We start from the raw sequence: 288,358 nt of genomic DNA on the forward strand, positions 1-288,358 counted from the left end.
TACTAGCAACTGTAGTGTTTATAGGGGTCACTGACACCCCTCCCCCCCAACACAGGGTCTGTGCACTGTGTACTGGATATAATCAAGTATAAAAGTGAGCCCTATTTATTACTGTTTCATTCATGCCAAAACAATAACACATTTATAAAGCAGTGTACAAATTGACACTGAAATACACCAAACATTGTGACTTTAATCTCACCATAACTTGATGGTGCAAAGGGTTAGGTTGCCTTTAAAAAAAAAAATACTCACCTTTTTGTATACCAATTAGCTTTCTGTAATGGGCTGTCCCTGATGGTGATACATGGCAGTTTTTCACATGTAAGAATAGTGTGTAAATACTCATTTTATTTGACACCAACTTTGACACCAATTTTTGGCCTTATATATTATTATTTTGTAAACCTTGAGTAACCTGGCAGCAGCAATCAGAGTCATTAGACCGCAGTTTCATCTTTCAGTTCTTGATGGATTTATAAGATACATCTCACCTCCATCAGTAAAGTAAGGCTGACTGTTTTCATTGCAGAATACAAAAGTTTTGGAAATTTTCACATACATTTCTTTTCTGTCTATGCAGTAGTAATGAATCTACAGGTTTTTAAAGAAATGGCTCCGCCCTATGTATATTTGTATATGGTAAAATATGAGGATATTAAAAGTTACCTTTAAGGTCCATGACCTGTATAAAAGCACTGAGGTGTGGCTTTTTGAACTTATATGGTTATGGAACTGCTTGGTAACTTCCAATATTCTTATATTTTACAAAAAGTAAGACACAAAAACACAGAGCTAGTGACCCAATAATGTCTCAGTCTTGCCGTAGGAATAAATATAGCTTGGCAGCCCCTGCAGAGCATAGCAGGTAGGTTACATATCACTATTAGAGCATCTGATAAATGTTGCAATGGGACACCATTACGTAGATATCAGGTCAACATGCAAGTCAGTGATGCAGATGTACATTCACCACAATACAGTGGTACCATCATGTAATTTAAGAATAAAATACAGTAGATTTCTTAACTGACAGATGAACGGAAATGATTAGGCTTAATATTATGGCCCATTATCTGCGGTTTACTGGAGTTTCTCAATGACCCAGTAGGTTGAGTCAAGTGACTGTAGTAGTCCTTAGGGTTCATTTACATCCATGCAGTTGTGGTTCCCGCAACTTTGCCACAATCATTTGCATGTAAAGTTACTTTTATCATAGGTACTTGTGTCAACATTTGCTCCTTGCAGTTTTGTAAATTTGGGCTCGGTGCCACTCAGTCCTTCCTGCCTTCCATTCTAAATCGAAAGCTGCTGTGTTGCGTCTAATGATGCAGGGGAACCCTGGAGCTACCACCACCTCCTGACACACCGAACACCGCAAAATACTGGACTCCACACAATTGCACCCATTTTACAACAAAATTGTGGCAAGTTTCTTCTAAGAAGTGTTGCATCTACTTAGGCCAAATCATTTATGAATTGATTTGAGGAGGAGCAAGTTCATTTGAAATGACAACACATTAGACATTACTTTGATCGTTAAAGGTACATTGATGACAATGTTACTTTCCTGCTATAGTATTTACTTACACTAGCTGTCAGCCAAGATGTAGATAATATTTATCCACAGATGAGATTTATTCTGCCCTGTGACTAGACATATACCATTTATCATGCTAAGGATCTGGCTACAAGGCTGTTTCTGTTTTCTACTTCCTTTTTTAACAACCTGTACTTAGGGTAGGTAAAACACTACTGACAAGGGTGAGATAAATAAAGACTAGAGTGCCATGGAGGAATACTTATAAATTGACAATAATTATGATGTGTACTGATTTGCCTGAGTGGTTTGGCACACAATCCAGAAAATTCTGATATAGGATTTCACAATGTAGCTGAGTAATGGACACCAGTGTCAAGACCTTTGAAGTGCCAGGGAGGGTATTGTGAATGAATCACTGTGTGTTGCATCCATAGCTCAGATTTACTTCACTGTGGTTTTTAGGCTCACCATATTTAAGGTCTGTAGCACTCATTCAGGCAGATTTCACTGTGTTTATTTATTTCCATGTAAAAATAGTACAGGTATGGGACCTATTATCCAGAATGCTTGGGACCTGGGATTTTCTGGATAAAAGGCCTTTCTGTAATTTGGATCTCCTGCCTCAAGTCTATTAAAACATCATTTAAACATTAAATAAACCCAATACAATTGTTTTGGCTCCAATAAGGATTAATTATATCTTAGTTGGGATCAAGTACAAGGTACTGTTTTATTATTCCAGAGAAAAAGGAAATCATTTTCAAAAATGTGAACTATTTGATTAAAATGCAGTCTATGGGAGATGGCCTTTCGGTAATTCAGAATTTTCTGGATAATTGGTTTCCGGATAAGGGGGTCTGATACCTGTATAGAGATTTTACTATACTATACTATAGCAACACAAACACTGCACAATACCAAAATTGCACCGGGCGCACAGTGTACATTATAGATTAGTCAAATCCCACCCACATGCATGCACCAATGGATCCAGAAGTAAACTGTATTGATACCATTATACATTACATCCTGTTACAATAAAAAGGGAAACTTGTTAAGTACAATAATAATATGTAAGCACCCAGGCCTGCCATTGGTGCTTGTGGCTGCAGGTCCTTGTGCTCCATCAGTGTTCCCCCATAATTATAGTGCTGCCTGCATTAGACTGTATAGGGACAGGTGGGAGGAGGGGTGTAGGTGTCTCCCCCCCAGTCCCCTTACCTGCACATGATTCCGACATGCAAGTTAGGGAGTGCTGGCAGGGTATAGTGGGGCCCTGTACTTATTGCATGCCCTTCGAACAAGGCCGCTTTTGGGCCACAGGCAGGGCCACTGCTCTTCCGGCTTGTGCCTAGAGGCACCTGGTTTACATTGACAGAGCTGAAGTTGCCAGCAAGAAGGCTACACATAGCAACGAAAACAAAAACGTACAGATAGCAACGCTTTTTTTGTAACTTTTATTGAACACAATTATTTTGACAGAATGCAAAGTTCTCAGTTAGTACTCAGTATTTACAGCAGTGAGAATGGGAATAAAGTTGGTAGTCAATTTTTTCACTTGGTAAAAACGTTTTCTTTTAATGAGACAGAAGGCCTAGAACTTGGGGATATAGAGTAGGGGATTGAATGGAGGAACGTGATCTGCTAAAGACAAGATACCAAAGGTTAAAGCCAGGTCTCATTCAGTCATCTTATATATAAAACTGTCAACTAAAATCTCTTTACCCAAGCAATAAGCACACACCATATGTCACATTAAAAACAACACAAAAAGATCAGAAGAATGCTATTTGAAGTTTGCAATGTGACTTGATTTTTTTTTTTTTTTAATAAATATACAGTGCCTAAATCTTAGAACAATACATACTGTATGTACTTATACATATTGTACTGTAGGAACTTATTATCAGATGCAAGGAGGAGTCTTGGTCCCTAATAGTAATGTGTCAGGAATCCCTGTTAAGTGTTAACCACATGTAACATAGAGAGAGTTTCTTGTTTTCTGACATAATAGCCAATGACTAAACAAAAGGAGGCTTAAAGCCTACTGAGAATAACTGTGTTTCCTTCTGTGCTATTCCTTGCAACTCCATGTGATTGTGTTCATCGTTAGTGTTATATGGGGCGCATTACAGTAATAAGATATTGAGATGTTCTAGACCAATGACCTGATAACATTTTAACTGCTTAACAGGCAACACATAGATCCTCCATTTTCATCCCTCTAGTACCGTTCAAGAAAGCATACATGAGATAACATAAAACAATACATGGAACATTATGAATGTACATTTTTCACAGTTTGAATTTACTGAGCAATGTTCATAATTCATTCTTTTCCCAATGAAAATCAAAGGCTGCCGTTAATGATTCATTGTTATAGAGGCAAAAGAGACATAACAGTACAGTTGAGCTATTTCCTCCCTGAAAGGAACTGTAGAATGTCTTCAATGTATTTGGACTGACTCCTGTCTTCTTTCAGCGAAGTAACGTGCAACACACAACGTAACGTTGTTCCATCTAACCTATACAATCCTTCCCCCACCAACTCTATGATATTGATGCCTTTATCTGTGATACTAAGACAAAAACACGTCACACTAATATTCATTAACTGCGCACAACCTCATGGCAAATGGGGCTCATCTCTAACTCTTTCTGATCTAAAAGGTAAAAAGTACTTCCTAATTGCCATTACAATAAGGACGAGGTTGGAATTGAACTAGCATGCCCTAAAAATATCTATGTGTATGTTTTAAAGATATTTGGAAAATATAACTAGAATGTTAAAAAAATACATTTAGGCACTGTTTTTAGAAACTTTCCAACACGTGGAAGTTACATTTAAACTGCAAGCGGGCAATTCAGCAATGGCTGCGATGAAAATGTTGTTCAATATGGATGCAGATTGAAATTTTCAGCTATTTATCCATTTTTTCTTGTCCTCTCGCCAGCAGTTAGTTTAAAGGAGATCAAAGCTACCAAGATCAATTCCAACAAATGGGCGCGTATTTTAATGAAAACCTTGCAAGCAGCCCACTTATTTGAGAATTTATAAGAGTTGTAAGTAATTCTCACTTTGCATTACTGTTAAAGGGATTCTGTCATGGGAAAACGTGTTTTTTGTTTTTTTTTACAAAATTCAATAGTTTATAGGACTCCTCCAGCAGAAGCCTGCATTGGACCTGTTTTTCAAAAGAGTAACCAGATTTCTTTTTTATATTTAATTTTGAAATGTGATATGGGGTAGGACATATTCTTAGTTTCAGAGGTGCCCTCAGACATGTGACTTGTGTTCTGATAAAAACTTTACTGCAGCTGATAAGCAGAAGAGTAAGAAGGTAACAAGATAGCAGCTCCCTGAGACCTGCATTGCTAAAAATGCTCCCATGCTCTACCTAGTGGTAGATATGTGAATAGCACCCAATAGTAAAACACCCAAGTCCAGCCATGACTCTTCCAGTTACATTGAGTAAGAGGTCCAATAGGTTATCTGAAAGCAGTTCTAATGTGTGGCGCTGGCTCCTTCTGAAAGCTCAGACTCAGGCACAATGCACTGAGACGGCTGCCTACACACCAATATTACAACTACAAGAAAAATACATTTATTGGTTCAATAATGAAATTTTAAATGGTAGAATGAATTATTTGCAATGTAAACAGTGTAATTTAGTAATAAAAACTACACCAAAAAATTCATGACAGAATCCCTTTAAGTACATGGGAACCTCACGCAATATGAGAGAAATTTCCTTGGGCATCTTCATGCGACAACTGATAATTACCCAAGAACAAAAAAAAAAGAGTCCAAAAACCTTTCCATGACATTTCAATCTCAAGTGCCAAAGTAAAAAAAGAAGAATTGTTCAAAGTTTGCCAATTTTTTATCCAAGTACATTTTAATTTTACAGATTCTTCCCTTTAGGCAGCACACTCCATGATTCAGAAAGTTTTGTTTTTATTTTGCTAGAGGAAACCAGTGCCATTTTTTGGCAAATCAAAGATCTCATTAATCATTTTTTTGTTTCAGATGCAGGGTGAGGATGGGGGCATTAGAAGAAAAAAAAAAGATGCATAGTGCCTACTGGCAAAAATAATAGTTCAGAATGGACCTGGGATGTTGCATGACTTTTAAATGGTATGCTTTCAGTTATATCTGGTGGAATATGAGTGCTGAGATTGCTCTCTTTTAAAACTGGTGCAATTTTCTATAAATATTTATTTTACAAATGTTTGTGGCAGTTATGCATTTCCTGAAACACAAACCCAACAGATCTTAAGCAAGGAAGCGTGTACTTCCCCAGACTGACCCTCAGCCAACCCAAACACACAATGGTCGCTCAAATTTCCACCCTAACCTGCTTGACCTAAGGGTAAAGCAGTGGGCCCCGATCACACATCACTAATCTTCAAAAGGTGAATTGCATTAAGGGGTATCCAGAGGTACAAATTATTTAGCATGGCACATTATTATTATTAAGCATGGCACAACCCAAAATGTGCTTAATAGCAGACCATTCTCCATCAAAATGAACAATAAATAAAATCATAGACTAGGAATAACCAACAAAATGATTGGGGCATCAGCCTTAAACTAATGACTCCCTGATTAGATACCCAAATCCAGGCTAAATGCAGAGGGTGTTCATCTGTATAAGCTACAATTCTGTAATCTTACAGTATCACAGGATCTTAATCAGGATCAAACAACTGTAACCTCCCACTTTTCCCTCAAAACATCTCACAGCAAATCATGCATGCTACTAATCACATACATTTTTTACATATATATACCAAGTCTAGTAAATATAAGACAAAAAAAGCTACACAAAACAAAAATAAGCAAACAAAATGACAAAAGGAAAAAAATAACCAAAAAAATCATAGAAAAGTAATAACATATACATGTCAATATTACTAAATCAAATAAAAAGCTACAATATACAATTTAATTTGGCAATCTAAAATGTGAAATGCACAGACCCATATGACTATTTTCATATGATTAATATGATTGTGAGTCAGACATGTTTGCCTGGCACATTTACTATGTATATTGGCAGTATGTGTTAAATGGTGTTAGAGCCAAACAAGTGATAGTTTAAAGGGAGGGAGGATTGCCTGTGATTAACTTACTTACAGTATTCACTCAGATGGTAGAAAAGGAATGTATGCCATATATCCTTAACTGTTACCCTTGTATGTTACCTGTCTACCAAATTGGTTTCCAGTAAACTGTTCTGCTGTCTTAGAATGTAAAAGGGTACAGAAGGGTGCTTAGTACTTATGATAACAACTTTAATTTTTTATTGTGGACAATATAAATTGGAGGTAGGAAAACAAAGTGCCATTTATTCTTACATGTAAAGGCATTGAGTACAAACACAATTACTACATCAACCTAATGCTGAGGATCCTTTCTAAAGAGAGTTGGTTAAATGTCGTTCTATTGAATATAAACTGTGATGGCAGTTTCTATAAAACACACAAGGTATCATTTGCAAAGGCTCTAGAGCATTTGGCAAATATGATCTTTTACTCCAAGCAAGTCAAGATATTTCAAGTTACTCTACACCAGTTTAGAAATGAGAAACACTCCAATAAGACAATGAATTTACAGTTTGGCCCATCTTCTCTGACATCCATTTAGCTGCTAAACAGTCCCCAGTCCCGCTAGATGTAGTTTTTTATTTATAATCCCATTCTCGTGTCCGTTTAAATCATTCAATATAGCATTATCGTTGTTTAAGCTCCAAAGGGAATGCTTTTTCTTAGGGTAGTATCTGAGTTTGACTGCAGTGCCTTGATCCTTAGGTACATGGCACACCAATGGTTTTCTCTAATGCCATATTTTCCCCCTGGCTGGGAAACACTGCCTGTGCTGCCTAAATTTAATATAAATGGCAGTGCTGGTGGCAGGCAGATTTCAGCCAGGTATGAAGCTATCCTTTTTCCTTCACAAACATTATAGCACTAGTTTGAAAAAAGTCTAATTATACAGTAATGTTGTATAATAATTCTCTGTTCCCTATATTCTAAGTTTATATGACTGCATAAAGAAACAAAAGAAAAAAAAACATTCTGAGGAGGAGGTCAGGTGTCATGAATCACACTGGAGCATATGGTATGACACACAAATGACTGACAAGGGAGTTACACAAGCTCTGAGATGAATTAATAGTGCAATAGTAAATCATAATATTGTAAAACTGGAATGATTCAGGTACCCATACAAGCACAAGAATCTAGACAACAGAATTAAAAGTGGCTGCTTCTAGTTCTGCACTGAAATCTGCCTCAATATTGTTATTTAAAAGCATCATTAGTCTTTTATCTTCCACACATTTATGTTAAAGGTTTAACATCAACTCTGTGCAATAGGATGCTTAGCGAGTCCCAGTTTCTAAATCTTAGTGCGTACATGCATTTTGTGGGAAGATTTCTTCCTTTCCTAACACATCAGTGCTCCATACCACAGTAAAAATCAAATAATTTGGATCAATTCATTTCAAATCATAAAGTCCATCAATTTATCATTCTTTTACAAACGTAATTCTTCAGTCTCTTTACTAGATATGGAGCCTCTGCTCTTAAACAGGTACATTTACAAGTAGAGAAATGTATTGCAGGCTAGTCATATACCCCATCACCCAAACTTTCAGGACAAATACAACAATTAATAACTTTTTTTTCCTCTTCAGTTTATTTACCTACTAAGTGAATGCACTTGAAGATGATGGTTTAAATACAAACTCTTCTTCTGTGTATTTAGCGTATGGTCTAACACAGGTTCAGTGTAATGTTTTTGACCTGGCTTCTTGATGGTAAATATTTGCTAAAGAATGCAGTGGTGCATAGTTGCCGTTCTGATGGCGCTGCATGGGGCTTTATTGATCTAACTTACCCCTTTCTTTTTAAAAAAATGCATTAGCACAATAGATGAACCCTTTCTACAATCTCACAAAAACAAAATGGTTTTCATAAAAAAATAAAATAATAACAACAAAGGCCAAGATTGAGAGGAATGATGAAGTGTGTGTGCCTCATTCTTTAAATGGCTAGCATGAGGCTCTTCAGACATAATTTTTAGTATCCACTGACCATTCCCCAATAACGCCCACCCCCAAACTCTAAGGACAAATCATGCTTTGCTCTCATTCACATTTGTTTGAGTGGCTTCATTGGGGACTGTTTTGACTTCTGCTGGGGTGCTCTTGACATCTGTTTCCTCTGGCTTAGAATTTTCTTCTACTTGGGTCTTCCTATAAGCAAACAAGAGAAAGAGAAGGTAAGAACAAATATGAGAGTAGATCAATAACACATGGGCTTACTGAATGCTACAGTCTTGTGCAATGATGCACCTACACAGTACAAAGGGGCAGCTTATATAAACACAAAAATACCCATCTGCTACCCCACTGAAAGTGGCACTAAGAATACTGCTCTAAGGCCCTCATTCCACAATACTATAGTGTATGTTCTTCATGTAGAAGGGACCAGAAATACACAATGCACTTCTGTACTATATACTATATATATATGGTTCATATGTTAAACAAAAGATGAAAAGATTCCATCTTTTTTTCCAAGACTCAATTTTATAATTCAGCATATCAGTGCCACATTTAATGTGGGAAATAATTCCAAATTGTTTTCTATTGTGTTTGTCAAGTAAAATAACCTTCACTTACACTATAAAATTTATTTTAATCTTATTATCTTTAGCCTTGGAATTCACAATTGCAGCAAGAAGACAGTCGCCATTTTGTGGACACTGTTATTAAGGCAAGCTTTGTATCTTGCCAAAATCTTGTTTCTGTGCCAGTATGGGGGGGGTCTGATACCCATGTCCATGCACTGGTTACAAAATTAGATGGTGAGGAGGGAGGGGGAATATGAGGAGAGCAGCAACATCTAAGAAGTTCTGAATTCAAAGTGAAAGTAACTGTCTGCGCCACCTCTATGCCTTAGGCATAGAGGCGGGTCAGGCAATATATGATTGACAGCTGGGATTTTTAAATGCTTTTATAATGGGTATGGATGTGTTAATAAAAAATATTAGTTTGGTTTCATGTTTAATTTGAAAAGGACTTTTATTATACAGCTTTTTATGCCTGGGTGACAGGTCCACTTTAATGCTTAATAGTCATATGTTCTAGATATTAAACGTCTGTGACACAGAAATGGGCTGCTAATTCTTGTATGAGTCAGTTAAGCTGAGATACAGATCTGATTACCAACATCAACATCTATTAACACTGTTTATAGTGCAGATTACTGCATGTTAAAGGGTACATAAACCTTCCACAGCAGTATTGCTCCTCTAGGCTATATCTCCCTGTATTCTTCAGCTTGTTATCAAGTTACCATATAATTTGAGCTGTACTTCATCAGCAAAAGAGGCACATTAAAACATTTTGCACATTCTCTAGGACCAGTGTCCCATTTGATACAAATGAATCCTCTAATAAATATTCTGTCTAGCTCATTCACATTGGACTGCCCTAGCTGGCTCCATACAATTATTGCAGAAGGATGCTCTATATTTGCCATTTGACGTGTGATTAATGCAATAACTGAAATCAGAGTAATCTAAATATTTTAGATGATGATGCTCACTGGAGAGGAATGGGGCACAAAAGGGTCAGTTTTACATTCTCTTTAAATACACTTTTGGAGCAGTTCCAGTTTATGATCTGAGGATATCAGGCTTGCCAAAATAATATCATATGCCATATACTGACAAGAATTTGCTGTAAATCCTTCTTTTCTGACTTCTTTCTAAATAACATTTCATATTAGAGACTTCCTGAGTGACATGTAAAAGGGAGCCTGGTGAAGTGAAATACAGATCCAGACAAGTTTTTGCTAAGTACGCTTTTAATAACTTTAACATAAGTGAATGATGTGCCTAGTACAGGTATGGGATCTGTTTTCTTGAAACCCATTATCCAGAAAGTTCTGAATTTTGGGAAGGCTATCTCCCATAAACTCCATTTTAGTTAATTCAATTTTTTAGAAATTATTTTCTTTTTCTCTGTAATAATAAAACAGTACCTTGTACTTGATCCCAACTAAGATATAATTAATCCTTATTGGAGGTTAAACAATCCTCCTGGGTATAATTAATATTTTAATTATTTTTTACTATGGCATGCTTTTTTAATATCGTATAGGGATACAAATTACAGAAAGATCCCCTTCCCGGAAAACTCCAGGTGCCAAGCATTCAATGAATAACTGGTTCCATACCTGTCCTCCATTATAAGCCCTGAACTAACAATTCCTAACATCCTCCTAAGAGCCTTAGGCCACCAGGGATGCTTATTGATTTTAGCTCAGTAGCTACAGGGTAATATAAAAGAGTATTTGGAGGAAAAGATTCTCAGAAGTGTAGTCTTAATATTAACATAATGGGATATTTAACCCTGCCAACGATGTAGGTGCTATATCACGCTATGGGGAATTATCTTTAACCAATAACGCCATGTTTGCAAAGTGCTCTTAAACAGAATGTTTTAGCATCAAGAGGAAAGGGGATCTATCACGAAAACAAAATCTAAAATAAGTTTCATTGCATAGAAATAAGAAAGTATCTCAATTTACGTAAATTTAAAGATTATGTGCCATGTCAAAATAATCAAGATATTCATTAGTATCCCCCCCCCCAAGAAATCTCTTATGCTAAAATATAGGCTTGTGTTGGAGTTGTTTTTTTAATGCACAGTTATCTCTAATACATCACTGGTAGGTGCTTCCTTTGCCTAGATAATGTATTACACATGTGTTTCTAAATAACTGACTCAGAACTAGAGCTCCATAAAGAGATACAGATTGCTGAGAGGGGAATATGGCGGAGCAACCTGAAGGTTTCAGAAATGGTACAAAATGTTTAACTGATTATAATGTTTTAAGGTTTCATATTTACATGGGATCAGACGTATATTATGTTACTGTAAACACACAAAGATAAATAAACTAGAACAACATAAGTAGATGAAATATAATATGCACTGTAGTTCATGTTTTTAATACTGCTTCATACATGCTTTATACTGTCAGGAAATTCACTTAAATTTCTTTTTGATAAAATATTGATTATGAACATCTTTTTAAAATATATGCATGATGTTGCATGTGTCCTAAGCTATTATTAGTAATTCAACACTGACCCAGGGCTTCTCACTCTAGGCAGGGAATAGTGTTTTTCTTGAAGTGAGTAAAAATATGACATTGAAAAAGCATATCTATTTAACCCTGTGCTGCTGGACTGTGTCAGGTCTTGGGAATTGCTGCTTATAATTTAAATATATTAATTTGAATATATAGAATTTGAATATACATTTTGTATATTTTAAGAATTAAAAAAATGAAATGACAAAAGTGCTCATGGCTGCACTTTTCCAAGTTTTGTAGATTAACTTTTTTATAGGACCACAAAGCCTTTAAAATTGCTTTATAGTGGGCATATAACTGTTAATTTTATGCTGCTACAATACGTTTTCAATATGAAAAAGCAACCATGTACACTGAATTATTTCTAGATGTACTGTGCAGCAAATGGACATGCAGCATAACAGGCAGTTACTGGGAATTCCTAAATAATACATGGATAGAAGGACGAACCATAAATTAAATGAATAAGACATTTGTACTAAAAAACTGATTTTGGTTAGTAGACAGACAGTAAGCAAAATAAAAAAAAAAAAACAACCACAAATTAGAAGACACCACCAAGTCATGACAACATAATATACAACCAAGAAAAGATTAAGGGAGGCCATACTCGGTCTTTGCGGAATCAGGCGGTACAGAGGTGTCTGCAGTGGAAGAAACCAGCTCAGAAGCTTTCCCACTAGCCACAGCGGCAGGAGTAGCAGTTCCAAGAGCTGCAAAAACATCTTTTGCAAGGTCAATTTCTGGAGTCTTGAAGGTCCCCCCATCAATTTGAAAGTCCTCACCCTGGAGGGGTTTTGTGTTGCTGAGGGAAGCTGACTCATCCTTGGTGGCCTCTGTTGGACTTTTCACAGTACTGGGCTGTGCTGCTTCCTTTTCTGGGCTTTTGCTACCTGATTGTTCCTGCTTTACCTGCTTTGGCTCAGGAGTAGGTGGGGGGCTAGTGGCATTTGCTGGAACTGTGGCAACAGGTTTGATGATGGCTTTGGGAGGCTCAGCTGCACTAGTAGCAGCACTGGGATTCAGAGCCCCAGCTTGATTAGCTCCAGCTTTAGATGGATTGTTAGTAGGTGTGTCACTTAGATCCACAAGAGGGGCAACTTTTGGGGAAGAAGTTGGTGGAGGTGAAGAGGCAGTAGATGCCTCTGCTTTGGAAGGAGTAGCCTGTATAGATTGGACTGTGTTAGAATCAGTAGTTGGTGGAGGGGCAGTGCTAGAAGTTAAAGTGGTGCTCTCACTGGTGGGGCTATTTTGGGCTGTAGCAAAAGTTTCTGTAATAGTATCAGAGTTAGTTGTGACGGTGGTGACAGAAGGTAGCATGTCCTCAACAGTAGCTGTAGTATCAGCTGGGTGCCTGCGTGAAGCACAGGAGCAGAGAGAGAAAGAACAGACGATGAAGAAACAAGTGACAGAAAGGCAAGGAAGCACAAAGTACACATGCTCCTGACAGGAAAGCACATTGTTATGCATTAAAGGGTACTAGAAAGCCGGTTACTTATTTAGACAGATACACATATGTTAATATTATACTGTAAATGGCAAGCATGAAAGAAAAGCATGTTATTTTTTGTTAGTAAATTAATATATTCTACAGTTATATAACCAGGGAAATAAGCAGCAAATAAAGGAAGATTAGATGAGATCTATCCTTTGTAATGAACTTTGATTCTACAGTATTCACTATTTCCCCTTAACCTGACAGGAAGGGTCAGAGAAAATCGTTTGCTCTCTCTCTATATGCATATAATTTATTTTTTTCTTCATGTCGATATTGTTGATAACACTACTTTAAGAGACTTCCTTTACCTATATACTGTATAGTATAAGCACTATAAACCCTAACTACCAGTTTTAGCTGAGCGATCTCCCAACATCATATCTTTTATCTAATAGAACCCAAACCAAATGGGAGCAGAAACTTCTGTTCCTGCATGGTTAGTGCTCTATTAGGTTAAGGATATTGCAGAAAGTAGTCTGCTTGAACCATGACAGGGGTAAAAGAAAAAACTGGCAAGTATTTTAGTAAGATTTTCCTTTATTCCAAAGACCCTTTTGAACATCAAGAAAATAATTTTAGCTAATTCTCTAAGATATTTATTACCTTATCAAGGAAACCAAAACATATTAAGGGTAGTTTACTGAAGCCAGGGATAAACTGCTCTCTATAGCTAGTACTGTACCAAAAATCCAGTGCTCTGTGCATAAAACAGCATCCAGAAGCGCAACAGCCCTGCTTTTGCTACCTCCCGACTCCCTTTAAATAACACATGTTTGGGGCAGGTGGGGGAAGCCTACGTGCCTCCACAAGGCCATCTTGGATCTAGGTCTGTCTAACACAGACGATCCATGGGGCATAATGCAGGTCTTTGCGCTATGAAAAGAGCCCAGTGGTATGTGGCAAGTTGCTCAATACAGGACATAGCCTGAGAAGTGCAAAAAAAATGGCTGATTGTGACCTTTTTTCACATTCCACCCTGCATTGCAAATTACTCCTATAGTCTACACTTCAGCATCTCTAAACATTACAGCTTTCCAGTTTTAATGTGCTACAATGATTTAACAATGTATAATGGATGTTTTCACTATTAAAATCTAAAACAATACCTTATATTTAATAAAGTTTGCACAGGTTACTTATAGCAACCAATAAGATGTTTGCATTAAAACAGGTGGTTAATAAATGCTACCTGCTGACTGATTACATGAAATCCTGGTCCCCAGCCTCAATTTTTGTCACCATCCCTACTTTAACATCCATGGTGTAAGTGGAATTGGTCAAGGGCATGATCCCCTACTGATACTTTCATTTCCCATACCTCAATGCACATGGTATTAGAAGGGGGTTCCATGTAATAATCCCCAGTGCTATTTGGTAGCTGGAGTACTTTCTAATAACATGTCAGCAACTATTTATTTCATTTACCTAATTCTTCAAGAAAATGCACTATTGACATAACCAATTTTTGAATCGATTTGTACAAAAACTGGATGACTGATTTTTTCACAGTTATATAAATATGCTTCTAATTGTTGTCTCTTGAGAAAAAAACCCCAGATATTAAAAGGATGACTAAGGGGCTGATTTACTAACCCACGAATCCGACCCGAATTGGAAAAGTTCCGACTTGAAAACGAACATTTTGCGACTTTTTCGTATTTGTTGCGATTTTTTCGGCTTCTTTACGAATTTTTCGTTACCAATACGATTTTTGCGTAAAAACGCGAGTTTTTCGTATCCATTACGAAAGTTGCGTAAAAAGTTGCGCTTTTTGCGTAGCGTTAAAACTTACGCGAAAAGTTGCGCCTTTTTCGTAGCGTTAAAACTTAAATGGTGCAAAGTTTCGCGTAAGTTTTAACGCTACGAAAAAAGCGCAACTTTTTGCGCAAGTTTTAACGCTACGAAAAATCGCCAGATTTTACGCAACTTTCGTAATGGCTACGAAAAACTCGCGTTTTTACGCAAAAATCGTATTGGTAACGAAAAATTCGTAAAGAAGCCGAAAAAATCGCAAAATACCGATCATTGCGAAAAAAACGCAATCGGACTCATTTCGACCCGTTCGTGGGTTAGTAAATGTGCCCCTAAGTATAGAATAAAGGAAAACTGGTGAAATAGGATTTTTAATGAAGCAGTTACATAATGTGGGGTTGAAGGGACTATGCATAGAAATGATACACAACTTGCTTGCTTTCAGGATAATGTAGTGTAGATCAACTGTGACTCTTATTTAAGTAAATCTCAGAACACCACTTTGGCTAGAATGAAATCCATCCTTCTTGAAGGATAACATGTTATTAACCATATACATTTTTAAATTGACTTGAGCTAGACCAAGAATAGTCAAACCTACTCAGGTTCTGTTAATGGGGTTGTCTCGTTGGGTTCTATCTGGTTACTTCCATCATGGTTTGGGGTTCTCTCTTCTTCTGTTCGCACCTCTACAATGGGCTCTTTAGACTCGTCTTTTCTGTAAAAACAGCATATGTATTCATTTACAGCAGCCCCAACATATTCTACATATAGAATGTACAGAGTTTTTTTATAAAAATATCACGTAACATATACAAAGACAAATTATTCTCTTCAGTGCCTAAACATATTAATATACATTAATCAATGGTATATCAGTGAAGATATCATAGAGGTATCTATGTGTGGGGCAGGATGCACTGTGCAAAAACACAGGTGCAATGCACCATTTTATTTCCAAATTACACACTAAATATGATAATTGTAGGGAGCTAAAAGGCTGGTATAAAGATCACAAAAGTTGTGATGCAGTAATTGGAAAGGTGTCAAACGTGAAAATAAGGATTCCCCATAGTACCAGTACTGGCTAAAATACCACATATCAGGTGCTCCACTGGTCAAGGACAGCAGGCTTAATCCAGCAGCTTAATTACTGGGCAACATAGATACAGTTTAGGCCCCCACAATCCTTTCGGGATATGGCAATATAATAAAAAAGTATTAAAATTGTACTGCCCCACTGGGCCCCTATGTGTCCTTTGCCTCCAGCATTAGGGTCTACTTTCTCTATAATTATGTCCCTGATGTTTGGTATAATTTTAAATCTTAAACTCAGAGCACACAAATAATAATTCCAAATGTACTTTCATTTTATGACTAAGCTACCCTGCCATTTGAACAGAAACCATGTGGCCATATAAAGCACCCTTTGCACTTTTCCCAGTGTCAGATGGGCTTAGTTATTGAGAACAACTCTAAAAGCCTAAAGCTATTCGTTTCTAGTTCTGAGAACTAAACATAAAGAGACATCTGTTATGGTTTAGAGGGCAATACAATGGTATTCCTTAAGTCCTATCATCACCCTCTACAGTAGTATTAAAACTAATGGCTCGAAACACAAACAAAATTTCCTGCAAAGATAGGATTTTTTCACTTTACTCACTGCCAAATATATTTGGTCCTTAAGCAGCATAAGCTTTAAGTTAAACATATCAAATTTGAATGTAATTAAACCACTGTTGTTAGATTACAAATATGAGTTATTTCACATACTACATTTCATAGTTCTTTGTTGCCTGACAACTTTTCTCAGCCTGCAGGCTGTCACTAGGAGAAAAAAACTTAATTTCTGGGAAATGCAGAGAAATGCATTGTTAGATAGCAATGCACGTTTCAGCTTGAAATATGGTGACTAGTTAGCTTTATGACACTCAACTACTGAAAACAGTAATGTTTTTTCTCTTCAATGGAAATTGCTGATTGTATAGGACAGTCACGTTCACGAAGAAATGAGTATTTGGCTTGGCAGTTGAGCTTAATCACTTTTGGATAATTTAATATGGATCTGGTATATCCAAATCCTACAGGTTATTGTTTCATTGACAAAATGGTCAGGACTGACTAAGTATACACCAATCCAGAATGTTCATTTCTTAACCACCTATAAATAAACGTTGGGCATTAGTGATAAGCGACAAAAAAAAAGCGCGTCAAAATAGGAGCGGTCGATGGGCAACATGGGCACAGTCGCTGCAAAATTGGGCCCGGTTGCAACAAAAATGGACGTGGGCGACAAAAAAAAATTACACAACAAATGCGTTTCGCAAATTTTTCTCAGTTTCGCAAATTTTCTTGCCGTTTCACAAATTTTATGGTGAAGCGAAATGAACAGATTTGCTACTCACTATTGGCCATTCCCAAAACATTATTTAAGAGGTTTAATAAAAAGTAAGCTTCAGACATTCTTGTCCAAGGGTCTCTTTATTTTCCCATGCAATATGAAGAATCACCCTACCTTGTCATACCATACAATATAATTCATATCATATTGAATAAATGTATCTTGCAAAAGTTTTGTCGAAAAAACAATCACTTACGAAAAAGCTGCCTTCCCCTCCTCAATGTCTTTGCCTTTGGCGCCAGGTCCAGCTTTCCCACAGAAGTTAACAGCAATGCACATAAGCAGGCCACACTTGTTCAAGAAAAAGCAGGTCACATCCACAACCACCAGAAGAAGAACAAAGATGACAATAAGAATGCCGACAATAGCTCCTGTTCCCAAACCAGCACTGGCACTTGTGGTGGCTTTAAAAGGAAAATGGAAAATATGGTTAGTTCTAAGCAAAAGCGAAAAAAAAACAAAAAAAAAAAAAAACCAAAACAATTAAATTATTTCAAAGAGTTATTTGGGATCAATTATTAATAGGGCCATATACTGACGGTCATATTTTTTTCTGCCATTCATTTTTCTGCTCATTTTTTGTGTGTAAAAAAAACCAAATTTTTCACCATTCATGTGTTAAAACCACAAAAAACGCAAATGTAAAAGTATGGAGTCTAAAAGCTCTCAAGGTCACATGGGTCAATGGGTGCAGTCCTAGGCAAATAGTACCAATCTTTTTAGAGGTTTTTGGAGTTTTTTTCATTTGTCCAAGAACATTCATCTAACTGTATTTTCACTCTCTAAAAATTTTGTGAAGTTAATTTTTAGTTTTAAACACAGACAAATTCCACCACCCCATTCCCTTAAAGGGGACCTGTAACCCTAAGAAATAATTCCAAATGATTTTCTATTGTGTTTCTCAAGCAAAATAAACTTCACTTACACTATACCAATTATATAAATCTTGTTTCCTTCAGTCTTGGAATTACAGACAGCACAGCAAGCAGGCAGGCACCATTTTGTGGACATTGTTATTAAGGCAAGCTTTGTTTCACCCCAGAATCTTATCCATGCGCTAGAATGGGGGACTTAATGTACATGCTCATGCACTGACTACACAGTTACATGGTGAGAAGGGAGGAGAAAAGTGAGTGCTTAATGGAAAGTTAATGTAATTGTGTGCCCTGCCTTTATGCATAAGGCATAGAAGCAGTGCAGGCAATATGTGATTGACAGCTGGGATTTTTAAATGCCTTTATAATGGGTTTGGATTTGTTAATATAAAAATGAATTTGGGCTTCATGTTTAATTTGAAAAGAACTTTTATTACACAGCTTTTTAGGTCTGTGCGACAGGTCCCCTTTAAACACATAGCAAATGAAACATGTATTTTTCCAAATTCATCAATTAGTTTAACAGTTTATCATGTATCATAAAGAGGTACAGGTATCGGACCCCTTATCCTGAAACCCATTATCCAGAAAGTTCTGAATTACGGAAAGGCCATCTCCCATAGACTCCATTTTAATCAAATAATTCACATTTTTAAAAATGATTTCCTTTTTCTCTCTAATAATAAAACCCTGTACTTGATTCCAACTAAGATATAATTAATCCTTATTGGATTGTTTGCCAAAACAATCCTATTGGATTTAATTACTGTTTAAATAATCTTATTAGAAGACTTAAGATAGGAGATCCTAATTACGGAAAGACCCCCTTATCCGAAAAAAACCCCAGGTCCCAAGCATTCTGGATAACGGGTCCCATACCTGTACAATTTTAATGAAGGAACACAGTTAGCTTGCTCAAGCCGTTTGCTCCCTTGAGAGATGAGCTTGGTTGCCAAAGGAATTTAAATAAAACAATAACTTTATACAATTACAATAGTATAATAGAGTATTATAATAATATATTATAGTATTATATGATTATCCATCGCCAGAAATTTGATTACAGCAATACACCCATAACTAACAAATAAAAGGTTTTATGACGGGAACATCCAGCCATGAATGAAATACGTATCCCCACTTGTCATGAGCGAATAGGTTGAACTGAAGGACAACTGGTACTTCTGATTTCAACTGTCTGGGGCAAACTAATGTTTATTATTTGCATTTTTATCCATTTTTCAGGCAGCGACAAAAAAACCCAAAATGCATTAGTTTGAATTCTTATGAATAAAGGGAAATAAAACAAAATTAACTTTTGACAGTAATATGCACTATTTGTTGTTATACCTTTCATAGAAGAGCATTTGCCTTAACAGAGTTGCTTTGATTTAATTACAGTGTGGTATACACCAACTTTTGTGTGAGAGTTTGAGCCACGGAGAACAGGTATAGGACCTGTTATCCAGAATGCTCAGGACCTATGGTTTTTCCGTAATTTTGATCTTAAGTTTAAAAAAAATAATAATTTAAACAATAATTTAACCAAATAAGATTGTTTTGCCTCAAAGAAGAAGTAATTATGCTTTATCTGGGATCAAGTTCAAAGTTCTGTTTTCTGGATAATATGTTTACAGATAAGGGATTCCATACTTGTATAGTTCTGCAAAGATTCCAAATTGAAGTTTCATAACATTCTCCCTGCTGCTCATCAGGGCTAAACAAACTACATGCCGCCATTCCTGAATTCATTATTGCCTACATTATATTATATTTTAATCATTTCTTATAATTTAGGTTGCTGTGAATATCTCAGTTATAACCAACTATGTGCATGTAAATAACCCCCCAAATGCACAGTATGAAGTGATGATATAACATATAAGAACATAAATAGTTGTGTTGCATTTAATTGAAAGTATGAAAAGAGTTTAGGGCCCACAGATAAGTGGGTTCAATGTAGCCAAAAAACACCAGTTTGAGAAATTTTCTGCATCTTTAAAAATGTTGAATTTGCCAACCTACTATAAGCAAACAAAAGGAATTCTGGGAATGAATTCCAAACTCTTAAAAAAAATCCCATTTACATGGGTTTATCCTATAGGCTACAGCTCACCCACTGGGTACTATAAGGACTGCTGATCTGTAACCATGTTCAACACACTGAACTGACTTCTCTGCAAACAAGTGTTATACAGAAGTACTAATGTGCCATGCAGCATGTGTTTATTATGGTGTTCCTTTAGAAAAATCATCTATTGTTGTTTTAAACTAAACGCTAATCAAATTTGTATTATTAGCAATTAGTTAAGGTGCACTGAACACAGGAGAATAAAGGTGTAGCACGTATTGGACATTTTAGGTGTCCATTTCTAATAAATGAAAACCCGAAACAAGATGTAGATTATGTCTAGTTTAATCAGACTTGTATTTCAGATAAATAGGGCATTAATTGTTTCAGAGACTAAGCTCTTTCTATTTTCATCTCTCCTGTGTTTTTTTTTTTTTTTTTTTTGGTTCCACGTGGGAAGTCTTTTAAGAGATAATTAAACATATCTTATACCAAAAAGTCAAACTGATGTGTAGTTACCATATAATCATTTAACTGATGTTTACATAGATATGAATGTAAACCATCAACTTTCTGAGATGCAGACACACTCTAATAACACACTTCAATTAGTGGGATGCTCACTAGTGATGAGTGAATTTACAATTCATATAAACTTCAGTGATAAAGTCTGTGATAATGGGAAGGTGAAATTACACTGAGCTTAAGATGCGTTTAGCTCTTCAATAGCATATACATTGCCCTACATTGTTAGAGAAGCTCCTATCCACTATGCTGCAACTATTGTTCATAGTAAACAAAATTGTACCATGTATATATCCTTTCTCCCAGTTGCTAAACCCAGAAATCTCTAAATGTTGTTGCTCAAAAACCACTTTTTTAATTTTCCTTTAATTATGCATTTCCTTAATTCCTAATACTGACTGCACAGTTTTTCCGCATTATCAAAGGGCAGGGGTTTGAGCATAGAATGTCTCAGCAGTATGTAAAAAATATATGTAGCTGCTAAACTATAATGAACTGTAGTCCAGACAGAGAATGTCAAAAGGCTCAATGTATCATTGAAATGTGCTTCAAACCCCAATCAAGAAATATATTCAGTTTGCTATACGATTGCTATCCATTAATGATGATTTCATAGCATATTCCTCTTTAGATATGTGCATCTTATTATCAGTATGAAGCTTTGAGTTGCTCCAGCTTTTTTTTAATTGCACAATATTCTTATTTGGTACTGTATGATCTTCTAACAGGTCTTGGTATTATTAAGGAAAAAAAGCATACTCCTACTACCTAATTGTTATTTTTTAATAAAAGTGATCATTTCACACTTGATTATTTGCCAGTTCATTAAAATGGGGTTTTGAACAGAAATATAGAAAAAATTGTTAAAGATGCAAAAAGGCTTGCAGGATGCTGATTCAATGGGCTAAAGTATCCTTTTTGCATGCTGATCCTTCCAGTGCAGTTAGAATAATGTAAGAAAACATATGGTTGCTATGTGCTGCTATCAACAGGGCTGGTAGGGTAAACTACAATGTGGAATGTCATTTTAAAGCATGTTTGTTTTTGACAGGTTAATAGCAGGTTTCCATGGAATTTTGTTTGTGTAAAGAGAAAATATTGCTCATAATGGCTAGTAATAACAGCACTTTGGGGTTATAAACTCTTGTTCCTTAGATACTGTGAATTACATCTTTTGATATCCTCAGTAAGTTTTTTCGACATAACAATGTCCCTTTACTTTACAACACGGTAAGAAGTGGTTAAACACACTGCTATTATAACTTATGCTCCACATCTGCACAACTATACTTCTCTGCTTGGAGAATGTGCTGGGCTTAATTTGAAGAGGTTGAACTTTATGGATTTTGGTCTTTTTTTCTACCCAACTTAACTATGTAACGTAAATAAACCATGTTTATGGACTGTGCCCAGGCCCAGACAGCAATATGCCCTTATAACCCAACCCAAAACCTGGGCAAAGCATGTGCAGCTTTTTCAGTTCATATTAATGTGTACTTCATTCTCGTGGGGGTAATTTATTATGAGAATGCAGCATGCTAACCTGCAGCATCACATTTTCTAAATTTGGGCTAGGGTGCTAAATACATTTAACTTACCACAATCCGTAAACACAAGATAGGAATAACCATGAGCATTATTTAGTAATTTGTGAGTGATCAGTTCTTCCATAACCTGTAGACACCATTTCACAGCTTCAAACACTTCCATAGAAATAGCTTACTGCAGCTTTCCAGTGAGAATCACCACGAGAATCACCACTCATAAGATATAATCACTTCATCATGTGCTAATACTCATCTTAACAGAGACACTCTTTCACAGTACATAGCAGTTGCTATAATACATCTAAAACTGGCAACAGTTGAGTGTAATGTTGTACAGTCTTTGCATATACAGCATTTAGGTGGCCTGTTAATAGTTAAATTTATTTCAGTGGTCATGAAAAACTACTTTTTTTAATGAACGTAGTGTAGTAACACTATATTCATTTGACAATAAATTCACTGGGAACAATTTACCAACACCTGGCAATTTCATTTGGTTCATAAATTGACCCAATGGTTAAATTTTTGCCAAAGCTTTAGTAGTCACTTTTCTTAGTGTGTGCACCCTCCCCTAGAATTCATTTTTTGTTGAGTGCTGTAGGGAATGAGATCCACCCTAAGACACAGTACAGTTCCCTTATTACACTGCGCTGGGTCTTGTCAGTGCATGAACCAAATGAACTAATACTATCAAGAAACAACACTACAAAACAGAGCCTTTCCTGTAATTTAGTGAGCCTATATTGCTGAGCTGCAGTGAGATACCTTTTGATTGAAGAATCCTCCTGCATAGTAAAATAATCCTAGATTATCAGCACCACAGCACCCTTTGTGTAATCCTGGGATAGGATGTTGGCACAAAAAGCAAACCCAGTAAATGAATAATTAAAATAAGTGTAGTTTTCAGTTTAAGGGGCACTGTGTTACCTTAGCCTCTGATTACTCTCTACTCTTAGGGGCACATTTACTAATCCTGAAATCCGAATCCCGAATGGGAAAAAATCGGATTTGATACGAAAATTTTGCGATTTTTTTTCGTCGCTGTCGCAGGTTTTTCGTATTTTGCACGACTTTTTCGTCGCCGTCACGACTTTAGTGTATTTTGCGCAATTTTTTCTTATTGAGCAATTGTAAACAGCGGAAAAACCAATCCAAATTTTTCGCGACGGAGACGCAAAAGTCGCGGAAAATATGCGATAAAGTCGTAACGGCGACGAAATAGTCACGCAAAGTATGGAAAAATCGCGACGGTGACGAAAAAGTCGCAAAAATACCTTAGTTTCATCAGGTATTTCTTGTTTATTTTAATGTTTTTAATCTCTCATCATTAATCTTTGCCCAAACTTCTCTTTTTAACCAGGCTTAATTGTATATCTCTGACTTCCTTCTTTCCTTTTTCTTGTTGTGTTTCTTGTAGCTTTTCTCCCCCACCCCCTCAACATGTGCCATTACCTTTCCCAACGCACTCTACCTATACATCAATATCTCTGCATTTAACTCCTTATGTGCCGTACATACTCTCTTTACCCTTCTACTCATATGCTTTTTACAGACTCTTTAGGACTTTTCCACACAGGTCAGTGGCACCCCTTTTTGCCCTACCACCATATGCCCACCCTAAGTAAAAACTTTCAAGGCTTGATTATAGAAAAAAATAGCTATAAATGTTATTAGCCTTTCCTCAATATCAGTTTGTTATGAAAGTCAGATGTAAGCATGGTGAACTGATTTACAATACTAATTACAAAATGCAACAATAGAAAATTTGCCTTGTGCATTACATTCTATATATTAAACTTAAATCTATGTCTCTTGCACAGGCCGTCCTAGCTGCACTGCCTGTAAATTTCACTTGGAACTGTGGAACTGTGCCACTACTGACTGATCTATTTACTGAGCAACTGCAGCTGTGCCTTACAGATACCATTTGCTGTATTAGATGCTTCCAATTCAGCCTTATCAGCTACTGTATGTGCCTTGGTGATTCAAACCTTACGCGCTTCACTGGGTTCATTACTCTTGTGTATTCTCAGAAATATGTACAATCTACTGAAACACAGCAAATTAAACGTGCATATTTTAATCTTATTAAGATTTTATTAGGTAGAAAAGCTATTCCAAACATTTTTTTTCATTCTGTCTGCATCAAATGCATACAACTGTTTAAAATAACAGTAATTGCAGAAAAAGTGAAGCAATGTATAAACGCAATGATTTGCCTACTGTATATACATTAAGAGCAATATAATATCTTTTAGGGGGTAGGAATTGACAGATAATAATATGAATTGGCATATGAACTTTCTGTAACTAGGCCTCTACATTGCACCCAACCCAGTGTAAACTTACATCTCTCTTTATTTCATTATATTGCAGTCATATGTCCTTTTATCTCTGCTGATAAGGTTATAGTGGCCTAAAAAAGCTCTGAACTTTCGACTCAAATAAAAACTGCTCATAGGCAATTCTCTAATGCAAGAAAGATAAAGGCCTTGTGCCGTATTAAAGGGGAACTATAGTAGTAAGGCTAAAAATGCTAAACATTATAGAGGTCATTTATTATGTGCAGGGCAGGTTGCAAAGTAAAACTAAGGTGGAGAACAGAGACTTGCCTCCTACACCCCATAAATGCAGACTGCCTACATTTGGTAACTCTGTATTCATATAGGGATACACAGGGGGTTACTTGTAGCCAACCACCCCACCCACGTCCTTATATTGTGCATCATTTAGACATGAAAGTTACAGATTGCTGTCAGGCTCAGGCCGCAACCCAGACCTGTATTTACTGCCTGCCTAAGGATTTAGATTTATATGGACCTGTATAGATGTTTTAAGGCAATTTGGTCACCTAGTTCAGTGCTTTATTGTGTCTATAGATCAAATTTGATTTTCTGCTGGAGAGGTTGACAGTATGCAACTTCCCAATCCATAAATTTAGCTTTTAAATGATGCTAGAAAGTCTCTAAAAATGCTTGGCATTGTTCCTCTGTAACAAGTGCATTTCAGTAGTCACGAATGATACAAGTTCCACTCCCCAAGAAACATTTCTTATTGCTCATTGGCATATTAAGGATGAACTAAGCAACTGCTCTGGGGTTCAAAGTTTCCAGGGGGTTCAAAACATTGGAGAGTGGGTAGGTGGAGGCAAAACTGGGTTGGAGCAAATCCCAGGGCCCATTACAGTATAAACCCGCCCCTGCTATTACTGGAGGAGCACTAAAGGGGCCTCTGGGTGTCACTAAGCATAGACTAGACAAGATGAGGCAAGCATTAGGTAGCACCAGGAAACTTGATGGTGCAGGCCATTGCTGTAAGCCTTCATGGTATGTACTCACCAGAGCTAGCTAACATACAGATACAGCTATATGAAGCAATTATGCTGCTTGTATGGCTCCAGCTGATTCTGAATGAGATACTGTACAAACCACTGAATTCAAAAAGGAAATAAGAAAATGAAACCATATTTGCCATCTGTTTGACACATAAAAGTGATACTGATGTGTTCCTGTCAAAGAGAGCACTCACAGACTGCAGTACTATTTTCATTCATACTTGCATTAACACTTTGCAAGGCTCCCCATTCCCCAACCTGCACTACTGAGATTTAAACACTGTAAGGGGCCCAGAATCCTAAACCCAAATGCATTGATAGGATGGAAGGATGAGAAAAGGGACTTAAACAAAAACAAAATACATCAATTCATAGGAATGTGTCAGCATTACCTTGTACATATGCGTTATTCATTTTTGTTAAACATTTACATTTAATTAAAGTTACATTTAATCATCTGGAGGACTGGATGTAAATGTCAGATGAGAGTTAATCTACAAACCCACCCATGTGTAGATAAAAAAAAAACAGACACATGGACATTGAATGCTAGAATGGTGCCTCACTTAAATGGAGACATTTGCAGGAGCAAAAAACATATTCTAACAAAGAACAATGGCAATTACTAGACACACAAGCAAAGGTACAACGTTGGATGATGCACAGCTTCCCACAGTGGCTGTTGGTGCAATGATTCCAAGGAAAGTGGTTGTTGATAAGAGAATTTGGTGCATGAAGTAGAAATGGATGTCCAGAGACGATTGACACAAATAACAGACAAGGGAGAGTTTTGGGAAAGAGGAAGGAGGCAGAGGTATTGAAGGAAAGAAGGGAGAAAAACACAGAGAGAGGAGAGAAAAACAGATAAGAAAATAAATAGATCACAAGTACAGGAAAAAAAAACATGTCGCAAAAATTTAACTCAAGGTAGGCAAATAAAAAAGATAGCAGTGGTTATATAAGTGCTTAGTGATTAGTTATATGGGGATAAAAGAAAGAACAAAACAAAAGGGAATGTTCAGAAGCAAGGCCATAAGCAGCAGAGCAAAGTTATTGGTCAGAAAGTAAGCAGGCATTTGGCACCATACTGCAAAGACAATGAGTAAAAAATGTGGATGATCAGAATCTAGCATGAAGGACATACATCACCTGTAAGAACATTTCAATTCATGGCTTGGTCTATATTAATTATAAAGGCCCTGAATCTCAAATGACAACATATTTCAGTTGTTGTAATATCTAAGTACATCTGTGTTATTAAAACTCAACCCCGGAGGCTAGCATTTCTTTGTTTATGTAGTTAACAATAAATACAAAAATAGTGACGGAGTACTTTTTGATTTTAGGTTTACTTTTATGGGGAAGATATCAGATATCAGAATGGAGCTGTGTTCATAAGAACCAGAGATTAAACAAGAAACAGCTAACCAAATGGCTGCTAGTAGACCTATGACTGTGCAGTAGTCCTGGCTTTTGTCCAGTTTCAATGTATGCTTGCAAAAATGATTATTTACCCCCATATGTGGGGAGTGGGATGCCTCATAAACTATTTTGGGAGTCTAAAAACTGCTAATAATACCACTGATATGAACACAAAATGGCACCGCTGGTCCACAAGGAGCCAGTGACCCACTGTATTAATTAGCTTCGCTCCATTTGCAACGCTACTGTAAGTAAATTTTGTAAGACTAATAAAAAGATCTTAATTTAAAAAAATCATTATGTTCACAATAATGTTCTGTTAGATATATGTGTATAAATATATCATTGTCTTTCACAGATGAGCAGTGTCCACTATTCTTTCTATTTCCTTTGCTTACAAACATAACTGAAAAAGGGCAATAAGCTTAATTCACTAACCTGAAATTCCTTCCTACACATTTTAAATTGTAAAATACTGAATGCATGGAGAAAATGTGCAAAAAACATTTTAGGCATGCAGTCATGAATATCCAAAGGGTTTGTTTATGCCAAACATAATGTGTAATGACATGTAAAGTTCTGCCATCTGGAGAAACTGATTTCCATGTTTGGGAAAGATATTGTCATGTGATTGCAGTGGGGGAGTACATCTAGCAATGGAAGCAAGGGATCTTAAAGGGATACTGTCATGATTTTTTTATACTTTTTATTTCTAAATTACACTGTTTACATAGCAAATAATTCCCAATACCATTTAAAATGTTATCCTTGAACCATCAAATGAATTTTTTTAGTTGTAATATTGGTGTATAGGCACCATCTCAGTGCACTGTGCCTGAGTCTGAGCTTTCAGAAGGAGCCAGTGCTACACATTAGAACTGCTTTCAGGTAACCTACTGTTTCTCCTACTCCCATGTACTCAGAGGAGTCCCAAGCCGGACTTTCTTACTATTGAGTGCTATTCTGATATCTACTGGGAGTTGCTATTTTGCTCCCTTCCCATTGTTCTGCTGATCGGCTGCTGGGAGGGGGGTGATATAACTCAACTTGCAGCTCAGCAGTAAAGTGTGACTGAAGTTTATCAGAGCACAAGTCACATGGCTGTGGCACCCTGGGAAATGAAGACTATGGCAAGCCCCATGTGAAATTTCAGTTTATTCTGTTTCAATATGAGTAAACAGTTAAATGAGATAGTAAAGAAAGGTGTGTGTGTGTCAATGGCAGTATATAAAGTTTTAAATTGTAACTAACTTTGGTTAGCATTTTACAATTAAGCACACAGAAACTACTGCAAAACATTTGTGAACCAACACAATCCTCTGTTCTTCCTTTGCAAATTGTAAAGCTAACATATATACCTAAAGGGGTTGTCACCTTTGAGTTAACTTTTAGTATGATGTAGAGGGTAACATTCTGAGACAATTTGCAACTGGTCTTTATTTTTTTATTATTTGTAGTTTTTTAGTTATTTCGCATTTTGTTCAGCTGCTCTGCAGTTTGGAGTTTCAGCAGCTATCTAGTTGCTAGGGTCCAAATTACCTTAACAACTGGGGAGTAGTATGGATAAGAGACTGATATATAAATAGAAAAGGGACTGAATAGTGAAGAAAGTTATACAAAGTAACAATAACAATAAAACTGTAGTCTCACAGAGCAATAGTTTTTGTCTGCAGGGGTCAGTGACCCCCATTTGAAAGATGCATAGAGTTAGAAGAAAAAGGCAAATAGATTAATAACTATAAAAAATAAATAATGAAGACCAATTGAAAAGTTGCTTAAAACAGGCAATTCTATAACATACTAAAAGTTAACTTATAAACTAACTTTTTAAATCTAAATTAGCACTAAGCACAAAACGTTCCCTGTACTAAAAAGGATACTGTAAGTATATGGATGTTTTCTATCTGTCTATAACTACTGCTATATGAATGATTTCACCCCAGTCACTAAACCTTAAAGGACATGTAAAGCCTACATTTGCCTACAATGTATATCAGTTGGGCATGTCTCCCCCACCCAAAAGGCATTATTTGTTCTGCATATATCCCCTCCGCTTGCCAGCACCATCACATTTTCCTAAAGCAAATAGCAGCTTTCACCCGGTGGCCATTTTTCCTCTGATACATAATCAGATACATTTAATTCTGCAAACAGCATACACACACACAGACCCTTATTCAGCATACATTTCATCAAGAATACAGGCTCACACAGGCACAACTGTCTGATAAAAGTTCTGCTTTGTTTGAGCACTGTATGTAAAGCTGAACTCAGGAGAAAAAAATTGAAGCAAACAGCTAAAGCTGAGTTTCTATGGGAACCAGCAATGCAATCTCTTCACTGGCTGCTAGACTGGGGGGCGTGTTTAGTAATCTGAGCTTAGAACAACTGAGCATGCCCACAAGCCAACAGCCAAAGCTAATTCCTGAGGAAGGGGGCCGAGTGGGTTACAGGAGGAGAAGGAAATCTAAGTGATTAAAGGGATGCTGCAACCTTACTATTAACCTCTGGACAACCAGTGTGGCAGGTATTGAAAGATTTCAAAGAGGCTGTTCACTGATTACATTTTTGTGTGTGTGTTTACATGTCCTTTAACAAACATATTGTCACATTTGGCCAGCTGTCTAGTCAAGGATGACAAGAATTTTCTCTCATACAAATGGACAACCGACCTTAAAATATGCAGCAGAGCAAATCAAGACCCTTACAGTGATTCTGTATTACAGTGATGTCTTTTTAAATGTATCTTGCATGAAAAACAAAACCAGGCAGACTAGGGATTGCCATTAGAATGGTTATAGGGCATTGGGCTAACCCCAAACTTTCTACTTAGTGATTGGTAGACTGGCATGTGTGCTGATATTTGTGGCAAAAATCAACAAATGTAAGATAAGCTTGAGTCTTTAAATTTTAATTTAGTATTGTTAATAGTTCCATTTGACAAATCTGCCAAAAAATATTTTGCTGACCACTATAGAAATCAATCCTTACTGTAATTTGAGGTCATGATCTTAGGTCCTTCATCTACACAACTGCATAAACTACTTTTCACTACATATTGTATAAACTAATAATAAGTACATATGGCATTCTGATGCTATCAATCCCCATAATGCTTAAAATCCCTTAAATCCCAGTTATGGTGGTATAGAAAGTACACCTTTATATGAGATAAAGATCATTTGTCTAATGACCACAATTCCTTTAGATAAGTGTCTCCCTATCTGAGATGTGTTTATGTCACATGGTGGATTGGAGGTATCAGTGGCAGAAAGAAGTGGATAAGCATAGGATAGAGCCCTTCAAGGTATTTGGCATAACATGGCTAAAGTCCCAGAAAAACAGTATATGCAGAGAAGTAACACATTTGAGCAAATCCTATCATATAAATGTGATAATTAGGTATGTGAGAAGACCCTTTTCATGCTTATAACCTAAATAAGAATCCACCAGTGCTACACCCTATCTTTTGGCTATCTAAAGAATATAAAACATGGTGGCTGCAATGAACAGTCCCACAAGACAGACACTATTAACATGGTTTAAGCCAGAGATTTTAGGTGTTTTTTTGGTCAAAGCCCCACCCCGCACCCTATTATCCAATCCCCCAGGGCCCCTATTAGTGTGTAACACAGGAACTGTGTTTTACTGATCTGGTGGGAAACATGGTGTTAACTTACCTTTAGAAATTAGTGCTTGAAGTAAAAAAAAAACTAAGCAACAGGGGACTTTTATTTCATATTCTGTTTCTTCTTATCCACCAGGAAATTGTATAATGCTACATAAAGCACTGCTGTGAAAAACCTTATAAATCAAGGTTTGTTTGCTTGTTTTGACATAATTGCTTGGATGTTACATTATATTTTTCATAACAAATAGATCGTTCTCAAGGAAACCATCAAACACTATAAGTTAACACAATGTAAATTGTAAATTGTAAATTGATATGGTAAAATGCACCACACTCTATATGATCGTAAGGCCCAGGCAAAGTCCAAGCTGTGCATGCATGACCAGTCATGGTGATTGGCTGTAAGCAGGCAGCTTGTAAAAGGGCATTTCAGGCATGTTAGGAAACAAGCAGTGCTGCTGGATTAATGGTTAAAGCAGGAGGGACAGGAGTGTTATAACAAGACATAAAGATACCTGTAGTGGCTGTGGGCTTGGCTGTGGTTCTAAAGGATAAACGAGCTGGCTTTGATTTTCCCTGCTGATTTTCGGCAACCACTATAACTTCATACTCTACATTCCATTCCAGAGCCTTGAGCATCACATGGTGACTACTAGAAGGAACCCGCATTTCTGGTTTCCAATCTGCAGCATTTAACTGGGCAAAAATAAACATTGAAACTCTAAGGCTTCAGCAAGATAACAGTTACAAAATAAAATGCATGTTCAACTAGTAATTTGTGCAGCTTGCAAAAATGGTAATGGTAATATCTGTATTTTTATTTATACTGTATAATAATAAGAAAATTCAAGAACTTAAAAGTTAAATTGACTATTGGAAGCATTATTATGGCAGGGGAATAGCATTTAATTGTGTTTTAATATCCTTTAAATAATGTCACAAACATTGCAGATGTTCACTGCTTTTATTCAGTATGAAGCAGAAGAAATGTTTCTCATGGAGCTGATATTGCAGGCCAGTAGTGGCTAAACAGCTGCTCTTGGGGGTAAAACAGCTTTATTTATTATAATGGTGTAAATGCAATAACCTTAGCCAACGTGCAAAGAAATGGGTGCACCTTGCCTACAGGTTTTAACCCCAAGAGCTCTTTGTTCTCCTGGAATTGTCACATAAGGTTGTGCTTCACTTAGAACACAATCCTGCCTGCATCTGGCCAGATATAGTGCAAGGTGCATAATGCAGCCTGTGCAGACCATTGCTCCAAATGCAAATGTGCTGCTTATGTGGCTTAAGGGGCACAAATTTGCTCTGGCATAGAGTTCTGGCACTTATGCTTAAAGGCCATGGTAAAAGTGCATCCAGCTGTGGAGCCACCTGTATAGTAGGTGTGGTTTGGAAACTAGCACATCTGATATGTACAAATATTTTGAACCTGATTGTCACAGACTAAATTAAGATGGACTTCTGGGAAACAATATTGTGTGTAAAATACATGGTATATACTCGAGTATAAGCCGACTCGAATATAAGCCGAGGTACCTAATTTTACCTAAGAAAACTGGAAAAACGTATTGACTCGATGATAAGCCTAGGGTGGGAAATGCAGCAGCTACTGCTAAGTTTTAATAATCAAAATAAATACCAATAAAATTACATTAATTGAGGCATCATTGGGGTATATGTTTTTCAGTATTTATTTCAAAGAAAAACAGTAAACTAGCTCTGTAAGCGGAGAAGAGGGTCAACAAAAACAATATGAGTACTACCCCATGCTCATTGCACATTGGCAAACTGGCAGCAGACCCGGTCCCGGAGGGGAAATAAGTATTGCTAGTGGGAGTCTAGGCCAGGGCACTGGAGGGTCTGGTTGCAGGTGGCCTAATTTGCACACAAAGGAGAGAGGGTGCTGGTCTAGAGGGACCCATGGCACCCGACTCGAGTATAAGCCGAGGGTGACTTTTTCAGCACATTTTGGGTGCTGAAAAACTAGGCTTATACTCGAGTATATACAGTAAGTCCTTAATTCTCTCTGTGAACAGATTATATAGAGAATAATGTACCCCAGGTGCAAAAAATAAGGAGCAAGTAAGTAGCAAGCAAATAAGTAGCAAGCCGTGGAACTCTAAGGTTACTTTTAATTTCCTTATATTTTACATGGTGGTACATTATTTGTTATAATGCAAAATAAAACAGTGAGTTTCAGTAAGTCATGTGACAAGTTATTTCATTGAGCACTGATAATAACGTATGCCATCACTAAGCACTGCTTGAAAGGATATTATTTACATATAACTGTGCATGTTTTTGATAAAACTGTTTTACAGCTATTTTTATTTTAAGAGATATATCTCGGAACAGCAAGAAAACCACTGATGAACATAAAATAAACTCATTCTAATACCAAGCAGTAAATGTTCTTTTTCTATTTTTCTTAAATAACAGTAAGTAGAACAAATAAAATAACCTTACCGCTCTGTAATTGACCAGGTAGTGTCTGATGGGAGAGCCACCATCATCCTGCTTAATTATCTCCACTTTTACATTGTTTCCATCTTCATTCAAATGCCATACCAATTTTGGAGCACTAGGTTCCCCTGGAAAGAATGATTGAAAAGATTAGGAAAACAGACACCAAACACTGTGTCTGGCTGTCAGTTTAAACTTCTAAATATATAGATTGAACATATTACAGTACACAAACTACAATTAATATTTCATTTCCATATTTATTTAAAATCATTTTGAAATTAAGGCTCTTACTGTCAATCAATTTCAGCAGCCTACCAATATGTTACTAGGAAAAGCTGCTATGTTTAGTTGACTGATCATGAAAAAATGCAATCTACCTGACTAGTGATATCTGGGTATGTATGTATGTATATGTGTGTTCCCTTATTGAAGGCTCTAGCAGCTCAGCTTGGTGAGTTAGTATATAACAGTTACATTTTTTAAAGGAGTAGGAGTATTCTGCATTTAGGTAACATGAATAAGTAGTCACCTAGGAGTATTTCATATTTTTCTATTTCTATTTTTATTCTCTAACTCATGAGATGCTAGGTTTATAAAATGTTGAACTTTGTAAGCTTCACAATAAACCTGGAATAAATGCACATTTATACATATTGCTTTACACGCTGCATTATTTTATTAAAATACAATCAAAGGTCAATAATTTTTTATGCAAGAAAACATGCTGTTTATACATAGGGTGTACAGCATTCAGACCAGAGAGATGGTACTTCCAGGACATTGAAGATCTATAGGGATAGATCCCTTAGCAACCAATCTGCAAGTAGCACTTATAGGTCACCTTCTGAAAATCAAACATCTGACTGGTTGGTAAAGGCTACTAAACCCAGTGCAGACCTTATGGTACTTATTAAATTACAGTCCATGTCTACATAGTTGCCCCTGGGGCTCAAATTCATAAGAATGGTGGGCCATCTCTAGTGCCTAAGAGGTGAATATTGACTGGTTCTGTAGCCCTGTTTTTGGTTACAGTTAATAAACCTTTTTCTATGCAGCAGGCTAAATATTGTGGTCCCCACATATCTAAGGGCCCTATTTTATTCAAATTATCTCATACAAAAAGCCTGGAAAGCTTCTAAACAGGCTGGGTACCAGAATGTTTACACTCAACATGCCTCCACTTGGGCTACAATGACCCAAAATAACACATTCTTTTCTTTACAAAGTATATTTTCCATCATCCATATTTCTATCCTCTACTCAGAGCACTCAAAAGTCAGGTTGCAGCCTGCTGGCATAGGGGTTAGTGTAGTCTTTCTCTACAGCTTAAAGGAACAATAACACCAAAAATGAAAGTTTTTTGAAGTAATTAAAATATAATGTGCTGCTGCCCTACACTAGTAAAACTGGTATTTGAAACAGAAACACTACTATACAATAGTATATATATACTGTGCAGCTGTGGGGTCAGCCATTCAAGCTGGCAAAAAGAAGAAAAGGCGCAGTTTATATAGCAGATAACAGATAAACTCTGTAGAATATAATGGGGTTTTATCTGCTATGTAACCTGTGCCTTTTCTCATTTTTTCCAGCTTCAATGGCTCCCCCCATGGCTACATAGCAGCTTTGTTTATATAAACTATAGTAGTCTTACAGAGGCAAATATATCAGTAGTACCAGTGCAGGACAACACTACATTGTATTGGAATTACTTTTATACACTTTCATTTATGGTGTTACTGTTCGGTTGCTGTACTGCCAAAACCCCTAGGACAAAATAACTTTGCCAGTAAACCTGGTATTCAAGCCAGCGCAAAAGCAGTACTTATATTAAAATAAATACATAAAAAATCAGAACACTTATTCTTCAATACTCTACAATCTACCAATGCCTCTTTAACACAGATTTGATGTGGTCTGGTGTAAACTGTCTAAAGCAGGCATGTCTGCTGCCTGCTTGGACACTCATTCAAAGTATCATTCTAGAGTATAACCATGATGTTTCATTTACTACTTCTTTAACCAGAGTAATATAAAGACTATTTAAAGAAGAAAACATATATCTGTAAGACATTATGCCATTTGTTGAATGCAATCACATTTTATTAAGACATCTATACCAAAAACATTTAAGGGTGCATTTACAAACAAGGAAAAGGTGCAAAGTGCAAAAAAAAAAAAATAAATTTGACACCTTTCCCAAGATAGGCTAGTGCGTAGCCAAAATAATAAGCAATGTAATACTAAGAAATTAAATGTAATTTTCATTTTTTTTTACTATGTGTTCCATTGTACACACTTAATACCAGAACTGACACACTGGTGCAAGACATTGTAACAATACAGTGAATCCCTTCAGTGTAGGTGAAGTCATTATTGTTCTGTCAAAACACATCATCGTCAGTCAGTTCAACCCTTAATTGGCTGTATACAAATTACAAAAAATTTGGTTCTCTCTTTTGAAAAAATACCACCAATTAGCATACAGGTTAAAACACAAATGTGAGAAATAAATTAAAAAAAATAAAATAAAATACATATATAATCATTACATAACACTATATCCAATCTAATAATCTGATTATTATCATTAAAAAATAAATCATAGCATTCTAAAATTTCACACCAAATCTGCTAGCATGTCACTATCACTACACTGCATGGAGCATACAGAGACCTTAAAGGGATGCTGTCATGATATTTGATATATACATGTATGGTATACTTTTCATTTCTAAATGACACTGTTTACTTTGCAAATAATTCACTCTACCATTTAAAATTGTATTCTTGAACCAACAAATGTATTTTTTTAGTTGTAATATTGGTGTGTGGGCACCATCTCAGTGCATTGTGCCTGAGTCTGAGCTTTCAAAAGGAGCAAAAAAGTGCTACATATTAGAACTGCTTGCAGGTAACCTACAGTATTGTTTCTCCCACTCCCATGTAACTGGAGCTGGACTTGGATTTCTTACTACTGAGTGCTATTCTGCTACCTACTGGGAGTTGCTATTTTGCGACCTTCCCATTGTTCTGCTGATCGGCTGCTGAGGGGGTGATATCACTCCAACTTGCAGCTCAGCAGTAAAGCGTGACTGAAGTTTATCAGAGCACAGGTCACATGGTTGTGGCACCCTGGGAAATAAAGAATATGGCTAGCCCCATGTGAAATTTCAAAATTAAATTTAAACAAAATTTGTTTGCATTTTTTAAAAACGTATTTCAATGCAGGATTCTGCTGGGGAAGCTCTATTTACTAATGTGTTTTGAAAAAACAACATGTTTTCCTATGACAGTATTCATTTAAAAGCAAGGTGGTTGCCATAAGTTATTATTACTGTGCAAGTGCAGGTTGATATATAATAAGGACAACAAGGCTTTTTATATACATTGTTAAAAAGTGGGACACATTTTCATGCACTTACAAACTGTACCAGAGAATTTAATGTCCCCATTTAAATGAAGAATTCCAAAAAGGATTTCAATGACAAAGGATATACCACATGAAACTATTTTCTGTAAATAGGACAGTACAGACTTCATCACTCGGGTACACTCTGTTGTTACAATGTCTGAAAATGTCAATGTCAGAAAAATTCAGAAAACTGGAGAAATGAATTCGATTACTGATACATTAGAGTGAAAAGCCGAACTTTAACAAGAAAGTCGGCTTTTCATTCTACTGCGCATGCGCCGGCATAGGGAATTCGCTGCAGAAGGAAGCGCTCGCTACAGGTACTCCAGGCTGGTGCAGTTTTCCCCTAACAGGGGCACCAGCCCGGGGTACAAGATAAGCGATTTAAGTCACTTGGGGGTGCCTAACATTTTGGCACCCCCAAGTGACTTAGCCTTTCCTTCTCCTTTAAGTACATTGTGGATATAATAAGGGCTGCAGTAACATTTATGGAAGAAAATTCTTCCGACTAGTCTGCAGCTGCCTGCAAAAGATGAGGCGCAAGGACATTAAGGGGCACACAATAATGGTCCTTTAGTGCTCATTTAATATGCACTTGTGCACTCTGCTCTGCTCAGCAAGACTCCATGAGGTGCAAAGCACAGCACTGGTGGGTGCAAGGCAGTCCTGACCTATGGCAGGCAATAAGTACAGGGCTCCTTTGCACCCTGAGCTTGCCAAAGCTCTGTAACTAACACATATAGGATCTGTCACAATTGGAGGGGGGTCATTGGTCCTCTGACCCTCATAAATATGGTACTGCCTTAAGTACAAAGTGCAGGTTCTTTGCACCTGTTTTTTATACCCAGTGCATAATATATGACCCAGTGGTGTTGATGACCATCTTAAGCTTTCTAGCTCTGTGCTTAGAGGAGAGATTTTTGGCTGGCCTGAGTTTGAGACACAGAGCAGTCCATAAACTGGGTCATAAAAACAGGAGGTCCTGAGAGAATATTGGGAGTGTGAGCTCGGTAAGACAGTCTGGAAAACACCAAACTGTGAAGAGCAGTAAGCAATCATAAATAGGCCCCTTAGTGTCCCAACATGGCAGTCTGCATTTTTTTTAAATATTATTGTTTCCCCTTAATGGAGTGTAGACTGGCACCTCCAGTGGGGAAACACCTTTTTTGATGACTGATCTCCTTTAAGTGAGTCTGAGTGGACATACATAGGATATTTGCCATTTAATTTATAAATTGACTATGTCTAGTTATTTGGGAGTCGTGGAGTCTCTCTAGGAGACAGTTGGTCCGTGAACAAATCTCTTAAATAAAAGAACGTAGTTTTCATTAGGGAAAAATTCAAATAAGCAATTACATTGCATGTTTTTGGTTGTAAAAATCTCAATGGAATGGAAAAAAATAAATTTTTTAATGTTAATATCAATCTTACATATTTTTCTTCAAACTTTTTGCTTCCTCTGCTTTGTTGTTATACCTGTAAGGCCAGAACTTTCATTTTCTTTAGTTTCAGAATGTGTCACTCTATTGCTTCCTTAGCATATTTAGTAAAAGGTCAAATTGTGCACATAGTGCAGTTTGCTAGTTCCCTAATCCACTATTCACTTGCTCAATCTCAAAAACTACCACAAGAAATCTTAAATAATGATAACAGCCTTTGCGTATAATCTTGCCTTTCTCTGTGGATTAAACAAGTCAGTGTTTACTAAGTGGCTACTTAGTCTGTTTATTGTTCAATTCTCTGGGCTGATGAAGAGCAGCTTTTTTTAATAGACTGGTTTCAAAGAAAAAGAAACATGTTGGTCTCTGAGTACTCCATTTACTTGGAATTTATCAGGAGAATCAGGATTGCCAGCTACAAAATAAAATATAAACAAATGACTGGTCTGTAAACAGAAATAAAAAAAATGCAGGGGTTAGTAATGGTTGAATTTCATAAAAAAGAGGATTAGTGAGGAGAGAGGAAGATTAGTTGAACAAGAATGCATTTGCCAACATCACTGATGAAAAGAAAATTGTTATATAAAAATACAGTTAAGTACAAGAGAATGATGAAAGGCTGCTGAGTGATTCGGTTGGCGGTTTCTTAGCCTGCAATAAAGCCATTTAGCACAAAATATTAAGGGTCATGCAAAAACATGCATCATGCACAAAAATTACACTTAATTTCTGAGAGCAGAAACAGGTTAGATGGAAAGGAGAAACGTCATGGATTGTTTGGACTAAATTCATCTGTTATAATGGAAATGGAAGTTATTTTTGCACTGTGTAATTCTGGGGCACATATGTTCCAATGTTGTGAGCAGTTCATTTAGGTATAGGGGGGCACGTCTGGGTGCTTTCTAGTTATTCCAGAATAACACTCCTGCTAAGAACTGTTAGTTTTTCCAAGGGTCACCTTAAACATTTTTATCCACATCCTATGAGCCTTCTTGATCTCTCAAACAGGATAGCATTTGGAAAGGACTGTGGTATATAGCTAGAACACTGTATAGGAAACATTCTGGATGACTAGAACTGGTATACCTCTATTAAGTCAAAACCTCCATTGTATGGAACAAGGTGGACATGTTCCCTTTCTAGTCAGAGATGGATTGTAGTTCCTTTAAAATGATTAACAAATAAACTGGTCCTTTTGTACCTATACAGCAAATGTAGGCAGTCAGTATAATCCTTCCTTCTTCATTTGTATGAACTGTCTATTTGTATTAAAGTGGGTTGTTCACCTTTGTATAACATTTACAAATCTAACAGCTCACAATAATAGAATCTTTGCCATATTTTTGTGGTGGTGGGGGGGGGGGGGGGTACTGACCCCTATAAACACTACAATTACTTTTTTACTTCCTTATATCATGTCACACATAGTACTGGCAGCAGATTTAACTCTTGTTGGCTGTGTCTCCTGTCAGTCTGACACTGCTTCCTATGCCTGTGACAGAGTCCTGTTAGATTTGTGATATGTGTGAGTCTATGCCATTGCAAAGGAGAAATTAACCAATGGCCTTTCAATTTATATGACTGGTTAGAGTGCACAAGCAACCAATGAATTGGTTCAATAGTAAATACATGACAATTTAAGAATATAGGAAGTTCTGAGTGTGTCAGGTTCAATATTGGCCACTCACATCCCTTGATGAGAGAAACAGAAGAAGGACTGATTTAACAGGTATAAAATGTAACTTTTTCAGTGGCCCTCTTAGATTTTCAGATACGCTGAGAGCATTGTTGGTGGTTTGATAAGATTTGGACATTGAAGGTGAACAACCCCTTTAAGGCAATATCATTTTATTTGTGAAGAACGTCAATTAATTCCGGATGACCTGAGGGGTACATTTCTAATCTCTGTATGGGACATTCCTTTAATTTACTTCATGTCAGCACAGACATTATCATATATACAAAAACACTTGTATCCCAGAACCAGCAACATGGAAAACAAAAGGAGGAGAAGACAGACATACAACAGAAGTATCATTTTCTTTGTTCTTTGTTTTCCTGAGTTTTCTATTAAAGCTTGTATACATGCATGTATTAGTGACTGATGGAGTTAGTGATGATTAACAGCCCCTAAACCTACATGCATCTGGTAAAATGTCCAGGCAAAAGAATATACAATAACACAGGTATGGGATATTATCCGGGAATCTGTTATGCCAAGCATTCTGGATAACAAATCACATACCACAATGTTCAGTGTAAGGCCAGAGCACAGATGGGAAGCATTTTATTTTTTTTTTTGCTACAGTTGTGCTTTTGCTATTCCTAGATTTATTTTATTTGATGGTGCAGACATCTTTTTGGGATGTCCATATGAATCTATCCATTATGTATTATTTTTAATTTAAATTTATTGTACTATTATATGTTAATGTGACCTGAGACATATTTACAAACACATTTAATTATGACTGGGAATAAATTAAAATGCATATTAAATGTAGTTCTATTTAATGTAGTTCTTTATATTCATAAAAAAAGGCCAAATTTAAATAAATTTGCAATAAAAAGATACTTTATATATCATTATTAATTAGCCTTTTTTCGACTAAAGAAGCCAAATGCAGTGATTCTTATTGACTTTCTCATAAACAATTCCTGACACCTTGCATTATCACTCAGCAGAATAATTTTAAGGGTTAATTATAGAAGTGCAAAGCATTTGCACAGATTTGCTTCCTTTAAACTTTTTATGGACATTATTTAAAGCTCTGCCCATCTACAAAAGAGCAAAGAGCATGGAATAGCAATGAACACCACAATGGATTGCTAGGGTCCAGAAACTCGATGTAGGTTCTACAGACTGCCATTTATGTATAAAGCAAAAGCCAAACCTAGAGGTGGGCCATTGTTCCACCCATGACATGCATCTATGTTGCCCCTAGAGTTTGTTTAGGTGTAACATGCCATGTACATACATAGTGCAGAATGGATACATGTGGAGCAAAGGCTGGCTTTTATGTTAAAGAATCACTTTGCACTCTGTCCATAGCAGCTCAGTAACCTCTTACCAACTCAGAAATCAATTATTTGTTTTCAAACAGCAGATCAATAAATGCTACAGCTGACTGCTTGGTATGAGTTACTAAAACTGGAGCAAACTTTGCACTTCTTATTACATTAATGGCTCATATGTGGCCAAATGAAGAGACTGCTGTTTTCAGTTATGTGACCCCTTTGCCAATTTAAAAGCATTTTGTGCTACAAAGTACTGTACTTTTTAAACAATATAAGGTTGAGCACTGTGAGCACTCGATTTACTTTATTGTTTGGGTCGGAGCCAGTAACCTCCACTCTGATATTCTTTGTATATAAAAAGGGAACTTAATAAACAGAAGCTTTTTTTGCTCCCGATTTTCCCCCTGACCAATCAGAACAAAGAATTTTACCTTCTGTTCATCAGCGAAGACGACATCGCAGCACCATGCAAGTCACATGACAAATCACATGATACGCACGCACATGATTGTTTGAAAGGAAAGTGGAGGGAGGTCACATGGAAAATATAAAAACAACGTAAACAATGAGAGGAGGGGAAAACAGGCTAAAATGAAAATAAAAAATGTATATATTAGGAGACAAAGCTGAAAATGTAAATTTGCCGTTTCAAGGGAACAAACATTGTTTATTCTTTATCTTTCTGTGAGAAAAAGGCAGAAAAATGCATTATTTTGTTAATTGCAAGCATAGCAGGACATAGTAAAAACCATTATCACTGATGTCAACTTTAATAGTCTCAGCTTGTTAAACTCCGCAGGAAGAGCTGAAAAGTAAAGCATATTAAATTTGGGCATAAAGGCAAAAACACAATTTATAACAGAGCAGCTTCGGGCCTGAAAGAAAAAAAAGATTACAGTGATTGCAAGTTCTTTATATGTGTCATTTACCGCTAGCTATAATTTAGATTCATCAGATTTCACTACAGCATAAGAATGTGTTCTCTCTCTCTTATACATGATAAAGGATGAATTACACCGGACTTGTTGGAAATCTATTAAAGGCATACCGGCATCACCACCTTTGTAAGAGTGCAGTGCATTTCTTTTAAACAAGCATTTCAATTGTTAAAAGTTGAAATTAATTCAGCCTTTTTCGGCAGGGTTCGGATTTGGCGAATCCACAGTCCTGGCCGAACCGAATCCCAATTAGCATATGCTAATTAGGATTTGGAATGATTAATGTCACCACATAAACATGGAAGTGTAAAATTTACCCATTTACCCCTTCCAAATCCTAATTAGCATATGCTAATTAGGATTCAGTTCAGTATTTCGCCAAATCCCTTAACATGGATTCGGGGGTTCGGCCGAACCCAAAAAAACTGGGTTTGTTGCACCCCTAATTTGTTGTTACATTAGTGCTTCACGTTGCATGTATTTATATAGCACTAACAAAGCCTCTCATATACCAGTCACAGGCACTCTAAGCAGCAATGTAGTTAACATTTATGGGTCATTCAGATAAAGGGTATATCATGTTCATTTGTCTCATGGTTGTGGGATAGTGGCTGTAAAGCAAGATAAGCTTTTGGCTAAACAGGAAATAGCCACACAGAGGTGTGTACCAGGGAATACATTACTCCATGTCAGAACAAAAAGTATCAACAGTCAAAAAAAAGTTTTCAAAAGCATACTGCTTTACATAATATTTTTTGTATTGTTTTCTGGAAAAATTGAGCAGTTATTCTGAAAACAGTATCCCCTTAAACACCTTAAATTTATGAGTGCCATCTTTGCATGGGAGGTGCATATTGTTTTGGAGGACTATAGCACAAGCATTAAGTATGGGCGTCCCTTGGGCCTGAAAATAGTTTGCTGGGCTCTGCAACTGGAAATTGGTAATATAACACATATTATTCTTCTTTAAAAGAATAATACTGTATGTTACTGTTCCTTTAAAAGAGAATTGTAATTTCTGTAAACAAGCACCCAAATTGTAGTGGTTGATTATTTTTCCTAAAATGTTTTTGTTATTCTAATACATTTCAAATTTTTTTCCTGCTGCAAACTATTCAATAATTCGTTTATAAACTGCAAATTGCTGACTTTGTACTAAAATCAGCGTGCCTAAAGTGAATCGATTTGTTATTGATGATTAATCACAAAAGTATTAAGGATCAGTCACAATCAATATATAATAATTCCTCTAGATTCTAAATAGTTTCTGATGTACAATGAAGACATAAATATCTAACAGAAGATATATGGGAAGTAAAACATGGTATGAATATAAAAAGAAAAATGTAAAGAGAGGAATGTAGTAATGGTTTGTGAAATATCCATCTGTACTGAGCCGACTATACTGAAGGCTTGAATCATGAGCACAATTTAGAATACAGTCAAGAACCCTAATAGAGGCATTAAAAGGGTCAGTAACACCAAGAAAAGGAAACTAAATACTAGTTGTTTTTGTCCTGTACATGTATAAAATATTTTCTTTTTAATAGGTCAATACTGCTAAAAATTAATATGTTTTGGCAACAGGTCCTATATATTATATACCCTCCCCCCGCCCGTGTTTTTTCAGCTTTCCACATGATACTTTTGTTATGCATTAGACACAATACAAAATACACAATACAATAACTTTCTAGTGGTATTTCAGATTATTTTTCTGTATTCAGTTGTTCTACCCCCCATTGATCACTAGGGGGAAATTTCTCTATACCACTGAATATAATGTTCACTTTGACATTTTTACTTCTTGGGCTTCTATTCCTTTCCTTTTTTGAAGTTTTGGTTCACAATACAAAACCAGACAGTAATACAACACAGGTATAGGTTCTCTTACCCTGAAATACAGGCCCCAAGGCTTTCCAGATAATAATTCCCATACTTGTATTTTGTATTCTTACAAAAGTGACTTGACTAAAGAAACCTGTTGTGCACAGCTGGAAAAATATCAGAACCAGCAACAATTTAAGTCATTTGTTAGACTTGACATTGTTTTTTATTCCTGTATGTATATAAGATATCTTATGCAGGTCCAATTTTTTATTACAGTTTGTTTGCCATCAGCTCTATACTTTTATATGCTGTCTAAACCAGATCCCACCCAGTCTTTATTGCTTAAGATAATACACATTCCTGGAGCCTTAGAAGAAAAACAAATATTAATATGGTCCTTACTAAAAAAGATGGCAAATTCTCAAGTGCAGACTAAGGGACTGGTTGATCAATGGTTAAGATTTCACCTTAGCATAATCTCAACAAATAAAAAAAAACAAACAAACAAAAATATTCCCATCTTGTCACCATCATTTTAACAATTATATTTTCAGGGGCTCAAAGGCTTTGAGATACATTCAAACCAATGCTCACATTAAAATGGGCATAATCTGAAATGTTTGTATCACTCCAGTTACTCTGGAGAATTCTTGAGTTGTTTTATAATAGAAGGCTATGTGACCCTTGCTTAACTTGAGAAGAATTGTTTCTGACATCTTTACGCCCTAGAAATTTCATGCAACTTCTTTTTTTTTTTATATGTTCCTAAATGTGGTAGCATATATTTCTGGCATTATTGTCACTTTAAATGCACAACTGAATTAAAAAAAAAATATATATATTTTTTACAATCCCACTCCTATCATCGTAACTTCAGATTTTAGTTTTCCATGTAAAGCAAATGAATAGATTTTAACCCTTAAACCAAAAAGAGCAGTTAGTTTTCCACTTAACACAGTGATTACTGCATAAATTGGCATCCCAAATCCCAACAAAGACAGAAAGCACAATTTATCGATGAAGATTTTAAGCTCTTCGTGGCAGGGATGTCATTCCAACTGTGTATTTAAACACTTAAGCTCTTACACATATATTCATCTATTTTTACTGTATAACTTAAAATAATTATACATTATGCATTTTATATTACCCTTTACTGCTTTATACTGTAATGGGTAATACTGATAGGTACTTCACTGGTTCACTAGTGACTGGTTGATCTGCTACTCCCCACCTATGACTGACAAAGATTCAAGAGTATGCAGCATACAATAAACACTTTTATAAGAAGGTTCTTAGTCAAGAAGCCCACTTGTAAGATGACCAATTATTAAATTATTTATATTTGTTTTCTAGAAATATTTTTTTTTACCAGTCGCATCAGCATCAACACAGTATGTATTTCATAATTAACAACATACTTGGGCAAATATATTGTGAAAACTGGGAAATACACATGCACATCCTTTAAAATTTCAAAGGTACAAGCTTCATTTGCAGACTTGAACAGGGCTGAATTTTATCACAAGGTAGATCTGGGCATGGCTGGGCCCAAATGGGTGCACCCTGGTGGCATTCTTCAATTTTAAACCTTATGTTTGAGTAATTAAATTGTCAGGTTTGTATTGTGGAAAGTAAAACATGATCAATCCCTAACTAAATGACCCTATCACAAAGTTATCTTCAAGCTCACACCAGGTTTGGAAACTGATTTTATTTGTAAATCCAGGAACTGGTCCGACTGCCATCTTGGAGTCAAGAAGAAATTTTTCCCCCTCTGCAGCAAATTAGAGAGGCTTCAGAAAGTTTTTTTGCCTTCCTCTGGATCAACTAGTGGTTAGGCAGGTTATATGGATCAGTTCTTGTTATTTGCTGGTAACCCTGTCTCAGGTAGATTATATTCTGCCAACAATGCACAATTTTAACTGCTAGCTGTAAGGCTAGGTACAGGGATTCCTTGATGAGCAATGTGTTATGGAGAGAATGAGAGAAAGATTGGAAAAGAGGCACTTACGTGGCTTTGCAATATCTGTGGTATCCACAAAGGTTGCAGACAGATGGAAAGAAGAAGAAATGGTCGAAATAAAAGAGAAAGCATGTGAGATGGAGTTGGTGACAGTGAAAATAAGGATAAAATCAAATTATAAATATACACAAAAAGAAAATGAAATGAGTATGAATTATAATTTGACAAAATGGAAACTTCTCAACTCAGAGTGCTTTCATAATATCTACGCAGGCTCTTCACCTAAAGGAGACATGTCTATGGTAAAAAGATTAGTCTTTAACCTCAACATGTTTTTCTTGGGAATCTGATGCTTTAATATCAATGACAATCAGAAACAATGTACATTGGGCATTGCCATGAATTGCTTTCTGTACTCACTAGTCTATTGCTGCAGTGTACGTTAAGTTCTATCTGGTTGATACCTTCCTTAATATTACAATAGGCTGGCAAGAAAACAGGAGCAGAGTGTACTTCTTACCACTGGTGGCATGTTCACTTCTCTAAAAGGCCATGTGATTATTGGTTGATCTGTTGAAGTCCCTTCTTGGGACTTGATTATGAATAATGTAAAAAAATACTGCTAATAACTGAGTTGTCACATACTCATAAATGTTGATTAATAAATGCTGATTCACAGTGTACTTGTGAAAGAGATATAGTAGGGTTATGTCAACTGCTATCCAACCAAGAGTGGGTGTCTTTAGTTTACTTACTGACTGGCTGAGTAGTGAATTCCTGTGAAGGTGTGCTGTCTCCCAGTCCTTTGCCATTAACTGCCGACAGCTTCACCAAGTATGAAGTTTCTGGCTTAAGACCCGTGACTGTAATGATGCTCTCTGCACTCACTGAAAGGCATTGCAAAATGAGGATGTTATTATAATCCTAATAATTGTACTGCATTTCTTAAAAGGAAGACATAAAGGATATTTACCATGATCCAAGAACAAGTGCTTGAACACTAAAGGGAACAAAAGTATTCCCCTTAATGCTTATCCAAAAAGAACACAACTTAACACCTTCGTGTTTGAACTAAACTTTAGGGGGGGCTACATGCCTCCTCCCAAACACCCCTCATAAATACAATACTGCCACATTAAGGTAGTGCAGAGTCACACCCCGGACAGAAAAGCTCTGTAAAAGAGCACAAAGCTGCACACTCTTGCGTCTCTTAGTGTTCTTACACTTCTGCCCAGGGACACTGGAAATTACCCTTATGAAGTCTCACATTGCGGCAGCTTCCACTTTACAACAAAAAAGGAAGACACACTCCTCACATTATTGTGTAATAATTTCTGCTCTGCAACGCTCAAGATAAAAAGCCTTTTTAAGTTCAATGAAGACCAGTTAAAAAGTGGCTTAGAATATGTCCATCTACTGTATACCTTAATACAAATGAATAAATGGTGAGCCTCTCTTAGCTTTAGAAGATCTGTTAGAGTCAGAAATACTAAATATATTCAGTTTGTTTGTCCACTTACCCTCTTTGGCATCATAATATTTGGCATGCCACTTCTCCTGTCCTATAACTTTCCATTCTGCTTTGTATTTCAAAATAGGAACACCACCAGTGGCATCTGGCTCATCAAAAATAACCATAACAGTGCTAGAATATGGTTCAACTCTAAGAATGGCAGGTGAAGATGGGGTGTCTGGTAAAAGAAAAAAACAATGTATTCCAATAAAGATTGTTGGCTGAGATAAGAATAGCAGCAAACAAGCCAAGTGATTAAATATCATTTTGGACATATTTTTCTACTCACTTTAATTTAATTTACTTGAGCTCTAAACAATCAAGGAGGAGGTCCAGGAACACTTCTGCTGCCTCCACCACCATCACTAACACTCTGCAGCTCTTTGCATTATGATCACCTACACAACTAACAGCAATTTGAAGAATACTAATTGACTGTCAGGGACTAAACTCAAAACATTAAATGAAACCTTATGGAATTCTGAAGATTTCTACAGCTACACAGACTAACTACATCTATTCAGGTCATTTTAAAATGTCTTTACTCTTTATCAATTGAGTAGACAATTGTGTGGGTAACCATAGTTGTTGATGTTTCACCTGAAAAAGAATATTTGCTAAAGAATAAAGATTTTCTAAAACCCTGCTTGCCGTAGGGCTTATTTATCTGTTTCCTGTATTTGTTCCAGCTGGTGGAGGTACTTGTTACTCGACAATACATTCTCAGTAATATATAGTCAGTTTCCTCTAAGAAGGTTGTGGCCATTGCAGTTAATATTTCAATGAACAATATTGACATGGTCGCAAATTTTACCTGCTTGAACAAGTATGAACTCAGAAGACTCATGTCCAATGCTGTTAACAGCTGTACAGTTGTAGTTCCCAAAGTCATTTTCTGAATCAGGGTTTACCTAAAGTAGATATACCAAAAAAAGACATGAACACTATTAAATATATTTCACTATTAAATACATTTCCTTACAAGCTGCAGAAGTGGCTTAGTAAATTAAATAAATAAAAAAAAACTGTATGAAACTGAATGGCTAATAGTCGGGAAAGTAAAATCATTATCTTTGGTTTTCATGTAGCAAGTCTGGATAGATCAGCGGCATTACCATTAGAGTTGGTAGAGAGCCCACAACCTGTCTGTAAACATGTTAAAGTTTTAGATACATCAAATTAGGTTGTGTCTAAATGTTATCTCATAAAATTACTTGGAATCATTTTATTCTATTTGGTGGATCAAAATCAAATTCTATGGTAGAATGGATCCAGTCCTGCATTTGATCCAGAGGAAGTTATCAGCAAAATAAAATGCAGCATGCTGCAACTGTAGACTTGCACAGGCAGTTGAACTTATAGTCCAGTCATGTCTGTAAGTCTGCATATAAAATTGTTTTACATGCAATTTGATTTCCTAAATCACTTACATTTTTCCACCTGCAAAATGGGATCTTTAAAATCTTGTGAGACAAGTCAGATTCAATTTTTAGCTTAGAAACTGGATACAGGCAGATAGAAAGAAAGAGTTGAGAAGCAAGATAAGTTTGATCCTCCAATTTATATAGCTATAACCACCTTTTTGTTATACACGTATTCATAAAAATGTGCAATACAGCCATGTACTGTACTGTACTGTGTATCAATGCAGAAAAGGCTTACCTCAAGACTGCTAGAAGATGGACCACTATATATTTTGATATTACTGAAGTTTGAGCTTGGCAAAAGTTGCCCATCTCTGAACCAGGAAACCACAGCACTAGGATAGGCAAGAACTTCACAAGTGATATTAACAGGATTGCCTTCCCATGTATAAACCACCACTGGTCCTTTGATCTTTGGGGCATCTACAAAAATAATATGTATTATAAGTATTGGTTTTTTCAAGTATAGTTTTTTTTAGATGTTATTAACATAGCAGTAAAAAATTGCTTATCCAGGCTAATAAATCATGAACTTTGCATGTTAAAAATCTTTGTAGATAGAATATTCAACTACATTTTCAGTTATGCAAAGATTTATATGTAAAGACACGTATTGATTGAAATTACAATAATTTCTACTAATACAATACAAATATATACTTTTCTGTAATGTATGACTAACTAAAAAGCACATACAACAACCACAAAAATACAGAACTTACATTGAACTTCAAAGTACATGGCTCGCATGTCTTCACCAATTGCGTTGCTTGCAATGCAGATGTACTCCCCAGCATCAGTATATTGGATGTCCTTCAGAGTGAGAGCTGACATCCGAATGTGCTCTTTGACTACTATATGTCCATCTAATGTCTGATGGAATGAAAAAAAAAAAATCAGCACAAAAATTCACAAGTAAAACAGGTGGGTTTAATTTCCTCTGGATTATTAATTTTACACTTATGCCAATTTAATGTATTCTGCTTAGCTACTTATTCTTTATGCAAATTAATTTTAAAAACACAATTTCCAAATTCTCTTGGTTTACATGTACAGTACATGCTAATGCACTGAGGTGAATAAAGATATCTGAGAACAACTACTATTCAGTTTTGATGTAAACAAGAAGCAATAAATCTAGTGGATGTCCTTCATTTCATTGCTGCATAAATATCTCCTGTATGTAAAAGAAATATCTTTGGTAAATCCTAGCCACTTGCTAAATATCACATGGATCTGAGCAATACTTGGCTTTTGTCTACCTATCAAAAGAAAGTTTTCTGTGTAACTTAGTGAATGCCTAAACACCTAATTAATGAATTAACCTAGGATGAGTGGGGTGCCAGAAGTCACAAAATGAACCGCTCAGCTCTTAAAACTAGAAGCATATTCATATAAGTAAGCAGCACATCCAAGCAAACTTACAGACAAATTTTAAATATGCATTTATTTGGAGCTGTGCCATGTAACCACATTTATAGATGATATTTATAAATAATATTTTAGGTTATAATTACAATACAGTTAATACAATTGTCAGTACTTCCAATTAAAATGCAACTAAATTTGTATGTGAGTTGCAGTGTTATACTATACCAAGTTCTTACCACCAAATACTATTCACCACATAATAATATTTAAATCCATACTATCTTAAAGCACAGCTAAAGTAAGGCAACTAAGGTAAAGCAGTTTAATGTAGGTTTACTCTTGCAATGGTTCAGCATTGCAAATTAGGATTTCTGGTCAGCAAATGTGCAAACACAATTACAGAATGATACTCCCTTCCCTTAGCCAATATTATGACTATGCTATTGCAGGAAACACAAAGCTACGTTTGCACCTGAAATGTTTCTTTAATGGCTGTTTGTAGCATCCGTGAGTACCTGCTGTATCATTCAGAGTATGGATTACCCCCTCAAGGTGAAGGTCTGGGGTTTATGTACCCGGACTCCACTTTTCTCTCTCTCTGTATATATATATATATATATATATATATATATATATATATATACACCCACACACATAAAGACAATTACACATATTAAAGGGAAAGGCTTAAACACTGGGGAGGGGAGGAGTTAGGAACTAATAAAAGGAATATGGCATAGAAGAGCAAATGAAAGAGGAAAACTCTGGGTGATTATAATGTTATTCTATAATGTTTCAGGAGACATCCCTTTGCTAGACAGACATATAGAACAAGTATTTATAAGAGGTTGCACTCATTTTAAATTCCTTTTTGTAGACAATGTTTTCAATAGCTGACACTAATTGCCACCCATTTTCCCCTGAATGTAAGTAGTACAGGACTTTCTGTACATGAACCCAGCTTGAATGGGCACAAAGGCATACTTTGGATCAAAGCGAAAATGTTGCCTAACAAATTGCTACCTTCTGTGTTTGGACCTCTCCTTGTCATAAAGTGGTGCATGGATTTTAGTGGGTATTAGTTATTTTTCTGCTTTCTCGCTGAATACAGACAACCAGGGAAATATGAGATTGATTAATGCAAGTTTTCCTTGCTAATGATCATTTAAAAAATATTATCAATAAACTAGAAACAACCTAAAAATACAATTTATTACTGAACAACTACTTATGGATGTATGTCCGTGCCTCTGCAACACATACTTTAAAAAACCATGATATAACTGAAACTGCAGTATATTTTGAAGGGAGTGTTAAACCATAACTGAAATGTACTGTCTTATTAAAATGTGTATAAGCATTCTAAATATTAAGTATACATTTTAATCTTTAGGGTATAGGATCAATTATTTGGAATGCTGGGGTTTTCTGGAAAAAGGATATTTCCATAATTTGGATCACCATAACTTTAGTCTGCCACCAATCTTTTCAACATTAAATAAACCCAATAAGATTTTTTTTAAAAGATAATATAGACATTATAACTTCTTAAAGGAACAGTAACATCAAAAAATTTAAGTGTTTTAAAGTAATTAAAATATAATGTGCTATTGCTCTGCAAAAAAATGGTGTTTTTGCTACAGAAAAGATACTATATAAATAAGCTGCTGTGTAGCCATGGGGGCAGCCATTCAAGCTGGAAAAAAGGCACAGGTTACATAGCAGATAACTAGTAGATAAGCCCCATATAATGGGGGTTTATCTGTTATCTGCTAAGTAACCTGTGCCTTTTCTCCTTTGAATGGCTGCCCCCATGGCTACACAGCAGCTTACTTATATAAACTATAGTAGTCTTTCTGAGGCAAACACACCAGTTGTAGCAATGCAGGGCAGCAGTACATTATATTGTTATCACTTTTATACACTTTCATTTTTTGGTGTTACTGTTCCTTTAAGCTCAGAGTGAAACCAGCACCATATGTGATTAATAACTGCCTACAAGATTGGGGGGGGGGGGATCTTATGTCTCCTTTAATTAAAACAAAATCCCCTTCCCCATATAAGGACTCCAATTTTTTTACAGGAAAGCAGACCGTGGGACTGCTGCAGAATGCAGAGATGCAACAATTGTTGCCTGTTCCCAGACATCCCCTGTGCCTATCTAGGCCAGACTCATACAAAGTGCAGTAATCACCAAAGTAGTGCTGCTGCACATGCCTATCAGCTGTGCAATCTGTACTAAAGTATTCAGAGCTAGTGCAGTTTTCAAAGAGGAGCGATATCCAGCAGTAAGAGGTTAAAAAATTGGCACCCCCCCGTGATTGAGTTTTGTTACCCTTTAATGGTTTGTAAAAAATATACAGCTCTGTATAGAAAAATACTATAGCACTGTAAATATAAAAAAAACATATATGTATATACATTATGTATTTAAATTAATCCAGAGGGAACACCAATTGTACAAACATCTAATAAATTCACAGGGAAAATGCACCTAAATCAGTTTTACTCAGTTTACCCATATGCAATAAAAATCATTCGGTATTAGCAGATGTGATAAATAATAGTTACACTGGTAGAAACATACAACAACAGGAACTATGTATTCTGAAATAGTCTTCTTTGTAAAGACCATCACCAGACGTCAGAAGAGAAGATATATTTGGTTACAATGTTAATATTTATCTGCCAGTTTTGTAAATGGTTACTAGAAATACAAAAATAAGCATGCATACACTCCAGTAAAATACATCTCTATATTTTGGCTCTTCAGAGAAAAGTTCACCAGGCCATTCAGAATCAAGTAAATCACCAACACTATAGAATGAATTAAGTTATGGTAGTTATAATTATGGCACCTTGAGATAGTGTATGAATTGGTAAAGTTAAATAACCACACTCAGCCACTTGCACTGTATAATTAATCACCAAATTAGATTAAATAGGCACCAGCACCTGTAGGAAGACAGGGTATCATATAAATATTGTTCCGTTTTATTGTCACAGAATCTTAGGGCTTAGAATTACAACATAATTTATAGGTATCTCTGGTTATTATAGAAAGAGAATATTATAGAATGGAGAGATAGATGAAATGTAATTGTTTTGCAAATAGCTGACTGACTGCAAAAGCAGACGGAAAAAATAAAAACAAGCTGGGTTGGTGCAGTTTCAAGAGTAAACATGTAAACAAAAATTCCACTTCTGAGACTCAGCTTATAAAAAGTAATTTATGTATGCAATATAATAATGGAATAATACTGGAGGCTTTCTGTAACTGGCATGAGTAAGTTGATATTCTTGAAGACCACTTCACTAAAGTGTTAAGTCTCAAAGGGAATGCTAAGCTTTTGTCTTTTCTCCTCCAAATTGCATTCACATGTATCTTTAACAATTGGAAAGCTGGCTCTAAAGCCTACAGATAAACATTCCTACACATTGGTTTACAAATTGCTTAATGCAATTTCCTGAATGATAAGATCTGATGGGTGCCCATTAAGCCATTCAAGAATAATACATTTGCACAATCACTTATTTCTATCCTCTACCATTGACTACCATCCAATCTTACAACCCCCATACAGTCATGCTCAAAACCTCTGCCCACAATAGACTTTCAAATGTGATTCTTGCACTCTAGTACACAATCTGAAGGAGTAATCAGGAGGAAATACTGCACACAAGATGCATTTCTCCAGTTATGCCCTGTTCTAGGACAAGCAAGATAACTGTAACATAGTCATAAACAATAAGGCATTTAATATACCCAGCACCATCTCTCTAGGAGGCTTCACCTATTTATTACCTATTTATTTGAATTACAGCTATATCTAGATACCCTTTGATAACGATTAAAATGTAAAATCTCTAACTGCATGCTATCTTTCTCCTAATGGATGAATCAACATCAGAGCTGATCACCTTTTCCTTCAAACCTAGTTTTAACTACACTACAGGATTGCTAGTACTGGATAGAACCCATTCAAACTCTTCTCCTATCCCCTATTCACCTCTCACTCTGCACTTATTGTCACTTTACACACCTACATGAACTCCAACGCCATGCTAGTTACCCTGACCTTATGTCTCACCCCTCCCTTTTAGAATGTAAGCTCTTGCGAGCAGGGCCCTCCCTCTAGTGTCTCCGATCCTCATCCAATGTAACTGTAAACCATTTTTGGGAATTGTTTATATGTACATATTAACTGTTATGTCTTTTTTATCACTCTGTTCTGTAAAGCACTGCGTAAATTGATGGCGCTATATAAATAATAAAAATAATAATAGTAATAATCTAGACTACTGCAACCTACGCCTAGCCAACCTTACAACCAAGAATGATCTTGCTTTCATCTAAGAAAGAACCTCTTCACTGTTAAAAACTTTATTATGGTCTCCTGTTAAACTAAGGATGTCTTAAAAAATTCTTCAACTAAATTTCAAAGCCCTTTTATCTTCAACATCTCAATACATCGTTTCACTATTGTCTCCACAAAGTCTACACTATACAATATTGAACACATTCTGATTTAGGAAAATTAGGATCTGTACATATGACTAAATAATGTTTAGTCAAAAGTTGGCCAAATGACCCCTGTACGTGACCAGCTTAAACCAAACAACATAAAACAGTTTCTTACCAGAAATTCTAGCTTCATTAGTACGTTATTATAGATGACCAGAGATTAACAGAGCTTCGTTTATGAGCAAATATAAATTTAGGAGCCAATTTATATACCCTTGATAAAAAGGCTTACCAAGGGTTACCAAGGGTTTTAGATTTAACAAGCGCATAAAATATATTGTTAAATCCTAAAATAATGTGGTAAGGACCCACAGAGTGGTTCAGTCGCCCATGATAGATCTCTGCTAAAGCGGGCGACTGAACCTCTCTGAAGTGGCTTTCCACGAGCAACAATAGGAGTCACCAGGTGGAAAGTCCTTTGCATCACTTCAGTATTCTAAAGTCGTGCAAAGTTTCCACCTGCAGGCAACTTTGCGCAACTTCAGAAAAGGAAGCAATGGGAAGGGCTTTCCACCAGCGACTGAACCACTCCAGAGGTCCTTACCCTAAGAGGAACAAATATTTAGACAAGTGCTTAGCGTAAAATGGTGTTCCAATCAGCAGGTATAAGGCTTGATAAATTTTGAGTCGACTTCCCTGACAGTCTAGGAACATCTTGATAAGTGGCAGAACATATGAACTTTTGGTACATGAATAAAATCATGGGTTTTTAAACTCATACGCACATATATTGTGGTATAGATGTTATATAATTAAACAGCAGGGAATATCATAATATACTGGATTAGCTAAGTAAGCATTTGCAGTGTAATTTATATATTAATTAACTGTATACACTGTATGTTGTATACATTTAGATAATAATTAGTAATAATTATAGGATCTGTATGATAAAACTGTTGCTTTTTCTTGCATGCTATACCAACCAAGCTTGTTCAGGTGTTACTAGACAAATATGGATTATCTACACCACTATCTCTCTACTGCTACAAGGACTGGTTAGGCATTGTGGTACTGCCACACTAAAGTTAGATATTTCTCTTGCTTTCTCTTTCAAAATTGCAATTAACAACTAGTTGATTTTATACCTCTTGTTTCAGTGGCCGTGTCCACGAAGCCTGGAAAACAGATATAAAAACACAACAAACACAGAAAGCAATAAAACAAATTTATAGTTATTAAATGTGGCGAAGGTGAGTTATGTATCATTCTGAATTCCTTGAATTGCATGCAGTTAGATGGATGGTATTGGTTACAGGACCAACAGAGTTTATCAGCATGGCAACTTAGCTAATACTGCATAACCTCTGAAGCTGTGAAAAAGCTTGTTACTAAAGCAGCATTACTTTGCATAATATGGCAACATAACTTTCCCCAAACAGCAATTAACAGTTATGCTCACAGATAAAAGGGAAAGGTCCTGAGCAAAATGTCACTAGGGAAGGCAGTTTGGAAATGAATATATAAAATGATGCTGGTGACAGGCTGTAGAATCATTTATCAATCATTTAAAATATTTTAAAGGCTATTTAAAAATATGTTGAACTATATATTTATACTACTGTACCACCACATTTATTTCTTCATATTTATTCTCTCAAATTCAAGAAACAAGGGCAATGGATTTATAGACCACCATGTTGGATACATTGAGAATATTTTTTATTTTATAGTATTGCTGCTTTATTACTTTTTTAACTATTGGATTCTTAATTATCCGGGAACATTGTCACTTTCACAGGAAAGTAAACCAACCACAGTTACACAGTACATTGTGTAAATATATAATTGGAGACATGCACATAAGTGGTCATAAGAAGTACTTCATGCTCACAGACTGATCTCATGTTAACAATCATGCCATTCCACATTACAATCAAAATAATTAATTATGGTTTATGCAACCTAATAAAATTACACACCGATTGTCTCTAAACTGCAGCCATCCAACTCTTTGCAAAGCTACAGCCACCTAAATTCTAGCACCAAAGTTTAGACATCAACATAATGATTAAACATGGTAGAGCTATTAGAATTCATCCAAAATGTCCTTGTTAAAAATAAATTTTTACTCACTCCAAAATAATATTACAAATGTTATATATATATAATTTAAAGTTGTAAAGCTTCTGTAATGTGGAAGACAGCTAAAGAAAATGACCGTGAACATTTGTGCTATGACATGCCAAAGACTTGTGGATTCAGATAAATTGACCTAAGATAAAGTGCTGCATGGTTAGTATAAATTGGCTCCCCGTCTCTACTCTCATCAACTCCATTCAGTCTTTCTGTTCAACAGCCATTATTAGGGAGTGTTCACCCTTCCAATCCTTGAAAAATGGCATATGTTACACTACTTTTATTGCTATTACTATTTCATACACTTAAATGTACTTTCTTCACAGTCCTTTTCAATGATCCCACTACAGAAATGGTAAAAGTCATGAAAGGTTTATATCTACAGGCTCCCAGCTTTTTGGAGAGACAAGAAAGTTTATAATTCTAAATAATTCTCTCAGTTGTCTCTTGGCAGTTGTCATAGCCAAAAGTCAATGTATTGTCAGCTCTCAAAGGATTCCAACCAACAGCTAGTAAGGATGCCCCGTAGTTTAGCAGTGGTGGTGACAGGCAGACAGGAACTTTTCTTATAAAAATTTGTATTGGTTTTAGGGGTAAATGATTATGTAGTTCACAATAGTTTTCTGTGGTATATACCTTGGTTCAAATCTGTAGTCACTAACACTAAGCCAATTATACAATGCCCATTTTCTGTATATTGTGTGACTTACAAAAATGTATGGACTACTGCTATGCAGAACTGGTTTGAGAACCTATAGCACCTACAATAATATACAGTAAGGCTTCACAGAGATTTAAAAATACATGAATTTATTTATTAAACAAAGAAATTATACTTCTCATGGTTATAGCTGAATGTTGCCTTTATGAATAACATTTTACAAGCATTTGATATCTTAATATAATCAAATTTAATAAGAAGGATCTAATTCCTATTCTCAATTGGTCATCCTTGCTAACCAGATGGTTAGTTATCCAGAGGGAGCAATAAAAATGGCTTGAAGAAAGGGTTATTTGTAGTGTTTTCTGCATCCATGTTCTTCTGCCTTATAGGTAAATTCATAGATCTGGTACCTCCTAAGTGAGGCAAACTACTGTACAACAAGATGGAACAGTCACGTTAAAGACATTATAAACACATGCATTACAGGTGGACAAGGCTAATGGAACAGGCACTCACACATGGTACGCAACAAGACAAGGCAACAAGGTAAGATCAATCTATATACAGAGTTATAACTGATACATAAATCTTAAGTGTCAAGGTTAGAACCTACATTGATACAAACAGCATGGTTTATATCATATACGCTTACATGCACACATACTAAAATTTACCAGTTTAGTTGGACCAGTTTGATTCTTCAACTAAACTGAAATTAAGCAAATGGCTAAACATTCCTTGTAAAGTTATGAATGATATGTCTGCACCATATAAATTATTATAAGCAAGCTACTTTTTGGCAGAAATAATTTCCTTTACCACACTTGAGGCTCAAAGTTGAATTTGGTCCTCACAGTTTTATGGCTCTGGCTCTATAAAAATGTGTGTATAACATCATAATTCCAGCAGTATACATATAACAGGCTCCTTACCCTAAACAAAATTGCACAGAACTGCACCATATTAGAAACTATATTTCCATGGTCACTGTGTAACAATGGTGTCATTACATATCTAAGCCAAGTTCAGACACAAAATAAAGGAATACTGTCATGGGAAAACATATTTTTTTCCAAAATACATCAGATAATAGAGCTTCTCCAGCACTGAAACAGTTTTTAAAAGCTCAAACTGATTTTTTTTATATAGCACATGGAGCTAGCCATATTCTTCATTTCCAAGGGTGTTACAGTCATGGGACATGTGCTCTCGTCACTCTTTACTGCAAGCTGGAGTGATATCAACCCCTCCCTTTCCCCTCCAGCAGCCGATCAGCATAACAATGGGAAGCAAGACAGCAGCTACCTGACACCTGTGGTAGATATCCGAATAGCACTCAATAGTAAAAAAAAGTCTGGCTTGGGACTCCTCCATTTACATGGAGTAGGAGAAACAATAGGTTATCTGAAAGAAATGCTAATGTTTAGCGTTGGCTTCTTCTGAATGCTCAGAATCTGGCACAATACTGCCTACACACCAATGTTACAACTAAAAAAAAATAGATTTGTTTATTTAAGAATAAAAATTTAAATGGTATAATTTAGAATTAAAAAGTACACCATAACAAAAATCATGACAGAATCCCTTTAAGGTTTAAATGTAGCCTTTTTATATTGCAGAGCTGACAAATATGCATAATGGTTTTAAAGATCAAGGGGTGTATTTAACACTGGAGACAAACATCACTGGATTGTTGCCCATAGCAACCAATCAGCAATTAGATCTGAACAGTCACCTACAAGTTAGAAAACAAAAGTGAATCTGATTGGTTGCTATTAGCAACATCACTGGTGATGTTTGTCACCAATGTTAATATACCCTCTATAGCCTTTATTGACCTCCATTTACATTTTGAAAAAAAATAAATAAATGGAGAAAAATGGAAGCATACTTGCACTTAAGTGTTATATTCAACAGCTCCTTCTCAATAATTAATTAGGCTAAATAGCTCCCATTTTGATTTCTATAAAACAAGTGGTTTAAAGCCAATAGCACATGCAGGGATTTTTTAGCTGGAGTATTTTAGCTGGCATATTTGAGCTTGCTGAAAGGTGCTTGCGACTGTTTCCTGTGACTCACATTGACATGAATGGGAAATGCACTCATGAACCCAAAAAATGCTCACATTTTGTAACTGAAAGAATTTACACATACATTTTCCATTAAATTCAATGAAAAAAAAAATCAAGGTGGTTATGAGAACTTCTGCATGTGATGAAGGGAGACAGAAGCTCTCTAAAAAGTTGTGCATGCCACACTTGCACAGTATAATTTATCATAAAATATTTTAATAAAAGGGACATAATTCCCCAGTAAAAGGTTGGTGTTCTTGCCTCTATTGGACCTTTGCACAGTGGATGGGGCTGTGAGAGGCTTAAAGTGACACTTAAAAACTATTCTTCAAAATACGAATGTACATTAAAAGTTACCTATATGTCATGTCGATCGTTTTTCACTGACAGGGCCGCTTTTGTAAGAAATTGTTACTTGAAGTCCCTATACCTGACTGTTTTGCCAACCTGACTGTCCCTTCTCCACCTGTCAGTTATAGCTTCTAATGGTAACAGACTCCTGCACAAATATGGCCGGCCCCTCATAGAAGAACATGGGGGATCAGATAGGTAACCTGGCAAATACTTTTATAGCAAAATTCTAAATATCATGCAAAGACAATGTTATGATAGATCTAAAAAAGGTTTCATTTTTGGTGTCAGTGTCTCTTTAAAGCACCATAAAACAACTGCAGTAGTCAATGAGTGAGGATACATTTATTGTAAAAAAAACATAAGCACTTTTTGCCATCTGAAATACACTTGGTAAAAAGAGCTATGTATGACTATGGCCTAGGGGCTCATTCATTCTTTATATAGTGGCTTCATAGGCCTTCAGTGGTTTTACGTTCTCCATTGTAACCTAGCCTAAAACCAGCTAAACCATTTATGATCAAGGTACAATACTGGCAATGTTGCTGCTTTAGGGTGTCTAATCTCCCCGACATGCCATCCCACCAGCAAGAATGTAAATCGCTGGTGGGATGGCATACGCGATGCTTAGGTTTCCCCGAAGTCGCCTGAAGTTTCCTTGTGGGGCAACTTCGGGCGACCGAAGCGATGCGTATGTCATCCCACCAGCGATTTACATTTTTGCCGGTGGGATGTCATGTCGAGGAGATTTGTCACCTGTGGTAGTTAAGATTTATCGTGGGCGACTAATCTCCCTGTGTGCCCCAGCCCTTAAGAGCAGACTTTATGAACTATTACACTTGAGAACTAGAATTTGTTACACTTAGATTAAATAGGTTCTAACAACAAATTATTTACAAAAAATAAACATAAACGGAGTAATATATATGGCAAAATAAATATTTAAATTAATGTTAACACTGTCACATTTATTCCAATAAATATACAGAATTAACCAAGCCTTCTTTTGGTTTCATAATACATGTAATCTTATTTTAGGGTTTTAAAATATACATTATAAACCCAAGGACAGCATTTTACATAAAAATACCACCTATATAAGACAGTATTAGCTAATAATATAGAACAGAATGTACATAGCAATCCTTTTTCCCTTCCCTAGAAATTAAAGTGTAGAATGGTATGAAATAAAGTGTTTTTTTAATGAATTTCTGATGTATATTTTTGATTTATCACAGAAAAACCCATTTATGTAGATCAGTAAGGAAGCATGTTACAGTGAGATGCAAGAGCTTAAAAGACAGGTAACTGAAGGCAAAATTATGCAAAATTGGGGGTATCAAGTTTTTCTTTAAAATCATCACAATAATTATATATAAGTGTATTATGAAAATTAAATTAGGCTTATATAATTCTGGTGACTGTGCAAAGCAAAATGTGAAACTGGCAAACAGACTTTTTTCTTCCATAGTTATTCAGAACTCAGAACTATAACACTGTAGAATAAATAGGCAATGTAAAATATCAATAAAATAACAATACTTGGTGATATTAATACCTAAAGAGTATAGGTTAAAGCATAGGTCTGTTTTTCTCAAAAATTGGCAACTAAATGCCATTAATTATTTTTTCTTGTAGAAGGCTCACACACTATTATTCAAAGTCGTAAATGCCATGAATTGTCTTTAATCACTTCTTATAACAGCTTAATATCTATCTTTAAAATGCCTATTTGTGCCATAAGCTTCAGCTTCCCTTATCTATGGAGAAGAATTTTGAGACAATTTCTGATTTTTTTTTTAGCTGATATTTTTTTGAAGATATAAATTAATTCTGATGGCTCTCACTGAAATCAGTTAGCAGCATTAAATGAATGCTTAATCTTGTGACTATCTTGAGGTTTAATACATGCAAATAAAGAAGCACCGGAACTTAGTGGTTATATGAAATGCTTTTCATAAAGATCAGTGTATTGAAAGCTTACATAGTTGCCTCTAAAATGAATAGTCTAGCCAGTGTTTATACTCAGCCAGACTACACACTAACTAATGTTAATAAGAAAAAATTTAAAAAGGAACAAAATGGAATCAAATAACAAGATACCTTCAAAAAAATATATGCCTTAACTACAGAAATGCATAGAATATTGTGAAAATGGTCAAATGATGTATTTCCTTACATGTCTATGTAAATTCCTTTAGGACAAACCTTAAGGATCACCAATATGAGTGTAACTAGAGCAAACAATGCATCATATTTGTAAATCTCTTTTGAATGAGTTTTGTATGAGCATTAGTTTGTTTACTGTCCATCCGCAGTCCAGTTAATATATTTTACAGAGTTAAAGGTGGCCAGTCCTTCACAGTATCTGACCATTCATTCGGGCCAACAGCACAAGCGATTGTAACAGCAGGAAGTAGAGAGGAGCTCATCTGTCAATGCACCATGCACTGGCCAACATAGTACATCAACACATGAAAATTTTAAACATGCCAAATAAATAAACTGATGCTATCCATGGTACTTAGATATAAGTCAGGACTGTATTAGCATCATACATGAACTAAAAAAATGTAATTAGTACATGTACAGCCAATTTAAGACATAATAGGTGGTAGCAGGAAAGTGTACAAATGTAGAAGAGGCTGGACTGATGTATATCTACTGCTAGTAGTTGAAAAGCATTGGGGAGGGGGTGCCAAAAGCAATTTCTGCACATATAACATGCATTTTATTCTAAGTTTCTATTCCAAGTTTTATCCCCAGCCATAGTGTGTTTGAGGATGCTCTGTGCCACCACGCTAACAGCAAAATTTGTAGTATTAGATCTGTGCCAGTATTTGGCACTGGTGACACCATGCCCCCCAAATTGGATAAAACTCATCGCAAGTCAGTAAATAAATAATGTTAAATGGATTCTAGTCTATGGTTCCTTAACTCTTCAGGAAATACAATTGCGCTCCATGTAGTGATTTTCTGATTACTATGCCTGTTTCAAAAACCATTTTAACCAACAATAAATCATGTCTTGCATAACATTTCTAAGGGCCAGATATATTATGGGTGTAAAAATGTCGACAAAATTTGCTACACATCGCCAGGTTTAGCCACAATAAAAACAGTGTAATTTTTAATGCAGTTTTTCTTAGAGTGACTTCCACCAAAACTTACACAGGTCTAAGTAGTGTAAAATAACGGCATAAAATAAAACACACCTTTATAAGTTTACCATTTATTTTACACAGCTTTTTTTGCCAAATTTTTACACAGCATAATAAATAGGCCCTCTATGTGTATACTGAAATAAAACTTTTTTCCATGCTGAAATCGAGGATATTTAAAGTAAAAGTGCAACACGGGAGACTGTTAAGTCAGAAAACAAAGACAATAACTCAAGCAGAACACAGAGCAACAAGCGCTGTATACAGCAGGCTGTAACAGCGGTCTGCCCCACAATAACACCTGAGCCTACAATTTGCTCTGGTGAACAATGCCAGACAGAAGAGGTGAGAGTTTCAAAAATAGTCAGCAGTTTTGCAGAGTTAAATGAAATGTTCTAATGTGTTTCCTTAAATGAACCGCTTAATAGTAAATGTTCTACCTTTGAGAAATGTCTTTCTGCAGATAGGGTCAGATTTAGTTAATGCAGATATGAAATGTATTTCTATGTTTATAAATACTTAGATTGTTTGTCTCCCTAAGAAGTAGAACTGTGTAATCAAAAATTAAATCTATTATCTTACGAAATGAAGAAATAATATAATTTAAAAATATAAGTTATAATTGCAATAGTTTGAAATACAACCATATGCTTGTTTGAAATACTGTGCCAAATAATGATGGGGAAATTATCTAAAGAATTGAATTATGTGCTGCTGGCAAAACTGGTGATTATTTTTGCCTTTGTCACAGTGACATTCCATCCGCACACAATTGCTGTGGTGCTTTAAATCATACTTACATTTGTTAATGTCATACTCAAAGAAAACTATTAAGAATTCTAATTTTAAGATCCAGTTATGATGTCACTGTTGGTTGCCCTTTTATAAAAATGTTTCTTATATACTTGAAGGTCCAAACACTACAGGATGCCTCATGTGCCTAATGTTAGCAAAACCAGCATCAAATCATATCTGAATATGCTCATGCCCTGAACACCTTTAGGATAGAGTCAATTTCTACAGTATACATGATTAAAAAGTCATATAGAATAACACATATCAGTGACCCAATATAGACTGAATGGAGTGCAATGCAACATATTGTATATGGCTTACAAATATATTGGTTACACATTAAAGGGACAGTATAATTGTAAAACTACAATTTAAGCCACAATAACAGCTGTTTAAATGTATTTGCACATATGCTTTTTGTTAAAAGGCACAATTTATACCAAAGAGAAATGTGTCTCTGAGAACCACGCAAAAGTCTCTGTATGTGCCTAGACATATTCCCCTATGACTGCTGCTATTCCAGATGATGTTTAAGTGTAAACATAAACTCTCACCAGGGAACACCACAAGCAGTAGTTCCACTCCCTAGCCTTGTTGCAGTACAAAATTATTCTGCTTTGCCCTGTCCATACCATAGATTAGGTTATCACTGTGAGCCTCTACTCTCCCGCTCACTGCAGTGCCTGAAGCTGGCACTACTGTAGTGGACATGAAAATGGAAAGACAGATGCTGGGTGAGCTGGCTACCACTGTGGCCCTGGCTTGACTTATTTTCTTGGAAGGCTGAAATGGAGGATGGGATATTACAGTAGTTTTCATTATGTATTTATACATTTTTTCTATGATATTTAGGATTACAGGATAGTCTAGCTTTAAACCAGTCATGTATTAAAGGAAAAGGAAAGGTAAAAACTAAGTAAGCTTTATCAGAAGGGTCTATGTAAATAATCCATAAACACTAACATAATTGTCCTCAGTGAAAAGAAACACCACATTTCTTTCCTTTAATTATGTACACATGATCGTTTGTGTCTCTCTGCAAAATCCTTCACAGTAAGGAACAAGCCTGCTCAGTTTGCTCCTCTCTCCCCTTCCCTTTTCCTCCACCCCTGCACTCTCTGCTGAAATCTGGCTGAGAGCTGTTCTAGGCAGCAGCATGCAGGCAGAGAAATGATATCAGACCAAGCTAAAATGGCAGCTGCTATCTTAAACAAACTGAGAGAGCTTTTATGGCTGTTTACTGAAATACGGACAAGCATTCTGCAGTGTTTGCACAATTGTGACTAATCGATTGGTAATAAAATGCCTCAGTAGCTTGCCTTCTCCATTAAGTATCAGAGGCAAAAGGAAGCTAAAGTTAAAATTTGAGCTGTTTTGTTGCAGTCAGACAACAACACACCAGCAGCTGTTTTGCTAACAATGGACTGAAGCTCCTCTGGCATACCTTTCAGTGACATCTTTAATCTATGCGTAACAGAGACCTGACTTGTCAATATTACCTTTTCCTCACTGCTGATATTGCGAGTGGCTGTTCTCCAGGAGATACTAGGAATGGGATCCCCAGATGCCTCGCATGTCAAAGTGATCTCATCCAATTCCACCGCAGTTTTATTCTCCACATAGGTGATTTTTGGTTTAGCTGCAATAAAACATTTAAAATGAATAAAAATGTGGGAAAAAGGAAAAACATCAGTAACACAATATATACAAAATGCTGATCAAATATCACAACCCTTGGGAACATTCTTCTGCTCCTTTTCATGGCAGACATTTCTAAATCATCTGCCTCCCTTGTTGTGAACCACAACTCTTAGCATCCTCAGTTGAGTTTGCCCAGCTGTTTTGTAGATTCCTGATTTTTTAGAGTTTTAAAGTTTGACTATTTAAACATTTAATAATTTAGTAAAATAAAAGAGCATAGTGTGTATACATCCATGTACTGATCTAAGAAATACAATGTAAAAATGCTCAGGTATTAGATCTATAATGAAAAAACTCATTTGCTATATAACTCAAAACTACAGCAAAAGCATTTCTCAATACTTATTTTAGGACTGATTTTCTCTTTTTCTGTAATAAAGCAATACCTTGTACTTGATCCTAACTAAGCTGCATAAATCCATATTTGTGGCAAAACAATTAAACTAAAAGTTTTATTAGACATGCAAGAAAACTGTCCATTGAAAATTTTAGTGACCAAAACATCAATTAATGATTCACCAGTGAGAATGCTGATTACCAGAACTATGACAGATGTCTTGCTGTTATCTTACATACAGAGTTTATTATGTCATTTTTTGTTTATTATATTACACTGTAATGAAGCATTGGGACAAAGGAAATACTTGTTTAGGGCTAGCAAATATGTGTTTATTGCTTCCATCTCCAATTGCTGGAACAAAGAATATGGAGCCAGATCCTTTGCATAATGATGCAGTTGCTGGCTATGGACAGCTTTAAAAATACAACCCTGATGTTGCTGGACTATAGTTTCCAGCATGCCTTAACAATATGTTGCATTATTCAGGATTTGTAGTCCAGCAACACCTGTGTAAAGTGTGGTATTGTTTAGATCCCCCTTATGGGAGTATGTACTGTGTAGAACATACTACATTAAACGCATCTACAAATAGTTAAAGAAATCTTTATCACATTGGTTGTTGCTAGTACTGTAATCATAAACAAGCACACTTAGCTAATCTCTGCAATTTTGTACCGTAAACTTTTAGAAGAATGATGGCTTCGGCCTCGCCAGCTTTGTTGTTGGCAATGCAGGAATATTCTGCTTCGTCATCCTTTCCCACACGATAGATTGTCATTTCTGATTTATCTTCGTTAAAACTGATTTTTTCTTCTCCATCCTCAATTGGTTCGCCTTTTCTGTAGCCAAAAGTAGATATCATAGTTACACACACAATAGTAATATAAAAACAATGTATTTACACAGAGGCATACGTTTGCAGGCCCAGGCCACCTTGCATAAAATCATGGGTCCCAACTATACATATATTTGTCTGAAGAAAAGTAAAAGTACAAAATGTAAATTGATGCTTAGAGCAAAAAATGCATGTGAGTTAGTAATTATTGTGCAATTATTGTGTCTTTTGCTGGTGTTAATGTAAGTGTAATAAACAGTGACTATATAACTTGTGTTTTTTTAAGTACACTACAGTGTAGAGTTTCAGCACTGCCCTTTTGTGGTAATACTTTATATTGATAGAGATAGATATAGACAGACAGATGATAGATGGATAGATAGATTAGATAGATATAGATAGATAGATTAGATAGATATAGATAGATAGATGATAGATAGATAAATAGATAGATAGATAGATAGATTCTAATACTTATTTACAAGATTAAGTCTGTTGAATTTGTGTCAGCGACATATTACTGATGTAAACATCCCAGATAACAATAACACAGTGCTCTTACTTTAGCCAGCTGATTTCAGGATCTGGAAATCCATCTGCATCACAGCTTAAGACAACAGATTCATCCATATTTGCAGTAGCATTAACTCTTATCTGCCGAGCCTGCACTGTTGGAGGAACTATGAAGAGAGAGAAAGACCTTAAAGAATATTTTTTTTCCAAATGCCGTTTTCATTTCCATCACTCTTACAGAACACTATGTGTAAAACTACTGTATAATATTTCTACCAGTGTAATGTATTTATTAATTCATTGCTTCTACTAACACTGTAAGTCATTAACAAAACATTTTACTCCTAATAATCTGTATAGGTGGGATATAAACATAAAACAACAAATAAGAACAAATTTATCTCAGAACACATGCTAGGAGTTGTGATAGAATAATAATATATTTGTTAGGCCATGGTCACATAGGTCATAGTTATCCATTACAGCTCAGTTTCACTACTAAAACACGCAGTTGATGTTGTTAGAGGCCCTGAGCTGGACTGGGAGCACTGATGTTTCCATTTGTCATCTGGTCATGCAACTCTGCCACTGATGATCACTATATATACTGTGTATTTTTTTCGTAGCTTGCTGTATTATTTACTGTTCTGCCCCAGTCACTTCTATCATTCATGAGATTACTTTAAGTTTTTAGTTATTCATCTGTTTTATTTGACATCATTCCATATCTCACCATTTACTATAACATGGATGTCCTTATAGTTTATCTCTCCACGTGCCAGTATTCGCCCTTCGCATCGATAGGTTCCTTCATCTGTTTTCTTAACTCCCCTGATTTGCAGGTAATTGTTGGACAGGACAACAAATCGTACTGAGGACAGAAAATAAAATTGTAGCTGATGGATTGTAAAACAAGTGAAAGCAGGAAGGATAGGAGAGGCAATACTTTTGAAACAACTTTGTCGAAAGTCAAGGGGAAAATAAACAGGACTTTGTGGCATAACATACAAATATTATCTATAGTATAGTGGGGGGTTTTTTTATTTGTTATTTTACTGTTTTTGTGAATATAACCAAATTTACTGGCACACTGGTAGCTGGTTCTAATTAATGTTGTAAGGGAAGCAAACTACCACAGAGATTATTGCACAGAGATTATTAATGTAATATGCCTTTATGCTAACTACAGGCAGTGCAATTCTCATACTATATAAAGCGATGCAAATACCCACACAGTTTGGTGCATTTTTAACTGCTATGGTTTTACCTAAATAATAACTATGATAATGAAATAACTTAAGGGTTCATGTAGTAAAGAAATGTAAAGCTAAAAAAAGTGTGTGCAAATTCAAGTGCTATTCCATCTGCCAAAATCACGATCAAATTTTGTAGCAGTTATGAGAAGTGCAATATGAATTGCAGGTAAATAAGCACAATTTGCACCTAAAAAGGAAAGGCTGGCACATGCACATAGAAGGAAATAGGAGTCTCAATTGCATGCATTTCGAGTACAGCAGAAAGCAAACAATGGAAAGGAAGCCCTTTATTTATATCCTGGTAAACAATTATTAGGTACATGGTTCCCTTGCACCCATAAAGCATAGGAACAACCAGTAGATAAGTGGCCAGATGAGTGAAAGTATGCATCTGTGTTGATTAACAATCAAGCATGTGCTAGAGTATGGAGAATACTATATACTAATGGGCTGTAACAGTGGATGTTCTGAATTGCAGTCCAGATAGGTATTCACAAAAGTATTATATATATATATATATATATAATACTTATTAAGTTGTCACTTAATACAATCATACAGTACTGTTTACCCTCATCCTTACCATCTTTTTTTAAAATAACATCTTTGCCTCTGTGTCGCCAAGTGATGATTGAAGGGATGGAGCTTGAGACATCACAAATTATGACTGCATCTTCTCCCTCTATAAACTCCTGAGGAGTAGGTGCATTTTTAAAGGTCAGTTTCTCTGAAAATTGGAAAGTAGGGACAAATAGGCAGTTATTGCAATGGGTAAAAACATTTTTCAATACAATACTTCTAAGGAGCAGGCAACCCCCCCCCCCCTTCCAATAAGCCATTGCTTGATGGTTTATTAAGGAGACAATAAGTAATGTGGCAAGATGCTTTAAGCTTTGTAGATCCTGGGGACAAACTTCATTCAAGGCAAAATAACAGAAAAAAAATACAAATAATGCATTGTAATATCCTGAGTAAACATAAAGGCTTGCCATGGATTCTTTTATATATATTTTGCACTGAATACAGCAATACAATCAATGCCGCCAAAGAAGAGTTCTGATCATGCTTACGATAAATTTTGAGATTAACGGTGCCTTCAGATTCTCCCTCTGTCTCGCTGGAAGCTACACATTTATAGATGCCAGCATCTTGGCTGCTGACATTGTAGATGGTGAGTGTGGAAGTATAGCCATCATTTTTCACTACAGAGATTTGCTGTTGGTTGAGGAGCTTCTCACCAGCTGGGGAATACCAAGAAATGTCTGAGGCTTCTCCGCTTACTAGTCAAAAGAAATGGAGGGAAAAAAGATGAGAACTGTAAAAAAGCAGTGGTTTCTTTCTCTTTCTCTAACTCCCAACAGTATACCATCCCTTCGTATCAAAGATACACATCCTCTCATCATTCCTTCTCTTATGAGCGTTATTTTACAGTTACCCATAAGTAACGAGATGTAAAATATCCCAGTATTTCTGATGTATGTACCATTCATCTACCCCTTAAATATGATTCTTACTGTAAAAGGGTACCACGGAAGCTGGTTCTCTGGTGAGGTTTATTTAGTTTTTTATATTCTAATTATGTAATTAGGAAACTTGGAAACATTTTTCCTATATAACTATTAAAATATCCCCCCATTCCAGTCTTACACTTGTTAAGTGGACACATGATACAATACTAGGTCAAAGACATTCAGAAAACATATTTAATTTTATCTTTCTGGTAATTTATTTCTGCAATACATAGAATACACCTTCTCTGCATAGCTACATTTTGCATTGTGGATTTTGCCGTAAAAAATATTCAGAAGATGCAGAATGATTTCTAACATTTTCTTTATAGCTTGTTTTGGACCAGAACATTATGGATTAAAGGACAAGTAATCTTAGGTTTTCACAAGGTGATTGCTTCTTTCTGGGAAAAAATGCACCGGCTCTGGAAAATGTCTAAGTAGTACTGCTCCACCACTGTACAATCATCTGCTATTGCACCAAGGGCTTTAGTTTGCTGTTCTCTGCCGACAGGGAAAGTGATAGTTGTTGATAAGTACCCTACCCTACTCTTCACCATAGAATCACCTAGTACTGCCTGCCAACCAGTCAGAAGGCAGACACATTCATATTTCAATTTTGCCAGTCAGGCACCCAATAACATTTACACAGGTGACATTTTTTGATGTTCTAAATATAATTTAAACTAGAGAATTCTGGATAATTTTTTTATCTACTTCTTAGCTTTCTACTGAAAGTTCCCACTCACAGCTACTAGCTTTTAGAAGGTTTTTCTCCAGTCTTCAGTTTCACCACCTCTAGTTACTTAAAGGGTTAATTCAACTTTAAATTACCTTTTAGTATTATGTGAAATTCTGCAAATAGTCTTTTTTTTTTTTTTTTTTAATTGTGAGTTTTGAATTATTTTGCTTTTTGTTAAGCAGCTTTCCAGTTTGTAATTGTAGAAGTTATCTTGTTCCTAGGGTTCAATCTACCCTAACAAACAGGCAGTGGATGAAAGTAAATGAGAGATGGGAAAATGCATATGAGAGGGCTTACATAAAATATCAGTAGGGAAAATTAACATTAACAATAAGATTTTAACATCTCAGAACAATAGTTCTTTGGCTGCTGGGGTCAACAGACAGCTGGAAAAAAGCACAAGAAGTCAAATCATTTAAAAAGTATAAAAAAAATTGAAGACAAGTTAAAACAGGGGTAGGGAACCTATGGCTCGGGAGCCAGATGTGGCTCTTTTGATGGCTGCATCTGGCTCACTGCCAAATCTTTAGTAAAAAAAAAATAAACTGAGGGCGTGGCCTGCACTTGGCGGATAGAAGACGTGTTCTAAGCCTTAAAACGCATCTTCTATTCGCCCAGCGCAGGCCACGCCCTCCTTCGCATCCGGCACCCTACCTTGCCCCTGTGCTCGGCAGATAGAAGACGTGTTCTAAGCCGGATGCGATGCAGAGGAGGGCGTGGCCTGTGCTCGCCGGAAAGAAGACGTCTTCTATCGGCCGAGCACAGGCCACGGCCTCCTCTGCATCGCATCTGCATCCAGCATCCTTGGGACCCACCCTACCTTGCCCCGCAGCATCCGTGGCCAAACATATTGTATGGCTCTCATGGAATTACATTTTAAAATATGTGGTGTTTATGGCTCTCTCAGCCAAAAAGTTTCCCAACCCCTGAGTTAAAAAGACATTCTATAACATACAAAAAAGTTAACTTAAGGTTGAACTAACTCTTTAATTGGGAAGTTGTACATTGTGTCTATTACCAAGAATCCTTGACATCTGCTATTTTCTAGATAAAGGTTTAATTTGGTTCACCATACTTTAAGGCTACTAAAAAGGACTTAAACATTAAATAAAGTTAATAGGATGGATTTGCCACCAATATGGATTTATGCAGCTAAGTTAGAATCAGGTTCAAAATACTATTTACAGAGAAAAGGGAAGTATTAAAACAATATAATTTTTTGCTTAAAAGCTCACACAGACTTTTTTCTCAGTGATTTCCCCCCCAAGATCTTTGTCCCCAGGTGGCTGTGGGTCCAGTTGACATAATGTGGGTGCCTAGTACAAGCCATGCAGCTCCCACAGGGCTGGCACAAGAGGTAGGCAGCAGAGGCAGCTGCCTAGGGTGCACAATTCACAGAGAGATTAGAGAACAAATGAACTACTGGCAGGGAAAAAGTGTTTTTAAGTGTGCATAGGAAGAGTTGGGGGAAAGAACAAACTAAAGGACATCCAGCACCACATTATATAACCACATTATATATATGTCACTGATTTTGAATGAGATAGTCGAGGGGGGTCACCAGGCCAAGTAGCGCTGTCTTTTGCACAAATACTACTTCCTATACTAACCTACACAAAGAACAAATAGCAAAATAGGCCCTAGAAAACCCCCCACAATGCTGTTTCTATATTTTTCTTTGGAAAATGTTCAGCTTGCTTGAATAAAAGCAAAACAACCTTGCCCTCATATGTACTTTTAGTACAATATATTTTTTTCATTCACTATTCACTGATTTACAGCAACACTTCAGGGGCAATAATAAACTGTTTATGAATAGCTATACACACAAAAAAAAATTAAGAGAAATGGAGCATTTACCTTGACACAGGAAGAATTTGGACTCCCCAAGGCTTATTTCTCCTTGATCTGGAACGATGGTCACTTCCAAAGCCACTAAATTTAGGGGGGAAAAAAAATTTAAAAATTAAAGTTTTCTGTTGTTTAGATTAAGTAATTTATTAAAGGCCTACCATTATATATTTGGAGATAGAAAAACAAATATAACATACAAATACACAACTGTAAATGTTATATTTTTTGATAGTACAAACTATCTTTTTTTTGTATTGAAGTATATATTTATACAGCACTACTTGTATACACAGCACTATATATTTTTACAATTTTTAATGTGGTGTGTTAAGAGGCACAGTAGGAATCAAATAAAGGACATGTAAAGCCTACATTTGCTTACAATGTTATCAGTTGGGCAAGTCTCCCCCACCCAAATGGCATCATTTGTACTACATATATCCCCTCCGCTTGCACACATCACATTTTCCTAAAGCAAATAGCAGCTTTCACCCAGTGGCCATTTTTACTCTGATACATCAGATACATTTAAATCTGCAAACAGCATACACACACAGACCCTTATTCACTGATTAAATTTTTGTGCGTGGGTTTTACATGTCCTTTAAGGTATAAAATACATGTTAAACAATGTATAATTTCTGTTGTTGTTCTTACTGAGTACTGGGTACTCCCATGACTGATCAATGAATGCTCAGAGGTCTACAAAGTATTGATTTGGCCACTGTTGAGCATTGTGTGATTGGACAATGTTACTAATTTAGGAACATATTTTTGAACATTTGCCTTAATTAATACTCTCGGTATTCAGTCATAGTTTAGTGCAATCTGCCCACGCATGAGGGTGGCCCATTTTTACAGGTCTGACCAATTTCCCTTTATACTGAATGGTTGGGTAACTATGTGAATTGTGGGTGCATGATATTGCAATATATCCGCTCATGTGAAACACGGGAGAGACTGAATCTCCCCAATCAACTTAAATGGGATCTATTGTGAAAAAAATTAATATAAGCTTCATCATACAGAAATAAGAAACTTTCTATATGTAACCGATTCTGTATCGTTTATGAAAGTGAGGTTATTCTTCCCTGCCCCCCACTCTCAGCATCTGTTGTTCTTTGTTCTCTCTTCATGCAAGGGGTGGTATCAGATTTTGATTGACAGGGATAATACAGTCTTTGGGGTTGTTGCATCTTTTTTAAACAACTGGCTTTGGCAGAAATCCTGTTTCATTACATACAGCATGTGTGCCAGAGTCAGTTATTTTGTTAGATTTTGTTTGTGCTGGAGTCGGTTATTTAAGTAAGCTCTAATATATCTGCTAGGAAAAGAAGCCTCCATAAAAGATGTTTTAGATCTGCCTGTCAATCAAAATCTGACCCTGACTTCTGCATAAAGAGAGAATGAGGACAGACAAGTTGCTAAGAGGGAGACAGTAAAGAGTAACTTCATTATTTTAGAAACGGTACAGAATTTTAAATTTACCATATTTTGAAAGTTTAATATTTCCACAAGACAAAGCTTATTTTACATTTTATCTTTTGTGATAGTTTCCCTTTAACTATGGTGCCTATGTGGCCAAACACACACAAGGTCACAGCCACAAATTTTCATTAAATTAAAAAAATATATATGTTACCATGTTATACTTTGTGGCTGCTTTCACCACTGCTGTCACATTGCTGTCAGTCATACTGCTTTGGCTGCCAACATACAGCATACAGCCCCCACAGCAGAATTGTGGGGCAGGTGAACAAAATACAGAAACATTCATGAGCTTCAGGGAGGGACCAAGGTCCTGAAATAGGGACTGATGAGAAGGGGAGGGAAAGGACATAATCCCTGTTATAAGGGGGTCCAATGGACAGATGAATCTTTAATGGTCAAATGGTTTTATGTTAGAAAATTATGCTACACTGCTTTATAAATGACCTAAATATAGCCTCTGCATTGAAATTTACATTTACACGTTAGGGAAATAAAAGTCATTACTTTCAAGCAGAAAAGAAAACCATTAAAAATAGGTCAAGGTGACTGTATCATTATAAGCAGCATGTTTTCCATACACCATAAATGTAAGTCCTTCTTAGTTTTTAAACAAATACTTCAGTCCAAACTCTTTTTCCTTCTAATATATCTATCACAGATTAGCTACACTAGACAGAGACACATACTCACTTCAAAATTACTTTTTTTCTGAGATCCTTCTATGTCTTTTTGACATTAATATTAGAAAGCCCATTATGCCCCCTCCCCATTTCTTAATATAAAGTGACAAACCAATGACAAGAGACTCACCTCCCCACCTCTTAATAAAATGTGACAAACCAGTGAAAAATAACTCAGTATCTGTCAACCTATTTTTCCAAAGCAGTACATTTCTTGTTGAAAATGGAACAGACAACCTCTATTTTAACTGTAATGCTACAAATATGACAGTGGAATAAGTTTAATAAAGTATCTGACACTAGGAAAGTCATTCTGAGAAGGAAAATATTTAGAAGAGGACAGTAGCAGTGTCAGCATCAGTTCCCCCTAGAGCACAAACTAACGGCAGGAATTACCATGGTAACAGCACCCTGACTTAAATGTTCACTGTGCACCTATTCAAATCTTAAGCAAACTGCCAGTAAAAGAAAAAGTTCATCCAGTCCAGTTTGAGTGCACATTTCCACCTCCTATATTTAGATCAATTCCCTGTTATTAGATTTCCTTTCTTTTAATGAAATTAAAAAAAAAGCTGCAATTTCCATTCTTAGTCCCATTATCAGGAAAAAAAACACTCCAATGGCTTTATAGGCATTTATGCATTATTCTGAACACAAATATTTTCTATTCTGCATTTTTATTGACCTGAAAGTGAACAAACACAGGGGTTTCTGTGACAAATGGCAAATGGAAGTTACAACATGCTGAGCAGCATCCCAGGAATGGCAGTCCTGCCTCGGTAGCTATTGAAGGCTGGGGTATGTGTGGAATGCCAGCAGTGTTACAGAGCAGGTTACAGTGTCAGATCCAAAGAACAAATGGTGATTACCAAGTACAGTATTAATGAGAGTACCATTAAAATATGGGCCGGGGGAAAAACAACAAAAATCATATTTTTTTTTTACCACAGAATAAAAATGTTTGCTTATTATAGCAAGACTGCTGATCTGATGTGGTTCTTTTAACCTTATTTTTTCTTTGCTCCAATTTTCTGTTTTGGCCACTGGAGTGCAGTATTACTATGGCAAATGTCTTATTTTATAAAATAAAGAATATGGATCCTTTGAAGCTCAATAGTGATGTAGCCTCATTATGGATTTACAATGCAAGAGCCAGCAGAATCTGTATGCAGGTGATAATGCTTCCTTTAAACATGCACACATTTTACGCATTATTTTGCAAAACTGTAACTCTTTAAATATTCTTCTAAAAAAAGAACACATGTGACAAACAAAAAGAAGACCTTTTCTCATTACCATCCACTGTACAGTCAGTAAATGTGCCTTTAATCTGTCAGATATAGTGCTTTAGTGTTTGCTGAAAACATATCAGCATACTACACGCTGCTATGAAACCAGTCATCCCTTAACTCATGAGTCAACCTATTTTCACCAAATTGGAATATATATTTCAGTAAATATTGCCCTTTTACATCTTTTCCCTTAATCCACCATTTAGTGATGGGCTGTGTGCTCCCTCAGAGATCACATGACCAGAAATAATGCAGGTCTAACTGTAACAGGAAGTAGTGTGGAAGCAAAAGACAAAGCTCTGTCTATTAATTGGCTGATGGGGCCTAGCATGTATGTGTAGGGGATCAGAGAACTCTGTCCCCTGTTTCTCAGTCTGTGACATCATCCAGCCCAGCTACAGACTGGGGAGGGACCCGGTTGGCTGGATGCCCTAGTGCACTTCTGGGAGGAGGTGTGCTTAAGTTTGGAGCCAAAACTCAAGGGGTGGACCCAGCAGTTGATAAAGGGAGCCCCTGTTGTTTTGCTGGCTTTTGGGAAGAGAGATACAGAGTGAGCAGCCAGTACCACTTGCTGTGAGGTCAGACTGAAAAGAGGAGAGTCTGCGGAGTCTGCGGAATCTCCGTGTGTGTCCCCTGGTGAGGACAGGTATTGCTCGTTTGCCTGCTACATGGGAGCAGTCACCTTTCCATAGGGAAAGGTACTCTCGGGCAGGTAGCGCTACCTGGGGGACTTAAGAGCTATTGGGGAAGGGGCTGAACTGAATAAAAGGTTGTGGTCTATCCGGATCCTAGTTGGGACTGGGCACCTACAGAGACTGTGCCAGGACTGGATATACTGCACATGGTTCCTCAGGGCAGGATAATCAGTTATCCCTAAAGTTGTTTTACATTCTATTTCAACAGTTATATAAAGTTTGATATTGCTGCAACTGTGTGTGATTCTTCCTAGTGGAAAGTCCCTTGAAGTGGGCTCCTCAGTGTCCACTAGGTGGAGGCACTGCGCTAAAATCCCAGTTCCCAGTATCAATAATTCAAAGAGAACAAATTCTCCTGTATACAGTCCAAATAAGTGAGTGTGCCAAGAAAGGGTTACATATGTGTGCCTTGGCTTGTTTGTGTGGACTTTGAATCCTAAGATCCCAGGAGGCGGCCCTTAATTCTTAAAATGCTAATTTTCTATTTAAGATTACACAATAGTACTTAGAACAAAAAGTATATTTTTATAAAAATGGTTTACATAGATAAGGCAGGGTTTATAGAGCTTGTTTATGCAATATATTTTTATAGAGACCTACATTGTTATAGTTTTCTTTTAATGTGGCTTTAGCTACATAAAATGGCCACAAATACACTGAATGCTGAAAAGTCTGCAAGATGCTAAAAGTGTGGAAATTGAGAATTGTCCCATATTGGTGTATGGAGGGCTAAAAGATAGGGGCTTAATTTAACTAATTTTCCTGGCTTCTCTGGGGAGTTTGTAAATCAACATTTCTGGAGTTATATGTTGGTTTTGGCCAACAGCAGTCCAACTTCAACAGAACAAAAAAGTAATTTGCTTTTAATCTTCTTTAAAGACTTAGCACATGGTGAAATTAAATTGGTGCAAAATCCAGTTTATATGATAAACAAACTCCACATATAACACTCAAGGTGTTACAGTACAATTAATATTAACAACTTTATGGACTGATGATCATCAGTTCCCATTATGCAAGACATAATAATGACAGTAAATGGATCATCAATAATAATGTCCTTATACATTGAGGTAGGGCGTCAATCCCAAAAATAATTTTTGCCTAATAAAAGAAAACATAATTCCAAGCATTTCCAATGTGAATTTATTGAAAATGTTTAGTGCTTTAAAAGCTATTTTTAAATGTAATTAATATTAAAAGCAGCATTTGTTAAACTCCTGGTTGTTACTTTTTAAACAATGTTGCAAAGGTCAGTTTCCTCCAGCAGGACAGGTCTGTCAATATGCTGGCTTGTGTTACATTGTGTTATGCGACCAGGGCAGGGAATAGAAAAGAACTGGCAATCTAATAGCAATTATATATACGAATAAGTCAAAACCCATTGCAAATCTGTAATGAATGTATATGTTGTAAGTTGCTTAGAATTATGTTTTGTTTTATTAGACTTGTCCTTTAACATTCAACAGATACTCACCATATACACTAAAACCACATGATAAGATCATTTTTTATAAGATCAGTCATTGGTATGCCCATTTACAAAAACCTAGTTATTTTTAGAAATGTTTTTTAATAGGTATCTATTCAATAATTTGTGCTCATTGACCATATATGTACACAGAAATAAATAACTGATCACCAAAGCCAGTCCAACTGAAATGTTTAAAAATGAGACGTTTTTAAAGACAGGATTTTAGAAACTTGAAATCTGTCTGTCCTTAAGACCATTTCATAGAACCAGACAGCAACACATAAAAAGTCTAAGTGATAACAATATTCTTTATTTTTTGTGCACCATGTTACCATTACATTTGGGCCTAGAGAGTAGATGGCAGACTGACAACAGTTCTAATACTGTCATACAAGACAAAATATATTCTGTGCAAGACAGAATGTACAGCATCCACAAGTGAAAACAGAGCTGGAAACTTTTATAGCATTTTAACACATTTATTAAAGGGTAAGAATAAACTATTTTTATACTGTAATAACTATGCTCCAAAAAATCTTATAAAACAACTGTGAATTCTGTTATTTATTTTTTCTCTTTAATAAGAAAACAGTAGCTTTTACTTGATCCCAACTAAGCTGCATAAATCCATATTGGTGGTATAACAATCTTATTAGTTTTATATAATGTTTAAATATTTTATGTAATGTTTAAATGACTTAGAGGGGTTGTTTACCTTTGAGTTAACTTTTAGTATGCTGTAGAGAGTAATATTCTAAGACAATTTGCAATTGGTCTTCATGTTTTATTATTTATAGGTTTTTTTTTAATTACTTCACTTTTTTTCAGCAGATATCTGGTTGCTGGTGTCCAAATTATCTTAGCAACCAGGGAGTAATTTGAGTGAGAGACTGATATATGGCTGGAGAGGGCATGAATAGGCATTACATAATGCAATTTGATTAGGTTACTGAGAATCAATATAATTTACAGAAGGTACTTTTTATGGGATATTGGCACCAATTATACTTCATTTTATCAATGCAGCAGAGCTATTCCCATGACCAAATATCCTTAAGTTGGGGATTTTTCAAAAGCACTTTATGTTTGTGGTTACAGCAGCCCACAATACAGTCTTAAATGCTCACAGCATAGCACCTACCAATTTTGACTCACTTTGGTTGACTATGTAACAAGTTAGGGCTGCTATAGCCCTGAAATTTAGATATATGTATGTCTAAATATATATATATAGTTTATAATATTGCCCTGAACTGCTGTTTTATTACAAAAGCATAATAACTGGTCTCAATATTGCTTCAAGAACAGAAGATATAAGTGCTTTGGAAAATTTTCAGGGAATATTCTCTTACGGGTTGACATTAAAAAAATTGGTAATATTTCTCTTACCTATTATAAGGATTTTTATCATGTACTATCAGGGCTACAGATAGAACAATTAAGTTGCGCTGAGAACTAAGAAAAGTGTTGAAATGTATTTTTTGTTAGTCATAATGTAGGCAGTGTGTGTAGGCAGTCATCTTGTTGCATTGTGCCTGACTCTGAGATTTTAGAGGAGCCAGTGCTTTCAGGTAACCTATTGTTTCACCTACTCCCATGTAAAACTGGAAGAGTCGCAAGTCGGACTTGGATGTCTTACTCGGACTTGTGTCGGACTTGTGATATCTACTGGGAGCTGCTATCTTGCTACCTTCCCATTGTTCTGCTGATCGGCTGCTGGGTGTGTGGGAGGGGGTTGATATCACTCCAACTTGCAGCTCAGCAATAAAGTGTAACTGAAGTTTATCAGGGCACAGGTCACATGGCTGTGGCACCCTGGGAAATGAAGAATATGGCTAGCCCCATGTGAAATTTCACAATTAAATATAAAAAAAAAAATTCTGTTTTTGTTTTTTAAAAAAGGATATAAATGCAGGATTCTGTTGGAGAAGCGTGATTAATTGATGCATTTTGAAAAAAAAAAAAATGTTTTTCCGTGAAAGTAATTCTTTAAGTTTAGGTGCATAACTGTATTTAAAATGTTTAATTGTAATGGGCAGGGTGTATTCTTCACTGTTTAAAGTACAGTTGTACTATGACTTGTATAAAGCACAAGACAGCTGTAGCAATCAGACAGAATTTGATATATTACAGTTATGTTCTGTAGATATGTAGGTGGGCAAATCATTGTGTCCATTTTTCTAATATTAGTTGGAGCAGCCATGCAGGAGCGGTTCTATGGAAATGATTTGTAAATGTTGTGAACACTGTTTGTCCTAGAGCCTGTATTGCATAACAATGGTAAAAGATAAAATGTAGCATCTGCTACTCAAATAATATATTGTGTGGTTGGTCCTAACATTGCTGAAAATCAACTAAAAAAAAGGAACTGTAGTGTTTTTTTACTTAATTTATTTTCTTAGAGGGAATCTATTGAGCAGTGCTTGTTCATGCTGAGTTTTGGCATTGGGTATGGATATATGCCCACTTTTTCAGCGTGCCTAGTTGGCACGTATTGACTGCTTTTTTCACACTGCTAAATTTTGGAAAAAATGCTTGGTGTCTAGTTCTTAAGTATATATGTCATTCTCTGACATCATTAGGTGAACAATATACGGATTTATTTCACTGTATATTTAAAATGTATATGTATGATACATACATATATACTTAAGCATTGGATACATATCTCTAGAGGAAGTATTATTTCCTGACAGAGTTTCTTGAATTTTATGTTTCAATTTATACATAAATGTCCCACTTAAAACCATATCGATGCATCCCTAATATATCTGGAAAAATATTTTGCATGTGATCCATTTGTATGCTTTCCTCTTTATATGTAATTGATGAGGTAATCATTTTTGTATTGTTTCTTCTACTTGAAGCAGTGGGTAATTAAAGGGCTCCCTGTGGCGTTTTGTGGCCTTTGCAGGCAAGACATCAAGCTGTGCCCAATTTAGCACAACTTTTGGTAGCTAGCCTGAAATTTTTAAAGAGGTACAACTTTGGAGAAGCTTTGCACACTGCACCTACTTTAATGAATGAGCTACAAGAACTCTTATAGAGAAAGATTCTAATGAGACAAACATGAACTAAACTAAGCACATCCCCTGCTCCTCATCCTACTCCTACTAAAACCAGCAACTTCTGTTGCCAGAGCAGCCACTTATTTTCTAAGTATGATCCTAGGTTTATATTCAATTGTTTTTTGGAAATGAATGCAAAAGTGCTTATGGCAAAGAGTAGAAACCATTTTAACAAAGGAAAATATATAACTAAATGTTATTTAAAAAAAACCACCTGCATATTTTCCTGCTACTGAGAAAGCCTAGGATGCTCAGGGGTTAAGTGCAATAATTATGGCACAGAAGCAAGTACAGCTGCATGAAATATTCAGTTCTAATACTTCCCTCATAACTGGTTCTACTTAACTTAGAATGATTAATCAATTATTTACTTAGGGTAGACCATTTTTCTGTCATATAAATTATATTTAATACCAATCCATTATTCTCCATTATGCAAGTGCTGTTAGACCTTTTCTGATTTGCTAATGTAAGCTCAGACACCAATATAAATATATATTATGTAAAGCACCTCAGGTATAGTAAGACCCAAAGCAAATTAAATGATAGGAACTAACTTGCTCTGTCAATCATTTTAAATATACACATATATTTCACCTTGGGTCAAGTAATCTGCAAGCCATGGGGATGCGATATTCATACATATTATATATATGTGTGACAGTTGTCTCAAGCCATATTGAAATGTCAGAATAAAAAGTAAACTTTATTTCTTTTCACCATACTTTTAAGCCCTGTGAGTGCCTTGTTTTATATGACATTCTATATTACTTTTTAGCGCTGTGCACCCAGTAATTATCTCTTATATGCAAATACAGTTATTTTTTCACTTTTTATATATCTAAAAAAGCAAACAATACATAATTTGCTATATATTTAGCTTGCAAATGGGTTCATTTTTGACAAGGTTAATGAGGAAGTATTAGCCGTCTGGGGGCCTTTTATATGTTTTAGGACATGCCAATGCAAGTGTTAAATGATTTGTCTTCTCTGTGGGCAATGTTTCATCTAATATGTGCTCTTTTGTAAGGGACTCAACTTAGGACACAAGTGCACAATAAATTGTGGCACGCACAAATCATTTTTCATACACATAATTAAGAACTTGCGAAAATATACCAATCATCTGAGCATACATTTTTATTTGTACACAAAACCTAAAAGAAATTAAAGGGAACATTGCTTGTGGGCCTGTTTCCTGCAACTTACATGCTGTTTTCCAAAATGGAAAACAAATTGAGTCCATACTGGTTCCTTTTATCAGTCCTGCCTTATAGTGGATTCTACAATGGTTACAGATTACTAACTGATATTCTCCCTTCTTCCTTAAAGGACAAGGAAAGTGTAACTAAGATAGCAAGTCCAGGGAAAGCCTTACGTCATTGCAGCCTGCCAGTGCCCTAGGGTGCCCCCAGCACTCAAGATAAATTTTAGATTTCAGTGAAAGCTTAAGCTGTTTATTCCAGTTCTGTAAGGACTGTGACACACGGGGAGATAAGTCGTGCCACGCCAAATCTCTGTTGTCGGAGGTGACTAATCGCCCTGCAATGCCATCCCACCGGCTAGAATGCAAATCACCGGTGGGATGGCATACGTGGTGCCGCAATTTGACGAAGTCGTCCTCTCAAGGCAACTAAGAGGTCAAGAGAGAATCTGACCATGCTTTCTATTTTGAGGCTTACAAATGGGTGTATATGTTAAGTCTAATTAATCAAATGAATTAAATACCCAAAAATCAATTCCTATATGCCACGTGGGGGGCAAATGTCAAAATAATAGTGTTTGACGAAAGTTTATTGTCATCTGTTGTCCAGTATGTCAAAGTCACATAACAACAAACACTTCAACTCAGTTGGGCTTTATATTAGCCCCCACATGAAAATATAATGCATAATATCTGCCCAGGTGCAGTAACCCATAGCAGCAAACAAGATATTTGCTTTCAATCAGGTGACCAGAAAATGCTATGTGCTAAATCTTGGTGTCCTGTTGCAATAATTCACTAGGTTTGATTTTAGCTAATGTAAGGCCTAAAAACATTTACACTCTAGTTCAGGGGCCCCCAACCTTTTTTACCCATGAGCAACATTTAAACATGAAAAAGTTGGGGAGCAACGTAAGCATGAAAAAATGTTCCTACGGGGTGGCCAATAAAGGATGTGATTGGTAGCCCAGTGTGGACTGGCAGACCACATGATGCTCTGTTTAGCAGTACACATGGTCTTTATGTCTTCAAAACTTGCCTTCATATCAGAAAGTCAAAAATAAGCATCTGCTTTGAGGCCACTGGGAGCCACTGGTTGGGGATCAATGCTCTAGTTGTAGAAAGGTGAAATCACAGTAGTAAACTTAAAATGGCACCTACTTTAAAATCTAAGAGTCAAGAACAAGTACTTGCCATTGCATTTTACCCATTTTAAAATAAAATGTTCCTTTAAATGTTGCCCTTTGTATTGCTATAAAAAAAAATTCTTCCAGAATCTTGCTAGCACCAGCCAGCAACTCCACTTGCTGCTGGCTGCATTCCCAGTCCGTGTAGGAAAGCAGGTTCCATCATATAGACAGGCAGCTAAGTAGACCTGATAGGGAACTGCAGTTCATATTTCCCTTTCTAAAAGCAGCTGTAAATGGTTATCCATACATTACCTGTTTCTGAGACAGAGCTATTTACCAGACCAGCAATAATTTGCAACAAAGACATGGACCAGAATGCATCTACAGTACAGGGAACACCAATAAAGGTATAATTTTGAAAGTTACACTTTCAGTCATATCATTGTCTATGTGATGTGGATGATTAACAAAAAAAAAAAAAGTTTGTAAAAGGGGCAGTGGTGTGTCTACAAACTGTTAATTACATTGCATTGGTTACTTTGATCAGAATATTACTGCATCCTTATTTTATACTATGTGTTTATTTCTGAGAGTGTCTGAACCTTAAAGGAGACATATTGGATTCATGGGAAAACCCCTAATTTTGTAGGCCATTATGAATTATATATGGTGCTGGTTCCATTTGATCAAATTAATCATATTTGTAAAAATGGCCCCTTTATTGGAGCTCCCTATAGATCCTAACAGTTCTCTGTTCGTGTTCAAATGAAGGGTGGGCGTGTCCTAAAGGTCCCTGCCAGAAGCACAGTAGGAGGATAGCCAATCACAGACTTGCACTCACACAAGCAAAGACAGGCTTCAGTTCCCTATCAGGTTAGCCTAGCTGCTGATTGGTTCCTATCCTACAGTGCTTGTACTGAGAGCTACCAGCTCCCCTGCACATCCAGAGAATTCAGCCAGCAGGAAGGGGAACAGATGGGCGGGACTAGTGGGGTTTTGGTGGAATTTCTCAATAAATCAGTCAGAAACACAACTTTTTTAAGCACATTCCTTCTATATTTAGAGGAGTATAATTCACTGGTACAGTCATAATTTTTATAGGGTATGTCTTCTTTAATCAAGTCTAAAGATTTTTTAAGTGCTAGCCTCTTGATTTTTTTGTGTATACTGTGTATAAACCAGGGAACAATGAAAGCTACACCTGAAGCCTCTAGCAATTAAAGGGGTTTTACCTTTAAGTTAGCTTTTAGTATGTTATAGAATGGGCAATTCAAAGCAACTTTTCATTTGGTCTTCATTTTTTATATTTTATATTTTTTTAATTATTTATCTCCTTCTTCAAACTCTTTGCAGCTTTCAAATGGGGGTCACTGACCCTGGCAGCCAATAACTATTGCTCTGTGAGGCTAGAGTTTTATTGTAATTGTTAATTCTTACTACTTATCTTTCTATGTAGTCCCTCTACTATTAATATATCAATCTCTCAAACCACTCCTAGGTTGCTAAGGTAATTTGGACCCTAGCAACCAGATAACTGCTGAAATTCCAAACTGGAGATCTACGGAACAAAAAGTAAAATCATTCAAAAAATAATTAAAAATGAAGACCAATTGCACATTGTCCCAGAATAACATTCTCTACATCATACTGAAGGTTAACTCAAAGGTGAACACCCCTTAAATAGGCTACTCAATTGGTGGTCATGAAAAAATAAAATAAAGAGAAAGAGAGGCAAAATAATATTTGTCTAACAACAATAATATCAGCTTCCTATCTGTACAATTTTTTCTACTTGTTTAAAGTACGGTTGAAGCCTATATTTTACTACAATGTATATATGTTTGGCACATCACCTCCCAAATGGCTTTATTTGTACTGTATATATCCCCAAGTTTGCCAGCACCATTACATTACATTTTCCTTTAACGAACAGCAGCTTTCACCCGGTGGCCATTTTCCTCTGACACATCATCAGTTACATTTAAATCTGCAAACAGCATGTGCATCATCCTGTGTAAAAAGTGGAGTAAAACATCACCGGTGAGGTTGCACATAGCAGCCAATGAGAAGCTTTGCTTTGATTTTCTGACTGTTGAAATAAAAATGCTGATTGGTTGCCCAGGGAAACATCACTGGTAATGCTTCACTCCACTTTTTACACAGCATGATAAATATACCCCTAAGGGGCTGATTTACTTACCCACGAACGGGTCGAATGGAGTCCGATTGCGTTTTTTTCGTAATGATCGGTATTTTGCGATTTTTTCGTATGTTTTGCGATTTTTTCGGATTCTTTACGAATTTTTCGTTACCAATACGATTTTTGCGTAAAAACGCGAGTTTTTCGTATCCATTACGAAAGTTGCGTAAAAAGTTGCGCATTTTTCATAGCGTTAAAACTTACGCGAAAAGTTGCGCATTTTTCGCGTAAGTTTTAACGCTACGAAAAATGCGCAACTTTTTACGCAACTTTCGTAATGGATACGAAAAACTCGCGTTTTTACGCAAAAATCGTATTGGTAACGAAAAATTCGTAAAGAATCCGAAAAAATCGCAAAACATACGAAAAAGTCGCAAAATGTTCGTTTTCAAGTCGGAACTTTTCCAATTCGGGTCGGATTCGTGGGTTAGTAAATCAGCCCCTAAGTGTACATTTTATCAAGGCCCTACAGTAGTTTTGACAGGTGAACATCTAAAAAACATAAGAAATTATTTATGTCAACATAGTAATAATGGCTCATTTATCAATTTATCAATAATCACTTTGGCAATAACCCCTAGCAGTCGGCAGCAAATATACACACACACACACATCACATTTAAATATTATACATATATGTATTAATTGTACATATTATTTGCTGTAAGCTGTCATGGGTATGTTTTAACTGGTTATTTGTACCTTGCATATAATTTGTAACATTACTTCACACAATAAAGATATTTTGTTAGCACCTTGGTGATTGGTACTTTAACTTCTACAGTGACTTACGGTAATAAATATCTATAGATTTACCATAAATAAGAAGTTCATGAGAGCTTAGATGAATAAGCACACTTGTTTTTAAAAGTTCTAGCCAATTTGAGTTTATATGAATACACAACCAACTAGATAATTCAGTTTACTTAGTAATAGAATGATGATATTTCTGTAAAAATATCTGGAAAATGGGTCTTGGTCAAGTCCTTGATAATGGATAATGTCAATTTACAAAACTCACATGGAACTTCTATTATATTACACTGATGTTGACAGCTTCTGAAAACTACAGTACTGTCCATTGGGACAACGTACCACTTTTGACTAAATCTTGACTTAAAGGTCAGTTTGAATTCAGACCACTTGTTTTGTTCTGAAGACTTGCCATCTAGAAAACTAAGGATAGTTAATGATGCCCAGAGCAACCTCTTATTGTATATCCAAGGCTCAGGATAAAACAAAAATATAATGATTTGCTAGATCTCTACTGTCAGTTCATTTCCTAAATGCTTTTATAATGCTCTTTGCAAATCTCATATCTTAACCGCAGGGGGAGGACAGATGCCTGCACCCCATAACATTAACGTATGTTTATTTATACGATAGCTTGGCTGATCCTATGGTTTGTCTACTTATCCACATTCCTACTCTCTGTTCTAACCTCTCCTATAATTATGAGCTGCCTGATTATTGCCTGCGGTTTCCAGAATACAGAACAGATGTAATTAGAGGACTCTAGCTGAAGAACATCATCACAGGGAAGATGTAAGAAGCATACACATTCTGTATCCAATAGTGTAGACATATCAAGGACACACATAAAAAAAGACCTAAGAGGGAAAAAAATGTAAAAAAATGATTTTAATAAGGATTGTGGAAAAGGTATAAGGTATAGACCAAGATTAAATTGAAAGCCTACTATGGTGCAGTATAATACACCTGAAAATTAAATTAAAGCACCTGTGATATTAAAAACTAGAAAATTTCATACACATTAAAACATAATTTAGGATCCATAAACTCTAATGCACTTTGCAAGTCCAATATTTCAGCAAGCATGGATATAGATATTTTGAACGACTAACATTAATACATTTAAAGGAGAAGAAAAGTCAAAATCTATGTAAAGGTCTATGTTAATACAGCCATAAACACTTACAGAACAGCTGCTCTGTTAAAGCAATACCACATTCATTCTATTCTGAACACAAGGGTCTCTATATCAGACTTCCTCTCAGCAAATTCCTTCAGGGCACAGCACAAACCTGCAAAGCTTGCTCTTCTCTCCCCCTCCCACCTCCCAGCTGTAATCTAAGCTGTTCCAGGTAGCAGCGCGCAAGCAGGGAAGTGATGTCAAACCAAGCTAAAATGGCAGCCGCTAGTTTAAACAAACAGAGAGAGCCTCTAGGGTTGTTTAATCAGGTATGGTTAAGCATTCTAAACAATAAATACAGTGGTATAGCTTGCACTATTGTGACTAAATAATTTAAAAAAATGTAAATTTAAATGGAGTCTAAGGTAAATGGCTTTCCTGTAATTCTGAGCTTTCTGGATAATGGGTTTCTGGATAACAGATCCCATACCTGTATAATAGCACAGTTAGCAGCATATTCCTCTATATTAGTTCTTCAAATTTTTTTCTTCAGAATCACCTCTGGAATTTATTTTTGGTTTTTAAAGACACTGTCATCTAAAGTGAAAGTGGTGTGTGTAAAGCAATACATAATGGTTTTAACATATTTGTAAATATTAAAACTGTTATGACATCTATACTAGTGACCTATATATATATATATATAAATAACCTTGATGTGGAAGTGTAGCATTATTTTGCCTAGAGCATCGACAATTTTAATGAATTCTATATATATATATATATATATATAAAAACAGAGGAGCAATAAAGGCCAGCACTCACGGGACTTTGTAAAATAGCTTGTCAGCAAAAATAAATGATAAACAAAAAATATCTACATGGTTTTTTATTTATCCGACATTTCAGTTCCTAACAGGAACTTTCTTTCCCTGATGAAAGTTCCTGTTAGGAACTAAAACATCGGATAAATAAAAAACCATGTAGATATTTTTTGTTTATCATTTATTTTTGCTGACAAGCTATTTTACAAAGTCCCGTGAGTGCTGGCCTTTATTGCTCCTCTGTTTGTATATTTTTTGCATGAGCACCCGGGCAGTTACAACTTTGTTTGTGGTGTGCTTCCTGTACTGGGACTAATATATATATATATATATATATATATATATATATATATATATATATATAACCTCTATTTCAGCTCAATAGCTGCCTTCCCGGACTAGTACCAGTAGAACATGGGTTACACTGTACTCTCTTACCCAGAATGGGCCTTCGCTAAGTGGAAGAGGAAGGTGAGGGTGTTGCTCTTGCTGCTATGCAGAAAAATTAAACCAGAGGGCGCCAGAGGTTCTTGCAAATAACAAAATGATAAGTGTTTATTGAACATCCACAGGGTTTACTCACAATACAGCTTCAGAGGCCATTGGTACATGCAACACATACCGAGTGTATATTTAGACTCACACTCTCCTGCGGGCAGACTGGCAGGAATCTCCATTCACCTCTGCGACACACCCTGTAGTGGATCCCTCAGGGAATTCTCTATCCTGATTCCCTATTCACTTGGATCCCTACACTACAGGCAATGTGGCCTGGGAGAACTATCTCCAGAAAAACTGCAAATCCTATGCAGGAGCTCAATGCTGCTCATTCTAGCTCAACCCTAACTGCCTTACACTCCTAGAGTGTACTATAAAGGGAGCTACACCTGCCACTAGCTAATGCCTCATTCACGGGGCCCTGTTCCCCGACTTCACTGGGCCTGGGCCCATGCCCTGGGCTCTCAGCACACATCCACCTTGTCCCTAAGGTGGAAGCAAACAACAGGAAGGTGCCACTCCTCTCCCTACACTATACCAAAGTCAGGCAGGATGTGGTCACTATACCTTCTAACCAATAGCACACATGTTAATGAACTCACTTAGATACATTCCCTTCTGCCCAGCAACTAAGGGAACTGAACCTGTAGGGATTTAAAGCCATAGGGACCATTTAACCCTATGGGTCCCTACATATATATATATATACAGATGTCAAGCACAATAAAAAGGTGAAACAATTGGACATTGCTTCAGCATGCAAGTTAGGCATGAAAGAGGTAAATTATGCTTAAAAACAAATGAAATTAACTAATTGTTATTAGTACAACTACAACGCAGTCTGTTCACAAATTAGGTGTACAAGTATGGGACTTATTATCTACAAGGCTTATGACCTGGGGTTTTTCAGATAAGGGATCTTTCCATAATTTGGATCTCCATACCTTAACTCTACTAAAAAAAATAATTTAAACATTAATTAAACCCAGTAGGACTGTTTTGCCTCCAATTATGATCAATTATATCTTAGTTGAGATCAAGTAAAAGGTACTGTTTTATTATTACGAAAAAGGTAGTCATTATTAAAAAATTTTAATAATTTGATTAAAATAGAGTCTATAGCTGTCCCGTAACTGTTTTTTTAAAAAATACGATAGCAATCTAGAAAAATAAAATAAAGTCCTTAAAACTCAAATTTGAAAACTGATAAATCATCTTGCCCGTTTTTACAACATATATGGAGGAATGTAATAACAAACAAGGTAAAGTTTTTTCTTGTTGTTGTCTGTAGTAACCCAAAGCAACCAATGGGCAGGTAGTATTAACTGGTCAAGAATATTTGTTAAGGCTCACTAGATGAAGGTAAACTCCAGACATTTAAGTACATGCCAGAGAAATAATTATTTGCACAGAAGAAAAACTGCTCACATTGTGCACATTTTTTCAGTTAAATAATTTATTAATTCTGCAGTACAGAATGCTGTATGTACTATGGGAAAAGTATTTCATGTGGCTTGAATATCAGCCTACAGGTAGGGAAACACTTCATATAGTCATACTTCCCTGTAAAGTGTACATTTCAGCAAAATTAGCAATAGGAAAGATTATAGGAAAGATTTGTCATTTAATGGAAATGCTAATGTTTTCTAACAGAAAAGGTACAATTTATGAGGTTAATTTAATCCTACAGGCTTGTTTAAATGTACTCAGCACACAAAACATGCTAAGAATAATTCATATAATACGATTTTGAAAGTAAAAATAAATGTCAGTTTCTGCTGACTTTAAGAACTAAGGCACATAGGGCATTTTTATTACTAAGTGCTTGTAATGGCAGCCCACTTTGCATTAGCAAGAACAAATATTATACATTCATTTGGCCCACAGGCCGAACGGTTGGACGGTGATGATTATATAAGCTGTATTAAAGGTATTTCTTTACATCCTGGCTTTACTTGCCCTTTAATGATCAAATAAACACTTACTACTATCATGATAGACATTCAGAGGTCTGTTAAAATTGTAATTTTATACTATGTCTGTTTGTTAAATGTGTGTGTAATTTTCACACTATTTATAAAGCCCAAATAATCATTGCAACTGTGGAATTAGCATCTGAAGAGGTTCATGGAACCTTACAGATGCAAAAACCAGACAATAAACACCATGTGTATGCCTTTGGGATACACCAGCAGCTTTTTTTGTTCCAGCAACCCCCAACCTTCCAATTGTTATTCACTAGATCTCCTTGTTATTCTGCTGTTCCACTGTTGCCATGGCAACTCTACTGCACCCTCCCATCAACGTTGTAGTCCGCAGCTTGTGCAACATAAAAGCAGCAGAAGTGAGGCTAAGGAAAAAAATCATTATAAGGACTGTTGGTTTCACTGCATTCTTTTTAATTGTTCTGTAGCTGCAGTTAAGCAATTTTAATTCTCTAGTAAGAGATACAAGTCTAAGATAAATAAATAGGGGCGTCGGCTGGGATTTTTTTTTTATGTGCTAAAAATCTTTTCAGTGCAGAACCTCAGTTACCCCCACATTAAAAATACTGTCTTTAACCTTTTAAGATTCAAGAGCAGCAAGCAATAAATTGCACCATAGTGATACACTAAGGAGTGTATATGCACAACACACATGACTTCCTATAAAATGTTATAAATAACAGTTTTAAACTTGCCTTAATTTCATTAAAATGTGGCCACCTATTTTTTAGTACCTTTGACTACTATTGGATAATGAATGTACAGTAGATACAGTCAGACCAAAAGAACCTTATCATTCATTTAGAGTAATAATGATAACTGGACAATGATAAATTACAAGACACAAGAACAACAGTTGTATAAGCATTGCTTTGTGTATTAGAAACAGTTAGGGCTGTGTCAGACGGGGAGAGTATTCGCCGGGCGACAAATCTCCCTTGTCGCGGGCGACTAATCTCCCCGAAATGCCATCCCACCGGCTAGAACGTAAATCGCTGATGGCATACGCTGCGCCACAATTTGCTGAAGTTGCGGCGACTAATCTCCCCATCTGTCACAGCCCTTAAACCTTACTTTCTAATATTAGGTTTACTAAGAAAATTATTTAAACAGTATTTAAACCCAACAGGACTGTTTTGCCTCCAATAAGGATTAATTATATCTTAGTTGGGATCAAGTACAAGGTTCGGTTTTATTATTACACAGAAAAATAATTTTTAAAAATGAGAATTATTTGATTAAAATGGAGTTTACGAGACATGGGCTTTCCGTAATTTGGAACTTTCTGGATAATGGGTTTCCGGATAAGGGGTCAGATACCTGTACAATTTATATTGCACATATATACCAAAGTAGCCAGAAAAGAAAATGCTGCTCTCAGGAAGTCACTTGGATATGAGTTTGAGTAGGTAAAAGAAAGAAGTAAAGAGAATCAGGGGTTCACTACAGGGGATGGTTGGCAGGCAGAGTATTTTGATGCAATGGCAGGTAAGCACCAAGTGGCAAAGTTAAGGAGTGCAAAATGTAAGGGGCAATATTTAAGTTCCGGAGAATAAAGAAAAGCAGCTGGAAAGGCAGATGACTGTAAAAAAAAGGTATTATTGACTTTAATGGAGAAAGCTGGTACACTGAAAAGCCAGATAACAGAAGGTTGTGGTAGGTACATTAACATACTTTAAATCTCAAGATAAAGGCATAAGGCATAAGTCTGCGGCCATAAATATGTTTTAACAGTAAAGGGTAAGATGCTTGTAAAAAAAGAGAACTAATACAATTATTTTATTTAAATTTAAGAACTGATAAAAAATTAAAACTTGCTTTAGTAGAAAGGGCCACTCATCCATTCAAATTAGAATAGTTGGAAGCAGACTACAGTAGGTCACTATTGTCTCTTACAAATACTCCTTTATTTTAACTAATGTTAATTTAAATAAAATGCTACAGTTATGCATCAGTTACAATAGGCACAATAATACAGTATGTGCCACTTTAAATCTGAGATATTTTGACCAATGTGGAGTTTGAAACACGTTTGGCTTGACATTTGAGTTCCCCTTTTTAAATGTTTGTATATTTTGGTTTCTCAAATAAGCAACACAGCAGTCCATAGGAAAAGGTCTATTATATTCTAATTAGCAGCAAAATACTACCTGCAAACTATTCAGAGACATGCTAAGAATCTTCTATTTAGGGCTCTGGTACACGGGGAGATTAGTCGCCCGCGGCAAAACTCCCTGCTCGCGGGCGACTAATCTCCCCGAGTTGCCTTCCCTCTGCCATCCCACCGGCGAACATGTAAGTCGCCGGCGGGATGACAGACGCGGCAGCGCGATTTCGCGCAAATCGCCGAAAAAGACTCGCGAGGCTTTTTCGGCGATTTCCCGAAATCGCCCCGCCGCGTCTGCCATCCCGCCGGCGACTTACATGTTCGCCGGTGGGATGGCAGAGGGAAGGCAACTCGGGGAGATTAGTCGCCCGCGAGCAGGGAGTTTTGCCGCGGGCGACTAATCTCCCCGTGTACCAGAGCCCTTAAGGTGATTACAAGTTCTGCCTTCTGGTTGGGACTGGCTAACTAAAGCTATACGAATGGCTAATTTAATCTATTCTATTCTGTCACTGAAAATCCTCAGGAGAGTTGGCCTTTTCCAACATAAAATCTGATTGGTCGATGCCTTCCACCACCTGTCAAAATGGATAACAATGTCCTTCTTTGTGTCTTAAGATCAGTTTGTTTTAATCCACTGGCTGAAAAGCAGGTCAGTGCCAAAAAGCGGGTCAGCTGGAAGGCTATTTGACCATACAAATTTGAATTCCTATCCTGTTTACTAACACCATTTGTTTATGTAAATGTTTGGTTTATTAGCCATTTGCTTAATTTAAAGAAAGATGAGTATTTAAAGCAAATGTCAAGGCCCTGGTAATGTCAGTCATATTTCGCATTTATATTCTTATAATTTCCTGCAATTCTAAATGATCACCTCCTTGGGTGGTTTAAGATTTTTTTTTTTTAAGAGAAAGAAACAAAGGCAAATTAAAGGCTATTAGTAATGTGTCTTAAAAAGCCAGCTTTTATGGGCTCATATTTTTCTTTTCTTTTGATTATACTGTAGAACTTGAAAATGTTGATAATTATACTCTATGTACAGATACTGTGCAGCTGTAAGACTTCAAAGAGTGCCCACATTTGCTCCTATAATGATTATTTAGAGAAAAGAAACCTTCACAGGTACTGTATATCTGTCTGACTAATATGGTTTGTAAAGCAGCAGTAATTGCTGGTTTCTTGCAATTGTAACTGAGAGGATCTAAAAAAGTACCATAGACTTTGCCTTATCTGTTGATTGAATGCACAAGAACAAATGCTTTGTTTAAATGAAAATATTTAGATTTTAGGTCGCCATACACTGGCCAAACTGTAATTTATCTGATCTGGGCTAGATACTATGTAGGCCAAATACTGCAGTTTCAACTGTTGGAAGATCTGTTCAGAGTTGCAGATATTGCAGAATTCATATGCAAAGATAGGTAGGGCATTGGAAAATAAAATTTTCAGTGAAAAGAATGTCTCGGATCCAAGATGTTAAAAGTGCCATAAAGTTATAAAGTGGGACCATACTACCATTCCTATAGAGATGGAGCAAAGTTTACTGGTGCTGCAGCCACTATGAATTTGTACTGTGCTTTAGATATATGTATTTTAAGTTATCCCGGTAAACTACAGATGTAAAATATAAGAACAGCAAAAAAAAACCCAGAAAGTTATGGATGTTATGCGGCCAACAAAGGGCATAAGACATACACATTTTTTATTCCTAACAACTCATGATCTAAGATCACAGTGTGCTGAAACCACACTAAAAAGTCCCAATAAATACACTGTCATTGGGTACATTAACAACACAAGATAGAAAAGCAGGGATACAGAATAGTAGAGATAGTATAAGAATAGTAGGGTAGTAGGGGATCTAGTCCCAGGACAGATGAGTTATACATAGAAACTACTGGGCCCAAAACATTTGCTATATGTGTAAATGTATTGCAGCTGCAGATTAACATTCACAGCTATGTCTTTTGCTCTTAATCTTTGAAGTAATATACAAATACAAATGCATTTTAATTACTGGCGCATAAAACAACTGATAGTTTATATGTAGTTTATGTTTATGTTATATTTGCGCACATTATGAATGCCCAGAAAAGGATATGAAATAGTTCATGACAAACAGAATGCCCCATCTTTTCAGTGCACTCTTTCTTAAGTAAACCACATTTTTTTAAAAAAAATTAGATTACCATTACTTACCAAGGGGGCCATTTTCTAATGGTCAGATTTTATTTTTTTTCTGATTCTAATTTTTTAGCACTAAAAAACTTTTTTAGTAAATGTCAGACATTCAGATTTTTTAATAATGTTGCTAAATATGCAGCAAAAATTAATGCTTAAATAAACTATAGTCTATAAATATGTCCATAATACAAAAGTTTTTGTCGTCAGTATCACTGTTTTATTTACATTGCTATGATTTTTCTATAGGACAAATTTGTACCTTACACTATTTAACTTAACTTTTGAGTTTGAGAATGTAGTGTTAGTAATAAGCAAAAAATATAATATAAACATTGCAAACAATGTAATCTTTTTGCATGCAATACAGATAATGGAAAGTTGGTTTCTCTGAACGATGATTCTTCTTCAAAACAGAAGAAAAAAAGTTTTAAATCTGCTGTTTACAGAGGATCTGCTGCTGAATTTCTTAGACCTTGAATTCCACTGTAAATTGTAAGTGTGTTGCTAAGAAATTATGTTTATCTAAGGACAGACGTCTTTTGTCAAGGGTAGCAGATGGGTTTGTCAGAACAGAAATCCATCTCTTTGTTTCATATTGTTGCTTTCAAGAACAAAACCCTTACAAATAGAATAGCTATTTAAAACAAAAACGAATATCAGCTGAACCAGTAGAAATTTGAATAGATCTTATTGTAATACTTCCTAAATACTATACCTGTCAGCCTCACACTCCTGCACCCACATGTACAGGGAGCAGTTTGTGTATTTTGTTACAAATAATGCTTCCATTGTGTAATGTATGGGATATACTTATATTGTAAGGGTTCTGGCACACGAGGAGATTTGTCGCCGGCGATTTTTAAAAGAGCGATTTGGCGACAAGACGAGCGACAAGACGCCAATGCTAAATCAATGGAAATCGCCAGCGTCAAAACATACGAGGCTACTTCAAATCGCCTGCTGTTTCAAATCGCACACAGACCCTTTTCTGAGCGACTTGAGTAAACATGAGGGGGGGGTTAACTGTTGAGTGTACCATGGGTAGCAGATCGCCTGGAGCTTAACTCGCATGAAATCTCTTCGTGGGTATTGTCGTGGCTACTTGTCGCCAAAGCGCCAGGGGGAAAAAACGCAGGCGACAAATCTCCTCGTGTGCCAGAGCCCTAAGAATCTTGTTACAGACTTCAGAGAGAAATTTGAGATTCTGCGATATAAATAAAACAGCATAATAACAGTTATTGTATGTGGTCAGTTAGATAGGAAACAATAGGCCAACAATACTATTTACAGCCGAAACCACTTCAGTGGCTATTGTCTTTCTATAGCACAACTATAACTTGGTAAAGAAAATCTGATGGTGGTGGAAACTGTAAAAGCACTTGAATATCTGTAAGTACATGTTCCCATACAAAAGGTAACTTAGGCAAAAGCAACTTTGTTAATTTCTGCCAAAGCAAAGGAGAATCACAATGTAACCACTGATGCAGAATAACTATTTATTTTGAAGGGTAAAAAATTCCAAGTGTTCAAGGATACTAAAAAGCACAAGAAGTATTTCCTTGCAAAACAGTATTTACACAATGCTCAAAGACCTCTATATCTGTAACTCTGTGTCTATCTTTCCTTGAAAAATTATTTACATGACAGGGGTAGATTTACTAAAACTCTAACATTTCTAGATTTTTCTTTTTAAAAATTTGAATAAACTCATTACCACACATTTTTGACATTTACTAAAAAGTCTGAACTGAAAAAGTCTGTGTTGAAAAAAGTCACATAAAAGTCTGAATTTTTCAACTTCACGCACCTAAACCTCTACTTTTTTGAATAGGCGCACAAAAAACAGTGACAAAAATCTGAAAACCTTGTAAGTTTCAAAGCATAGAAAGATGCTTCAAGGAAGGGAAGGGACATATGCCACTGACTTCTACATGATCTCAGCAAGTTGAAGCTGGTGAATTTAGCCGTTTAGTCACATAGAAAATCTCAAAAAAAGCTGTTAGTGTTAAAATATCTGAATTAGAAAAAAAAAAATGGGCTACAAAGTGTATCACCTACTGCACAAAATGTACATGGTTTCCTTACTAAAAGGGTGATTTGCAAGTCTGTGATTAATAGAGCTGCGAAGAAGCAGAATAAAACATTATTCAGAGTATTGCATAAATTGAGATCCTGGCTGGACTGGAGCTGACTGCTGCTACACTGTTAAGAGGTACATGTAGTCAGAATCAGCAGTGCAGAAAAAAAAAATGGTCAGATACTACTTTCAATAGCAATTAAATAAAAAAGAAATGTTAAATTAAGTTGCTGAGAATGTTTTTCCTTATGTAACATTTTATTTTTACGTTAACATTTAAGGCACTTATAAAAACAGTTTTATAAAATGAACCAATTTTGATGAAAGGAATCAACCTGAAAACAATACATTGATCCTAGGAGGGGACAATAGCAGAGCAATCATAGTGGGGACAGTTATAGTGAAAAGGTTTTTGAAAATTGTGTAGTTCCCTTTACAAAACAGTATACAGTTGACCTGCTTCACCCCTCCCTATCTTTCATGTCAAAACAGTGACAGGGTCTCAGAAAAAAGGTTGCACAGAATACAAATGTCATTGCGGGTCAAAGCAGAAATGACATAGTAAATTGTAACAGCTGAAATATTTGGACAAGCAGAATGCAAACAAGCAATGATATTGGACAGTTCAGATGGATCATGTCGCTCTGATTGCATCTCAAAGCCCATAGTATAGAGAGCACATCCCTAATTAATCATATTCTGCTTTACAAGCTAATTAGCTACTGTACCATATTTAACCACTCTATATAACATGATCACTGTGCAAGTCAAATTATACCTCTGTTATGTGACATTCTTTAAGAGCCTACCAGATAAAAACTTTAATAAGTATGCTGTAAGATTTTCTTATGGAGACATGGAGATACATGCCTATATTGGCAATCTACCCTAAATTTAGGCAGGTAAGCTACGAGCTGCATGCTGATAGGGCATCAAGTGCTTGCCAGCTGAGCACACCCAACACTAATGGGTGACCTGTAGCTATAACCCGCTAAGTGCTACAGCATGTATTAATTAACAAAGAAGTACAGCCATGTAAAGCACCTTGTAGCACCATAAAGGCACAGGGTATGCCAAAACCCAGGATGTGTACTTATAATGAAGAAAGATATTGCATGAGCAGAGAGCTTGGCATTTTGTTCATAAATAAGCTGTCTATTGCATTTAATTTATATATGCATAATAGCCAGATCCATTAAATAAAATACAACAAAACATAATACATTCAGAAACTGTGTAATTAATTCTACAGGATAACAATGTCCAGAGCATTCCATGAGTCATACCCTCTATTTTTCCAAGATGAACTACTTTTATTCACTGATGATTTATTGTTCATGATACCATTAAAATGGGTCAGTAACAATATAAGTAATAATCCATACGCTTCAGTACTACAGGCAAGGATTTTATTGGATTTAAAGGAACAGTAACACCAAAAAATAAAAGAGCTGTAAAGTAATAAAAATATAATGCACTGTTGCCCTGCACTGGTAAAACTGGTGTGTTTGCTACAGTAAAACTACTATAATTTATATAATAAGCTGCTGTGTAGCCACGGGGGCAGCCATTCAAGCTGGAAAACAGGAGAAAAGGCACAGGTTACATAGCAGATAACAGACAAGTTCTGTAGAATACAATAGTGTTTTATCTGTTATCTGCTATGTGCCTGTGCCTTTTCTCCCTTTTTCCAGCTTGAATGGCTGCCCCCATGGCTACACAGCAGCTTATTTATATAAATTATAGTAGACTTTCTGAAGTAAACACACAACTTTTACCAGTGCAGGGCAGCAGCACATTATATTTTAGTTACTTTTATATACTTTCATTTTTTGGTGTTACTGTTCCTTTAAAGGTGCGCAAAAAAAATGGTTTGTGCTGAACAAACTTTTGCCTGTTGATTTAATCAGGAAACTTCTGTTATTGCTTGAGATAAACAGGGCACACAGAGAAATTAAAGCTACTCAATGTTTGGTCCTTGTTAGGCACATAACATAAATATAAATGGGCTCCAGCATACAAAACATGCAAAGAGTATGGTTTTCAAAAGCCCTATTTATTGTGCTCATTTTAAAAATGGGGCCTACTAAGCCTTATTAGAAAGATTAAATGTAATTGTAGATATAGGGCCACAGGTTGAACATTTCATTTCATAACCAGTAACTTTGGCTTTTTTTTTAAAGACAAGTCTTACCTTAATTTATTTTTAAACATGGGCTTAAAGTTTAATTCTGTTCATCTAGCACCTACAAATAAATTTTCTTGTCCTATTTGTATTCTTCTGTTCTGTATATAGTCATGAATAATATCTCTGCAGTAAACCATTGTATTCTACATGTATCAGTATGTTATTTTTAAATGCATACAAAACACATCAATTGTTGGTGCTATTTGGTCCCGCAACTCATATTATAAGACATAATAATTTTAACAGCTTCTCCAAGAACCAGCAGAAACATATGGAAATAATGTAATAATGTTGTATTTATCTACACTATACTGGGATATCCTGCATCCAAACAATATATAAATAAAAAATCATGATCAACTTTTATTCATCTGCATGCTACAGATTTTAAAGGGAAAACATACCTATTATTATTATTATTATTATTATTATTATTATTAACACCTTTACATGGGAACTCTCCAAATAGTAAACTCAAAAGTCCTTAAGAATTTTACCTGGTGAGGAAATGCTTCAGGAAACAGTGGTTAGATTGGTGTTGGTTACCTCTCCCTGACATTAAAGGAACAGTAACACCAAAAAATGAAAGTGTATAAAAGTAACTAAAATATAATGTGCTGCTGCCATGCACTGGTAAAAGTTGTGTGTTTACTTCAGAAAGTCTACTATAATTTATATAAATAAGTTGCTATGTAGCCATGGGGGCAGCCATTCAAAGGAGAAAAGGCACAGGCACATAGCAGATAACAGATAAAACACTATTGTATTCTACAGAGCTTATCTGTTATCTGCAATGTAACCTGGGCCTTTTCTCCTTTTTTCCAGCTTGAATGGCTGCCCCCGTGGCTACACAGCAGCTTATTATATAAATTATAGTGGTGTTACTGTAGCAAACACACCAGTTTTACCAGTGCAGGACAACAGTGCATTATATTTTTATTACTTTAAAGCTCTTTCATTTTTTGGTGTTACTGTTCCTTTAAGTGCATATGTTTAACCTACTCATGAACTAAAAAAAAAAAAGTCTCTGGACACATAAAGTATCTATTTTATATATCTCTTGTGGTTTATAGTTTATATTTTCTACTTGCCTCAATTTGACTTGTTTTCCCTGTACATTGGTATTCTGGAACATTCAATCGAAATGATAATTATCCAAAGGATTTATGCTTTTTAATGTAAAATTCATGAAGTCCAAGATTTATTACCAATGCAAATTTATGAACTTCTGCTTGCCTATGTGCACATTGATTTCCCAGGTGGCAAAAGGCATGTCTCAAATGCTTTACCAGATAGGAAACCACTGGACAAAAAGGTCTTTCAATTGCCTGTAAAAGGAAGTTATAACCTATGTGTTAATAGGTAGGCTTGAGCTTACATGTATGTTGCAGAAGTACCTGCCTAATTCCATTTATACAAGATTGGAAATTTTAATTTGTCCTATTAACTTTATGTCATCTTTATGTACAGCTATAACTTTTTTTATATAAAAAAAACAAAAACGGAAATAGCCATAAGCTCTGGACAACAGAGTTTGAAAACCTTTGCATGGCACACTGTGGGTCAAGCTATTTCAAGTTTATTTTAGAAAACAAATTAAAAAAAAAGAGAAAGCTGTAGTAAACAAATGCTGACTCGGGTGATTCTGCTAGGTCATGCAGTAATTTTAATTAAAACTTCTTGCTGGGTGCTCAGCAAAATAATCAGATGTATAATAAAAGAAGCTGACACATGTAACAATTGGTTGTTTCTGTCTACTGGTGTCTAGCATAATGCTGAACATTTCTGCTCTTACAGAACCATAAGTTAATATGCATGAATAAAGGCCATGAACAAAGCAGTACATACAGTACATCAGCTTTACAATGCCTATAACAGTATAGCAAGACTTTCAATTTTAAATGTCCCATCTGTACAACCATTTGTGTGTGAACTAAACAAAATGGCTTCCAGAAAGAACTGTATGCACTAATAAAATACAGTTAAAAGGAAAATCTTAAATATAGTAATAGCTTTATGCACTTTAAGCTAGTATATCTACTCAGGGGCACTCCAGCCAGGAAGCAAATGAAGCAAATTGCCTCAGGTGGCAGTGTTCCATTAGTTAGCAGGGACTGTAAAAAATAGTGATTTTTAGATCAACTGTACTCTCTACATGCCCACTCCAACGCTGTAGAGTTAAGTGTTGGAAGGTGATGGGGACAGTATTGATTTGGCCACCTCTGGACAGCAGCAGGGGCAAAAACGCCCCTGTATCTACTACCTGCAATACCTGTGTTAAAAAGGCGGAAAAACAGGGCTGGCTGCACCTTCTGATGCTGTGCTTGGCCCCAGCATGAGTGCAGATTTCCCTGGGGCACAAGTTCTACTTAAAAGACAAGTAAAGCCTACATTTGCCTACAATGTTATCAGTTGGGCACGTCTCCCCCACCCAAATGGCATCGTTTGTACTGCATATACCCCCTCCATTTGATAATACCATTACATTCTCCTAAAGCAAATAGCAGCTTTTACCTGGCTATTTTCTCTCTGATACATTATCAGATACATTTAAATCTGCAAACAGCATACACACACATACAGCATACATTTCATCAAGAATACAGGCTCACACAGGCAGAACTGTCTGATAAAAGTTCTGCCTTGTTTGGGTTGAGCTCAGGAGAGAAAGATAGAAAAAAATTGAAGCAGACAGCTAGAGCTGAGTTTCTATGGGAACCAGCAATGCAATCTATTCACTGGCTGCTAGACTGTAGGGCGTGTTTAGTAATCTGAGCTTAGAACAACTGACCATGCCCACAAGCCAGAATTAAAAGCAAATTCCTGAGGGTGGGGGCCGAGTGGGTTACAGGAGGCAAAGGAAATCTAAGTGATTAAGGGGATGTTGCAACCTTACTATTAACCTCTGGACAACCAGTGTGGCAGGTATTGAAAGATTTCAAAGAGGCTGTTCACTGATAACATTTTTGTGTGTGGGGTTTACATGTCCTTTGAATTAATTAAATCTGCCTTGGTGAAAAGTTACTAAGCAGTGTAATGACAGGGCTCCAGGCCACCCTGCTCCTCAACCTCTCCCTGCTCTTCCATTTGCATGTATGCGCTAGCCTTCCCATGCAGACACATGGGCACGTGAATTTTCTAAATCTGAATTAGAGGCTTTATCAACCAGAAACACACATTCAGGGAACTGAAGAAAAGGCATTTAATTGCTACATGAAAAAGTAATTCATTTTGCAACCTTTTGAAAAGTTATGAGTGGCTATGCTCTCTCCATTTCACAGTGCTTGACTATTTCACTATATGGGAATATCTTTACAAAACAAAAAGGGAAATTATTGCTGTAAAGGCTTAACTCTGTCTCTTTTATTGTGTTTTCAGTGTAGCCCTGTTTATGTACCGTATCTATCATTTGTCCTATTGATTCCATTAACTTATGGTTTTCTTTTTCCCTTTATTTCAGAGCAAACTAAATCTAAATCTAACCTTTATTGTTTAAGAACAACCTGTTGCAAGAAGATTTTTTTGTTGAAGTTTATAAAATATATATGGTCTATGCATGTTTCTCAAACCAATAGAAATCTCACAGAATAAAGGTGTTGGTTGCAGCCTTAAAAAATGTTGGGTTGAGGAAACTCACAGATAACTCATTAAATTTTAACTGTAAGAAAAAAAATAACATGATGACTATGTGGATTGGATCTTTTAAACATCCAATACAGTCCAGTGAATTGTTTTAACAATTGTTATAAATAGGTTTAAAAAAAATGCCACCTATTGCTGTCTAAAAAGTGGTATATTTCAAAAGCTGAGAAAAGCTAAAAGCAAAGTTACGAGCAAAACTTTGATTAGAAAGCCACGACAGTCTAATAAACCTGCAGAGAAACCACTACTGTTAGTGAAACTGAATAAAACACACAGGTTTCTCACATAACTTTACTAACTGTTATTTCAGTAAAATGTAACACCCTTAGGGGCTGATTTACTAACCCACGAATCCGACCCGAATTGGAAAAGTTCCGACTTGAAAACGAACATTTTGCGACTTTTTCGTATTTTTTGCGATTTTTTCGGCGTCTTTACGAATTTTTCGTTACCAATACGATTTTTGCGTAAAAACGTGATTTTTTCGTAGCCATTACGAAAGTTGCGTAAAATCTGGCGATTTTTCGTAGCGTTAAAACTTGCGCAAAAAGTTGCGCTTTTTTCGTAGCGTTAAAACTTACGCGAAACTTCGCACCTTTTAAGTTTTAACGCTACGAAAAATGCGCAACTTTTCGCGTAAGTTTTAACGCTACGAAAAATCGGGCGATTTTACGCAACTTTCGTAATGGCTACGAAAAAATCGCGTTTTTACGCAAAAATCGTATTGGTAACGAAAAATTCGTAAAGACGCCGAAAAAAATCGCAAAAAATAGGAAAAAATCGCAAAATACCGATCATTACGAAAAAAACGCAATCGGACTCATTTCGACCCGTTCGTGGGTTAGTAAATGTGCCCCTTAGGGTTGTGACTTGCCTAAGTCACCAAAGTTCCCTCTCAAGGAAACTTCCGCAAATCACGCCGGCGCGTATGCCATCCCATACGCATTCTAGCCGGTGGGATGGAGATTCGCGGAGATTAGACGCCCGCGACAAGGAAGATTTGTGGCGCAGCGACTAATTTCTCTGTGTGACACTGCCCTTACATATCTTTTTTCTTTTACTTCAAGGTACCTACCAAGTAAGTAAAGGTGTGCATTTTTGGCATAAATTGTGGAGTAAAATATGTAGGAACACCAGAGGGCAAAACATAAAATGCAATGTACATTTTTTGCACTTTGCACACTGCCTTTCATGCTATTTGCAGTCTTGCAGGTTTCTGCACTCTTGTAGAGTGCAAAGACCAGTGGTCATCACATTGACTTGCTGGCTGCATTGAGCAGTGCTGTATTCATGAGAGGTTAAAGAGTGGAGGCACACAGGCATAATTCAGAAGCACAAGTTAGGAAATGGCAACAGGCAAAGGCCGCAATGGGGCCCTATGGTGGTAAGGACAGGACTTGTGACACACTTTGATATAACTGCCCCCAGGTGTTCTTAGAAACAATATTGATATGAGATAAATTTTACACCAATACTATGCTTTTTTTAAATGTAAAGTAACATCTTCATTTTTAAATAAGTTTACTGGGGAAAAGTGTTCTTTTATACAACATTACACCTTATGCAATAAAAGGCACAACGTTTGCCAAGATGCAGTAACCTCTAGCAACCAATCAACTATTTACTTTTAAATAGGCAACCCTTAAATGCTACCAAATGATTGCTTGTTATAGGTAATTAGATAGTTGGCAGACTTTGCACCTTTTTTCCACAGAAAATAAAGACATACATGGTTACATCATTTCTGTAACATCAAAAATGGGACATTGCATTGTTTGACAATTTTATTTGGTTGGCTTTTTTTCTTTACTTTTGACATGCTACTTATTAGGACTTTGGTGCTTTCTTGGGTCAATGTCTGTACTTTGCATTCAGCCTTTAAACTAGCTTCAACAGGATGTAAATATTTCAATCACAACTGCAGTGTTTGGAACAGAAGGTTATAAAAAAGGCAAAGATACATGAAGGGACTCTATTAACAGGGTATAACCCTTGATCCATGAAACAAGATGCAACATGTGTTCAGAAAAGTTATCCTCAAAATAACCCCACAACGCTGTACAGGGATATCACTATGAATACAGCAGGCCAGCAATGCAAAAATGAATGAAGATTGAAGTGTCAGTAATTATATCTGCTATGAATTGTAGTTATATGAACCAAGATGTGTTACCTTGACTGCAGTTGCAAAAACATACAAACAGTGAAATTTGGTTGAAGACATTTGAGCCCTGCCAGAGAGATTAGCTCATTCTAGGTAGCAGAATTTTCAAATATTAAAATTCTAAAAGATATAATCTTAATTTGGACAAATGTAGATAACTAATTACATCCAAGCCCCGCTCCAGGCAAAGATAAGACAATTTTTTTTATATAGATATGCAAAAGTCTAGAATAGCCATGCCATTTTCATTGCCATAGAATTGCCAATTGCCATCAAGTTGGACTGTAGAAAAATATTTTAATAAATATATTACTAGTCACATACTAGTAATACATACTAGTCACATTTCCCACAGTGATTTTCTGGACAACTATAGAATTTTGTTGTAGCACTGACTGAAAATCAACGAGATAGCAGAGAGAATAGTAAATGATCTTACCTTTTATAGTGATTAGATTCAGTAAAGAAAGAACAAACAGCAATGTCGAACAGGACAGGACAGGACAATCGAAAAGGAAAGAGAAAAAAAAGAAAACAAGTTAGCCCATTTCATTTTACATTTAATAAATCACATAGCAGACTATAAGGAGCAGATTTATCATAATGTGATATGAAAGCTCACCACAGAAAAATATACTCACGCTTTATTCATTTCTGGAAATTTTTAGAAGCATATTTAACTACTTATGAATGGGTAAAAGAGTTCACCACTTGTGCACTTCTAAAAATCCTATAAAAATGAATAGACAGTGGGCAAATTTTTCTGTATTGTCACATTTTGAGAAATCTGCCCCTAAGAGGCCCATTTATCAACCTTCAGATTTTTGCGATATCAGAGTTTTTTTTTATAAGCATGAATAAACTCCTTTTCACTAAAACCAAGAATGTCTAGTCATTGATCATTGAAAAAGCACAAATAAATTAAAATGCGGAGCATAAACGAGAAGAACATGAAAACCACAACTTTTTTCTGCGCGCAATGTATTTGCCCCTTGGAGTTGCCAGTATGAATATGTGTCTGTACTTAAGAACTCCCATTGTCTGAGGGTTTGAGGCTAAGCTTTCATAGGGTTCTCCTTTAACTACAATCTGAATTTGTATTTAAACAATAAAGGCAGAAAATAGTTTTGCAAATATATGGATGGGCTGCACCTTTATAATAATATTGCAATGAATAAGAATTTAGCTCACCTAATCTACTGAACAAACATATTTTTTAGAACTACTCAGCCTGGATTACTGGATTGTAAATGGCCCCATTAATATGTTTTCACTGTGTCAGAGAATAGTTATGCTAACGAGCAAGTTTGCAGCTTTTTGTTTTATAACTGTGTTCTCTCCAAATTAATTTCTGAACAAGAATGACTCTTTTGTGCTCCAGCATTGGCTTCCAGCAAAGCCTTACACTTAGGAAATTACACTTCCACAAGGGGTGAAAGAGTAGGAAGACAAGCCTACTCTTTGTATCTGTGTCCCCACATCCGCATTACAAACACAATGCCATTACTAATTTTGCATTGATGAACTACACAGAAGTAAAAGTTCAGCAAAATGCCCTTCAGATTTGAAGTATACTGGGAGAAAATCTGAAAAAGAATAACTAATGTGACTAACTCATTAAGAGCCAGAATGGATAATACATTGAATAACTTATTTTAAAAAGAATTTACTGGGAAAGGGCCAAATAGCAATTTAAAGGGCCACTATGGCTGGGAAATACCTATGCATAGGGGCCTATTGACTAACATAATTTTTTATTATTACAAAACTTCCACAGAATAGTACAATCCGGTAATATTCAGATATAATACCATTGTGTTAACATGGCTGTATTATAATTCAGATGCATCTTTCATTTCTTACTCAGGTTTGTCTGCATAAAGGTCCTGATAATCATTATATCTAATGGGAAATTTGTTTTTATTCTTACAGCAATGAACTGAATGATTGCTTTGAAAAGGGCAGTTCATCTTCACAAAACCTTTTTTCAAATTGAATTCCCAAAAATGTTGCTTTCTATTCTTATAGTTTTTGTAAAATTCACACTTTAAAAATAAACTAGTTTCATTTTCCCCTATCCAGCAGCAAGATGAATTAGAGAAACTAGCAGTTTTCTAAACTTTTTAAATTTGATATTTAATACTAATTTAAAGTATCAATTATCAAATTTAAATTTGATACTAATTGACATTTGACATTAATTGATTCATTGTTAGTAGCAGCAGCAGAAACTTCAGTTCCTACCGGGCATGCTTATTATATCAAAGTAACAGGAAAAATGTAATACATAAGTTGATGGCATTTCTCTGATGCAACAGTATGACCCAATATATGACCTTTTATGAGTTTAGAAAGTCTGAAACCTAATTTACCAAGCTGCAACTGGGAAAAGAGTGGGGAATATTAACCTAATTCATTTAAACACTTTAGATAAAAACAACTGCATTAAACTTGTGTATTATTATTTGGGGGAAGATTGTATTGTTGGTTGACGGATCCATCAAGAGAATTGTCTGTGCAGCAACATCACAACAATTATGACATGATAAAAAATTGTATTTTAAGCCCCTTTGTTATCTCTCTGTAAAGACAATAAGCATAAGAGAATTGTTCAGGTTGCACAGATTTGGTTAGTTTAACTGTGTTTTACCATGATGTCTAGGCATGTATGACTAGTTGGGTGACTGTTTAGACAGATATTATGACCATGGTTGGACTGAGAATAATTTGTCCATTGGTTGGCTTTAAAGGCATGAAAAGGAGCCTGCTGTTCTAGCAGTTATACAAAGGTGGTAATACAGATGTATAGCCCCTCATTATTTATATTTCATTTCAGTCTGCAGCCTGATAAGTATGGGTTGGCCAGTGTATAGCTAACAAGACTGCACCCTGGTTGCTTAAATATATATTTGGCTTTGCTTCCTAAAAATAGGATTTATGAAACTGCAGGAGGACTACAGAAAGTAAAAAAGGAATGTTTTTACCAGGCATTCTTGCACACAGTAAACACTGCAAGGTGAATCAGTCAGAAATACATTCATAAAATGTAAAACATAAAAGGTAGACAAAATAATTATTAAGATCCCACAAAATACTACTTTAAGAGGACAACTGTGGTTTATTTGTCCAATGTTTCTGTCCCAGTCATTTCAGTGCAGTCTGTCTTTTTGATACGCACACACACTCACACTCACACGCACTTCAGTCTGATGGGGAAGGAGGTGGCTTTGACCCCACTTGCTGTAGGTAACAGAAAAATGCCTTTATTGCTTTTGTTTACTTAAAGGGGCATATTTATTATGCTGTGTAAAAAACGGTGAGAAAATTTGCCACACATTGCCAGGCCTCGCCGTGTAAAAATCGGCGTAAAATCCACGTAATTGTTTTATGCATTTTTTCTTCCACCAGAATTTTCGGCAAATTCGTTTTACACAGCATAATAAATATGCCCCTTAATGTCCTCTGTAATGTTGCATATGGTTTACTAGCACTGAAAACAAATACAAAGCAAATAATATTTTGCATTTTCAATATTTACATTTCAAATTAATTTCTTAATGTTAGTAGATACATTCTAGGCAAGAAAAGAAAGCCATACCATATAAGACCTCCAACAACAATTTTGTGTTAACAGTATATACTCTCTCATTTTAAAAAACAAGTTTTGAATCTTAGAATCTTTGTGTTTGTGAGGGTTAAGTATTCTGTATAGCCAAGATTCCTTTATTCTGCTACTCTTGATAGAAGGACAGATAAGAATCACTGCAATGGGTCATCAGTGTGAGCAATGCAGGTGCTTTATCACATCATGTCTGGCGTGAAAACCAAAATAAATGATGCTAATTGCCCCGGTTGAATGCCTGAATATAGGTCTTTCTAAGTTGCTGGGTGCCCCTGAATTGGTGATCTGACGATCTTTCTGCTTTAATTCTAACTACAATTGATTGCTGTCTGACCCTACTTTTGCCTGAATATGACTTTGAGCTTTCTTAACCCCTTGGATACCATGTACTGGACTTTCTAAACTCAGCTCCCTCCTTGGTCCTGACTTTGAATGCAGTGAGGGCCATTGGGCAATGACAATCCACTATCGTATTAGCAATTATCCTTGGTTCCATTGGAGGATGAGTACAGTGCAGCAGGTTCAGCCAAATGATGCAGCAGCACAGTTTGCTGCACAGAACATAACAAGCACGCAACACCAGTTTAATTAGGGCTCTGGCACACGGGGAGACTAGTCGCCCGCGACAAATCTTCCTTGTCGGGGGGCGACTAGTCTCCCCGAAATGCCATCCCACCGGCGAGAATATAAATCGCCGGTGGGATGGCATACGCGGCGCCTCGATTTCCCCGAAATCGTGGAAGTTTCCTCTCAAGGCAAATGCTTGTTGCAAATGCTGTCCGGAAAAAATATGTTTAATTCCAGCACTATTTAAAATAAACTCAGTGTTTGTACTATATGGTAGCATTCCATAACCACTTGATGACAGAAAGGTTTTAACATTATTAGTGTTTTAGGATATAATAACAGCTTGTCATATGCAATGAAGAAAAGGTGATGCTTAAGTGAGTTTTCCCAGTAATTTACAGTTGTTCTTAACATACATTGACCGAGGGCTTGCAGTCTGTTTATCGAAAATGTAATCGGTGCTTTTAAATTACAGGTTATTGCTCAAATGACAGAGCCTTGCAAAGGTGGGGCTATAACCTGTAAGGCCTATTGTACCATATATTACAACACTACAAGTAGAAGCAATCAAAACTCTAAGCATCACTTGTCACTGACTACTGACAGCAATGGAAAATTAAACCCACAATTATCTTTTGAAAACATGTGGTTTGGGGTTATTATCTAAGATCTTATGTAACCCCTGGCCATCCACTAGTAGCATAAGCCTAATACCCGGTGTGCTAAACATCTAACAATTTAATACTCCAAAGAACGTCCCCTACATCCTGATATGCTGTGCACCACATGCCAAATTCTTTATTTGGTGCAAGGTGCATAGCACAACCTTTCCCTTGGGAAATTATAAAATGACTGGGGAATTGTAATGGATAGTGAATCTGTCCCATCCGCGAAATGACAGAAAAATTAGTGAACGGCGAAAAACTTAAGTTTTTGTTGTGCGCTGCCTTTTTTTTGACGCGATCGCAACTATTTTGCCGTGACTGCGCCTATTTTGACACGCCCGCAAATTTTTTTATGGTGAATTTTCGTGCAACAATTCGCCATTTTGCCATTTTATTACAGTCATGGCACACTGTATGAAAACTTTTGGATATAAGTTATAGAAAACTGTATGTAGGAAGCTGATAAACAACATATAGTAAAAAAAAACTATATTGCTACAGACTGGTAAAATTGCTGTGCCACATTCCCTTTCTCATTGGTCACAGACAGGAATTAAAATAATATAGATGGGGTGCTAACTCTTTCCACACAATTGCTTTTGTCTGTAATTTATCTAGTAAAAGTTAAGTTTTATTATTGTGTGGTGGATGTGCCCAGGTGATATATGTCTCCCGATTTATACTCTATGGGCCAGATTAACTATAACTCTAACATTCTCATTTTTTTAAATTTTTTTAACATTCAAATAAACTATTCCTATACGTATATTACATATCAAGGTGCACTCTTAATTAATCAGGTGCCTAGTCCCTTAAATTAAAGACTCAATCTTAATTAATAAATAATTAATACAGTCTACCTTTTTCTGTACCAGGGACAAAACAGTACTAAATAGTATTCTTTTATGACCAAGATTTATAACAGAGCATTCAGTAGCATATATGCTCTTTTGGACTTTACATTTGCTCTTTTTTAGAGAAACATATCAGTGTATCACAAATCCTGTTTTCAGTCTGTTCCTTCATTACTCCTGAAACTAGGCCACTGTAAAGATGTCTATTAAGCAGCTTAATTGAGGCAGAGAATCTGTCAAGTACCCATACGGGAAATGCAAGCTTACAGCAGAGATAAAGGAAGCCCTGGAAACATGTTCTTTTCATAAAGGAACTCATTAATGCATCTACAGTGAATGTCTATATAAAGTAGATATCCAAAAACTGCTTCTATCAGTCATATATACTGTGATGTATTATTCAGCTAGCTACATATGGAGCAGACATTACTGTCACATCTGCAGGCCAGCACACCATTCGTTTTGTGTGTGTTAGATCCTTTTTTAATAACTGCTCTAGCTACATGAAGAAATGGTGTATCAAAAGCAATGTTACAAGAGTAACCTATCTATCTATCTTTGCAAATTTAAATATATGATTCCATGCATTGAGGGGAAACTATGATGGCCTGGCTCTGACTCTCATGGACCATTTCTCCACCCCCACGCCAAGAAAGACAAAATCATTTAACTCTAGATTCTATGACTTAAAATGCATCTGCTTTTCAGAGAATCTGTAGACTACAGAGGGACACGTAACAAAATCCATCACTTCAAAACAGAACAAGGTAAGGGAGGGGCAGAAAAAAAATTGCTGCGAGTCAGAGGTACACAAATGCATAATTGTGTATGTCTTTGTAAACAGTGTTCACACCTCAGGCTCAGACTGTAATCACTCCCATTGTTCCCTTCTTCACACCTCAGACATAGGTACTGTAGGCAGAGTATGGCACATACAGCCAGCATAGGGCAGGTAGAGTATGGCACACACAGGCAGCATAGGTCAGGGAGGGTATGGCACACACAGGAAGGGTAGGGCAGGCAGAGTATGGCACACACAGTCAGGGTAGGGCAGGCAGAGTATGGCACACACTGGCAGGGTAGGGCAGGCAGAGTATGGCACACAGAAGCAGCATAGGGAAGGCAGAGTATGGCACACACAGGCAGGGTAGGACAGGCAGAGTATGGCACACACAGGCAGGGTAGGACAGGCAGAGTATGGCAGCCCTATGCTGCTTGTGGGAGGTGAACCTGGCAGGGGTTTGTTGTGGGAGTTTGTTAGCAGTTGGAAATAGCCATTAAATGGTCCCAAAGGTGTGTAATTATGTACTGGGGGTTGCTCTGCTATCCACAGGGGAGGAGGAGGCATATGGAATTTAAGGGTATATCTTAATATGACATAATTCTTTCACATATGAATGATGGTTGATATCCCCACAGTAAGGACCAAGCATTTGGGATTTTGCTGTGCTACCACCATTGTGATAAAATAGGTGTGGTTTGAAGTGGGTGTGGTTTCAAAAAGGGGAGTGGTCAAAACTGGCTTCCATTAGCGGCCCTCCACCATGTATGCTAGAGAAATTCCGGCCCTCGGCACCGTAGAAGTTGGACAGCACTGTGTTATACTATTACATAAACCACCAATAATTTCCAAAATAATACTGTAATCCAGACCCAAGGCTAAAGGAAATCTGAATACCATGCAAAAGCCAAGTTTAGCTTTGTAAGTCAACTGTTCATTTTGTGAATAAGTGAATCCAAACATATGACAAGGAAAGTAAGCAACGCCCACTGAGACTCTTACATAATGTAACCAGATTTCACTTTAACATACAGGACTGCTCCTGCCATCTGGCAAGGTGAGAACCTTGTTTTAGGTGGCAGTGAGCTGCCAGTTACCAAGGTCAGCCAAAAGCTGTCTCTGGTAATTTTAGAATTTCACATCTCTAGGGTCACATCTTTAGTGCAGAGAGTTGCTGTAACTCAAGCAGCAGCAGACCCCGAATTAGCACTGTTAACACAGAGTTACATAATTTATTTGAGGAGAAAATAAACTAGTACAGTCTTGCAATTTCAATGCTTTATTGCATCTCCTAGCTTCACTGTCCTGCACTAAACAAAAAAAACTAAAACTTGTTTAAAACAAGAAGGCCAAGACTGAGAGGGGTCAATAAGGCAGATAATATCAAGGCTGTCAATGTAGAGAAAAAATGAGTCAGGAGTTAGTAAGAGATGAATTTTATCATAAATTAATTGTTCTCACTTCAAGAACACTACTACAAAAAGACTATTACAAAAACACAACTAGTACAAAATTGCAACAGTAACAGACATTTAGAAGATGCCATAGAAAACGACACCTATTACAAAAAGATGCTAATCCGAGTGAGTACCTTCCAAACACTGACTCACTACTAAACTCCTTTTTAATAAAATAGGCTATGAGTGGTTATTTATCCCACAAAATGTGTTGTTGTTGTTATTCTTTTAAAAAGAATCAAGTCTGCCAATGGTCCGCCACAGCTGCGTGGGCAGGATTACTTTACATAAAAAAATCTAAGAAATGCATTGCCAATGAAAGTTTTTTCGCTAAAAGGCTTATATATGTTATCCAGCACAAGGCAATTTAGGGAATATCAGGATGTGATAAAGCGATAATAGCTGGTATTTCACCAGCCTTGGAAAATAATGCTTGATGCCTATGGTATAAATAGGAAGTAAGGATTAAAATATAGGAAGTTATTGTTTTCCAAAAAAGGTGGCAACCCTAGATGTGATGGCTATGTACCTGCCTTTATTTCAGAAATAAATTAATAAGACTCCATTATTATGCCTTAATAGCCATTAGGAGCTGTCACCTGTTGCAATTGCAGAGCTTAATAAAATCTGACACTACTAACTTTGGGCTATAAATCAATAACCATGGGCTCCTCTAAACAATTGAGTGAGGATCTAAAAATAAAGCTGCCTGATGCCTATAAAGCAGGGGAAGGCTATAAAAATATTGCAAAACACTTCCAGCTTGCATTTCTCCTGTTTGCAATGTCATCAAGAAATGGCAAGTAAGGGGACTGTGGAAGTCAAGGCAAGAAAGACCAAGGAAAGGTAAACCTATACTGTATATGACTGCAAAGGCCTGACAGAAAGGTTTGGCTGACACAGTAGTGGTGTTGCACCATTCCACACTGCAGTGCTGCTTACACAAGATCTGCACAGAAGAATCATCAGGAGGAAGCCTTACTTGCAACCTCTTTCCAAAAATCAGCATGTGAGATATGGACAAAGCGTCTAGGCACGTCAGAGGTCTTTTGGAAATAAGTGGTGAGGACTGATGAAGCAAAACAGATGAAAAGAAGAGGGCTCCAACATAAGACAATGAAGATGATGAAAAGCAAACTGAAGGTTTTGGAATGGCCCTCACAGTTCCCTGACTTAAACATCACTGAAAATTTGTGGATAGACTTAAACATGGAAGCTGGATACAAAGGACATTTACAAGCTGTGATCTGTGCCAAAGGGGGCGTTAGTAAATAATAACTTACTTTTTCCCATGCCACAAATACTATTTTGGTTTAAAGTACTTGAAATTGAATGTAACTGTCCATTTACATTTGCAAATGTAGTTTTTAACATGCTGACTGCTGCAGTAGTTGTTTACTAGTTTTCACTAATGAAATTAACTAAATATGTAATTTGGCAAGAGGTGCCCAACAATTACATTTAACTATATAGTTTCAGAGTTGAATAATACAAACAGGGAGGGACCATTACCTTTTTCGACTTGCATTGTGTTTAAACATTAATAAACATATAAATGCATCAAGCAATCATATTTAAAATTGAAGTGAGAAAAATATATTGATATGAGTAAGAATTAAAATATAAAAAATAGAACATCAAAACAGCAATATAATAGTAAGGCCACCAAATCTGCAATAATGACATCTTGAGAATCGAAAGATCTAATAGACTGCACCTTCTGGAGATAATGCCTTAGATAATGAATGCGCCCTGAGGGAAAGGCTTGCAGACTGAATGTCTTGTCACTGTCTCAGGGGCAATGTCCCAAGTGAAATAAGCTTGGCAAAAGCACCATCTGTCCCTTTATCACTGAAAATACACAATATACTAATAGTTATTTGAATATCAATACGGCCTCAGCAAATTGTGTTTTGTTACAATCACACCATAATGTTTATCTTTGTATATAACCTTTCAATTCACCGAACTCTGCTCTGGAAAACTTGCATCATCCATAATCCCGATTACTAGGAAAGCAAGTTGCTTTTACAGATGCAGCTGTTAAAGCATTACATTACAACAGCATGATCCATGCTGTACCATGTGTTACACTGGAGAGAGGGGTCCTTTATTCTTTTTGTACGACATTTCATAATTCCTTTAAACATCTTGATCAATAGTATGGCTCTACACAACATGTAGCAAAACAAAATGGCACAGCACATATAGCAACAAAAGTTGTCAGCTGATCACTCCATATATCAATCCAAATGGTGTCCGCACTCCAAGGCTCAATATTCTGCGGGGTGCATAGCCAAAATTATGTATATACAGAAAATAATAATCATCCGTGGCCAGCACACCCTTCAATGCTTTATCAAAAATTTATTGAAAATATATTGTTTAAAACCATCCCCTGGGAATTAGGCTGTACCTAAAAGGAGCTGTAGGCCCAGACTAAGGGGCTGATTTACTTACCCACGAACGGGTCGAATGGAGTCCGATTGCGTTTTTTTCGTAATGATCGGTACTTTGCGATTTTTTCGTATGTTTTGCGATTTTTTCGGATTCTTTACGAATTTTTCGGATCCAATACGATTTTTGCGTAAAAACGCGAGTTTTCCTATCCATTACGAAAGTTGCGTAAAAAGTTGCGCATTTTGCGTAGCGTTAAAACTTACGCGAAAAGTTGCGCATTTTTCGCGTAAGTTTTAACGCTACGAAAAATGCGCAACTTTTTACGCAACTTTCGTAATGGATACGAAAAACTCGCGTTTTTACGCAAAAATCGTATTGGTAACGAAAAATTCGTACAGAATCCGAAAAAATCGCAAAACATACGAAAAAGTCGCAAAATGTTCGTTTTCAAGTCGGAACTTTTCCAATTCGGGTCGGATTCGTGGGTTAGTAAATCAGCCCCATTATGTCCTAGCTGTGCGTGTTTGTACATAAAATATTTTCTAGAGTTTATTATTGTGAACACTTTACAGAATTAACAATGGGTTTTCCGAGTAGGAAACGGTTAAATAAGTAAAGAGGTAATTAGCAGCTTATGCACCCTGGACACTGCTTTGTTAAGCTCATTAACTGAATGTTTCCTAGGTACAGCAGAACAAAGAGACAGCTTGTAAGTTCATTTTGCTTTACTGATGCCTGCACCTTATAAACTTCTCTCTGATCTGTAGAAGATAATGAGCAACGATTTTAGTTATATCCACCCCCTTGCAATGGGAGAATTTAATAACCTTTTGAATGAATGCTTCCATGATTAGAAAAGAACTACATGGTTTTCATACATTTATGAATGCAGCCACAAGTGCGATTATGCTACATCCGACACAAATGTTGCACATATTGAATTGATTCACTAAAGGCACTTGCATCTACAAACAGTCCTTGCACTTCTGTGCATTTGCGTCAAGCACTATTGCAGCTTGTCCAGTCTGCTGGATAGTGTGGCTTTTGAAGCTGGGGCACCCTTAAAGAAAAAGTAAAACTAAAAATTTTTAAGTGAAAATTTGAAAAAAGGCGATACGGTGATGCAGGGGAAGCATCCACTATGCGGCGATCGATTGATCTGTATAGCAAGGAGTCAGGCTAGGATCGATCAATCGAACGCCGCATAGTGGATGCTTCCCCTGCATCGCCGTATCACCTTTTTTCAAATGACCAGAAGCCAAGTTTTAACAGGTATTTTGTAATAAAGCATTAAAAATATTAAATGGTTTGCAGGATAGGGCAATTATTGGGGCAGGGTAGAATAGATGTTTTACTTGGTAATTCCATTGCTTTTCTTCTGATATGTTAAGTAAACAAGACCTGCTTTCTTTGATAAAATGCAGCATTTTTATGAGTGTTAGAGCACTAAGGAGCAAGTGTGTCCTGCATTGTAAATAACCCCTCATATTTATCATTTGTTTATTTGAAGTTTTTAAGTTTTGAATTAATTCTTAATATTATATTTATATTTTTCTAAGTCTTATCTATTAAACTCAAGATTACTTCACACCTGTTTGTCTGCACCAGTCTGTGTCATGGTAATATTTCATCAGAAGTAGGAATGTGAAAGATAACATTTTTAGGGAGGGAAGGATGTGATCTTCCGAATATACTACATACTTATCAACACAAGGACAGTTGTACTGGGTACCACCTTGAAATTATCTTTTCCCCAACAAGTGATTTTGTTTGTCCGTGTAAAGATTTTATATAGGCAAAGGCAAGAACTCCTCTGAACTTACCCATTAATAATATGTATTTAGTACACTCAAGACAAGACATTCTGTGCATTAAGCTACTAAAAATGCCTCTGCCTTTAAACAATAGAGGGATTGCCTGTCCATATATTCCAATATATTCAGGCTGTCCAACTGTGTCAAAGTCATCACTGGTCTGCTCAGTCCTCCACTGACTCTTATCATTAAAGGAGAAGGAAAGGCTATGTCACTGGGGGGGGGGGGGGTGCCAAAATGTTAGGCACCTCCAGTGACTTTAATCGCTTACCATTTACACTGGGCTAGTGCTCCTGTTATGAGAAAACCGCAGCCTGGGGTACCTACAAGCATTTCCTCTTCCTTCTTCTGTGTTCACTCGCTTGCGCATGTGCATTAGAGTGAAAGGCCGAACTTTAAAAAAAAGTTGGCTTTTTCACTGTACTGCACATATACCGGTACCCCAGGCCAGTAAAGTTTTCACTTAACAGGAGCACCAGCAAGGGGGAAAAAGGTAAGTCATTAAAGTCCCTGGGGGATGCCTAATATTTGGCACCCCCCAGAGATTTTTACCTTTCCTTCTCCTTTAAGAATGCATTATACATTTTACGCAGGGACTGTTTTACCTGCAACCTGCTTACTGGGATCACCTGACTGTAGCTTTAAATAATGGGAGCTGTTTAAGCTATAGCAAAAAAAGGTCAATCATTTGCCATTTAATGAGCACAACTTTCCCTTTTTTTGCTAAAGATTTCATATGCACAAGAAAATCTATAAAACGGAAAGTTAGCCTATATCTACCTTCTTCCAAGATTTTTTCCCCCCAACATAATAAAAGCAGGTATTATTCTCATGTTGAGAAAACCTATTCATAGATTTAAATTATATTGATCTTATTGTTCTAAAATGTTCAACACATCTTTAGGCCTTTTGAACGCAGCAGGTTTCAGTCAGATTCTTTGTAGTGCAAACCAAATGCAAGTGTTTGAAACTATAATAAAAACACTAGAATTCGGCTAAAGATGGGTTGAGTGTGGGAATCCCATCATCATATAGACAACAGCTACAGCATGCTGTTATACTTTCGATTTAACTGACCATGGCAACTCCTAGAAGTCACTGTATAACTCCAAAAACTTCTTATTTAAGCAAATAAATAGTTCCACTCAGACTCAACCAAACTCTAGAATATATCCTTTAAAATATTTACTTATTGTTTCTATTCTTGGAAACTACAGTACTTCCCCACTGTCATGTCTTATTACAGGTATGGGATCCGTTATCCGGAAACCCGTTATCCAGAAAGCTCCGAATTCCGGAACGCCCATCTCCCATAGACTACATTTTAATCAAATAATTCAGAATTTTAAAAATGATTTCCTTTTTCCCTGTTGTAATAAAACAGTACCTTGTACTTGACTCCAGCTAAGATATAAGTAATCCTTATTGGATGCAAAACAAGCCTATTGGGTTTATTTTATGTTTTAATGATTTTTTAGTAGACTTAAGGTATGGAGATCCAAATTATGGAAAGACCCCTTATCTGGAATACCATTGCTCCCGAGCATTCTGGATAATGGGTCCTATACCTGTACTACATCCTACATAAAATGTAAAAACTTTCTGTGCTAGAGAATTCAGATCTTTTGGTAATTTTCCATTCTCCAACTTTAGTGCCAATAACAAGGACATCCTGACAAAGAAAAATGAGTGCATTACATGACAATTGAATGCTACTCAAATTTCTCTTTCAAGAATATCTAGCTGGCAATTAGGATATGGTTTCTGACACTGCTCATAGCATCACTTGTCTTGATATGGTCATGGTAACCTAAGAAAGGAACACTGTTTTCTAAAAATATAAGCTAAACCTCACTCTGATTACTGGCAAATAAGTGCCCAGACTTCAATATTAACCTTGAAACAAGTTAATAATCCCTTTACTATCTAAATAAATTTCCCCTAAAAAACACTATAGGCTATTTATTGCATGAATAAATAAAGTAAAAAACTTATTACAACTAAATGCTTTTACTGAAGTGGAAAATGGTGATTTATTAGGTATTGCTGCAGGTTCAGCAACTTGCTTATATGATCCAATTAATTAAATACTGTATACAGGTTCTTGTAAATGAACAAGTACTACCTTACATGGTGTTGCAGTTTCTCATTTATAGCTGGGGCCCAAATACATGATGCAAACAACACAGCTGCTGGTAACACATTGCTCTCTTGGGAAAGAAATAAGTACTTTGCTGAATCCGATTAGCTCAAGGTGACAATATGATGTATCTGGTAACAGTCTAATTCAAAAGAAAAAGCTTCAAAGTAAATTAGACATGCGCCATATGGATACTCGGGTTCACAAATAGCCACATGAATTTACTCTATCAAATCAAAATACAGGGCTTATTTACTAACACACTGTTAGTCTAAAAGTACAAAAGTTATATAACCCTCGACAACTAATGAACCAAATAAAAGTCTGTTTTGATGCTACAGTATATGTTACAGCAGAGTCCCAATGATGGAATTCAGAATGATGTGGTGGAATGTGGTGGTTAATAAAATATCTTTTTGATCTCCATAGGGATGAATGGGCAGTATAATGTCACTGACTAGCATTTGTGCTTAGAAGTACTGGGGTTTTGCATTCTGACCCAGGTATCTTTATTAAGCTTGTATGTTCTTCCTGGGTTTGCATGTTTTTTCTCAAGAGATTCATGCTTAATCCAGCAACCTCATAAGATTGCTGCATAAACTGACACTTGTGTATGTGTTAGGTTGCATATACTGTAGACATAGGGAAATTAGATTGTAAGTTTCAGAGGGACAGGGACAGGTATGAAATAGTAACTTCTCTATAAAGCATTTAAAGAAACTGTAATATGTTACTATAACATAAATTGCTCCTATATTGGGCAGCATATATGACTTTACTGGCACTGTTTTTTATCCATATTGAACTAGTGTGCAGGATATTTTAAGGGGCAGATTTATAAAAAGGTGAGTTTAGAATTTAATACATAAAAACTCATTTTGTAGAACAAGGACATAATGTGCCTTTAAGATGGCAGATATTGGACAAGGTGAGCTTAAAAGAGAGGGGAAAATTCACAAATAAACTGCTAAGAAGGGAAAGTTAATGGATTTGGAGGCTAAGAGCATTGAAACCAAAAGGAAATGAATAAAAATGAAAAGTTGTGTTGCTAGTTCAGGTTTGTGAATATAGAGCTATCTAGTGGTTAGACTACTTCCTGGATTTTTTTTTGTGGATCCATTAAAACCTTATGATGCGGGACTTGTTGGGTTAAATGTGTTTGGCTTCACCCATTAAGAGGTGGGAATGGGTTGAATCGGGTATAAAGAAATGTGCATGCTTAAGTCATTTGTACCTCATTTTTACTTGAAGAAGGGCATTCACCCTAAAGCATTGTGCACTTTACTTTTTCCAAAATAAAAATGTCTTGTTGCCCCATGAGTATATGACCCAGATGCTTTCCCACTCAAAAGGACAATTAATGTTGGGGTATGCATTTCTGCAGAGATGTACATTACAATCTGAACTGCCCAGAGTAATTTGCGACAACTGGCAACTTCTTGTCTAGTCATTTTTGTCAAGTTCTTGTCTAGTCATTCTTGCTTATTGTCTCCTTTCATTCTGCTAGCTGTTTATTTTCATTTCTGCATCTTTCTCACCATTCCCTTTTAAATCCTCTTCTACTTTTATCTCTTCCTTCTCCCCTTCAGGCCTTTCCTCTTCTTCATTTTTCATATCCACCTTCTACTATTGTATCTACTCTCCTTCTACATTTGTAATCCTTCCCTCTTAATTCCGATAACTATACCACCTATTTTGGTAGCTTCTGTTTCCCAGCTTTCCTACAAATCTCTTATTCCACATTTTTTCAACCTGGTATACTATCTACCTTCTGCAGTGTACCTATTTCTATCTACTGCAGTTTACCTATTTCTATCTTTGGAGTGTACCTATTTCTCCTGCTGTCAACACAGTAGCCAATGCCACATTTTCCACACAGGCACTTGTCACAGGGGCCTAGGGAGCAGCTTTGTAGGGGCTTGCAGAACATTGTAACTACTAGTTCAATTAAGTTCATGTTACATGTTTGCTCTAATCTGACCTCAGAGGGTTTGTCAGTGCCTAGGGCAGCAGCACACTGAAATTTACCAGAGTAGAATGATGCCAACAAATGTGCTACACTGTAAGTGGAATCAGTCACCCACTACAAGAACAGATGTGGCACAGTATGCTATTTGGGCTCCCTAATTTTAGCAGTGGCTTACTGGTGTTTTATATTTGGCTGGGGATTAGAGACTTGAATCTTAATTCCATATGTTTCTGTAACTTTTAGTTTTAGCAGAGTTTAGCTTTGCCTGAAAAATTCTGTATTGAGTTGTTTCAAAAATTTATAATAAAAGCATTAATAATATCTCAGGAGGTAAGGTGAATTCTTCTTGGTTATTTACTTTACATGACTTTAAAATTCGAGAAAGTGACTCAGTCTTTTTAAATGTCCTAAACTTACCACGTGATCTTGTTGATTGTATTGTTTTCTGCTTTGTTTTAAAATTATGCACATTGTAATACACCAAGCATTATGAAAATTACTATTAACAAATTGTTTAACTAAAAACTCAAGATATTGTATAGGTGTCAGTTATGTTTATCTTTTTTAAAAACAAAATGTAAACAATACAGCATACTTTTTTATGAATCTCCACTTTATGTTTCTAAGATGTTATATAAAGCTGGGTAACAGTGGCTTATAATTCAAAGTAAAGATTTTACATTAGATTTATCAACATGGGTAGTGTCCGTATTTCTAATCTTTAGACTCATCTCGGTAGATGAGTTTGTATTAAGTGCTTCTGTCATCTTGACTGATGGGGTTCATTAACTGAGTCAATTCAATCATAACCTACTTTTTTTTCCACCAGGGACAGCTGAGCCATTGCCTTGCATGGGATATTCTGCTACCTGCTTTGGAGAAAGAGAGCAGGCCACGCTAAACAATTCATAGCAAAACACAACAGATAATGTGATATTAACTATGTCAACTTCTGAAGTAGTTACTGGGTTGTGTTTTTCATCTAAGCCTTCTTTATATATATAAATTTTATTTTAATATAAGAAAATCAAGCTACATATATGGACCCAGATTACACATACAGTACATATATTACATGTTATTACTCTATGGTAGAGTAATATTACAACAGGTAGGAGCTGCACACTAAAATCCCCAAGTGATGTTACTAATTTTAGAGGACTCCTTAGAGAGAAAAAAAGAGGCTGAACCAGCTGAGGCTGCCCCTCTGGATTATTTAAAATTATTTGTTTCATTGACTGAATCCAGTCATAATTGCTGAGGAAATATTTTGATCCATGAACATAAAAGGTACAATCAAGATCCAAATAAAACATTGCAAGACCAAAAGTAAAATATACAGGAGTAGGAGGATGGATTATGTGTTCTTAAACTGAAAAAGTTATTGTATCAAGTAATTGTATCATGTGCATATATGATGTTGGCTATCTAAGTCAAGAGATGTGAATATTTGTGTGTTCTGGTATGGCTATTTGTTTTATCCTTGGTCATATTAAGTTTAATTACACACAGAGAAACAGTATCAAAAAAGAATGCAAAGGTGCTCATACCACTGCGTGCAACCCACCATTTTTTCTATTTTTTGAAAGTTGTTCTAATTGAATTGTTTTCTTTACCAAACCCTCATCACTAAAAGGGTTAAAGCAGCTTTCTTTTAATGGTATATTGGTAAACTTCCCTTCCTGCCACAATAAAGACAACAAAGGGTCAGTAAAGTTTTATGTAATGTAATGTTAATCAATAAGATTATTGAGAAGACTTTGGCAGAGCTACTGCAAGTGCAGTAATAAAATATTTTGAATTTTTTGAAAAGTTATGAATCCCCAGGGTGACTTCCCTATAGCTGTTCCTCTGCCTAAGCAGACCACATTAGCCCAGTGTAATCTACAGTAAGTGCAGAACAGATGGGTGTAGTATATTGACCAATAGGAAAGGGCAGGCGAAACAGCACACACAAGCCAGTAAAGTTGGGCAACAGTACAGGATCCAGGAGGTAATTCAACACCCTCAGTGATTTCCAAATAAAAAAAAAATGATATAACTGTACATTAACAGATCTTTAGCCAACGCAGGGCCAAACTGGAGTTAACATTTGAGCCCATTCATCACCACTTAAGTAGTTTGCTTTCTCTCGGGGCCCAAAACAGTGGAATGGGGGCTGCCAACATTTCAATCAGTGTGAGATATGGGGGTGAATGCCTAAATACTGTCTTAATATTCCTGGAACAATTGTAGACCGACTGTTATGACTAATATCAATGAATTTTGCACAAGTGCAACTGCGCTTAAGGATGTAAATGAACTCTCTTGTGTTACCCCTTACTAAAATCAGTTCCTTTTTATTATTATTACATATTCCACAGCAATGTACAATAAAAGGGTGAAATTTTCAATGCTGCGAGGTTCATGTAGAAGTCAATAGGAGTTGTCCAAGGCAAAATCAAGCCATATTTTCAATTGGAGATATCCAAGGTTTTTTTTGTTTTAATCGAGTTTGTAAACTCGAAAATTTGAGGTACTGGAATTTTTTTTAACAAGCTTACCAAATTAATAAGCAAGCATTCAAGTTTTTTTTTTAAATACGAGTTTGTTTTTCAGATTCAAATTTGTTATTATTTTTCAATACAAACTTGAAAATTGATAAATAAGCTGATAAATGTGTGTATACACTAAACTGATAAGCTAAAGTGGCCCTGCTCAAAAGAGCCATTTACCAAACAATAAATATACACAAAATAAAACACTATTCTCTCTTTTTCTCTGTGTAAAAATCCCAAACAAACCATTTTATTACAACAAAACTGACATAAACAAACATAAGGACACATCAACCATAGATTTTTAACAGTTTATTTCACCACTAAAACAAGCTCAGGCACACTTGTTCATCAAAGGTTGGGTGAGCATATTGTTCCCCATCTGCTTTATCGGAAATATAAAGAATCAAATTGGTTTTTCAACTCTTGTTCACAAGCAGACTTCACATCTGTCACCTCTCCTAAATGTAATTTGTGACTAAATTCTTGTTGAACCAGTCTAACCAAATCAAGGCAGTTCTATTAGTTAAAGGACAACAAAGTCTAAAAAACTATTTTAGTCTTTAAGGTTCATTTACAAATGAAAGCCCAAATGCAAAATCAGTGCAGTAATTGTTTTCATGTGCCTACTGAAAAAATATTATAAAAAAATAAAAACAGCAATTAAAATGAAATATATCCATATGAGAAACTTGGGACCCCTGGACATCATTCAGAAAGGGGCCCCAGTACTGAGCAAGGAACGGGTCGAGGGGAGGGGGCCATGACAGGGTGAGGAAAAGCCCGGGAAAAGAGTTGCTGTTGCAGGGCAGGGAAAAGGCAGGTGTAATCTGATTGGCATGGGGAATGTGGGTCAGACTTGAATGGGGGTTGGCAGAGGAGGGAAGGCACCATTTTACCTGGAAAGCTGTGAAAGATGGAAGCAAAGGAGCTGCTGGCTGGGATCCAACAGGCAATGGCAGGACAGGATGGTGAAGAGTTCAGGAGAGAGCTGCTGTCCATGCTGTCAGGAAGCCAGGCTGAAGCAGTGATGGCAGTCCAAGGCGGCGAAGGGAGCCAGCAGAGGGAACCCCAGAGACCCGTGAGGAGGACCAGGCCACCGGAGCGACTCAGCCTGGGCACCCCACAAGGAGGAAGGAGACGCGGGAGTCCTTCACCGGCGGCGACTGCGAAGGAAGTGGCGCCGGCAAAGAGAACAGCAGCGGGTCGGCGAAAGTTGCAGAGCAGAGGTGGCAGCCAGCGTGACAGGACCGCGCACAGGACGCAGGCAGGTCACAGGCAGAGGGCCCAGGCAGTGTGGGGACCCAGGGCAGAGCGCTGAGGAGCAGGGGGCGCAGGGGCAGTGACGTCACGAGCGGCCAGGGGGCGGAGCCAGGAGGCCAGGTCCGGAGGTAAGCAGGAAGCAGGGGGAATGCAGACCGGGGAAGCGGCAGGACAGGTAACGCTGGGACAGGATGTGAGTGGGGCAATGCACACAGAGCCAGCACAGAGGGAGGAAGGACAGAGGGGCTCCGGAAGGAGGGGGCTAGGCTAAAGGGACAGCAGCCCCAGCCCACGCAGGCAGCACACAGGACCAGTAGCAGGCAAGGGGACTGAGCAAAACACGGGGGAAGGAAGGAGCCGGGACACAGACCCTCCAGCCAGGCCCAAGGGGAGGCCAGGGCCGGAGCAGAGAGACAGAGGCAGGGAAAGAGCAAGGGAACAACCGGCTATGGGATCCCGGAGAGAGGACAGGGGCCACAGCTGGAGGTCCAGGAGCAGGGAGGGGAGACATGGCCGGCTTCAAGGCTGGGGAGGCAGATGGAGTTGGTCCAGGTCCAGATCCAGGTCCAGATCAGTGTACAGGGTTGGTGAGACGGGACAAGGATCCGGAGCCAGGAATCCTAACGGTTCCGCGCCCAGGGAATGTTGCCTTTGTAACTGTTCACCCAGGTCACCGAGGAGAGAGAGAAGGCAGCATGGCTCAGAGGAGGGGAGTGGCGCACGGGCGGTGTCAACGGCACGCGGAGGCGAAGGGACATCGGCAGTGGTGACAAGTGGGAACCAGGGGACCCAGTCACAAGGAACAACACCTCAGGAGCAGAGACAGACGGCCCTGGAGACTACGGTGGCCAGTGGGCCAGGAAACAGTAAGCCTGCGGGGGAGGGACAACAAAGGGGGTTACTGGAAGGCCTGAAAGAGTTTCTAGCTAAGTGGGATGGGACAGGGGGAGAGGGGGTGGGGATAGCAAAGGTATGGGGGAGCGGAGGGACAGCACAACCCCAGGAAGGGGGGGCGGGAAGCTCAGGGGTCGGCGTGGAGGCGGAGCCCACCAAAAAAGGGGAGGCAGGGGTGACAGGGCAAGGGGCTAGCGACACAGGGGCCACAGAAAGGGAAAAGGAGGTGCTGACATGGGGGGTAGCAGATGCAGCAAGGGTAAACTCCTATGTCTCTTTCGCGGGCCCCCTGGGGGCTCATTTAAAGAAGGAGGTGAGGGAAAAATAGGTAGTTAGTAGAAATATTCTCCCTACTCCCGCCAGAGGAGGCAGTTGAGGTCAAGGAGGATGACAAGAAAGACGTAAAAAAGGAGGAGGAGGAAAGGGCAAAGAGATATAGGAAGATACCCAAGACCTTTGGCAACTGGTTGAGGGCGTTCTGCATCCTGGCCAGTATCATAGGTGAGAAGAACCCAGAGAAGTGTTCAGCCCTGTTCTGTTATCTGGAAGGGATTTGGGATGCCTTTAGAGTGTACGTCGGTTTAGCATGGTGGCGCTACGATGAGCAATTCAGGCAGAGCCTCTCTGTTAACTCGGGGATGAGGTGGGACCAGGTCGACATGACACTGTGGATGCGACTAATGATGGCGCAGAAAACCTCGCCCTTTCCTAGACTCGCTGGTGGGGGAGCTATGACCGCACCGGCGGGGCATAGGTATGGTTGTTGCTGGCAATTCAACGAGGGGTACTGTAAGTGGGGCACATCGTGCAAGTACAAGCACGAGTGCTCGGGATGTAGTGGGAACCACCCATACAGTAAGTGCTTTAAGAAAGGAAAGGGGGGAGCAAGAGGCGGAGACTCCCAAAGGGGAGGACCCCAGTGAGGTTAGGCGCGATGCTACCATGGCTAAAGCAATACGGTAGACGGGAACCCCTTCCTGGCAGAGGGGTTCAGACTGGGCTTTAGGATCCCTTTCCAGGCCCGAGAAGGGAGGGTGATACATAGGAACTTGAAATCAGTACATGAAAACCCCGCTGTAGCAAGGATCAAGATTGGAAAGGAGGTGGAAATGGGGAGGATGGCTGGGCCTTTCGCCGAGCCACCCATTGATAACTTACGGATTTCCCCATTGGGGGTGGTCTCGAAGAAGGAGGCAGGAAAGTTCCGGCTCATTCATCATCTGTCGTTTCCAAAAGGGGAATGACGATATTGATCCGGAGCTTTGCACGGTTTCCTATACATCGTTCGACCGGGCGCTGGCGGTGGTGCAAAAAGCAGGCCCTCAGGCCTTGATGGCAAAGGCAGACATAGAGTCGGCATTTCGATTGTTGCCCATACACCCTGACTGTCACCACTTGTTAGGTTGCATGCTGGAGGGTAAGGTATACGTTGATCTATGTCTGCCTATGGGTTGTGCAATTTCTTGCGCCTATTTTGAAAAGTTCAGTAGCTTTTTGGAATGGGTGGTGAGAAAGAGATCAGGCTCCAGGGACATAGTGCACTACCTTGATGACTTTTTATGTGTCGGCCGGGCAGGGACTGAGTGGTGCGCATTCATCCTGGAAGTTCTGAAAGAGGTAGCGGTAGAATTCGGGGTGCCGCTGGCACCGGACAAAACTGTGGGGCCAACGACATGCTTGAGTTTTTTAGGCCTGGAAATAAACACGGGGGTTGGGCAGACCAGACTTCCGCCAGATAAGTTGGGAGACCTGCGCAAAGGGGTAGAGGAGATGCAGGCCAAACAGAAGGCGACAGTACGGATGATCCAGTCTTTGCACGGCAAGCTCAATTTTGCTTGCCGGGTCATCCCCATGGGAAGGGTCTTCTGCCGGCGGTTGGGGCGACTAACAGCCGGGGGAAAGGAGGGGCACCACCATGTCAGGATCACAAAGGAGGTTAAAGGAGATCTGAGGATTTGGGCCCGCTTTCTGCTGGAGTTCACTGGTAGTGTAATATTCCAGGGTAGGGAGGTGTCCAACGAGGAAGTCCAGCTGTTTACCGATGCATCCGGCAGTGTGGGTTTTGGTGCCTACTTAGGTGGGAAGTGGTGCGCAGCACGCTGGCCGGAAGAATGGTTCACCGAGGGGTTACGAAAGAACCTGTGTTTCCTGGAACTCTTTCCAATTGTGGTGGCAGTGGTTTTATGGGGCAAAGAGCTCACTAACAAACGAGTGGTGTTTAGGTGTGACAACCTGGGTGTGGTGCAGGCTCTCAACAAGCAGTCGGCTTCCTCACCAGAGGTGGTGCGATTACTGGTTCTTCAGTGTTTAAGGCTAAACTTATGTTTCAGATCGGTGCATGTCCCTGGCATAGCAAACGAGGTGGCTGACGCTTTATCCCGCTCCCAATGGGAGCATTTTCGGCAGGTGGCACCAGAGGCGGATTTGCAGGGAGCTCCTATGCTGGATGGTCTGTGGCAGCTCGGGATCAGCGACTTGGAGGACTGGTGAAAGAATCCGTATCAGACGCTACCTGGTTGGCTTACGGTAAGGTCTGGAGGGATTGGGAGCAATTAGTGGAATGGTCAGGGGGTAGCTTCGCGCCAGAGGATAGGAGGGAGGCCTTGTTATAGTGGATGGTTAGGTTAGTTATGTTAGTTATGATAGTTGTGGGGGACAAAAGGGGGGGAGAGAGAGCACCATGGCATCATTTTGGGTGATAGTCCTTTATTTCCTTTAAGGTCATGGAAGAGTAGCCTGGCTGGTGGGACATTCCTACATCCACTGGGCCGGCCTAAGAACCACAGCTAGGCGCGCTGGAGAGCAATTGGGTTTTCCGGTGGCTCAGGTGAAGGTGATCTGGTGTAGTTTCCGAGGTTTAAGGTGGCCAGGTTTAGTTGACAAAGTGAAGGAGACAGCTGGTTTTGAACCTCCTCCGGACATACTCCTGCTACATGCGGGAGGGAACGACATGGGAACCATGGCGCAGAAAGAGTTAGTGAGAAGGATGAAAAGGGATGTGGATTGCTTGCGATCACTGTTTTTGGGAGTCACAATAGTGTGGTCGGAAATGGTGAGCAGGCTAAGATGGTTAGGGGCAAGGGACGCGGAGGCCATGGAAAGGAGCAAGAGGAAGGTGAATAAACTGATGGGTGCATATGTCCGGCACTTTGGGGGAGTGGTTATCAGGCATAGGGAGCTAAAAAGCAGGTTACCCGGGTACTATAGGAAGGATGGGGTGCACCTGACAGAAGTGGGGCTGGACATATTCAACCTGGACCTAGCAGATGGGATTGAAAAGGCCATGCAGCTTCAGGGTGGGTGGGCACGTCCGGCATAAGGGATTATGCCAGAACGCCCGTGGCGGAAGGTTGGGCCTGAGGCTAGGGAGTTTGGGCCATTGGACGATGGCCAGCGGGGGGTGTGGTGGCCAGATTAAAGGGGATGGCTAACCTCAGGGACCCGAGGGTGGCTGTGGGCGGGAATAGCCCCCACTTAATTGCAGCCTTCAGTAGCTTAGGGTTATTATGTTATTAAGTTATTGGATGATGTTGAAATGTTATGGTATGTTATGTTATGGTGAATGAAGTATTCGTTTATTGGTTTATTAATAAACTGGCTGCGGCCTTTTCACCCATCAAAGTGTGGAGTTTCTAATTTGGGGATGGTTGGGGGGAAGTAAAGAGAGGGCACAGCATTGACGCTGCCATTGTCATGCAAGAACTCCAACATCAACCTATATTGGATACAAATTGCTTTCCCTGATTCTGATTTCACTGTTTTCTTTTTACTTCAAGCTGATTATATGTTTCTATGTAAACTATGTTGCTGTAACATAATTTTTCTTATGCATTGAGTTGTAATTGTCACCTATGTTACCAATGTTGTTATCAAATTATATAATTATTTATAATTATAAAAAAAAAAACAGCAACAAAAATAATATCTAAATCTTATATGTTTAGAGCAGTTTCATCTTTTTTAATAATGTGTAACCCTTTGCTAGCCAGCACTCGCACTGTGTCCAGAATTTTGCATTGCTGGACTAGGCTTCTTGTAGACTTTAACAGAGCCTGGAAATATAGAATCTGCATGCCTGGCTAAAAGTAACTGCAACATTTGTTTTCATTCAAACATGCAATAGCTCCCATAAAACATCTCTTGAGTGAAAGCACAGGTAAGAGAGACTGGTAAATGAATAAACAGTAATGTGAAAGCACTATTCCCAGCTGCCTATGCACCTTAATACTCAAGCCCAATCAGTCAGAAACCACAAGAATTTGACCATTTAATGCAATATGGAATAGTGTCACCACAGACCCCATAAATCAAAAGTCTAAACTGAGTACATAAAATAAATATTGATTTATATTAACCAATTATTTAAATGTAATAGGGCACATTCACTTACCCAGATGCAGTGAGCAAAGCATCTGGGTGCAATAAGGGCCTTAAATTGGATGCAACTGCGCTGAATATTTTCACAGCCTGTCTATAGTAATTTCCAGTGATTGCTAACATCAGTTCCAGTGTTCAATGTCAGAGAGTCGTCTATTGTCGCAGAGAACTGTGGGAACCCTAGAGCTACTATCTGGTTTAGTGGTGGCGGTAGCTTCAGGGTTCCCTTGCATAATTATACGGTAGTGAGAGAAGTGCATTTGGATGCAAGTACCTTTTATGAAAGTGGTAAACACAACTCACTGTGGGGAAAAGTGAAAGCTGCACACTGCACTTGCAGATGTAAATAACCCCTAATATGATGAGGTGATTTTGTTGGCTAGCATGCTAATTTATTTGTTTTTTTGAGCAATGTAACCTCCATATATTAAGATATTATACCAAAGCGCATTTACTTCTATATGATGGAAGATTTATTCGCTGGATTTTTTTATGTGGAGTGATTAGTACTGTTATTTTGAAAAATAACTACTGTGTTGGATTTTGAGGTAAAAAACAATGACTACGTTATTGTCAAGTGAAGACCAAAAGTAACTATGGAAGTACGCTGTATAGCTATTTACAGTAGTTCTTCCAAAAAAATATCAGTAGAGCAATTTAAGTGCTGTTGTAGAAAAAAAATCAATAGAAGGCAAATCTACTTATATTGACCAGTCTAATTGCCTTTACATGTTTTAAAATTTCCAGATGTTATTATAAAAAACCCCTACATTTTAAAAAAGTATGTATGTCATTTTACAGCAAAATGTGGCAATCTGAAAATTCAATATCAATATTCTGGTTATAAATTAAAAAAGATGAAACTCTTAAACTGAAGCCATTATAAAAAAAAAATCCTAAATACATAAACATCCAGAGTATCTTGGCACATTCCACACCAGAAGTTTTTAGCTGTCATTTTTCAGAAATTTGAAACCACCTATCCCCAGTGGCTGCACAGCCAGGTTCAAGCCTTTCTTTGGCTGCAAAAAACACTGGCAGAATATAGGCCACATGTGGCTTTGGCCAGTAAAGAGTGAAGTCTGGTGCATTTTGTGTGTTGTCACTTATATGTAGGCTCTAAAAGATACCCTGCTGCCATACTCCTAAAGATATGCTTGGGGCAATGTGTTTTCTGCACAATATCAACATAACATGAACCTTTCCATACAATAAGCAGGTTGTCAATATAGTGCTTAAAGCCAACAACTACCACTACCTGGCATAGAGATTCTGATATGAGAAGGACAATTTAGCCTCACTTTTGGAGTTAAAAGATGTAACTGAATAATAGTTAACATTAAGGCACTGGTATGAACACCAAATAGCTAATTCACAACTGGTGCAGGAGGCAGTGCTGGAGTGCTTCACCCCTCAGGGTTCACACATTAAAAGAAAACTATACCCCAAACAATGTAGGTCTCTATAAAAATATATTGCATAACTAAGCATATGTAAAACCCTGCTTCATCTTAATAATCCATTTTGATAAAAAACATACTTTTTTCCTAGTATGTGCTATTGGGTAATCCTAAATACAAAATTGTTATTTTAAGATCATAGGATTCACAGTGCACACAAACAAGCCAAGGCACACATACATACTAGGCCACATCAGCCAATTAATGGGCAGGGTTCTGTCTTTTGCTTCCATACTTCTTCCTGTTACAGTTATTATTTCTGGTCATGTGATCTCTGAGGGAGTCCATCACTAAATGGTGGATCAAGGGAAATGATGTAAAAGGGCAATATTTACTGATATAAATATTCCAGTTTGATATTCTTTAATAGGTCACTTAACTTAATAAAAAAAATGTATTGGTTAATTGTTAATTCTGGGGGTATAGTTTTCCTTTAAGAAAATGCACCTGTACTAACAGCAGGTGCAAGCAGCTTATAGTGCCTTGTGCTGCATTACAATGTACAATGTGCAAAGTGCAGCTCACATGCGTGCCATGGAGCCCTATACTAATAGGCTTATATATCAATTTTGGTCAATTTTGAGCGGTAAACTCATTTGAATAAAAAACTCAAATACCCTGAATTTTTGAGTTTATAAACTTGAATACTCAAATATCTCAAATTGAAAATATGCCTTGACTTTGCCTAGGACAATTCCCATTGAATTCTATACAAACTTACAAGCTTTTAGAATTACATTGAATTTACATTGCAGTTTTTGCATTTTCTGCACTTAATAAATACCAGACATTCAAGTTTTAGAACCATAATTCATATTCTGTTTTTTTTAGCGCAAAAAAGTAAATTGTGGAAAAAAAATGAACTTGAATGTTGATAAATCACTCCCATAAGGACTGCCTAAATGATGTGCAAGGTAGGGGCATACTAGGGGACATCCAGTTCCCACACACATGCGGTCTATATAATAAGCAGTGGCAGTTAAGTTAATGTGTCTTTGCTCTGCAAACACAAGGATGGTGCATGCAAAGTAATTTTTACACTTTGCACTTTTACCCATGATTTCAAATGAGCCTGTATTTGGCAATGTGGGTAATTTTTTACCTGGTGGGGGCAAGAGTACACCCTTTAGTGCTTGCTCTATGAAAAAAAATTCTGGCGTTCAGTACAGAGAGCAGTGTCAGGGTGCACAGTACAGCCCTGACCTACTACCTGTCTTAGGGATAGGCTGTAAGGATAGGGTCTGGGTGCAGGCTGCATGTACTGCTGCTCTTGCCTTGCACCTCAGAATGACATGCAAGGTAGGGGCTGGTATGGGGAGAAAGGGGAGGACACCAACATGCCACCCTGCGCCCACCCCTCTTGAATGGAGTGCTGTCTAATGCAGGCAGTGTTTAATTCACAGCACAGTCCACACAGAGCACAGAAGCCTGCTGCTTTTTCCAAAGTGCTTCAAAAATGGGCAAAGTGCAAAAAAGGGCCAACTGTGACTTAAAGCTGGCCATACACGTGGCGATCTCACGATGTTTCGTACGACCGTCGGTCGCACGAAACATCGTCAGATCCGCCACACACCATTCAGGGCTGAATCGGCAGGTAAGGAGGTAGAAACAATAGGATTTCTACCTCCTTCTGCCGATTCAGCTCTGAAGGGAGAATTTTGGTCAGGCGCCTTCTATGGCGCCCGATCAAAATTTTCTAACTTGGCCGATCGGCGAGCCGACCGATTTCAGCAGCTTCCTGCGATATCGGTCGGCTCGCTGACATGCCATACACGCACCGATTATCGTACGAAACGAGGTTTCGTACGATAATATCGGTGCGTGTATGGCCACCTTAACAGGGCAAACAGGGACACTGAAAATTCTCTGTTTGGTCCTTGTAAGATAGATGATTAGATTACAAGGAAACAAACCCCCTTCCTTCCGCCTTTGTTTGAACTGTTTTGTCCAACATTTAGGAAGAAGTCTAATTATGAAGTCTATTATGCAGGGGACCGAAGTTTCTTCTAATTCCTTCTCGGTTATGTGAGCATTTTAAGCTTGCGTGAACTTTTTAAAAACTGTGTTCAGGTCAAAATGAATGCAAAGTTTTGTGTTTTCAAACAAAATCTTTGTTCACACCACAATTTGTTGTGTGTGCTGGCCTCCAAATTTGTGACAAATGCAGGAGAGGATCTGTACCTGTACCTGGAACCACTGCATTGGCCTGGGTGCAGGCACATTTAGAGTAATTTGGCACAAAACATCTAGTATAGCACCAAATAAATTAAAGGAACATAGCATCAGGAAGAACCAATACATCACTTGGAAGTAGATGTTTCCGCCATTTGCTTGATTCAGAAAGCTTTAATACATTAAATATTTCCACAGTCTTCAATATACATATAAAACTGCCAGATAGAGCTATTCTTAGCTGTAATCCATTTAAAGGGCTGAATTCCAAAAGGACCAGCAGTCCTGTTTCATTCAACACTTAAACCAGATCCCGCTGTGTTCACTACAAAAAGGAGGTGGATAAGATAATGTCTTAATTTCAGATATGAAAGCATTCTTGTATCACATGCCTTTGTTAGCTACTGTTGGCTTGAGTCCCATTTATGTAATAAATAACAGATGGGTTTTAGGCACAAGGACATTTCTTAATACATCAGTAACAAGAAGAAAACCCACAAACAAATTACTCATCCTTTTCTGCATAATTATTTATGTTTACAAATATCAATATGCTCTAGTCACCCGCTGAGGGCACATATGGATTTTTTGTCATTTAGGGCAAAAGTACCATTTATGTTATTCAATAAAATCAATTGTGATAGTAAACCAAATATATGAAATTATTTTCTACATAAAATCACCATGGTTTTACAAAATGCCCAAACATGTAGAGACAAATAACCGACAGTCTTTAATTTAAATGGAACGTTATCTGTAAAGAAAATAACAGATTTGCTAGCAGTATGTAAAACAGACAGAGAGACAAATTGTTTTTATAGCAGTGGAATACATTTTCTATATCTATCTATTTATCTATCTATATCTAACATTTTATCACTTTTTTGCTATAAAAGTCAAAACCTTTTGTACCATGGGAGGTGCATAATTAGCAGTTAGTTGACCTTGCACCATACACTCACATACAGTATACACCCTCCATTAACTGTAATGTCAAGTAATTGAAAAGAGGTAACAACTTTAGAGGAAAGCTAGCTTGTGCCATGAAGCCTGGCACAGTTACCTTATTAATGGAAAGTATCATAACATTTTATATATTTGCACTTAGGTATAAGATTATTAAAAGGACAAGTTAAAAGTCCATAGACACACTCATTCACTAAACTCATTCAAGCCAAGTCAGTTTTTTCAGACCTGCAACAATACTACTTTTAACAATAGTACACTGAATGTAATAGTACACTGAGTAAAAAGCTGTGTAAACTAAATGGAAAAGATCGCCGCCTGAACGCCGTATATTACCCCAGATATTACGCCGTTATTCTCCATAGGTTCCGGTGGAAGAAAAAACACGTAAAAAAATTACGCCGGTTTTACACGGCGAAGCCTGGCGATGTGTGGCGAATTTTCTCGCCGTCTTTTACACAGCATAATAAATATGCCCCTGAATGTAAGGTTCACAAAATAACAAGTGAATTGAACATTAAGCTAACAGAAAGTGACACATACTTCCAAAGTTTTACCTCATTTAATCTCAATGACAGGTCATTCCAGGCCCTAACTAAATTCTGGCAAGTGCCAGACCACTGTAAGACTGTAAGATGCCATAGACAGTCATTATTTATTGGGACCGTAGGGGACTGTTTGGACCTCTGTGTACCTGAAATGCTCAGAGCCTATTTTAAATTTCAGTCAGGACCTGAGTCAGTCTATCTTTCTCCCTAAAATACATGGAGAATGTGGGAACTGACCATTTTATTATGTATTCAGAGGAGGACCTCTAAAGAAGACAAAAAATCTGAAGATACATTCCTACCAAGTGTAATAAAAATTGCTGGTGGTAAAACACATTTTGAGAGTAGTTGCTTGAAGTTGACGTTCTTTAGGCAACAAGGTGATGCATATATTTTACCACAGGAGACTTACATTAATTCTGGTAGGAGTGTAACAGATGTTTTGTTGTCTGTGATGTAGTAGATTAAGCACAGGCAACAAAACACCTCATCTACCATTAACCTTAGAGCTACTGTTCAACAAAGCACTGGATAAAATTTAAAGGCTGATTAATAGCTATGATTTATTGGAATAGGATAAAAAACATGAGATAAATGCAATACTGAGCATATATTGATAAAGGTCATACTCCATGGCAACTTGTAGCACCATTCAGTCTACTGAATATCCTGCATTTGTGTCCACTGACTTAGAGAAACCTATTACCAGTAGTCAAAACTTGACAGAAATGCTATGGTTTTTTAACCATTATTCCCAATTCCCTCCAAATGCCATTGCCCTACTACCCACTGAAAAATAGATTTTGAAAATTATTAATATGTGTTCAACCAAATATTACAAATAATTTAAAAAATGTTGTAAAGAGCATTGGGATTAGGCATGCCAAATAGTGAATTGTGTTTTTTATAGAAAAGAAAATTACGAGAATTAGCATAAAGAGTGGGTAAAACCAATAATTTTCTGAATTCTGGGATATTGCCAAATATATTGTTTATTATCTGCTGCATTTTCAGCAAACTTCTAGCTGACAAGAGAAAAAAATTCTTCAGATCCTGGCAGTACTTCAAGGCCAGCCATAAAAGTTTTTTTGGCTGCTAAAGAAATGTTCAAATACTATAAAAATGTCCATGTCTTTAGTTTTGGATAATTAACTAAACTGATTTTAAAAAAAGTATAATGAAACACGAAATACAAATGTAAATGATCCTATTCATTTACAAATTTATAAGAAAGTATAAATTAAATTTTCTAAACAAATAAAGATAAAAAAAGACACAAGATAGGCAAAACTAATCTAAATGCCTTAAGTCTGCCAGCTGCCATATTTTATAGTAAATTTCTATGGGGTTATGTAATAAAAGGCACTAAGCTTACCCAGGAGCACTTACCCATAGCAGGTTACTTCTAGGCAAATTTAGTTATTACTCTTGGGATACTTATCACTTTAAATAAAGACTAACAAAAAAATAACTATATACACACTGCTATACTGCAAGGTAATGTCTGTATAATCACACTAAAATACCGACTGAATATTAAACTAAGATTAAGTACAGACTGAATATTAAAATGCACTCCATGTAGACATGAAATGCAAAATAGATTTTTAGTTTACATACAAGACAAGGATTTGTGAGTCTTTCATTCTATAAAAACGTAGGAGTTTTTGGTGATCTACAGTGCTGATAATTTGACAATATGCAGGCTATTCACAGTTTTAATGGGACTAAAGCTAGTCATACACGTTAAAGGAGCAGTTCAGTGTAAAAAATGAAACTGGGTAAAATGGACAGACTGTGCAATATAAAAAAAAAAATGTATAGTTAGTTAGCCAAAAATGTAATCTATAAGGGCTGGAGCAGTCAGATGTCTAACATAATGGCCATAACACTACTTTACAGCTCTCTAAGCTGTTAGCAGTCAGTAGCCAATCGGTGACTTGAGGGGATGCCATATGGGACATAACTGTTCAGTTAGTTTGCATTTGAATCTGACCTACGTGCTCACAAACTAACTGAACAGTTATGTCCCATGTGCCCCGCCCCCCTATACTAAGAGGTTAGAGAGCTTTAAAGGAGAAAGTAGTGTTCTAGCCATTATATTAGACATCTGCTTACTTCAGCCTTTACACTTTACATTTTTGCCTAACTAACTACATTGCAAATATTTTTTATTTTGCGCAGTCTATCCATTTTACCCAGTTTAATCTTTACACTGAACTATTTCTTTAAGAAATTCATTTGGCAAGGTCGACATACAAGATGATCTTTGCCTGATTTAGCCACCTATGTGCTGGTCCAAACCTAGACCGTGACCTAGAAAAGATACCACTCTCAATGTGGTGCTGAGAAAGAAATTGAAGACTTGAAAGTGCCTTGCAACAGCAAGCTTTGTTTCTTGCCATTAAGGTAGCACCATTACAGGTACAGAATTTTGAAACAAGTTTGACAAAATTCTGTTAAATGTCATAGGTGGTTCTAAAAGCTACCATAGACTGGCATTTTTCATTATGCCTGTGATGGGTTGTTTGGTCATCAGTATACTTGAAATGCCAGGTTGTATTATAAATCTAAATCTGGACCAGGCCTGGATTTGTGGTAAGGTCACAAAGGCCCAGGCCTAGGGCGGCATGTCACCCAGCCAGGCTTCAACCTCACTCACATACGGATCACTGAGGTCTCGGCACACTGGGATTTCTGCTTGTCCTCTCCCCAGTGCTCCTTGTGCGAGACAAATGGATGCGATTCTGCTCGATCCTAGGGCGGGTGGTGAGTATGTGAGAGGGGTGGCCTATGGGCGCCCATTAATCAAATCCGGCACTGAACTGGACACGTGCACTTCATTTAAATATCAGCCACCATTATTACATTGCCAAATAAATTGCACAACTGCAAAGCCATGTTTTAAAACGCAATGCTAACAAGCATGTTTTCTTGAAAAAATTTATAGTGCTCTAGTTACACCTGATGTTGTTCATCAAAGGTTTAATGAATGACATTTCAATAAAAGTGAAGAAGAGAATAAAGACATGGTGAAGAATTTTAGGCAGTGTTCTGCACACATGTTCATATATACCTGTATACATATCTATAGCCCAATACCTAGCATAAGATTTTGAAGCAGGTTAGATCATTTCATCCATTCTTATACTAGAACAAAAATCACAGAATCCACTTTACCCTGTGCTTCAAATCTTATGTTTACGTGTATCTTAATTTTGCATATTGTCAAAGTAAAATGTTGTTTTATATTGCATGTGCTTTAGCATTTTAGCTTTCCTCTGCAGGGCTGTTTTGACATAGGGAAACCCCTTTTTCATGGCTGTATCATTGCTTCTGCCTATTTGCACAATTACCAAGTAGGGAGAGCTAGATATCCTTATGAACCACATGTACAGCACCCTACTGAACAAAGAAATGTGCCATCTGTGTTAAGTACATACTTTCCAGCATTATTATACATCTTTTCAGTGGGGGGAAACATAATATTGACATCAACAGATTGCTCACCTTGTTGAAACTTGACAACACTGTTGCACAAATCACTCTCTAGTAAGTTACAGAGCAAAAAACCTTACTACTGAAACTAATAATAAAAAGGGTAATCCAATTTAACACAATTAAGGCTAATGCCAGACGAGGCGTAGTGCGGATATTTTCGGCAAGCTTGCTGAAAATTCCTACATGTAAGACGCGTTTTTAAGCGTATTTTGGCTACATGTGCCTGCACCCGAGCGTATTCCATTCATTCGGGTGCAGGCACATGTAGGAGGTGTATGGCGGTATTTTCAGCAAGCGCTTTTCCGTTTGCTGAAAATATCCGCCCTACGCCTCGTCTGGCATTAGCCTTAAGTATGATCTGTACAAAGGGATTGTCCATATTGGTTTTACCAGCATTTTTGAATCACATAATTGTCAAGAAATGCCTTCTTACATATTCAAATGTTTTTGATTCCCACTACTCATAATGCAGAATAATTTTGGGAGATTTGCCACATGACAAAACAAGTGCCCTATCTGCCACTGCTATAAGAAAAGAAAAAAAGAGACTTAAGGTCCCCATACACGGGCCGATTATAGCTGCCGATATCGGTCCCTTGGACTCGGCCAGGTTAGAAAATTCAGTCGGAGCCGATGCGGTCCCCGAACCGACTGCCCCATTGCCGCGTGTAAAATTCAATCGTTTGGCCACCAAACGATCTAATTCGCCTACATGCCTCCCCAATATCTCCCACCCGTAAGTGGGGATATCGGGTGAAGATACGCCCGTGTATGGCCAGCTTTAGAATAAGCTAAGAAAACAGATAAACTAAACTATAAAAATATTAAATAAGAACTTTTAACGTGTGATAACAGTATCCATTGAAATGCTGCATCAAAATAATGGCAACAAAATATGCCAAAAGCAAGTCTGTGTTCCTTCAATGTTCTCAAGAACATTAGGACAATGGGTGTAATACTGGTGAAGGAGTAAAATTTTGCTCAATTTATCTGGTTGTGTGTTAAAAGCATTTTGATAAATCAATGGAGATTAGAAGCACAGAGATGACTTCATGCAGAAATGAGTCACTTGGTCTTTAACCTTGCTCTCATTGATCAGATTGCTAGCAGCACTTATTAGAAAAATATGCACTGACCAAATAAGTTTACCCCCTTGTACAGTCTTTCTATTTGACAGATTAAAGAAAGCCTGCATTACAATTACAATTTCTAAGGGGCACATTTACTTACCCACGAATGGGCCGAATGCGTCCGATTGCATTTTTTTCGTAATGATCGGTATTTTGCGATTTTTTCGGAAATTATCGCGACTTTTTCGTTACCAATACGATTTGCGCGAAAAAACGTGAGTTTTTCGTAGCCATTCCGAAAGTTGCGCAAAATCTGGCGATTTTTTTCTTAGCGTTAAAACTTGCACGAAACGTCGCGATTTTTCCGTAGAGTTAAAACTTGCGTGAAACATCGCACCTTTTAAGTTTTAATGCTACGAAAAAGGCGCGACTTTTCGTGCAAGTTTTAACACTACGAAAAAATCGCCAGATTTTGGGCAACTTTCGGAATGGCTACGAAAAACTCGCGTTTTTTCGCGCAAGTCGTTATGGCTACGAAAAACTCGTGTTTTTTCGCGAAAATCGTATTGGTAACGAAAAAGTCGCGATAATTTCCGAAAAGTCATAAAGGCGCCGAAAAAATCGCAAAAAATACGAAAAAGTCGCAAAATGTTCGTTTTCCAATCGGAATTTTTCAAATTCGGATTCGAATTCGTGTCTTAGTAAATCAGCCCCTTAGTGTCTATTTTCTCTGTTACCTTAAAACAGGAATTCCCAACCTTTTTTACTCTTGAGCCATAATGTTGGTGACCAACACAAGCATGAAAATAGTTCCTTGAGGATGCCAAATAAGGCTATTTGGTAGCCCTATGTGGATTGCTAGTCTACAGGAGGTTCTGCTTGGAGTAAAACTGTGTTTCTCCAAGCCAGAAATGTAAAAATGGGCACTTTAAGGCCACTGGAAGCAATATCAAAGGGGGTGGTGAGCAACATGATGCTCACAAACCACTGGTTGGGGATCACTGCCTTAGAACATGCATAGTGCAAAGAAAACTTTTTACACCCAAATATGCAGTGATAACTTGCCTTCCCCCTTTTTTTTTTATTTGATGGATATAATTTGCTAAGGACTTGTGTTTTACCGTATTTTTCGCCATATAAGACGCTCCGGAATATAAGACGCACCCAAAGGAGAAAAATCTAGAAAAAAAGATTCTGAACTATATAATATACTAATTATCAAGTACTTGCCATCCTGCTGTGTGCTTTGCATGGCTAGAGGTGCGCGCACCAATGTCAGCAGTGTCAGTGCGTGCCGATTGGCACTGCAAGGGGAAGAGGACGCATGGTACGGACCACCACGGGGGGGTAATATCCCCCCAAATATTACGAAAGTGCCCCCATACACAGTGCCTTAGTTGCCCCCATAAACAGTGCCCCCAATTGCCCCATAGACAGTAGCCCCCACACACAGGGCCCCAATAGAAAGTGCCCCCATACACAGTACCCCCATACACAGTACCCCAATTGCCCCCATAAACAGTGCCCCCATACACAGTGCCTCAATTGCCCCCATAAACAGTGCCCCCAATTGCCCCATAGACAATAGCCCCTACACACAGTGCCCCCAATAGAAAGTGCCCCAATTGCCCCCATAAACAGTAGCCCCCATATAAAGTACCCGTGACAGACCATCGCCGGAGGCTCCTCTCTTATGCCGCTGCAATAGGCTCTTCTATAAGGTTGCGCCTCATTGCTGACGTGTGACGTCATACGCACGGGCGCAACCTTATAAAAAGGCCTGACGCCGCCGCATAAGAGAGGAGCCTCCGGCGATGACTTGGCGGTGGGTGAGTATTCGCCGTATAAGACGCACAGGCTTTTCCCCCCCAGTTTGGGGGAAGAAAAAGTGCGTCTTATACGGCAAAAAGTACGGTAATTCCTAAATATTAAGAGTATGTTAACAGACCTTTGTAGTAAATATGTTTACCTTAAAAACTAAAGGTTGTAATGTGATAAAAGTTGTTTATACTAGGTCTAGAAACAAACGAAAACCATGAAAGTGCATCTAGACCTGGTACATTGTAATTTTATTACATTACCACCATCTTGAAAGTTGTTTCTTTCTGTCTAGTGTTTATATTACAGTTTTAAAAACAACTAAGTTACACAAGCAGTTTAGACAGCATGCAGGTTTTTAGCCTACAAAATTGGGCAGCAGATAATGCAATATAAGGTACAATGTATAGGGTACATTATACTTAGCCAGAAACAGAGGTCAGTTTCTTCTGCTGTCTTAGATACCTTGGTAGTGGTACCTTGGTAAAGTCAAGCATCTTTTAATGACAATTTTGTGACTCAAGGGCACTGTTTTATCAGTGTGCACAGATTAGATTTTTAGGGCTGATTTGCCATAGGTTTAGGCACAAGTGCAGAAGCACTCTACGGCACAAAATTACACCCCTTAGAGCCCAACCATTGAGCACTTATGCCTCTGCCCATAGCAGTTACCAGCTGCACTCTGTGCTTTTTGCTGGAACAAAAATCTTACACACGTGAAAAGTAGCACAGAACCTAATACTTCTCATGCCAGTTGTTAAATATAGGGCACCCTTGCATTCCTTGTACTCCTGCCTTGTCCTAAGTGATGCTCAAGATACTTCAGGGACTGCCAATGTCTAGTGTTTTATGCTACATCAGCTGGCAATTCTGCTACTATACACATAAACATGTAAAAATCCTTTGCATTTCAGTTTGGCAAGCACAAACAGTGAATAGTGGGCACAAATCCTTGGGGAGACATTCTTTTTTTTCACCTTGCCCCTGCCCCAATTGTAAAAAAAACCTTTAATCGGTAACCTGTACTGCCGCTCCCATTTATAAATACAGGTATGGGATCCCTTATCCGGAAACCCGTTATCCAGAAAGCTCTGAATTACGGAAAGCCCATCTCCCACAGACTCCATTTTAATCAAATAATTCAGAATTTTGAAACTGATTTCCTTTTTCTCTGTAGTAATAAAACAGTACCTTGTAACTGATCCCAGCTAAGATATAAATAATCCTTATTGGATGCAAAACAATCCTATTGGGTTTAATTCATGTTTTATTGATTTGTTAATAGACTTAACTTATGGGGATCCAAATTACGGAAAAACCCCTTATCTGGAATACCCTTGGTCCCGAGCATTCTGGATAATGGGTCCTATACCTGTATATACATTACAAAACCACACAGATAGATTGGAAAACCTAGGGGCAGATTTACCAAAACACGAATTTGAATCCCGAATGGGAAAAATTCGGATTGGAAACGAAAATATTGCAACTTTTTCATCACCGTCGCATCGTTTCGTGTTTTTCGCGACTTTTTCGTTGCCGTGGCAACTTTTTCGGATTCAAGGATCGTAAACGGCGGGCAAACCTTTACGACTTTGCATGATTTTGGAAGCCTCCCATAGGAATAAATGGCACTCTGCAGCTTCAACCTGGCCCAAGGAAAGTCACAATACCAAAGCTTGAATGAATCCGAAACTTTCGTACTCGGCGATTCTATACTTTTTTAACCACCAACTTATATGTAGTAAAATAGAGGAAACTATATATAAAAGATGTGTTTCCACAAAGCTAAAGGCCCCCATACACGGGCCGATAGAAGCTGCCGATATCGGTCCCTTGGACCGACTCGGCAGCTTATCTGCCCGTGTAGGGGCAGAAACAAGCGGGCTGGCCAACCAATATCTGGCCTGAAATTGGCCAGATATCGATCGGCCAGGTTAAAAGATTCAGTCGGATCGGGGGCCGCATCAGCTCGTTGGTGCGGTCCCCGAACCGACTGCCCCATTGCCGCCTGCATAATCCGGTCGTTTGGCCCCAGGGCTATCTATCGCTGTCCCTATCACTAATCCCTAGCTAAAACAGCAGAGTAGCGCAGCAGCGTACATGGTCAACATCTTCTTACCTACTGAAGACACTTCGGGTCTCTCCGCTGATACGAACCTGCTTGCGCATGCACAGTTGGGGGTAGCAGGAAATCAGCTTCAACTGCGCTTGTGCAAGCAGGGTCCGTGTCGGCAGTGAGACCCGAAGAGTCTTCAGTTGGTAAGAAGATGTCGGCCAGGTATGCTGCTGCACTACTCTGCATTTTTAGCTAGGGGTTAGTGATAGGGACAGCATTTAAACTTAAAATCTATGTGCAAGGGAGAGGTGAGGGGGGTCTAGGCAGTGAGAGTTAAGGGAGCTTTTAGTGCCTGGGGGTATAGTTCCTTTTAAAGAAGATCAAGCAGTTTCCAGGCTGGCCGCCGGTTTACATAAAAAAACAGCATATGGAAGCGGATCCGCTGATCTGCACCGCTCTGTGTGGCAGACATGGATTCGCAGATAATTTCCGCATTTTGCCATTGGCGAATTGTTTTGCGAAACTTCTGGGAAAATTTGGCGCAACAAAAAACGTTTGTCAAAAAAAGTCCTGGTCACATCAAAATAGGCGTGGCTGCGCAAATGCGTTTTGCAGATTTCTTGCCATTTTACGAATTTTCCTAACATTTCACAAATTTTTTGGCAAAGCGAAATGGGACAGACTTGCTCAACACTATTTATAAACCTTCCAAGTGTTCCACCATGAATAAGGGAACAGACCATCCAGGCACAAATATACAGATATTAGGCATTACAATGAGGTTCTCTGACCATTTAAAAGCCTTTAAGACAGGTCATGGAACTCCAAGGTAACTTACTTATTATTTAAAGGACTAGGAAATAATAATACACTGATCGGTATTTTAGGCATCCCTCCAGTGTACTAAATCTCTTGCTATTTCCCCCTTGGGAAAATCTGCACTGGTCTGGGTCTTTCTAACTATGCACTTTACCACCACTTACTATCATTTTCCAAGGTTTCTTGCACTTTATTCAGATTTATATGTGTAAACTACACTAAAATGTTCCTATTTTATACTGCACATTTCTAAGTGTTTGGCAAGATAGTAGCATGGTGCATAGTTAGAATGATACCCAGACCTGAAAGCATTAATTGGAACTAATAACACAACAATGTCCATTTATATGCATATATTTTCCAGAAAATGTATGTCTCTTGTCTATTACAGAGGTTATATTCTGTTATTTTTTTTGTTGAGTGATGTAATGCGCATAAAACTAATAAGCCAACCTGAATGCAACCAAGATAACCAGGGTGAGCAGTGATCTATGTCTAAATACTTGAGTTATAAATACATATTTAAAATTTTATTTCCAAACGCCACTTTTTCTTATATATATAGATTCAGACCCCAATACTCAGTGAGCTAGAAAAAAAAATAACCAGGTTGTTATTATAACTAAAAATCATAAAACTTAATTATAATGCTAAGTACAAAATTACATCTGGCCAGAATACATTAAGGGGCACATTCATTAAAGTACGAATCCGGATCACGAAATCTGATCATTTCTGATGATTGCAAAAGTCACGAAAATTCTGTTTGTTTGAATACGAAGATTTTGTACTTTTGATCCGAAAGTTCCGAAATTTTCGTATCGAAACGATCGTTTGCGAATGGCGATCCGATCGTATGAACGATCGTAGACTTTGAACCTTCAGTGCATGATTTTGGAAGCCTCCCATAGGACTCAATGGCACTCTGCAGCTCCAACCCGGCCCAAGGAAAGTGGCAATACCGAAGCTTGAATGAATCCGAAACTTCTGTACACATTGCAACAAATACAATTTTGTTGTACAAATTGTTGCGCAAATTGACGAAAATATCGCAGAAAATACGCAAAAGTTGTAAACTTTAGAAAAAATACGAATTTTTTGTAATCGGACCTGTCATTCTTTAATGAATGTGCCCCTAAATCACGCCCCATTGCACCAACTTTCTTAATTATACCACAGGCACAGATTTAAATACATACTAACTCTGTCTATATTCATATCAACGTTTATTTTGTTAATAATTTTGATCAAACTCCTCTGGACTTGGGGTTTTCATTAAAAGGTATCTCGCCATAATTTGGATCTGCTAAAAATCAGTAAAATATTGAATAAACCCAATAGGCTTGTTTTGCTTCCAATAAGGATTAATTATATCTCAGTTAAAAACAAGAACAAGGTACTGTTTTATCATTAGAGAAAAAGGAAATCATTTTTAAAAATTAGAATTATTTGTTTATAATGGAGTCTATGGAAGATGGCCTTTCCGTAATTCAGAACTTTCTGGATAATGGGGATCTCATACATGTACACTCTTTTTATCCATATATGTAACTTTTCCCTGCAATTTGTGTGAATCGCTAATTATATCCTGCATACCAAACAGTCAGAGGAATCACATTTCTGGGATTCTGAAACTTTATCAGCGTAAAAGCTTTTCCAAAAATTTGTGCTGCAATTGCATGTTGGAACTGAATATCACTGCAGTACACATCTACTATTGTAAGTGCTTTACTCATTCTCAAATAATCTGAGGCTAAAGAAACTGTATAGTAACGGAAAGGAAGATTTGTGCAAAACAAAAGATTCAGTGACCCAAATTTACATGAAAAACAAGGAAGAACCTTTCGATTTTCCCATTGTTTTCACATTACAAAGGGGACTTTTCATTTCATAAAAGCCTTTTGTTATAGTGTGCATAGGGGGCGGTAAATACTGTTGGATGGTGTCCTAATTATTTTCAAATTCTATTATATAATTATTCCTAAAATACTAAAAATAATACATATATTTAACATGTATACAGCCAGTTTTCAAGAATATACTTAGTATTGATACCCTTTAGCAGATAAACCCGTTTAAATTCCAATAAATACAGTATGTAGAAAAAAATGTATGCTTTTTATATACAGTACCTGAATAACAAATCCTGCATTGTCATATTTTTATTTTAAGGCACTGAAACTCAAAACTACATAATGTATGAGGTTTGCACAAGTATTTATTTTTGTACTTTTGCAGTGTGTGTTTGCACTTAAGTGTGAACTCGGCTGCGGCCTATTTTTCCAGACAGATTTGTGCAAGCTATTTGGAAATGTATGGGCTTGTACACTTCGATTAGCAATATTTCTCATTTGGTTAAGATCAGGACTCGAAAAGAAGAACTAAAGTTAAAATTACAGTGGGGTGCCAAAATGTGAGGCACACCCCAATAATTATACTTCACTACCTGATACTCCAGGCCTATGCTCCTGTTTGCATCAACCCAGGGTATTTCTGTAAAATTTCATCATCTTTTTTGGCTTCTTGCATCTTTTTTGTTTCAGTCCGAGTAGGCACATGCGCAGTAGAGTGAAACTTAGACACAAAAAAAGCTGTGCTTTCTTTTCCACTACTGCACATTCTCCTGCCCGTGCCCAGAGAAAAGACGGAAAATTGCATAGACAAGTTTCTACAGTTATACACCTGGTTGGTGTAATTTCTGCACAAGCCTGAGCTACCAGGTAAGTTATTATAATCACTGGGGGGTACCTAATATTTGCCATCTTATACAAAGCCGAGGGTCAAATGGAGAAATACCATTAATGGGGCCTAGCATATGTAGTTTTGGTTGGGATCACTGTCCCGCTAAAAGAAATGTTCTTTAAGCACCACTTTTTAGCAGACTGAAAAAAGACATTCTCATTGGTATTCCCCTGTATCTCTGTATTCACCACCCAATCCCTAAATCCTAATAAAAACTAACTTGTATTACATTATCTAACTTTTTTACTGTATTTGAGTTTTCCTTTTCATAGTCAATCAGGTAGATAAATGGCACTGATCAAAACCACTTGGCAAAAGTTTAGCTCCAGGTTAACCCAGTACCAGGTCAACTGACAACCTCATACATACAAGTTTGTAATTTGTTGAACCATTGTGTTTTTTATTTTTTATTTTTTGTTTTTAGTAATCAAATGTAGTTTGATCATAAAGTAGCTCAGCAGAGGGTCATCATACCTGGGCACAAAAAAGAGCTTACAAAAAAAAACAAAAAAAGGTAAACTGAAACATTGTCATTTGTTGGCCTATTGTGTCTTTTTCCTTCTTTTTTGTAATCAAATGTGTTTTATTATCCACGTAGTTCAGCAGGGGGTCTACATACTCGGGCACTAAATAAGAGATTACAAAAGGAAACCAAAAAGATAAACAGTAACTTCCAAAATCTAGAGGAACCCCATAACAAAGCTAACACATTTTTATTACACCCCATTTCCATAGAGCTGAAGACTGATTTTTATTGCTCTTCACAAAGAGAAAGCCTGAAAGAAAATATTTCAAGCATGATATTGATTCTTTAAATGGCTTCTTGCACCCAGCAGTGATCCAGTCTTAGATTTATTTCCCAATTCTACTACCCTACTGTACTATTTGTGGGGATTTTTTTCATCAAGAAAAACCTCTGTATTGGCACACCAAGAATATTCATGCTATGTCCATCTGCCTAGTCCTATCTTAAAGATTAACATTCAGTAATGCTGGCTGCAGACACTGCCACTCCCAAAAAATCTTCTTTCAGGTGCTGTCTGCCACACAGGTGACTGATCTTCAAAACACTAAAGGTGCCCATACACGTATTGCCCCGATATTGCCGCACCTACGGGTGGGCAATATCGGGGAACATGTAGGCTGATTTGATCATTTGGCCCCGATCCGACTAAATGTTTTAACCTGCCCAATTGATATCTGGCCAATTTAAGGCCAGATATTGGTCGGGCATGCCCTTGTTCTTGCCCCTACACGGGCCGATAAGCGGCCGAATTGGCCCAAAGGGACCGATATCGGCAGCTACAATCGTCCTGTGTATGGCCACCTTAAGGCTGATGGCAGACGAGGCGTAGGGCGAATATTTTCAGCAAGCGGAAAAGCACTTGCTGAAAATACCGCCCCATGCCTCCTACATGTGCCTGTACCCGAATGAACGAGATACGCTATTATTTCTGTGTTTCCCATGTAATAAACAGTTTTTTCACAAAACATGAGCGTGTTTTGATTACTGGAATACATTGCTAATATATCTACATGTGCACTATGCCACTTATAAAAAGCAGCACTCTAAGAATCACTCCCACTCAAACTAAGTTATCCCTGACTTTTTAAAGGAGTTACAACACTTAGGGGCACATTCATGAAAACGCGAGTTCGAATCCCCAGATAAATTCGGATTGGATACGATAATTTCTTAAGATCGCAAATATCACGAATATGCTTACGAAAAAATCATATTAGTCATGATAATATCATATTGGCAATCTGAAAGTCACGAAATTTTCGTATCTGAATGATCGTAAAATGCAGGAAAACCTTTCCGACTTTGATCCTTCTGTGCATGATTTTGGAAGCCTCCCAAAGGAATCAATGGCACTGAGTAGCTCCAACCTGCCCCAAGGAAAGTCACGATACCGAAGCTTGAATGAATCCGAAACTTTCGTACTTGGCGCGACAATACGATTTTGTTGCACAAATTTTGTCGCAAAGTACGAAAAAGTCGCGCAGGTACGAAAAAGGCGCCGAAAATACGTCGTCAACGTTCTCGATCCATTCCCCAAGATTTTGAGAAGTAACCACTTTCTCTAGTCTCTGTTGAGGTTGGCCCAATAAATTTTTCCTTGATAACAATTAATCCAAAACAATCAGTGGTTAGGTGGCGGGCCCTAACAAATACTAAAAACCATAAACAGCTTTCCAAGATGTTGCACTTTTTTAGAGGGCTTCCAGATGATGCATTCAAGACAAACCAGCCTTATAATCCAATAGTAGCTAAAGGTGCATTTCAAATTAGATTGACTGCAAATCACCATTTTGCACGATAAATCACTTATTTCAGATGTTTAAAATAAAAATATTTTTAAGACAGGTTCCAAGGCTTTTGTCCAGAAGCATTTTATGTCACTTTAAACTGAATAGATAATTGATATTGGTTACCAATCTACATAAAAATGTGCTTACCATTTTATTTTCAAGAAAGAGTTTTATAAATCTTTAGATAATCACTTGAGCTGGTGAAATAACCACATCTATTTAGCAATTCCTGGTGAATATGAAAGGACAGGGGGGTAGAGGATTTAAGCATAAAGGCCTCACACTGGTTTGGAGTTAAAGTTACTGACAAGTTCTTGCCAATGACAGATCACAAAAAAGGCCAAACATTTCTATTCTTCAGATGCCACCCCCACATAACCTACATCCCAGCTCAACAAAACCTTCTGCTAGCCCTACACCCTTGCTATACACTTCCGGCAACTCCACATCAGTCACAATGGGCTGGGGGATGGTAAAATGCTCAGATAGGCTGGTGTACTGTTTACATTTGCATGCCAAATGATCAGACCATAATACTACCCCCAATGCCAAGATTAACTGAAGAGTATAAATCTCAAGGATCTGCAGAGTAAGGGTATATAGGCATCAAAAGTAGAACATAATACTGAGCTGTGGGTGGGTAAGGTGTCAGGTAGCTTGAAAAATAACAGTCTCTAGGGCCCAAGTCTGAATCAAAATAAGGACAACACTCCAAAAGAGAAGTGGTGTTAAACACTGTGCAACTGCTTCCAAAAACAGTTTTCCCTGAAGCTTGAGTACTCGTCAGTAGATTATTTATAGGGGCCTAAAAGCAAAATGCAATTTGGCATTACTATGCAGATAAATGAAACAGTTACATCAACACAAGGCCCAAATACCAGTTTATAGATGCTTCCACACAAATAAAATTCAATAAATATTTAAAATAAAATTGGTTGTTTTTTTTTTTACTTGGACAGAAACATTTCAAAATGATCTGATGTAAGCATTTGTAAAATAAACAAACAAAACAAAGACTAATTGACATGAAACTGCGTGTTCACAAATTAATATAATAGCTTGTTTTTCTTTAAAATCAAACCCAAGGGAAATGTCTTGCTGTGTCTGAGGCTGGATTTTTTTCTTAACAACTCCCTGCAGACAGATGGTTGGCAGGTGCTCTAAACTTCCCTCCCCCACACCAATCAATTGCTTGATTCTTTCCACTATTGAATATTTTTTAAGAATATAAATTCAGTTCATATTATACTATAATACATGTGCTTGCAGCAAGACCTAATCATGAACCCATAAAGGCTCTCCAATATTTTTTATTCCTTTTATACATTCAGAATAGTAACTACAGCATTAGAATCAGCAATGATGAGCATTTTGACATTATTTTTTATGCAAAGCCATAAGGCTCAGGCCCAGGCCGGCCAGGCATAGATGAACCAGATGTCCTATTTAGGTCTGCATAATGTATCTGTCCTTACTTTATTAGTGTAGTCCTAGTTATGTCTTTTTTGCACAGCTGCCCTGGCTTGAAATCACAGGAGTAAAAAAGAGAAGAAAGAAAAAGCCATCTGCTATGCCAATAAATCAGTTCGGAAAAGATTGTTCTAAAAGGCAAAGAAAATGAAGACACTATTATTATGCAGGGACAAGTGGTGGTAGGGAGGGAGCACAAGGTCAGACCCACGGTGTAACACAATACATGAAACAACCTTAGTACCCAAAGGACCAGTGACCACTTTTATTTTCATGTTTCATTTTGTTTTGTCTTTTTTTTTAAACTTGAATTGCAGGTTATACAACATAGGTCTGGAAGCAAAAGCTTCAGCTATTCTCTTTTTCTTCTTGCTCCTTAAAGATGTATCTAATGCACTCGAACAAAACACAATAAATAAACACTATATATATATATAGCTTTAACACAGGAACATTTCCCTGCCGAAATCGTCTTATTTGATTTCTGGTCATCCATTGTAATAGGTACCACACCTATAAATGGGGTTGGGTTAATCGAACACTGAGCTATAGTAACAAGAAACAGCAATAAATAGCAGGAGGGGGTACAGCTAAAGAGATGATGACTATCCCCCAAGGAGGGGAGCCGAGGGACAGCTGCAGCATTGCCAAGGAGCGAAAGAAGCAGGGCGGAAGGTTGCCCTGGGAATACGCGGTTTCCCGCCCATGGTGCTCGCTTCTGATTGGCTGGAGGCCTCGGGACACTATGCGCGCTCCCAGCCTCCACCCTGCGGGCGCGCAGCCGCTTCCGACTGTTAGTTCGTAATAATGACAATCACTGTGAAACAGTGGCTGCTCCCTTACTGCTCAAACCAGGGAAGGGATTCAGCGCCACTGACGAGACTGTTCACTCTATACAGTAGCGGGGAATGTGAATGTAGCGGCTGTACCCAGCATCCCCCCCCCACACACACCCGAATTAGACGGGCGCTCCCCGCTGTGGCCCTACTACCCCCCTCAGGGTTTAACATCTGCAAACTGTAGCAGTGGGGGTTCTGGCTACAGGTCCATTGACGTAATAAGTTCTTACACCGCTGCCCTGAAAAAATGGCATCGTAGCTTCAACGACGGTGAAAAACTGGATGGTAACAGCGCTAGACCAGATTGGCAGCATGTACCCGCCCAAAGCAATGGAACCGTGTCCCACCCCCCATACTGTATGCGCTAAACATTGAGAGCAATTTCATTTAAACCTGTTCCCCGTTCACTCCAATATCCAATGCAAGGTGCATGCCATTCAGAATGCTACACTGCAGTCATCTGCAGCCTGTATCGCCTCGGCTCTTACTGTACTACAACTCCCAGCATCCTTCTGGCCCGAAGGGTGTAGTATAACTACAGCTAGGGACTATACACTGCAAATGACTATATTCCCAAACAGGCATTGTTTAATGCAAGACTGACGTTGTCCCTTGGGTGTATAGAGCCAGAGCATCCTCGAAAATGAAATGCTTGTATAACTTTACCTATTAAAACTGTTCGCTATTGTTTCGCCTAAGCAACCATTGTTAGCAATAGGAAATGGAGCAGCCAATGCAGTTTGTAGAAGCTGTGAGATCAGCCACACATACTGTACTCCTGCATTGATGGGGCTGCCATCAGATTTACTTGAAAGCACATTCATAGAGGATGCAGGGACTGGGATGCGAGGGTGTTTCCAATCCTACCCACTTGCTCAAGCTATTCTTGGCCAGGGTACCATCTATGCTCTTAACCACCAACTTCACATTCCATGCAGACATCCCAGGCAAAAGGCATCATTTAACTAAAAGGCACTGAAACCACAGGAAGCGTCGCAGGTTTCTATTTATTGCAGCCTCACATCTCTCAGTCGTTTCATTTAGAAGCCACAATGATAGCTCTGCTGCTGGACTGAAACAGGGTGCAAACGTTAAAAAAAACCCACCCACCACACAATGTGGGAATCCAGAAATAGCAAAGCCAAGCAAAGGCATGAGCCATGCCATCTCATTGGGGGGGGGGTACAGAAATATTCATAGGCATTTCAATAGCCATAGCTGTATTCGCACAATACAACGGGCACTCGGTAAATAACCACCTCCCATCGCCAGCAAAGAGCAAATACATCGCGATACATTGTATCCATTTAAACATCCAAGCATAAAACAATACACATTCCATTCAAACGCCTCATGTTTCTCCCTCCGTAGTTTTTTTGGTGCCATATTAACATCTTTCATTAAAAAAAGGCTTACGATATTCAATGTGTTAAACAAAAGGCAGAGTAAAGGCAGGATTTCTACCTTTCCATCACCATCTATTTAAATTCATCAAAAGAGATAATGCGCATTTCTGATTTTAAACACAAAAAGAAGCCACCATTGTGTATGCCACTAACCCAAAGCCATTCATAGATTTATTGGAAGACATCAAAACAAAGCACCAAGGGGGGGGGGGGGGGACTACTATCTCCTTGCAAAATCGGCACATCCCTTGCCTTCAAACGTAAAGAGAGGGAAAATGGAAATGTAAAAAGAAAATGATAAAAGCACAATGACATTAAATACCTGCAGTTCCTATGAAATATAAAGTCCAGATGAGATCCTTAATTTGCAGCATTGTAATTCTGCAGGCGATGGAATTTCTCCTGCTGCTCCTGTTAGTAACAGAGGGTCCAGAGATGACCATAAGCCTTTTTTCTTCTCTCTCTCTTTTTAAATCCCCCCCTTGCTGCAAATGCTGTACCGGACCAACGATGCAGGTTCTTGGTGCTGTTTTGCAGCCTGGATTTTGCAAGGAATTATTTTTTGGAGTGGGTTGCCAGCTGCTCTGTAAGCTGTGTGCAGGCACTGATCACAGTATGAGTGACAGCCTGAGCCTCAGCACACCCCCAGCAAGCAGACCCGATCAATGCGCCCAGCCAAGAGACTACAGTTGGTGTCTGGATGCGAGAGAGAAAGAGAGCAAGAGAAACCAAACCGATATCCCTCCGCAGTCTCTGAACAAATATGAGCGAGCATCCACCAAGCTAACGGAGGGAGAGGGGGAGACTGGCAAAGATCATACAGCAGATGTTGCTGCTTGGAAAAGATGGCATGGATTTTTTTTCCTCGTACATCTACTCCTTTTCAGAAATGAGTGAGGCTAATAGGGTGTATATACCCAGAATCACTTGCACTGTTTTATATGAAACAATGGCAGCTCTAGTATGGGTGTCTGACTGCAGATCTTGTATTGTTTTATATTATAATTTTTCAAAATTCGTGATATTTGGGGTTGATAATTCCAACATTGTATATTATCATCTGTCTATCCCTCTGTATTGTGTGCATGCTATTCACAACGTGAAAAACTCAACATTATGCATTGGATACAATACACTTGCATAAATAATGCAGTAAGTCACAAGTGGAAGACGATTTATTATTAAATGTATTATTTGGCAATGTGCAAAAATGCTTAGTGATTTACTTATGACTGACAGCCTGAAATGCTGGTGAGAAAATTTGCTTTTCAGGCATTTTTAATGATTCATATGCAATGGGGCGAGCAAATCTAGCTAGAGCACTATGTTTCTAATGAAATTATAATATGTATGCAGGCATTTCAGTTTAGTTTAGCTTCCAGGGTTTTTTTTTCTAGCATGGCTTATTAGCAGAGATTTCTATATTAATTTGGTGCAGAATCCTCATTTTACATAATTAAAAGCAAGAGAACAGAAATTAGATATGGGTCATTTAATGATAATTTGCAAAGGTATACATTAAATATACAAGATTTGCCTATTGTCAACTGGATTTCAATAAACAGGGTTGTGCTAAAAATACTGTCAATTTCACTGGGTGCTGGGAGGATCTTATGCACCTTGAAGGGGTGACGTGGCTGGTGGATCATGCAGTAAGGTGTTTTGAGGTGGTTTGGTGCTGCAGTTTTTTGTAGCTCCCATCTTTGGGATTTGCAGTACAAACAGGGCAATAGCAGAGGCATGGTGGAAATAAACCTTCCTTTATATATCCCTTTGCCTCTTTTTTAAACAAAGGGGTAATCACTTAAGCAATCAATTTTAGTAGATTACCATAGAAGTCAATAGTAGCAATTTAGAAAGATAATAAATAACACAGGCGCCAAGAATAGCATACCATCATGTAGAGTGTGCTACTGCAAGGAGAAGGAAAGGCTAATAAAGAGTTAATCTCAAGCTGCAGGCATACCTTCAGTCGTCTCAATAGTGCCCTTAAGTCTCCCCATATTTCACCTGTTCAGATGATGAGAAGCCAAACAGGAAAAAAAACGCTGAGCTGTATAAAGAAAGTTCCCATAATGCCTCACTCCTGCACAGACACCCAGACCAAGTGAACATGCTCAGTTAGTTAGACTATGAGTCAGCTTCCTGCTGATTGGCTTAGATCCACATTCCTAAGGGGAGGGAGTGAGTTCTTAGCATTCTCAAGGGAGGGGGGAGCAGGAGAGAGGAGACAGCAGAGAACTGCGTGTCTCTGGCACATGAATTACAGACACAAGGAATCTTTTCACAGAGAAGTCAGTGCAGCTTTTTTGTGAGTGCTTATGGCTGTATTTACATAGACCTTTCTGATAAAGCTTACTTAGTTTTTACCTTTCTTTCTCCTTTAAGGGCAAGGGCACACAGGCGTATTGTCAGCCTGTGGATAAGAGCCGGTTTTTGCCCTTAGAGCAAGGGCGCACAGATGAGTGCAGGGTGACAATACACCCAGGTGGTTAAAACAAATATTCTCCTTGTTCTTGCACCTAGAGGAATTGAATCCGCCGCAGCTGATATCTGCCAACAAAAGCAAAACTTGGCACCCATGTGCCCTTGCCCTCAGACTGTAAGATCTTATGTGCAGGGCCCTTCCTTTCCTTAACAATGTGCACACAGGTGTAAATTTTTATGTCTTGTGTTTGTATTCCCTTACTCTGTAAAGCGGTATGGGATGCTACTATTTAAATAATAATTCTGTCCCTGAGGCACTCCAGTGTTATTTTGGACTTGTGCCTTTGATATCCCAGACTTCAGTTTTCTAGCATACTGACTTTGCAGGTTTTGTTGCTCTATTTCCATACCTTATGCACCATCCAGTTTTCCTTTTATTCTAATGTGTCCAGTCCCTGCTCCTTCATAGGACGTGTTATTAAATAAAATGAGAGAACTTGTAGAGTCCGGCTATTTTGCAAGGCACTTTATAAGAGGTGAGAAGGTCAGCCTGCAGGAGTTCACACACCAGGAAGCCACGCAAAGAAGTTCAGGATACTAAGAGTGTGTCTTTTCAGTGTGAAAGTGATTTTGAACAGCAGTGAGCTAGAAGTACTGACATCTTGATCAGGCACCTTCAGCTACTTTCTCCTCTTACAGACTGCATGTGGATGTTGCTAAGAATTATATCTCCTTTCATTGGGCAAAAAGTTTTGGAACTTACATTCCCATTATTATAGTTTCTCACTTTTGCATTGCTTTGCACCACTTCAGTAGCTAACTCCTTGTCTGCAAATGTCTGTCTATGATCCTTTTTTCTATATTGTTTCTCCTATTTCCTGGCATTAGTTTATGGTATACAAAGACAAGAAGTCCTCTGCACATTTTATGCATTAAGCTACTAAAAAATACCATCCTCTTTAAACAAACACAGATTTTTTTTTGTCCATATATTGCAATATATTCAAACTGGCCAACTACGTAAAAGTCAGTTTAGTAGCTTAATATACAAATTTCCTTAAAGGCCTTTTTTTTCTAGTTTGGGTCATTAAAAGTGATGTGCATGCTGGTCCGAAACGCATGTGACCTGTGGGTCAGGTGGATTCAGGCCAACCTTCGCTCAAGATTTGCAGGTCACGGGTGGGTTCAAGCTGAGCTCTTCCGTCCTCCCTGACCAGGACTTTATTGTGTACTTTTTGTCTACCCGCACAATACTAGTCATTAGCAATTAGTTTTTGACCTTTGGACTCATGTTCACTGGTATTGGTCTGTTAATTCATAAAGCAAAAATTTGTTGCAACTAAACATTTCAACATTCATTAGCCCCATGAGTTCCACGCAGGGTCACTTCTCTTTAGACAGACTATCATGGTTTTCTTTAAATCTGTGGTTTTATCTTTGGAAGTTCAGATAGTGTTTATGCACCTGTTTTACATAAGCCAAACTAAATAAGCTTATAGGGTTTAAATACCCCTTTTGAGGTTGCAGTTTTATCATTGCAGCCTTATTTTTGAAAGATGTCCCAATTTAGACACATACACAGGAGCAATTTTGACTACAGTGTGCATTTCTGGTACACTGTTGTAGATGGGTTTGTTTGTTGTACTACAACAGTCAAAGAGACTGGCAATCTCCAATAGAAGGTATATCCTTCACTTCTGTAGTATCAGGTAGACATGCAGGTATGCAGCATATAGCAGTTGACACAGACAGCACAAATTAGGTTACTTTTAAATAGCCCTAAAGGTGGCCATACATGGTAAAAATTGTTCGTTTGGTGAGGTTGACAAACAAGCAAATCTTTCCCCCAATAAGCCCACCAAAGGGCCAAACAATCGCATTACAATGCAGGAAAATTGGAGTGAGGAGCTCATCACTGAGTCAATGTGGTCCTCGATGCAGTTGAAAAATCAATCCTGCCCAATTGACATCTGGACAATTCTTGCCCAGATATCGGTTGGGGGGGGGCTTTCGGAGGGCCAGATAAGCTGCCAAAATGGTCTGAAGGACCCAAAGGTGTTGTATGGCCACCTTCAGTGCACACCTACAACCTTTCCCTGACTCATCTCTCTGCCCTGATGCATCCCCCAGACCCATTTTCATAAAAATCCTAACTCCTTTCCGATGTCCTACCTAAGAGCCAGCAGTGATCTGAGATTTAAAGGCAATATTGGAGGAAGCAGACCGGGCCCCCATGTCCCCTGAGTCCCCTGCCTATGCGGGATCTGCTTCTGCTAATGTTATGCCGCTGGACACCTTAAGACACTGTTTTGTGAATTACTTTAAAAAAACAAAATCCTTAACGGTCAATTATTCAGTTGGATGCTTTAACTTTATTGTTCTCAGGACTGCAGTGCAGCATATTTGCAATCATATTTCTAATCAGAAATGAAGCACATTCTCAAGTGTCCTATCCCTTCAAAGCCCAAATGCTTAATATTTTAATGCTGCAGGGCTGATGTAATATATTCTGCATGATGCAGTTGGAGCAACATTTGGACAAATGTTTTATGGGGGATTCAGTGTGACGAGGAATGCAAAATTTTCTATTCTGTGCATCTCTAGATTATATCTAGAGTAATCTGATTCTAAACAGAATAATTTAATACAGTAACTGAAGCGTAGCACAAAGTTTATCTTCCAAAAGCCACCCCTGATAACTTTAAGATCAGAATTTAAGTAGCAGAGTATGTTCTCTGCAATTGTGCTCCCACACAGTGCAGGAAAGGTAAATGTGGGAAGGGAATGGCATAGGTTTGGTCATCTCAGGCTGCAAAACACTCCCATGCAGATTGATCAGTCCAACTAGCAAGTGGTTTAAAATTGGCTCCTTGCAGCATTATAATAAACCAAAAATTTACAGATGAAAAAATGACAAGCAACTAGTAAAGCCAAGGGTTAGTTACAACATCACAGAAATCAGTTTTTATAAATAGTGGAGGAAAAAAAGCCTTTGCTTACTTTAGTGTGACTTTGGCAATTATTATGTAAAAGGGTCCCAAATACTGCAGCCACTTTCCTAAGTGTTAGGTTACAGACCGTACAGTTCATCAGCAAAAATGATATGCAGATACATATAGTAACAAAAGGCTCAGTGGTTTGAGCCCTAATGGAGGGACTTAATATTTTGCCTTTTAATTGGAGGGCTATAGAAGTCATTTAAATTACTGTTTTTATTGTTTCAATCTAAAGGCCTTTCAGCAGCCATACTACATAGATACTTTCTAGGGAATAGAAAAGGAAGGCACCCCCTCTCAGCTCAGCCAGGAGAAGAGGACCGGAGCTTCAACACAAAGAAGTGTGTCTGCACAGCTTAATGATGTCCATAAGGAGAGCAATGACTCTGTTAAGGGTCAAGGCACCCAAATGAGTACATTTTAATTGTGAGGATATTAGCCTGTGAGCAGGATGTAAAAGAGGTTGTCTCCTTCAAGGATAATTCCTTTATTTGTACCTACTAGGTGAGAGAAGTTTTGCCTAAAGGTAGGTACTTTGGGGAAGATAGTTGTACATGTGTGTTAAAGGATTTTTTGGGAAACATCTTTGTGCTTAAGACTGAACTTTGCATTTAAGTTATCTATTCAGTTGTTTTAGATGCCTTATTATTTTCTTTTTTTATTAAAATGTTTACTGTTATTACTGTACTTTTGTCTTAGTATTTTTGTAACCAATAAGGTGTAGTTTGGTTTTTTTTTTGTTGAGGTTTGCCCATCCGTAGGCACCATGTGTACGCCGAAATGTAGAAGTGTCTAGTGCAACCCATTCCTGCTAGAAGTGGCAGGAATGGGTTACACTAGACATTTCTGAATTCTATTTGATAAAACACAACTTTATATTTGAGTTTCTTTTTCTGTATATAAAATTGTGTCTGTCAGCTCTGTGTAATATTCAATAGACTGGAAATATAGAAAGTGAGGTTTATTAGCTGTTCAGATTGTATTATGTTTCATGTTACAATGGAAAGATTTTAAAATTACTGCTTGCTTTCTGTTTATTCACTGAATGTGATTTTGTCATAAGAGACCAGAGATCATAAGAGAAGAGTGTAAGACAAACTTGTCTACAATAGTCAAGTTACTCAGTGTTGTCACTGCCTAATTTGTACATTCTGTAAATGTGTAGGTAAGTTACAAATGATTCACAAATTGTGCAAGTCTGTGCTACCCAGCTGACCTCCCAGTCAAATTTTGACCAGGCCCTTGACAACAGTACCCCTTGTAACCCACTGTAGCAGCCCGGTACTCTTACTCTTACCTACTAAATTTGTCTCACTGTGGAATGCATTTCAAAGATAAACTCAGTGTTGGATTCCACAGGGAACCAGGGTGTCTTTGGACCCTTAAGTTCACACGAGAATGTGGCCTTGAAAGTCTGTACAATGCACATTATTTCTTTTTTTTTTTTATTCCTCAACCTAGAGTGAATAAATGTATGCTCCCTTTGTGGACATTTCCCTGGAACAATAGTAACAGGCATTATAATATATCATTTTATGCTAATTGCAGTACCAGTTTTATTGTCTATCTTGCACGTGTGTTTGTGGTCAGAAGTATATTGGTAAAAGGATTAGACCAATTAGGTAGTGCATAGGGAAACACATTAACAGTGTAGCCAGAGGTGGCACACAATCGGCCATAGCCAAACATCTTATAGACTGTCATGATAAAAATTAAATTTACCTTTCCAGGTTATTGATCAAGTGGAGCATAGTGTGAGGAAGGGTGATCTTTATGGCTCCCTTCTCAGAAAAGAAGCTTTTTGGATATTCATCTGAGGTGTGAAGAGACAATAAGGCTGATTCACTAAAGTGCGTTTTAACGTGTGCTATTTATAGCGTGCGGTAAAAATTTGATTGCGTCTAAATTTTTGCGACTTAACGCACGATTCACTATTAGCACACTTGCGCTAATTTACGCGCGATAATGCATGCAATATTTTAGTCGTGAAAAGTATACGTGCGTTAATTAACGCACGTGCAGCGCTGTATTTTTCGCGTGCACGCTAATTATCGCAAGTGCAATAGCTTTCGCGTGCGCGCTTATTGTTGCGTCTTATTTAACGCAAAACCCTAATGACTGTTGAGTTGCTTTACAGATTGAATCTTATAGAAGAATAGAATTTTGAATTAAATTAACATATTGTAAGTAAATATTATGAAATTATGCTTGTGTGATATATTAGACCATTTGGGTTATGTATTCTTTTTTATTTTTACTCTTTTTCTCCCTTTATATTTTTGTCAACTGGTTAGATTTACTGTTGAATCTGCCACATGTATTCTTTTTAGTATCTGTTTAGTGTTAATTGTAACAATTATGTAACTAGTAAATTCAATTGTAACAGTTATAAAACTAATATGTTTTTAACCATGTCTTTTGATATGTTTGATCTTTTTGGATATTTAAATGTTGGTTAAGTGAGTATAAAAGACTGCCTTTGTGAAGGGGCACTATTGGCTTCTAAGGAAGTAGTGAGAGCTACCACAAAACGTATTACGCTGGTCCCCTGTCCTTTCTTTGTATTGTTTTTACAGTTTTTCAAAAAAGTTGTTTGATATTGCACGTGGATCCTCTCATTGTTGCCAGGCTCTCCTGCCAGTCAATTTTGTATCCATCAATTTTGTAGCCATCAGACCTAAAGGCTGCTGGAAAGCCAAGGGCTATGTTACATTCTTTGTTTTTTTTAATTAAAATTAAATTAAATTAAACTCCATCTTTTCATACTTGTTTTCAAAATGTGTTTTATTTATAATTGCTTTTGTATTTAGTACAATCACTGTAACATTTGGATACATGTAGTACAAATCCGTTTGTTTTCTTCACAAAGTACATGCAATTCAAAGTTCATCTCTGAAGGTACAAATGTTTCTGTGCCAATTCAGTATCAAAACATTTATTTGTACCTTCTACTGGTAAATAAACTAATGATGTTTTGGTTAAATATTAGTTATATACTAGTTTAATGCTATTTTTAACTTACACTTCACCCCTGTGATAACTCACAGGGTAACAGGGTTACATTCTATGCACTTCACACTTAAGCTGGAACCCTGTGTGGGTTGCGTAGGTGTACTATGTGTATCTTACTTTTGTATAGGCTTGCTGGGCAACAGTTAACCTTTACTGAAGTGTTTTTTCATCAGAAGTCAGTATCACAAGTCCCAGGGGACCCAGGCATATGTGACAATCCAAACTCTAGAAGGAGAGGCTAGGTGATACAGAGATGAATTACATGGGTGAAACAGCTGCTCTTCAGATTTTTTTCTTTATACATTAGGGGCAAGACAAGCTCACAGCAGCTGCTTGAAGCAATTTGAGCCCTGTTATTATTTCAGGCTTACATGCAGAACCTAGTAACAGAGCTTCTGTAGCAATATGTACATATTGCTACAGTCTTGACTGTTCCATTGTATCAGGATGTAGAGAACAAATTGTAGCAGTTGCTTTCAGTAGGCATATTTGTCGAAGGAACATGGATATATCAGTCACTTTTCATAGGCTGGATTTGTGAAATTTCAGGAAACAGAAGATAGGTGTTATCAAAGAGAATAGCTGTTTTTTCTTTTATATGAACCATGCATGACTGTTTTCAGTGTTTAAAAAACATATCTATATGGATTTCATGTCCCTTTTGAGAAAATATAATAATCACATGTAGCTGATGTACATAAAAGACAAGAGGACTGACCAGTGACTATGTGGGGTCCAAGTGCCACAAATCATCAACTTAATAGAGTGTAATTCTGTGGACATTATTCTTTATAGCTTTGACTTTATCTTGGGGCTGTTTTTTACAGCACTGATAGCTCACACTTGTGAATATTTTACTTTGTTGTATCTAATCAGCTGAAAGATACCCCCTTAATTAAAGTGTCAATGAGTACGATAGGAATTGCTCTAACTAGATGGATGTATGGCCAGCTTGATTCACAGGTCTTATATAGTATGAAGGATGGTCATACGTTCTCAGGTCCTCTTGACAGTCTTAACTGATATGGTTGCCAAACAAGAAAATCATCTGGTGTAGCCCCTGACCCAGTGATCGAACCACATTAGGAGCCAATTCAGACCCATGGGGAGAGGACTGCATCCACAGCCCAATGTGGGATTTTCCATAGAGTCTGATTAGTATATAAATGTCCATGCCGATAGTTGGTGTGTGAGAAGAGTGCATGGGGAACACAAACATCTTATAGATTGTCATGATAAAAAAATTAAATGTTATTGATAGAGTGGAGCATAGTGTGTGAAAGGGTGATCTTAATGTCTTCCTTCTCAGGAAAGAAGCTTTCTGGATATTCACTCTGAGGTCTGAACAGAGAATGGGATTTAATGTATGTAAATATTATGAATGTGAATCATGAATGTGTGATTTTCCATATAGTGATTATATATGATTAGTATGTAACTGACCATGACCTTAGTTTGAGAAGAGTGCTTTATACCAGTCATGGGACAGGATAGTACTTTGTACTTGAAATGGCAGTATTTCAATATGGTGATGTCCAAAGGCACATACTATAAGTCAAAAATATTTTTCATGAAATAGCTTTATGTATAAAACAGTGTTTACTTTGTTTTTATTGTGTTATATATTTTATAAAGACTTGCAATTTTAAGAGGTTTAGTTTTTTTTAATTATTTTAGGTCAGTGATCCCCAGCAAGTGGTTCGTGAGAAACATGTTGCTCACCCACCCCTTGGTTGTTACTCCTAGTGGCCTCAAAGCTGGTGCTTATTGGGGAATTTCTGGTTAGGAGGCCATAAACCCAGTGTAATGTCAAACAGAGCTTTCTGTAGGCTGCCAGTCCACATAGGGGCCATCAAATAGCCAATTATAGCTCTCATGCTTGTGATGCTCCCCAACACTTTTTCCATTTGAATGTGGCTCAGGGGTATAAAAGGTTGAGGATTCTGCTTTAGATCATTAGCACAATGGATATATTCAGCCTTTAATGACAGTTGCTGAAGTTTATCATATATAAAGGGGCTGATTTACTAACCCACGAATTCGAATCCGAATTGGAAAAATTCCGATTGGAAAACGAACATTTTGCGACTTTTTCGTATTTTTTGCTATTTTTTTCGGCGCCTTTACGATTTTTCAGAAATTATCACGACTTTTTCGTTACCAATACGATTTGCGCGAAAAAACGCGAGTTTTTCGTAGCCATTCCGAAAGTTGCGCTTTTTTCGTAGCGTTAAAACTTGCGCGAAAAGTTGCGCTTTTTTCGTAGCGTTAAAACTTAAAAGGCGCGACGTTTTGCGCAAGTTTTAACACTACGAAAAAATCGCAACTTTTTGCGCAAGTTTTAACACTACGAAAAAATCGCAACTTTCGGAATGGCTACGAAAAACTCACGTTTTTCCGCAAAAATCGTATTGGTAACGAAAAAGTCGCGATAATTTTCCGAAAAAATCGCAAAATACCGATCATTACGAAAAAAACGCAATCGGACGCATTCGGCCCGTTCGTGAGTAAGTAAATGGGCCCCAAAGTGTTAACTCTACTTTTAGCCTCATTCCTGTCATCTTCACCAGACCCAGTTACAACACACAAGATTACAATTTCCAAAAATACATTAGATGACAGAAATATATTTTCTTTATTCTATCTAGAATTAAAAATAATAAGTGATAGTAGAACATTGAAGACAAACCCTGGGTCAACTATCACCTTTTGATATTAGTTCTATTACATAAGCATATGCATAGAGCTTACTGTACCAGTCCAGTGACTGTGAAGATCCATCATTCTAGAGAGGGGCAGATTTGGAGGCATGGATCTCAAATGCCATAGTGCTATAGTGATTCTGAGGCAATAAAATAAACCCAATGCATACATTTTGGCAATATCACTATTATCATTTAGTTTAAAAAACAAATAGCTATGTTTGGCCATAACATACCTCCAAAAAGCATGATTTGCATCAAAATTCATATGATTTTGTAACGCCACTATAATCCTGCACTTAGCAATACACTTTCTAAGAGCACCTTTTTTTTTATCTAGTATTTGCCTAAATGGAGACCTAAAGGCTCATTTGCAATTTAGTTTATGTTAACTTTTAGGGGCAGATTTTTCAATATGTGAGTTTAGAACTTAATACATAAAAATTCATCCATGTTCTATTTATTTTTTATAGGATTTTTAGAAGCATAGTTATGAATGGGTGAAAGTTAGAATTCACCATTTAAAAAATATGCTTCACAGGGGTGCATTTTTATGTATTGAACTTTCAGCTCACAATTTGACTAATCTGCCCCTTAGTATGTTATAAATTGTTCAGTTCCTAGCAACTTTTCAATTGGTCTTCATTATTTATTTTTTTAGATAGTTTTTTAATTATTTGCATTCCTCTTCTGCCTATTTCAAGATTTCAAATGGGGGTCACTGACCCTGGAAGCCAAAAAAGTGCTGTCTGGGTACAAAATTTTATTGTTATTGATTTGTATTGCTTATCTTCCCATTTAGACCCTCTCATATTTATCTTCTAGTCTCATTCAAACCATTGCCTGGTTGCTAGGGTAAACAAGACCCTAGCAACCATATAGCTGCTAAAATTTCTGAATGCCTGCTAAACAAAGTCAAAATAAGTAAGAAACAACAAAAAACTAAAGATGAAGACAAATTGCAATTTGTCTTAAAATATCAACATCTACATCATACTAAAAGTTAATTTAAAGGTGAACTACTATAACCAGCCTTTAAGTACTAACATCTTCCACCCACTTGCTGCCATTTCTCTACAGATTCAAATTACAGCCATTAACGTGAAAAGTATGCATTGGTTTGTGTATTTCTAAGAATAAACATTGAACTATGGTTAAAAATCAGTTGATTTGGCCAATTTTTACTTTTAGTACATAAGGAAATTGTGGTGTTGGGCATAGGTTCAATACAGGTATGGGACCTGTTATTCAGAATGCTCGGGACCTGGGGTTTTCCGGATCAGGGATCTTTCCATAATTTGGATCTGCATAACATAAGTCTGCTAAAAATAATTTAAACATTAAATAAACCCAAAAGGATTGTTCTGCGTTCTGTAAGGATAAATTATATCTTAGTTGGGATCAAGTACAAGGCACTGTTTTATAATTACAGATTTATTTGCTTATAATGGAGTCTATAGGAGATTTTCGGCGATTTGCCAAAATCGCCTGCGCAGCGTGTGCCATCCCACCGGCGACTTACATTTTCGCCGGTGGGATGGTAGTTCGGAAGGGAGATTAGTCGCCCGTGACAGGGGAGATTTGTCGCGGGCGACTAATCTTCCCGTGTGCCAGAGCCCTAAAAGCCCATATTTATCTGTGACACACATTATCTAATAAATGAAAAGGGGCTTCAGAGGGCAGCTGAGTCTTAGGGCTCTGGCACACGGGGAGATTAGTCGCCCGCGGCAAAACTCCCTGTTCGCGGGCGACTAATCTCCCCGAGTTGCCTTCCCCCTGCCATCCCACCGGCGAACAAGTAAGTCGCCGGCGGGATGGCAGATGCGGCGGCGCGATTTTGCGCAAATCGCCGAAAAAGACTCGCGAGTCTTTTTTGCCAATTTCCCGAAATCGCCCCGCCGCGTCTGCCATCCCACCGGCGACTTACATGTTCGCCGGTGGGATGGCAGGGAAAGGCAACTCGGGGAGATTAGTCGCCCGCGAACAGGGAGTTTTGCCGCGGGCGACTAATCTCCCCGTGTGCCAGAGCCCTTAAAGACTGTAAATCAGCTAAATAAACAAAGAAGGTAAACCTTACCAGTTTAAGAAGAGAACTAAAAATTACTGAATACTATCAAATAATTTTTCAATATTAGTTCCCTGAAGTCCTATGGTGTATGGCACATTTTGATCACCAATCACTTAAATGTAAATGTCATGGATTAAAAGAAATGAAGAATATAGCTTATAGGGATCTCCTTCCAATGCTTCCCATTTGAGTAAGCGTGAAGATGTATGTAAACTAGGAAATCTAGGTGAAATATGAATTCAGTTTAATTAGATCAAAAATCAGTTGATCTGCATAAAACTGTTTTTTTTTGGTGTGTGGTTGCTCACACAAAAATATGCTACAGACTGCATTAAATGAGCAAGTTTCTTCAATGTATTCAAGTTGAATCAGACCATTGATTTGGAGGTGGTAGTATCTCCAAGGTTCCCCTGTGTCAATAGGAACAACTACGCTTAAATCTGAACAGAAGGTAGGAAGAATTGATCGTCCAATCCCAACTTTATATTTATAGGTGTAAGGCTAATGCCACATGGAGGGATATCTGCCTAAAGACACAAGAAAATGCAAAGTCTCACGTTTTAAGTGGATATTGGCTACATGTGCCTGCACCCGAGTGTATCCAATTCATTCAGGTACAGGCACAGGTAGGGGGATTTTAAAGCGTATGGAGCATATTCTTGGCAAGCATTTTTTAGCTTGCCGAAAATATGCGCCATACGCTCTGTGGGGCATTAGCCTTAAGATTGCAAATTCTACATGGTTTAAAGCAGTAAAATATATAGTTTGTAAGTGTATAGATAGGTCTGCATAGGTAAGTATGTGTATATATGTACATTGCAGTACATTTGGAGGGATTGAACTTGATGGACTTAAGTATTTTTTTAAACCTAACTTAACTATGTAACTATGAAATCTTAATAAGAGTTAATACACAAGGCGCTGCAGTGGAGTTCTGCTGTTTTTGAACTGACACAGGTGCATGTAAGCACCAAATGCAAATGGAATTCAACATGATACATTCCTCTTGTGTTCTGCACTTACATGCGCCTGTTTCAGTACAGGCTAGTAACAAATGAGCTGCATTTCATCCTGCACTCCCCTTAGGGCTGTGACACACAGGGAGACTAGTCGCCGCGCAACAAATCTTCCTTATCGCGGGCAACTAATCTCCGGGAAATGGCATATGCAGCGCCATGATTTGCCGAAGTCGCCAAAGTTTCCTCTCAAGGCAACTTCAGGCGACTTCAGCAAATCGCGCCACCACGTATGGCAATTTACTGGCGACTAACCTCCCCGAGTGTCACAGCCCTTAGGTGGAACACAGGAGAACTCCACACAGGGGAATGCAGAGTAAAAAGGCCCATGTGCATGAGCCCTAATGCATGCTAGCAGTTGTCAATGATTAATTGTTAAAGCATATTGTTCTATGGAGTGTAAAATAACAGCAGGAAAAGTGTATTTGTGGACCCAGATTTCTTATGTGCAAATAGTAGGTCAAACTTGTTAATGTCGCTTTGATAAAGAAAATGATTCTTCACCTGTATTGTTGAAAGAAAAACATTGTTTGGGGCTGATTTAACTAGGAATCCATGAGAGATGAGTGAATTCTTTGAGCCAGACAGTGCTTCATAACTGCTGTCTAAGCTAATCAGCTTATTACTTTCAGCTGTCTCTCCCATTTATAGGCTTGTCTGGTCTGGCTGGTCTGTCACAGAGCTTCAAGTGAGGTAGTAAGACACTGAGCAGGGTGATGGCGCAAAGGACTTTTTGTTGCCTGGGTGAAATCACAGAGACAAAATGCCCAAAAATATCTTTGGACTGTAAAGAATTAAAATCTAATTATTTTTTGCCAGTAGAATTGCACCCTTCTGCATTTTCATGTGCTTACCCAATTCTACTGGCAATAAAAAGGCAATATGAATTGTTTCCAAGGCAAAGGTATTTTGGGGCATGTATCACATGTACCCTTTCCTTTAAAATATTAATGTACATTAAAAGTTACCTATAGTCATGTTAATCACATTTCACTGATAAGGCTGCTTTTGCAAGTAATTGTTACTTAAACTTCTTAAACCTGACAGTTTTGCCAACCTGGCTGTCCCTTCTCAAACTGTCATTAGCTTCTAATGTTAAAAGACTACTCCTGCACAAATATGGCAGCCCCCTCATAGAAGAACATGGGGATCAGATAGATAATGTAAAATCATTGGGCAAATAATTTTATGACAGAATTATAAATAACATGCATAGGAAATATAACAGATGTAAAAAAAAAAAAGGTTTGATTTAAGAGCAGAAAGGTACAGATCTTCAAGTTAGGGGGCCTCTGGTGCATTTTGCTACGGAGCCCTGCCCTTACTATCTGCCCTATGATAGGTGAAAAATACTGGGCTGTGTTGTTCCCACTCTAACTATACTCTCCACCTTGCTCTGGATATTTAATTTTGATATGAAGGGTAGAGCACAGATATGCTTCTGCCACAGGTGAGAATGAACACTAAGGAGCACAATTTTGTGCTCCTGCACTTGGGGCAGGGGCATACATATATTGACCCTCAGCTTCGGTATAGGGCCTGCTGCTAACTGATTCCCCACAAGAGTAACGGTGGTCAGCGTTTCTCACCATCACTATCCTCTGTCCAAAACCTTGCTCCTCAATGTGTAGTGTTTTATATGGGATGAAAGGATACAAACAATTATTTTCCTAGCTGGAACAAATTGTAAAAGTTTTACTGAGCAGTAACTAAAAATTTACTGAGCAATGATAAATCAGCCACTAGCTGTGGTATGTAAAATGATGTCAGAGAGAAAAAATGTGAACAATTGTTCCTCCATGTGAATAATTTTACCTTTGTGCATAGTAAAGATACGTTCAGCAAACACAATACGCCAGTGGAAAAAGGCTTGCACATTATGTTATAAGTGCCAGTGTATAGTCTACATAATAAAATTCCTTACTGTTTTTTTTTTTTTAACAGAAAAAAATTGTAAAACAAACTAATAATAACAACAATAGACTAATAATTAATATTACTATAATGCAAAAAGAATACATGAATGGGACCTGTTATCCAGAATGCCCAGGACCTGTGGTATTCTAGATAACGGATTTTTCCATAATTTGGAACACCATACTTTAAGGGGCAGATTTACTAATCCACGAACGGACCGAAAGCGTCCAAACGCGTTTTTTCGTAATGATCAGTATTTTTGCGACTTTTTCGTCACCGTCACAACTTTTTCGTATGTCCCGCGATTTTTACGTCGCCGCTACGATTTTATCGTATATTTTCCGCAACTTTTTCGTCGCCGTCACGAAAAAATCGGATTGGTTTTTCCGCCGTTTACAATTGCTCAATACGAAAAAATCGCGACGGCGACAAAAAAGTTGCACAAAATACGATAAAGTCGTGACGGCGACGAAAAAGTCGAATTTTCGTTTCCAATCCGATTTTTTTCTCATTCGGGATTCGGATTTGTGGATTAGTAAATGTGACCCTATGGGGCTGATTTACTTACCCACGAACGGGTCGAATGGAGTCCGATTGCGTTTTTTTCGTAATGATCGGTATTTTGCGATTTTTTCGTATGTTTTGCGATTTTTTCGGATTCTTTACGAATTTTTCGTTACCAATACGATTTTTGCGTAAAAACGCGAGTTTTTCGTATCCATTACGAAAGTTGCATAAAAAGTTGCGCATTTTTCGTAGCGTTAAAACTTACGCGAAAAATGCGCAACTTTTCGTGTAAGTTTTAACGCTACGCAAAATGCGCAACTTTTTACGCAACTTTCGTAATGGATACGAAAAACTCGCGTTTTTACGCAAAAATCGTATTGGTAACGAAAAATTCGTACAGAATCCGAAAAAATCGCAAAACATACGAAAAAGTCGCAAAATGTTCGTTTTCAAGTCGGAACTTTTCCAATTCGGGTCGGATTCGTGGGTTAGTAAATCAGCCCCTATGTCTACTAAAAAAAAGGTAAAACATTAGATAAAGCTAGAAGGTATGGCTTCTATGATGCCTCTAATAAGGATTAATTATATCTTAATTGGGAAAAAAATGAAATAATTTTCAAAAATGTAAATTATACAATTAAAATGATGTCTATGGGAGATGTTGGTTCCATAACTCTGAGCTTTCTGGATAATGGATCCAATACCTCTATAACAGTATTATATAATGAATGCCAATTTGGCACACAGCCATGTCCTCCAGTAGACACGGTTATGTGGTTTAATACATATGCACAATTTATACAAAAAAACACATGGGGCAATGAAGAAAAAATAAATTGAAAGGAGCATTTACTAAACCAACACTTTTTTTGGGGTTGGACTTTTTGTTGCTGACAAAAAAGTGTGACTTTTCTGAAATTTATTATGCAACCAAACTGCAACCATTCTGAATCCGAAAATACTCCAGCTAAAACCTTTTCGAGATCATGTAGAAATCAATGGCAGGTGTCCCTTTTACAATTGTAAAATCTTTCTTTGCTGAGTGGTTTTAGAGGTTTTGGGTTTTTTTCTGTCAATACAAAAAAGTTACAATTATCATGACTTTTCCGCAACTTTTTTTGTGTTCTTTTTCATTTCAGATCTTTTGATAAATGACTACAGTTCATGGAAGTTAGTTTTTTAGTAGTTTCAATCAAATATAAATCGGAAAAAGAACAAGTTTTGGTAATTCCCACCACTAAAACTTGGTTAATGAAGAAAATGCAACACCTTACTTTTTATGTGTTATATGTATTTAATAGTTAAAATAAATCTAAAAATACTATTGATGTTAAATTACTATTCAAGTAAACCAGGTGTTTGACTAAAAATGATAATAATAGTACAGGTATGGGATTTGTTATATAGAATGCTTGGGACCTGGAGTTTTCCAGATAAGAGATCTTTTTGTAATTTGGGTCTGCTAAAAAAAAATAATTTAATCATTAAATATACCCAATAGGATTTTTGTAAGGATTAATTGCATCTTAGCTAGGATCAAGTACAAGGTGCTCTTTTATTTTTACAGAAAAAAAGGAAATCATTTTTAAAAATGATTTAATTAAAATAGAATCTATGGGAGATGGCCCTTCTGTAATTTGGAGGTTTCTGCATAATAGATTTCTGGATAATGGATTCCATACCAGTAGCAGTATAGTGACTATCTGTGTTTATATTAAAATACATATAATGGGCAAATTATTATACTACATGTAAAAGAACACTTTAAAAGAAAATCCTAATTTAAAAAACAGTGTTTAGGCTAGTTTGTGGGTATGTCCTAGTGCCTTTGATCCTGGAAAGTTCATAATGGAATGAGGGGTAGAGCGGTTTAGACTTACTAGAAACACTTTCTTCGTTTGCCTTTGAAGTTGTAGCAAGAACAATTTATAGGCAGCCATATTAAAATGCTAATATAACAGCTTTACTTGTAACAATGTTCTCCCCATGGGGTGGCCTTTATGTTCACAATGAATAAATCCTTTAGAATATATGGCTGCCCCCAGTCAGCCAGTCAGAGGTCAAATCTGCCTGTGAATTCAGGCATCATAAAACATAATGGTCTCCCACAACAGGTGCTGGCTTCTCACTTGTCTTTCTGGTCATGTTTATTGTCCAAACTCCAAGTTAACATGATAGCTTTCTTTAAAGTTATGGGCAGTGTTTTTCTGGGTAGCTGAAGGAGATCACTTAATTAAAGCCTTTAACTTATTTCAGTTCTGCCTAAAAATGGATGCGTATTTCCCACAAAAATTTATGACATGTTTTATCTCTCTTTATATCTTTGTCACACTGTTTGTCCATAACTTGCAGGTGAAAGAACACAAATGTACTTAAATGTGTGTATGCTCTAGAGCAGTGCTGTCCAACTGGTGGCCCACGGGCCGCATGCGGCCCGCAACCCCCCTCTGTGTGGCCCCCCCACCTGTCTGGCTGCTTTGATGACTTACTCTTGTGTAAGCTTTAAATGGTATCAGTACTGTGATTAACTGTCCCCCCTGCATGGTTCTCACCTCAGATTCAGGCTGTAATCAGGCTGTATTGTTTAAAAATGTAATCCCCTGTGTTGTTCACACCTTTTAATCTCTGCATTGTCCACCCCCTGCAGTGTTCACACCTCAGGCTCAGGCTGTAATCACCCACATTGTTCCCCTGTTCACACCTCAGACAAGACTGTAGGAGCAGTAGAAACCCACAAATAATCCCTGCACACTACAAAAAGAACATATACTGTGGTGGTACTGCAATTAAAAAGTTTTTTAATATATAGTTATTGTGCAGACTGTAGGGGCAGTGCCAGCATTGTGTCACTGTATGCTGCCTGTGTGTGCCAGGGCAAGCAGAGTATGGCACACACAGGCAGCATAGGGAAGGCAGAGTATGGCACACACAGGCAGGGTAGGGCAGGCAGAGTATGGCACACACACGCACTCAGGCAGGGTAGGGCAGGCAGAGTATGACACACACAGGCACTCAGGCAGGGTAGGGAAGGCAGAGTATGGCACACACAGGCAGGGTAGGGAAGGCAGAGTATGATACACACAGGCAGCATAGGGCAGGCAGAGTATGGCACACACAGGCAGAGTATGGCACACACAGGCAGGGTAGGGCAGGCAGAGTATGGCACACACAAGCACTCAGGCAGGGTAGGGCAGGCAGAGTATGGCACACACAGGGACTCAGGCAGGGTAGGGAAGGCAGAGTATGACACACACAGGCAGGGTAGGGAAGGCAGAGTATGGTACACACAGGCAGGGTATGGCAGGCAGAGTATGGCACACACAGGCAGGGTAGGGCAGGCAGAGTATGGCACACACAGGCCAAGTATGGCACAAACCAGCCAAGAATGGCACACACAGTAAAAGTATGGCACATGCAGGCAGGGTAGGGAAGGCAGAGTATGGCACACACAGGCAGGGTAGGGAAGGCAGAGTATGGTACACACAGGCAGGGTAGGGCAGGCAGAGTATGGCACACACAGGCAGGGTAGGGCAGGCAGAGTATGGCACACACAGGCCAAGTATGGCACAAACCAGCCAAGAATGGCACACACAGTCAAAGTATGGCACATGCAGGCAGGGTAGGGAAGGCAGAGTATGGCACACACAGGCAGGGTAGGGAAGGCAGAGTATGGCACACACAGGCAGGGTAGGGAGGCAGAGTATGGCACACACAGGCAGGGTAGGGAAGGCAGAGTATGGCACACACAGGCAGGGTAGGGAAGGCAGAGTATGGCACACACAGGCAGGGTAGGGAAGGCAGAGTATGGTACACACAGGCAGGGTAGGGAAGGCAGAGTATGGCACACACAGGCAGGGTAGGGAAGGCAGAGTATGGTACACACAGGCAGGGTAGGGAAGGCAGTGTATGGCACACACAGGCACGGTAGGGCAGGCAGAGAATGGCAGGTTTTTGCTGTAGCATGGCTTTATAAAGGACAAACTTAACTGCTTTTTATGATGAGGTTAGTAAGAAGCTGGACAGTGGGGTTGCAGCAGAGGGTGGTTGTTATTGGTACATTCTCTACTTGGAGTAAGGTCATTAGTGGGTCCCTCAGGGTTCTGTACTGGGTCCACTTTTGTTTATCTTGTTCATTAAAGACTTAGGGGAGGGTATTATAAGTAATGTATCAGTGTTTGCAAATGACACAAAACTCTGCAGCCTTTATAGCTTACTTATTTAGTTAAGCTTTAGTTCTCCTTTAAAAAAGGACAAGGAAAGTGCAATAAACATATGAAAAGCCTACCTAGAATTTGTTGTTTAGCTCTTTTGAAATGCCTGAAATTGCATCTATTTTCATAAAACATTTCTGACTAGTTTAATTGCAGTTGCCCATAAATCTTGTCTGTACTAAGACCAAGACTGTATTTCTGTACAGTCGCATCTGGCAGAGAAAAGGAGCATACACAGAACTCAGCAGCTAGAGAGATCTTTTCAATGCATGCAACACCAGTGACTGGTAGGCAAGAAGGATGCTATCTAGAGCACAGGGGAGAATGTGATGTTTCAGGGTCACTGCACATCCTCCATATTGGTGAGATGGAGATAAAAACATTACAATGGCTTGTACAGGTAGTGGACCCCTTATCTGGAAACCCATTATCCAGAAAGTTCCAAATTATGGAAAGGCCATCTCCCATAGACTCCATTTTAATCAAATGATTTGCATTTTTAAAAATGATTCCCTTTTTCTCTGTAGTAATAAAACAGTACTTGATCCCAACTAAGATATAATTAATCCTTTTTGGAGGCAAAACAATCCTATTGGGTATCTAGTATAAATAAATCTAAAGCAACTGGACCAGATGCATTTATTTATATTATTTATTTATAGTAGATATACCATGACCTGGATGAATGAAAATCTTCATATTCATAAATCCTATTGGGTTTAATTACTGTTTAAATAATATTTTTAGCAGACTTTAGGTAAGAGATCCGAATTACGGAAAGACCCCAGGTCCCGAGCATTCTGGATAATGGGTCCCATACCTGTATATCTTTGGCAAACAACTTTCTTAAAGGAACAGTAACACCAAAAAATGAAAGTTTATACAAGTAATTACAGTATTATGTACTTTTGCCCTGCACTGGTACAGCTGGTGCATTTATAGAAACAAAGCTGCTGTGTAGCCATGGGGGCAGCCATTCAAAGGAGAAAAGGCACAGGTTACTAAGCAGATAACAGATAAAGCCCCATTATATTCTACAGAGCTTATCTGTTTTCTGCTATGTAACCAGTGCCATTTCTTATTTTTTCCAGCTTGAATGGCTGCCCCCAGGGCTACACAGCAGCTTATTTATATAAACTATAGTAGCGTTTCTGTAACGAACACACCAGTTTTACCAGTACAGGGCAGTAGTACATTATATTTAAATTACTTTAAAACTGTTTCATTTTTTGGTGTTACTGTTGCTTTAACTGAAAAGTAAGTGAAGGAGGCACTTATGAGTGCAAATAATTTAGCAACTCGGTACAGCAAAGAGGTGTATCATATGGGTGTAGGGATCCCCAAGATTTGGGGCCCCTAGGATGGGTTCTCCTTAGACAGGCACTAGAGGGTGTCCTTAGGGAATTGGACACCTAAAGGTGGTCCTAGCTGTTTTTCTGCTCAAAGGGAGTCTCCCCTGCATTTCTCACCAGCAACCACTAGATGGGGTGCTGGGATATATAAAGGGATGCAGCCATGTGCTGGCAGACATTTTAGCCCAGGGGGCTGCTCAGGTAGTGTGCACCCCTAGTAGTTTCTTGTGATAGGACATTCTAGGAGTGTCATGTAGGACACCAAGCTAGAATGGGCGGATATTGCCCCTCCAGGAGTGGTAGTGGGGTTAAGACCCCCCCCAGCATTACATCTGCTGGAGTGCAGGGCATTAAGTGGCTAGGTAGGTGGACAAGTCCCGCTAGTCCAGGAGTCCGGATCTGAGGGTGCCATACGATAGTACCAGTGTGGGTCCTTGTGGTGTAACTCCTAGCATGGGTACTGAGAACTCCATAAGGGAGGGTCTCGACAATAGTACCGGGGATAGCACCTAGATGGGAGCACATCTGGGAAACCCGTGAAGTAGTACCAACAGGAAAAGGTTCTCAATGAGAAGTAAGGAGATATGCCCTGCCGTGTGTATAAATGATATGCCGCTCCTGGAGAGGTCTCTGCCTGAATAAACCATAGCATTCATTTCATATACAACTGTGTCTGCTGTGAGTATCTACCAAGCCCGGAGGACCACTACCACGCTGGTAAGGAATAACTCAAAGAGTGAGTACCTCAGACCAGGAGTACGTGGGTCCCAAAGGGGCATAGCATCCTGATCATTTCCCAGGGGGTGGATTATAGTTCCACAACACCATCCCTGGGTGGAGGCACGCCATTAAAGGGAGAAATCCCTGTAAACCCCCATAGTAAGCGGGGGCTCAGGACTCCTGTAGCGCCAAAGTATCGTGCTCCAACGGGTAGTGCCACAGAATCTGCAAAAGTGGGCTACATGGGGAAGCAATAAGATAAAAGGTAGCCTTGCCCTTTAGGCTTCTAAATGGGTTGTATATTATTGTAATGATGACTGTGCAAGGAAAGATCAATAGGAAGAGCAATATTGTTACCAGCTCTTAAGGGTGAGCGCACAGCATGATTTGTCGCCCATGGGAATTCTGTGCAAAGTGACACAAAAAATCACAAGTTTCCAAGGAAGCTTTATGAACCGAAAAGTGTGGTTCCTAGGGCCCTAAATAGTTTGTTTATCATTGAACAGCTTTTTGTGAATGAACTTGTCTGGTATCACATGGCCTAAATTACAAGTACACCAGTTATGATTTGTTCTGCCTCTTTACATATTTTGATTGTTCCGTGTTCAAGTTTGTGTACAAGTTTTGAATCTAAACCAAATATGTACCATTGAATATAAGGGATATAAGCAATATGAATCTTGTATGTTTCTTGCTGTTGGAATGACATATCTATATCAAGTTGTTTTCTTTTGTATGAATACATGTTTAGTGGATAATCAGATTGCTAAATAAGTATTTATAGATACTCTTTATTGATCAGCTCCATGGTACACAAATCAAGTATGAGTGTTTTTAATGCATCTTTTTGTAACATTTTAGTTTTTTTTTATAATTGCATAATCTTATCAATTATCATAATCTTATTAATCTGATGTCAATTACTGTTTAGGGTTTATTTTGGGTGTAATTTGTGGTCATGTTAAAGGCCCAAGGGGGACTGAAACATTACATTGGATGTTCATACTATAGTAACACATTATTACTGCACACATTTCTTACTGCAGCGGTGTACCATGCAATATATAAAATATTTACTGTGCATTGCATTGCAATGGTGTAACATATAAATATATTTTATTTATAAAGGTATATACATGTATATATACAATTCAGAGCTTGCAAGTCAGACATACATTAACTACATTGTCCATTAACAACTTAGGGCAGACCAACTTGGCTGACTTTTTTTGTGCCATTGTGGGTTTTTTTTAATCATGCCAACAAAATGTATAATAGTATCTCTTTTTACTCCAAGCAAGAAAATTGCAGAAATTATCTAGCACGAGTTTCAAGGGCAGACATCTGTATACTTCTCATCAGTAGCACAGTCACAGGAATGTGTAACCATTAAAAAAAACAAAATAGCTATGTAAAATATGTCTATTTCATTTTTCTTTTGCAATAGAAGTTTACAAATTGAAAATACTAGAAATGAAAGAAAAGACAAATGGCAGGCGGTGCTGCTTATTTCAGATTGCACTGGAGAGATGTTGAAGGGCTGTGAAGACGATGGAAGGTAGAAAGCAGAGTAGAATGGTGAAGTATAGAGTGTATCATTCTGAAGTAGAATAAAATAGATGTCAGAAAGTATAGCAGAAAGTGAGAGGAAGGCAGTGGTCAAAAGCAGGTTTAATTATAAATTCAGTATGGTTCCTGTAACGTACTAGTTAGGCAGGAACCAGTGTGAGACCGCTAGATGTAAAGTCTGACTCTTACAGCCCTTCCCGGTCTTCACCGACACCCTTTTGGGGCCCCGGAACTTTCTGCCGTGGTCCAAGCTGGGACCCTGCAAACTTTCAGAGTACAGACGAAAATACGAGGTACCGGCAAGGAGAAGGCAAAATCATAGTCGGGGTACAGGCAAAGGTCGAGGTAGGCAGCTAGAATCGTAGTCAGGAACCAGGCCGAAGTCAAAACCAGAAATATACAATCAAAGAAGCTTGAGCAGGTACTGATAACAACCAGAAGCCAGCTTGGGCAAGGAGAGAATGAGAAATCAGTTTAAATAGCAGGTTTTTGGCGCCAAATAGCAAGGAAGTGAGGAAATAGGAACTTCTTTAAAAACCTTTACCAAGAAGGCGTCAACGGCTTCATATGCGCAACTGTGCATGCGCAGTCGCGCGTCGCCGTGTACCTGGATGCACAAACGGCCGGAAGCGAGGAGGGTGAGTAACGCGCGTCTGCCGGCTGGCGCGGCCCATGGCTGGAGACCGGACCAGACCGGCAGAGCGCCTCACAGTTCCACATAATAATTAAGATACATCACTTTTTTCACATTTTCAAAAGAAACTGTACACTATTCTTTTCTGTACATTGATTAATGGAATATCTTCTTGTGATGATCAGTTGAGTGTATGCTATGGGGCAGATTTATCAAAATGTAAGTTTGGAGCTTAATACACAAAAACTCACCCATGTTCTATTCATTCCTATGTGATTTTTAGAAGCGTATTTATCAAATAGTGAGTTCTAACTTTTACCCATTGATAAATACACTTATAAAAATCCCATAGGAATGAATAGAATGTGGGTGAGTTTTTGTGTATGTATTTAAGGACAAGGAAAGGTTAATATAAATTAAAAGTAAGTCTAAAGGCATTCTTTTTAAGTACTTACTGCATATCTAAATTCCCAGATCCCTGCTTGCTTCTCTGAGATATGGTACTGGCAGCCTACAGCAGTGTGAAGACTACAGTGACATCACTGAAATCTCTCTCCCCTTCCTGTAGACTGCGGCAGCCTTCAGTAGCAATGCACATGTGTGTAACTTAATCCTGTCTCCTGTTCTGAGCTACACATGCCCTCCAGCCAATCAGAAGCGGATCTGCCACACATGTGCAGTATGAAGCAAGGAGGGAAAGGAAGGGAGAATACCTTTTTAAAAATGGCTGCCTGTTCAAGAAAACAGATAGAAAATGTGAAGTAAGTGTGACTGAGTAAATATTTGATTAGGTGAGCCAAAAGTGTGGCGTTTTTACTAAACAATAGGAGGACTACTGGGCAGTATGCTTTTTAAATTTTGACTTGCATTCTCCTTTAAGCTCTAAACTCACATTTCGATAAATCTGCCCCTTAGAGTTGCCACCTGGCTGGTTTTTAACCATCCTAGCCAGTAAATCACCAGTTAGGTGTACAACCTGTGTGTGTGAATGTAGCGTTAAGTCTCCTCAACCTGAAGCCAAAATAGCACCTGTTATTTGAAAACAGCATTACCGTGTGGGAAAGGCAGAAACGATTAGAGCAAGTGACCTCAAAGGCCCAGATCTTGCTGCTTTTGTACAAATTATTTGATGAAGAAAATGGAGTTTTTATCATGATTTGGATTTTTCATGGTAAAAAATCAAGACAACTATTTTTCAATGTGAATCTCCAAAACTATTCGATATTTCTTAAGCACAAAAACCTGAATACAAAAACTGAAATCTGGTGAGTTTATCTAAAAGTCAGTGGGTGTGGATTTTTCAAGTTAAAGCTATTTTAAAATGAGACTTTAAGTTTTGCAGACTTATTGAAAAGAATGAGTAGAATGTAATTTTACCGTATTAGAATTGTTTATAAGTGATCAGGTTTTCAAGATTCATGTTTTTTTCATCAATAAATTCACAACTGAGATTTTTGTGTTTCACTTTTTTTTTTAGAATTTGAGTTTTGATAAATCTGCCGCTATCTATAAATAACAGTAATTATGCCTTACTTGTATTAGACATCCTATTCACAGTATCTGCCATTACATAATATTAGGCTTAAATCACACAGTGAAAAAAGTTGCTGCTACTTGAAGCTGGCTATAAATAGCTTTTATTGTATTCTGTGAAGTGAATAGTCTTATTATGTCCCTACTTTTTAGTCAGCTACGAGTAGCCTTTAAGCTCCCTGTGTGACATAAGCCTTGTTGTCCCAAAAAAACCCTTCTTTTATTGGAGGAAACCTTCTTTCGGTTGTGAATATCTATTGTGGGCATCTAATAGTGAAAGAATGGAACTGAATAAAATTGAAAAGAATAGGGTTTTTAGTCTAATCTATGTTACTTTCATTTGTTGTAGTCTCCTCCAATCAAAATGGAGTTGTTCCAGAAGTTACTCCACTTTGCTCTGGGTAAAAGTGATAAACAGTTATGTTCAATGGTATGTGGCATATTTTCATTATAAAGGATGATAGCTAGTAAAGAGATTTATACAGTTTGGATTTACTAATACATGATTGGTGTAAACTGTGTTCAGCATTGTACAACAAGAGCAATTCAAATACGTTTTCGGAATCTTTTGTATTCTCTTACATTTTTGTAAAGCTTTCAAAGTTGTGCCCTAAATGTTGGTGTGAATGAGTTAGGAGTAAGATGCAAACACAGTACTGTATATCAAATGAAATTAAGCACCTGCAAATACTGTAGACTGTAGCTTACAGGTGCAAAGTTGTTTCCAGTACATCTCCAACCATGCTGGCTTTCTACCTCTTCTTCATTATGATCTCCATGGTCCCCGACTGAACTCTAACCAATATTGGATCAAGTTCTCATAAAGCATGTAGATGTGTTCCAGTGCACATTAATTTTGTTAATATATTAGTATTTGCATTAATCAAATAAATATTTCTTATTGTTATATTATATCTAACCTATAGTTTCTTAAAGACCCTGCTCTCCCTTTTTATTTCTCATTTTTCACCGAGGTTTCCATTTTATGATTTCTCTTTTTTCTAATTTTTATTTCCCTTTCATTCTTCTTTTCTCAGCCTGTAGTTAGCAGAAAGGAAGTTTATTGTATTGTGTTTATTTTAAACATTATTTATTTATAAAACATTTTATTGAACATATGAAAGTGAATTTTGCATGAATCAGATTAATACTACTAGTGTGCCATCACCTGTCTTGCTGTTTTAGAACACATTATGATTACTGGGAAATGTTTGCTTTCTATAATTAAACTGTAGTTAAACTTGATAAGCATGGATATAGGCCCAGTATGTGTTTAGGGCTAGATTAAACTGGTTTAATGCCTTTGGTGATGATTGCATGAAATAAAGAACAGAGAGTTAAGTGTAAAAAGAGCAGGTGGGATTCTCATTGGAAGATCCTCTTGAATAGGATTCTCATTTTAGGATCCTTTTTTTCCATTGGCCTTGGATGGCTTTGCAAACTAATGGCAATTTTGTTTAAAAAAATCTCTGTGGTTGTTGGACTACAGTGTCACGCACGGTATCCCAAAACTCAGAACAAAAGCCAAGGTCCCGGTCTGAGCTCACTCTTCTGCCTATAACAGCCGCCTTTCACTTCGGGAGGAGCCCTCCGCTACTCGGGTGCCGCCAGGACTTATTGTGAGAGGACCAGGGCAAATGTTCTGAGCAAAGTTTGGGGAGGAGAGACAATGTGAGCAGGCCGAGGTCAAACCTAACAGGCAGCGAGGTACAAAATCAGATTCCGGAAAACGTAGTCAGTAACAGGCAGAGGGTCAGTACAGGCGGCAAACAGCAAGGTCAGAGTCAGGCAAGGGTCAAAATACCAATCAGAATCAAGAAACAGCAACCAGGAGCCAAAACCGAAGTTGGGCACTGAAAATACCCACAGGCGCCTTTAAATATTTGAATTTCGCGCCTAGCGCGATGACATCATACGCGCGGCGGTCTTAAAAGGATGTGCGCGTACCTTCACGCGCCAGAGGAGCTGGAGACGCGCATCGGCACGCACAAAGAGGCGGGCGTCCCTGCCTGGAGAGCGGCGGGCGTCCCCGCCTAACAGGTATTCTTACATACAGCTTCCATCATGTTTAAATCCTTGATAGTATTCTATGAAAGTTGGGAGTTGTAGTACTGCTATGAAAGGTTTATTTCTCCTTTAACACTAGTAGTTGAAATACTATGTTTTATTTATTATGTATAAATAATATTTTGTATTACTTATTCTTCTTTCTGTGGAGAGTTCTTTTTATCTTTCTGTCTGCTGTTCGAATGAGTTCCTGGCTGCTAGGATCAATCACCTTCTAAATGACAAACTGGAAAGCTGCAAGGAAAAAGTTAAATTATTCACACAAAAATAACTGAGGAAGACCAGTTACAAACTGGCTTTGAACTCCACTGCCTACACCATACTATTCTGTAATTTAAGGTGAACTTCCCTAAAACTTTCTTTAAAAGCCATTCCGTTTTTTGTTAGAAATGTTAATGTTGATGTGTATTTTCAATTATTATCATTAAAACATATTTATAAAGGGACAACATATTTCACAGTGCTGTACAATAAATGGTTGTAAACGTTGATCCTACAGATTTACGTACAAAAACAACCAGTAACAAATAGAAGAGGTAATGAAGGCCCAAAGGAGCCTACAACCAAAATGCTTAACACAATGCTTAGCATAATGAAATTGTTTTTCTATGTATTTAGTATTGTGCCAGTTTCTTATTAAATTACTCTATATCAAATGAAGCTATATTATAGTCATTGCTCCCAGGGTTGCTCTTTTAAAAGATTTGTACTATTTTCTAAGATCATAAATTCCAAAAAGAAAAAAAAATATTTTTTTTCTGACTGGGTGTTTTTACTAATTGAGACATATAGATACCAAACAGTAATTAATAAAATGTGTTCACCTTTAATGCATGGCCCATTCCATTCCATTTAAGTAAAAGAAATGCTCTTATCAGGATGCAAATGTTTTATCAGTCCCATCAGACAGGAATAAGTAATAGACACAACATGGAAGTGGGTATGCAAATACAACCGCTCATAATGGAGAGCTTACATTATCTCCAATAGTGCACTGGGGAGTTTTTTTTCCATCACAAAAAGGTTCTGGGAATTCAGACAGCTTGACAAGATTGTTCTTGGTGGTCTGCCATACAGAGGACATGTGATAGAGATTATCATCTGCTGCAGGGAAATCAGTTTTTGCTAAGTATTAAGGAAAAGCTGTGGGGTTCTGACTGTTGACAAGAGGAAGTCTGAGGTGCCAGTAGAAAGAGTACAAGAGATTATTAAGAGTGATATCTGCCCTGTATAGGAATTAAGATCTATCTTCATAGAGGTACATACAGGTGGAAATGATTTAAATTCCTTCTGCAAGCAAATTCCTAGAGAAACTTCTGGAGAAATTCCTGGCGTTGGTCAATGTTCCCTTAAAGCAATCGGCTGGGGCATTGCAAGTATTTGTAATGTAAATGAGCATAGTTGTGGCACATCCAGTCATCTACAGGGGTTTGAGGACTATGGTATGTGCAACAACTTGTACAGTGAAACAAATATATATTACAGAGTACAGCAGAAAACTTTTGGCTGTAGGCAAAGAGATTACCAGTAAATGCTATATTCTGATTGATTGCTATAGTTTATTAGAAAAGGTGCAAACTTTGCATCTTTTATCATGTTATCCAAAGCAATAAAAATATATATCCAGAAATTTGCAATGTCAAATACTTTTTGGATCTGCTGCTAATGTGGGCTTAGGGCTAATTAATTCATTTTGGCCACTGATTGGCCAGGTATCACATATTCATCCTAGAAAATGTGCAAGGCCAAACCAATCCCCTCTTTAAAAGGGATGGTTTATTTTCTTAAGTACTTACAGTATATCTAGCTGAACTCGACCAGGGCTTCTTACCCCACTCATCACAGCATTGTGTCAGGTAAACCACAGGCTGGGGCTTGCCTTGGGTGCCAGATACATTTGGTCGAGCACTGCATCCTAAAGTTTATTGTTAGTGATACTCATAGTAAGGCCAGTGCAGCAAAATATTGCCAAATGTCACACACTACTGTAAAAAAGTATAGGCATTGATTGTACATATTGCCATACTGATTTATTGTCAATGTGAAAAGAACGATACTGATACCATTTCAAGTATCAATGACTCCAAACACCAGTAAAAATGTACACAGAGAAAGAGAGTATTTTCTACTGGACTGCTAAATGAGTACTCAGGAAATAATGAAATCACAGTGCCATTTTTACTTATAGCCATTCTAGTAAATATGTGCTAAGAAACAGTAACCTACTGCCAGGGCAAGAAGTACTTGCTTGAACTTGAACTACATTGTGCTCAGTGTACCCCTAATCTCTGCCCCACAATCTTTCTTGAATGTTGAAAATACATCTGCCATTAACTTTTGTGGAAACTCACCAGGTTTTCGCTGCCAAATTCAAATTCATTTTCAAGAGTTTTTAGATTGATAAATCTTAAATATTAAAGTTCAGAATTGTCAAATGTAAAAACATTTGAGATTTTTCTCACAATTTTCTTGAAACGCAAAAAAAAAAAATTCTAATAAATAGAAGCTTGTATCACTACTTGTCAGGTAATAGTACCTGGATTCCGGGATGCTTGTTAGAATGTGCACAGTTATTTAGTTGATCTTCCTGTATGAGTGATATAATGTTTTTTTTTTCTTATATTTCTGATGTTATTTTGGCTGATTTTTATTGTTAGTAATAAGATTGTAAACTCCATTTTTGGGAAGATAAAAAACAAAATGTAGATTTAAGAGCATGGGTTGCTGGCAAAGAGAGACTGACAAAATGCTGACCAAGTGCTGTTGTTTAGAATCTCAAAGCAAGCAGTCTGAGTTTAGGGTTGCTGCCAAAAAAGAGGTAGTTAAATATACCCTGCTTTTGGAGTTGGGACATTTTGGGATAATTGTTTGTTTGTTTTTGTTCTATTTATCTGATAAATGCAGGAAGGAACAGAAAGAACTCACATATCAACAATGCTACCCCTATAAAAGTGGTAGAATAAGTCCTTATCAGTCAATTTACATTACATTCTATAGGGGAATACTTTTTCTGCTCTTTGGGCCTGAAGTATGGCTACAATTACTCCTGCTAAAGAGGTAATCATTTGCACATGTGCCCCGGGGGGGTGGGGGGGGGGGTGGTTAGGATAGGGGGGAGCAAATAATTCTGATCTTTTTTACAGCATCGGCCATTTGTCTGTTTATTGTAAACTAAATGGGTTTTTTCATGATCATAACCTTTGACCAGGGCTTAAGAGACTGATTTCTTTAACCACCGTGGAACTCTATTCTTTCCTAATAATGGGGAAATATGTACAAATGCATTTACCTTGAGCCTTATTTACTTTGTTTTATTCCTTCATTGAACTGATTGGATGTTTGGGTTTACTGAACTAATAGAAATAGTTGGTATGGGTATAGGATATATTAGTTAAAATGCTTGGCACCTAGGGTTTTTCAGATAAGCGATATTTCCACAACTTGGATCACCAAAAAATAAAAATAAAAACAGTAAATAAACCCAATAGGATTTTTTTTCCACTAATATGGATTTATGCAGCTTAGTTAGTATCAAGTAAAAATGTACTTCTATGGGAGAGATTTCTGTGCAATTGGTCATGCAAAATTAGTCACCCATGGTTAAATCTTGGCTACCGCAAGCGACTTATCTCCCTGAAATGCCTTCCAACTGGCAATAAAGTGAATCGCTGGTGGGAAGGCATACACATTGCATTGTTTTCTGAAGTCATGCAAAGTTTTCTCCTGCAGGAAAAGGAAGATTGTGTGGGTCAGATTTTACCTTATCTTGTAGGATTCTACAAAATCTGATTCCCACAGATGTATTGCAATATTGGATCAGATGAAGTCGGATGGAGTGTTTTATTCCCCCATCTACATCATACAGTTAATGTAATTCAATGTAAAAAAATGTTGCTCTGACTGACACTGACTTGTATGTGGACACAGCTTGCATCATTTTCATCTAACAGACCTGTTGCATCGGATGGCAAAAGTTACATATAGGGGCAGATTTATCAAAATGTAAGTTTAGAGCTTAATACATAAAAACTCACCCACATTCTATTCATTCCTATGGGATTTTTAGAAGTGTATTTATCAATGGGTGAAAGTTAGATCTCACTATTTGATAAATACGCTTCTAAGAATCCCATAGGAATGAATAGAACATGGGGGAGTTTTTATGTATTAAGCTCCAAACTCACATTTTAATAAATCTGCCCCTAGATGTTTCTTTTAGTCCCATTTTATGCTGACTCATGTGACTACATCAACTTGCATTTTGTCGATCCAACACCATCTGACAAAAGCACTTGTGGAGTTTAGCCCTAAAGAGGGAACTTTACATTTTAAAAGGCGTGCTTCTATTTACAATATGTTATATCTTCCAGTGTAGGGAATTTACCTTGTTCAATATTTTAAGAAATTAAAGGAGTTCATTATGTAAAACTGACATATTTAGGACAACATTAAGCACTATGTAACACTTTGTAAATGCTTGGTGGAGGCTCAGAAAAATTTCCCAGAATATGTGGAGATTCATTAAATGCAACAGATTGTCTGGAGTGTAAATTAATATCAATCAGTAAGTAATTCAGCAAAGGAAGGAAATGGTTCTGATGTCACATTTCATGACACTATCATTTGTACATCATTATTTTGTGATTATGATGTGTTGAGTTTGGCTAAGTGCCCAGCCATCAGGTTTTTATTAAACATAACAACAGCCCTGTGCTGCCTCTGTAACAGCAGCGATGGGCAGCATGCCAATAGGTTTAGTGCCTGTTTTCCATATGGGAAAAACTGTCTTTAGCAAAGATCAAGCCACACATTTCATACATGTTAATGCTGTACAAAAAAAGGGCATGGAAAAAAAAACAAACCTTGTGAAGTGCTAGGGCACATTTTTTTTTTTTTTTACTGAACCACATGAATTGTCTTTGTTTGTCCCAAATGTGCATTGTTTGTGGTCAATGCTGACATGGTTGCTGAAACTTGACCAAGCACACATTGCCTGGGAGATCTCCATTATGAGCATTCAACAATGCCCAAGCCCGAGTAAGATCAGAACTGAAAGGCAGAACTCTCTATATCACCAGTGTACCAATTTGTTCCTCAGGCAGCTACCCCTGTGCCACTGTTATAGCACTAAGATCCATATGTAAAGAGAATAAAATATGAAGAATGCCTGGTACTGCAGAACTTTGCTGCAATTCGTATGAAGTGTGTTACTTCATGTTTCGGGCTACACTTGAAAAAGGGCTTCAATCTACAATATTGGCCAGGTGTAGCATATTCTGAATGATAAATCCTGATAAATTCAGATTACACTTGAATTGTTCTAAATAGTTTCTAGGCTCCCATAAACTGCTGCATTGGTATGTAATTATGCTATTTGCACTTTAAAACTGCCCTTGTATAGTGCATGTTATGCATTTCTATTTTTTCTTTTTCTTTTGTTTCTATATGTTTAAACTCTGTGGTAATTATTTACTCAGCCCAGCACAGCTGTGGTTGTGCAAATATCCCCAAAGTCAGTTGTGCAAAAAATCCTATTCATTAAAAGTACTTTCATCAATATATCTTACCTTCCAATTTGTGCCCAACCACTTAGACTGTAAGCTCTACTGGGCAGGGACCTCCTTGCTACTGTGTCTTATTGCACATGGCACTTATTCCCTGTGCACTTATATATATTTATTGTATTTATAATAACACTTGTCCTCCCTTTGTGTAATTTTGTAAGATTGTACAGCGCTGCGTACCCTTGTGGCGCTTTATAAATAAAGTCATACATACATATACAAACATACATGCAATATGTACTCCTGGCACTTTCACATGGTTGCATTTGAGCCTTACTCTGCTATCCTACTGCTCTAATTCAAGAGCTGCTATATCTGTTGCAGGAGAACCCTAGAACTAGCACCACCTCCAAACCAGGTGGTAACAACAGGGCATCTGGCATCTAAAGATTCTCATCCAGACGGAATTTAGACGTCAAGTGGTGGAAGTAACATCACCCGGTCTTTAAAAACTTTCAATGCAATTGTGTCCAATTTGTGTTGAGATGAAAGTGCAATTATGTTTTGATGCATTGACCACCACTGCACCAGACACGCACACATGCAGGAATTCTCGAGGGAAAACATTGTATAATTGGGAAAAAAAACAGGACAAGTAGTGTTCAAAATTGCACTTTTCTCACTGCACTTGCAGTCATAACTGACCCCCTTTTGCATTTAGTTTCTTCCAGACTGTTAGCTCAGTAAAGCATAGATGTTCTTCCAGATGTGTCTTGAACTTTTAGCAATATAAAAAATGTTTTTTTAAATGGAATGAGATGATGGGACATATCATATGTGGTACACATATGGTGCACACAGTTTATTTAGCTCACCATTAAATTCAGTGGAAAAATGTATGTAGCTCTGTGTCAGAGATGCTTCCATTAAGCATGCTATATCTGTAGAATGCCTGGAAGCAAAAATAGAATGTCTACAGAGCGATCACTTGCTGCTGATACAAGTAAGATACACAGATCCACTCTGTGTATTATACAGAATTATACTCAGACCCACACAGACTGTGTTATTCCTGCAGTACCCCTTTATCTAAGCTGAGTATCCCAGTGAGCCTGGATATAGAAAACCATAAAGCAATCCAGTGTAGGCAGACAACAGTCTCACAGGATTAAAGGCCTTTCCTGGAATGTTGTGCAAAGGGGTGTTCCAGGCAGCTTATTGGATGCCCCCCCCACTGCACTAGCAGAGGCAAAATTCTGATTTCAAAATCTGAATTTTGGCTCTTTAAGTTACCAGGTAACTTCAGAGGTGCTGCCGCCTGAGGCAGGTATCTCAACCCATCTCATGGCAGCAACGCCTCTAGTTGTGCCTGGTTTGACTTCAATAAATGTGGCTGTATGCCTTGCGCCTCGCAATATTGTTTTGCATTAATATCTTGGATTGAAATGTCAGTAACTTATGCCACACAGTTATTATCCCCTATTATGTAGACCAAAGTTTGTGGATAATAGAAAATATATTTATGTATGTATTTACAATATAATGTACAGATTGCTCAGAATTCCATGCTTCCAAAGCTGACCTATTCAGGCGCCACTGAGTCCAAAAGGAATGTGTGGCTTTGTAATTTATGCTCTATGGAACATTGCTCAGAATAATGTATCTAAACAATGCATTGATAATGCCATCAGCTTTCAGCTTGGCAGCTGTCCAGGACTTTGTAGATTACCTACAAATGCGGATGTGTTTTATAAATGAAAGTCATTTTCCCAGAGACCTGAAACATTTATATTTCTAAATGCTGCCCCATATACCGAGGTCATTTGCTATCAGGCATGTACCCGAGCATTATTGCTAATAATGGAGCCATTAGAACTACTCTTCATTTTTTTCATTGCCTTAGCTTTACGGTTTCTAATAGTGCATTATTTATTTTTTTCCTGCAGAATTACACTATGAAGTATACCAATCTATAAAGAATACAAGAAAGTCCTGTTAAAGCACTAGTTCAAGTTTTTGATGTTGGGGGAGGGGAAGTCCATTTCCAGATGTGAAATTGGCACAGATATACAGCCTTATCATATGTGATGCTTACATAGCAATAAACATGCAGCCTTAGACTGGACCACCAGAATACCTGGTGGTTACCTTATTGGATGTTTCAGTCAGCTTCACCAATAGGTGCACAACTGACTGTGAAACAAAAGTGTATCCCTGAGAATAGAGCATATATATATATGCTCTCTCAGAGATCATATGAACAGAAATAATGCAGCTCTAATTGTAACAGGAAGTAGTGTGGAAGCAAAAGACATAACTCTGTCCATTAATTGACTGATGTCGCCTAGCATGTATGTGTGCCTTGGCTTGTTTGTGTGCACTTGTTTGTGTGACCCCAGGAGTTGGCCCTTAATTCTTACATTGGCAATTTTCTATTTAGGAGTACCCAACAGCACATACTACTAAAAAAGTTTTTTATACTATTTTATGAAAATGATTATTTAGACGAAGCAGGATTTTACGTATGTGTTTGTTTATGCAATATATTTTTATTAACTACATTGTTTGGGGGTATAGTTTTCCTTTAACTAGCTGCAAGTAAGGTTCATAGACTAATGCCACGCGGAGCGTATGGGGTGTATTTTCGGCAAACCGAAAAACACTTGCAAAGAATATGCTCCATATGCTAAAAATTGCCCCTACCTCTGCCTGCACCTGAATGAATTGAATATGCTTGGGTGCAGGCACATGTAGCCGATATCCGCAGAAATGTGAAGTCTTGCGTTTTTTGGTGGATATCGGCTACGTGTGCCTGCCCCCGAGCGTATTCGTTTCATTCGGGTGCAGGCACAAGGTAGGCTGAATTTACAGTAGTGGGGCGTATTCTCGGCAAGCATTAACCGTATTCTCGGCAAGCAAGCCAAAAAATGCTTGCCGAGAATACGCCCCTTGTGGTATTAGCCTGGGCCAAGGAGGGCAATTACATAGTTACATAATTAAGTTGGTTTGAAAAATGTCCATCAAGTTCAACCCTTCCAAGCAAACCCCAGTGCACATATATACACACACACTCATACCAACCTATCTATACACTTACAAATATATAGATATATACCAATATCTGTAGTAGTTGTAGCTTATAGTATCACAATAGCCTTTAATATGATGCCTCTTTAAGAAATCATCCAAGACTTTCATGTTCCATCTTTGGCATCCAACAACAGTGCTTTTACAAGAGTCACAAATGTAGCTTAGCTTATAGCCATACCTTTGCTAAATATGTGCTTTATTTAAAATTGCCTGGTTTAAACAGACATTATACACATTAGCTATGAATTTTAAAAACAATATATACATACATGGCTTTTCTTGCTAGGAGAAGCAACACTGCTTTTGGCATATAGCTGTTTATTTCAAGCTATTGCTCTGTAAAAGCCAAACAAGCATTTGTTGTCAGCAACTGCCTGACATTTTAGGGCTCATTTACCTCCTTAAGCGCAGTGGGCCAAAAACCACTTTCATTAAAGGCACTTGTGTGAAAATGAGCTATTCGCATTTTCGTATGGTTGCGCTCAGTGACACTGAGTCCTTTCTGCCTTCTGTTTCAAATAAAGCTTTGCTGCACTTATTGATGTAGGGGAACCCTGGAGCTGCCACCACCGACTGACCTGTGTCAATAGTTGTAGCACACTTGCACTGAAAAAAATAGGGACACGCATGTGTTCATTGTGGCAAAAAACATGGCAATTCCAGTTTGTACACTGTATCTAGGAAAGTGAATGCACCCTTTTTTGTTTTCAACTCAGTAAAGCAAACAGAACAACAGAACCTCTTATAAAAGGCAATAAATTATGGCTAGCATTGAAAGATCAGGTTGCAAGCATCATTATTAACAATTATAAAGCACCAACATTTTCCACAGTGTTGTACAATAAAAGGGTTTATACAGCACACATACAAATTACATACAAATACTGGCTGATTCAGGTTATGCTGTTAGTTGTTTTTATTTTGCTCAACATGTCCTGTCACTTTCTCCCTCCCTCTTTTTCTACTCTTCAGAAGAGAAAGCTGTAATAAACCTGACATGCTGGAGAGCGAAGTAGCGAGAGAGAGAGAGAGAGCTGCGGGGAGCTTCTAAAATAGAAAAAACTAACAAAACCAAAAGAAAAATGTAAGGGTATTTGTTATGTTTGGACTATTTAATAAGTGTAGGTATGAATAAATGCATTAATAAACAATAGTCTGTGTTTATAATAATCCCTTGTTAAATATTTACATGAAAATAAAATAATAAAAAACCTACTTGGCTCTTACATGTTTCTATTTAATTGCCTCATTAAAGACTCATGGCAGGGACAGGTTGCCAGCAATTTTTGAGAATTATTTATGCTTTTATCAAGACACTGAATACGAAAAGGTCTTTAATAGAGATATTTTTGGCAGCATGATGTTATACTTTTTGTTCAACCTTTTCCACAGTCAGACGATTGTTTGTTTAGCAGTGGGAGCCCATGAAATTTATGAAATGCCAAAAAACATTCTGTGTAGCCCTGGAGCAGACTGGGCAGGCATAAAACCCCCTTGAGGGTTCTTCCACTCCTAGAGGCCTCCAGCTGCACAGTTCTGCGCTAGTTTTATATGAAACCAGTTTACTTTGAATAAAATTGCTATAAACTACCTCTGTCTGCTTTCTCAGAACTTGTATTTTGGGACTCTATTGACACAAATACAAATGAAGCAGACTTAATTGCTTCATCTAATGTCATACAGCCATGCTGGTTTTCTGATTTCACTAAATATGTCATGTACCCCAGATGCATTATTAAAGTCTGTTGCATGTGCATTTGTAGCTTGTTTTATTACTTTGGGTACTGTTAGAAATGTCACTGCACTTTTCCTTTTGAAAAAATCATGTCAGTCTTGTCTTTGTAAATTTGTGATTGTCCAGTTGCATAAAAATGTTTAAAACTTTGCAAAGATAAAGTTTTTTATTTTGCTATTTCATAGTGCTCCAGTGTTTAGGTCTTTTTTCAGTACCGTTATGGGACCTGTTATACAGAATGCTTGGATTTTCTCAATAATCATTGAAACATTTAATAAACCTCCAATAAGGATTCATTGTATTCTAGTTGGGATCAAGTACAAGTACAGTTTTGTTATTACAGAGAAAAAGGAAATATGTTTTACAATTCTGAATCATTTGATTCAAGTGGAGTCTATCAGAGATGACTTTCCTATAATTTGGAGCTTTCTGGATAACAGGTTTCTGAATAACAGATCCTGTACCGGTATCAATAAATTTATGCAGATATTACATTTTCACGTGCTCAATGTGTGTCAGTTAAGTAGCAACTTTTTCAATGAATTTAAACAACTTGTAATTGTAAATTTGATTATAATCTTGAGCACTCCTAATCTGCAAAACCCGTAGCAAATTCAATAGGCCCTGTTCTTTTCTTGGCATAACTTAGCAAACAGCCAAAAAAGCCTGTTTCAGGCAATATGTATACAGGTATGGGATCCTGTTATCCAGAAAATTCCGAATTACAGAAAGGCCATCTCCCATAGACTTCATTATAAGCAAATACTTCTAATTTTTAAAAATGATTTCCTTTTTCTCTGTAATAATAAAACCTTACCTTGTACTTGATCCCAGCCAAGATGTAATTAATCCTTATTGTATGCAAAACAATCCTATTGGGTTTATTTGATGTTTCAATGATTTTTAGCAGACTTAAGGTATGGAGATCTAAATTACGGAAAGATCTCTTATCCGGAAAACCCCATGTCCCGAGCATTCTGGATAACAGGTCCCATACCTGTATTTACAACACAGTCATGACATTTCCTCAAGAGTCCTCGACTCTCTCAGAGTCACTTTGAAACACAAGTTAATTTAGAATAATAGTCAAATAAATGAGAAGGTTTAGGGGCTGATTTACTAACCCACGAATCCGAATTGGAAAAATTCCGATTGGAAAACGAACATTTTGCGACTTTTTTGTATTTTTGCGATTTTTTTTCATCGCTGTTACGACTTTTCGTAAATTTCCGCGACTTTTTCATAACCATTACGACTTGCGCGAAAAGTTGTGACTTTTTCATAGCCATTACGACTCGCTCGTATCTTGTCGCGACTTTTTCGTATTGAGCGCTCGTAAGCGGCGGGCGAAACTTTCAGACTTAGCATGATTTTGGAAGCCTCCCATAGGACTCAATGGCACTCTGCAGCTCCAACCTGGCCCAAGAAAAGTCTCCATACTGAAGCTTGAATGAATCCGAAACTTTCGTACTCGGCGCGAAAGCTGCGAAAAAGTCGTATCGCTACGAAAAAGTTGCGACATTTTGCGAAGCAATCGTAACGGCTACGAAAAAGTCGCAACAATTTACGAAAGTACCAATCATTACGGAAAAAACGCATTCGGAAGCCTTCGGACAGATCTGGATTGGTAAATGTGCCCCATAGACTATGGCAAAAATCAATCAAAGAGACAAATATTTGATTGATAAATTACACTTTATATAGCACCAACGCATTTCTGCAGCGCTTTACAGATATTATTCATCATTCACTACCCCAGAGGAGCTTTACCGTCTAAGGTCCATATTACATTCACACACTCTATGGTCAGTTTAGTCAGAAGCCAGTTAACCTGCCTGTATGTTATTGGAGTGTAAGAAGAAACCCCCGCAGACACAGGAAGAACATACAAACTCCTTGCAGATAGTGTTCTGGCTGGGATTAAACTCAGGACTACAGCACTGGATGGCAGGTGTGCTACTCACTAAGCCACCATATTCAGTTAATAAATTAGTTTAATAAGTTGTGCAAGAAACAAGCATAAGCCACCATAGTTCTCACAAATTGCACCCAGCCCTCCTGCCATGAGTAATTGTGACCCCATTCTGAAGCACAAGGACCTTTATATTCCCAGTAAATACAGTGTTGCCTGCATTTGGCACACAGGCATTCTTTCTTATACCCTCTAAACATTACATTATTGAGATGTGCCAGTTAAGTAGCACCAGTGGGTGCGGGCAGTAAAGGAACCTTCTACTTTCCACCTGCAGGTGGTAAAAACAGGGCTGCCCGTGCTGTGTTCTGCATCCTGCAGCAAACATTTAATCAGTTATATGGTGCAAAGTACTTTGTACATTAAAGACAGCTGAGCAATAAGAGTGTGATATTGTGCCTCTTAGAGCTTTAGCACTTGAACCTCACTTGTTAATGACCCCTCTAATCTCTTTTAATATACTTTAATTATAATAACTTATTTGTGTTCAATGCAAAATAAAAAAAAAAAATTAAACAGGAATACAAATTTGGACCATTCATTTGTATTCTGCTTATCCCCTGGTTAGCTCCAGTTACCTCTGGCAGATAATTAGTCAGCAGATCATGTTCCTTTTATTATACACTTAAGAATAGCATTATTACCTTGTTAGCCGAATGACAGGACTCTGGACAGTTTTGTATATCAGCTATGCAGTATTTAATAAATGTTAACAAGGATTTTAACATTCTAAAACCTGTACATCAACTCTATATATGCAGAATAATATATAAGGTATATTATTTGCAAGCCAGATATTCACTGGAATAAATGACTGGAATTGATTTTATTTTATATCTCATATGGCTAAATTAAATGTCATCCAGTCTAATGCATCCAGTATTTAATATAACATTTTCACATGTAATTGAAGAACTAAGCTTTGTGCTGATCAGTTGGATCACTAAGGGGCTGATTTATCAATGTTCTAATTCAAATTTTTGCTGTGCTCTGATTTCTTTTTGCACTAAAACCTCTCCGAAACTCAAACACCCAATATTTATTAAGCGTGGAAAACTCAAAAGTAACAGTTTGACATCTAAAAGCTTGCAAGTTCATTTAAAAGTCAATGGGACTAGTCCTAGGCAAAATGTAAGCAATTTTTTCAATTCGAGCAATTTCTTTAAGCGTTTGTTCCAGAATACAAATTCAATGCATTCAAGATTTTTTCATGGCTTTATTAGATCAAGTTTTTTTTTTTTTGTTTTTTTTTAAATATTTTAATAAATAAGCAAACAGCCTTTGGCAACATTTTAAGTGTATTCAAATGTAAAAAGACTGTAATATTCACAAATTCAAATTTTGATAAATAAACCTCCACGTACAAGTGCGGAATGTGTTGCCTGTGTAGTATCAGACCAACCAACCACATAAAAAGCAGTTTTTCTAATTTCCTCACTTGATTTTGGTGTATTCACACTAAAAGTGAGCCAGATCATTCTGGAAAACCAGATAAATCCCCATACTAAGGGGCACATTTACTAATCCGCGAACGTCCAAAAAGCGGGCGAATGTGTTTTTTTCGCAATGATCGGTATTTTGCGATTTTTTTCGTAAATTGTCGCGACTTTTTCGTAGCCGTTACGACTTGCGCGAATTATCGCAACTTTTTCGTAGCCATCGTGCCGAGTACAAAAGTTTCGGATTCATTTAATTTTCAGTATGGTGACTTTCCTTGGGCCAGGTTGGAGCTGCAGAGTGCCATTGAGTCCTATGGGAAGCTTCCAAAATCTGAAAGTTTTGCCCGCCGTTTACAAGCGCTCAATACGAAAAAGTTGCGACAATATACGAGCAAATCGTAACGGCTATGAAAAAGTCACGACAATTCGCGCAAGTCGTAATGGCTACGAAAAAATCGGGACAATTTACGAAAAAGTCGTAACGGCTACGAAAAAATAAAAAAAAATACGAAAAAGTCGCAAAATGTTCGTTTCAAATCCAAATTTTTCCCATTCGGATTCGTGGATTAGTAAATCAGCCCCTAAATGTTGGCTTAGGTGTTTTTAAACTTTTATTATTAATTCCTAAAGAGCTTCATTTTGCTGTGCTCAGTTCCTCTAACAGCCAATGAAGAGATGGGATTGCCATAGTAACTCTGCTCTAGCTGTGCACTCTTCTGGAGAAACGTGTTTTTTCTCCTAACCTTCTCTCCTGAGTTCTGCTTGTGTAAGCCTGCATTTTTTTTTTTTTGCATGAACACACGTGTGCTGTTTGTAGATATGAATGTCACTGATGATGTGTCAGAGGAAAAGTGGCTGCTGGAAGAAAGCTGCTATTTGTTTTAGGAAAATGGGATGGTGCTGGCGAATAGAGCGAATATATGCAAACCAAATGGTGTGGTTTTGGTGGGGGAGATGTGCCCAACTGATATACCGTACATGGTAGGAAAATGTATGGTTAAATGTCATTTAAAGTAGGATAAGAAATTATTTTCTTAAGAACATGCTTATATATCTATTTAGTGGAATGAATCAGTAGTGCTTGATAGGCCGTAAGCTGCTGCAAGCCTGCATGCATTTACAGTACATGTCACATGATTCTTATTCACCATTCAGCAGATAACTACTATACTTCTCTTTATGTCACATCTAACAAAAAGCAAATTCATGTTATCTTTTAGAATTAAAGGAACAGTAACACCAAAAAATTAAAGAGTTTTAAAGTAAATTAAATATAATGTACTGTTGCCTTGCACTGGTAAAAGTTGTGTGTTTGCTACAGTAACTCTACTATAATTTATATAATATGCTGCTGTGTAGCCACGGGGGCAGCCATTCAAGCTGGAGAAAAGGAGAAAAGGCACAGGTTACATAGCAGATAACGGATAAGCTCTGTAGAATACAATCGTGTTTTATCTGTTATCTGCTAAGTGCCTGTGCCTTTTCTCCTTTTTTCCAGCTTGAATATGGAAAAAAGCTGCAATCTTTATATAAACCATAGTAGTGTTTCTGAGGCAAACACACCAGTTGTACCAGTGCAGAGCAGCAGTACATGATATTGGAATTTCTTTTATACACTTGAATTTTTTAGTGTTACTGTTCCTTTAACTATGCATCCACTGACAAGGTGTCAGTACACCTATTCTCAGCCACCAGTGTCCGCTAAAAAGTGGCATGTTATCATTGGCCTGAATACAGGACAGCAAAACTGCAAGTAGGGCAGAGCAAAATGGTATTTGTTGTTTACACAGTTTCAGCTCAAGTAATTCTGTAACATTAGCACATGACCACAATGCATTCTTTATTGTCTCCTACTACGCTTCACTGCAAACTTGCCAATATGTATATAAGATAGAAAGAATTTATGCTGTTGCCTTTCACTTGACAGCCAAATATTGTATTTTGTACAATGACTTATTATGCGTTCAAGTTCAGAGTTTAAAAAAGCAACAGATATTTTAGAAGAAATATTTTCAAAACATGTTGGAAGAGGTTAAATAAACCCACTGTGATATTTAAGATTAAGAATCAACAGTCTATCCATCTGAAACTCAAGTACAAGGGGTACATTGCCTGCACTGAAAGCCAATGACTTTAGTACCGTTAAGAATACATTCACTATTTCTTTTAGTTATTATTGTTCTCAATTTGCTTCAGTCCAAAGTTGACTTGTTTAAGAGCAATATACAGTACATGTTCAACACAAGCCTGATAAAAAGGGCTTACCCAACTATCATTCTGAAATTTAAAATTTAAACTTTTCCTTTACTCCCATCTACCTCCTTCCCTTAAATCTACAGTTGAAAACGTAATAATCATCTTTTATAACAAACCCATGGCGTCCCCTCTTCATAGGGAGAATCTTCAGCAGAGTAGATGCACCACTTTACCCAGGAAACCCTCAGCTATAATAAGAGGAAGCCAGAAACTTAAAGGTTGCTGGTAGTCTGAAAGTTGGCCTGATCGCCCGCCACCTAATATAAGTGTATATTGTCCCCTTGATTGGATGACAGATTAGGTTTTGTTTACAAATACTTTTTGTCTAGTTCTTTGAGTATACAATGTCCCCAGTTTGATCAGGTATTGTATCTCAGACTATTTTATTAAAGTGTGAATTCTTTTGGTCCCAAGTTCTATGCATTGCATTCCAAGAAGAAACTTATTGCATAAGACTTGCAAATAATTTGTAAACTATTATGAAGATGATTGTCTGTTTTCCCATAGCCATGTTGAAATGATCCAAGTCCATATTTGATCGTGAGTATGTTTGGAATATCATTAGTAGGGATTCTTTACTCTGTAAAAGTAAAACACTCCTGTTTACATTTCTCATTCAGTTGAAGTCAATATCAAATATCAGTCATGGACTTGGAACTTTGTAATTTGTACTCATTGCCTGTCTAGAAACATGATCTTTCACATAGTATGTTAGTGTTGCAAGAATTTGTCTCTGACATATAATAGCCACATTAACCCACGTTTCACTTTACAGAGGTCAACAAAATCAATTCATTAATTGCTGATTAGAACAGAGAGCAGCTTGCTTAGCAGCTGGCAGGATAGTTTTGAGATTTGCTGTGTGTAAAGTCTATGGGCTGATTTAATAATGAATGATCATATTTACCAGGTAACAATACTGATTATTTCAGATTTTATCATGTCATTTCTGCCCTGGAATGGTTTCTGGAAAATAATTGTCTGAATTCTTAATCCCTACATTGGAAAATGGCCCAGATTGGGTTCTGAAATTATGCTAAATATGAATACCCCATTGAAAATTAAGGCTAATGCCACATTGGGCTGTGTATAAATGCAGGCTGAGAATGTACCCACTTTGCTGGCATCAGCCTCACCCAGCATACTTGTGTGCTTGGGGGCTGAAATCCGCTCCATATGCCTGGGCCAAAGCAGTGGCTCCGGCTGTAAGCACAGGAAAAGGCTGTTGCCAGCATAGGCGCCAATTCTCGGCCTATGTTTATCCACAGCCAGAGAATCATGCTTGTTTGGCATTAGCCTAATGTGTTTGACTGTTTAAAGCAGTCAAACAAATTGAGACAAATTGACACATGTATTTGCTCTGATAAATGTGTAATGTCCTTTACATATTCCTGACTGTCAGAAGCAGTTTTCTCTATAAATGAAGATGGAGCAAAAGCATCCATCTGCTTATGCAAACTCTGATTATTCAACTGCTGCTTAAAAGTCTATTATGACTGAAAACCACTTCTTTCAGAAGATTACACATTAACATCATTATAATCATTTATTTAAATATATAGCTGTAGCAAATTATTAGTTTACCATTATTTTGTAACAAATAGGGGTCTTACAATAAACAAAGTTGGGTTACAGAAATATAACAGTAATAAGAGAAGAGATGTCTGCTATTCACTTATGGCTTGAAATTCAAATAATTAAAGATTTTAGTGAAACTATGCATGTTTAGTTTAGAATCACATAACTTTATTGACATGCAAAGCACCATTTAACAACTGATAGGTGAAAATGTTTGTTCTCTGAATCCATAAAGCATATTGAAGCAGTTATGGAGTTTCACAGAAAGCATAGCTAAATGTGCTTTCAGCCATATTGAAAGGAAACAAAGTATTCTTAAAATACACAAGAACATATTCTGACTGCTCTTTGTTGCGTGCATTCCATGAAGTAATGGCTTGCATTCATTCTCTTGCCCTTTTTACGAATAATGGTAGCATTATTCATATAATTTAATTGTTTTCTTGAGATTCTTCATAAGGAACATGTATACTCGAAAGCAAAGAAAAGAAATCAGATTTGGCATTAATATAGAAATTGGAATTCCTTTTTCTAGTAGAAACTATATTCCCTTATTACAAACAAAGGTCCAAGAACATCAAAGAATATAACTATATTATTCATGTCTATTTCCTGAGTCTTCCATGGCCAAAGATTTATATTTTCTTGTGCCTTTAAACTACTCAGTCATCGGAATGTAACACTGATTTGAGCATTATTTCAGTTTTATTGTCATTTGTTTATTAGTATTGGCATTAGTATCAGTTCTTGCAGAAAAAAACATTTAGCATGGAAAGATGTATGGAACATGCCATCAATAAAAAAAATTAGCTTTAGAATTAATCGGCTTTTTGTTTGACAGACCCAGGGATCTCTGAATACCAGAATCCAGATTAATCCAAAGACTACATTTGTATTGTTAAAGGAATGCAAGTCAAAATTTAAAAAGCATACTGCCCAATAGTCCTCCTATTGTTTAGTAAAAATGCTACACTTTTGGCTCACCTAATCAAATATTTACTCAGTCACACTTACTTCACATTTTCTATGAACAGACAGCCATCTTTAAAAAGGTATTCTCCTTTCTTTCCCTCCTTGCTTCATACTGCACATGTGTTTCATTCCCTCCCCCCCCCGGCAGATCCGCTTATGATTGGCTGGTGGGCATGTGTAGCTCAGAACAGGAGACAGGATCAAGTTACCACTGGCAGCCTACAGGAAGGGGAGAGAGATTTCAGTGATGTCACTGTAGTCTTCACACTGCTGTAGGCTGCCAGCACCATATCTCAGGGAAGCAAGCAGGGATCTGGGAATTTAGATATGCAGTAAGTACTTAAAAAGAATGCCTTTAGACTTACTTTTAATTTAATTAACCTTTCCTTGTCCTTTAATAATACGTGCTCACTTCTTTCTCTTTGTACACACCCTTATCTTCTAGTCTGCATTCAGACTTTCAAATAGAAGTCTAAATTTTGTACAGCACTATAACTGCTATTACAGAAGTGTGTGATCTCCAAAAATTGTGTTGAAATTATGCAAATCTGTGTTTGAATATGAAAAAAAACTATTTTTCCCGATCCCTGAGGAATCTGTAGAACTATGGCCTCTTCTACACATCTCTCTGAGTACCCTGGGCCTGAAGTTATAAACATGACAAGCTTAGCTGTAGAGTAGCAGAAGGGTTGGATAACAGGTTTAGGAAATACTTTTGCCAGGAAACCAAGATAAGTAATAGCCAGGATAAATTAAAATCAGTGAATGATTTCGAGTAATCAAGTCCAGGAAGCAGCCAGGGTCAAGGCAGGAAGTGATTCAGTAGGGTTGTCAAACAAGCTAACCCCCCCCCCCAAAAAAGTAATCAGAGAATCTAATAATGTCCAGTGTCAAGGGAAGATGATGAAGGGCATCGATTGTCATGCTGTGTGCACCAATGCACATGGTGATGTGTGAAACTGGGTTAAAACGTGTGTGGCAAGTCACACGTAAATGAAGACATGCACAAAGAACAATGATGAACAAATCCAGCCTGTTTCTCCAAAAAAATTAGCAAAAACACTGACATTGTTCATTACAACTGATCCATTGATCTTCAGTCTAATACAGATATTGTTAACATATGGGTCTAGATTAAAATTGGTTCCCCATTTTGTTTAGGTTGGGCCCCAATGTACCTATTTAATGACATCATGCTTAAGTGGAAAACAGTAATAACAGCAAGGATTTTTTTTTTTTTGCTTATTGGATGGAAAGCAATAGCATTTTCTTCCATTCCTATGGAAAAAAATCATGCTTAAACATCTTTATTTGACACACTCTTATGTAAATATATCATTTTGTACATAACAGTTAAGAAACAGACAGAAAATATTCAAATTCAATATGATAAAAACCTTGTGAGAGGAGGAAAATGTTCCTGGCAAATAACTGTTGACTTTGGCAGGTGGAGAAAGCATACAACCACAAAACCAAGAGGAATAATGAGTTCCCAAAATAAACAAACAAAACAGCATACAGTATAATAGCCGTGTCTGTACAAAATGCATATACAATAAGCTTATAACATTAGCACTGTGTGGTGGGCTAGCTACTCTTTCAAGTAATTTATTTTCAGCAACATATATAGGACAACAAAGTAATTCCTCTAATTATGCAGCAGAAAGTAAAATAAATTACCCATTTTTATGCCCAGATATTGCTTACCAAGTGATAACTATGCTTACTACTTGGTTAAAAAAAGACGTTATTTACAGGAAATTGCTTCAGTAATTGCATCCCTGCCATCTAATAAGACGCCAGGGCTGGACGGCCTACCAGCACACTGATATTAATCACTATCCATGAAAATAGCCCCTAAACGTCTTAGTACTGTACAACATGCCTTTGACAGTCATTCCCTTCCTCCCTCCTTATCAGAAGTCTTAATTATTAGTAGTCATTCCTAAGCAGGGCATGAACCTGTCCTATTGGGCTCTGACAAGGTGTTTGACTGGAATGGCGCTACCTCTAGGAGGTCCTGCACCACGTTGGCCTTGGCCTAACAATACTTTCCTGCTTTTCCATCTCTGTATGGTTTCAAATTGTGTTTCTTTTTGAAAATAATAAAGTTTACTAATAAAGTTTAATAAAAACAGGGATTTTCTTCTTAAAGGGATACTGACATGTTATTATAACTGTAAGAAATGTGGCAGTATTATTCTTAATGCAGCACTAGTTTGTTGCTTCTTTTAAAGATTTACCCTAAGTTTACCGCAGCCCAGCCACACTTACTTAAGTGTAAGGGGAAGTGTGCCACCTATCAAAAAAGAGAGAGAAAAAACAGGGTAAAAAGCTGTGTAAATAAACAGTGAAGATCGCCTTCCAAACACCAGATTTTCCGCTGTTATTTTACGTAAGTTCCGGCGGAAGAAAAAACGACAAAAATTACGCCAAATTTTCTCGACGGTTTTTACACAGCATAATAAATACGCCCCTAAGTGTGCAAGCAACATTTGCTGTGTCACAATGTTAGGATGGGGTAAGTGCTGTTGGCCTGAGGCAGTGTAGGGGAGGTATTTTACAAAATTAGTGGCGCACTGCTGCATTATTAAAAATTCTGACAGTGAAGCTATTCTAGCTAGCACTGAGATAAATTTGCTTCAGGAAGTGTTTTTTTGGGTGGTAGTGCTCAGTATTGCTGCTCTACAGCACTAAGGTCTATCCCATTGAACATAAACTTGTCAATTTGGTAAAAACATTTCTGATTCTTAACTCCCATATGTAATAAAAGACACTGAGTTTGCCTAGTAGCAGTAACCCATAGCAACCAATTAGACATTTGCTATTTGACATTCTACGTGCTGCTAAGGGTTACTGTCCCTGGGCAAATTTAGGGTCTTTTATTACAATGTGTCTTATTTAATTTGTAAATTTGTTTTTTAAAACACAAATAGGGTTAACATCACACGCTGCATCCAAAGAACAAATGGACTAGAAAACCTAAAATAACAGAGATTATTCTGTAATCCATGGTAAGAAAAAACCCCAACTAATTATCTAATAAACAACATCAAATAATTCTGAAAGTAGAAAAATAAGCATAATTGTTGGGCTAATAACATATAATAACAACAACAACAACAACAACAACAACAACAACAACAACAATAATAATAATAGTAGTAATAATAATAATAATAATAATAATAATAATAATAATAATAATAATATAATGTTTTTAACCAATCTATATGAATACATAATAATAATAATATAATGTTTTTAACCAATCTATATGAATACATTATAATATATATAAAATGCAAGGGCATTGAAGCATAGCTCAGAGGTGAAAATAACTCCAAGAGATAACAACAAAAGTGCTAACACACTGAAATGTAAAAAACGTGCAAACTCTAGTTTCTAAAAGCTCATGTGTCTGGTGCCTGGCTGCACTTTGGCACTAGGTTTATAGAGAAGCATAAGTACGCTATAGGGCAGGCAGTAAGTACAGGGGTTCTTCTGTGGCCTGTGGCCACCAGTGTATCCTTGGGAGCCAGAAGTCTTATACCTATGTACCTTTCACTCCTCCTCCATGAATGCAGTGCTACTGAACTACAGTACTCCAATGTGCACATTTTTCATTGTTCTATATACAATTCATTACTGAAGGTTCGCACAGAAGCAATTTATTTTTTTTGTGGTTATTTTGACTATGATGATGGGTGGATTGGGGGTGGACGTGCCATTAAAAGGCAAGGTTCATGCTTCTCACCATGAAGGAAGAAGGAGAGTAGATTATGGGGCTGATTTACTAAGACACGAATTCCGACCGAATTGGAAAAATTCCGATTGGAAAACGAACATTTTGCGACTTTTTCGTATTTTTTGCGATTTTTTTCGGCGCCTTTACGACTTTTTGGAAATTATCGCAACTTTTTCGTTACCAATACGATTTGCGCGAAAAAACGCGAGTTTTTCGTAGCCATTCCGAAAGTTGCGATTTTTTCGTAGCGTTAAAACTTGCGCAAAAAGTTGCGATTTTTTCGTAGTGTTAAAACTTGCGCAAAATGTCGCGCCTTTTAAGTTTTAACGCTATGAAAAAAGCGCAACTTTTCGCGCAAGTTTTAACGCTACGAAAAAATCGCAACTTTCGGAATGGCTACGAAAAACTCGCGTTTTTCCGCAAAAATCGTATTGGTAACGAAGAAGTCGCGATAATTTTCAGAAAAAATTGCAAAATACCGATCATTACGAAAAAAACGCAATCGGACACATTCGGCCCGTTCGTGAGTAAGTAAATGGGCCCCTAAGTGTATGCAGGGCAATGTGAGGGCCTGTACATGAATTCCTGCTATCTAAGCCTTGATCAGAACAGACTTACTAACCTATTCCACTCACTCTTGAGCATTGCAGGAATAACAATACAAAACATTAAAGGGCTGATTTATCATGCTGTATGAAATTATTTATGCAGTGTAAGAAGGTGTGTATATTCTTTTATTCTACCTAATTATATTTATTGGCATTATTGTATTCAGGCACCAGGGAAAATTTCAGGCACCAAGTAAATTTTAGAGGTAAAAAAACAGTGTTATTTTGAAATGGGCACTGGATTTTATTTGAAAAATATAGCCACTGAAAATAATGCACATCATGATAATGATGTTGTTTGGTGGCGATTCTTGGTGATGAGATGGCAAAGTGTGGAGTTCTTGATTGACATTTTTACACAGTTTTATAAATTGGCCCCTTTTTGTTTCACAAATCTGTAACTTGAAAGTATAATGTTCTTAATAGTGAGAGCTGAGTAATATGGTTATATAAATATAAATATTCAAGTAGAGGAGGTTGCTGTTTCCAAAATGCTGTCAAAGTGTGTCAAAGTGTGGTGCCTAATATCTAGGACAGCCAATTGCTAAAATGACTAGGTGTGTTAATTATGCAGCCTTTATTACCTATGTACATAATCATCATGCTGTACCCAAACTTCATGAACTGAAACAAGGTAAACTGTTTTTGCTACCATCTGTTCATTCCATAGCATACCTTTAAATCATACATAATGTATTTATTCTTGGGGCTAAGGCAGTTTTGTCACTCTGTTGTACTCGATCCATCTACCTACCACTTTGTACAAAGAGAACAAAGTGTATGCCTTACACAACAGGAGCCATTACAATATTGTGTACTGGAGCGATCTAATGAATTTGACACTGATTGGTCATGAGGTGGTAATACGAACCTTTAAATATAGAAATGGGGTATCTGTTAATCACTACTTACAATTTTAAATGGCCTATTTAAACCCATAAAATGTATCAGTCTAACTCCAGGTCTAGTAACTCTAAGTAACCAATCAGCTTTTGATGGACTAATAAAGCAAGCCATCTGTTGTTTGCAGTAAGTTACAAGGGTTAATATTTAATTTTTTTATATCAGATTCTGAATGCATTAAAAATTGAAGGGAAGCACAGGGCAGGCAGGGTTCTTATTATTTCAGTGGTTTTCATGTTTTTGTTTTAAAGTCAGTGGCTAGCCCACATTCACACTGAATTAAACTATAAATATCTCTTGTTATATTTGCTTCCTAACAAAGTACGGTGGCTTACTGTTGTTCTGTACTACTGATGCCCTGAGTTTGGTTCTGATCTGAGAACTATCTGCAAGGGCTTTGTATATTGTATACAGTATTTACCCTTTGTTAGTGTGGATTACTGGTGCACCATTTGCAGATTTCCTTCTGCCAAAAACATAGAGACAGGTTAAGTGGTGTCTAATAAAACATTTGCTTCTTTGTTGTGTAAATGTAATATGAACCTTAGATTGTAAGCTCCACTGAAGCAGGGACTGATGTCCCTGATGAACAATCTACAGAAAACTCTGCTTAACTTGGCACTATATAAATAAAGTACAATAGTTATAGCATCATATTTAACAAAGCAGACAACATACGCTAATAGTTACAAATGTAGAGGATTTAAATGAAAACCTTAATCATTTTGCTGAATATAACAAAATTGATTCACTACTTTACCATAATTGCTTATTAGATGGATGTTAGATAAAAGCACATAAGTGGATATTTAGTCCATTGAGACTATTAGACAAATAGATTATTTGCATTTTCTAAAAAAAGAATGATTTTGATGCAGAGTTCCTGAAAGTATGCAATTTACTCTCTCTGTCCTGCTCCTGTCCCTATGCCCACACCATCCCATTCTACACCCAATCCAACCACTCCTTGGTCCCTGTCCCACTTCTGTCTCTCTACACTTGCCCCCTTTACTACCTTGTTTGCAGGACCCATTCCCCTTCAGAATCCCTTACACTAGGGGTCCCCAACCTTTTTTTATGCTTGTGTCGCTCCCCAATACTTTTTCCATAAATATATATATATATATATATATATGGAAAAAGTATTGGGGAGCGACACAAGCATAAAAAAAGGTTTTTGGGTTTCAAATAAGAGCTGTGGTTGTCTATTTGGTAGTCCCTGTGTGGACTGGCAGCCTACAGAAGATTCTGTTCAGCATTACATTGGGTTTTTATGGGTTTTTAAGCAACCAAACCATGCCTTCAAGGCAGGAATTAAAAATAAAGGACCTACTTTAGGTCACTGGGAGCAACATTCAAGGGGTTGGTGAGCATGGAGTGCTGCTCACAAGCCACTGGTTGGGGATCACTGCCTTAAACTTGCATTTATTATGTATTTCGGAGATTTAGCAACTTTGATTACCCTGCAGCTGTTTGCCTTGATCCCTATGATTGTAAAGCCAGTGAAAAAGCTACAAATAAATAATGTTCACATAATTTAGAATGTCTGTTTGTGTCTATGTGTGCAGGCAGTGTCGACTAAAAAGAATGCAGTTGGGAAACATGCTTCATTAAAGAGTTAAAAGACTAGCTTGAAGATTCGTGTTATGAATACCTGTTTATAGATATTCCTTATTCTAACGTTGTCTTACATTAACATTAATGTTCTCAATTTTCAACTTTAGTTCTGCAAATCTATGAAAAAGTAAAAAAATAAGCAGTTACGAAAACTATAAGTGCTCAGGGTTCCTTTCTGCTTTTTCTTTTGGACAATCCAGACATCACTTAAAGGTTTGGGTATGGGTTTGGCAGTACATCAATCTGGTTTCTATCTTTACGTGATTTGTATAAGCACGATGTTCACATTAGAACTGGCATTTGGTTCTCTAGTAGCTCATTAAAAGAAATGAACGTAGAGTTTTATGCTTTTAAGCTGCTAGAAGTTTGGAGCAACATATGTTCCACAGCAAAATAGGGTTTTAGAGCAATGTTGACAGTAGCTCTGTTTGAATTCTTGAGAGTGTAGCTTTCATACTATTTCCCTTCACCCTTAAGCAACTGAAATAAAATTTATATTTAGGGCATAGAAACAAGAGGCTGATGGAATTCCAATATACAGTATGTCTTTAAATGGGGAGATGATGTCATGTACCAATGAAAGAAAACCTAAAATAATATTCTTAATTCTGTGCCCATGTGCATAAGGCAATGTACAGAAAAGGTTGGTAGGAAGCACTGACTGGCCTGCTCAGAACCCTGTCCTTAGCACAACTGAACTGAATGCTAAGGGGTACATTTACAAAAGCACGAACGCTCGAGTGTTCATGCAAATGCTCCGAGCGTATTTTCGCCGATTTTTTCGGGCGTCCGCACGACTTTTTCGGACGTTTGCACGAAAAAATCAGAAAGGTTTTACCGCTGTTTACAATTGTTCGGTATGAAAATTTAGTGACTTTTGGATCGCCAATATGATATTATCGTGACTAATACGATTTTTACGTAAGCATTTTCGTGATATTTGCGATCTTCCGAAATTTTCGTTTCTAATATGATTTTTTCCCATTCGTGATTCAGATTCGTGGATTAGTAAATGTGCCCCTAAGTGTGAATCATGTCTTATTATTAATGGAAACAAATTTTACTTGCAATGATCAAGTTGCAAGGTTTCCCAAGAGAGCAGAGCATGTTATGGTAGCAAAGAGAGGACCAACTTAGTGTAGATATACTGTAGTTGCTTTCGAAATTAAATGTTGCACATTGCATTGAAGAAAATGGTATTCAATATGACATCCTTTCCCTTTCTAGCTGCTATTAACTATACGTTTTAATATACAGGTATAGGACCCGTTATCCATAACGCTCGGGACCAAGGGTATTTCGGATAAGGGGTCTTTCCTTCATTTGGATCTTCTTACCTTAAGTCTACTAAAAAATCAATAAAACATTAATTAAACCAAATAGGATTATTTTGCATCCAATAAAGATTAATTATTTCTTAGTTGGGATCAAATACAAATCACTGTTTTATTTTTACAGAGAAAAAAGGAAATCAATTTTAAAAATCTGAAATCTTTGATTAAAATGGAGTTGGGAGTATGGGAGACGGCCTTTCGGTAATTCGGAGCTTTCTGGAATAAGGGATCCCATACCTGTATATATATAATGCAGCTACCTAATATTAAGTTAAAACTTCTCCTTTTTATCACAAATATCATCACTGACTTCCTATTCAATTCTGTATTTTATATAATATTATCATAATGTAATGCAAATTTTCTTCATTGATTGTCGCAGTAGTTATAATATAGGTGTAATCTACCACTATGCTGACGTAATTCACACATTGCTAGGGGCTGTATTGATGTGCTTTTTAATCAATTCTGCTTTTTAAAGAAAACATATCATATAAAAATGTACCAGTGAATTATAATCTTCTAAATACAGAAGGATTGTGCTTAAAAAAGTTGTGTTTCGTAGAGATTTCTTGAAAAACTCCACCAAACTCCACTAGTCCTGCCCATCTGTTCCACTTCCTGCTGGCTGAATTTTCTGGATGTGCAAGGGAGCCGGCGGCTCTCAGTACACGGCACTGTAGGATAGGAACCAATCAGGAACTAGGCTGACCTGATAGGAAACTGAAGCCTCTCTTTGCTTGTGTGAGTGCAATTCTGTGATTGGCTATCCCCCTCCTACTGTGCTTCTGGCAGGGACTGTTAGGATACACCCACCCTTCATTTTAAACATGGACACAGAACTGATAGGATCTATAGGGAGCTCCAATAAAAGGGCAATTTTTACAGACAGAATTAATATTTAGCCCAAAGTGAATGACTTTGCTCCTGTCTTATGCCACGTTCTGTATATGAAATTCCCTGCCCCTCTATATTTGTCAGATACTGTGGTACACAGTTTATAACAGGAGCCTTTTTTGTAGCTCAGTGCTATTATGCACATAAAGTTAAACCTACTGTTCCTTTTTATTATCTCATAAACACATTTATACTGTTTTCAGGGCAGGAATTTGCTCCTTAGACCTGTTTCATTAGGTTACATAGCACATTCCATAGGTTACCAACATTAAAGCTGGGGGTAGCTACTTCTAGTACTAAAACATAAAAAGCTAAGTGCATGCACAGTCGCCAGCTCTTGGAGATGTTCCATTTCAGTCTTTGTGAAGTTATGTTTGAGAAATTGCAGCAAAATAAAATTAGCCAGTTTTCCTCTAAATTAATTTTCTTTACACAGTCAGGCCCATTTCTTTTTGTGTCAAGTGAAGCCAATATTCAGATCTAGATATCCTACTGTTAATGTCTCAGTCTCGCAGTGTAAAGTTTGAAAACCTCTGATTAAATTGTACTGGCTGCTTCATAGCATCCATTTGCCTTAATTATACTTGTTTTTGTCTGTAGTATTTCAAGAAAAAAAAACTCTTACTATTTGCTGTTGAGCAGCAGTGGGAATTTCGGTTGCTTTTGTATTATTTCATGTAATCGTTGGATGCAAATAAATTCTTTTAGTCTTTAAAACTGATTGCTAATTTTACATGCATTTATTACCTGTAATATAAATGCAAATGAAGTTTTCTAAATAAGGCAGAACAATGTTTTTTGTTTTGCCAACTTTTAATCCACTAACAAAGCAAGGCTAGCAGCTGTCATATATATATAGGGGGCCCCTGTACCTATTAGACTCCTGACAAAGTCACAGTAACGACAGCCCCACAAACTTTTGAATTTAGCAGCGTTTTCTGACAACCACAAAAATAAGATCAAATAAGGTAAGGATAAAAAAACAACAGGGATGTGGCTAACTTCTGAGCAAGATGGCCACTTTTCTCTGATGAAAAATAGTTTTTTTAATATTTAAATTATTTTTTTTTAATATAATTTTGAAATTTAACAAAAGGCAAGCTGTTTTCAAAACAACATCAAACTTTCCCCCTTAGCCTTGTAACTGTGCTTTGATAACCATCAGCCTCTCTTTACTGCTGTACTGCAAGTTGGAGTGATATCAAACCCGAGCAGCCTAGCAACAGAACAATCACAAGATAAGACAGATAACAAGATAAGAGCCCTGACATCTTTCCTAAAGGATTCAGCTGCCTGTAATGATAGGAGCTCCATGTTGCCTTGCTTCTGCCACTGTTTTGCTTTGGGTTAATAGCACACACTGGTAGAGAAACATTTCTATTATTTGGTAAGTGTGAAAACAGGCAAAATGTCTCTTCTGTCTCCTATTCACTTTATGGGCAATGGCAGATGGGACACTTTTTCTCCATTGAGAAATCTTGCTTCCAACAGGGTCCTGATATAGGAAATAACTGCATCAATATCTAATACCCGATCTGGCAACCTTGGACATCCTTAAGAAAGATTAAAATGGAAACTAACATCTCTGTATAGTATCTATGTCCACTCTACTCTAAATACATTATCAACATCTTCTTTCATGCTTTCATTCCTTAATTATAGTATATGGTTTATATTTCTGTAATTTTTTTTATATATATATTGTAAGAACAAACTATGCGCCATTATTCAAAGACATATATGTATTGGAAATGAATGCATTTGTAGGTTACAGTTTAAAAGTACCCTAGGGAACTAACTGAGATTGAAAATCAAAATTTCTTTCATAAACTAGGGATTGGGTTATATACAAGTATGCAAAATATTGATGAAACAATCCACAGGGTGGATGAGATATGAGGTGACTAATAAGAAATGTCTTATTGCCTTAATAGGTTATTTTATGAGGTTTTTCATTGGTCAGGTGTGAATGAAAAATGCATATTCCTTTTTCAAAACTGGACAGCATCTTTCTGATATATTAACCAATAGAAATGGAGCAAAGCTTTAGACTTCAACTATGAATTGATATAAAAATTATATATATATATATATACAGTATATATATATATATATGGGCAGATTTATCAAAATGTGAGTTTATTTATTCCTATGGGTTTTTTAAAAATGTATTTTTCAAATGAGGAGTTCAAAATTTCACTCAGTGATAAATATGCTTTAAAAAATCCCATAGGAATAAATAGAACTTGGGTGAGTTTTTATGTATTAAGCGCTAAACTCACATTTTGATAAATCTGTCCCATAGGGGCACATTTACTAACCCACGAACGGGCCGAATGCGTCCGATTGCGTTTTTTTCGTAATGATTAGAGATGTAGCGAACCTCACAAAAAAAGTTCGCGAACCCGTTTGCGAACTTCCGCCAAAAAGTGCGAACTTTGCGAACCCCATAGACTTCAATGGGAAGGCGAACTTTAAAACCTAGAAAAGCCATTTCTGGCCAGAAACCTGATTTTAAAGTTGTTTAAAGGGTGCCACGACCTGGACAGTGGCATGCAGGAGGGGGATCAAGGGCAAAAATTTATCTGAAAAATACGTTGTTGACACAGCGTTGCGTTTTGTGCTGTAAAGGGCAGAAATCACACTACATTTCTAAACTTGTGTAATAAACTGCTTTAAAACGTCCGGCGTCTACATGCCAATCAAGTCGTGTAAAGGTTACAGCCGGTTCAATGTGTGGTTGGTGCTTAGTGCACTACTATGTGCAGCACACCTGTCTCCAACACACACAGATGGAGCTGCAGTACACAATGAAAAGAAGAGTAACAGTTATCAGAAAATAAAAGCAGTCCTTACAAGGACTATTGGGTTACAGCAGATGAGATCAGCAGGACAGCTGTCCCCAGCAGCTACATACAGAGCAGTAGAAAGTAGATTACTAGTCAGCAAAGCTACCTAAACTGTCCCTCAAACCCCTGCACAGCTCTCTCCCTATGCTAACTCAACAAGCACACACAGGCAGAATGTAAAATGGCTGCTGGGCTTCGGTTTATATATGGAAGGGAGTGGTCTGGGGGTGGTCCAGGAGGGAGAGCTGCCTGATTGGCTGCCATGTATCTGCTGGCTCTGGGGTGAGAGGTCAGAATTTGGCTCCAGCTAAGGCGAACCCAAAATTGCGAACTTCGCTAAAAGTTCGCGAACTTGCGAACTTGCGAACACCCGATTTTCGTGCGAATTAGTTCTCCGGCGAACAGTTCGCTACATCTCTAGTAATGATCGGTAATTTTGCGATTTTTTTCGGCGTCTTTACGTTTTTTGCGTAAAAACGCGAGTTTTTCGGCGTCTTTACGATTTTTGCGTAAAAACGCGAGTTTTTCGTAGCCATTACGAAAGTTGCGCAAAGTCGTGATTTTTTCGTAGCGTTAAAACTTGCGCGAAACGTCGCGCCTTTTAAGTTTTAACGCTACAAAAAAGGCGTGACTTTGCGCGCAAGTGTTAACGCTACGAAAAAATCGCGACTTTGCGCAACTTTCGTAATGGCTACGAAAAACTCGCGTTTTTACGCAAAAATCGGAAAGACGCCGAAAAAATCGCGAAAAAGTCGCAAAATGTTTGTTTCCAAACGGAATTTTTCCAATTCGGATTCGAAATCGTGTCTTAGTAAATCAGCCCCATAGTGTGTGTGTGTTTGTGTACTTAAGCACAATAATGAATAATACTGTATTTAGTTAAAATAGCTGTTTTTACTTTGAAACTGCTGTTTTAACATCAAACAGTAATCAGTTTTTGGTGTTTTGCAGTACTCATCAGCAGTCACTACTTTTTACAATAATAGTTACTCTTTGATTATAACAATTATATAGAATAGAATATTCATTAATGGGCACATTTATCAGTTTTCCAATTTGTTAATTTGAGTTTGTTCTTCTAAATCGAATAAAATCTCATTTTGAATGCTCATTTATTAATAAAAAAAAACCCTTCAAATAACTTGAATACCTCGAAAACACGAAAAACACAAAAAATTTGAGTTTGAAAATATGTCATGACTTTGCCTAGGACAAAAATGGGCAGTGTTTAAATTTGATTTTTCATGTTTTTTGCACTTACTAAATGCCAGAAATTTGAGTTTTTGAAAGAATTTTTAACACAATAAAATCAAATTTTGATAAATCTACCCCTAAGTATATTAGTATAAATGAACAATAATAATTGCTTGATGAAAAAACAATAATTATAATGAAAGCCCCTATGCTGGCTTTAGCTTGCTACCTTGCCTGTACCCAAAACCATTGTCTATGCCTGTGTGCAGGCAGATGTTGGCAAAAAAATGAGAGAGTTTGCATTTCACAGCTGATATCCATCATCTGCCAATGGCAGAGACAAAAGGGTACAGGCAAGGTAGCAGGCTGGTGCTAGTGTAGGGCCAATTTCCACAGGCCGAGAATCAGCCCGTATGGAACTAGCCTAAAATGCAGAGAAAAACACTTTTGCCTCCAAAGCATTAGATGCAAGAAAACATAATCATTGAGTACAATGTCAATGGCATTTGCAGCAAGAAAAAGAGCAGAAAAAGTTTCATCACTAACAAAATCTAGTTGTGTGTTGCAATATAAAATCTGATCAGATAAATCCAGATAGTTTCTTGTTTTTATGCGTCTTCCTCTGACAGACAAGGTATTTTATTAAGAAGCAAAAATCTATCTGACTTTATATGGTGCATTGAAAACTTAGCATGCAGGGTTCCAACAGATGTGTTGTTTGTATGGCAAATCTTTTGTGTAGTTTACAGATAAGATTTTAATATCATGTACATTACTTTTAGGCACATACATTTGTATGATGCAATGGTGTTACACACCAAACAAAAGATCGGGTTTAATTCAGCCTTTAGACACAAACCTGGGGAGCAGTATTATTATCATTTGCACTTGTGATTGGTTAGCCTTTATGACTGCCTCAAAGCAACTGTTGCCTAAAAGTTCCTAGAATTCAGAAACCAATATAAGAATTTTTGTTAAATTTAAGGTTGTTAGCATGTTATATAGAATGGCCGATTTGTGGAAATTTTTCAATTGGTCAATTTTTTTTTTCATAGTTCTTGAATTATTTGCCTTCTTTTTCAGCCTTTAAATGGGGGTCACTGACCCTAGCAGACACAACACTATTACTCTGTGAGGCTATGATTTATTTATGTTACATATATCAGTCTGTCATTCAAACCACTCCCTAGTTGCTAAGGTAATTTGGATCCTATCAACCAGATATCTGCCGAAGTTCCAAACTAGAAAGCTTCTAAACAAAATGTGAAATAATTTTTAAAAAAAAACACCAATTAAAAAAAAAAACGAAGACCAATTGCAAATAGCCTCAGAATAGTGCTCTCTACATCATACTAAGTGGCAGATTTATCAAAACACAAGTTTGATTCCCAAATGGGAAAAATTCGGATTGAAAACGAAAATTTCTGAAGATTGCAAATACCATGAAAATGCTAACGAAAAAATCGTATTAATATCGTATTGGTGATCCGAAAGTCACGAAATTTGCGTACCAAACGGTTGTAAACAGCGGCAGAGCCTTTCCGAATTTTTCGTTCAAGCGTCCAAAAAAGTTCCGCGAGCGTTCGAAAAAATCATGCAGGCTTTCGAACAAGTCGCGCGGGCGTGAAAAAATCGGCGTAAACACCCTCGGAGTGTTCGGATGAACGCTCCGAACGTTCGTGTCTTCATAAATCTCCCCCTAAAAGTTGGGTGAATAACCCCTTTAAAGAACTCTAAGGGGCTGATTTACTAAGAATTCGAATCCGAATTGGAAAAATTCCGATTAGAAACGAACTTTTTGCGACTTTTTCGTATTTTTTGCGATTTTTTCAGCGTCTTTACGATTTTTGCGAAAAAACGTGAGTTTTTCGTAGCCATTACGAAAGTTGCGCAAAGTCGCGATTTTTTCGTAGCATTAAAACTTGCGCGCAAAGTCGCGCCTTTTTCGTAGCGTTAAAACTTAAAAATCGCGACTTTGCGCAACTTTCGTAATGGCTACGAAAAACTCGCGTTTTTGCGCAAAAATCGTAAAGACGCCGAAAAAAACGCAAAAAAATACGAAAAAATCGCAAAATACCGATCATTACGAAAAAAACGCAATCGGACGCATTCGGCCCGTTCGTGGGTTAGTAAATGTGCCCCTAAGCATCATTTATAACTGATGACATTACTACAATGTCAGATTGGGCCACCAATTAGTTGGATACGGTCTCAAATAATATAAAGGTTATAGTCAGATTAAAAAGGGCTGATAAGAATTGTCTCAGACTGGGGCCCACTGATACATTCTGGCAGGTCAGTACAGCCCAGCATCACTTAGCACTGTGTATATTATATATGATATATTATATGTATCATTTTATGATAAATGCTTTGGCACATTTAAAAATAAAACATCATTTACTTTTTAGAGATTTTTAATTAATATTTTTTCTCTATTTTTCATCACTATCTTGTTATGTAACAATTTTTGTTTGTCATGAAGCAGCTGATTAAATCATATTTATTTAAATCCTATTATTTGCCAATAAAAGGAGCATAAGGCAAATGTGCAGGAAATGGTATGAGTAATAAAAAGTATGATGTACCTTGTTTATTTGCAACCAGCCAGTGATGAATAACAAGAATAGTTCCATCTAAGCATGGTATATTCGAAGGGGACATGAACCTTTTTAAAGCTTCATTAAAGAACTATCGATGAGCAAAATTTTTCTCCTGGCATGGAATCGCAGCAAATTTTCACATTACGCCATTGGCGAATTGTTTCACGAAAATTAATCTGTGGAAAAATCTGTTGCGCGTCAAAAAAAGTTGTGGTCGCGTCAAAATAGGTAAAAATGGGTGCTGTCACGACAAAAATGGGCACGTAAAAAAACGTGGGCGACAAAAAAAAAGTGGGCGCTTAAAAAAATTGCACAACAAATGCGTTTTGTTAAATTTTCGGTTTCGCGAATCCTTTTACCATTTTGAAAGTTTCGCACAGCGAAACAGGACAAGTTTGCTCATCACTACTGAGAACACCTTCCTTCATAGAACTCTAGTAGCAAATCAAACATTTTGTTTACCAGTTTACCAAGAAATTAGCTGTATGTAATGCACAAATGGCAAGCATTTATGTATTGTTATGAGGACGCCTTCACTAAGACTAAATTCCATAACATCAAATTCGCCTGTGCTATACGGTGTTGATGAGTATCTCATAAAAACTGATAAAAACATAAGAACTTGCCTGTTTTAAGTTCTATATATGTAAGTGGGTGTTCTATTTGCAGATGTGAAGACTGACTCACAAAAACCACTTCCTCAAGCACAACATGCACGTTCCTTGGCTATTTAGCAAAGTGCTTATGGAATACTCAGATAGTCTTTGTAAGTATTTTGTGTTTCTAACTGTTGATTCCAGTACAAAGAGAAAAATTTTCACTGTCCTCTATTTAATACAATTATAACCAAGTTTGATTGTTTAGCTAGATGGGGGTGTTTGTACATGTCTAGTTAAAAAAAAACCCATCATGTGTAGGTTTGGTACACCATGATGTATTGCAGGGATCCACAACCTTTTTTATTCGAAAGCTACTCAGATGTAAAAAGTGTAGGTGAGCCATGGGGACTGCTGGCTTGCAGAAGGCTCTTCTTGGAAGCAAATTCTTCCAAAATTTGCCTCCAAACCAGAAATTTAAAAATGGGCACCTGCTTTGAGGCCACGGGAAGCTCATGAACCACTGATTAGGGATCACTGATGTACTGGGTTGCCCTTAAATTTATGTATGAACATCCATTTGAGAAACAGTCCTAGCTACATATGCAAGTGCAAAAGGTATATCTCCTCCATAATGCTTTTTGCTCCTCCATAATGCTTTTTCAGATTGAGAAAATTGGTAGAATAGCAGGGGCTCTGTTAGCTGAGAGACTACAGAGAAAAAAACTTGTTTTGTTCTTGTTTGTAAACCCCTGTGTTAACCCTTGCTGTGAATTAAACACAGCCATGACCTGTTTGAATTTACTCCAAGGGGTATATTTATCATGCTGTGTAAAAGGTGGAGTAAAACATTACCAGTGATATTGCTCATAGCAGCCAATCAGATGCTTTGCTTATTGCTGATTGGTTGTGCTGGACCACATTACTGGTAATGCTTCACTCCACTTTTTATGTAGCATAATAAATATAGCCCTTAGTGTTGCTGTCTCTTTATTTGGATTAGGTATTGCCACTTTTGCTATTTCAGTGAATTCATATATACATACATATATAGCAAGAGAGAAAGGGAGAGAGTAGTAGTTTTTATATTATCAAAACAATTTATCAGCATGCCAAAGTTTTGGTCTGGGTTCTAAAAGTTCAAAGTGAAATGCAATATTGCAACCACTTACTATAAATCCAAAAGAAGGGATGTCATCATAACCACATCAAAATGAGACACACCACCAATATGTGAACAAGATAAAGCACAAAACACAAAAGTGGCAAAACAATAGAACCCTACTTTTATGTTTCCCAGAGACCACTAAAAATCAACATAAACACTGGCAAAAAGTAAAATGCAGGCTGAAAGAAATGCTGCTTACCTGCACCAGACCGCGAATAAACAGCTTAATTTCTGGGAAAATATAATTTCTAGTTATGTAAAAGCGGGGTTCCACTGTATTTATGTAAAATGACTCAAAATATTGAAAATGTGATCCAGAATACAGGTATGGGATATGCTATTGGGTTTATTTAATGTTTAAAATATTTTTTAGTAGACATAAGGTATGGAGATCCAAATTATAGAAAGATCCCCCTAACCACCTAACACTGGCTCCAAATTAAAAAAAGGAAATAATATACTTATATTTATGTTACAATTAGTGATTCGCAAAATGGCAATAATTTGCAAGTAGTGATTGTTGCTGAAACAATTTGCGAAACTACTGACAAACGAAGGAAGTTTTTAAACACTACTTTTTTCTTACCCCAAATGCATTAAAGTCAATGGGTTGTTTTTTTTTTGCTGCACCTTTTATGTCTTTTATGTGACTTTTTGACGCAGTTTTGTGGGGAAAAAAATGCTGATGTGGAATCTCACCACAAATCCATGCCTGCTCATCACTATCTGCAAGTTGCACCATCTATAGACTTTTTTCACACTGCGTGTCTTTACATACTGTGTGTTTTTTAACCATTATTTTTTCGCAGCCATTGGCATCTTTGGACATTTGGATGTTTTTTTCACTTCAAACATTGGGGAAAAATCAGCTCATCACTAGTTACAACTGGACTAAGTTTTTGCAATGACAGCTGACTTTAAGCTATCTTTTTTAACATGTAACTCATTGTTATCTTCAGAAGGAGCTTGCTAATTTATCATGCTGTCTTTATTTAATTTCTCATCAGCTACTTTACCTTTATATTAAAATAAAACCAAGAGACCCCTGAGTGGCCTTGATTTGTTTTTCTTTTCTTTACAGTACAGTATCAAAACACAGCCCTAAAAGTGAAATAAGGACAAAATATTACTGCACCATATTTCTGAATTAATCTTAATTAATGACTTTTCAGGGATGAGTTGTACCTAAATGAAGACAGATATGCAGTTTTTAAGTTCGGACCTTTTATGTTATTTTAGTGGCCTTTTTCAAAGTACTGAAATGCAAGTGTTCAACACCCTAACGTATTAAAATGCAGACAGTGCTAGCAAAGCGATTAGAACACATCTACATTGCCATTTTATTCTCAGTAATCAGCCATCAGAGAGAAAAAACAGGAATTGAAATAGTCTCTATATGCACATTTGATATTTTTAGAGAAAAAAACATGATTGAATTTGTCTGTATATGCACATTTGATATTTTTAGTCTGATGTCTATGTTTATACGCTGCTAAAAAGCCATGATAGACATTTAAATTAATTCACCTGTCAACACTGATTTCCTCTAATAGGATTTTTAGATTTCTATTTAGGTTCTGTACATGACTAAAAAAAAGTACTTTTTTGAATCTGAGCTGCAATCTTCACAGAATATAGAGCAACAATGTTAAGAAAACCTGTTGACCTGATCTTAGCATTTAGTGACAATGTATTGTTTAATGATTCTTAAAACCCATTTTGTAATTATTTTGTATTTTTGATGGCTATAGTAATATGTTCTACTCAACTGAGACATTTATTTTCTAAAAAGTAATGTACTATAAGTTATAATGATGCTACCAAGAGTAGGCTCACTACTACTAAGCAGTGCTATTAAACAATATTGTTGTATAAGAATAATGTTCAAGTTAGGGCTCATGTAGGGACCCATAGGGTTAATATGCCCCTATGGCTTTAAACCCTACACTTATTTCACTGTCACCAGGCAGAAGCATTTATATCTAATTTTCCATTGACATATTTCTATATTATTGGCCCATAGGTTATGACCACTTCCTGTTGCACTTTTATATAGTGTTTGGTTAGGGGTGAATCTTCTTCTTGGCCTTCAGCAGTTGATCTGTGTGGATGTGCTCCAGGAAGCCTGGGAACACATCCCAGATGTAGTTTTGGGCAAAATGTTTCACGAGGCATGGATTCACTGCGAATTTCTGCATTTTGCCATTGGCAGATTTTTTAGCAAAACAGATGAAAAAATTTGCCGCAGATAAATTCGCCGCACGTCCAAAAGTTGTCGCCCCGTGTCAAAAGAAATGTTGCACGGCAAAAGAACTGTCATGGGGTCAAAAGAATTGTCGCAGGCATCAAAAAGAATTGTCGCACATCATAAGAATTGTTGTGGGCGACAATTGTCGAGGGTGTCAATGAATTGTCGCGAGCATCAATTTTTTTTTTGATGCACAACATTTTCGTTGTTTTGCAAATTTTTCACCGTTTTTCAAATCTTTTGACAGATATGCAAATTTTTAGACGAAGCGAAATGGGTCAGATTCGCTCATCACTACCCAGAAGTATATGGCCCTAGAGAAAGAAATCATCTCTAGAGAAGTCGGGTGCAGGGATAATAAATATTATAGCACTTTCTAGGTAAGTGAGCCATATCAGAATAGCTGGAAAGAGCAGTCTCATTGCTCCAACAAGGAGAGATAGCAGGGAGTAATCTCATTTACACACTTTGCTGTCTTAGTGAAGGGACCGCAGTAGTGACAAAGGTATCAGGCTTAGATTTATTATCCCTGATCCATGTCTGCTGTATGGGATCCGGACCACTTAAGGTGAAAACCATAAGGACATTCTGTTACTACCCATGCTACTCTCCACAATGCTCTACATTTGAACCTGCATCTCTAATTTAACATCTGCTGTGTGCTAAACCCTGCATTTCATTTCATACTCTTGGACAATAGATTGTTGCAAATAGCTTCTGTCATCCTTTGGTTTCCTTATTCATTTACTTTATTACATCTGGTAGAGGGAGATGCAGTTTAACAACACCATGCATTCATACTCTTCCACATAATGAAGGCCCATCCTAAGAGAATCCAATGCACCCATGCTCTAATCCATCCTAGCTGGGCTTGTTTGTATTACAGCCAAAAAGCATGCAAAGTGCAGCTGTTTTACTTTGCATGCTGCACTTGTTTTTAATAGCCCTGCTTAGTAGTAGTGCCCCTATTTTTGGTAGTATCCTTGTAACTTAAAGTAGATAAATTAACTTTTTTTTTTTGTAACTTGAATTTTTTATTGAAAAGGCATTTCATTGGTTTGCAAACATAAAGAAAAAGGAGATAGTAAAAAGAAAGAAAAAAAGAAATAGAGAGCAGTTAGGTAAAAGATCAGTACAACATTCATGTTGCTTTTCAGTTTCAATTTCCATGACACTATTAATATGTTGACGTCAGTAGCCATGGAGACTCAGGGAGTTGAGGCTAACATTTCCCAGGGGGATCATATTTGTAGGAAGTGTGGAGTTTTATTTTGTAGTCGGGCAATATTTGATTCAAATAGTTTATTACTTTCCACTCTGTGTTTGATTTCCGTTAATGTTGGTGGGATAGAGGATTTCCATTTCGCTGCAATATCAGTAGCCGTTAGAATATGATTGATCAGAGTTTGAGTAGATCTGTGAGTCTATGGGAATGGTTTGCCTAGGAGAAAAGTACTTAAGTCCATTGGTATTGTGGTATGAAATGTTTTGTTGAGCAGATCTGACACTTCTGACCAGAGTGGGGTTATGATTGAGCATGTCCAAAAGATATGAGGCAGAGTACCTATCTCTCCGCAGTTTCTCCAGCATAGAGGATGGGGTGGCCTTCTAGGAACTCATTAAAAAGTTTTACTAGATGTGGGTTTAAAATGTGAGCATATAATTTGTAGTATTTATATGGAAAACTGTCCGGCCCTGGAGACTTTCCGTTGGGCATATTTTTGAGAGTGTAGCTTAGTTCTTATGGGGTGATGGTGTCATTTAGTGCCTGTTTATCTTCCTCAGAGAGTTTAGGAAGGTTGGCTTTTGCTAGAAAGTCTGGGAGTGTGTTGTTTTGGGTTATGAGTAAGTTTCTAGAGATAGAAGCCTTCAAATTATATAAGTGGGTGTAATATTTATTGAATATGTCTCCAATTGAATTGTGAATATATGTCAGTTTCCCAGAGGGGGTTTTGATTGAATTAATTTTGGATTGGGCTTTATTATCCTTGAGCTTTCTAGTTAAAAGAGTATGCTGCTTGTCTCCCTGTTCATAACATTTTTGTTTTGTCCATAAGATAGCTTTCTCTATTGCTTTAGTGCTGTAAGTTGGTTTCTGGTTTCTAGGATTTGTGTTAGGAGCTGTTCTGAACATGTTTTATTGTATTGAATTTCTAGGGTTCGGAGGTGGGTTTGGAGGGTTATGTATGAGGCTTGTGTCTCTCTTTTCTTGCTTGTGGTAAGAGCTATAATATGTCCCCTAAGTGTGGCCTTATGTGCTTCCCATAAAGTGGATGTAGAATTAACTGTGCCTTCATTGATTCTGAAGAATTCTTTAAAGTGATACTGACACAAAAAAACGACTTTTCAAATTATGAATCTACATAAAAAGTTACCTATAGGTCATGCTGATCTTCCTTCACTGTTAGGGCTGGTTCTGTATCTAATTGTTGCTTGAAGTTCCTAAACCTGACTGTTTTGCCAACCTGACTGTCCCTTCTCAGCCTGTCAGTTATAGCTTCTAATGCTAACGGCCTACTGCTGCACAAATATGGCAGCCCCCTCATAGAAGAACATGGGGGATCAGATAAGGAATGGAAAAGCATCAGCAAATACTTTTATGGCAAAATTATAAAGCTCATGCAAAGACAATGTTATGATAGATGTAAAAAAGGTTTCATTTCTGGTGTCAGTATCTCTTTAAGGGTTGTTTCGATTTGACTGAAGGTGTCTGGGTCATGTAATATCGATTCATTAAAGGAGAAGGAAAGGCTAATAAAGAGTTAATCTCAAGCTGCAGGCATACCTTCAATTGTCTTAATAGTGCCTTTAAGTCTCCCCATATTTCATCCGTTCAGATGATTAGAATCCAAACAGGAAGAAAAAATGCTGAGCTGTGTAAAGAAAGTTCCCATAATGCCTCACTCCTGCACAGACACCCAGACCAAGTGAACATGCTCAGTTATTTAGACTTTGAGTCAGCTTCCTGCTGATTGGCTCAGATCCACATTCCTAAGGGGGGGGGGGAGTTCTTAGCATTCTTGAGGGAGGGGGGAACAGGAGAGAGGAGACTGCAGAGAGCTGTGTGTCTCTGGCACAGCAATTACAGACGCAACTTATCTTTTCACAGAGAACTCAGTGCAGGGTTTCTGTAAGTGCTTATGGCTGTTTTTACATAGAGCTTTCTGATAAAGCTTACTTAGTTTTTAACTTTCTTTCTCCTTTAAGGCGCCAGTGTGTCTTCTTCGGTGGTAGTTTTATTAAGTCTAGTGTTAATTGTATGGGTGAGTGGTCGGATCATGTTATGGGATAGATCTCACTAGAATATTGCAAAGGGAGGCAAGGTTGTGAGATTAAAAAGTAATCTAAGTGGGAGTGTATTTTATGTACTGGGGAATAAAAGGTGTATTCTTTATCCTTTGGGTGATTCATCCTCCAGCTATCGAAAAATGAAAACTGCCTGGTCAGCTTTCTAAATCCCTTGGACATATGGTGTGCTGATTTGTCAAGAGAATGGCTGGTTCTGTCTCTAAGTTGTGAAAATGTTAGGTTAAAATCACCTCCTATCACTTGGTAAGCTATGTCTTGAGATAGGGATTTATTAAGTATGGATTTCAAGAACCTGAGTTGGTGTTTGTTAGGGGAGTAAATATTGATCAGGTTAAGCGGGGTGTTCATATATTTACATGTCAGCACAATATATTGTCCATTTGGGTTGCAGCACACCTGGTCAACCACCAAGGGACAATCTTTATGTATTAGTATTGCCACTCCAGCTGTTTTTGATGGACCTGAGGCGTAATATATTGTTGGATAGTACCTTGATTGAAGTTTTTATGGGCTGTTTTGAGCCTTTATTGGGCCGACCAGGTGTGCAGGGGCAACTACATAGTAAAATATTAACATGCAGTAAAGTTACTGAGTCTCCATGGATGTGATACAAAGTGATCAGAGACGGAAATAGAAATGTGAAAAGAAAATACATAAGTAAAAAACATCTAAACCATAAACTATATAACTTTATAACAATCCTGTGAAAAGCAAATAGGTGTTGTAAGGATAAAACAACTCTTTTCTAGGACCAGTCTCAGAGTTTATGTATTAGTATTGCCACTCCAGCTGTTTTTGATGGACCTGAGGCGTAATATGTTGTTGGATAGTACCTTGATTGAAGTTTTTATGTCTCAGAGTTTTTTGCGTTCATGCAAACGCTCCGAGCGTATTCTCGACTATTTTTTTGCGATCACGCAATTTTTCCGAGCGCCCGTGCAAAAAATTTGGAAAGTCTCTGCCGCTGTTTGCAATGGTAAATTCCCTGACTTTCGGATCGCCAATACGATATTATCGTGACTAATACATTTTCGTGATATTGCCGATCTTCAGAAATTTCCGTTTCCAATCCGAATTTTTCCCATTCGGGATTCGAACTCGTGTTTTGGTAAATCTGCCCCTAAGTGTTTGTAAATCATGCGTTTGTATTATTTTGGAGTGCAAATTATTATTATATATGCGTTAATACTTTAGCGAATTGCGCGTTTTTTCCCCGTCAATTTTAACGCAAAAAAGCGTGCGTTAAAACTTATCGACCTTTAGTGAATCAACCCTCTTATATCTTAATTATGGGAATTCAAAGAGAACAGATACATAGAATGTTTTTTCAACAAACCTATTCTGGCCTAGCAGATGAATACAGTGCCACATTGTTTTTTTCTGCTTGTTCCTATAACATTCAGCATTATTTCTAATATATAATTTACATAAAAATATTTTTTATGATGTTACTCCTTCACAAACTAAATGTAACTAATGTAACGTGCAGAGTTCCTTTTCTTTGTTGGTTGAGAGTTGAGAGAGGGAACACCACAGAGAAACAAAAGAGAGAAAAATGGATAAAGTGGGGCAGAAGCACACAGTAAAAAAAACTGGAAAAACAATAGGCACACAGTGCAGAAAAAGGAAAAGGAACTATGTAGATGTCTTCAAGTTTTTTCTATTGTAGACAACAAACATGTAGGAAATAGAAGATATAGCTGTTCTTATAACAGAGCATTCATTAATCCAAAATCATATATGAAAATTACACTCAAGTTCTTGGGAAAAAAACTTGGAGAAAAGCATGATAGATTGAGCCTTTTCTGACTTAGTATTTTTGCCATTAATCCATGGCAATGTAAAATGAACTAGGTTTATTAGGTAAAATTGATCAGCACAATTTAGTAATTCATACAAAATGTAAAATAAATATTAAAGAATGGGACATTTTGAGAGCCTATGCCTTTAAACAAAATCTCACTTCCTAATATATCCCCCTTTTTATAAAAGATTATTAACATCCAAATCTTAAAAAAAAAAAACACAAAAGCCAGACAGAGAGGATAGAATTTAGAGCAGTGACATTCCTCTCACAACACTCCAAGCTACATTATGTTAAAATAACATTATTAATCACCACACTGTCCTTGAGTACTGACTTATATAGTCAAAACACAGATTCAATTTGCAACACTTTTAACTTTCCAACACGATCCATGTGTGCGTAGGTAAACCATGAAAATGTTAACATATGTTGCTTGTATATGTGCCAATTGCTACATACTTTTGAAATTAACTGGATTCCTGGAGTTGGCTTTTTCTGCTTTAATTATTTACAAGAGTACATTTAGCAAAATAATAGGCATCTGTATGTACCTGTATTTCAGTCTAATTTTCTCTTATTATCTTGCTTGAATACATTCTAACAGCAGTGTTATCGCAATATGCCAAGCCTTGGATAAATAATTGAAATAATTAATCCATTCATTTTTAGTCAAGCCTAACTGCTAGGATGCTGTATCAATAAACAGAGTATTAAGAAAACCAAGAACTACCTTTAGTACTTAAAAACAGAACAAGCTGAAAATATATAATTAACATGTTGCAATGTATAAGAATATGTGTAATAGGGCTCCTACACATTGCCCACATAAAAATGTGTGTGAGACATTTTGGGATAGCTTGCACTGACCTGCCATGAAACTCTTAAGTGTTGGTAGGCTACTTGGAAGTCACAAAATTACAATTTTACTTGTCCTTCCTATACACATATATACACATCTCTTAATGAACTGTAATATATTTTAAACCATCAACCAGAAGACTGGGTTATGCACTTTAAAGTAGCAGAACTGAAATGAATAAAGTACATCGGTAGATGGCAGATATAATGGGGTTATGTTATAATAAGATATCTTATTTTCTACTCTATCAAACCATACTAACCAATCAGATGTTTGTTTGTAACCACTAAAAGCAAACTGCTGGTTATTCTGAACACTTTACTGGATTTATCTTTACACTGCACACCACACTATGGAGTTTAACCACTGCAAGTCTCTTTTTATCATTATATTCTGACACATAAAGATATTTATTCAAGTAAAGTGTTTAATTCAGGTTCGCACTAATAAATCCTTTATTACCATTAAAACCTGGACTTAGTAAACAAAAAATTAAGCAACTTACCCTTCTTTCTTCTTATTTTTTAATAAGACGGGAGGGGGAGGCTGTTTCCCTTACTAGAATTGTGTACTGTTTAAGTTTTTGGTCACTGAGACACATGCAACTGACAATAACTTGCCCGAAAACCTTTCTTTTAATGTGTCAAATAAAACAAAATAAAGCAGAGAAGAAAGAGCAACTAGAACTTGCAAAACAGTGTTTACACCAGGGGAAATACCTATGGAGACAAACATATCTTTCACATATACACATATATATGCTGTAAAAGCAATGAGAACACCTAGAAAGCTGTCCCTTTTTATGGAGATTACCAGTAATGGTCCTGTTTGACTGACCATGTCCATGATGTTATGTAAAATGCCTGGAACCCTAGGTCATACCGTTCTTCTGCTATGTTGTATAGAGATTATAATATTAAAGGAGATCTATGTGATACGGAAGCTTGTGGAGAAAGAGAATAGCAGTTTAGGCATAGCTAATTTAGAAGGCTTAGCTCATATTTTTACCATCAAGTTACAACCTTTAAGTCATGAGTTTTCTATCTTGGTAAGTATAGGTTGTGTGTGCTGGGTTTACTTAAATGGTTAAACTTGATGGACTCTGGTCTTTTTTTCAACCCTATGTATATATGCATCCGATTAGTATATTATGACTGAGGAAACACAAGGTACTCCAGCAAAATGTTTAGATGCTGTTTTTCACATATGTAAATAAAGCTTGCTTGTGACCTGTGGTCAAGTCTCCAAAGTAATTGCTTAAGCTTCTAATAAAGGCAGGCAAAATGTGGGGAGGCACGTCACACAAGTATCACTTGGTAATTATGTTCTTTAGTTTTAGGCCATTGTCTGGCAGCTGCCTGCAAATCCCTACTAAGTACTTAATAGACCACACAAAAAGACACTTCTGTTTTGCTTTTAGAATTGAATAGATGCAACCTCTAGGAATAAACATATGGTAGAATTTTATAATTAGGTTTACAATTGTAAAAAAGAGTAATTCAGTTTGAATTAGTAGGGAAAATTCTATTCAATTGTACCTGAGAGCCTGAGGTACAGAAAAGGAGGGCTTTGGGAAATGTATAACACTGGGGCCCCAATATAAAATGAAAGTAGTAAAAAAATAAGTAAATAAGGGATATTTAAACTGTGACTCTGTACAGCCTATAAAATTTGAAAAACAGATGGAAGCCTCCAGGTTGAAAAACCCCAGTGTATATACTGAACATATTTTTCAGTGTTCAAACTGACATTTTATAATTTTGGTGGGTCCAGGGCAAATGACTTCCATGCCTGTACCTAAACCAACCCTGATCATACCACGTATCTTTTTTTTTTATTTCGAAACCAATAACCAAGTCAATCTTAATTACATTTTACTTTTCTTCCACTTACAATTGGGAACCCATCACATCTCCTTAAAATGTTAACCTTACTTATTGGAAGTACTGGGTTGAGTTTAAGTTATTAAATTAATATCTTACCCTTAGTGAGATGGAAAACTACTGGAGGCTTCATTTATGCAGGCATAGACAAAGAACATATAAGCTATGTAAATCATCACTACTCTTTTTAGATATTTAAAACAAATTTCTTTAAGCACCACTAAAGCCCAAAAATTAAACAAATTCTAGTTATTCTTAAACTTCAGTGGAAAAGCTAAAAGGGGTTGCATGACATTTAATGCCCAACACACTGCCCTTCTGTCACATTTTTATTTAAACTCTGTGAGGGTTTACAGTGGCAAAGTCCTTTAGGCACTAACTGATATCCTGCCAACAAGTTCAGAAAAGGGGTGACAGAAGATAGGAGCAGGCTAGACAGATTTGGGTGTAGAGGGCAAAGAACCAGGAAATGAAAGGATCAGGTGAGGAATTGGAGACTGAAACAGGCAGGGACGGAGAGGATGAAGAATCTGGGACAGGCAGGAACAAGGCGGAGTGGGTGAAAGATCTGGGACAGGCAGGAACAAGGCGAAGCAGGTGAAGGATCTGGAACAGGCAGGAACAAGGCGGAGTGTGTGAATGATCTGGGACAGGCAAGAGCAAGGCACAGTGGGTGAGGTGTCTGGGGCAGGCAGGAACAAGGTGGATAGGGTGAAGGATCCGGGACAGGTAAGAGCAGGAACAGGCTTGAGCCCCAGCAGAGCCTTACACCATTCCTATATTGGTGTCCAGGACAAATCAGATCAGGTGGAAGTGAAGCTTTAGTAGATAGAAGCTTTAGTAGACACTAATATTATGGACAAGACATCAATAAAGCCAACAGTTTTTTTTAAAACAAAAACAATGCTTTGGAGAATATCTTTTATTTATTTAAGTTATTGAAATTATATGTTATATTGGATTTGTAACTGATTCACCTGCGCTCAATGTAAGTGCCGTTGATACCTTAGGTTATAAAAATAAAATGTGTAACAGATACAAAGAGGACACAAAACAGATCAACACAGCTTCAGATAAAACCTTATGGGGCAACAGGGTGACCCGGGCCATGTTGCTCTCTTCTATCATTTGAACTGTAAGTTGGATTCTTAAGAAATCATAACAAGCCCCTAGTGTTTTCTATTCTGACAAACACTGCTAAAACTTGTGTTTATAAAATATCAAAGCACTTCTTTTGTATAGAACTGGTATGAAGTCCATTGCATGGGGATTTATTTACAGCCCATTAGACCTGGTGAGGGGAAAAACTATGACAGAAGGTGTACAGGAAAAACAACAAGCTATATACAGAAAACCTTTGCAAAAACAAAACTCTATACTCCTTCCTAGACCTGCTGTTTTTCATAAGTAAAGTGCATGGACCCTTGCTCTCCCTACAAAGATAGGCTGTGCATGAATCAGCTCTCACTTGGCACATCAATTGAAACTTTGGAGGAGATGTGCTACTTTTACAGTATGTTTTTACACATTTCAGGAAGGTTTGATGCACCTTTAAAGCAGTACAGTGCAATTAGGGTCAATATGCCCAATAAATAGTAAAACAACCAAAGTAAATGTCAGAATTTATACTCAGTCGTTGTTGTGTGATCACACTGGTTTATAGATATGAAATGAAAGTCGTAACATTCAAGGTCCTGGTTAATGCTTCATTACTGTTTTGCATGCTAATAACATTTATTTTCTAAATAGGCGTTTTAGTGTGTGGGCGTTAATCTTGCTTTTATTTATGTAATGTACATATAGATTCAGAATTACATGGAGAGAGGGAATTAACACAGTTTGCTTGCGGCCACACACAATGGATTATAGTAGTGAGTTGTGAGCGGAGGACCAAATCTTCATAGCAGGGATGTAGTTTCATAGGGATCAGACAGACAGGGCTGTGATTGGTTAGGTTTTATGAAAGCTTTATAGTGAATAGGCAGTGTTTAGAGTGAAGAGGCAGAAGCATAAGGATGTTTAAAACATCATAGCTCTAAAGCTAAAACAAATTAATGAATTCATTAGAAAAATGTTCTGTGTTAATACTGTGAACTTATTTCTTTATTACTTTGGTATTGATGAAGACATCCAGCAAACATGTCCAAAGGTGCACTTGATACTTGCAGAGTCCGATGCAACAGATGTTCTAAAACGGTCCTTGTTCAGATGTGCCAGCTTTTATACATATTTAAACTTCCAGAAGAGCTGCACTACTGGTCCAGGAGAGCCCAATACTACCATCTGCTCCAGCCGCAGTCCTTGAAGCTCCAGGGCTCTTCCAGGACTACCTCCCTTGTTGAGCTGAATTGCAGGCTTTCCTTCACTCGAGCTCCAGTCACCTAAGATGGCTTACCGGTCATAACCCACTTACTCGCTTTCTCCCTTTCTGCTCCTTTACAAATCAGCAAGCTCCACCCCCTGGCCTCAACATGTACCAAAAGTTAATTAAACATTATTTACACATTCAGAAACATATCAGCATTGTATACCTTAAACCTACATTTTCATATTGTACCCTTGCACTCTTAAGGCAGACAGATTCGCTCATCACTACTTAGCAATACTTAAAGCTGTGACCTAGAATTTATGAACATTGATGGGAAACTGTTGCTCTGATTTTGTTTAAAGGGATTCTGTTATGATTTCTAAATTACACTGTTTGCATAGAAAACAATTCACTCTACCATTTAAAATGTTGTTCTTGAACCAACAAATGTATTTTTTTAATCTGTAATATTGGTGTGTAGGCAGCCATCTCAGTGCATTGTGCCTGAGTCTGAGCTTTCAGAAGGAGCCAGCGCTACACATTAGAACTGCTTTCAGGTAACCCATTGTTTCTCCTACTCTCATGTAACTGGAAGAGTCCCAAGCCAGACTTTGATTTTTTACTATTGAGTGCTATTCAGATATCTACATGGCTGTGGCACCCTGGGAAATGAAGATCATGGCTAGCCCCATGTGAAATTTTAAAATTAAATATAAAAAAAAAATCTGTTTGCACTTTTAAAAACAGATTTCAATAGAGGATTCTGCTGAAGAAGCTCTATTACAGGGGTGGGCAAACTTTTTGGCTCAGGGGCCACATTGACTTACAGACAGCCCGGGCTGGGCCGGACCAGCGTTATGCCCAGGGCCGCCATTAGAAATCACGGGGCCTCTCTCAGCTCCCACCCAGCATCCTGCAGCTCCCCACCCCAGCATCCTTCAGCTCACCCCCAGCATCCTCCAGCTCCTCCCTCAGCATCCCACCCAGCATCCTCCAGCTCCACTCCCCAGCATCCTGCAGCTCCCCCCATAGCATCCTACTCAGCATCCTGCAGCTCCCCCCAGCGTTCTTCCCATCATCCTCCTCAATATCCTCTCCCCCCCCCCCCCCCCAGCGACCTACAGCTTCCTTTGGCTCCATGCTCCAGCGACCTCCTGCCTCCTCCGGCTGTGTCAGTCCCCCGGCTCCCGCTGCATCTGAAGTTTTATAAGGTTGCGCCCCGTGCGTTCTGACATCACGCGCACGCACGGGGTGCAACCAATCAGGAGTCGGCGGGCCGGATTAAAAAGGTAAACGGGCCAGATGTGGCCCGCGGGCCGTAGTTTGCCCACCCCTGCTCTATTAGCTGATGTGTTTTGAAAAATATATGTTTTCCCATGACAGTATTCCTATAAATAAAGCATGTGGTGCAGAGGTTAGTATTGCATAGCAATGGAAATGTGGGTTTGATTTCAACCAGGACATTATCTACATAAAGATGTTATATTCTTCCGAATTTAGACTCCTAGTCGGAAATCATACTGGCTGGTTTATTTGCTCCTGGACTCTAATGTGTGGTGTGTGAATGGGAAATGGAAATTCTAAGCTCCAGTGGGGCAGGGTGGGATGAGCATGAGTGCTGTGATCTGCCAGAGATATAAAAATAAAATCTAATATTGATTGTACTGCTGTAACGTTCATAATGGATTACCCAGCTTTAGGAGAGACTGTCTCTTTAAGTAACACTGTGTGACTGAACAATATGATGTACTGAGGAAATAGCACTTCACCCGATCTATAAATTATTCATGGACACTCAAGGGCAGAACGCACAAAGAATTCTTTTTGCCAGAACATTTTTACTAACACTTTAGTCTAAATTATTTACTGCTAGAGTAAGGAAAGGATAGTGTAGGTTTGTGGGGAATAAGAACACCTTCTGTTTATGCACAGCTGAAGAATATATTGGTGCTTTATTAAAAAGATAAATCGTGTAGATAGATGTTTTCTCTGCAATTACACAGATAGGCCCTGTATAGAGCAGCAGTCTTCCTTAGCATTCCAATGCAATGATTTCTATCTGAAATGTAATCAATTATTAATAGGGACGTGGAAAAAAGCTTCGAAATCCATAACAAGGTAGGGCTACTTGTAACACATGATCAAATGATAGCAAATCCTTAAAAACATATTCAGTCTATGGCATATGTAATGCTCTGCAGTCTTCAAAGGTGCAAAGTCACTATAACAATTTGCTTGTGCCTTGAATGCAATGTGTAACATTAGGAAACAAAAGGTAGTTCTGGGAAAAAAAAAATATTGGGTAGAATTATAGATATTTTTTGTACTCACATTAGGTGGCTACTTCTAGTGCCCATGTTGGGGCAGCAAACAATTGGAAATTTGCTTTTAAACTGCACACTTGTAAATGCTACCTGCCTTTTGGTTGCCATGGGTTACTAAAACTGGAGTACATTTTGCTCATATTATTACATTAACTCCCTATACTTCTTGCCGGTTGGGAAGCAGTTATGTCATGTTATGACTCATATTCTAGCTGTGACTGGAATTGTGAATAGGTCTCAGGCACATCTCTCATCCTCTGATAGACTTTTGTGCATTCTCTGTGTAATTCAGATCTGCCTCATTGCATCACCATGTATTCTGGTGGCAGATCCACCCATCCATGCAATCCAAATGTAATCATTGAGCCACAGCTTGCAGAAAGATTCTTCTGGACATTTGTACCAATACTTGCATTCACCTCTGTGCATTGATATTGGATGTGAACTGATTACCTTGATTTTATATTTGAGAATGGTTTTATTCATATTATCCAGTTATTAAACATTGATGATGGTGTTCTTTGCAAGTGATACTCAAAATGCAATATTTACTTAAGTTATATATGTATATATGCATGCTTTTGGGTTTACATGTTTTGCTGTATTTTACCTAAAAATCAGATTGGAGGGACTTTTTGACATCTGGCAGACACTTGTGACCCTTTTGTTGTACTGACATATTGTGAAAATTTTTGATCCCCCATGCTGTACACTGTAGCAGGTTGAATGGGAGGAGAGTAAAATGAATATGTGGGTTTTTTAGAAGCCTCCCTGTATTTGAGTGTTTGGGTGCATGACCTTTGCTCACAATATATCTTTGTCTTCTTTACGTGCCCCTTCCTTTGCAAGTGAGGTAAGACCAACTAGACAGTAGGGGGCTGTAATTTTTTTTAATAGCTTACTCAGCATTAAGGGGTTCAAACTTTTCTTTGGGGAGTGGAGTACCTCGTTATTCATGGGCTAGCAATAGAGGACATCAGGTTCTTGTACTTCCAAGGAGTCCAGGATATCCATGTACATTCTGTGAACATATTACACCTTAATGTTTTCTGGGTGCATGCCACAAAATATTCACATTATTGACTTTAACTGGACTTTAGGGGTTATTTACTCTTCCCCAGGTTTAAGTACAAGAGCTCTTAGTGGTGCAAGAGCACTTTGCCCAAATCCAGCAGACAGTGTGCAATCCTTACTGCCTGCTAAGGGGGGGCACGGGTCTTTGTGCTTCTAATGAAGTAAATTTTTGTCCATTTTTTATACACTTCTAGCAAACAGTGTCGGATTGACTAGCATTTTCTGTGTGCAACATTGTTTGTTACACACAGAAAATGTTACTGTTACTTTTCTCAATGCCGTTATGCAACCTCAACTTCTGTGTTACATTACCAATTAAGAACATTGGCATCAAGCATTATTTTTACCTCCCTCTGGCAACCCTGCTATTAAATGAAGCCAAATGATTGGACAAGGTGTGATTTTTTTTGTATTGTGCTTCTTTCTTATATCTTTTTCACAAACACCTCCAAAGGGTCTGTGGGTTTGTGATCAGGGAGGAATGGAATAGTAATGGCATATTCATTATTCCCATATAATGTATGGGTTGGGGGGATTTACCTGATATTCTACAAACCAAATGCTCTGTAGAGACCTACAACTTCTTGCATTTTTAGAAAAACCTGATGTTCTCTGACCTGAATGTACTGTTTTACACTGCACAGAATACATTGTTAGTGCTAGATTATATTTACAGAGTTGTTTATTTTTTACATCAGATGCAATCTCATGCAGCAGAAGCCATATAAATAGGAAATGACTGTCATAAAGATTCGCCAAGGGAATATGTTTTATAGAGACTCGTTTATTTATGGATTATGATATTTTATCACTCGGTGTGCTTAAAGGAACAAAAACAGGAAAAAAAAACAAAAAACGGTGCATTAGAAATATATCTTAATGTACTTTCATAGATACCATTTCTGTTTATAGTTTCTGTTGCATATTTAACTGAAATATCTTCATCCTACTCTGCAGCATTTCTGCTTGGCCTGTTGACTACATTGCTGCTCACTCAGAATTCTGCACCATAAATAGTGTGTGGGGTTGGTGCTGGACGCTATGTTAAAGGAAGTATATGTGCAAGGATGTGAGTGGGTGTAAGAAAGACTGAAAGGACATGTGTGTTTATATGTGTGAGAATGTGAGCCATACAAACTAGTACAATGTAAATGACTACTGGTTTATGTGTGAGAGACATTTGTGTGGGTGTGGGTAGAGAGACAGCATGATTGTGTGTGTGTGTGTAAGAGAGAGAGAAATTATGCAATTGTAGGTATGCATATAAGAGTGTGTCTGTGTGAAAAAAGATAGAATACATCTGAGTGGATTTGAATTTAAAGCTAAATACAGTATGTGTATTTTGGGGGTGGGAAGCATACTCTATGTTTGAGAGTCTGTGCAAATGTGTGTGAAAAATACACGCACTGTATTAATATGGGTTTGTCCGTAAATATGTGGGTGGGAGACAGACTACATGAGTGTATGTATATGTAAATATATATATATATATATATATATATATATATATATATACAGTATCTAGTAGAATTAATTCTAAAAACAACTGGACTTGGAGTTTTTCTTGAAAACTTTTTACCACTCATCCGAATGGCTTCTTCAGTTCCAATGACTGGTAGGGAATCCCCCCCCCCCCCTCACCCTCTCAAAAGAAAAGAATGGGAAATGTCTTGTTTAAAAGCCTCTCTAATGTATGGACTAAAGTTTATAAAGCTATGAGCCCTCAAAACCTAAAAACTTGGTGGCGTACATTTTTAGGAAAAAATCCCAGGTCCAGATGTTACCAATGTATTTACTGTTGTGACTCGTTAGTGTTTTGATAGTCACTACAAATATTAGCAATTAAAAATCCTAGCATGTCATTGTCCTAATAGCATAATTAATTATATGATGAGATAGGAAAGGTAAGTAAATGCAGAGAACCAAAATATGGTTGTTAAATGTGTTATTTTAAATTCAGATAGAGAAAGTTTCACTGCACTGTATTAGACTACATTTGGATTATTAAAATGGATGGTTTTGTGTTGATAATGGATAAAACACACATTTTGTAACAGACATTTATGCAAAATGTAAACATGTGTCTGCATGTAGTGTATGTAAATAATAAATACTATTTTTCATAGAAAAATGCCTGTTTCCCTCCATGGAAGCCCTAGATTACCAGATGCGTGTGAATGTGGCCCTTAATTTATATGTCTGATAGGGTAGGCAGTGCATTTTGTGATGCATGTTGGGCTGTGCTTACATGTTTTTGCTACCTGTTCTCAAAATGCCAAACTGCTCTATTACCAATGTCCCTTTCTTATTATTACATCAACTATTCCATTCTTTCCTCCCAGTACCAATATGCAGAGGCCATTAGGCTACAGAGAAAACCTGGAAACATTAAGCAGACTATATCATTTTTTATATGGGAATGCTTCCATGTAGGAGAGCACTAGCGATTCAATCCATCCCCAGCTCAAATCTGTTGCCTCGACAACTTAATGCCCTTGCCATCATGCAGCTCAGAATATGCAGAACATAATGCAGTACACAATAAGCACAGTGCCCTTTCCTTTAAAAAAGGCTTAAACACATGGAAAGGCCAAATAGGGATACTAACCAAGGTAGCAAACATTCATTCTGACTGAAAATATTTAATAATAATAATGTCACTCTACTCTTAAAGTTGTCACACAAGTTATAATTACATAAAAGAAAAGGACATACGGTTTTTTAGCGGTAAGTAAAAACACAGTACTCATGCAGCAGTGAACAGAGAGCAATCCAGGGCCAGAACTATAGGTAGGTACAAGCCTAGGGCGCAAAGATTGGGGGGGGGGGGTTGCTACATGCATCCTGTGCCAGTCTACCTACCCCATAGTTATATGTGCTTTGCTAATTATAGTAGCCAGGAGTTTAGCTATAAGGTATCAGAGCGAAGGAGCGTGTGTGAGGGGGGAGTTTGGGGTTGGGCAATTACCTTGGGTATGCATGGCATTTGTCCCGCCATTGAGCAAGTTAATTGAAAAGGGTTTTTTTCTGACTAAATAACCCATATCTAAATATCACTATCCTGCTTTATACAGTAAAATGGTATATTACTGGTATACATTATTCAGCACTTTATAGTAGAATATAGCATTACATTAGCAGGATTTCATTCCACAGCAACATATTATATGTGTTGCAAAGTGTCTGACAACTAGGGGACATAAAAATCAAGGAACTAGTGTGGGCTATAAAAGTGTAGAAGATCCAATGGGGATCCTGACTGTTAGGCAGTTTCAATGTATGTGTGCCAAATAAATAATCTGCTCCAGTGTTTGAAGTATTTTAGAAACTGTCACTGCCAGGCTTATAACAAAAGATACAGTAAACCAAGCCAGTGGGTTCCTGACTGTTTATATACTGATATATTATAATAGGTAGATTAAAAAGATCATCAGCTTCCATATATAGGGCCCTACCAATCTCTTGATATAGAACCAAGTACAGGTATGGGATCCCTTATCCAGAAACTCATTATCCAGTATATAAAGTTCTGAATTACGGAAAGGCCATCTCTCATAGACTCCATTATAAGCAAAAATGATTTCCTTTTTCTCTGTAATAATAAAACAGAACCTTGTACTTGATCCCAACTAAGATATAATTAATCATTAATGGAGGCAAAACAAGCGTACTGGGTTTATTTAATATTTTAATGATTTTTTGCAGACTTAAGTCATGGAGATCCAAATTACAGAAAGATCCCTTATCCAGAAAACCCCAGGTCCCGAGCATTCTGGATAACAGGTCCCATACCTGTAATATCAAGCTGTACCACTGCCATAAACTAATTTAGTACAATCATTTCTCAGTTAAAAATATCCCTCTTGGTCTAAAGAAAAAAAAAACCTTCCCAAAACTTTTTATACATCTCACAAAACCTATGCATTTTAAAGCTTGTGTCTAAAGAACAGCAAAACTAAACACCTATAAAATCTTCAAGCAGCAAGGTTGATTTGGGTTAAAGAACATGTGAACACATTTTCCTGCCATGTATATAAGTGGGGTACATCTTCCCCCACCCAAACCACATCATTTGTGTAGCAGCTTTCACCCAACATCCATTTTCCCTCACACATCTTCAGTGACATTTAACATCTGCAAATAGCATATGTGCACTGTGAAGTTCATGCAATAAAGAATGTAGGCTTACACCAGCAGAACTTACAGTACTTTAATAAAAAAGCACTGTAAAGGTTAAACTGAGCTCGGGACAGAAGGTTAGGAGAAAAAAAAACATGTTTTTCCAGCAGAGCGCACAGCTCTGGTAACCTGAGTTGAGAACTGACCATGCTCAGTTAGCCAAGAGCCAAAGTCAGTTGCTAAGGGAGGGGCGAAGTTACAGGTGGAGAAGGAAGTTACATATCGTGGCTTCCTATTAAACAAAGACTATCTTACAAACTCCTTCTCTTAACCTTCAAAACCCTCCATTCCTCTGTTCCTCACTACATCTCTTCCCTTGTGTCTCCATATATTTCTGTCGCACAGCAACCACTTGGTTGTGCCCCCCACTACTACTGCAGTTTCCCGCCTTAAACCTTTCTGCCTTGCTGCCCCTTACATTTGGAATGCCCTCCCTGATTTCCTCCAGAGAGAATCCTCCCTCAGTCTTTTTAAAACTAAACTTAAAGACTACCTTTTGGAGCACTCGCCCAGCACCTGATCTGGGAATCAGCACTTATATTGTAGTGTCACCCACTGTGACCTACAGCACTTATATTTGCCTATTTGTGTCTGTAAGTTACCCTCCCATATAGATTGTAAGCTCTACGGGGCAGGGACCTCCATCCTCTTGTGGCTTTGACTCTTAACTTATTGCAACTGTATCTTGTATTTATTTGTATTTATTTATTTATTTGTATTTATTGCTATACTTTGTATTTATCTATTATTATCTTAATAACCCCCTGTAATGCATTAATGTATTCTGCGTACATAAGTAGTGCTTTATAAATAAAGATATATATACATACATACATACATACATAGTTACATAGGGTTGAAAAAAGTCCATCAAGTTCAACCCTTCCAAGTGAACCCAGCACACACAAACCCATTCTGACCTATCTATACACTCACATACATAAACTATATATACCAACATCAATACGAACTGTAGATATTAGTATCACAATAGCCTTGAATACTATGCTTGTTCAATAACTCATCCAGGCCCCTCTTAAAGCCATTAACAGAATCTGCCATAACAACATCACTAGGAAGGGCATTCCACAACCTCACTGCCCTCACCTTGAAAAATCACCTACGCTGCTTCAAATGGAAGCTCCGTTCCTCTAATCTAAAGGGGTGGCCTCTGGTGCGTTGATTGTTTTAATGGGAAAAAAGAACACCCCCTATCTGCCTATAATCCCCTCTAATGTACTGGGTAATCATGTCCCCTCGCAAGCACCTTTTTTCCAGAGAAAATCCCCAAGTGATTATGGGGATGCTGCAGCCTTACTATAAACCTTTAAACAATGGCAGGTGTTTAATAATTTTAAAGAGGCTGTTCACTGATGTGAGGCAGTAGCAGTATTGTATAGTATTTTGGTGAAAGCTGTCATTAACAAAAGGTTTCCTCACATTTTGGGTTAGTTCTAGATTCAATCTTGGAGTCAGTCTTGGAACCCAAGATACAGTTAATGGTGTTATCCATTTCATTATGATCTACTTTACGGGGCAGATCTCACTGTATTAAATTTGATTCAGTGACCAAATTCAAAAAGTAATAGTTATGTTTGGTTTTTCTGCTGTCCTGGAGGGAAGAACATATTTGTTCATGAAGGCCAAAGTCTAGATTTAAAGATGGAGTCAACTATGAAGCCATTTGTTCTTCCATGTCAGGGACCCGGTAATGTAAATGAAGATGAGCCAAATGGTGATTGCTAAACATTTTTAAGGTACTCAAAAGAAATGGTCAGGAATTTAGCCTTTAGCATTCATGCCTTTGCAGACATTCCCCCAATAATTGCCAACCAATGCGACAAAGTATTATTATCTTCCATGTTTGTGTGTTGCTCTCAGCAGATCTATAGAGTGATTATTTCTGCTGCTGGATATTTGGCATGGTTGCATGTTGACCCTATTTTGATTAACAAAAAAAATAGATTCCCATGCATCCTTTTCAAAACTTCTAATTAAACAAAATGTCTAATAAGTAACTGGAATCTTTCCAGCAATTCAGCATTCATTAGCAATTTATTCCATTAGGGACATGTATCATTTCAAATCAGCCTAACATTCAATGGGAACAATTTGCTTCCTTTGCCAAAGATAATGGCTCGTAATTTTCATTAAGTTGCAGAATCACAGGCCTTGAACATTTCATTAATAGACATTTGGAGTAAGATATTGGTTTCTTCCAGCAGTGAAAAACAAGCCTCATGTGGGATTTCAGACGGATCCTTATATAGAAATGCCAATGCCATTAATTAGTCATTTATTGCTCTTTCAAATATAGGTGAATTTGAAAAAGATTCCATATATTTTTAATGTTCTTGGCTATTATCCTCTGATCAGGTTTTATGAAGTAGACTTCCCTTTAATGAATTTTACAGCTTTATATCTGCCCTGTTAATAATTTATTTACCACTAGCTCATAAGAAGACGCCTCTGTGGTTTAAAATGGCTTTATATGACTGAGCATACAATGCAGGAAGGGAAATTGCGCTAGATATTAAAGCTGAATAATCTTAATGAGACATTTTATTAATTTCTACTATTAGGATTGCTTAACATCTGTTTTAATTTAGCTTGGGGTAGTGCAAAAAGAAGAAGCCCAATGTAAACATGACTGGAGAAAAAGAGATACAGCTTAACATCAGACTGGCTACCACCACCAACTAATTAGCTTAGGCTTTTATCAGTTGGTGTAGTTTAAAAGTAATAATAAAGGGGCACTAAAGTCAGATTGGTTGCTATGGGTTATTACACAATTTTAGACATATACATAATTACTACCAGTAAATAAATACAATGCTATCTTCTGCAAAGGGTTCTTGTTGTAAAGAATAAAGATGTATTGATGTATTAAAAAACAAACTAACAGTGCATAGACTGTTTGTGAAGTCTCATTCATCCGGGACATGGTATATCTGTAGTAATAAGTCAAATCAACAGGGCTTGCTGTGTTTTTCTTGAAGATGTTTCGCTAGCCATCTGACTGGCTTTCTTTATTCTGAATTGATAAAGTCAGTCGGATGACTGGAAAAATGCCTTCAAGAAAAACACGGCAAGTCCAGTTGATTTGACTTATTACTACATATAGTTCATAGACTGTTGTAAATCCACAAAAGCAACTATTAATATCGTAATGTTCTTAATATGATTGTATTTATTACTTAATATAATTTATATTTATTTCCACAGTAAATGTGGAGAAAAGTAAATGCACTATAGGTGGATACCAGATACTTTTGGTGACTGATTAGAGCTGCTTCCGTACATGATAATAGGATAAGCTTTTCTACAACATGATTCCAGCTGCAATTGCTGCTTCTTCCTATTAAACAGTAGTCATCTGTAGTCATCAGTATCATCTTATGTACTACAACAGGTGTCAATGCACTTGAAAAAGTTTGACAAAGCAACTGTTGACCATTGATATATTTGGAACATATTTTGGAACATCACAAACATGTATGCTCTATTATATATCTAATTAGCTGCAGTTGATTTGAAAAAGATATAGCTGAAAAACTAAATTTCTACTAGGGCTACAGATGTTTGCTTTTTATCCTTCATCTCCTTGGGTAGGGGCAATTATGACTACTATACTTACTATCTGTTTAAGGCTTATATAAAAGACTACAAAAGACTCTTCCAATGCTGACATGGACAAACTAGTAGTTAAATATAGAGAGATTTTAATTATTTGTCTGTGCAATATTTTGACTGATTTTAATTTTCTCATCAAGTGGTTTGAGTGGAAAATTTGGAAACAGGGATGTCCGTTGGAAAAGGTAAGTAGCATTCAAAATCAACATGTTTCATTGACAATGCATTACACAGTGGAAATATTTCATTACAGCAAATTTTCTATTTTGTTTTATCAAGGAAAAAATTCACTTGACACCACAGAGGTAGTTTCTTCTGGTGAATCTTTAGAGTTTCATTTGGCTCTATATTATTCAACTCTATATTATTGCTTGTTTTTATTCAACTCTATATTATTGCTTGTTTTGTACAGCTATTTCAGTTCTAGCCTCAGTAGAGGTTACCCAGCCAAGGCAGACCCATTGCACTTATTGCAAATGCCCTTCACATGGAGTCCTAGCACTCTAGTGGGCTCTGCCTTGCTTTCACTATAGAAATTATGTAACTGTAATCACTTCATCTCTTTTTCATCAGTTTCTAAGATTTTGGTTTGCCTAAGGAGAGGATGGAATTAATGTACATATATGTACAGATATGTAAGCAGACATACGTGCACTCACAGTACCAGTTTCAAAATATAGTAATAGAAATATTGCCCAGCAGTCTACTCTAACACAGAGCCACCATCTGATCACTTTTATTTACCTTGTTGTTTAATTGTTTGTATAATATAGCTTAAAGTGATATTGTAGAGGTCATGCCCTCATAATTTTAAATGGTTTATGGCTAGGCTTGTAAAATGAATCTATACATTTTATGCTCTCACATAAATCATCAGTATTTTATGAAAGAATTAACCTTAAATACTTAAAACTCTTAGCAAGGATCAATTTGGTGGTTTTTTGCAAACCGTTTTTATATTATTTTCTTTTTGTAAACTACAAGATACAATTATTTTTGTAATGTTTATATTAATTTATAATATGGTGTTATATATTACTGTTGCACAAAATAATAACATTTACCTTTAACCCATTAAAGATACAAGAAGATACCAAAGAAATTAAAGCAGTACCCACATGTCAAAATCAAACTGAAAATAATTCACAGCTACTTGTACAAAGAAGTGTTGCAGAGGCGGTTAATGGTGGAATAGTGGTAAAAAGAAATACTCATCTGTTGTAGTTCAAGTGTGTAATCATTTGATTACACACATATATAGATTGTAAGCTCTACGGGGCAGGGACCTCCTTCCTCTTGTGTCCTCGACTCTTAACTTATTGCTGCTGTATTTATCTGCATTTATTATTATACTTTGTATTTATCTATTATCTTATTAACACCCTGTTTGTATTAATGTATTCTACTTACAGCGCTGCGTACATAAGTAGCGCTTTATAAATAAAGATATACATACATACATACATTTGACTGGTAGCATGAGGCATTTATTGGAATAAATTGGGAGGCAAATAACTTTCTTGCAACTGTCAGCTTTTGCCAGGAATATGCTGAAATAGGACTGTCTAGTTAGAGTCTGCACTATAAATTTACCTGTTTAAACAGGTTTTTATTGCCCCCCTACTCACCTCTTTAGATGACATCCTTCATTTACTATAACCTAGCTTTTTAACATGAAGTATAGTGAAAAATTGTCCCACTATATAGAAATAGGTACCTATGACTTGAACCATGTAAGGCCACAGCCTTGTTTACCATGTTAAGCTTGAAGAGTGAAGATTCATTTTTTTAAATGGAAAATTGTGCTGCTTTCCACTACTTCCTGTGGTACAGTATAGAAATAATTGTACAGAACTGTGATAGAAGTTCGATCAGTCAACAATGGTAGATTGAGTCATTTTTCTGCATTGTTAGCAGTATTATTCTAAGAATTCAAATGACAGCCTTGTCCCTGAATGGGGATACAGCTTTCTCTTTACTAGAGTATGCTATATAAGATAGCCATACTGTAAGAGGGCCTATAAAATAATTATAAACAGTTAAAGGAAAACTTGTAATTATACAGGTTGTTTGTAATATGCTCAACAGATAAAAATGTAGAATGCAGCTGTAGGTGTTTGGCAGGCATAACAGGTTAATTTGTTCTTAGCACACTGGGTTGTTGATATGTATTTGGGTGAGTAGGAGTATAACTATTGGATGGAACTTTGTAACACATTTTCAAAATAATCTATTCCTTGAATATGATTATTTTGTTGTCTTAGTAAATGCATAAATTTAATGTTGGGATTACTGGAAATCAGTTTGTGCTCATCCATTTACAAGTACATTAAAGGGCATTATTGACAGATAGTGGGGGATCTTTATTCCCATAAAAACTAGCAACGCACCAGATGCCACACCTTTAGATTAGAGGAACAGAACTTCATTTAAAGTAGCATAGGGGGTTCTTCACGGTGAGGGCAGTGAGGTTGGGGAATGTCCTTCCTAGTGATGTTGTAATGACAGATTCTGTTAATGCCTTTAAGAGGGGCCTGGATGAGTTCTTGAACAAGCATAGTATCCAAGGCTATTGTGATACTATCATCTACAACTTGTATAGATATTGGTTTATATAGATATATACAGTATATATAGGTTGGCATGAGTGCACTGGGTTTTATTTTGAGGGGTTGAACTTGATGGACATCAAGTTGTGCATGTTTTGCTTTTCTACTTATCTTGCTGATTGATAACAAGAGAATAAAGGCATTTGGAGCTTATTCTTATTTTATGCTTGTTCCCTAAATGAGTCTTTTTGTCTTTACCTGCCTTCACTGCACAGTGTTTAGTTCCCTTTTTTAATGAAAGTTAAGCTTGCAGGCTATATTATAGAATGAATAGAATACAAGTTCTTATTATTTCCAGCTGCTCACTGTAATTAGATGTTGCACCTTGAATGCATTCATAGTGGCCTTATCAATGCACAGCAGACCTTTTGGGATTCAACTCTTTATATAGATATTTCGATAAAGGGATTAGTCCAGGAACATCAATGTGCTTCAATGGGACAAGATGCCCAGCAGCTGTAATTTAGGTTGAGGTCAGCAGGCTTTTTATTTTGCTATGAGGGTCTATTGAAAATACTATATTGAATTTATATTTGAAAATCAATACTGAGAGGATGACAGGCCTTTATAAAAAGAGAATGGATTTTTGGAGCACTGAACTTTTTCAAACTAGTTTCCCAAATAATAAATCTGTGTGGAAAGAAGTGGATAATATAAACTAAAGCTGTCAAGGTGTTGAAAAACACTGAAAATACACAATTCTTGCTTGTGTAGTCCATGCTGTGTTCTTGAAATCATAGGGCATATAAGTACAAGTTGCAGTTATTTTTAGCCCTCCAATGTGTGACAGCACCCTTATACTAAATAGTGTCGTAAATGGGAATTGGTGCAAGCTTTAGGATCACATCAGAAGGAGCATTGTTAGCATTCTGAATATATATTCCAATAAATAAACCTTGTTTACAGTCAGACTTTTATTGTTGTGTATTTTCCCTGCTGCATAATCCTTATCATTCTGAGATGAGCTCATTTTCAAGTTGTACTGAAGCTGCAAATGTAGATTGAATCCATCTTAGAATAAAGAAGCTTTTGTAAAGAGAGCTGTCGGCCACTCAGCCTTTTCAAATTGGCCTCAAGAGTTCTCCCCAGCAATCATATTACAGCAATCATATTACAGATGGGCAAATAAAAATACGTTTAGTGTGTTTATTATATTTGTTTACTATTATAAACAACATTTCATTAAAACAGATATTTTTCAACCTGACTGCTATATATATAAATTGTAGTGATTTCAGGTAGTGAGATTGTGGTCTCCTGGGGGTAGATAGCTGCACATGCTTTCCGACACCCAACACAGAAGCACAGACAATGCAATGAAGTATAACTGGCCCTGATCCAGTTTACTAAAGGCTATTCCAAAGAAAACAGAAAATAAAATCCTAAGTCTGTTTCGCCCTACTGTGCCTAATACACAGGTGATTCTCCTGTCTGCAGTTTAGTGAGGGCCTATTACTCAAGCACCTACAAGAACACAAATGGGGTAATGTAATAAAAGTCATAAACAGGAAAAAATGTACGCAAATAAGTAAAATCATATTTTTCAATGTAATATCCATCATTCGGTTGTTCTACTGCAAATTTGAATTGTGCATTGCACACTATTAAGCCATGCTTGGAGGTACACACACTGCGCCCTGGCTCAAATTATACAATTTTCAATATTTTTTTCACTCTTAGAAGTGATTGCTAAATAATTTCTGGGTCTGGAAAAGCTATTAAATTTGCACAAAGACATACATTTTGGCATTGCAAATATGTTTTCAATTACCGGCTTTTATTATATTCTTGTGTTTTGCACTTACGAACATGTAAGATTAGCACACTCTCTCTCTCTCTGAGGATTATCAGCTACTACTTTTCCCTAGGTTGGCACTCTCTTTTAGGCCCCTTGACTTGCTTGAACTACTCAAAACAGTTATATTGTACATATTGCTCAATTCCTTACATTTTCCTCTGCACTCACCCATTATCAATATATATAGGACATTAAGACATTCTGCACATTAAGCTACCAAAAAATGCCTTCCCTTTAAAGGAGAAGGAAACGCTAAGTCACTTGGGGGTGCCAAAATGTTAGGCACCCCCAGTGACTTAAATCGCTTAACTTTTACACCGGGCTGGTGCCCCTGTTAGGAGAAAACCGCACCAGCCCGGGGTACCTGCAACCACCTCCTGTTCCTTCTTCTGTCTTTGCGCAGTAGAGTGAAAAGCCGACCTAAACCAAAAAGTCACTCTACTGCGCATGCGTTGGCCCAGGGATTCCGAAGAAAGAAGGAAGAGGAAACACTCGCTGCAGGTACCCCGGGCTGGTGCGGTTTTCTCCTAACAGGGGCACCAGCTCGGGGTAAAAGGTAAGTGATTAGAGTGACTTGGAGGTGCCTAACATTTTGGCACCCCCAAGTGACTTAGCCTTTCCTTCTCCTTTAAGCAAAACAGGGATTGTTGAATATACTTTAAATTCGTCCCTGGAAAGTCTAGACAGTCCTATTCTCACTTTTATCCAGTGTCGGACTGGCCCACCAGGATACCAGGAAAACTTACAGTGGGCCCATTTGCCTTGTATGCCTATACCATGGCCATTACTTAATTCTATATGAGAAACAAAAGAAATAGAGGAAAGGATAGATAAGAGTATATAAAAAGTAGTAATTAAGAGACTTAAGAAAGTGAGTGAACAGAGAAGGGGAGGGTGGGCCTAAGGTCTAAGGTTTTCTGGTGGGCCCTCGGCACCCCAGTCCGACACTGCTTTTATCTGATTCATTAAGAATTCTACTGCTTCATTATAGATTTTACACAGGGACTGAGTTTTACCTGGAATTTGCTTTGAAGATTAAAACTCCCAAATGGTTGCCCTTTCAATTGTCGATCACTAGGCCAATAGCTTAATGCACAGAATGTCTTAATATCTTGTTTCCTATATATTTTGATAATGGCTGAGTGCAAATTTTGTGTTCAAAGCCTACTTGCACACCCATTTAGTTGGTGAAAACAATTTCCCCTTTTTTGCTATTGTTTATACAGGAGCAGCGGCCAGCTCCTTGTTGTAGCTCCTATCCTTTCCATCTACAGTGATCTCAATGGCGGCCAATAAAAGGGCAAGCATTTGGGAGATTTATCCTTGAAAGCAAGCACGTTGCAGGCAAAATGTATAATGAAGTCATAGAATTCTAAATGAATCAGGACCTCTGTTTTGTTTCTCTCTATATAAAACTTGTTGTCACAGCCTCATTGAACTCCTGCTTAGTGGTTTAAACTGTAGTGGTGAGCACAAGTTTTTACCTTACATATGTGCCAGGCCCCATGAAATCTTCTTTTGTAAGGGGGTCCTGTTGCATCACAAAAGTTATAAAAATTGAGTAAGTTGGGCAAAATGTTGCACCAAAAAGTTATGCAACTTACGTAATGTACATCTGAAGACACTGCTTAGAAAACTACATAACTTACCTAGAAACTAGAAAAAGTAATTTGCGTATCAAGCAAAAGACGATGAAGAGAAGCTCTGCAGGGGCAACTTTCACTGACCACCAATGAATTAAAAAACTTACATTTCACTGCCCCCAATAAACTGACTTATTAGCAAAATTTATTATTATTAATTTTAACTATTTATATGAACTGCTTATTATAGAGTAACAGCAGTTTTTTATATTGGGATCTATTTACTTAATTACAGGCATATCAGTGTATTCTACATGAACTTTCCAGCAGGGGAATGACTGGTTATTGGGCCCCACAGCAACATCATGGGGCCCCACGCTTATGCAATTTATGTAACTTATGCAAAACCGTACTTTATTTGCAATAAAACTTACGTAATTTACTTATAAACTCCAATGACCCCACAGATAAAATTCTGACTTGTTAATAGATTCATTATTTTTACTATTTTTATTAAATACTACTGACTAGTTATTGGGCCGCACAGCAAGATCCCTGGGGCCCCTAAACTTACACAGTTTATGTAATCATTGCTAAAACTTTTGTAACTGCCATATCAAGCAAAGATAGCACAGAGCAGGGGCAGGTAGGTAGGCAAGGGTTAAACTTAGGGCAAACTCCTATGACTTCCTATAAACTGAATGAATTAGTAGAACATTAATCAGTGTAAATCTTTATATTAACTTTGCTTATTATAAAGTAACATCACCTGTTTATATTACGCACACAAGGGGTGTGGCCAACATTTTGGTAATGTGTGCTTGTGTTTATGGGGGCCCTATATAAATAACTTGTGCAGAGCCCCACATTTTCTGATGGCAGCCCTGTCTAAAGGTATCTTGCCCAGACTAGGGGGAGTATTTGTATACTCCATGCAATGGAGTGCAGGACAAGCCCACAGAATATGAATGATATCTCCTTCAGCATGGTAACTTCTCAATCAAATATTGGGCATACCTTTGTAATTGTGGTTACATTTCTCTGTGGTGAGGTACGAGTCAACATAAATGTTCCTAGATTTTGATGATTTTTTTATAATTTTTGATTTCTGGGTCATTTTTAGGTCATTTCGGGGATGTTTCAGAGGTGTTTTATATTACGTTGAGATGCCTCCTGTTTGTTTGTTATCCATTTTCTTGGTGTGTTGGTTGTGTAGTGGTAGAATGTGGTTCAGGTTAAAAAAAGTTGTAAATTTGCAGATACTGGGAAGATGTATTAGGAAGATGTACTGTGTTTTAAAGAGTTTAATTGTTATTATATATTGGTTGTCAGAGTACGTATTGGAGCAGAGTGGCATGTTCCCTAGTTTGAAAATATCTGCATATTATTTTTTTTTTCACTTTTTAAAAAATGTAATTGCAATTGTCAAGTTTTGAAGACTGGCATACTAGGTAATTTCTCTAAATTTAGAAGCTTATTATGACAGAAATGCAACACATTTGCAATGGTCATCATTCATTTTTAAAAGAATATTAAGAAAACTGCATTTACGGATGCAGGAAAGAAGTTGGTTTTACTTGCAAGTTAGTAGATTCCAAGTCTTCATACATTATTCAAAGCAAGAAAGGCAAGGAAAGTCTGCAAAGAATACAGCAGCGACGAACATAAAACAGTATTGTTGAAAAACCAAAAAACAAGACTCAATGTTATGTAGCACTGTGTTTAAAGCAAATAGGATATATTAATGTTTTGTTTGTAACAACTAAACAATCCAAGCAAAGAAGAATAATTTAGTGTAGCAACTCCCTTTACAAGTGTTTTGGTTCTGTCTTCCCATGGTGGGTGGGGTCTGACTACCTGCTGCTGTTAAGCATTTGTCCTTGTGAGGTTTTAGTAGTAGGCTGTGACTTGTTGATTAAGACTAGATTAAACTTGCATAAAATCCTTGTCTACAGCTCACAGTATACTTTTACCTTTAATAATATGTTAGAATATGTTGGAAGTGTAGTTCTGCAACCTTTGGGTAAACTATGGATGAGCAAAAGAATCAAATATAAAGTGTTTGGTTGGCTGAGGGTAGGTAGAAACAGTGATTCATAGTAAGTAAGTTGGGTTGAAAAAAGACATACGTCCATCAAGTTCAACCATAATGCCTATATATAACCTGCCTAACTACTAGTTGATCCAGAGGAAGGCAAAAAACCCCATCTGAAGCCTCTCTAATTTGCCGCAGAGGGGAAAAAATTCCTTCCTGACTCCAAGATGGCAATCGGACCAGTCCCTGGATCAACTAGTACTAAGAGCTATCTCCCATAACCCTGTATTCCCTCACTTGCTAAGAATCCATCCAGCCCCTTCTTAAAGTTATATAATGTATCAGCCAGCACGACTGATTCGGGGAGGGAATTCCAGAACTTTTAAGTGGAACCTCCCTACTTCTAAACGGAGTCGGTGCCCTCGTGTCCGTTGGAAGGACCTACTGGTAAATAAAACATTAGAAAGGTTATTATATGATCCCTTTATATATTTATACATAGTTATCATGTCACCTCTTAAGCGCCTCTTCTCCAGTGTAAACAGACCCAACTTGGCCAGTCTTTCTTCATAACTGAGACTTTCCATACCCTTTACCAGCTTAGTTGCCCTTCTCTGGACCCTCTCTAACTCAATAATGTCCCGTTTGAGCACTGGAGACCAAAACTGAACAGCATATTCTAGATGGGGCCTTACCAGCGCTCTGTAAAGGGGAAGAATAACCCCCTCCTCCCGTGAATCTATACCCCTTTTAATACAGCTCAAAACCTTGTTTGCCCTTGCAGCTGCTGCCTGGCATTGCTTGCTACAGCCAAGTTTATTATCTACAAGGACTCCAAGGTCCTTCTCCATTAGGGATTTGCCTAGTGCAGTCCCATTAAGGGTATACGGGGCTTGCATATTTTTACATCCCAGGTGCATGACCTTACATTTATCCACATTAAATCTCATCTGCCACTTAGCTGCCCAGATTGCCAGTTGGTCAAGATCCTGCTGCAGGGATGTCACATCCTGGATAGAATTGACTGGTCTGCAGAGTTTTGTGTCATCTGCAAACACTGATACATTACTCATAATACCCTCCCCTAAGTCATTTATGAACAAATTAAACAAAAGTGGACCCAGTACAGAACCCTGAGGGACCCCACTGAGAACCTTACTCCAAGTAGAGAATGTACCATTAACAACCACCCTCTGTACCCGATCCTGTAGCCAGTTTTCTATCCATGTGCAAACGACTTCACTAAGACCAATAGACCTTAGCTTAGAAAGCAGTTGTTTGTGGGGAACGGTATCAAATGCTTTGGCAAAATCCAAATAGATGATATCTACTGCATCCCCACTGTCCAGCTTCTTACTTACCACATCATAAAAAGCAATGTAATTTGTCTGACATGACCTGTCCTTCATAAAGACATGCTGATTACTGCTCATAATGGCATTCTCCACTACATAATTTTGAATGTGATCCCTTAACAAGCCTTCAAATAACTTGCCCACCACGGATGTCAAACTTACAGGCCTATAATTGCCAGGCTGAGATCTTACTCCCTTTTTAAATATGGGAATGACATTCGCCTTCTTCCAATCCCTAGGTACCATACCTGATGAAAGAGAGTCTGAGAATATCAGAAACAAGGGCCACTGCAATTCTGCCCCTAGCTCTCTCAGTACCCGAGGGTGTATTCCATCTGGCCCAGGTGCCTTGTTTACATTTATCGTGTGTAACCCTTTAAGCACCATATCCTGTGCCAACCACTGTGTAGTTGGAGCTGAGGCAACAGTGAAGCTATTGGGTGGGACTTGGCCCACTGGCTCCTCTACTGTATACACAGAAGAAAAGAACTGGTTAAGCACATCTGCCTTTTCTGTATCCGCTGTAACCATATTGTTATTATAACTCAATGGGGCCACACCCTCAACCTGCATCTTTTTACTATTAATATACTTAAAAAACTTTTTGGGGTTAGTCTTGGCCTCGGCCGCAATGCGCTCCTCATTTTCTATCTTTGCCTTCCGGATTGCTGTTTTACAACACTTGTTATAGTGTTTATAATCATTAAACGCATCTACTGTCCCCTCTGACTTATATTTCTTAAAAGCTTTCCTTTTTCTCCCTATTAACTTCTTTACCTCAGAGTTAAGCCACATAGGGTGATTCTTAACACTTCTACTTTTTCTTATTAATGGAATAAATTGAGAACAGTAATGATTTAATATCATTTTAAATGACAACCATTTCTGCTCTGTGTTTTTATCAGAAAACATAATGCCCCAATCTATGCCCTGAAGCGCTGCCCTTAAGGAGCTAAAATTTGCCTTCCTAAAATTCATTGTCTTTGTTGCCCCCGTGTAAATTTGTTTCCTGCACCAAACATCAAATGAAATAACATTATGGTCACTATTGCCCAGGGGTTCAACCACTTGCACATTTGCTATACGTTCTGGGTCATTAGAGATCACTAAATCTAGTATAGCATGGTTCCTGGTTGGCTCCTCAACAACTTGTGACATAAAGTTGTCATGCAGCAAGTTTATAAACTTGTTCCCATTTACTGTCCTGGCAGTACTATTGCCCCAGTCAATATCAGGGTAATTAAAATCCCCCATTATTATCACTTGCCCCAAACTAGCAGCCTTTTCTATTTGCAACAGGAGCTGGGCCTCCTCCTCTTCGCTTACATTAGGGGGTCTATAGCATACCCCTACAATTAGTTTGGTAGATTCTTTACTATCTGTGAGAAGCTCAACCCATAAGGATTCAGCTCCCTCTGTTACCCCCATCACTTCCTCCTTAATATTTGCTTTTAATTCCTGCTTAATGAACAGACACACTCCTCCTCCTTTTCTATTGCCCCTGTCCCTCCGAAACAATGTATACCCCCCAATATTAACAGCCCAGTCATGAGACTCATTCAACCAAGTTTCAGCAACTCCAATCACATCATATTTCCGCTCCAACGCCAGTACCTCCAGCTCTCCCACTTTACCAGTCAGACTCCTTGCATTGGTAAACATACATTTAATACTGGTTCCGGCGTGAGAATGACGTGTAAACAACTTATGGGCCTCCCTGCCATTATCAGTATCCCGAAGCAAGTCTCCTTCCCCATTTTCCCTTACTATGCCCACTACCTCATCTATCCTGTCTACCACAGAATTTCCCACTGCACCCTCCCCCCCCACTCCTAGTTTAAAATCTCCTCCAATCCGCTAGCCATCTTTTCCCCCAAAGCAGCTGCCCCATCATCATTGAGGTGCAGCCCATCCCTGGCAAAGAGCCTGTAGCCGATTGAGAAATCAGCCCAGTTCTGGAGAAACCCAAAGCCCTCCTCCCTGCACCAATCTCTCAGACACGCATTAATCTCCCTAAGCTCCCGCTGCCTTCTTAATGTTGCTCGTGGCACAGGTAATATCTCTGAGAAAATTACCTTGGAAGTCCTCGCCCTCAACTTCGCACCTAGCTTTTTAAAATCGTTCTTGAGGACTTCCCCTCCTCCTCTAACTTTGTCATTGGTACCTATGTGTACCAAGACCGCCGGGTCTTCCCCAGCCCCTCCCAACAATCTGTCCACTCGTTCCACCACATGCCGAACCCTAGCACCAGGCAAGCAACACACAGTTCGGCAGTTCGGTAGGGTCTTTGCGACAAATTACCCTATCCACCTTTCTAATAATTGAATCCCCTACAACTATAGCCTGCCTTCCCTTCCTAGCACTATTCCCCCCCACCTGTATTAGAGGTGCCGGCTCCCAGGGTGCTCTGAGAGTCAGCTCGCTCCATACATGCCAGCTCAGAGCTGCCTTCCCCAGCATCTTCACCTAAAGCGGCAAATCTGTTGGTTTGTACAAGCTGTGAACCAGCCCCCCTACCCCTGCGTCCCCTACTGCCCCTCTTAACTGTTACAAATTTGTCTCCCTCATTAACCTCCACTGTCCCTTCTCCACCCCCCACTACACCGGCCCCTGCCAGTGGTTGCTCAGTGAGCCTCCTGTTCTCCCCCATGTTTGCAGCTGCCCTCAGTGCTGCCAGTTCCCCCCTTAGATTCTGCACCTCAGATTCCAAGAGGAAAACCCACCTGCATCTCTCACAAGTAAATGCTGCATGGAACTGCTGCTCCAGGACCACATACATGCGGCAATGTGCACACTGAGTAACACCAGCAATCATACTGCAACTCATATTGCCACTGGGTACTTACAGTCTCCCGAGTGCAATCCCTTGTATAGTGCCTTTTAAGTTTCAAACGCCTTTTTTGTTTTTAACGCCTACTATACACTTAATCTACATGCAACACTTTAGATTAAATGCAACACTCGCTAGCAGCTCCCAAACTCGCTGTGCAGTCAGAAACTTATTGAGGTTCAAACCAAACAGCCAAAAGTCTGTTGTTCAAACAACACTTTGCCACTTATGCCTGAAAAAGAATACGGGTCTGTCTGTTCTTTGCATTTCACACTGGATATAAATTCTGGCTTGAGGTGCAGAGTGCAGCATCTGCAGGCACAGACCAGTCCTATCCTTACTGTCAGCCATAGGCATGAAGGCAGGGTGGAAAGTGCAAGAATGGCACATTAAGCTACTTTACTCCCTGCCTTCAAGTTCATAAATGACTCCTAATGTATAATTTCAAGCAGCATAGTTTGAACAACAAATGTACGGGGTATGTATATGTATTTATACCTTCTTCCTAGCAATAAAACAACAGTCATTCATTTTTTGGACTGATTTTTGGTATGCACTCAATATTTCTGGCAAGTAACATAATATTTTTAATCACCTTCTATCTGAAAGGAAAGTTTTTTTTTTGTGTACAAAGGTCTCTGAGGAGATTTTTGTCCAATTTAGTTAAAACAGTATAAGAGATAAGAGCTGTTTTTGTTGCACATCAAAGAAACTATTTAACTCTAAGGCAAATGTTTCTAATGGCATTTTCTCTGCTGGCAGATTTCTGCTGCCCCATACTGCCAGTACAGACTGAGACTGCAATTATAGGCAATCACCTGTCATTGTACACACAGGACAGAGTTCAGCCCCAAAACACTCAAGTTTGCATTTTGGGGCTTAAATTTACCCCATCTGTACATTAACAGGCAGTTGACATTATCTTAATAACAGTCAGCAGTGGCAGTAACATTAGATTTGTAATAAAATTGTGCTAATACTGGACCTTAATAGCCATTTCTATAAAAGTAAATTGAATTTTAAAAAGAGGTTAATTGGGATTAATTATGTAGCATCATTGTGCTTGTAAAATCTTGCTTCATTTTTATGTTAAGCTGGCCATGCATGAGCAGATTTAACAGACTGATTCAACCCATTCAGACCAAGTTTATCTGCCCATGTATGGGCCCTCTATGATGGCGTATCTGATAGCTATCTGGTTGATTTTCAGACAGGTTTAAAATTCTCATCAAGACGAAGACTGCATGGGGTTGTTGATACAGTCCTCTCCCAGCAGGCTTTGTAGGCATCTATTATGGGGGACAAATTATTAGATCTATTTGTTTGTGGACCTTGACAAATTAAGGGATCTTAAGGTGTATGACCACCTTTAGTTTATGAAAAGATTTTTCAAATTATGAATCTACGTAAAAAGTTACCTATAGGTCATGTTGATCTTTTTTCACTGTTAGGGCTGGTTTTGTATCTAATTGTTACTTGAAGTTCCTAAACCTGACTGTTTTGCCAACCTGACTGTCCCTTCTCAGCCTCTCAGTTACAGCTTCTAATGCTAACAGCCTCCTGCTGCACAAATATGGCCGCCCCCTCATAGAAGAATATGGGGATCAGATAAGGAATGGAAAAGCATCAGGAAATACTTTCTTGGCAAAATTATAAAGCTCATGCAAAGACAATGTTATGATAGATGTAAAAAAGGTTTCATTTCTGGTGTCAGTATCTCTTTAAAGCAGAGCTAAAGCTTAACTATATAATTAGGTCATTGTGCATGCTTTGTGTTGCTTTAGAATTTAATAATCAGCCCTGTAGCATCAGCTTTTGTGAAATTCCAACTCATTTTATGCTTTATAATTTGCTACGACCCCTTTAGCTTTCCAATAGCTGCTCAGAGCACATAGAGCATGTGAGTGCCACCGACACTACTACAAAGATGCTCAGCCTTTAAGATCCGTATATAAAACCTGGCATTTCTAGCTATATTCATTTCAAGTTTGGTCCTCCTTTACGACTAGACATTTTACTGTAGATTCACTTTTAGTTTAGTTTAGTGTAGTGTAGGAAAAAATATTTCTTGTTTCATTAAAGAAATAGCACAAGGCTGAGGTTTCAGTATATATTTTGGATTGGTTATGATAAACATGGTAAAATTATTTAAAAATATAACCTGGATAACGTTGCCTTTAAATTAGTATGTATGTATGTATATCTTTATTTATTTATAAAGCGCTACTTATGTACGCAGCGCTGTACAGTAGAATTCATTAATACAAACAGGGGGTTAATAAGATAGATAAATACAAAGTATAACAATAAATACAGATAAATACAGTTGCAACAAGTCAAAGACACAAGAGGATGGAGGTCCCTGCCCCGTAGAGCTTACAATCTATATGGGAGGGTAACTTATAGGCACAAGTAGGCAAATATAAGTGCTGTAGGTCACAGTGGGTGACATACCATATAAGTGATAACAGGGGCGGGCCAAGCTGACCGGGCGCCCTAGGCAAACCGGTCGGCCACTCCCCACCCGAACGGCACATGCGCACCAAAGCACAAGGGGGGGGGAGAGGTGCGAGTGGGGGCACGATCAGAACGGTCATTGCGTCCACCGCTAGTGACAAGTGGTGGGGGCAATGACAGAGGAAGATGACTAGGGGTAGGCAGGAGAGGCTCCTGCCTGGCGCCCCCCAATCGTTGCACCCTAGGCAGCAGCCTCTTCTACCTAAACCTAGTTCTGGTCCTGAGTGATAATTCCCAGATCAGGTGCTGGGTGAGTGCTCCAAAAGGTAGTCTTTAAAGGAAAAGTAACACTAAAATTTTTTAAGTAAAAAATCTATTCTACCCTGCCCCAATAATTGCCCTATCCTGCAAACCATTTATTATTTTAAATGCTTTAGTACAAAATACCTGTTAAAACTTGGCTTCTGGTCATTTGAAGAAAGGTGATACGGCGATGCAGGGAAAGTATCGGGGGAAGCAGCCACTATGTGGCGATCGATTGATCGAGTGTAGCCTAACTCCTTTCTATACAGAAGCAAGGCTAGGCTTGATCAATCGATCAAATGACCGTAAGCCAAGTTTTAACAGGTATTTTGTACTAAAGCATTCAAAATAATAAATGGTTCGCAGGATAGGGCAATTATTGGGGCAGGGTAGAATAGATTTTTTTACTTAAAAAATTTTAGTGTTACTTTTCCTTTAAGTTTAGTTTTAAAAAGACTGAGGGAGGATTCTCTCTGGAGAAGATCAGGGAGGGCATTCCAAATGTAAGGGGCAGCAAGGCAGAAAGGTTTAAGGTGGGAAACAGCAGTAGTAAACGGTAAACGGTTGCTCTGCGAGAAACGAAGGAGTCGGCCAGGAACGTACGGAGACACAATGGAAGAGATGTAGTGAGGAGCAGAGGAATGGAGGGCTTTGAAGGTTAAGAGAAGGAGTTTGTAAGATATTCTTTGTTTAATGGGAAGCCACAATAAGGCCTTTAGCAGGGGAAGGGCCTGAACTCTCCTGGATGAGAGGAGGAGAATTCTGGCAGCAGTATTAGTTTCCATATGATGCCCTTCTAGGTACCCTTGTTCTCCATAGGAATGGCTTGCTGCCATTTTTGCCATAACACGGCTGTCATTTTTATAGAACTGGGGCTGTTGGCATTTTGAGTAAATCTAGATGTTTTAAAATTATTAAAGCGTAAAATCTATAGATCCATTTAAAATTTCATCAGCATATGTCCCATGGCTTCCATAGATTATGTATTTTTAGACCAGCGCATAGCATATGCTTAAGGCAATGAAAATGGAATGGAAAGAAGCAATATAGTTAACTATTTTGCTGTGTAATCTGCATCTTTTTACAGGGATTTCCCTTGAGTTTCTTCCACTAAAGGCAACCTGGAATTTTAATAAGCACAAAGCAGCTTGCTCACAAGTAACATGTTTTTCTTCATATCCATTGGGAACAAACAAAGTACTAGATATATTGGTGTTGGCGCAGAATGCTTTACCCAAAATTTGGAACATAAAAATCAGCTAGAAGGGCCACATTGCACTGGTCTGTGCTACTCAAAAATTAATGGAGGTAGAAAACATAATTAATTATAGATTAACACATGTGAACTACTGACCTGCTACTGGCTTTAAAGCTAATATCAATAATAATATCAATAATGATCAAATCTGATTCAAGCAATGCTTAACTATTCACAAAACATGGATTTACTTGCATAGGCATTTCTTAGACCTCTCCAAAGGGACCAGATATACTAATCTGTAATCAGAAGTTCTATTTAAAAGGGGATGTAAACCTTTCCACATAATTCTCCAAAACAGGAACCCCAAACATATCTACTGAGGCAAAAGCATTCTAAAACACCAGTATTCTAATTTGCTGATATTACTGAGCAATGTTTTCTGGATATAGTGCAGTTTAGGTGGGGAATTACAGCTGGAGAAAAAAAAATATTTGGTAATGAATGTAAAGAGGACAGACAAAGATATTCATCCAGTGTCATCAGTTGGAACAAGTTTAATTGATCAGAATTGCTTTAAAAAACATCTTTATGGACTACTGATTCCCTCATGTTTGACAGTATGCTGGAGAGCGCTTTGGGCCAGGGTCTCGCTGTGCTCTGCACCTCACACTGCATACAAAATTGTCATAAAGGGACCCATTAGTTAATAACAAAAAGCAGAAAATGTTTTCGTTTTATGTCCATGAACCAGTATCCTAGAATGATTTTGTAAACCTCACATAGATAATTATAGCTTATGTAATCTGATTTTGGCACAAATATGTAGACATTTATCAGTTACCTTTTGCTGGATATTGGACAGCAAACAGTAGCAGAACTCAACGAACCAGGGAAAACTGACATAATGTTCAAAGCCAAACAACTCTTTTGTAAATATCAGCACAATGCAATGTTTTTCAAAGTGTTCATTCTTTGAAATAATGTGGTATATAGAAACTATAGCTATAAACATAAATGATTAAGTGAAAAAACTGTGGGATGACAGGTAATGCATTTTTAATAGTCAAGTAGAGTCTGCTAATCTGTTATTTATACATTCAATAATTTAGGAAGGTAAGACAAAAGTAAGTACTGTAATATAAACAATTTTTGTTTACTATGTAACCTGTCTAGCTAAACACTAACCAACTATCTGTAACCTTAAGCAGTCCTGTCCAGAATATTACAATGTGTGACATATATAAGTGCCATAAATTACTACATGTACCTGTTAGAGTGCCAATTATTTTAATATCTCCTCTTTTTATTACCCTTCCTTCCATCTGTTCATCCTCCCTCCCTCTTGGTCTTCTTATATTATCTTGCTTTCATAGTCTCTTCACCTTCTGATACCCCCTGATATTTTTAGTGAACCAGTAGTATAGTGGCTCCCAAACTGTGGGATAGGCCCTCCAGATGCCTCAGAGCAGAGGGTGGATGGACCCAGACAAGGTAGAGATGTGGGGGAAAAGGCCATTTATCCTCCTAGATATTCTTGGAAACCCAACTTGAAGTCAGTTATTGAGAGATTTTAGTTTAAAAGTTCACTCGCTGTGCTAAAATTTGCAGAACTATTTTGGCAATGACTGATAAAGAGATATTTGTATATATTTATAACCTTGATATGAGCTAGTGGCTTGACCAAATGTTGAACCTCAAAGGAAGGGTTGGGCGGTCTGAGCCAAAAGTCCCAGAACCACTGCTGCAGTTTTACTTTTGGCACAGTTCATTAATAAATGAACACAACAGATTTAACAGATGAAAACAAATATAATTCAGTGCAGCAGGTATCAAAAGTTATAAACTAGACAAGAAATATAGGCAAATATATAGACAAAATGTATTTCAGTGTTTCTTTGTTCCTATTCTCTAGCAGTGCCCTGTTCTCAGGCATCTGATAACAGCGTCCCTTTGTCTCTCCTACCTATTGCTCTGATCAATAACCTAAACTTGTGGGGAGTATCAAAGCTAGACTGGAGCTTCAGAGGGAATAAAATGAATAACTATAGCTACATGCTGAACCAGTGGTGTGTAAACAAAAGGCACTGCTCCAGTGGGAGAAAAACTGCCACGACTCTTCTAGCAGATGACTGGGAAATGTCTGTGGAGAACAAGGTACTGCTAGAAGATATGAACAGAACAATATTAATATATGTTATGCCTGTATATGCTGGCACTGAAATATGTTATGCCAGTTATAAAAAACAGTATTTGAAAGGGATTCTGTTTTTCTAGTGTACTTTTTATTTCTAAATTACACTGTTTACATATCATATTATTCACTCTACCATTTAAAATGTTATTCTTGAACCAAAAAATTTATTTTTTTAGCTGTAATATTGGTGCGTAAGCAGCCATCTCAGTGCATTGTGCCTGAGTCTCAGCTTTCAGAAGGAGCCAGCGCTACACATTAGAACTGCTTTCAGGTAAACGATTGTTTCTCCTACTCCCATGTACCCAGGCCCAACTCAGACTTGGATTTCTTACTATTGAGTGCTATTCTGATACCTACTGGGAGCTGCTATATTGCTACCTTCTCTGTTCTGCTGATCGGCTGCTGGGGTGGGGAGGTGATATCACTCCAACTTGCAGCTCAGCAGTAAAGTGTGACTGAAGTTAACCCGAGCACAGGTCACATGGCTGTGGCACCCTGGGAAATGAAGAATATGGCTAGCCCCATGTCAAATTTCAAAATTAAATATAAAAAAACCTGTTTTTGAAAAACAGATTTCAATGCAGGATTCTGCTGGAGAAGCTCTATTAACTGTTGCCTTTTTTAATTAAAACATGTTTTCCCATGACAGTATTTCTTTAAAGGGCTGCATCAGTAATGTCAGCATTGCTGCCAGAAATATATCTATAATTTAGTGACAAAAATTCTATGCTGTGTAATGTCAGATTATTAGACTATCTAATGGGTTTGAAAGAAATGCCATGTGCTTTTTTTTTTTTTTAAAGACATTTTATGCAGTTTTTTCCAAGCAACACAACAGGTTTTCCTAGGTGTATACCACTGGTTAGCTCATTACTATGGCACCTCTGAAAATGCCTACATGATGAGGTCTGAGGCCTAATTCTGTTCCTGCCATGGGGGCCTGGTATTACATGAAGTTGCAGGACCTATAATTGAAAGGCTTGTATATACAGAATGTATATGCAGGTTTGTTTAGGTGCTAGGAATTTCCTCTGCTAAATAATATTTTTTTTAACTTACAGAACAAATGCATGCATGTGTGTTGTTAAGCTGCCAAGAGTGCTCTGTGGTATGTATTATAATTGCTTCCATGTACTGGATTAGGTGGCCTAGACGCCCACATTAATCACATACAACACTTGTTCAGGTCCTGCAATAAAATTGTAAAATTGCATCTATTTGAACACTTAAGAACTCCTAAAAGAGCACAAATGTCTGCTGATAATCTTAGGTCCTCTGAAGGCCTCCCTTCCCCCTACCAAGTTGCATCTCCAGGGACTCTTAAACAGCAGTTACCACTTTCCTGGCTAAAAAAAATGCAAGGTAATTCAGCAGGGATGGTGAGCTTTAACTTGCACAGCTTCTGCTCCTCTTCACTATGATCATCAAAACTGAGCATTTGCCCATGCTCAGTGTGCCACGAAATGGACCAGAAGAGAAACAATATAGTTCCTACCAACCCTGCTGCACTAGTCTGCCTCTTTTAGCCAGATAAGTGGTAACTGCTGTTTTGTGAGTCCCTGGTGGTGTGGAGGTCTAGGGTTGTCAGCAGACTTTGTTGTCCTTTAAAATTCAGTTTATAAACAGAGGTTCCTACCCAAGGATTACAGATAATAACATACAGAGCTAACAGTTTCCCAGAAACCACTACTTATAATATGAACAAAACAACTAAAACATATTGGGCACCTCTAGTTTTCACATACAAACCAAACAGATGAAGTTATATTGTAGTGCCTGGCTGTGAAGAATTTCGTGTTTTGTGTGATTGGCTTGGAAGATGTCAAATAATAGATATAATGGTTTTATAACAGACAGGGAAAGGAAAGTTGGGAAATATAAACTGAACTAATTCTGAACAGAAAGGATTTAATGTGGATCTGGGATTTAGGTCAAATTGTCTAAATTGAGATCAGAAGCCTTGGAAATGGCAACATCTGTGGAGATGCTTGACATTCTCAACCATATCTGTTTGTCAAACCATGACAAACATTGATTTATGATCAGCTGCTTTGATCCCAGTGAAGTCTGCCTTTCCTCACCTTAATTTGCAACCCAGGTTTTATGTAAGTGTGTGCAGAATTATATATACATATATATATCTACTTTGTAATGGATAAAAGTAAAGCCATATTTAACTCCAGTAACTTGAATGGATAGGATAGACATGTACCACACATGATCTTCTGTAATTAATGTTATTATCTTGTCATTCAAAAATAGTTACTTTGTACCTAACCATTTAATAATGCAGAAGAGTATATTGTATTTGTACTATTTGTAGTTCCTTATCTTGTGGAAATAGAACCTGGCACCCTACCGTTAATTGTTTAGTTGAGAAATATTGTGCAACAGAATTCAGACCTGCCCCTTTTATGTTCAAAAGAATACAACTTGTATGAGATCAAAGACGAGCAATCGTTCAATTATAATTCAGGTCTCCTTACTCCCCCCCCCAAAGCTGCTTTAAAGGCTGCAATTAATTAAAATCACTTCAACTTTCTTAGTTGCTGTTTTGCTCATTTAATGTGAGGAGAAAGCAAGGAAGAAATTTCAAGTGAGTTTAATTAATTGGTGGTTTTTTGAAGTGGCTTTTGGGGAGTAGATAAATGTGTTTTAATTGTTTATTTTTTCAATAGTAATACAACTAAATGCTTTGAATGGAAAAATAAAATATCCAAGGTTAAGTTAATATTAAATATTAATTTCAAATACTGAAGTCTCCCTATAAATTAATTAAGGTATTGTATCTGTTATGTGGAAACCTTATTCAGAAAGCTCCAAATTACAGGAAGGTAAAAAAGAGTTCAAAATGTAAAAAAAAAAATATTATTTTTCTCTGTAATAATAAAACAATACCTGTACCTTATCCCTACTAAGATAGAAGTAATCCTTATTGGAGGCAAAACAATCCTATTGGGCTTAATTTATGTTTAAATGATTAGACTAGGTATAGGGCAGGTATGGGGATCCAAATTATAGAAAGACCAAGTTCCCGAGCATTGTGGATAACAGGTTCCTTACCTGTATATGGGAAATTATAAATATCATGAAAATACAATGTTATGATAGATGTTAAAAAGGTTTAATTTTTGGTGTCAGTATCTCTTTGGGTACAAAGAACTGTGTTATTTCTACAGAGAAAAGGTAAATTATTTTTCATTTAAAAAGAATTACTTGCCATCATGTAATTTGGAGCCTCCTGGATAACTGGTTTTTGTATAAGGGATCCCATATCTGTATCTTATATATATTTTCTTAACACAGTAGTAATGAAGAGCATTGTGTGACACCTGTTCCTGACCTGATTATTGTTAAAACAGATCCCAAGCTATACCACACTTTATTAATCCATGTGACAGGATCAACCAAGCACAAGTAAGATAGTAGAAAATGTTATCAGATTAATTATAGTGTCCCTGTTGACTGGAAAATAGGAGAAAATGCTAAAAAATTTGGAAAATGGCAAAAGACTAAAGTCAATAGGCAACTTTTTTTTCTTAGCAACTTTTCTGTCTCAGCAATCTCTTTTCGCAGAAAAGTTTTGCCTTAGTTTTGCGAAAATATTTTCAGATGACAAAATGCAGAATTTCACTGCAAACCCATATCTGCCAAAAAATTATAGCTAACCCAAGCATACTATACATAGAGAAGGTCAAAAGAGCCTGGAATCAAATGGAACATGTTGATATTGAATGCAATGACTCTAAAGCTGACTTCGCACTGCCAAAAATGGATCAACACATTGATCTTTTTAATGGATGCTTTACCAGCCTGACCAGATTCAGTAAAAAGAAAACCAGATTGCTTGTGTATCACTAGGGGGGCATTTACTAACTTTTGGATTATTTAGCACTAAAAGTTGCAGAGAAAAGTCGCAACGTTTTTGAGATTTACTATGGGACAAAATGGCTAAAAATCCGAATCCAACAATTTGACAGCTAAAACTTGCCGAGATCCTTCCCTGGAGGATTCTTCCTTTGCTTCAAAACTTTAGAGGTTACAGATTTTTGCCATTGGTTTTTTGTGTGACAACTTGAGTAGGTATTGGTTTGAAATTTCACCACTTCGCCCTAGATGTTTCCCCCTTCACAGATTTTTCTCTGCAATAGATGGATGAATAGAATGAATGATCACATTAGGCCATACAGTAGCTTGTAAAACATGTGCAAGACTGTATATAACAGAGGAAGAAATATTATACTAAGATCAGTCCTTCCTCAAACCTTTAGGAGAATCTTAGCACCATTAGGCTTCCTTATTCTGGGCTGCAGAGTCAGATCCTAATTTTGAGAGGTGAGAAATGGTACCTTAATTTGATCAGAAGTTGCTTAGATTGACAAAAGTATCACTGCTATCATTTCCTGTTTAAACTTTTTATTTGTAATGTGAAAATCACAGAGGTGGTAAGGATTCTTTACAATGGGAGCAAGAAAAGCTGTATTCTTGGTTCCATCTATGATTTCTATTTTCTAAAAAGTCTAGTGTCACACATGACACTGCAACCTTTCTTTTGTGGTTGTTCCCTGGCATAGCAAGAATTGTTGTGTATCAATGAGAAACACTATTGCAATGGGTGTAGCTATATTTTTTGGTATTAATTATAAATGCATGCTATACCTAACAATGATGTAAAAGAAGTCTGTAACTGTTATCTTTATTTTTCTCAGGAAAAAGCTTTCTTTAATACATACCTACTGGATGTGTCATATCTTCACTTTTTTGCTGTGTGAAATTCTCTGTTATTTAATAGTTTTTTCTGTATACCAGTCTCAAGGGATTTAGCTGTAGGATTGATGTGAAATGTTTTATATTAATTTTAATTGATGTTATTCATAAAAGCATTGATATCTATAGTTGTAAGGGATTCTGAAATAGCTGACTTATACCTGAGTTATCTCGAGTGCATTGGCTCAATATAACCTGGTTTCCATTAAGGCAGTGGTCCATAAACCATGGGGTGATTTCCTAGAGAACACCTGTTCTGAGTGAAGTATGGTTAGATTGTGAGTGAACAATTATTTGATGTTCTAGATACTTTCTGGACTAAGACTTAATGACTGATACAGTGATGTATGCAACATTGTTAAATGGAAATATGGGCCCTGACCAAATGTTGGACTTTAAGGGGCTGAAAACAAAAGCAAATGACAACCACTGGTCTAAGTGGCTGTATCTGAATATGTAAGTTTAGATAAGCAAAGAATGCTCCCTCTGCAAAGTACTGAGGGAGGATTGTTGCACTTTGTGTTACCTATTTGGCTGCACTATGGTGGCTAGTGATGATCAAATCTGTCCCTTTCCCTTTGGCAAATAATTTCTGAAACTGCTGAAAAAATTACGAAACTGCAAAAATTTGAGAAATGTGTGGGTGACTTTTTTGCCACTCGTGATTTTTTTTTTTTTTACACACGTGACTTTTTTTTTATGCGGGCAACTTTTTTTCTTCAAATGCATAAAATCAATGGGCTTTTTTTCTCATTCTGTCAGACTTTTTTTATGCGTGCAACTTTTTTCTTTTACAAGTGCAACTTTTTTTTACGCGTACAGATTTTTTTTCTCCAAAGTCAATGGTCATTTTTCAAATGATAAATATACTCCTAAGTGTCTGCATTAAACTGTACATTTACAGCAATATGCAAATCCAATTGAAAAAAATAAAAAATGTGCCAACTAGCAAAATGCACCTTCTACCATTTCAAAGTAAAAATAAAATGCCTTAATATTATTCTAATTGATTGAGTTTTTCATGCTGGATTACAGTATTTATACTGATGCGTCATTTATGCTGTATCCAAGTAGGATGCAATTTATGATATCAAACTTTCATGTACAAATCAGTACATTTATATCCCAGTAAGCAGCACATTATAATTTATATCCACAGCTTTAAATGTTAGGGGATTTTTTAGAAACCTCCAGGTTGTAGAATGCGGTACATAACTAAGACTTATATGATACACAGTCCTAGGAAATGATTGTATTCTGTCCTAGTAAAAAAAGCGAGTTAATTTAACGCCGTGTATTTCCCATAATACAAATTACACTAAAGGGCTGATTTATCAGTGGTCGTATTTTTTCCCCTCAATTCATTTTGTGCACTAATCCCAATTTTTTAATTTAAAAATGTACATTTTTCACGATTAATTTTGTGTCAAAATATGAAACTACACCATGTAAAAACTTTCAAGGTCATTTAGAAGTTAATGGGAGCTGTAGCAGGCATTTTTTTTGCAGGCGTTTCACTTTGAGCTATTTGTTTTTTTCATATTTTATTTAGGAAGCTATTTGAGATATTAAAGTGATGTTAAGTTCACTATTTGAAGTATTCATGTTTTTTCAAGAATTTTTTGTGTCCACTTTTTTTAAATTGAATTTTTTAAGAAGTGTAGTCAAGGTTGAAAAAACTAAAATTACACAATTATGAATATTGATAAATATGAACAAACAAAAAAATATACTGTATATAATGGCATAATAATATAGTTGGGATCCCTTTGCCAGACACCCTGTTATCCAGAAAATGATTTCCTTTTTTTCTGTAATAATAAAACAGTACCTTGTGCTTGATTCCAACTAAGCTGCATGAATTCATATTGGTGGCAAATCAATCCTGTTGGGTTTAATTAATGTTTATTTTTAGTAGACTTAAACGCGGAGATCCAAAATAAGACCCCTTTTCTGAAAAACCCCAGGTCCCAAGCATTCCATATAATAGATACCATACACGGATGAGATAAATAATGGTGCCTGTACTAAAAAGCCTCTTCAGTAATATCAGCAACATTCCACACTTAGGCAGCAAGCTGACAAATATTAGGGTTCATAATTCAGCTCAATGCACACAAAAGGGTTATTTACTGTGTGCAAAGCAGGGTGCAAAGTGCAGAAAACAGTGTGTACTTTACATCCTGCCTTGCACATAAATGAATTGCCACAGGCCTCTATACTCTGAAAGGGAGCATAGGGCTGTATATATATAAGGGAAATAACACAGGCAATTGCTTAATTGTATTTCTTTGATGTTTAAAGTTAATAAAATTAAAAATAATGGCTTCCCTTACAACTAGCCTGGGGTATGCAGTCTGCACTCACTTGCCCTTGACCTATCCTTGCATCCTCAGCTGAATGATGTTGAACAGATCATGTTTTTGTAAAACACCAAACTATTGCAGACTTCCTCTGTCCTTTAACATTCTTAATCTGCCTTCTCCTCCCATGTAAATTGCTCATTATGATTGATCATTATTTCAGTGATCTTAACCTCCTCACTGAGGATATTGAATTCCACCAACAGGCATGGCAACTGCTAAAACTATAGTGTAAGTGAATGTAAAAGTTACTTAGGGGTAATATAATGAAAGACGCAAAATTATGCTGCAACATAAAGGTAACCTATAGTAGCCAATCAGCAATAGTTGCTATGAGTTATTATACCTTGGCAAGATTTGTAAGCTCCATTGGTACAGGGACTAATGTGAATAATGTATAATACTGGTATAGGTTGCCTAAGCATTAAAATACAGGTGTAGGACTGGGGGGTTTCCGGATAAGGGGTCTTTCAATAATTTGATTCTCCATAACTTAAGTCTACTGAAAAATCTTTTAAACATTAACTAAAGCAAATAGGTTTGTTTTGCTTCCAGTAAGGAGTAATTATATCTTAGTTGGGATCAAGTACAGGTACTGTTTTATTATTACAGAAAAAATGTAAATCATTTAATCTATGGGAGATTGCCTTCCCATAATTCTGAACTTTTTGGATATTGGGTTTCTGGATAACGGATTCCATACTTGTACAGATCTTATTAATTCAATACCTACAGCAGATATTGAATAAATAGGATATAAATATCTGAATTCTTACAACAAACATTATAAGAATTATCATTTATTTTTGAAGAGAAGTCATTTAGGGTAATTCCCCTGATCATGTCAGTATCACAATAATAAGTGGCCTAATCTGGTTCTGGGTTTGTTTATCATTTCATATGTCAAAAAGAAATATTGGCTCATTGAAAAGAAAAATGTGCACGGCTGTATTTAATCTTAAAATAAACTTCACTGTGCAAGTTTAAACAACAGAGAATTGACTAATTTCTACCAGTGGACGATAAAAGGCGCTAAAGGGGAACTAATAGTTTCCAGAAATTAGGAGAGAAGCAAAAGGCAAAGACATTGAAGGGAGTATTCTCTTTAATAATGCACTAGTTCAAGTTAATGCTTTACCCATGTGGCTTACAGGAGAATTTTTGTGTTTTTGGTGTCTAAAAAAACACAGATGCAAACCCATTGTTATTAAAATGTTGGATGAAACCAATAACTGTTAGTGAGGGTATACATAAAATATTTGGTAGAGGTATAGATGTAAACAGTATCTAACAAACAATCATGAGAAAGATGGATGGGGTGAATCATAGCATGTGTCAGGAGCTTTCTGCATTATAACCAATGACCTGGCCATTACTGGCATTGTATTCAGGGTCTGGCTCACATTACAATGACTCTTCCCCTCTGTCTGTATTGCTTAACCACACTCATGATCCAGCTGCAGGCAATAGTCCAAATTAGGCTCAATTAAAGCCTGCCTCTTACAATAGCCTGTCCTGGATCATTGGCCATTTCTGCATTGTTCATGCCTCGAGTTCCTGTTCATGCCCCAAATGTATCCTGTTCGGAGTTCCTATTCCTAACATTGATGTCCAAGTATTCTGACTTGTAAATCCTGTTCCTGCCCTGCCCTTGTTCCCTCTGATGGGATGCTCTATTGACCATGGCTCACTATCTGACATTTTTTGCCTATCTAGCCCTTTAGCCTATTATATGGAATGTGATTCTTTGCTGCCTGCCCACATCTCTTCCTGTATTTGGACTTCCATTTTCTGCCTGTTCCCACATTTTCAGTCTTATTAATTAAATCTTGTTTAAGGCAGTTCTTGCAAGCAGTGTGTTTACTCAGCAAATCGGCTCCTATCAGTTAAATCACCAGCTATTCCTAACAGCACATTACATAGATGGTTATACAAGAAAAATTGAATTAAGGTTCCTGTGTACTGGGTGGAGGGCACAAGGCTTGATGAAGCTAATGCATCAAGATGGGAAGAGATGATGAATTCATGGGTCAGAAAGAAGCAGGGTTTATAGATAAATTAGAGGGAATATTTTGTCCATATTTATAACAGTAGCTCATTCTGTAGATTGATATGTTGTTTTTCTATGACTATGAAGGATTCATATAGCTCTGTCAGCTTAGTTTCTGTGTTGAGATCCATTAATGTAGCTTTTTAATTAGTAGTGTTTGCAATTTTATAGCATTACAGAAAAGCTTAGTGTTTAATAAAAATATTTATAAAAATAATAATGCTTGCATTAAGCTAAAACACTTACTATCATTTTACTTTATAAAAACAGTTATTTTTGTTCCTCCTTCATGCTTCCTTTTAATGTCTTAACTTGGCTGTTACCTAGCTTTTTGTACCATACCACAAGGGTATTCTTCTGTCATTACCCTGTTTAGGTCTGAATTAGGCCTTAAGAAGTCTATGGAAGCAATCTGCTCCCAGGCATTGTAATTTATTATAATAAAAATGACAGTAATAATGCTAACAGGATGTAGTCATATTAGTATTTGGGATTTCCTGTGACATGTTTGGACAGAACACAGAATTTATACAGAATGTATTAATAAATATGAATGTAAAAGGGGTTGTTCACCTTGAAATTAACTATTATTTATAACTATTATGTATTATCTAGCTTTTAGTTTAGCAGCTCTCCAGTTTGGAATTTCAGCAGCTATCTGGTTGCCAAGGTGTTGTTTACCTAAGCAACCAGGCCGTGTTGTGAATGAGAGACTGGAATATAAATAGAAGAGGGACTAAATAAAAAGACAGGGAATCAAAAGTAACAATAAAAATAAAGAGAAAAGGGGTTTTGCCTTGCGGGGTCAGTGACCCCCATGTGAAAGCTGGAAAGATGTAGAAAGAGAGGGCAAATGATTTAAAAACTGTAAAAAAAAAAATAATGAGCATAAATTGCAAAATTGCTAGAAATAGTACATTCTCTCACATACTAAACGTGATCCACCACTTTAAGGATGGGGTTAAAATAAACACATGAGCACAAGTACGGGGGAGACTTATCAACATTCAAGTTTGATTTTTTTCATGATTTGAGTTTTTTTTTAGCTAAAAAACTTGAATTTAAATTAGTTCAAAAACTTGAATGCCTGGTATTTATTAAGTGCAAAAAACCCGAAAACTTGAATGTAAAAATTTGCCATCTAAAAGCTTGGGAGTTTTTAAAAAGTCAATGGGAGTTGTCCTAAGCAAAGTCAAGCCATATTTTTAAGATAGTTGAGGTTTTCATATTTTATTTGAGTTAGTAGGGATTACAATCTTTTTAATTGCACAAGTTTACCACATTAATAAATAAGCATTTCATATGCGAGTTTATTCAGTTTAGAAAAAAACAAAAGTGATAATGTTTTTTTTCCTATAAAAACAATCAGCGCACCAGAGGCCACCCCTTTAGATTACAGGAACAAAGCTTTTTCACGGTGAGGGCAGTAAGGTTGGGGAATGCCCTTCCTATTGATGTTGTAATGGCAGATTCTATTAGTGCCTTTAAGAGGGGCCTGGATGAGTTCTTGAACAAGCATAGTATCCAAGGCTATTGTGATACTAATATCTACAGTTAGGGGGACATTTTCTAATCCACGAATGCTCCGAGCGTTCATTCAAACACTCCGTGCGTATTTTTTGCGTCTTTTTTGTACTTTGCGGCAAAATTTGTGCGACAAAATCATATCGCGCCGAGTATGAAAGTTTCGGATTCATTCAAGCTTCGGTATCGTGACTTTCCTTGGGCCAGGTTGGAGCTGCAGAGTGACATTGATTCCTATGGGAGGCTTCCAAAATCATGCACAGAAGGATCAAAGTCGGAAAGGTTTTCCTGCTGTTTACAATCATTCGGTATGAAAATTTTGGATTGCCAATACGATATTATCGTGACTAATACGATTTTTTTTAATTTAAATTATAGTTCAAAAACTTAAATGCCTGGTATTTATTAAGTGCAAAAAACCCGAAAACTTGAATGTAAAAATTTGCCATCTAAAAGCTTGGGAGGCTTCCAAAATCATGCACTGAAGGATCAAAGTCGGAAAGGTTTTCCTGCTGTTTACAATCATTCGGTATGAAAATTTTGGATTGCCAATACGATATTATCGTGACTAATACGATTTTTTCGTATTTTTCATGATATTTGCGATCAGCAGAAATTATGGTATCCAATCTGAATTTTTCCCATTCGGGACTCGAACTCTTGATTTCATGAATGTAGCCCTTAGTATTGATGTTGGTATGTATAGTTTATGTATGTGAGTGTATAGATAGGTCAGTATAGATTTGTGGGTGCTGGGTTCACCTGGAAGGGTTAAACTTGATGGACTCTGGTCTTATTTCAACCCAATGTAACTATGTTTCTTTAAACCTGCTGTGTTTTTAAATTATTCGATTTAGAAAAAAAAACTTGAATTCACAAACATGAAAACTGATAAATAAGCCCATAAATCTAAAGTAGTAAGTAAAAAACAAAAGTGATAGTGTTTCTTTAAACCTGGCATATTTCTTACAGTATTTCTACTAAATAATTTGGTTGTGCTGAAAACTGCGGGAATGTGTTGATCTTTAGGTCCATATCTCAGTGCATAATAACCTTTAAATGATTTTATATTCTGAAAATGCATAGAGTTTATACATAATGGGTAAGAAGGCCCATACCATTACAGAACATATACAGACAGAAAATGAAACTAAATCCATCTGGATGGCTGACTGAGCTGTCTGTTTGCAGCATATGCAGCTAAATAGCACTCCAATGACTTATGAAGAAGTGTTCTACAAATGTGTATTTCAGAGAAAATGAGGTTACAAAGAACCAGTCAATACTGTTCAACCTTTTGCAATCTATATAACAGCTCTGATTGGGAGATTAGATGTATAAAAGATAAGATTTGTATCTGATCCTGGATTTATATTTATTCTAAATGTTTCTAATATGTAATGGACATTAGGTTAGAAGGGAAAGCACAATTGGAATATAATACTAACATTAGATGACTACAAACTATTGTTGATATAATAAAGTAGTTCGGAAATTGCTTTCTATTAGTCAAGCTAAATTTTGTATTTCACTTTTTGTATTTCAACTGTATAATCCATCACCCCTACATTCTTCATATGAGATATTTATTGTCATGTATTGGATTAAACACAGTCATACTTAAAAAAGCACCATTGCCATTTAAATGAAACCTAATAGTATTTAGTATTTGTTAATTAACTATGTCGCCAAGAATTTCTGCTAATGGAATGCACAACTGTCTTGTGACAATGATGCCTTTCCCCAATAGCGTTCCATCACTTATCTGCCCAGTACCAACAACAGATCTAAACATGGATTATTCAGAATCAATAAACAATATGTACAAATCAGACAAATAACTATTAAACACATTAAGAGTGGAGATAGAAACAAGGAAAATGCCAATAAAATGCCATATAATAAAAGTAATGTGGAATTGCAAGAACTTTATAGAATGGATAATGAAAGCCCAGATTTCCTCTTCCCCATATCCACAGACATGACTATGTCTATGTTGATCTCTAGGTGGTTGCAGATGAACTTGACAACAGCTACTGACAGCAAGGCAGAAGCCAACTTTTTTACCCCTGACCTTACTAGAAGATGTACAGTAAATGAGTATTGAGAGTGAGGCAGTGAGGCACTGATGGTATATTCAATGTGTAGTGAAGGAATGTGAGGAGACATGTTTACAATTTTAGTTATTAATGATCTTGTGCTGACCTGGGCTCCAGGTCATGGCAAATAAACATGTACCGGTCCTGAATGGCAGCATGGTTCAGGGAAAACATACTTACTCAATAACTCCTTTCCATCCTCACTCAACTACTCATCCAAGGAGGGCATACATCACCTTTCTGCACAGAGATTTGTATGTTATATATTTAGTGTCTAGGCTTTGCAAGCTCATCATGAATTATTTGTTATTGTTAATATATAAAGTTTGATACCATGCTGTCTGATGTGATAATCATTCCATGAGCCTTTCGGAAAGTTCCACCCTTTAAACCCTCAAGGACCTTTAACACTGTGGCTATGAATTATGCATGTTTTAAGTTATAGAAAACATTTCAGTTAAAGGGTTAAAAAAAATATTTTCATTGACCAATAGAAATTCTAGAAATTAGAAAAGCCTTTAAAAGTCATAGTAATTTGCTTGAAAAGCGATAATCAGAAAATATATTCAGGAAAAATATCTATGTTGAGTATGTATGAAATTAAATAGAAAATGTAATAAAATGACAACATTTTTACAAATGTGAACAAAAGAAGCCAATCAGAAACAAACAAATATTACACAACTCAGCAGGCCACCAACCTCTTAGATTTTAAAAGGATTACAGATAGGGGAAAAATAGTGACTGGGGGCAGAGGAGCCTATATTTTATAAACCGTGCATAAAACAATATATATAAATGAAAAAGTTGCATTGTTTTAACACTTTCTGCCTTTACAGATGGGGTCACAAAATACACAGCAAAACTTTTTTGTTGTTAATGTTGTTTACATTACTGCTCCATGGGAAAACATAATAAACAAACATAGAACACCCCAATCCATGAAAGCTTTAAATATTTTATTAAAAAAAATATGTTATCAAACCGCATTTCTAAATGTGGTTGTTTCCACATATTGTTTTCCTGAGTTGTACATATGATTTAGAGTAGACAATTGTGTAGAAACAATTACAGTTAGCATTCCTGCAATGGGTTTCATTGCCCTCATGTTCTGTTACAGGTGGAGATGGAACTTATAGGCATATCTATGTGGGCACCTCAGAACTGAGCCCTGTATGCTAGGCAAAGGCCAGATGTACTGACTGATCCACCTACTGAAACACCTGCAGAACTCCTTGGGTTTCTTCAAGTTACAGATCAGGAAGCAATTAATGCAACATACCTTAGTCAACTGCAAGTCATTAATCTGGCCTAGTCTACCAGGAAACCACCCGCCAAGCTTCACTCTGCCTTAGAAAAGTGGATGGAGTGAATGTCACATGGGATATTTTATGTAACATAAAACCGCACTGCCTTTATTAAGCATGGAAAGCATTAACAGGGATTGTAAAAAGGGAAATGTGAAGCCTGTATCTTTTAAATAAACAGCTAAGAATTTTCTGTGTCACCGTAACTCTTGTCAGAATTTTCATTGAAGTCTTGGATGACATTACTGCATCAGAACGTTGTGATATAACTGATTTTAAAAACACAGAATTCTCTTAGCTGCTATTGTTCACTTTATCTTTTCAGTTCTTAAGGGATTACAGACAGGATCATTGTAGAGTAAAACAGATCCTGATTTGACCTTTATTAAAGATAACACAGAGCAAGGATTTAGCATCTGCATTCAGACATCCTCAAAGTTCCTAAGCGCCTTTGCTGCCTTGTAAGAAGTACATTGCCAGCAACATTCCTTGTGCCGGATTCATATATAATTTTAGTTTTGTAGGGATGGAGATATTTTTGACTCAGAAGCAGTTGCCACAGAAATATAAATAACAGACTTTTCCCATATTCCCCAGATTTACTTCATTAGATTTTAGTGTTAAAATACAGGACAGCAATCTGATGAATTATCTAAACCTACAAATTTCTCTCTGGGTGGAATGAGAATTAATGGCAGCATTAAAGATTCACATAATAAAGTAGGCATTTAACTTAATATTTTACACAAAACTATGCACAAAATCAGTATTTTTGTCATTACACTAGTAATTACAAGATACATAAAGTCTGCAGTTGATAAATTTTAATGCACATCAAATACATAATTTCGGTGTGAAAATATCATAAACTTTTGGCCAATCACGGCTTTATAAATGTTTCACCACATGTCAATGAATATGGCCAAATTAAAAAATGAAATTGTATCCCTGACATCAATATTTCTTATCAGTTATGTTATAAAGATGGAAATAGACACTATATTGCAAAGGCTACTTTAGCCGCTTTGTATGTTTCTATTTTATGGACAATTCCAGAAAGAGGCAAGAGATTCTTGTGTGACCCCTGTCCAGAAGCCATGTCTTTAAATGATGCTCTTGTTAAAGGAACAGTAACACCAAAAATAAATGTTTTAAAGAAATTAAAATCATTTGTACTGTTGCCCTGTATGGCAAACTGTACTGAAATGAAATACAGTAAGTGCACCACTTCCCTTACTGGGTTTTCTAAAAGTATCTCTTAATTTTCATATGGTCTTTGAATCCTTAGGTTAGAGTGATAAAAGTAAAGGATTGTAAAAAGCTGAAAATGGAATATTACAATAATAAGAATTTATAGCTATCAAATCATAGCTCACTTACTTTACCCATCATAATCTTGGAATACCTCTTCATAAAACATTGTACAGGTATGGGACCTGTTATCCAGAATGCTTGGGACCTGGGGTTTTCTGGAAAGGGATTTTTCTGTAATTTGAATCTCCATAACTGCTAAAAATCATTTAAACATTAAATAAAACCAATAGGACTGTTTTGCCCCAATAAGGATTATTTATATCTTAGGTGGGATCAAGTACAAGTACTGTTTTATTATTTCAGAGAAAAAGAAAATCATTTTTAAAAATTAGAGTTATTTGCTTATAATGAAGTCTATGGGAGACGGCCTTTCTGTAATTCAGAACTTTCTGGATAACGGGTTTCTGGATAAGGGATCCCATACCTGTATTTTTCTGTATATCTATTATGATTATTTATATCATGCCACTTAAAGCTTCTGTGTTGCTGATGTTAGTGAACATTGCCTGTTTGTTTTTGAACCACAGTTCTACTGAAGTCCTTCTGATAAAGCCTTTAAGAGGGAAAAACCATACTGGCTCAGCTGTCTTTCCTGAGCCTTATCTCATCCTTACAAAGTCCTCTTTACTAAATAGATCACAGAAGTAAAGCAGCCATCAATAGATTTGATTTTCCAAGCATCTGTAACAAGCAAACAAGTTTGACATTTTGTTGTCTAGCACAATTGTTCAAATCTAAAAATGAAAATGTGATTTATTTGAAAGCAACCAACTGTTTTAGACTTTGGCTTTCAGTAATGACCACTATTTTTCACAGTAAAGAAACTATAAACTGAGTTCTGATTTTGTTTGAAAGACTATTTCCTTTCCATTAAATATAAAGGTTAAGGGAACAAAACAGCTATAGACTGAAAGCACATTTCGGATATGAGTTGAATTAATGTCCTGTAGTCTAATTAACCAGTCATATTTCACATCTATAAAGATCTTATAATAGTGTTTAATTTCCAAGTGTTTTCTACATTAAAACAACATTTGCTTCCACTGACAATGGCTTTTGTAAAAAAAGAAAATTAGATAGAGTTGGAGCAAATTCATCTCACAATAAATGGTACACCTACATGGGATAGGCCACCTAGGTCTGCCCTTGAATAAGTTTCCATTTTAATTTTGGTCAGAGTACTCCAACCTTCACTTCAACCAATCAAATGGTTAGTCACGGCTTAATGCACTAGTGCAAATTAGCATTTTTCTAGTAAATAAGCCCCACTATTTACAAAAACCTTAGGGCCCATACACAGAAAACTTGTTAATTGTATCTGTGTCAGATGTAAATGCCATTGCCTACAAATCAGTCATTAAGGAAATGGGTAAGACACTAATCATGGAGTGATATTAGAGGCATACAGCAAAGTTGCAGTGCTTATGCCACCTGTCTAAATTAAACCATCCTAACATGTAGTACAGTGATCAGTGGCTCCCCCCTTGGATGTTGTTCCCAGTGGCCTCAAAGCAGGTTCTTACTTTTTTACAAAAAAAAAACACACCTGAATTTCAAAGTAAAAATAATTCTGTCCTGACTCTAAAAGGGCATTGGGACGAAGCTCTGGACAAACTTTATACTAAGGGTTTCATTAACCTTGTAAGTTTTCACTTGCTAAAAAGGCATCCAGCCCTTTTGTGGGCTGCATAGGCGGATTTTCAATAAGGCTAGGGGAGGCTAAGCTTCCCCAAACCTGCTTGGCACCTTTAAAAAAAAAAAAACTCTGCTCTGGAACCTATAAAATCGGGGGGAATCTTCATGCATTCCTGCAAGCTTCGGTTCTGTTGTAATCAGCTGTGACTGATTAAATTTTTCTTCTTGTGGCTTCTCCACAAAGGAATGGGCCTAGGGGGGCACAAATTTAGGGGCGGCATGCTGCGTAGCCTCACCTAAACTTTGCTCACATATTGAGCACTGGGAACAGGACACGCAAAAAACTTCAGGGCGTTCTGTCCCCAGTGCTCTAAATGTGCACTAAATGGATGTGTGATCCTAAGGGGGGCAGGGAATGAGGGTGGCCTCTGGGCACCTTCATTACAAATCCAGCGCTGTAGGGCAGGAGAGATATTACAAACTGAAGGCAGTGCAGAAGTGAAGGCTGATAAGAAGAATCTGCAGGCTGCAACTTTACCTAAGAACCAACTCTGAACTTTTACTGCAGATTTCATCCCACTCCTACAGGTACTATACACGGGTACTAGTGATGAGCGAATTTCTTCTGTTTCGCTTTGCCGAAAAATTTGCGAATCTTTCAAAAGATCAGCGAAACGGCGAAAATGTCGTGCGGCAAAAAAATTGTTGCCTGCGGCTATTATTTTGTCGAGCAGCTATTATTTCTTCGTCCGTGGCTATTATTTCATTGCGCGGCTATTATTTCATCACGCGGCTATTATTTTGTCGTGCAGCTATTATTTTGTCGCCCGCGGCTATTATTTTGTCGCACGGCTATTCTTTTGGCGCCCGCGGCTATTATTTAGTCGCACGTCTATTCTTTTGGTGCCCGCGGCTATTATTTAGTCGCACGGCTATTCTTTTGACGCCCGCGACTATTCTTTTTTGACGCCCGTGACAATTTTTGGATGTGCGGCGAATTTTTCCACAGCAAATTTTTTCATCCGTTTCGCGAAACAATCCGCCAATGGCAAAACACAGAAATTCACTGCGAATCCATGCCTGGCAAAACACTTCGCCCAGGTACTATACACAGGTGCTATACACAGGTACTATACCCAGGTGCTATACACAGGTACTATACACAGGTGCTATACACAGGTACTATACATAGGCGCTATACACAGGTACTATACACAGGTGCTATACACAGGTACTATACCCAGGTGCTATACACAGGTACTATACACAGGTGCTATACCCAGGTACTATACCCAGGTGCTATACACAGGTGCTATACACAGGTACTATACACAGGTACTATACTGTATATCAGCGATCCCCAAACATTTATACACGTGAGCCACATTCAAATGAAAAAAATGTTGGGGAACAACACAAGCATGAAAAAGGTTATAAGAGCTATAATTGGCTACTTAATAGCCCCTATGTGGACTGGCAGCCAACAGAAGGCTCTGTTTGGCATTAATAAACGACGTGTCGGCACCTATACTACAGAGCAGCCTGTGATAGCTGAGGCTGCCGACTGATGATATTGCTGAACGTGGTTACGGACATTACAGCACGGCCCTAAAGGAAGGTAATTAAAACACAGTGTAAGCAACTTTATTAAATGGGGGTTTTACTAGTTGTGATATCATTAACTACTACTTTCTTCACTTTTCAAGATAATTGGGAGTAAAAGTGTCTGAGGGAATTGTGTGGTGAGTGACTTTTCACCTGAGACTATATCAAGGATAGCCTTCTGCATGGCTGGTCCATTTTAGTTGACATCCCTGGTAGTTTTTTTTTTTCAAACAAATAACATTTCCTGTGTTCCTGGTTTGTAAGATTGAAAGATTGTTTCAAATTGTAACAGATAATTTTATTTTTTTACCCATAGTGCAAAATATTGGCCCTTTATAAATAAATGTTAATAACATTGCTATAATAATAGTGTTTAACTTCCAAGAGTTCCCTTAGTTTCACATTTAGAGCTTCTGATTTGATAAACTGTGATTAATTACATTCTTTCAGAGAGCAAGAGCATCACAGGGTCCTTCAAAGCAGCAGGCAAGTGGCATATGTGACAAATTAAAATCACAGTGAGAGAAACAAGTACTACAGACATTGTGGCATTTATGTAACCAGTGACAAATTATGGAGTTAATACGTCCATCATATCTAATTTTATTGATAAAATGTTGGCAAACATGTCTTAAAATAATCTAACTGTACTATATATCAGTCTTGTCCTGCGTCTCCATATAGACAGCAATAAAGTAGAAATACATCTGTCAATAATATTTTATACCATGAGTTTTCAGCTGTGTGCTTACAAATGACATGTAATGGAACACATTTAGCAGAGAATCACAAGTTCATATTTTTCTTTGTGTTGACGAATGGGAAATTGTCAGCAGGTGAGTCTATAGGAACTATTTTAAAAGTCAACAGTGCAACTTTAACAGTTAGATTCATTTCGTTTCGGAATGGTGATTCCTTGATCGGTATCCTGGCAGAGTGCAGGTGCATGTCAAGGTGTGAAAACATTGATTCAGTACAAAACCATAATGATTTGTGCATGGAAAGTCACTGCACAAATTGCTTTTGTCAGTTTTGTGGGGAATGTGTATTGAATGGGTGATTGAATCCTGGCCAGTGACAATGCAACTGATTTGTTGTCTCTAGATAATAGGGATACAAAAAGCATGAAAGGTGATCTCATCTTTTTAGTACAATACCGAAAAGACCAATACAAGATAACTGGCAATGTAATTGTTTTATGGAAGCCCTGTTTAATTACATTTATATAATATTCTTTCATAATACAATTACACGAGATTCATGTTTAAGCTACTATTGATTCAAACAGTGCCCCGGTGCAATGTGACTCAGCGTTTATCAAACTAAGTATAAATGATGGTAGTGGAAGTATTGATAAAGGACTAAAATATCCACAGAATTGATACAGCTATATATATATCTGAATAGTACTGCTACAGGCAAAATGCATTTTCCCTTTTAGGTTTTTTTTTTGCCATTTCAGTAGTCAGCATTAGAAGGTTACAACACAGACACCATGCGCAGTTGTTCTAGATTGTATCAATTGTACTTAGCTTGACAGTTAGTCAATTCTCCAGTCTGCATCCAGTGATTTAGGAAGACCATTTTAATTAACCACAACATGTATGCCAGTAGAGAGATAAACCTAAACGCTCATCCCAGATTCCATGGGATGGTACAGGCCTAAATGTAAAGATTGTTTTACTTTATCTCACAAAACAGGGTATATTTATAGCTGAAACCACAATATCATCAAATGACTGTGTGAAACTTTAGTGCACTGCCTACATTGGTTTTCATATGCACATTTTTCCATTTCAGCACATGAGGGTTCATAATATGAATCTGGCAATAAAATATCATATTGTTCTTATTGATAATAGAGTACATTTGGATGTACATCTATATAATCTATATACTGAATTATTTAAAAATATGTTGTGTTAATTGGTTAAATGAGGTGTTGGGAGTTTTCTATGTAGACACCCCCTTTAAATATGCACGGTATAGGAGCACATAGAAAAGGGGATGTCCCCATAATGTCTGCCCTGTGTATTGATGTGTGAGCAGCATTTGGTGACATTATGTTTTTGACTATAATGCACTTACAGTATATAGTGGCTGGAGCAGCAAACTGAGCACACTTAGGGGCCCATTTACTTACTCACGAACGGGCCGAATGCGTCCGATTGCGTTTTTTTCGTAATGATCGGTATTTTGCGATTTTTCGGATAATTGTCGCAACTTTTTTGTTGCCATTCCGAATGTTGCGCAAAATCTGGCGATTTTTTCGTAGCGTTACTACTTGCGCGAAAAGTCGCGACTTTTTCGCAGCTTTCGCGCCGAGTACGAAAGATTCGGATTCATTCAAGCTTCAGTATGGTGACTTTTCTTGGGCCAGGTTGGAGCTGCAGGGTGCCATTGAGTCCTATAGGAGGCTTCCAAAATCATGCTAAGTCTGAAAGTTTCGCCCGCCGCTTACGAGCGCTCAATACGAAAAAGTCGCGACAAGATACGAGCGCATCGTAATGGCTACGAAAAACTCGCGTTTTTTCGCGCAAATAGTATTGGTAACGAAAAAGTCGCGACAATTTCCGAAAAGTCGTAAAGGAGCCGAAAATTCGCAAAAAATACGTTTTCCAATCGGAATTTTTCCAATTCGGATTCGAATTCGTGTCTTAGTAAATGTGCCCCTTAGAGAAGGAGCTATTTTCAGCTGTGGATAATGATTTATATACTATACATATAGCTTATGCTGCAACAGGTTGTTATAGCATGAGTCTGGGATGTATGCTGTTCGGTATTTCCTACTACTCAATCCATCCCTCCAGATGTGTTCCATTCTAGCCATCATTAAATGATGAGATACCCAGACTATATTACAGGCCTTTAGATTAAGCGTTTTCAAATGTAACAAGACAGAGCTGATTTTTTTCAATGTTTAACTTTATGGTTATGTGTCTGTTCTGTGATGTCTATGTTTTGTCTCTGTACAAAACATAGAGGCTAGTTTTACTGCAACATTGATACCTTAAACCTTAATAATACAAATAATTATGAAACCAATTATTGAAGTAGCTATTATATATTTTATGATATTTAATAAACAACACTCCTACAATTAAGTATTCAGAAAATAGCATGTTTTGCTTTAAAAAGAACAGTCACACAATTTTTTTATTTAGTGGCTGGGGTGGCGATCCCTTGTGTTTAACACAGATGGACTTCACTGGTTTTTGAAGTATTGTTATGTAAGGTTTCAACCAATCAATACTATGGAGATTTTAATAAATATTTGGTCAAATGTTGAGCTTGTTTAATGTTAAACCCAATAAAAAGAATTTCAATAGATACAGAGGGACTCCACACGTGGCAATAATCAGTGGTACTAATCAATGTTTAGTTTAAAATATTCAGTTGCTTCTGTCACATAAATACACAAAATTGCATAATAATATCATAAATGATGAAGGTCTCATTTATCACCCAAGGAGAAGGTATTATGAAGCTTTACGGGGGGTAACGGAATATTTTATTCCCCACACTTTGAAAATGATTAAAATGTACAGTAACCTTGAAGCCAGACTGGGGCTTATTATCAAGTTAGCATATGACTACGTAATAGCAAGTGCAATAAGGCACTATCTTATATAATCTCTATGACCTCGTCTCTCTAGTAGCGTCTTCTGTACTTGACTCTTTAGTGCCCCATTTTTCTTATGAACTTTTAATTAAGGACTTTGACAGGAAACAATAAATTAACAGTTACTTTTAACAGTTTTATTTTTTTCAAGCCGCACTGAAATTTTGCTCATATACGGAGCAATGGGGACTGGACACACTTCAGCGCATCCTCCCCCACTGCTCCGTATGTGAGTTTAAATGGACGTGTGAATGCACATGCATGCCCGGGGAAGGGGTGGGGTGAATGGGGCGGCCTTGGGGTGCCTTGATAAAAAATCCAAAAATGTGGTCTCCTATCTCTAGTGAATGAAATAAGGAGATTTCATTTGAGCACCCCCATTAAAATTTTGTGGGTTATAGAGAGTTCAGTGATATTTTATTATTTCTACACCAACAAATTTATTGAAAAATTGTAATTATTTATTTTGGAAGACAAAATGCTTAATCTTTCAACAGGAATTTTTACAGGTCTGAGATGGAGAATAACCTAACCAAAGTTAAAATATGCTGGCCATGAAACAATTTTATTGAAAGTTGAGAATTTGATCAGACCTGACTAGTTTTTCTTCTGGTTTATAAAGAGCATTCTGTGAGCTGAGGGCACAGGAAATATGCATCTCTGCACAACTCTGGTACTTCAGGCATGTTAGTAAGAAAAAAGCACTGCTGAATTAATGAACAGGAGAATAAAAGCAGCACACTATATCCTTGGGATTACATTTACTAAAGCATGGTAAAATCAGCTATAATTACCACTTGAAAAAAAAATACACACATGCAGCAAAAGTTGCTAAATATCCAGCAGAATAACTTTGAATAGACTTTATGACTCATTTTTTTAGCATTTGCCGCCGGGCATCAAACTATAGTTTAAGTGTTTACTTATAACAGCTATTTCCTGTAATTTTCCAATTCTTGTCCATAAAAAGCAACCCACACCAGTTGTCTAGAAGATTTTGCTTGAGAAATAATACAACTGGGGTTGTAAAATGTAAGTAAGAGTTATGATTAAATGATTTGATTCCTCAACTAAATTTCCCGGTACAGCATTTGTTCACCAAGTATATAGAATTTGGTTAAATGTTGTAGGTATTGAGCAACTGTTCATTAACTGGTCATGTCAATATAAAAACCAAATAAGTTTAAGTAAAGATTTTGATGTTTTAGATTTTATTTAATAGCACTATTGTGCCATCTTAAAAGGGTGTTCATTTTTATTAAAGGACCTATTCTAACTTTCTTTACTGTTTTTATCATTCCTATTTCCAGCCTGCAACTGAAAATGCTGTACTGGACAGCCAAAACGTATCAAGCATGAGGATTCAGTTTTATTAGGTTTTAAATTTGTCATTGCTTTCCTTTCATTTCAGGCCCTCTTGTATTAGACTTCAATTCTGAATTTCAATATGCTACCTGGTTGCTAGGGTAAATAATCCCTAACAATCATAAAGCAGTAGATTTTGCATTCAATACCTTTTGTGCAAAGGTTTCACTAAACTTATAACAATAGACACATTGCAAATAGTCTGGAGTAATATTGCAAAGACCATGCTCAAAGTAAGTTTAAGTTGGACTACCCCATTAACACTTTGGCTATATATAAACTTAAAATAAAATTATTTTAAAGCACATATGCTATGTAAGTCATATACATAACTCAATATGTTTTCTCTTTGCTGCTCTCAAATGGACAAATTCAAAATTTAGAGCCAGTCTTCTTTCTGTTGCTGATATGTTGTCTATCAGTACTTTGTTCTTTGTTATATTTGCAACTGCAAGTGTGCTTTTCTCCTCTTTCTATAAAGCTTCTTCTTAAAATATTTTTTGTGTCTTTGCCAAAAAAGACACAAAAGAAATTTTCTTGTCGTTTTCCAAATTTTATGGCGAAGCGAAATGGGACAGATTCGCTCATCACTACTACTCATACATTAGCTAAGTCACCCATTTGGCCACACATATTGCCATGAATCCATGTTTATTGAGACCATATCTGAGGGTATGTTCTTATTCTGGACCACAATTATCATACTCAGGCAATCATTTATCCAGCACCAATATGACTATTTTCATTTATCCAGGTCATTTTTTGTTTAGTATAAATAAATCTAAAGTAACTGGACTTGTTAAGTAATAATGACGTTTCACTACTCCTCCGAGCAGCTTCTTCAGTTTAACTGACTGGTATGGGAAGTCCTCAGCATATATACTCTTCCACTAATCCAATCACAATGGCACTTTGTAACTCTTCAGAGAGGTGACACCTGAAACTCATAGAGGTGTGAATGCTGTGGAGTTACTTTGATTGGGTTAGTGGATTGGATTAAATGTAATTGCAATGGTAGTTTTCATACTGAGTATCATATGTAATTTGTATTGTACTGTATTGTAATTACAAATATATTTATATTTCTATGTTTATTCAATTTATCCACCAAAGGCTAAGGGGCAGATTTACTAATCCACGAATCCGAATTCCGAATGGGAAAAAATCGGATTGGAAATGAACATTTCGCGACTTTTTCGTATTTTTTTTATTTTTTCGTCGCCGTCGTGACTTTTTCGTGGATTGTCGCGACTTTTCCGTAGCCGTTACGACTTTTGCGAATTGTCGTGACTTTTTCGTAGCTGTTACGACTTTCGCGAATTGTCGCAACTTTTTCGTATTGAGCGACGTGTCGTGGCGAAAAATTCGCGACAATTCACGAAAAAGTCATGAAGGCGACAAAAAAGTTGCGACGGCGACGAAAAAATCGCAAAGTACTGATCAATACAAAAAAAACGCATTCGGACGCTTTCGGTCCGTTCGTGGATTAGTAAATCTGCCCCTAAGTGTAAGACATGAAACGCATCAAGCATGTTTTTAACTTTTAAGTTCCAATAAAGGGAGAAATTTTATATGATGCTGTAATGCATGATTATCCAGTGATTGCACACCTAATCTGGATTGGAAGTTTGAATTCTCTCTTTGCTATGGGCTCAGGGCTGCAGCACCTGGGCCACTGACATCTCCAGGTGAGTAATTTAAAACTGACCAAAAGCGCTGTTGGCGGACAAAATGATTGGCTTAAGCACCCAAGCCACAGGTTTATTGCATTGTTTATGGTTAAAATATGAATTAGCAGCTGTTGATGCAATTTAAGGCATTTTTAGCTCTGCAAACTACTACTACTACTAACTACATACATTGTCCTATGGTGCAAAAGACACAGCGCGAATTTCCATCAAGGATTCATAAACATTTTCATTTGTGGCAAATTTTACCACAAAACTGTGGCAAAAATGTTATGCATCCCCTATTGACACATTATAACTTGTTTTTCAAAGCTGACAAATAAACTGCAGAAGCAGTACCAACAATAAAGCTAAATGTAAGGCCCTTCATCTTGGTTTCAAGGATGCTGGGAGTTGTAGGTCTGCAGCTAAATGGCTTATGGAAACAAGGTTGAAAAATATCAAGGCGCATTGTAGACTAACTATGGAGAATACACTGGAACTACACTTTTATTTTAGATCCACACAGCCCTCATTTGTTGTAAGTAGGTTAATTACATGTAAATTAACTGAATGCATCAGAGAGATCATGAAAATGTAGCCAGTTTTATAGCCCCACAGGGAAGAGCTGCTATCTATTGTGTTTTCTATAATTGTTTCTTGTGCAGTCTTTCTGAGAACAATATTAAAATCAGATATTTTTGCTCAGTTCCCAGTACAATTGATTGCGATTTTCAGTATTCTAATCACTCACTTAATAACAAAGATTATTTATTTACTTAAAAGAGGGGGTTATAATTAAATTGTATGATGAAATGATTTGACCAGATCATTGTCAGACAATGCTGGTATAGATAAAAATAGAGGCGATTTGACTAAAAAGTACAAACTTTGTTTGCTCAGTTATAGAAAGAACCAATTCCTGTTTTTTAAGAATGGTATTTGGTTGTGCATTTGCATTATTGATTTTATCCTTTTTAGGGTAAATATATCTATAAAATGCTCTACAGGAAATTTTTAGGGAACATATTATCAATTATCAAGTGCTTCTCAACAGGTTGGCTACATATAGTTACGTATATAGTAAAGCAGTTACCTAGAAAGCACAGCAAGCCTTATAGCCTTCAAGTACTAGGAAGGATGTTGAGCCGAAACATGTGATGCATAAGGTCACAACAATAAAGTCACTGCTGTGAAGCTATAAGGCTCACTGTGCTCTCCGGCTAACCACTTTACTATATTAAAATTTTATGGAGTCAGAAAATTGCAATTTTAGAAATAGCCCTTAGGGGTGTGGAACACATACTTGGATCTTTGACCCTTACAGTATGTCAAATTACCTGATCATCATATGGCAGATTATGGACAGGGATATGTTAAAGTACAAGGACAAGTACAATCCCAGCATTCCTTTTGTTTATTTGTATCTGTATGAGGCAGTCTCCTCAACCCTAAAGAAGTATTTAGAAGGAAAGGTTGATTTAAACTGGAAAGATTGTTGAAGGTTTGTAGAAAGATCTTTCCTTTATGACTGAAGAGATTGGAAGAATTAGACATCATTATTACAGAATGTTTCCTTATAGAAAACAAAGGCGAGAGACACAGTTGACTCTTTATTTTATTTGTCTTATATAATGTTTGTTATAATGGCTTGAATAAGTATTTTAACCCTTTACCAATTCTCCCATTTTACTGAATAACAAATCCCAGGCCTGTATATACTGCAGCTAATAAAATTATATTTCAGAGAGAGCTCTGCCTCATGTTTCTACCTGCTCAAAGGATAAGGAAGTGAACTTCTTCTTCCCTTATCATCACATCCCTCTCTTTCTCCACCCACATCCCACATTTCTCCTACCTTAACTCTTTGCTTCTCATCCAATCATAACTACTTCTAATTCTACCAGTCTCTAAACATATGCCAGTGTAATCTGGCTTCTGCAACAAGAGATCCTCTGCACTCACCCATTATCAATAAATATATATTATGTATACATTAAGACATTATGTGCATTAATCTGGCTGCTGGTGATTTAGATCCCTTGTCTTGCAGCCCTTGCGTTTATAGCTCCAGGGCTTTTCCTTTCTGGGATCCTGGGTCCTAGGGTCCTGATTTCCAACAATAAGACTTTTAAAAGTGTTGCTTTTATTGTAAACAACAATGGAAATGACCAATTCATGCAAAGCTCAAATAAAGGGGCAGATTAAGCCAATTTAAACCTGAATAACTAGCCAGTAGAATTAACCACTTTGGCTGCTCTGACAAGATACTAGTGACCATACTATCTGAATTCCAACCAAGCTAATCTGATAGGAAGAATAAGGACTTTTTGGTCTGCTAAATTATATTTGTGAATTCATAAGATTTACCAATTATTGAAACTAAACTGAAATTTTAAAATTC

The 288,358-nt window shown here is 37.4% G+C and overlaps 1 protein-coding gene across 8 annotated transcripts; it reads right to left on the reverse strand.

Moving 5' to 3' along the window:
• Window positions 1-2,981: 2,981 nt before the first annotated feature.
• Window positions 2,982-154,619, reverse strand: ncam1 (neural cell adhesion molecule 1). Of its 8 annotated transcripts, XM_018095957.2 has the most exons (21): window positions 154,176-154,619; window positions 72,561-72,635; window positions 69,521-69,730; window positions 69,034-69,177; window positions 67,928-68,065; window positions 67,244-67,361; window positions 66,522-66,685; window positions 65,305-65,444; window positions 49,510-49,660; window positions 49,026-49,210; window positions 48,178-48,274; window positions 47,371-47,541; window positions 46,606-46,737; window positions 45,899-45,913; window positions 41,548-41,550; window positions 33,245-33,369; window positions 31,291-31,471; window positions 17,567-17,774; window positions 15,571-15,687; window positions 12,330-13,073; window positions 2,982-8,805 (listed from the first exon to the last, which is right to left on the reverse strand). In XM_018095957.2, exons 1-21 carry the CDS (start codon window positions 154,294-154,296, stop codon window positions 8,685-8,687), a joined length of 3,360 nt encoding a protein of 1,119 aa, XP_017951446.2. In that variant the 5' UTR covers window positions 154,297-154,619; the 3' UTR covers window positions 2,982-8,684. The 8 variants fall into 8 exon arrangements, with proteins under 8 accessions (XP_017951446.2, XP_017951447.2, XP_017951449.1 ...); XM_018095958.2 differs by lacking the exon at window positions 45,899-45,913 and having other exon boundaries at window positions 154,176-154,617; XM_018095960.2 differs by lacking the exon at window positions 12,330-13,073 and having other exon boundaries at window positions 154,176-154,615.
• Between the last annotated feature and the right edge of the window lie 133,739 nt (window positions 154,620-288,358).

This window comes from Xenopus tropicalis, chromosome 7 (genome assembly GCF_000004195.4).
Source record: "Xenopus tropicalis strain Nigerian chromosome 7, UCB_Xtro_10.0, whole genome shotgun sequence".
In the NCBI taxonomy this organism is placed as follows: domain Eukaryota; kingdom Metazoa; phylum Chordata; class Amphibia; order Anura; family Pipidae; genus Xenopus; species Xenopus tropicalis.

Coding starts and splice junctions, on each gene's coding strand:
- ncam1 (XM_018095957.2), bottom strand. CDS start 154,296: ATGGTCATCTCTGGACCCTCTGTTACTAACAGGAGCAGCAGGAGAAAT. Junction 69,178..69,520: donor CGTTAATCTCAAAATTTATC/GTAAGCATGATC, acceptor TCCAATTTTCAG/AGAAACTGACCTTTAAAAAT. Junction 13,074..15,570: donor ACCCCATTAACAGAACCTGA/GTAGGTTTGACT, acceptor TGCTTCACGCAG/GCACCCAGCTGATACTACAG.